Source organism: Leptinotarsa decemlineata, unplaced genomic scaffold, assembly GCF_025532065.1.
Source record: "Leptinotarsa decemlineata unplaced genomic scaffold, Ldec_3_MD MMD2_tig00026307_RagTag_RagTag, whole genome shotgun sequence".
NCBI lineage: Eukaryota > Metazoa > Arthropoda > Insecta > Coleoptera > Chrysomelidae > Leptinotarsa > Leptinotarsa decemlineata.
In genome coordinates this window covers 8,219,391-8,460,055 of record NW_027412681.1, presented here as the reverse complement: position 1 = coordinate 8,460,055, position 240,665 = coordinate 8,219,391, and the positions used below count along the sequence as shown (strand labels likewise).

The window sequence follows — 240,665 nt, the reverse complement described above, 5'->3', positions numbered from 1 at the left end:
GATAGGATGGTGTGGCTATTTTGTAAATATGTTTAATCTGTTATTTATTATTTTTTTTTAAAGGAACACTGGTTTTCTTTAGGAATCCTGCATATAAGGTGTGTTTTAACGCATTCAAAAACACTTCAATGTGAGATTTCCACTTGACATGAACAATTTGTGCTTCGTATAATAATATTTTGAATCATATGACCTTCAACCTACTCAATAACTAATAATTTTACGTATGTTCAGGTATAAGCTAATCAAAAACTTGAACATCATGAAAAAATGTCACCATCTCATTAAATGAACATGTAATAAACTAATTACCAATTTACACGTTGGAAAACAGATTTGGAAGAGGAGAAGAATTTAATTCTATCTAGTCATTCAGTAAAATTTCCGAATTCTTGAATATATTGATTTCTAAGTATTCCGTGAAATTGAGCTTCACACCTTACTCTTCCAAATGTAGATAATATTTCACAGTCGTGGTCTAACTCATGCCCGTCTGCTAAAATAAGGATTGCATATGTGGAATTGGTCTTCACATTCAAGAAACTACTTCTATGTTCTTTTGTTCTTCGAGAGAAGGTTTTCCCAGTTTGGCCAATACAAAATGTTGGGAAAGAACTACAAGTCAACTCATAAACTGCTGATTCAATCGACACTGTAGCCAGCCATGTCAATGTGTCCTATGTCGCTAGACCTGGTAAATGACTTGTTTTCGCAGTTTCCAACTTGGTAGAAGGTCACATATGATACAGTTTGTCATTATATAAAGCACAAATCAAGTAGAATTCAGTCAGTATGGAAAATCGAGGAAGCGTATTGTGTTTTTGTGAGCCGTTGGATGATGTAAACTGTTGGATGAAAATCTTTAAATATAGTTTTACTTTAATAAGTTGTAGATTTTCAACAAGTATTGGCCAATTCAATTCCATCACACTTGTTTATCATAACACCGGATATTATAAATCATTTTTGAAAACTTTAATTCATGTCTTATTCCTCGTTGTTAAAACATCGTAAACCGATGTTCTTTTATTGAACAATTTACATATATAAATTCACTTTTAAATCACCAAACACACCTACTTTGTACTACAGCTACATATGTAGGTTCAGAAAAGAACTGAAACTATTTTTGAAAATCAAATGTTTTCTTAATGAAACATTTTTGAACATATGGAAACAAGTATGAAAACTGAATTTAGATGTAATATGAGTCTTCGATATGGGCTATATCCTGAAAGATATTAATTCCAAGGCCAGTAATGACTATTCATTTTCCATAGGCTCTTCGTAAGGTATTTTTTCCAAAGTTATTGCAATCCTCAATATGTAGCTAATCAATAGTTAGGTTTTTTATAAACTTCATGACTTCAACTTTCTACTTACTCACGTTTTTAGTTTACTATGTGTTTATATGTCTGTTTTTATTTACTCAACAAAAAATTAGTTTTGTAAAAATTGTTTTGAATACTATGAAGAAAAAAGTAATACAAATCATGAAATTATGAAACAACAAAAATTAATTTGCGCTCCGGGGCGACTTCATTGATTCCAGTGGCGCATTTGCTTTTTCAGCTTCAGGAAAACCCGGAAGATAGGTTTATCTTCCAATCAATCTTATTGTCAAGACATGACACGAAATATTCTATTGTTAGCTCCATATGTTGTTTGAATAACACTTATTACTTAAGACCGTTATTCAGTACTCATAAAAATTCAATTTTTAACACATGTGATTATACTTTAATGATGCATGACACTTTTAGACCTAGCTAACAATCCTTTCAACGTCTATTAAAATCAGTGTGGAATTTGGCGAAGGTGCCCGTATAAATCCAGTTTTCCGCTTTCACAATAGGAATATATAATGGTCGTGTCGTAAGTGGACAGGGGCGTACTTACAACAATGACTTCATTATCATTAATTTCCTATTTGATTTTATCTATTAAGATCGAGTTATATATTTTTTCAATACACACGTCATGCCTTCTCATCCATCAGAAAGCACAAACATTTTCACTAATACAATAAAATTTCAGTGTTTTTTTATTAGTTTGAATGCGCCAATCTCTGGAACTACCAGCCATATTTGGTAATCATTTCGTGAGAAAGACTATAAGCTGTTTAGCATAATGCTACTTTTATTAATTATTCCTAAATAATGATATTTGTGAAGTAAAGTCGGAAGAAAAAAATACCGAAATGCTTCATTCGCGTGCGCTGGTAGGATGGTTAATTAATTACACGTACAATGTACTACAAAAATATTGGTAGATCCAAGAAAAACTCCGCAATTTTTTACACAAAAAGGTATTTTGTGTAAAAAATTATTGAAAAATTATTTATACCATTTGTATTTGTGAATAACGTTACTGCAGTTTCGGTCCTTGAAGAATTTATTACCTGTATTTTATTTATCTGTGACAATATGGGTACACAATTTGATCATTTAGTAGGTTACATCCGTAATATTTATATTTATGAATTTTCAAGGATTTCAAATAATTGAGTTTCCATTCCTCACCTGCATAATGCAAAATGTGGTTGCATTCCTAGGAATGGTTTGAAAACGCCTAATCATCTTCATCTAGTCTGAAGGACCGAAGGACCTTTCATGTTCAGCATACCGTTTTGAGAAATTTCGGAACATTGTCCCACATGAAACTATTTATAATAGTGTTTATGTGGGTTTATTTACGTTACTGAAATTATGAAGGCAGAAACATGAAATACGATTTTTAATTAAAAATTTGTACACACCTCAGTTACTTTCAATGCTTCACAAAGGTAAAATCAGACCTTGTTCATATGCTCACTTTCTAGGAAAGTGTCCAACTGATTTAGGTTCGATTTCATCGGGAGCAGTACCAATCAGATGTACGAGTATGCGATATAACTGCCCATCGTTGTAAAGTGTTTGTGAATACACACGTCGGTGTGTTTGTGAATAAACTACTTCAGACCGCTCTCATTGATATTTTATTTTTTTGCTACAAGCTTGCATTCATTTTCACCTGTCATGGTGCCTGTAATCAAATTTTTCATCTAGTGTGTCTATAATTTTTTTATCATGAGGGTTCACCAGATATGTTTTTTCCTTTTGCTCCGTTACTGATTCTTCTGTAAAGACCACTTACTCGCTACCTGTGGAGCAATTTATCATAAATATTAAATTATCGATATAACAGCGCTCGTGAACGAAATTAAAGTAACACTTGTACTAAGTAGCATACATCTAGAATGCTCAAATTTGGTTAACAGAGTCATTAAAGGGTTGGTATGAACATCTCTAAAGCGCATGACATGTCATATTGGCAGTGAAGTTGGGCCTTGTTGGTCGGTGGCTACTCCCTCACGCCCCAGAAAACCATCCTTAGCCACTTCATTCCCTAAAATCGTACACCTTACTTACCGTTCACATTAGATCCTGATCTCCTTTGCAGTGAAATGGTTAATTTTTGTAATTGAGGTACTTTTTTTTGAAATCCCTCATGTTGTCACAAAAATTCTCATCCTCGGCATCCACTTCCAACCCATGAAAGCCTTCAATTCCTAAATTTCGACTTCTCGAAAAGTTCTTGGAACCATTTTACAGATTTCGGTCTTCAATTTTCACGAGGGGTTGCTGAAGGAGCAAACTCCGAAAAAATTGTAACGGTAACAATTTGTCATCCTCCTCTGCCCCCAGATCCAGTTACGCCCCTTCGTGCGCTTCCAGATGATTGGTGGTTGACAAGAGGATCAGGAGAGTCTCGAAGTGGTCTTGCTTATAGACCTTGATATCGCTGCAGTCCTCATGTTTTGCTCTTAGTTTCTTAGAAATAGGCAAAATCCACCGTCTGTTCGAGGGGTGGCGCGACGTGAACGCGGTTTGGATCAGTACCGCGGACAATGCACAAGATTTTTAAATCAAAACTCGCTTAGGTTCGAAGTTTCACATTTTCGTCCATCTCCAGCTAGCAAATCAGCGTATTTTGAAGGTACGTAACACTTGACAAACCCTAGAAAGTAATAAGTGTTCATCAGTGAATATTGATTATATTTTGCAAGTTTTCGCACAGCATTATTAAAACATCGGCACCAGAGTTTGATCAACTTGACTTTCAAAACAAAATGACTGTGGTTTGATTTTCTTGCCTCTTGACCTGACCGAATCAGGTTTTCAGTATCTGGCAGAGTTTCACTCAGGTCAGTCGACCTGTAATACCATTTCACGATATACAGAAACGTATGAATATGAATAAAAAAATTCATCAGCTCATTAATAAAAATAAGGTTAATCAAATAGTGGCACTGTCTTAATCACCGGCACAGTTCTTATATTAGTTGATGTGATAAGAGTTGAGACTGAGATATGCAACCTAGTATTAACCATTTATTTTGAAATTGTTCACTGCTTGACAGTTGTAAAAAAGTGGTGCGTCAACCTAAGTTTACGTAGTAGATGAGTGGTAAAAATCTCCTAGTTTGCATGATAATCAAGTTAGAAGAAATATTTAATGGTTTGGAACTATTTATTTATTATTTGAGTGGATATTTTGAGAGTAAATTCATGCATATTATTGGATAGTCTCACTGTTTAATAATCAAATATAAAAAAAACCTCTCCATCTCATGATTTTCCATTTCGAATGTGCTGATGATATTTACTTCATGTATATTTTTATGGAACTAATGCGTAATACATTTCTTCATTGAATAGAATAATTCCTGAATCTAAAATCTGCAAAATACCTCTTAAGGGTCAAAATGATAGGTTCCTTTAACTTACGTATGTTAAAAGTTTCAGATCCCCACATCAGGACACAGTATGCCGTCGAATTGTTTTATCAAAATCTCATGCAACCAAAATTACACATAGGCTCGAGTATTCAATGTTTATTGTTTTTCTCGCCTCCCCACCGTGCGACGCCTCTGTCCATGCGTGGTGTAGGAGTGAAACGACAGCCGCGACAGGAATGCGCGTGCGCATACCGCGTCGTCAGCATCGAGCGAATGTGCGTTTGTGTTTGTGGTGGACTCGCTCGTAGGAAGATCACGGCCGGTCTGTCAAATTTCCTAAAAGGCAAAACATCACAATCAAGTAGTCCTAAAGTGGAGAACGATCGTGTGCCGCCATGTGTGAAATCCGGTGCTAGTTTCAGTCAGTGAGAGGGTGTTAGTGACAGGGTGTGCGGTGGATTCTGTGTAGAGGGTGGAACAACTGCCGGCGCGACGTTTTGTAAGGAGGGAACCTGCAGGATGGGGTGCACTTCTTCGGCCGAAGAGCGGGCAGCCCTGGCGCGGAGCAAGCAGATCGAGAAAAACCTCAAAGAGGATGGAATTCAGGCCGCCAAGGACATCAAGCTGCTCCTCTTGGGTGAGTAGGGCGGGGGTTCGATAAGTCGTCTGGGTGCGGACGCTACGCTCATGCGCAAGTCCAGACGTCCTGGCAACCCTTATATTACACCCCTGTGAAATTCGCGATTTGCAAACAAATTCGCCGATAAAAGTATAGACCAGTGCAGTGGTGAAAAGGCAAACAACTATAAACAATTATTATCAGTATTAAAATTATTGGTGAAGGGAAAAATTTTCTACTTATAACAGAAAACATAAAATGTACAGGGGACAAAATGGGGTGAATTTCAGGGGTGAAAGATGGTTTTTCACGATTTCTACAGAAACTACACTATTGAAAAAAGTTAAATGTGAAAGATTTAGATGGTTTAAAGATCTACAAATTTTGTATGAACTATTTTTCCACATAACCTCAAATTTTTCGAGAAACATATTCTGTTTTTCACGTTGTCTCACTAACTTTTATGTGAAATGACTATGCTGTTAATTTTTTGAGTCAAAGTATTGAGTTCCGTTTTACCTAAAAAATAGTTCCTTCATTTTCAATCTAAACTACACATGTGCAGAAAATTTGCCAGTAAATGGGAATCTCTGTAAAAAATAGAAAATATATTTTTTTTATATATTCTAGTAGATACATTTTCTCTGGTTAGTTACTTCCTTTACAATATCTGATAGATATTTCAGTAAAAAAGACCACTACTTACTTACTGATTTTGAAAAAGGTGTTTCTTTCATCAATGATACTTTTTTAATATTTGATATAACCAATAATTGAATTGAAATGCATTTTTTAGGAATGCATCAATTTTGTGTGAAATAAATAATTTTCCAGGTAAAAAATTGAAAACAAAATAAAATTGTTCAAAAATTTTAGAATGAATATTTAAAAAATTATTGTCATTAAAGTTTTGGATTCATTTATTGTCTACCTGCCATTATTAAATTTGAGTTTTTTTGATAAAATGTCTACTTTCAGTGGAAAATCACCCAGTTTCATCCCAGGTACTTTGGATCCACTTAATTTTTTCTGTAATCGCACACTACTTTCCTTGCTTTATCACTATTTTCATGCTGTTATTGATTTGTTTCTTTCAACCATCATTTGCATTGGTCTAGTAGGTTAGCGTTTATAGGAGTGATGATTTAAAAAAAATGTATGAGAATAAAGAATAAACAATTGCATGATTTACATTCACCTGATCTGTTTTTACGAATTAATTAGGTACGTTAACTAGAAAAACTCGATGTTTCTGAAATTTGACATTTGATGCATTTTTTTCAGTTGGGAATTTTAATATTTTATTTATAACAGTGTATTTAAGACATGTTTTTGAACTTTAGCTAATTTATTGTTGACACAAAAAACATAAAACATATTGCCGAACATAGGTAACTCAATCGAACAAAATTATAGTCTTTTTCTCAGGTCTTTTTCCAATGTTTATTACTTATTTGTTAAAACTCGCTAAGGGTAAGGTTATAATTCATTCATGTGGCAATTAGGTGGAATTTTTCATTAAATATCTTATTTGTTTCAAATAACTATACATGCTTGAATGCAATCAATCTGGAATCAGTAATATATGAATTATATGAATCACATTGTCATACAATAGGAAATTGTAAGTTATCTCAAAATGTGTCATCAAATATCAAGGTTTAATTTACTAATTATTATTATAGCTATGCGGTTAATGACTTGGCGGTATTTGTAAGACCGAGTGACTCAAAAACTATCCTCGGTTTTTATCCAGTATTCTAAAGATATTCACAGTTTTTTGGGCCAGAGGCGTATCAACATTTTTTTACATAAAGGAAATTTTACCATATCAAAAGTAGTTCTTTCGAGGGGGCTTTTTCTTTCAGTTTACGTGGAGATGGAGACGCAGAGAGCCAAAAACCTTTCTTTGCCAAAAACTGATCTGTCCTAAAATTATACATACCCATTTCAATGAAAAATGTAATCAATACTTATTTGTCGCATAAATGTCGTAACTCACTCGATAACAAAAAAAACTAGTCTGACAGTAATCAGAAAACAACTACTTTCCTGGTTAATACCACGAAGGGCGTTCACAGGGCGATGACAAACATGTTGTCTGTCGTTCGCTTCAGCCTAGTTCGAGGAATGATACAATGAAGGAATTTGATGTTCAGTTATCGGAAATCATTACTTTATGTTGATAATAGACACTACCTTGCACTGACGAGTGGCCAAACAGTTTGTGTGACCAATAGTATGTCGTAGGGCGGGTACAATTTGCTTTTAAATGCGCATCAGAATCTCATCTTAGTTGGCGCGAACCTACATATAAAAAAGCTTCGACGATAATGCTTTAATCGATCCTGATATAGTGAGCTATTCATTTAATAATTAATACAGTTTTCATCTCGGAGAATGAAACCTTGAATATAATTTGTTTTGTTTCATTAATTGTATTTTCCTGTGTATTTATTTTCATTAGGTTCGTTGGATTTTAATCAATTCTAATACAGTGAAAAGACAGATAGGATAATTAAAGGTGAATTGAATAGAAATATTTGAATAGTTTGAAGAAATTGACTATCAACTTTTGAGATGACCACTATAGTATAAGAGAATAAACCTTCACATTTCTGAAAAAAAAAAGATAAAATCAGTAATATTCGTTAGTTCTATAAGAAAATTGTTCATTCATCAGGAAGTAAGACCCAAATTCCTCCATTTCGAAGGAAACTGGGAGTTTCAAAGATGACAGTGACGTCACTACCATTGAGACTTACCCCCCTCTTTCAAATCATGTTCCAAAATGTATACGATTTTTGTAAAGCACGAAAAAGTACACACAATAATCAATTCATGACCTAGCTATTAAATTAGTATTACTTAATCAAATATCTAAGACAATTCCAAATATAAAACCTTTGTTTTCGCGTCTCCAATCAGGCGAATGGCTCTTTTTTGGATGGAATCCAGCAGCTTCAGGGTATGCTTAAGGGCGGAGCTTCATACATGAGAACAATACTCCTAAGAAGGTCTGATCTGAGGTGTGTACAGTTTTCTGGTTCGGAACAGTGTTCCAAGCTTTTGAGAAGCAGCTTTTGCATTTTCAGTGACATAATTGTGTCAAGACATGTTGGTGTCCATTTTAACCCCCAACAAACTTATCGAAGCAGAGAGCGGAATTGTCTGTCCTGACATTAAAATATCCGGTTTGGAGACATTTATCTTTTCGGAGAAAACCGAAGTCTGGGTTTTTGTTGCATTGAATTGAATCTGGTTACTTTCACCCCAATTCGAAATCACCTCTAGATCCTCATCAGGATATGCAACATCCTTCTGCCGGTTAAGATGTGCAATCGCAGCCGATGTCCTGGAATCCAAATGACGAGACAAGTGTACTGTCGTCAGCAAAGCGATATATTGGATTCTTGTTTTTTTTTCCAAAAAGTAGTTGATATACAGGGCTATTCAAATTCGTTTCTGTACATGGGGATCTCGTAAACGATGAGAGATAGAGTGTCGGTTGAAATATGGCAAAGTTGCGTATTTTAAAGACCTATTCAATGATGTAAAGAAATCGAATATAGCTCTTTTGGTTCTGGAAATATATAGGAAAAACCAAAAAGAAATCAAATTAATTTTTTGCCTATATCTTCTTTATCGCAGACATATTGAAAATCTGTCCATATTTTTCTATTGGCACTTGATGTGGGCTCTCAGAATATATCCATGAATCTTTTTTACAGGGTGTCATCTGACTTGGGCCACCCCCATCTTTGAATTTTTAAATACGGACCTGTATTTGTTGTTGTAGTTTTTTGATCATAGACGTTTACTTCATACTGGGAAATTAAATTAAATTTTATATTTCGGGGTGTTTCGGTAATATTCGATTATAATTGTGTGAATTATTCCCTTTCAATTTACGGCTCTGAAAATTGGTTGACTGAGTTGAATAAAAACACATTAGCAACTTTCACGTCTCCCTATGTACCGTAGAGTTTCTCGAGAGTTTTTTTTCATTTTTAGGTACCTATTCATATTTTTTCCATTGCTCTGAGCGTTTTCTACAATGAACTTCGAATAAGAACCTTTTATGATTATCTGAAATATATCTACAACAAAAATATATTATATGTGTTTTGATGAGCAGAAAAAAAAATGATAGCAATAATAACATCCGAAACGAACACTATAATTATAATGAAAATTGAAATGAAGTAAGTAATTTATATACACAAAAAAATTAATTGTGCAATAAATGTTCGAATTGGAGTCTTTCCATTTCGAGACAAATAATGGGACAATAGGATGGTTTGCAAGATCACCAGATCTTACTATTTTGGAATATTTTCTATGGGGGACATTGAGAAATATGATTTACGATGGTAGAGAGATAGAAAATGTGGAAGACTCGAGATTGAGGATTTTGAATGATTTCGCAACAATGCAGCAAATAAGTGTATTACGGGCAATAAATAATATGAAAAACCGAGTTTAAAAATGTCTCGAAATGGAAGGACTCCAATTCGAACATTTATTGCGCCAATAATTTTTTTGGGTACCTTTATAAATTACTTCATTTCAATTTTTATTACAATTATAGCGTTCGTTTTGGATGTTATTATTGCTGTCATTTCTTTTTCTGCTTATTAAAACACATATAATATATTTTTGATGTAGATATGTTTCAAATAATCATAAAAGGTTTTCTTATTCGAAGTTCATTGTAGAAAACGCTCAGAGCAATGGAAAAAATATGAATAGGTACCTAAAAATGAAAAAAAAACTCTCGAAAAACTCTATGGTACATAGGGAGACCAATTCCAGGGCCGTAATTTAAAAGGGAATAATTCACACAATTATAATCGAATATTATCGAAAAATCCCGAAATATAAAATTGAATTTGAGTTCTCAGTATGAAGTGAACGTCTATGATCCAAAAACTACAACAAAAATACAGGTCTGCATTTAAAAATTCAAAGATGGGGTTGGCCCAAGTCAGATGACACCCTGTATAAAAGATTCATGGCTATATTCTGAGAGCCCACATCAAGTGCCAATAGCAAAATGTGGACAGATCAATATGTCTGCGAATAAAGAAGATATAGGCAAAAAAATAATTGGGGACTTTTTGGTTTTTCCTGTATATCTCCAGATCCAAAAGAGCTATATTCGATTTCTTAACATCATTGAATATGTTTCTGAAATACAAAACTTTGCCACGATTTAACCCACACTCTATCTCTTATCGTTTACGATACCCCCATGTACAGAAACGAATTTGAATAGCCCTGTATGATAAAAAGAGTGTTGAAGACAATTTAGATCCGTAGATTGCTCCATAACTTCTATATCGCTATTAATGAAATCATTCCAACAAATTAATGACTCAAAGTTCTACACATTACTCAGTTAAAACTATTCAAAATGAGATGTCTACTCACAACCAGTTGGATTAGTGAGAGAAATGAATTCTCTCCGTTTGTGATATAAATCGTTCAAGAATACGGTATTTCTCCCTGAAATTCAAGAATAGCAAGTTTGAATATTTTATTAGATTTTTTGTCATAAATGTTTGTCGAAAAAGATAAATTGGTCAATATGTTGTTTATTGAAAAAAAACACCGATTTTGTAGTAGAGTTACACACGACATTTTAGATTATGGTGTTGCTACCTAGAGCATACCTACTATCCTTAGAAGACAAGGTAGATATAACACTATGAATACGTTGTTTTATTTTTTTTGCTAGTTACTCAATAAATATTGATAATGACAATTTTCACATTTGAGCTTTATTAAAATTTATACTATGGTGATTGAAGTTACTTTATATTAATTAAGCAGAACCACCAATTCAAAAGAAAATGACGGGAGATTAAAAAAAAAAAAAAATAAAGGATTTATCAAAAGGGCCAATACATTGCTTATTAAAAAATCTTCACAGGAGTATAGAATTAGTTACATCGTTAACTGGGAGTAATTGATAACTTTTATTTTCTGAAAAAATAATGAAGAAATTAAATATACTGATTGCGGTGTTGCCACATGGTGTCTTACAACACAAGATATTAGGTAATACGCGAAAAATGCAATAATTTCTAGAGAAATGCGTTTTAGAGATTTTTTTGCTATAAGGTAATGTGATTTGCGATAATCATTTGAATATTTGAATGCTGTGCTGTGCAAGTTTGTGCTAACTTGATATCAAGTTAGCAGAGCTTCTATCCACTATAAAACAATTCGGGGGGGGGGGAGCATTAATACCATTTAAAAAATTATGTTTATTTAATCAGTAGGTTGAGATTAAAATGCCTCTAATTATTTTTCCAAACAATTTCAGTATATCTCGGAATGATTTACCTATGAGTCTTAATGGATTCACAAAAATCAGCCTTCATCTACTAAAGCACGAAAAATGGTTACTTTTCTAGTATCCGAATGTTCAACTTCAGCTTCGAGCGTCTCTTAATATCTTTTTTGTTGTCGGACCATGTTCTTTCGAGAGATGTAAATGGAAATAACTATTAGTGAGCAGCCAACTATGAAGTACGTACTTTATAATTGTTGTAATTCTACTCCTACATTGAATGTTGAATTACTAGCTTTTATTTACAAGTGAATTGTTACATCTGACGTAGTGAATGTGATAAGTTTCCATACGAAGTGTTCATTGTGAAAACTATTTTACTGCAAAGATGATTGAAACCCCCACAAAATTTCCGTCACGGTCATAGTTTTTGAGCCTCCAAATACAAACAAAACTGAAAATTATAATTCCTATTTGAAACATCGGACATCGAGACAAACTATTTCGTTCGATTGTTTTTTGATCCAACAAAATATTTAACAGTAGTTTTTCTTTGAATTCTCGAGATATATCTATATCTATATCTATCCAACAAAAAAAGTAACCCAAGCAAAGGTATATGCATGATCAAAGCATGATCACCACGCACATTTGCATCTATTGGGTAAAATAAACAAGCCTCCTTACGCTGGCCAATCAGATTTAACTGCAATCGGCTGGCGGAATTCATTGTTACTGTCGGAGTGATCTGTTACGTTTCAACGCCTGTGATGTGTACATGTAGAGTATTTTAAAGTACGAAATTTTCAAAATGTTAAGTACTGACGGCTGAAGAAACTGTCAATTTGTTTCCCTATACGTGCCACCTAAAACAATTCCTATACCCAGTCGCATATTATTAAAAAAATAAAATAAAATGTCTGTCGTTCCTTAGTGCGACTATGTACAAGCAGCCTTGTCTGGGAGATCACGTGCACTATGCATGATAAATGTTTTGGAGCACTCTGTTGCTTGGTTGGACAGTCTATAGATCCAGAAGTGTCGTGAAATTTGCAAGGAAAAAGCCGGTTTCAGGCTTATTTCGTTTTTTTTCCTCTATTTCCCAAATACATTTGTTGCTATTTATCACCATTATTGGCTCATGAAAATTCATTGCCAGAGAGAAACATCATTCAGGAAAAACATTTAACTGATGGAACTGGATGGATTACCACTTGTGAAATAGATGTTGTCAACATTACTCGGTAGTGAAAAACAGCTCGTTAGGAAAATTATATTTCATGGAATCTGAGAAATACGTACAATAATTTTTTTTTCATTGGCATTCTTTTAGTACACTTCACAACTTTTCGAGGACCTGAAAGAAAAATTCTGGATTAATTGGAGTTCATCATTGTTTGTAGGTTATTTATATTTATTGCGATTTATATGCTTTGATCTGCAATAAAAACAAAAAAATATACATTTTTCAAATTCTATGTAAGTTGATTGTAATTCGAAAGCGGCCAGTTTCTCAAATAGTTTTTTGGTATTCATTATTGTGTTAAATTCAATTTACGGTATTTTTATTACACCGTGATCCAAGGTGGTAGCCTTTCATTGTTATAGCAACTCATTTGTTCCACTATATTTTTTATTAATACTCTTTTGACATACTTGAAGACTGACTATTATAAATCACATCATCTAAAGTAACAATTCGTTCAGGCCAGTCTCAACTCCCTACAATTTAGGTTAATGGACTGACACCTATCAGAAAACAACTACTCCCAAGGGTAATACCACGAAGGGCGTTGGATGATATCCGACAGGTGTCAGTGCAGGATTCTTCACTGAAGTTATTCCTGCATATACGAGGAATTCGGCAAACTTCGGATATGCGGTTGGTTATCTCGTTCACAGGCAGATGGGGCGATGACAAACCTGTTGTTTGTTGTCCGCTTCAGCCTAGTTCGAGGAATGATACTCTGAAGGAATTCGATTTTCATTTATCGGAAATCATCGACTTTATGTTGATGATAGAGACACTACCTTGCACTGATGAGTGGCTAAACAGCCCGAAACCGGTCTGCAATCGTGTTCCAATAATTGAAAAACTATTGCGGCAGTTGTGTCACCAACAGCATATGCAGGAATAACTCCAGTGAAGAATCCTGCACTGACACACCTGTCAGATATAATCCTACGCCCTTCGTGGTATCAGCCAGGGAAGTAGTTATTTTCTGATAGGTGTCAATCCATTAACCTACAGTGTAGGGAGTTGACACTTGCCTGAACGAATTGTTCCTTAAGATGATTTTATTTACTATTCGTAAATATGTAACTGACTTTACTAATGAGTACTTTTTATGTTTAAGAATAGTCCCCTCCATGTCTTTTTTATAGACTGGCGACTTCGTTTACAAATAAGAAAATTATCAAAATAGTGTCACTATTATTTAGAAACCCATAACCCTCTTTCCACTTTTAAAGTAGTTTGGCTGTAACAAAAAAAAATCTCACAAAACGCAAATGCTTTGTACACGATTTTATTAATCAAAAGAGAGAACCAACGAGAAAAGATACATACGAATAAGGAATTAAATATTTCGAAATAAATGTCTGTACTGTACTGAACTGACGAGAGGTAATACCTCGAAAACGCGGTCTGCAGGTGATCTACTCGAATAATTTCAGAATGGTCCAGCTGCTGGATGAACGAGAAACATCTGTGGGACTAGATTTGTGAGGAATCTTGCATGAATGTCTGTCGGATATCATTCAATATCCAGCGTGGTATTAGTCGGGGAAGTAGTTGTTTTTCGACAGACATTCATACCCTACCTGTGTATATAGTTGGGAGAGATTAAGATTTCGAAATTTATTTCAAAATATTCATTTCCTGATTTATTGATGGTGTAATTTTGTTACACTGTTAGGTAGGGCTCCGAAACGGCTTAACCGATCTTTATGACTTTTTTGCGTATATTTGGTAGGTATGAGAATAGGTTCTAAAGTATTTTTTACACCACTAGGTGATTAGGGGTTTCTTATTCAGAACTTTTTTTAGTTTTTTTTTTGATTTGGCATAAAATTTGTTTCTATTTTTGTTTTCATTTATTATGTAGGAAGTGAGACGGTTCCAAAAATTGAAATTGCACATAAGTTTCTTTTAGATACGAACTGGAAGAAAAAACTTCAACATTAAATTATAGGGAAATCACGTTTGCTCATTCAGCTCAAAATGGGATTGAAACAAAAACGCTACACAGCTTAACTCGCAACGTAATTTCACTTACAAGGGAAACTTCTACTCTTGTATTTTAGAGTCGCAACTTATCATTAGCACCTTTTGGGTAAACATCCAAAGTCGCTCAATCCCTTTAGAATTTTCACGACTTATTGTTATTGGAAGAGAAACATCTGCACTGATAACAAGAGAACTGTTTTAGTCATCTACTGATGTTGCTAATTTGGTTAGCGAAACGCCAACTGTTTATGAAAACGAAATTTCGCGGTATTTTTCACTATATCCAAGTTAGACAGAAATTGAAGAAATTAATGAACAATATAATGCATCGAGAAAGGAAAATGTTTACACAACAAGAACATAACTTACTAAAGAAACATCTGTTGGAGAAACAGTGCTGCTTCATATTTCAGAACTACACATAATTGTTCGATTAATTGGTTTAAAAAAAAAACTATCATACTGAATGATTCTCAAGTTATTTGGAAATTAAAATCGATATTATGTTTGTTAGAAAAATATATCTATATACCACAGGTCCGTACTGGCCGACCTGGCCAGTACGGGCCTGTGGATTAGTCTGAAAATGTTTGTTAACATTTAGTGTAGATGGTTGTGGTAATTGGAAGTGACAGAATTGAAGAAATATGCCCAGAAAATAATTATCATACTTATCATAATCATACCTGTTTAAACGAAATGTTAAACAATACCGTCACAAAAAGAGACACACCCCGTGCGTTCGGCAACCCCGAATGCAATTATTCCACTGTTTGACTTTGTCAATTTATGGGCGAGTTTGTTTCGAGCTTATCTAATATCGATCGAAGAGATAATATTCATTTATAGCCTCTATCAATGCCGGAGTGGTGAAAATTGCCACTAAAATGCAAAATGGTATTATTTTAATCGCTATGGTTATTGTTACGTCATTGACATACGTACATAGTAGGCAGGGGGGGTTATATTGTTTCTCGAACAGTGTTGCCAAGTGTATTTTTGGTCAAGCCATTTTTGACATTAACTTTAAGAGTTATGTTGAATTTCAAATTCGTATTCGTATTGATACCGTTAGATATTTACGTCTGTAGAACTTAGTCTAAAGTTTTGAGTGATATGAGTGGAAAAATAAGCCAAAAAGAACATGTAAACGAAGGTTATGCCCAGAGAATCACTTGATGATTGCATTTTGGAATGATTAGATGAAAGAAAGAATAAGAATTAGCAATATATATACAGTTAAGAATGAACACAATAATTAGTAGTAAGAAACGAATTACATTTCGTGAAGCTTTCACTGCAAGCAAACAAGTTGAAAAGAAGAACCCAAACACTATGCATTCATGATTCAACACCAGATAGCGTTGTTTCTACCCGCCATACGTTCCATCAGTGGTCTTAGGCTGAATCACAAATTCGGTGCTGGATGTATTAGTTTTAAGGATTTTATAAAAAACAACGTGAATGTAGTTAACGACGATCAGGCATACTTCCTATATGCTTCTATGAAATCTTATCTCTTCTTCTGAGACATAATTAGACGTAGACATGAATTTTGTATCTTTTGGATACGAAAGGCATCAGATTTCCGAAGAAGAGGATCATAGATTATGCCACAATTGTTGAAATGTGATAGAACCATGGATAAGGTTTTTGATTCCTTTATATTGTCCGGCAGACAATTGTATGAACGACATCCCGCATTCATAGGAGACTTCTTATGATAACAATGTTCATATTTGATTGTTTGAATATTGTCCTTATTCCTAGTATTGTAAGAGTGAATGTCACTACTCAGAAATGTATTGTTTATCCTTTCCCCCATGGGTTGATCAATAATTGATTACATGAATAATCAAACTTAACTTTATTTCACTTTAAATACAACAACAAACATTTCAACTAAAACTTCAACTATTATTTGAATGTTTATCGCCTTACTAGATCACTTCGCGTACCGCACTGTAACGTCCACTTGACTGTCGATATGCTCACAGCTAGCGTTTAAAATTCGTAATCAAATGTTGTCGAAATTCCTCCGAAGTTCTGTCGAAGTCGGTAACATTACTCTCGCTGTTTCTCGATTGGTGGGAAATCATCGTGCACTCGCGCGCACATCACGCACATCACGGTTTATGGCTACCAGCGGCTGCCGGCCTTATTTTTTTTCGGGCATGATTTACAACAGTATGTTCATTGAGGACTGCTATGGTTTGTGGCTTATTCGCATACACCTGCGACTTGAGAAAACCCCACAAAAAATGTCTAACGGGGTCAAATTCCACGATCTCGCACATCACCTCCACGTGAGATGACCATGACCTCAAATCGCTCGTGCAGAATATCCAATGTGACATAAGCTGTGTGGCACGTAGCGCTATCCTGTTGTCATTAGTCATTTTGACTAATGGGCCCAAAACCGGTCTGCAAGTGTGCCCGTTCCAAAATTGAAAGTCGACTCTTTAAGTTGTATTGCCAATTGCATATGCAGGAAATTTTCTGTGAAGATTACTGCACTGACGCCTGTCGGATATAATCCAACGCTTTTCGTGGTATTAGCCAGGGAAGTGGTTGTTTTCTGATAGGCGTCAGTCCATTCAACCTACCGTGTAGGTAGGTAGACTGGCTTGAACGTTTAAAGTTTATTTCTTTAAATTCTGATTCAAAAAGGATTATTATTATTATTATTCTTAATCATTGGTTTTTGAGACTCATGAATCGAAAATAAAAATCGCTCGCTTGTTAACAAAAATCATCAAATGATTTTTTTCAAATTCCACTTATGTGGTTCTCATTCAATTATATCTTATACTCTGGTATTCACCAAGCATACCGCTTCAACTCCCGAGTAGACTTGGCAACAGCGCTCTGTCAGTCGCCGACCCCACCACAAAGCGCTCCATTCTAAACACATGTGGATCGAGTCATCGTGACGAAAAACAATTATCAACTATTCATTATCCGTGGAAACGTTTTGAATAAATTCGCAACGGACTCATCTCGGCTTCACCGCAGTTTCCTGAAAATTCTGACGGCGGTCAGTCGTTTTCCCTTCAAACCGGATCCCGTGATAAATTTGTCGCGGTGCTAGTGCCTATTTATTTTTCGAAAACGGTGGCCGGTTTTCGAGTGCCGAGTGAACCGTATTATCGATTTCTCGAGTGATTGATAAGTGATTGTATCAACTATGGGTTTATAGTTATCGCGACTTTTTAGGTATTTGTTTTTCAATTCGTTGTGTTCAACAGCGGACAATCTGTACCCGATTGGGCGTGCCTGTTTCCATGTTTTTCATGGGCAGGAAAATAGTTGATGATTATGTGGAACTTGGATGGGTGCAACAATTTTGGATATTCATGTTTTTGGCGGTTTCCTAAACCTTGGCAAACATTAGGATTGATCTCCGACAAGAAATGGCATATATGCTGCAGAGCACTTTCTGCTATCTTGCAATCTAATATACAGAATGACCCATCTGAAATATGCCACACCCATTATGGTTATCCGTTGGTTATTGATTTCAGTGTAAACACTTGAGTTTGTTGACAAATGGTTTTATTAAGTTTACAAGCAATGACATTGCCTTTAAAGGCCAGACATCACAGTGGAATTTTGCTTGGACATTTGTAGTTATCGGCTGACAGATTTGTCATCTGATCAGATCTGAAGCAACATTTCGGTGAAAGTAGGTTAGAAATTGGTTTCACACAAAACTATACAGTTTCTCACGTGAACAAAATTCAGTATTCATTTTCATCCGAAATACAGTATTTATTGAACTGTCGGTCTGCCTCTAGGCAACTAGGTTAACATCTACTGCCACTTTTCTGTGGTAACTTTCTAAGTTTTTCAAAATATGTACGAGTACCATTTCGAGTGTGGCATTTTCTCGTACCACAGAAGCTTCCACTTCAACTTGTCTTGTTCTATATGGTTCAGTTCCTGAAGGAGATGAGCTATAATATTCCTTTTTTGCATTCGATCATTAACATGTTTCAGAAATTGATGTACCTATGTGGATATGCTCCACAATTAGCTCCTCCATTTGCTCAAAGAATTCCTCAAAGCATCAGCATTCATATCTTTGTGGCAGTCACCATTTGCTCAAATAGTTCCTCAAAAATATCACCATTCGTATCTTCCTGGCAGTCATAATCATCACCAGAACACCCTTCATGACACTCCAACATTCTTGTTATCTGCACTAGTTTATGTGGGATTTTCATTGGATGATTTTTAAGATCTGGATTTAGTTTTGGTTGTTCATAAATGTTTTGCCTCCTGTTTTCAAATGTCTCATATTCGCATGAAACATTACTAGCTGTCTTTGTTCTTCCATTGCATGTTTGCACCTGAAATCTCCATTGTACACCTACATCTTAGTTCAGTGTGACCTCCGAGTGGATGATGATTGTAAAGAAAGTACTCGTATAATCATTCTGAACAGATTTCTTTCTATTCAAGCAATTCTTCAGAGTTCTACGGTTATTCTGTTGAACGGTTCATTTAAAGATTTTCCCTTATATAAATCTAAATATATTTTTCCAGCATCAATTATGTTTCCTACTACCTATTTTCTGATTTGGTACCTCCACAGCTAATTCATAATGTTGTCTGGCACAGTCATCAGCTCTTTCTTTTTCTGTGATTCCTGCGTTTTCCGGCACCCAATCTTGTCCTTTTTCATAGGATTTTTCAGTCATTTTCCGACCAGTCTTAATGTAACTCTTAGATTCATTGGCTCACTCCAAGGCTCGATACTAAACATTTGCTGGACTACAGTAGGGATGAACTACGATGTCTAACAGGCCTTCTTACAGGTCACTGTCATTTGAATCATCATATGCAGAGACTCGGACTGTCGGAAGACAGAAAAATGAAACAGCAGAGCACATACTTTGTGCCTGCCCCGCTGGGGACCGAATCAGGTTTTTAGAGTTCGACAGAGCCGTTCTCTTACTATTTGACCTGAAAGACCACTCACCATATAAACTAATCGGCTCCGTTAAGAAGCTAGGTTTATTTGGTCGAGTGTGAATAGGTGTGAGCCACAATAAACCCTTGTGGGTTGCGGTGGAGGGTCGAAATGACCCACTCACTTTTGACATAACCTAGATTCATCGATGTTTTAAAGGGATCAAGGGCTGAAAAATGAATGTAGAATGGAAATGTCTACTCGCAAAGAATCGTATTTTTAATTAAACTACTGATTTTTAGTTAATTGCAAAATTTGGATGTGGGGAACGCCCATGAAATGATTACGACAATAATGTAATCACTCCTACAATAGGAAATATGCTATTCTCTTACAAAGAGTATGTTGATGAAATCTCAGCTCCTAAAAAAATTATTTTATATAGAGCAAGAGTCATTTCATCGAGTATTTTAAAATTAAATAGCACGAGAGTGCTATTTAAAGTTAAAATGTCCGCCTAAACATTATGTGAGATTTCTAGAAAATCTAAACTAAGCTGCTTCTTTAGAAAAAAAACGAGACTTCTCGCGTTATAAAAGGGAAACACAGAAAAACGAACAACTTCTTCTTTTCTTGATATTTTCACACCAAATTTTGATCGCGTTCAAAGTATTCTCCATTGATGACAACGCATCCTTTCAAAAGCTTCTTCCATTGTTCAAAACTGTTTTTAAATTCACGTATCTAGATGTCCTCTAGGCCTTCCAGAGATTTCATGTCCCTCTTGTTCTTGTTGTTAGCGGAGAAGGCGGTGTGGGCCGGCGCCCATGATGAATGAACCAATCGCATGTTCACCAAAGATTTGCTCTTTTCTTCCAGACACTCTCCCTCAATATTTTCAAAACATTGTTTGCAATTCCAGCGACATGATTGTGCCGAGACATATTGGTGTCCATTTTAACCCCCAACAAACTTATCGAAGCAGAAAGCGGAATTGTCTGACCTGAGATTATTATATCCGGTTTGGAGACATTTATCTTCTTGGAGAGAACCGATGTCTGGGTTTTTGTGGCATTGAATTGAACTTGGTTACTTTCACCCCAATTAGAAATCACTTCTAGATCATCATTAAGATATGCAACCTCCCGCTGCCGGTGAAGATGTGCCTCCGCAGCCTGTCCTGGTATCCAAATGGAATGACGAGACAAGTGTGCTGTCGTCAGCAAACCAATATATTGGATTCTTGGTTTCTTCCAATAAGTTGTGGATATACACTAAAAAGAGGGTTGGAGAGAATATAGATCCCTGGGGAATACCAGCGTTGATGGTGAAAGAAGTATTCAAGAGATATCCATCGACGACCACTTGCAGGGAACGTTCTCTCAGGAAGCTGAAGAGCCATACACAAAAATGATCAAGACAAGCCATAGCATCGAAGTTTGGCTAGCAAACCCTCATGCCACACACGGTCAAAGGCCTTAGAAATATCAAGCGCAACAGCTCTTGATTCTCCATGTTTTTCGATTGCGTTATTCCAAATATGGGTGACATTCGATAGAAGGTCGCCTCTTGATCTTTGTTTCCGAAATATTTGTGGATATGGTGGTTTACGACTTTCTCTCAATGATTTATGATATCGCTGATAGCAAAGCTATAGAGAATAGGCTGAATGTGAGCAATCTTTCAACAAGAAGGAAAAACACTTTCTTGTAAGACAGGTTGAAAAGTCTGCAAAATACTGGTGCGCCTGACATTCCGGCATTGTGGATTCTAGTGTGGAAACAGTGGGTGGTGCTTTTCCCAGAAAATCGACTGTGGAGTGGGACGCAAATTGTTCAGCTAGTAGATTTGCTTTTTCTATGGCTGTTGTTGCAATTGAACCATCCTCTTGTGTTAGTGGTGGAATTGTGGATTTTGTAAAGTTTGGATTAACAGCTTTAGCTACCGACCAGAAGGATCTAGACTCGTTGGGATTGGCAAGCGGTTTATCCCGAAATCTCTGATTGTGGAGTGCTTTGCTTTCATTCATCCTAAGTTTGTAGTTGTTGCGAGAATCTTCGAATCATATATGATGGAATTGGCCGATACTTGTGAAAATCCATAACGTATTAAAAAACACTTTATTGTGAGATTTTCACTAAACAGTTTTACAAAAACGCAACACGTGTTTCGTCATACAATGGCTTCTTCGGGCGTGTAAGGAGTAAAGACACGGCCGAAGAAGCTATTTATCGCGAAACACGTGTTGCGTTTTTGTAAAACTGATTAGTGAAAATCTTCGAATCAAATTAAATGTTCGAATTGATATCCAACCATGACAAGACTATGCCATAAACTTTGAACGTTATCTAACATTTTGGGTGTCATTGAGATTACTTCAAGATGAATCCTCTCCTTTGAAATCCCAATATTCATGTGGGTTCAGGATTGTTGCACCTCCACCTTCTCAATTTTTTATGTCGGTTCACGAAGTTTTACATAATCGAAATATCTATTTCACCTCCATTAATTTTTTAAAATCATGACATGCCATTATAATTTAAATATCGATAAAGTGCCATTGTAATTAATAAAATACTTGGAACTTTTTGAAGTTAAGAAAACATTAGTGGTAGTAAATTCAATCAGTGATAATAGCCCAGTTAAGAATTTGCATAGGGCGACGCTGCTATAAAATGGAACTTGATTTAAAAGCTGCTAAATAGATTTTTCAAGCTTCTGATGTCCGTTAAATGCACATTTCAAAGGAAAAAAATTAACGCTATTGTAAAGTTCATTGTAAATTCGATATGTAACTCATATGAAACTATGCCACAACTACAGGATTACTCAATAATGAAATGCCAAAAAATTATCATTTCGGAGGCCGAATCAAGGTGTGGTTTATACGTGCCCAAATTATGAAACATTTCCCAATCTCCTTGAAAATATAGTTAGCTAATTTAATTTTCGGTACAGGCTAATGGATTTAGTTGCATTTTTTTTTATTAAACATTTTCTAACTGCATCGGACTTTTTACGGATTTTTCATTTAAAATTATAGGTGTAAACTACCCCTTAGACGGCTCTCATGGTAATAGCGTGAAAATAATCCATTGACATTGTTTTTGGTTTAATGACATTCTAATTGATTTTGTTCTACCAGAAGACCGGCAATCAACTGATTTTAATTTGAAAATAACAGAAAAATCAATATTTTCACGACACTCCTTTTAAAACCCTTCAAAAAGGCTTTATGTGTACGCATTCTTGAATGTTTGTAGAAAGTAGTAGAATTTTTGAAATAGATTCGTTCCGGGTGTAAGTGAATAACAGTTTCCTGTGAAAAGTTTATAAAAAGGCCTCAAAACGTCGTGCATCGAGGATTGTGTCATGGGCTGCACGATTTCGGCAGAAGAGAAGGCTGCCAATGCCAGAACGAAGAAGATCGACGAAAAACTGAAGGAGGAGAGACAAAGGGCGAGACGGGATGTCAAGTTGCTGTTGTTAGGTATGTTTGGTATATGAGTCGTTAACTGTAGCTATTAACTTTCATTCTCTGACTATGATGTTTTTCATTTGCATTTGCTTTTGAGACAAACAGAATCCAAACATTTTATTTTAACCTTGGTTGTTTGTTCGCTTCATTTGGAATCTAGTTTGATTCTATATTTCACGGTGACTTATTACAGTATGAGTTGGATGGAAGAAGAATATCTGCATTGATTAATTATGGGCAGATGTTGAATTCTGCTATTTGTTAGGTCAGGTTAGTATCTCTTGTACTGAGTAACCTTTCAATAAAATCATTCATTATTATTATTTTTTTTACCGAAGTATGCACCCGAAGCCCCGATACATTCGGGAGGACGCGCCAGCATTATCAACCAAGGGCCACTCCACACACCGTGGGGTAAGTAATCATTGGGTCCAAGAATCATGTGCCCTGAGCAAGCTCTGTGAGCAAAGAATGACAATTGCCGTTCTTGGAGTGACACCAACCCTCACGTTTTCCGGGAAACACATACCCCATATCCAGAAAAAATTAACGTTTGGGCAGGAATATTGAGAAACCATATTGTAGGACCTCTATTTATTGATCAAAATTCAACAGGGGAGCTGTATTTGAATATGCTGGAAAATACTGTTGACCCTCTCATCGCTGAAATCGTCGAAGCGAATCCTAATGAATTCGATATGGATATTGTATTCCAACAAGAAGGAGCACCATCACATTACTCCAGGCAAGTAAGATACTGTTTGGATACTACTTTTCCCGGTCGTTGGATTGGCCGTCGAGGTCCAACAGAATGGCCAGCCTGCTTACCAGACTTGACACCTTTGGACTTTTTTTTATGGGGCTGTTTGAAGCAAAAGGTGTACAAAACTGAACCTGCTTCAATATTGGATATACGGCAGAGAAAAATAAATATGTTTAGAGATATTGGTCGGTCGGTAGCCAAGCGGTTCGATGTGGGTGCTTTGTTCACTCATTCGAATTGACTGCCGTGTTGGTCGGTGGTTCAAGCCCTAGTCTGAACGATTGATTTTCACTTGCTATCGTCCAACCCGTGTTAGGAAGCACACGTTAAAAGGTAAGACCTCGTTGATCCTTAGGTCGATCAAGTCTCGACTTCTGAGGGTTGTCGTTCGTAGGGGTGCGACAGATGGTTAATGGAAAAACATATTTTAAACATATTTTTCAAAACAGATTGACGTTACTGTGTTCGAAAATGTTCGGCGTGAAATATCGGATAGGCTGTTCATATGTCAAGAAGTTCAAGGCAACCATTTCGAGCATCTTCTGAACTGATCTCAAGCTTATTATTTCATATTATGTAGTTAAATGTCAATCTACTCAGGCAAGTATTAAAAGTTCCGCCATTTTGTAGTAGTTATAGATATTGACAATTATATTCTAGGGTTGTGAAGCATTTGTCAGGAGCTTCAAAAAGAAGTGTCCCGCCATCTTGGAAGTTTCATCTGTCAATTTCACTTCAAAATAAAATATTCATGCTTCAAAAAGAAGTGTCCCGCCATCTTGGAAGTTTCATCTGTCAATTTCACTTCAAAATAAAATATTCATGCTTCAAAAAGAAGTGTCCCGCCATCTTGGAAATTTCATCTGTCAATTTCACTTCAAAATAAAGTATTCATGCATTAATTTCATTAACCCAAATTTCAATTTTTTGAGTTGATCCGTTCAAAAAATAAAAGGGAGGGGGACATTAAAGAAAAACACTGTTTGGTATTCCACAGAAAACTCTTCTGTTTTTCTACAATATTTAAATCAATACTAGTCAACAGGACATACTCAGAAAAATAATAAGTCTCGCCAGAGGTATAGAAAAATTATAAAACATTAGTTTTCGAAAACATACTTTCTTCCGATCGAATCCCATTCAGAGTTCACGTCTTTCTACTTTCTGAATGTTTTGAAAGGATGAATACCATTTCGCTATTACTGTTGATGTTTTTGATATTCCGTTTCACGATTTTATTCATAGCTGTTAATTTTTTTGTATTTTTGATTGAAAGTTATTCAAACAAGAGTTTGAACATATGAAACTGGTTTTAACACTAATCCACACTTTTCTTCGACATTTGATAGGAAAAAGCTAGTTAGAAAAAATAATAATTGTTTTATTTAAAACAATTCATTTTAATCCTTTGTGTTTTATCAGAGTTGATGAATTTTAATAATATCGATATTTTTTGTAATACTAATTCATTGATGGCCCTTTTAGATCATCTTTTTTGGCACTCTTCATAAGGTCGACATAATTTTCCTAGAACATGGCACCGACATCTCTGGTGTATTATTGCACCCCAATGCCGTATAAACTATAAAACGGAAACCAGAAACGCCCGACACCATAATATATCACTATGCTTTATTTCAATCACATCATCCAGAAGAACTGGGAAAAATTCAATCTGCGCTACTATCGTTTGTCATCTTGTTTTGTTGTATTTCACAATCGATTTGGGGTGGTTGTTTTTGCCGAAAGGGCAATTTCATTCAATATTTAGGACCCGATGCGTCGCATCCAGAATAGAAAGCGAACAAAGAGATCGATAGCAATGTGAGAATTCTCTGGGAATTATAAGAGATGCCAACAGCATCATAGCCTGGGGATATTTTATGCATTTCAGTAGGAACATTTCGAGAAGTTTCAATGTATCTCGAAAGTAATCAAATGTTCGTCGTAAAATTAGTCTGGAAGGGGATATTTCCGTGCAGCCATTCGTTAAATCCCACTGTGTAGGAAAACTTGGATTTTTCAATCGACTCTCATTTCGAGGCTGTTTTGATTTTTATCAGAATATTCATATTAAGTACGACCTATCACCGTTGCCATTGTTACTTTGTGCGCGCTTCTTCAATTTCTCCCATAACCAGCTGTCGCCCCTCTACGAAAAATAACCCTCATAATTAGACACTTGTGCGAGCCAAGAATTAACGTGGTCTTACCTTTCAAAGTGCGATCCTAGCACGTGTTGGGCTATAGACAGTGAAAATTGATCGTCTGGCCTTGGGTCGAACCACCGGCTCCCACAGTGGTCAATTTTTATTTAGCGTATGGCATCACAAAAGTTAACACAACAAACATACTTGTATACAGTGTCACACATAAAGTCCGCATCAAATGGGATTTTTTTTTGTTCATCTCTTCAAGCAACTTTTGATATCTCCATTAGGTTGTGCTTTAAAAATGATGCCAAATGACATGCATATGACCGATCAAGTGATTTTTCTTCCCTGTCAAATTTGACACTTTTTCCAAAAAAATGTTCAGAAAAGCAGTTATTGCTCGAAATTTCAAAAACCGTTAAAGAGAAAAGATGATTGTTTTTTCATTTTTTACCCATATACCAATTTTTAGCTCTCTAGTACAAATTTAGTTTTTTTACAGTTTTTCGAAAATTTGACATTTTCCGATTTCTCAAATTTAGCCAAACCTCAACAAAGTTAGTGCTTTATGCCTAACTTATCTTTCCAACGCATTTTTGTTACCAATTGCAATTCTAAATACAACTTATTTCGCAAAAATTTAAAACACCAGAAAAAATTATGCCAAAAATGATGCAAAGTTGATACAGTTTTTAAAAACAGATAAATATTTCATTTTATTTCTACTTTTTGCGAAATAGCTTGATACATAAGCATAATTAAAAAACAATATCAATGAAAAGTCAATAATTTATTCTTTACTGCACTTTTCAAACAGTTAAACTTTGATTTACTAATTACGAAAAATTACAACGCAATTAAACTAAGGGAAGGAATTATACGAAAGTAATTTCACAATTACTAAATGAGGTATGAATGAACAAAATTACTTCAGAAATCAATTTAGATTTTGTTGCCTAGATAACTAAACTGTAAAAAATTCTAACAAACATCTGTTAAAATAAAGTTATAATTTAAATTAAGAACACTAAATCAAATCGAAACATATGCCTAAACCATGTAAATACCAATATAAATACAAAATAAAAAGTCACATTTCGGTGTGCCTTCCACCACGTTCAATGCAATCAATTGTCCTTTTTAAAACATATTTAACTGCATTCTTAATACTACGGGGTTTCGTGCTTACAACACATTCTCGAATAACTGCCTCTAAATGGTTTATATCTCGAAAAGGTCTTTGCTTATACACCTTTTGTTTTAAGTAACCGCACAAGAAGAAATCTAGTAGGGTTATATCAGGAGGTCTAGGCGGCCAAAAGTGTTCCATATTGCGACTGATTACTTTGCCCCTAAATATTTCCAAAAGACTCTCTTTAACCACCCTTGTAGTATGAATAGGTGCACCATCACACTGATACCACACATTTCTTACTTGAAGGGGCATATTATCCAAAACTTCAGACAGTTTGGTATTCACAAAGTGTAGGTAGTCCGCAGAATTTAAATTATGTCTAAAAAAGTATGGTCCTATAATTTGATCGTTTAATATGCCACACTATACATTCGTCTTAAACGAATATTGATCTCGACATTCGATTACGAAATGTGAGTTTTCTTTTGCCCACCACCTGCAGTTTTGTGAGCTCTCAACGCCATTTGAAGAGAAGGTCGCTTCATCTGTCCATAAAATTAGATAAGGAAAATGATAATTTTCTTCTTTTTCCCCTTGAAACCAAAAAGAAAAATACAAGCGCATATCGAAGTCCCTTTCTTTTAATGTATTGATAAATTTCGGTTTATAAGGCGTAAATTTATTTTTGTGTAACATCTGTTCTATCTGCAGTATCTTGAATACTTGTTTTTTTATGTTCTACGACATCCAAACATATTTCAAATTCCACTTCTTCAGTATGTAGAACGCTGATGTGCTTTTCTAAAATTACTCTCAACCGAGCCAGTGGTTTTAAACTTAGCTATTATCCTACTAACTGTTGACTGATGAATATTTCTTGCAGGATGTCTGGCATTGAAAATATCAGCTACTTGTCGGTGACCGGTATTCTCGCCGCATATTAAACCGATTTCAATTTCCTCTTGAAGATTCAGCATTTTTAACAACACACTAGACAACGAATAAACTATTTTAAATCTAAAACTGATTTTCTAAAACTATTTTGAGTTATTCAACAAATGTCATATGACAATAAAATATTTTGCTTATTCAGTTCAGTTCAATTGTTTCCACAGTACCCTTAGTTTAATTTCGTTGGAATTTTTGTAATTAGTAAATCAAAGTTTAACTGTTTTATAAGTGCAGTAAAGAATAAATTATTGACTTTTCATCGATATTGTTTTTTAATTATGCTTATGTATCAAGCTATTTCGCAAAAAGTAGAAATAAAGTGAAATATTTATCTGTTTTAAAAAACTGTATCAACTTTGCATCATTTTTGGCATAATTTTTTCTGGTGTTTTAAATTTTTGCGAAATAAGTTGTATTTAGAATGGCAATTGGTAATAAAAATGCGTTGGAAAGATAAGTTAGGCATAAAGCACTAACTTTGTTGAGGTTTGGCTAAATTTGAGAAATCGGCAAATGTCAAATTTTCGAAAAACTGTAAAAAAACTAAATTTGTACTAGAGAGCTAAAAATTGGTATATGTGTAAAAAATGAAAAAACAATCATCTTTTCTCGTTACCGATTTTCGAAATTTCGAGCAATAACTGCTTTTCTGAACATTTTTTGGAAAAAATGTCAAATTGGACAGGGAAGGAAAATCACTTGATCGGTCATATGCATGTCATTTGGCATAATTTTTAAAGCACAACCTAATGCAGATATCAAAAGTTGCTTGAAGAGATGAACAAAAAAAATCCCATTTGATGCGGACTTTATGTGTGACACTGTATAAGCATAAAAAGACACAGAAAATTAAGTTTACAAACAAACTTCTAAGTCACGTATATATTCAATTGCATCCATAGTCGCTGTCCAGAAGTCAGAGGGGGTGTCACTGGTGTAGGCCATTAGTGGGCAGTCATCTCCACAGTCGCACCTGAGGGAAAGGTGTTTACCCCATTTAAAAAGTGAGTCAGCGCATCTCCCGCATTTGGTTCTAATTCTATTTAGGGTTGACTATGTTTTGCGGGGTAGGTCGATTCCATGTGGTTTGTTGGATATGCAAGGCATGTTTTGGTAGGCTAGTGAACCCTTGACCTCCCATTCTTCTCGCCAGCGGGCAGTTATGTCAAAACCGGCATCATGCAGAGATTTTTCAGTTCTGAGACCGGGATGCCTGGAGCGGAGTCGGTTTCTTTCGAAGGCGAGGGTATCGGAGTGGATCGGTAGTTAAGGATTATTAATGATCTTCTTGAACTCCCTGACAAGAGCGTGCCCTTTACGGAGATGGGGAGGGGCTATGTGGCTAAGCGTGGGGAACCAGAAATTAGGTGTCGATTTGATCATACCTGTAATAAGCTGAATATTCCAAGCCCAAGGCTGAAGATCTCAGTGTGGAAGGCTGGTGCTCCCCAAGTGGTGCCGCATAATTTCTAAAGGATGTTATTACGCGTTTTGATTTTAGCTGCTGTTTTCGACAAATGTTCTTTGCAACTCAACGTTCTATCTAGTGTAACCCCTAGATATTTAGATTGTTTATTGTGTTCAAGTAGCATGCCTTCAAAGTAGATTTGCGGTTCTCTATTCGCTAATTTGTTGTTCAGGTGGAGACTAGAGACGTCTGTCTTAGCAGCACTTGCTTTTAGTCTCCACTTGCGAAAGTATTGCCCAATAGCCAGCAGGTCGTTTGTTAGGATGTCCTCGGTGACTTCAATACCTTTGCGTCTAGAGGCTAGTTTCTAGTCGTCAGCGTATCCGAACTTTCTCGAACTTGTTTCAAGTGTGTCAGCAATATATAATCTGAGCAGTAGGGGGGCACGTACTGATCCCTGTGGTAAGCCGTTGTTAAGCTTCTTCTGAGCACTCATGTTATTAACCAGGAGTGCTTGGAAGATTTTATTGGAGAGCATAGCATCTATGAGGTCTACTGTCTTTTTACACGCATGAGCTTGAAAATGATGCCTGATCTCCAAACAGTATCGTACGCAGCCGTCAGATCTATAAAGACGACTGCTGTCTTTAGCTGATTCTGGAAGCCTGCTTCTATGAATGAGGTTAGTGGCAGGACTTGATCCGAGCAGTTTCTGTTAGATCGGAAACCTGCCTGCTCAACAGGAATTTTATCCAATATCTTCTGACTAATTCTGTTGTACAAAAGCCTTTCTAGAAGTTTGGCTGGCCTGGTTTCAGTATGGCTATACTTTTTCATCGTTTGAGGAGATGAGGGATTCTGCCTGCTGGGAGGATGTCGGTGAAGAAACGGAACAACCATTGTTTTGTGTATTGACCACAGTGCAAAAGAAACTCCGGGTGGATGCCGTCAAAACCGGGGGCTTTACTTGCTGCTGTGATCTCTTCGATAGTGAACGGAATGGAATACTATGATTCTCTTGTACATGTAGTGGTCAATTGACTGAGAGGAACCAACTACTCGCGCCAACCCAACCGGCTATTGTCCCCGCTTGATTCCATAACTTTAGTAATAATTCACAATTACAACTGAACTCTAAACTTCATTACACTTTGAATTATCGCACTTATTTCATTCGTTCACTGTCACTCGACGCTCTCGAATACTCGTATGTCGATATTCATTAACGATATAACGTTTCAATTATAGGATTATTAGTTTCGTGGATAGAGCACTCAAAAATGTAGGCTGTCAACTAGACTTGAAGCGAAGTTTGTGAAAATTGACAACTGACGAGAGGCACGCTTCCTTTTTCGTAACAACTGATGAGCCAGTAATTACAAAAATCAACTCAGTTTTTTCTTAGTCGAAAATCCTCCGTATCATAATTTGTATCCAAAAAACTTTTGCTAATGTTTATATGGGTTATTCATTTGTTGAATACTTAATAATTATGTAAAACCTGTACTAGAATACGAGTAGATATCTACTACAGTATAAAAGGATAAGAGCAATATTGTGACCCATCAAAAGTTTTCTGTTAACAGAAAAGAAAAATACTGTTTCAGATTAATCAGTTTCCGATGATATAGTTTCTATGACATATTTGGAATATACTACCCTTTGCGGTGTACCTTAGGGTTCGGTTTTGGGAACTATTCATTATTTATTTTATATTAATGATATTTGACAGGTTATGGTAGGATAAAACCACTTCCAGCTCCCTTTCTTGCAAGGGAGTCAGCCCTTAAGAACAGAGACAAATTGTTGAATATTTCCATCGAGGAGTCTTTTTTGACAGTTGACTACTAACTTGGACGTTGCTCGGTGGAAGCCAAGTAATTCCACAGATGCTTGGCTATCGATAGTTTTGTGTGTGAGGTGGGTTTCTGCCAATATCTCGCACTGTTTTGTGCAATTGATAAAATGCGAAATTCTATATGCTAGCTATCTGGCTTCCCACATCTCCTCTTTTCAGAAAGATGTGGAGATGGTTTCAATGGTCTCTAACGGTGTATGCTTATGGCAGCAGAGATAACCTGACAAGCCTGTCTTTGAACACCAGATAAATTCAGCTGAGTCGTTTGCTATAAACCGTTGGTGTTTCGACATGTATATAGCGACATATTTTTTTTTCGAGTGAGCTTAATACTTTTTGGTTTTCTATTACGACTTTCTATGGATGGCGACATGGGAAAGGTATAAAATTAATTTGATCTTATCTAGATAGGTGGATATTTTTCTCAACTTGTTTTTTTGTTCTTTGAATATAAATGAATCTAGTTGAAAGAAGTCTAGTCTATGTTATACTTCTTTCTTTTCGATATTTCTGAAAAAAACGAAGTAACGTTGACTAAAACTTTTTCATTCAAAAAATACTTATTGCCCTTGAAAACCACTCACTATCCTCAAAACGCCATATGCAAAATCCAGCTCTAAATCGAACAATCTGACAAACATTGTAATAGCTATATCAACACCGATAGCGACACTAAAACAAGTGCCAATCGATGAAAAACATTGCTGATAAAACGCATGAATGCAGATATTAATAAATCGTTGATAGCGACAACTGTATGGCGTTGTTAAGAAGATGCATGGCAACAGCGCGTCCAACTGTACTTTGTTTATTTTTCTGGCACAGAATTGCCAAGTTCACGTGGTGATCTGATCTGAATCACGTCGTACATTAGCCCATAGAATCAACAATATCGATATCCGGTTGCTGCATGACAACGTTTGTGTTTCCATGAATCAAATCGATGGAGGACTTCCGATGAGGTTTCAAGGTTGCCAAATTTCTGACTTTTGACAGTGTTTCAACGCTGCAGTCTGCTCCATATTAGGTGATAAATTCATTATCATTGGAATATGATTTTTATAATTTTCCAATTTTAAATGTATTTGACATTGTTTATAAATTGGAAAAATGAGGGAGTTTGAATTAATTGGTTTCTTCTCAGTATGTTTTTGGACCCGTTTCTGAACTGCTCGAATACTTTTCAATACGGTTCTGACATCGATAGTGTTTTGTCCTCTTCAACAATTCACAGGGACAGATGGCTGTCGTTTGTGGCCTCCTAGATCTCCCCACATTACCCCTCTCGACTTATTTGCGGGACTGTTTGCAGTTTATAATCAAAGCTATGCTGATTTGAACACCTCACAATAGCAGGTGAAAAAGATACAGCCATAGAGAGATTACGAGTTTTTCGTTTTTTTTTTCGTATCTCTGGAATCAAAAGAGCTAGACACGATTTTTTGTATCAATTAGTAGTATTCTAAAAAAGGAAACTTGACCGCAATTTATCCTATTTTTTATGTTTCATCGATTCATTACTAACGAAAACACGACTACGGAGAAATTCTGCACACCCGCATTAGTTTCAGAAACTACACCTCATAATTTGATCTCGACAAACTTTATTTGAAAAAATATAATCACATGTTTCGCTAGCACAGTAGCTTTCTCAAGTATATGAGAAAGCTTGAGTGTTTGAGAAAGCTACTGTGCTAGCGAAACATGTTGTGATTATATTTTTTCAAATAAAGTTTGTGGAGATCAAATCGTGAGGTGCAGTTTGTGAAATTACTATGGATCTTCATCAAGTAGCGGCCGAATCAATCAGAAAAAAAAACCGCATTAGTATTTTGTTAAGTTTATTATCAAAAGTTGAACAAATCGATTCCATACATTTCTGTCGAGTTAAGGCTTTCTTCAAATCATTAATATCATCCAATGAAAAAATTGGGCGATTGTAGAGTGATAGAAGGCGAGTTTTACAAATATCATGATGCTAGATTTCTATAGCAATGGTCGATGTATATTTCATGAATGGAATATTTCTGACCAAAAGTGAAGATAATTTTTAGTCAGCACTCTATATAACCAGTGGAATTTTGCTAAAAAATTGTGAATTTTCTGTCGCATTTGAAAACACTCTGAACATTAAAGTTTCAATGTTTTCTATACTAATCTCAGGTAGTGGGAAAGCAATACAAGAATACGGTTCTCGGTTCTACGATATGCCACCGGCTGCAGCATTCGTGGAATAAACAAAACCACACGCCTCGAGCAAGATAAGATAAACAAATGCCTTTGAAATAACTCATGAACTTAGATTGTGACGTTGTTGCCAAGACTGTATATTTCCCAGAGAGGTCGAACTCAGAGCTAGGCAATTTTGAGAATTTCCAGTTCTTCAATTATTTCTGCATTGTTCGCTTTCTGAGGGTTGTCGTTCATAAGGGGTAAGTATGGTATGGCGAAGACAATTTCAGTGATAAACAAGGATTCCAAAACCAAGATGTCCATATCCAGGCTTGTCTTTCAAGGACGGTTTAGTCTAATGATGCATCCATGGTTCAGCAAAGTACGACTGATGATATCTATGGCAGGTCGAAACGGCGCTGTCTGATGTTGGATTATGAATGCTTTGTTTTTAGGCTCTGATTTCAAATGATGTATAGATATTCAACACAAGTTAGATGGATAGATAGATTTTATTTAAACTGCATTCCAAACAGGTTCATACCCGATTACATGTATACAGTCAATGTCATGGTACATAAAGTATATGGTTTTTAAGATAAACAGAGTAAATAATCACCTAAAATTACGTACAAGGAAAACATTAATATAAACAGGTATATATGGCACATTTTTTTTTAAAGGACTGTCTTATTTCTAATTCATCACAGCAAAAAAATCCAGACTTTGATGACTTACGACTAGATCATTCACTTGCCTAAGGCAGCGATTGAGTGGAGACTCTGATCAGGTGTCTACATAGACAACCCTATTGCGATTTCTTAGACTAGCACTAGGAACATGAAGATTGATCACACTGAGGAGTTCAGGTACATTTATTATCTGATTAAATATGTTGAATATAAATAGTACATCATTCAAGCCTCGACGATCCGACAGGGTTGGCATGTCAAAATGTTCTAGTTGAGTCCTATAGGAGATCATAGAGGGAGACTCTTAATTTTTTTTGAAGTAAGTGTACCTAAGAAATTTCTTCTGTATTTTTCTATCATCTCTGAATGACAAAGGCATTGAATAGAAGAATTCCTAGTTCCCATTTGAAATCCCTGGCGTTTCTTAACACAAAACCAAGCTTTCTGTTTGCATCACGTACAATATATTCTATGTGATTTCTGAAATTGAAGTTACTATTAAATATGACTCCTAGATCTTTGATTTGAGCAAGTTTTTCCAGTTTGGTGCCATTTACTAAATATTCCGTTGGAGCAATAACATTTTTCCGTGAAAAAGACATAACTTTGCATTTACCCTCATTCAGCATCAAGTTGTTCGTCTCACAAAAGATAGTGATAGAATCTAAGTCTTTCTGAAGGTTTTCACTGTCTTTTTCATCGTTGATGGTTTGGTATAGTTAGAGCAGGAATTTGGAATGTCTTATATAATCACCTATATTGTTAATGAACTTTATAAATAAAAGTGGGCCTAGAATTGATCCCTGAGGAACGCCAGAGGTTGGTCTGAATAGTGTCGACCTTTTTTTTATTGAAAGCAACAAATTGATCTTTATCTGATAGATATGACTTCACTAATGTTATCATTGATTGATTCATTGAAAATTTCGATGAGAACTCTATGGTTCACTTTGTCGAATGCTTTCGCTAGGTCTGTGTAGATTACATCAACTTGTTTTCCAGTATTTATCGAGAGTGCTAATTTATTGCTGAACACCATGAGATTTGTAACAGTCGATTTTTTATTAACAAAACCGTGCTGTTCTCTGCAGATAGTCTCTTCAACATGGGCATATAGTCTGTTATATAAGACTCTCTTTAATATTTTTGATAATGAGGGGAGTATTGTTATCGGCCTATAGTTTGTTATGAGATTTTGATTGCCAGATTTATGGATAGGAATTATACGTCCCATTTTGAGTTGTTTTGGAAACACACTACTTTCAACAACGCTATTGAAGATAGCCTTTGTAAAAGTAAGATGGAATACCGTCAACTCCAGTTGATGTTTTGGGTTTCAGGGATCTAACTGCTTTACAGATATCTTGTTCGGAAATTGATGATATACATAATTCTCGCAGGTTGACCTCTAGAGATAGATCGGTACCACCTGGAGAATCATTACTATAAACTGATTGAAAATATTCAGCTAAAGCTTTAGCAATATCTTGGTCATCAGAAATGACTTCATCTTTATATCTGAAATTATTAGATATTTTGTAATCATTTTTTTTATTGTTTATGTAATTCCAAAATTCTTTAGAGTTTTTACTGATTTTGTTTTCAATAGTTTGTATATGAGAGAGCTTACATTGTTCCATTAATTTTTTCACTTTTACTCTAAGTTAACAAAATTTATTTCTGTATTCATCATGTTTTGGAGTTGCACGTTTGGATTTTTTAAAGAATTTTTCTTTTTCCTTTATTGTCTGCCTGAGTTCAGCGCTATACCAGTGGGGGAATTTATTATTGTATTTTATTCGTCAAAGATACCATAGAGTCTTTTGTAAAAAGCATCAACCAACTCATCAGGATCTTTCGATACTAACCCATTTTCCCATTGAGTTTGGCTTACAAGGTGCTAGAGTTTGACGTAATCACCGCTCCGGAAATCATAAATATATTCTGGGATATCAAAGTAATATCAATTTCTAGGGGGGGGGTGATACTCGTCTATGCCATCATATAGGCTTGAGGTTGCCTTTGTAACACTTGTGCTGGCTAAATTTGTTAGGACGAGGTCAAGAGTGACGTGGTTGAATTTGTTATATCATTTACAGAAAAGAGATCATAGTTGCTCATTAGGTAATCAATATATTTACCTTTACCTGTGCAGGTATCGAAACCGAACGATGCACCATTTATTTCCGGAATATTAGGAATTGCGAATAGACTGGATTTTTCTCGACAGGTTTTCCTCCCTTCGTTATTGAATTATGTTTAAAAGCTTGTAGATCTTGTTGACTTCTGTGTAATCAAATGTGCAAACTTACAACACTTCCTGTGGAAGTATCTAAAGAAAAGAGACAAATCTCCAACTTCTCTTCGATGTTCCAGGCGCCCCTAAGCATAGACTGAATATGCTGCTGTCATCAGCAGAGCAATATATTGGATTCTTGGTTTTTTCCAAGTCGTTGATATACAATAGAACGAGGATTGGAGACAATATAGATCCCTGGGGAACACCAGCGTTGATAGTAAAAGTATTCTGCATATGAGGACTATTTGTTTGCAGATATTGGTGCACCGAGTTCATATTTGAGTCGAATCCTCTGATGTTGCAGAAATCGATTTTGAAGTTGCTAGTGGGCCTCTTAGCAATTGCAGTTACCATGCTGATTCCCTGTGAACCGTTGTTAGAAGGACCCTGCTGACTGTCAGAAATAGTGGTTTTCGAATAACTTCTGCAGGATTATGCCCTCGAGCCAGCCCCCACCCGGAGATCTGATTGCGGAGTTATTTTACCTCCGGAGTATTTTGATCCTAGGAGCGCCATCTTGCAATTTTTCCTTATATTCTCACCCATGAAACCAGAAACAATGGCACAACAAACTCACACACGAATACTGTCTGGACAAAATGAACCAACTTGTGATATTTGTGAAGTTCAACTAACTGTGAAACATATTATAGTGCAATGCCCTCTATTCCAAATTGAGAGAGACACATTTAAGATATCCCCTAACTTGAAAGAAATGTTAGACTATAGTAATAGTAACAAAATCATTCCATTTTTACACACTTTAGATTTAATTAGGAAGATATGTTATTTATTAACTCCACCGCTAATGACCCAAAGGGTTGATGCGGTTTATTGAAATAAAAAAAAAAGAAACGTTAGCCCGAAAGCAAATTCACGTTGATGCTGACTAAGCCGTTGCGATAGTATCTCACCGGGCGATGTCGGGTGGGACCAACATCTACCATCTTTATCCAGCTTATCTATGAAAAACATTCGTATATCTCACTGATTACTTTTAACTTATGTACAACATGATTCATTCGCAGTCGGCTGGTTTGTTTAACTATTATTCTTGTTTATTCTCAATTAACGTACCAGCTGTTCGGGCGATCACGCGAAATAATGAAAAACTGAAGGATGAAACGAAAAAATACATCGCTCTGTTGCTAGACAATTTATGAAAAACAAATTTTGATACTATTTTCATTTCTGACAGAAATCAAAATCTTTCCAAGCTCTTCTTCGACCATTAATGATACTACTACTACAGTGTGACAAACTTGATTTCAAGAATAGTTTATTGAGTCACAAGCCCTCTGCTGTGTTGATTGATTTTCTTTCTCCATGCTTCACTAGAAATAATAATAGGAATCATATTTCATCAGTTGGACTTCCATTGTCTAATATAATATAAATTGATTTGAAATTCCTGAAAAAATATTGAAAAGATTAACCGAAAGCGGTTATCTCCCGCTAAAACCAATGAAGCGGAGAGAGAGAGAGAGAGAAGAGGGGATAGGTGAAAGCACTCGAATGGCCTATAAATAGTCGGATCTCGGAGGAATAAGTCCAGTTATCATCCGAAGACGATTGTGGATACTAACAATCGAAACGTCGTTACATAACTTGGTTTGGAATCTTTCAATTTTTATTTTTAATTTTTTGGTGAATAATAATTTTTAATTTTCAGCTTTTATTAATATTTCAGTATTTCAATATTAATTTTTTTCGTTTTTGTTTTAATAAAATTGTTATTTTCCGTTAATCTTTTTAATATTTTTTCAGGAATTTCAAATATATATTATATTAGACAATGGAAGTCCGAACTGAAGAAATACACCACCTTCAAAAAATAGGAATCATATTTCTCACTTTCAAAATATTTTGATTTCAACAAGTAAGGTACGTTACCACCAATGAAGCTTTTTTTTTACAAATATTTTACTTGTTGAAAGGTACAATGGAAAAAAGATGAAAAAACATATCTTCCAATATACAATAACAAGGAAAACGACAGCTTAAAAAAAGAAAAAACTATTTACATTTACAAAAGATTTGCCAAATGAAACAGAAACACAAAATAACATGGAGAGGAATAAAATCATTGATAAAATTCATCCAAGGAGTAGCAATTATTTTCAATCAAAAAAGTTTTCAATCTAGATTTAAAAATATTTATATTAGGGGCTGCCTTTATATTTACGTCTAATTTGTTGAAAATTTTCGGTCCGAGATAAAGATGGCTTTTCTGGTAGAGGGCTGTGCGATGTTCGGCTGTACTAGCAAATTTCCAGAGCGAGTTGGATAATCATGAGTTTGCTTGTTCGATAAAAAACTTAATTTCTTATTATGAACAAAAATACATAATTCATAAATATATATCCCAACAACCGTAAGAAGTTTCAGGTTTTTGAAAGAGCTCCTGCATGACTCTCTCCATCCCAGTTTACCAATTATTCGGACTGCCGACTTTTGTAATATAAAAATCCTTTCCACGGACGATCCCTTACCCCAATTCAAAATCCCGTATCGCAAATGACAATGAATAGTGGCATAGTACAGACTCAGCAAGATTTCAGCATTACAGTAGTTAGACAAGAATCTTAACGCATAACAATTTTTACGTAGTTTTTCACAAAGTGAGTCGATATGTGGTGGGTGTCCAGGTGAATCTGTAATCAACTGTGATGCCTAATAATTTAGTTTCTTTTGAAGAAAAATGAGAATACCGTATCACGTAGCAATTCACAGAAACATGCATTCTTCTCGTCGAATTTCTTTTTATTTCAGTGCACATTGGATATTTTTTAAAGCAACGTACACAACAGAACTGTGCGAATGAGTTATTTGAACCAGACTTATTCATCAGCGCTGTCTAAATTTAGACACAAACGATAGGAATAATGAGCTTATTAAAAGTTTTGATGCGTCGAAGTTGGAGAGAAGAATTTGAAGAGTGGTTGAGATTGGTGAGGGTGTTCTGAAATGAAAATGACTACGTTATGAAGTAATCCTGATGTAATTAGGGACTAAAATCATTCGTTCGGATTTTACGAAATCTACACTAATCCATGGTGATAGCAGCAACGAAAGAAATAGCAAGTTTACTTACCGAACAATTTGTATTTCACTCCACTAATTACTTATTGGAAAAAAAAACTTTCACCAAAAGCCAAAAGGGCAAGGGAGCTGGGCTCTAACCTGAATGACATCAAGACGACGTGCAGTATCACTAGTGAGTCCTCTATAAAACTTTGAGAAATAATTTCGTCTTCGCAATCAACGCACATTCAACTGATGTCTGCCGTAGTAGCAGACGTAACGTTTGGTACTTGAATTTATATAAAATTCCCCAGAGTTGAGTTGTGTATTTCGTTACTATAAAGTCATACCTAATGTCCAAAAAAAAATTGGTGATTCGTCTTGTAATATCTGATACTGCGTTGATAGGTTAATAAGGCAAGTGTCTTATCCCGAAACTTTAAAGTACATCACTAAGGATGATAGTGTTCTATGCAAGTGAAATTTTATATCAATGTTCCTTCATATATTACGTTGTGTAGCGTTCTTATGAATTATTTTTGTTTAATTTCCAAGAATAATGGGAAAAAAGTGATTTTCGTGTAATTTCGTGTTCATAGGAAAGTAGTTGTTTAAAGAGGACTTTTTCCTTCTCGAAAAAGATCTTTCTTCCAATTCGAATGTACTGAAATATCTTTATGGTTTTCATTAGTAAAATACAGATACTTTCATTCTTTATTTTTTTCACACTTGCCTTGTCTGCTTGAAGCAGTCTGAATCATATGGGTATCGATTATCCACAACTTATGGCCGTATTGTAATTATGTTTATGCAATGAATAAAACAGTTGATTCGTTGCACATGTAATGGTCACATTGTATGATAGATTTTTAGTTTGGTGGCATTTCAATTGCATTTTTTGTCAACTAGATTCGACATTTGGTCATCAAGCTATTACATTCCTGGTAAATTCAAAATAAATTATATGTTTCTTCCGAAGTCCCATCTTTATGACGAATTTGGAAAAAGTATTTTGGAATCTTACTAATGAAACCCTTCGAAGAACCTTTCGAAGGTTAAGTCTGATTATAAAATCTGTATTGAAATAGAATTGAATTACTCGAGAGTAATTACTGAGTAGGTCGTTTTTCAAAGATTCTTCACATCAATATCATTACGATTTAAAAGATTTTAGAGTACTAAGTTTATTCGTTTCACATAATATCTGCAGTTTACAAATTGTTATTTATATCATTTCCTAAGCGAATCGAATTTAATTTCCATTTATTGAAAATCTTTTATATGAAAAATCTGGAAGAGGATGCGATTGGATCCTGGAATTGACAATTTCCGTTTTCAAGCCGAAGTCATCTTGGCGACGCAATTGAGAATTACTGAAATTGGAAATAAACTGAAGATGGATGTAAGTAGGCCGCCAGAAGATATAATTAAGTGGTTCTTTTGTCGTTTTCCTCATATCGGCTAGGAAATTACGAAGGAAACCTCGAGCAGTCAAGATACTGAACTTTTTCTTGTAACTATGTTGGAGCATTTCGATGCTGGGAAATGATGATAAACTTTGTAGACGAGACTGGCGAAATTATAAGCTCACCCAAGGATTTGATAGTTCAGAAAATTAAGTAATGATGACCCTTTCATCACGTTCTCAAAATCACAATCCGAATTTCAGTAGCACTTGGGTGGTTTATTTTTGTGTATTTATTCAAGGTGTATCTTAAATGATGTCATTAATTTCTGGTGGTGATTACTTGTTATATTTTACGAAAAAAGTCGATTTTAGTGAAACTAGGTGTGTTTGTTAGCAGTTAGCTTCTTTTCATGGAATTAGATTACTGATAATGATTACAGTGGCGTCACAGCGGGTTATCTGATTGATATTTATAGTAAAAATCATCATATGCTAGTTTTTCTCCAAGTTTGATATTTTTATCAGATTGAACAATTGATTTGAAAAAAAGCGTGTTTGAAGATTAGCTTTCATACAAATGCACTAATTGAAAAAAACATTTTTTCAATTGTTCGACCTAGGTTATTCTTTAACATATTGAAATTCTTCCTGCGAAAGATCAACTATTTTCATTAGTTCGGATTTCCATTGTCTAATATGATATAAATTGATTTGAAATCCCTGAAAGAATCTATGAAGATGAAAAAGATTAGCTGGAAAATAACAATTAGGTTAAGCAAAAAAAAAACTGAAATTACAATGAAATAAATTCCAAGCAACAATAAAAAATTGAACATGAGATGGAAATTAAAAATTATTGACAAGAAATGAAAATAAAAAATTAAAAAATATCCAGCCACGTTACTTCACGACGTTTCGATTGTTAGTATCCACAATCTTCTTCGGGTGATAACTGGACTTTTTGGCGAAAATTGATCGTTTGGCGGGAATTGGTCGAGTTCCGCTTGATTGAAGGTTTCCATATGTTGCGTATCTCTACGCTAGCTTGGCTAAATGCGATGTTGGACAACATATATGCAGCTTCTTTGAATTTTCTTCTTAACCAGTGTTCCTCCTTGTGGATATTCTCAACTTGAGACCACTTGATGTTATGTTAATGAGACCAAACATGCTCCACTATTCCTGATTTGCTGGTTTCTCCTCGCTGTATGTTTCTTGTGCTCGACAATGCGAACTTTCAATGACCTCTTAGTTTCACCGATGGAATTGCAGTGCGCGTTTCGTGGCCTGGTTTTCATGAGGCTGCTACGGATAGTGTTCCCAGTCTGAAGGAGGTTCTGATATTGTACTTGGACCCAATTCTTCTTATCCTTTCCGACAATCCTCTGATGTAGGGAAGTACAAGTACTAGTTGTGGTGGCTTCTCTTTCTTGTGAGGCTCTTGCTGTCTTCTAGCCAAAGTATGTTCCACTATAACTTCGGAGTAACCCGAATCCCGAATGCTTCGGGCTTCGGGTTTCGGGCCCGGGCCCGTCTACTAGAGTCTTGATGATTCCTCTCTTAGTCAATTGTTGGTGGTTGGATTCGTGGTTCAGATACTGTCCCGTGTGAGTAGGTTTTCGGTAAAGAAATGTTTTCCATTTAGTGTTGGCCTCCTTCACCAATACGTCTAAGAATGGCAATTCGTTGTGGACTTCCTTCTTCATTGTGAAAGTGATGGAAGGACTTAGTTGTTGATGTGCCTTGAAAAGGTGTCCAGTTCTGCATTCCCATGGTTCCATATTATGAAGGTGGCGTCTGCGTATCTCAACCAGACTCGGGGCTTCTTGTGGGCTTCTTCAATGGCCAGAGCCTCAAATCACTCTATACTAACAATCGAAACGTCGTGAAGTAACGTGCCTTGGAATCTTTCAATTTCCATTTCTTGTTAATAATTTTTAATATGTTAATAGTTCAATTTTTTTATTAATTTATTGTTGCTTGTATTTCATTTCATTGTAATTTCAGTTTTTTTGCTTATTATAATTATAATTTTCTAGCTAATCTGTTCAATTCTTCATAGATACTTTCAGAGATTACAAATAAATTTATATGATACGGAATGGAAGTCCGAACTTATGAAATGCAACCAGGGTTGCTCCTGGCTATACATTTGTACGAATTGCTATACAATTCAAATTTCTTTCGTACATGCATACCACGAAAAGTATACATTGTGACTTTATTTTGTTTTGCATTGATTCGAACGAGGCCACGGTTATATATTTACAAATTTCAATCCAATTGTCCTTCGATAGTCGAGTAATCTGTCTATCTCTGTCTTCCTTCTCATTATGTTAGGCGTGTCCGTCTGTCATAGAAGTCATAGATCACGATCACAGAGCAGAAAGCACTTAATTTTCAGATCAGTCAAATCTGTCGAAAACCGCTGACCTTAAAAGAAAAATAAATCCACAGTGAGAAAAGACGAATATTCATTTAAAATTCGTCTTTTGGTAGTTCGTAGTTGGTAGTTCACCTCACCCCTCTTGATTTTTGTTTTAGGAGACTTTGTGTTGTCATTCGATTTGATACATAATATAAGCTGAAGCTAGATTACTGAATGCAGAATTTCCAATTAATAATAATGCAAATAGTAATCAAATCAATATATTTGCAATAACCACTTCAAAATTTTAACATTTCACATACGAAGGAATGTCTGCGCATGCGCCAATCGCTTTATTTCATCTTTGCATCATGCGGGAAGCTGTCACTTGTCAATTATTCTGATGACACTGTTGGCGACCATTGATGCTATACAATTATAGCAAAACATACATTTGCATCTGTCATTTTCGTACAATTTTTTTTGTCTTGGAGCAGCGCTGAATGCAACACGAAACATACCTTCAAACAATCAGCTATGGTGTATCCGCGGCAAGCCTTATACTCACAGAATAACCTAGATCAAAAAATGAAAGAAATTAGTTTTTCATTTTCAGTCCATTTCTATAAAAGCTTCTCTTTAAAAATGTGCTCCAAATTACGTTATGTTATACTATTTAGCTCAATTAAAATTATTAATTTTTGTTAAGCTATGGGAAACATCCTTCTTTTCGACATTATTAAAAAAATCATTTAGAAAAGTTGTTAAAATTTGAAAACAGGATTCAGATTCAAAATCACAGCCACCTACGTAACAAACAAAAAAAAAACATTTTTTTTATGGTTCTAGCCTTATAAAGAGTACTAGCCTCTCATTATCACCTCAGGCGCCTTCCTCATATTACTACTATAATAATATTTCGATGCGAAATTTAGTCAAATTTATTATTCGAACTAGTATACCGATGTTTGTTGAAAATGGTATAAATTTTTGCCAGTTTTTTGTACAAAATAGATATTTCACTGTATGCATGGATGTTAGTATGTCCATAATAACTATTAGTTTGGTTGAATGACAAGAAATAATTGACTAAATTAATTAATGCTAAACAATTAGGGTCGATCGGGGCTAATATGATACAAAAATATACACTTTTCACTATAATACCTAACCATATACACCAAGCCATTTTGAAAAAATACTGGAATATATAATTCGTATTGGTTAGTTTTTTTAAGGGTGCACAAAAAATGTAGTTGCAGTACAAATGCTGAAAAAAAAATTGAAACTGTGTAAAATAATATGTATATAATATATGTATAATATGTATATTCGTAGATTTGAAAAAAGCTTTTGACACTGTCAGTCACAATCAACTGCTAGAAGTACTGGACAGCATCGGATTTAGAGGTCTACCGTACTCACTATTGTGCAGTTATCTGAATCAAAGAAAACAATGTGTAAAAATTAAAGACGTCAAGAGTGACCTACACACTGTTGAGTACGGCGTACCTCAGGGAACCGTTTTGGGTCCGCTACTTTTTAACATCTACCTGAACGATATGTTCTCACTGAATGTGGAAGGTGATATAATCAGCTTTGCTGACGACACTGCAATCATTTTTCAATCGGAATCCTGGAATTCTCTGAAACAAAAAGCAGAAAAAATTTTCAAAATAATAATTAAATGGTTCGAAAGTAAATTATTGAGTATAAATATATCCAAAACATTTTACATTACCTTCACTTCGTATGCCAAGAATCTACCAGATTTCAAATCACTTTCAATAAAATACGATGACGTAGAACTTTCCGTTTCATCAGTGGATAAATTGAAATACCTTGGTATATATATTGACGCACATCTAAAATGGGATGCACATATTGATTACTTAGTCAAAAAACTACGATTTGTTGCATATAGATTAAAATACGTGAGACCATACCTACAAACAGCCCAGATGCGAATGCTATACTATGCATTGTTCGAAACCCACCTTACATACGGAATAATTGCTTGGGGAGCAGCAAACACAACTTTTCTGAAACACCTAGAACAAACACAAAAATCAGTATTGAAAATTATCCACCTCAAAAAAAGAACTTACCCGACCGACTCATTATATAAAGAAACATCAATTCTAGACATAAGACAACTCTACTTTCTCAAAACTATAATAAGACAACATAATAATAGACATGAATTAAGGATAATAGAACACCAATATGAAACTCGACAAAAAAATAATTCATATGTCCCGAATTCAAGGAAAAACATCCTTCAAAGGTCTTACTCATACCTAGCTCCTCGGTTATTTAATCTCGTCCCACATCATATAAAAAATATCAGGAGTGATAATTCATTTAAGAACAAACTCAAAACCTGGGTCTTAGGCTTGCCAAGGCTTCAGATACACCAACACGTTGATATGAAAAATGTTTACTATCATAGTGACATGCATAGAAACTGATTCACATATTCATACAAGAAGATTGATGATATAATTAAAATAATATGTCTGATATAATTTTAAAACGTCTTACCTTTTATTTATTTACTCATACCACTTTATATTTCAAATTTTAAATTGTATTCATTAGTATTCAAATTTTAAATTGTATTCATTAGTATTCAAATTTCTGCAGACCCCACGCACAGGTATATCCTTCTGTGGGAATTCTATATTTATTTGGAAATTGACTCGTACAATTTGTATCATTGAACAATGTATTTTTGCCAATAAATATATTATAACCCCACCTGGTGGGGCTAATTTGATACGAAGATGGGGCTTAAGTGATACAGCATTGTATTTCATTCAATATCGTCAATGAACGTAAGACGAGACTGAAATGATACAGCTCTGGGGCTAATGTGATACCAGTAATTTTTTCAAATTTTTGTCTTCAGCCTTATAAAAGATACAACCGTGTCTTGTTCATGTTTTTTCCGCTAAAAAAACTCCTTTGGAAAAATAACTGAAGCACCGTTTATTGAAAATACTTAACATTTTTAACATTCCATAATTTTTTTCTGTTTCTTGTATACAATTATTGAATATTATAATATTCAAAAGTCGAGTTGAAAATCAGTTCTCCTCTCCTTCCCAAAGCAGGTTCAGCAGGTTTTTCTACCACATTTTCATTTTCAATCAATGACACATCGTCCGGCTCTTTCCAGAAAAAACTGTGGTATCTTCATGTGTCTCTTTTATTCGTGGGAATTTTACTCTTGGTTCACCAGCTTCAATATCCATAACTTGACCTACGTAATGCAACACTTTCTTCTTGGTTGCAAATTTAACTACAACCCAGTCATTGATTCTAGGTGTAGTATGTTGGTCATGCATGTCATTACCATTGCAGTTTCCTAAAGTCTTCTCAAATTCCAAGTCTGACTCTTCTTCTTCTCTTTGCATGGCTTGTATAATGGTGGAATCACTACTATCCTCATCTGCAAAATCAATTTCACTCGCTGTCTGACGAAACCGTTATTTTCTTTCGCTTCTTTTGTTTTTTTTTGTTTTTCCTGAATTATCTGACTCTCTTCCTTTCTTGTTATTTCCTTTTGGGTAGCATTTTCCGCTGGTTGGGTTTCATGGGTGCCTGATGTGGTTGTTTTCTTATGTTTCTTATTCATTCCTCCCCCACTTCTCATAAAACAAAACAAGTTGAAATCCAAGAAAGTTACAAAAACTAATAAAATGTACAATTTTCAAGGTTTTGCAATATCAAGAAAACCCCTTCAGCTGTATCACAATAGCCTCAATGTTTGTATCAAATTAACCCCCTTATTTGTATCAAATTAACCCCGTATATGTTACGTCATATATCTCGTGATAAGATTACCTATTTTGAAGTTTTCAAATGTAGAAACATAAAGCTATTTTCCCCCAATACGGGTGGCGCATAAAAACATTTCTACCTCAATAAAAAACGGAGTTCGAATAAAAGTTTACAGTCAGTCACTGAAATTTTTTTTGCTTATTGTCCACTTACCATTCAATGATGAGAAATTCCGTTATGCCCAACAATAATAGAATGTATTACATAATCAGTATTTTTTTTGGCACAAAGCACGTAAATAATCTCCTGGTGTATTATATTATCCCCATTTTTCATGGTGTATCACATTAGTCCCGATTGACCTATGTAATACAAAACTGTAAGTAGTACCAGTACTCTTTATGGGGCTAGAACCATATAAAATTCATTTTTTTTCTTTGGTTTGTTACGTAGGTGGCTGTGATTTCAAATCTGAATATTGTTTTCAAATTCAAATAACTTTTTTTAAATAAACTTTTTCAATAATGTCGAGAACAAAGGTGGTTTACCCTTTATCGAAATTTCTATTTTTTGTTCTCCAAATTGTTCTGACAAGTGGATAATAAAAAAAAATCCCATATAGTGCAAACTTTTTGAAAGTCACTGTATTTGCCTTACTAAAATTGACATTTGAAACTACCAAATAGAGTTTGTAATTCAAATAATTCATAAATTATTATAAAGATAATGAAATGAAATATCATACGATATATGTCCGTTAGGTGTCAGTACTCGTTTACTCTAAAACATCATATACCTACTATCATATTTATAATTTTTAAAATGTTTCGTTACCTTTAAAATAGATTCTTTCCTCAGAAAATTTAGTTAATTGAAGATACTCCAGAGTGAAAATAATTGAGTACATTTTTGACGAAAGCTTTAAAAAAAACCTTTTATTCAATGCAGTTTCGTATAACAAAAATTTACCCAATAAAGTTGGGTAAGTATATTCGTTACATTCGCTTATTATTCTCAGCGAATTAAAGTTGAACGATCACGAAAGCTTCTGTTCACTTGATCGATAAAAATGTCATTAGCAGCAACGCATTAACTTCCAGACGTCTGTCGTTACTTTCCGACAGATTTTCCTGTGCATACAGATTTCATTTAGCGATGCGAGATTTTTCGACGAACTAATTACGCTCTTGTTGATGAACGTCTAAATAACGGTGAAAAGTTTAGGTAATTTCGCGACCGCAAGGTCGCAGTTGTTTGTATTAATTTTTAATTTTTCTTTGGCTTCGGTAATGTATACATTTGAGTGTGCAAAACACAAAGCATCCGAGTAGAGATAATTCTAAGAAAATGAAAAATGAGGAAATAGACAGCATTGCTGTTTTATTCTTTGAAGTAATTTATATGGGTCTCAGAAATCTCATTCAGTAAATATCTTCATTGGAAAACATTTATTTTTGAAATTTAAAATTTGAAAATAGACTAAATCAAAACTCAATTTGACCTTGCATTTGAAATATTTTTTCCGAAACATCAGCATGATTCTTGTCGAATGGACTTTCAAGTAAATCCGACATCAATTATAACGAATTAATATTAAAAAGAAAGAGAGGACATTCGCAGATCAAGATCTTCATATGATGTAAAGCTGCAGGTTTTTCCGGGTTTTCCTGCAGCTGAAAAAGCAAATGGGCCACTGAAATCAATCAAGTCGCCAAATAATTTTGGTTGTTTCATGATTTCATAATTTGTATTACTTTCTACAAAATAAATAGACCAAAAGAAAAAAAAATAATACAACTTAGTTCAGTCATAATGAATTATCAATATCGAACGAGTCATTTTTTTGGAGGAAATCAAAGTTTTTTCCGACCTTCTGGGGTATTTCAACCATCCACAATTTGAAAAAAATTATAGTTATTTTTTTCAGATTTTGGAAGGTGAAGATACCCAAAAAGGTCTCTAGAGCAGCGTTTCCCAAACTTTTTTGCCTGGGGAGCCACCTTCATTGTGGAATTTTTTTCGCGCCCCACTAATTAAATAGTATCAAGTATAATTATTACTAATCATATTTCTATTTTTAATGTCATGAAAATTCACTATTGAGGAATACACCTCTAAAAGAAAATGGTAAAGATGATATAATTGAAGATAAAATACAGTACGAAAAAGACTTTTAATTCAGAATTTTTAAACTAAATAAATACAAAAAATGAAAAAAATGAGACATGTGGAGCTGTTGCTTACGATTTACAAGAGTTTCATAATCTGGGTTGAAAGTTGAAAGCTTTAAACGCAGGTGACTTTCCACACGAAGCCTATTTCTACATTTATTTTTTGAATATACCAAAGTGGAAAATGCCCTCTCACACAAATATGTGGTTGAAAACTTCATCAGCTCTTTCAAGGCTATGTTCGAAAGAACTGGATACTCTCCCATAGCCTCAATCCAAATTGAAAAAACAATTATTAAGTGTTTTTAATCTGTTTCCGCGACCCACCCAAATTGCTCCCGCAACCCAGCAGTGGGTCGCAACCCATAGTTTGGGAACCACTGCTCTAGAGAATTATCATTCATATTACACAAATCATCGAAACTTTTGTCTCGCGATGCACAATGACAATAGAAATAGTACCTGGAAAGCATCGGTTAATTTTGGCAATGGGGAATGCTCCTCCTGACGAAAATAAAAGAGCTCAATAACAACGCATTTTAAACTTATCATTTCAACCTTTTTCTTTAAAAAATCATTTAAATACTTAAAAAAGAGGAATGAAATAATGCATTCAACATTTGAAGGGATTCGTTTCTATTTCACCATTTGGCAACATCGGTTATAGCTAATAAAGGACAATGAATCTGTTACCTGTATGAGACAAACAAAGATGACATATTTCAGAGGCGTCCTGTTCTGTTTACTTATGTTCCGAGTTCCGAGACATTCTGTGCCATACGACATTTTGTGCACCTAACCTATCTTCCTCTATATAAATAAATAACAAAACAACTGTTGTTAATGTGGCTTGTGGAGGTGGTATTGAACTATAATTGAACCTTAATTGTTGATTTATAAAAATAATTTTCCTTTTCTCCAAATCCCTTTAAAAATTAAAACCCAACATTTGAAACATCAATTTGAATACTTTTCGAAGTGAATTTGAAAAACTCATGAATTAAACTCAACTTCATTTTGTTCAAACTTGCATTTGCCGTAATAACCCAAAGTGAGGAACATTCCCCATTGTCATGCCGAGGTTGAAAATTTTGAATTCGTATGGCAAGCAGATGCGGTAGAATCAACACCAAACTGGAAAAAACAAATAAATAGGTTATATATTTTCTAATACTCAAATTGAACGGGGTATATTTTTAGGAGAGATAGATTTTTGAGAAAGAAAGTTATTGGTGTTCTACTTCTCAATCTTCATACAAAAAATGTGGGAATTTTTCAAAGTAAGGATGGAAGCAACAGTTCCAAAATAAACTCCTTACAAAAAGTGTTTAGATCGTGCAAAAAGTAACTTTCAGACAAAAATTGGAAGAAAAAGCATTCTCGCAAAAATTACTATCATATAAACACTAAATTACTCCAAAGAAAGAATACTTTCGAAACAACTACTTGTATATGAACATTGAATTATACAAAGTACACTTTTTTCTATTCAGTTTGTACTCTAAACTTCAGTTATGGAATTGAATCATATATCATTCACAAGATTACTCCACAATATGGTGTATGAAAGATGTAACACTCATCCCCAATGGCGGACATCCGATGTTTCGGAATAAGACACTTGCCTTTTTGCATCTTCAGTACCAATCTATATAACATTACAAGATGAAACATTTAACTCATTCGAGACTTTATGTCACGAATAAGACGTCAATGACAGTACGTAACTGTCATTGACGTCATATTCGTGACTTTATGTCACGAATGAGTTAAATCTATTCATGACGTCAATGACAGTACGTAGACATTCATTCACTCATTTGATTCAGTCCCAGCCATAGGAGTATTGTTTGAATTGAAAGAGGTGTATTTTTAAGATATATCAATTTTTCAAATTGAAAAGCTATATTTTTAGAAGAGATTAATTTATATTTTCACCCAAAACATTTTCGAAGTGGATATATTTTCGTTGAACAGCTCAGACTCCATTTTACCGTGTAGTTCCAGGAATATCAGCAAATTACGTTTTTACAAAACTACTCAATACGGAACCACTTTGATATTTTTGACAATGACTTTTTTGTGGAGATGAAATATAGGTCAAACTTCAAGAACCTTAGATGTAAGAAAAAATGAACATCATGAATATAGGACTCTGAAAAAATAAGGTGAATGTTGAAATTTTACTGGCTACGTACATTTGATTGGCGAAATTTTATTTTCTTTATGTTGGTACACTCATCTCGAATATATGTTAACAGTTTCAGCATTTTAACATGTTTAGTTTGTTTGTGAGAGGTGAATGAAAGAGTTTGTATCAAACTTTGTGTAAAAAATATAATCAACTGCTCAAAGACACTTGAGATGTTCACAGTGGCATACGGTGATTGTACTCTGCGTCAGAAAAATGTTCACAAGTGGTACAAGCTTTTCACAGAAGGTCATGAAGATCGAAACCAGCCACAAGTTATGCGCCGCTTACGAGGAGCAATACGAAGAGAACGTGTGGTATTGTGGAAAAACAATTCATGACTTTTGCATCATAATAATGCATCTGCTCACTCTTCATTGCTTGTTCGTAATTTTTTAGCCAAGAATAACACCGTAATCATGCCTCAGCCACCGCATTCACCAGATTTGGTCCCCTGTGAGGACGGTGTTTTGTGACGATGAAGGAGATAAAAACCGAACCGAGAGAGAGCTCAAGGACATACCAGAAAGTGCATATCAGAAATGGTTCGAGGATTGGAAAAACGTTGACACAAGTGTATTATATCTGAGGGAGCCTACTTTGAAGGGGACACGAAGGGGACATGAATAAATTAATATTTTTTGAGAAAAATGTGAATTCACCCAATTTTTTGATCAGAATAGTATAAAGAGAAGACAGGTAACGGGTTGGGAGATAGCAGAGCATTTTCTAAAATTAACTGGTTATCATGTAATGATAGAGTAAAATAAAAAGTGATCTTCTACCACTTTTATTAATTTTCTACATATAAAATAAACCATACTCCCTACCTTTCATTTGTTGAAATGAAAAAATATATAAGATTTCTTAAGAAAAATCTAAAGTTTTTACAAGTCTTGCCTTCGAAGAATAGTTGGTGACTATTCTTCATATTTTCATTCAGTTACTTGGACGAATAAAATAAATCTACTTTCATTAGACCAGATGTTAACTGATAGGTCAAAGAATCATAAGTTCAATTGTAATTATCTTGAATTGAATGAGTTCCATTCATTTGACCCAATTGGGCGCTTCATGGAATACCAAGAGCTCTTTTTACTTTCTTTCGTCAGACAAGAAATTCAATATACAATACCTGAGAAACATTGGTTTTTCTTGCAATGGACATGGAAACTGGTTGCTCATTAGCGTAGTGATAGGCGATACAATCTATTTTGTGAATAATTTTGCTCCTAAATAATTGCTTTCATTTTTTGTTATAAAATAATTATTTTGTTTTCGTGTATTGACATACCAGTTAATTAATCGACAATTTTTTGTTTATGTTAGTCAGAAAGTGGATTATTTTCTTATTTTTCTGATGCATAGACCCTGCAGTGACATGTTTGAGAAAAGTCTCTGTTAATCACAACCTTCTTTTCTAAGGACAAAACACAAGCACATCTTGAAAGCGCTCTAAGAGCGGTGCCTGTGCGAAAGTAGCGATTCACAATGGATTTGATTCGCTGGAGATTAAATCCATTTGGAAAAACGTTCTTAGAAAGAAGAGAGACAAATCCCCAACCTTTCTTCGATGTTCTAGACCATCAAGGTTGCAAGTGATGTTCACGTCTCCAATCAGGCGGATAACTTTTTTTTGGATGGAATCTAGCAGCTTGCATGAGAACAATACTCCAAAGAAAATCTGGCCTGAGCTTTATAAAGCATCAAAAGTTGCTGAGGTGTGTATAATTTTCTGGTTCGGAACAGTGTTTCAAGCTTTTGAGAAGCAGCCTTTGAAGTTCCAGCGACATGATTCTGCCAAGACATACTGGTGTCCATTTTAACCCGCAACAAACTTATCGAAACAGAAAGCAGAATTGTCTGTCCTGGCATAATTTCATGTGGTTCGGAGACATTTATCTTTTTGGAGAATACCGATGCCTAGGTTTTTGTGGTATTGAATTGAACCTGGTTACTTTAATCTTAATTCGAAATCACTTCTAGATCCTCATTAAGATGTACAACCTCCTGCTGCTGGTAAAGATGTGCATCCGCAGCCGATGTCCTGGAATGCAAATGATTTAACGAGACAAGTGTGATGTCGTCAGCAAAGCAATATATTGGTTTCTTCTTCTCTTCCAATAAGTCGTTGATGTACAATAAAAAGAGGGATGGAGACAGTTTGAATCCCTGGGGCACACCAGTGTTGATGGTAAAAGTAATCGAGAGATATCCTTCGAAAACGATGTTTTCGTTTTAACGCAATAATGTTTCTGACAAGTTAGACAAATTATATAATTCTACTATAGTAATTTGTCTCCACACAGTCCCGTTAATCCCGAGTAAATCATGAGTAATCAAAAGATTAACTATTGTGAATCATCCTTTATTGAATAAAACTCCTATTAATTAAATAGAACTGATGAAAATCCATATTAGAACTAATTAATATAGTATATTGTATGATTTTCACTATAAAGAGTTTAACAAAAAACGCGACACGTGTTTCGCTATACAATGGCATAAACTAAAAGTTATTAATGAAATTGTATATTATAAAAAAAACTGAATTACAAACATTTTATACTCTAACATATTACATACTCGTATGCCTACTTTCTAATGAATGAATCTACCTGAAAAGGTCTGGTATGAATTCATTTACTATATGAATAATGTTCCTAAGAGCATCCCTGTTTAACATTATGTTTTTTAAAGATAATACCCTCGGTATATAACAGATAATAACGACTCTCCATATTTATTTATTTATTATTATTATTCAAGGGGACCGATGTAAAGAAAATAAGAGATCGGTATACATAAAGTATAACATCAACTCGTTTTTTCAGTTGAGAGGGGCAATCGTGTTTGTTGAACGTACCTGAAAATTTCGATGCCAGATCAGCCATATTTTCACCGAATTTGGATTATAAATGATGATAAAACACTAGTGTCCGACAGAAACTGGTTTTCACGACCGAAACCGAATTTCGGCAACGGTCTCAGTTTCGGCCGAAACTGAAACCGAAACTTTCTTACAAGGATTATGTTTTGAGGGGTAAATAAAGAAAACGTTATTATAATCAGTCAGTCTCTATTTTTTTTATCAACGTTATGAAGTCTTCGACATTTTTACTTGTTGATAATCAACATAACAAACCCTTGTTTAAGAAAAAATATCAATTGCACCTTAAAAATACTTGAAATAGGTGAGGTGTTTATTTGAGTAGGTGTAGATCCTTCTTTTGAATATTATTGATGGGTTTTCAAAAATATTAAACATAAAGTTACTTATTTAAGCTGTTGCCTAATATCACAATAGGTACTTAATATTTATGTAATAAACAAAGTAAATCACAAAATAAGTCTCGAGTCACGACATGATTAGGCACGTGGAAGGGGCAAAATGTCTTCGTCGCTTGTATGAAATTCAACGCGCCGAACATGACCGATCACAGTGCGGGAACTCCCGAATTTAGTTTAGGTTTCGGTAGTAGTTTCGGCAGGTTTGCCGCCGAAACCGAAACTGAAACGAAACCCGTTTTTTTGCTGAAAATCCGCCGAAACCGAAACCAAACTTTCGGTCGGACACTATAAAACGCACACCCTTTACTAGAGTTGCGTTTCGCCACTGTGTGGCTACTGTGTAGCTTCAGTTCCCCCTTTATCATAGATCAAGTAACGAGTCAGTGTAATAACCAAATTTAGAGCTTATTTTAAAAAATTAGCAATCGGAAAAATAAAAAAAAATCCTACACGGTTTCAACTATAAAATTAATTTTTTTTGTTAATGTTAGTTGATGTGGTATTCCATGAAAAGTTTCATTTTTGAAAGTTATTTTTTTGTTTCTCTTGTTAATGTTCGTGCAAAAGCATTGGTGTAACCACCTTTTCAAAGATTTGTATCCGTATATCTTTAGGTATCTTTCCTAGAAATAAACCTTTGGTGTTGTCATGTAATTTGCTTCATGTTGTTTTTCTCTCCTTTATCACTTTTTCATCTCCCGTTTTTGTTTTAATCATTCATTGGTCACTTTCATATTGTGCTATTATGTATCTCTTCATAGTATAAGGTTGTTTAAAAGTTTTGTCCGTTTTCATGTCATGTGCCTTTGAAGCTTCATATGTTAGTAAATATTCATTCTACTGTGTCATAGTATTAACTAATGAATTTTTTACCCTATACATTGATGTTCAGTTTTTCCCAATTTCAATTTGTTGTACCTTTTCAGCGTATATGGCAGTGATAGTGTTGATTGGTTAGGTTATGTTAGGTTGAGGTTAGGTTAACAAAAAAATGTTTCTATTGGAAAAAATGTGGGTTAGTCTTCAAAAATGCGATTATTTAGGATTTCGAAGAGAAATTAATAAAAACACAACAGAAAGTGTATTTCGTTTTTCGAAAGCAAAAACATATTGGGAGGGACAGAAAGCTTGAAAAGTAGGTGCCTCACGTTTTGAACGATCGACAAAAGTTGTCTCGTTTCGAGGTGTGTTTTTCTTTGTCTGGTCAACAGAATAGGTCCGATCCTGCTCCACGACAACGCCCGTCTGCACTTTCCACAAATCACCCTGTACAAATTAAACGAATTGAGCGTCGAAGTTCTATCTGTCAAACACACTCCTCAGATCTCTCACCAACCGACTGCCATATTTTCAATCAGGACCAGGCAAGAACTGTCTTCAACGACTTCATCGAATCCCGAGTACTTCATTTTCATGCTGACGTAAATAATCGACTTGTGTTTCATTGACAAAAGGGCATTTATTCAAATGGTGCCTATTTGAATTGATTTTTTTTATTTATTTATTTACAGCATTGGCAACTCAACAGAATAAAAGTTCCAATTATAAAGTCGCAAAGAAATTACAAGATTCACCATTACATTCAAAGAGTTGATCTAGATCAAACTAAAGATACAAATATAAATAAAATTGCAGTTACCCTACCTAGTGCATAGTATGCTTCTATAAGAAAATCTTACTTTTGGAAGGGGTAAGTGAAATAGGGCAATAGAGGAAAAAGTGGAATTGTATTTTTGTTGCATATGTGATATTGGAGCGTTTAAGAAATAATTACTATTTGCTGGAGACAACTTGAATAAATCACCACTGCGCATGGAATAAACATTTGCCTTGAACGATATCTTTTCCAAACAATATTCTGAATCGATTTTATTGTTCAACAATTTATTAAGAAAAATGACGAAGACAATTTTCCGTCTGGTTTCCAGTTCGTCAATTTTATATATTTTTAGGCTAGAAGTATATGGAGGAAAACTTTGATTTAATCTGAATTTGAAGTTTAGGAAGCGTATGAACCTCTTTTGAACCTGTTCTATTCTATTTATATATTTTTGATAAAAAGGATTCCACACTATTGTTGTATACTCAAGGTGGCTTCGAACAATGGAATTATATAAGGTTTTTTTTAAATCTTTACAGTTTCTGACAAGAAGCCAAGATTTCTCATTGCTTTTTTAACTACATAGTCAATATAGTTTTCAAAAGACAATTTTCAATCAAAAGTAATGCCTAGATCCCTTATTTGTTGAACTTTTTTCAGAGGTGAACCGTCTATCTCTACTTTTTTCGAGAAAATGTTGTAGAAGAGCATTTATTAGGATTGAGATGTAACTTATTGGAATGACAATAATCAGATAAACGATCGATGTCTCGTTGGAGAAGTACTTGTTGTAATTTCTGCTCTATCGGAGAGTACAATTTCAAATCATCGGCGTATAATAGATAATGACTATATTGAAAGCACGAGCCAATGTCATGAATGAAAATTGAGAACATCAGTGATCCCAGGTGTAATCCCTGTGGGATACCGGAAGCTACTCGAGAAATTTCAGATATATTATCATAAAATTTCACAATCTGACACCTCTTACATAGGTAGGAATGAGTATTCACTAAGATATGACTAAGTAGACTCATGAAAATGGATAAACCTTTGGAAACAACTTAATACTTTTTTTTTAATATTACAAAACAATTTTTTTATGACCTCGACACGTGTTTCAATCACCAAGTGATCATTTTCAAGATGAAGATGATTACTTGGTAATCAAAGCACGTGTCGAGGTGTTAAAATAACGGTTGTGTTGGGAAAAAACTCCAGTAATATTCATTACTACATACACCAAAGGTTCCAAACAGTGCATCATCATCAGTGCATTATTCTTGTTGACTACTGATCCTACTGATCTTCTCGTTTATTTCTTTTTATACTCTGCTATATTTCTCCATATTTCTATTTAAGGCTGTCTCATCCTAATCTTTACAGTTTTTTTTTATAAACAAGTCCAGGACTTTCCTAATGTTCTGTTAACTTCAAACTCCTGATCTCAGAAGTATGTTATTCACATCAAAACCTCACCACTCACGATTTGTGGTTTGTATTTTCGCAGCAAATATTCGAATTGTAATTATTATTTTCACGCACAGGCGAGACTAGATTAAAAGTTTGTATATTTATGTTATTTCAGTTTTGCGTCACTCTGTGAATATATACTGTGCCGGTTGTAAAATAGCAAATCAGTTCATAACGAAATTAATGTACAAATTTAATGGTGGGTGTACTCAGGAACGCATCGAATCGGCAATTAATCGTAACATCAATTCATATACTTCTGATAAAAGTATTTTATTATGGTAGAGATCGAAAGCGTTCTTAGTTGGCAGGACTTTCCTTTGTGTCATTCGATTCACCTAATAACTATTAAATACCGAAGGATAATTATAGATACAAGTGTCGGTTCGCTAGTTTTTTCTTTTTTCGGGCATGCAGTGATTGACATTTAATAGAACGTCATTTTTTAGTCCCAATATTGAACCGTATTTTCTTAATTGAAAACGACTCACGTTGTTAAATTCTTACGAACGCAATCACATTGGTTGTTGGAACTTGCAGCGAAATGATGTTTTACACAAGAAACCGAATAAGGCATTATTCACACAACTAAAAGACTAAATTCATTAGAACAGTATAATGAGCCACTACTTCACAAATGTTCCTTTATTTGTTATTCAGCGCTATATGTTATATGTGAGATATCATCGAAATTTTTTATTTATTTAATTATTCTCATTTATTCAACGGCAAACCCAATTTAGAAAAACATATTTAACAAAGTGTGAGAAACTACAAAGTATTTTTGAAGGCTCATTACAATTTTACAAAAACATTTAGCGAAGTGTGAAATACAAAATATTACTAAATCTTCTGATTGATTCGGCCGTTACTTGATGAAGATCCATAGTAATTTCACAAACTACACCTAAACGATTTGATCTCCACAAACTTTATTGAAAAAATATATCACAACATGTTTCGCTAAACATTAGCTTTTTCAAGTGATTACTAATCCTTATATCTAGTGACTACAATACTGAAAGATGACACAAATCTGACACTTCCAAAGTAAAAGATGTAACAAATCTGGTACTTTAAAAAAAATGGTAAGGTAAAGAGAAGCTTCGAAAGCGTTTTCAATTGATTTTTAGAGACCTGAAGTGATATATTAAACAGATCTAAGTTTTTATTGATATCCCTTCAGAATACGAGGAATAGGAATGTTCAAAGCATAATTGGTATGGAAACTATTTATATGAGAAATGTCAGGATTTCTATAATCTTTTTGTTTGTTATGAAAAGTTATTAGTTAAATTAGTTCTGGGTAGTTTATCTCACTATTAATTTGAAGAGGAAACTCATAGAAATTCTCCTATTTTCCAATGATTTTATATTTAACTTGGTTAGGTTAACTTAAGAGTGAAAAGCACAACCTTTTTCTTCAAAAAATTATTTAAATACTTAAAAAAGAGGAATGAAATAATGCATTCAACATTTAAAGGGATTCGTCTCTATTTCACCATTTGGCAACATCGGTTATAGCTAATAAAGGACAATGAATCTGTTACCTGTATGAGACAAACAAAGATGGCATATTTCAGAGGCGTGATGTTTATATGGGTCTCAGAAATCTCATTCAGTGAATATCTTCATTGGAAAACATTTATTTTTGAAATTTTAAATTTGAAAATAGACTAAATCAAAACTCAATTTGACCTTGCATTTGAAATATTTTTTCCCAAACATCAGCATGATTCTTGTCAAATGGACTTTCAGGTAAATCCGACGTCAATTATAACGAATTAATAATAATAAGAAAGAGAGATCAAGATCTTCATATGATGTAAAGCTGCAGGTTTTTCCGGATTTTCCTGCAGCCGAAAAAGCAAATGGGCCACTGAAATCAATCAAGTCGCCCCGGAGCGCCAAATAATTTTGGTTGTTTCATGATTTCATAATTTGTATTACTTTCTACAAAATAAATAGACCAAAAGAAAAAAAATACAACTGAGTTCAGTCATAATGAATTATCAATATCGAACGAGTCATTTTTTTGGAGGAAATCAAAGTTTTTTCCGACCTTCTTGGGTATTTCAACCATCCACAATTTGAAAAAAATTATAGTTATTTTTTTCACATTTTGGAAGGTGAAGATACCCAAAAAGGTCTCTAGAGCAGCGTTTCCCAAACTTTTTTGCCTGGGGACCCACCTTTTAGAGGAATACAACTCTAAAAGAAAATGGTAAAGATGATATAATTGAAGATAAAATACACTACGAAAAAGACTTTTAATTCAGAATTTTTAAACTAAATAAATACAAAAAATGTAGGTAGAATTATCATTAATATTACACAAATCATCGAAACTTTTGTCTCGCGATGCACAATGATAGAAATAGTACCTGGAAAGCATCGGTTAATTTTGACAATGGGAAATGCTCCTCCTGACGAAAATCAAGTAGTTTTCATAAAAGAGCTCTAAAACGACGCATTTCAAAATTATTATTTCAACCTTTTTCTTTAAAAAATTATTTAAATACTTAAAAAAGAGGAATGAAATTATGCATTCAACATTTAAAGGGATTCGTTTCTATTTCACCATTTGGCAACATCGGTTATAGATAATAAAGGACAATGAATCTGTTACCTGTATGAGACAAACAAAGATGAAAAATATTTCAGAGGCGTGCTGTTCTGTTTACTTATGTTCCGAATTCCGAGACATTCTATGATATATGACATTTTGTGCACCTAATCTATCTTCCTCTATACAAATAAATAACAAAACAACTGTTGTTTATGTGGCTTGTGGAGGTGGTATTGAACTATAATTTATATTTTGCTTTAATTGTTGATTTATAAAGAAACTTTTCCTTTTTTAAAGTAAAGTATCTATTATTTCAACTTGATATAGGCGATGTTGCCAATATGTGAATTAGAAACAAATCCCTTCAAAAGTTAAAACCCAACATTTGAAACATCAATTTGAATACTTTTCGAAGTGAATTTGAAAAATTCATGAATTAAACTCAACTTTATTTTGTTCAAACTTGCATTTACTGTAATAACCCAAATTGAGGAACATTCCCCATTACTGTTTGTACGCCGTTTGAAAAACTTATTGATGCCGTTATGTTAGGAATATAACATCGATAAAATGTCCGCCACGGCTTCTTTGAGTGAAGCGCACCAGAAACGTTCAATTTTTCATGACTCTGGTGCATAAATTAGGGTAAACTTGACCAGTGGCATGAGATATGTTGGTTTTGAATACCGCTGTAGTTTGTGGCTCATTTGCATACACCTCCGACTCAAGAATATTCCCACAATAGAAAGTCTAGAGGGGTCAAATCGCACGATCTTGGTGGCCAGTTCACATCACCTCTACGTGAGGTGATCATGCCCTCAAATCGCTCGCGCAGAATATCCAATGTGGCAATGTTAAGTGAAATCGAGCGCGTCAGATTTTCTAAGGGGGTGTTAAGTACAACAAAAAAAGCTCTCATTCAATAATCTGACGATTTCGATCTGACGCAAACTCGCGGTCACTATTATAATGTGCAAAAAAAATTCGTCATTTTGAAATTCTCAAGCCCGTCAGATTAAGATATATATGGTTCATCTTCATGTTTTAGACGTGCTGTCTCATAATCTGACGATTATCTAGAGGGATTCGCTTAATCTGACAAAAACAATATTTTTTATTTTTTTTTAAATTCATTAGACATAATTAATTGAAAAGCTCAGGAAATAGTATGCAAATAAATAAGTGTATGTTTTTTAAGTAGAATACTTTATTTATAAAAAATAATTTTAAAAAAATGCTCAAAAAAATTAATTTTTTATAATCAATTGATTAATTAATGAAGAAAAGAGAAATGAAACTTTGTTTTTTACCACTTCTATTTGTAACTAACGTTACTGCAGTTTCGTGGTATAAGGACATTTTCAAACTTATATGTTTGAAAATGTTCTTATATATTGTATAAGTTTGACAATGTCCTTATAGGACGAAACTGCAGTAACGTTAGTTACAAATAGAAGTGGTAAAAAACATAGAAAGTTTCATTTCTCTTTTCTTTATTATGATTTCCTACCACGTAGTAACGGCTACATCCATCAATTAATTGATTAATTAATCATCATCTTCATCACGAACGAGTCTCTGTGATCAGCTGTGATGGCGTCATGGCAACAGAATTCAGAGTGGGGACGGAGTGAGAGAGTAATATATAGAGAAAAAGTGAATAGAGAATAGAGGAATAGAAACTCTGAGAGGGAAATATAGGTATCACACAGCTGCACGCATTAAACTTTATCGGCGAATTTTTGTTATTTCGGCTTGCCGAAATCGTCAGATTCTATATTTTTCGTTATTGTTGAATCATTTCCTTCAAAATAAAAAAACATTAGCTTCGCTCGAGAATGTCGAAATGACGTTATTTTTTACAACTTTGCTGTCCTCCCATTTCTTTACGTCACACTCAAATTGTCAGATTACTGGAATATACACTTTTTAGCAGGTAATTAACTCACCCTACCTTAATCAGACGCGCTCGAGAATTTCTTATGATCATTTTTTTACTAATCTGATCCTTTATCCCTCACAGGCGGCTTTATATATGGGGCTGATATGTGGTGGAGGTACTTAACCGGGTGCAAGGTATCCCCCTGTATATTAATCTGCCGCGCTTCAGTAAATCCCGAAATCCCCGCTTGTGCTCCCATATTATAACTGTACTTTTTGAGTTATTTTCCCAACGCTGATAATTTTTCCCTCATTGTACTTTTAGATCAATCTTATTTTTTCCTCCAGCTTTTCGTGTTTCCCTTGTACGATTCATACCTTTTTTGGTACTATTTATTTTTTATTTTCCATCTCCACCAAATTTTTTTCAGCTTCTCTCTTTCGTTTATTTTGTTTCATCTCATTTCTTATTGTATACGTTATTTTCGATCTTGTTTTATTTTTGTGTTTTCGTTAGTATTTATCAGATATATACATTTTCGAATAAGATTTTTTTCATGATTTCAATATAATTTCTGGGACAACCTCGGTCATTATACAGGACCGGTGAATTTCAGTAGTTCCGTTTGAAGATATCGGCCGATAGTGTTAAAACTTGTTTACTGAAACTTTTCACTGAACATTTTCATCTGTTCAATGTTCAAACGTGAGCCATTTATCCTTGTCATGTTTGGAACTGGCTCATTGAATTCGGCCTTTCAATTGAATAGTAACATATACGTCCCCTCTTTATGGCGATCATTAACTCGCATTACTAATTAGCCTAAATTGTTCCGCCCTGCACGCTGCAGTGGAAATATTCGACAGGGGGGAAACGAAAAGAGATTCTTGTTATAGCGATATATGCAGCAAACTTGCTCATGGAGCTGAATAGTAGAAATTATTTCACTCGCAAAATAGAATAGTGATTGTATTGGCATAATTACAAAATATATTATAATTAAACATCAGCATTCAGGACATCAAATGCTAATTAATGTAAAATGTTTTATCTTAGGAACAAAAAAGTACAGTAAAATGTTATACCGTGTGACTCTATAACTTTGAATAAATTCAATAAATGAAAGATGAGTTATTTTATGGAAAAAAGCTCGAACATCATGATTAGTATTTTGAGTGGCGCTCTTTTCTATGAAAAAAATATTTATATAATCACAGTGGGTGATATACATAAAAAAATTAATTCTTGGAAATGGCACATGTAAGTTATTTCGCTATCTTGTAGTATCGAAAGAGTTTAAATTACAAACTACAAAAACACATACCCCAAATGTGTAAAAAACACGGCAAGATTAAAATTTGATGAGTTCAAAAAAATTATCTACTAGAATTTTTTTTGCGATATGAACACATCATTAAAACAAGTGGATGACCCCCAAAAACATAGTCCGTATCTCAGTTGGGATTTGACCTGTGTATAATAACATTATCAGTTGTTTCTCCGTCATAACTGATCTCATGTTTCTGAATAGATAGCTGACAGATTTAAGTTTCTAAATTACTGACTCACAGTGTCTCCTTCAGGTCCAGACATTCATCTATGTAAGGATCCCCACAAACCTTACACATGATACATTTTCCAAAAAACTTTATTATGAATATTTACATGAATGATAGGCACTTGTTTTTGTCTTTCATGAAAATGTATTGATTGCGTTTTTTCTGCATTTAGATGCAATGAACTCATGCGGAACCAGTCATACAGATTAGGAAGAATTTCATAACATTTTTTTTCTCTAGAGAATAATTAGATTGTTCGGAGATAAGTATGAACGTACGCATACAATGTGAAATGTATAGATAGGCTCGCTCTAATGATGTCGTTAACATATATTAGGAATAATATTGGGCCCACTACTGATCCTTGAGGAATACCTACACTGATGTCAAGATAATACGAAGTACAGGTGGTCACTGTTTTCTCAGTTAGCCCTGAAAAATGTACTGGCGACGTTCGTGTATATTAGATTTCATCCATTCCATTCATTAAGTTGGTATAGTTGATGCACTCGAAAGCTCTGCTGAGATCACAGAAGATCCCAGAGGAGTGGCAGTACTTCTTGTAGATTTGTTTGCTTGTAATCCATGCTGCTTCAAGTAAGAATTCAGCCTATTTAGGCATATTCAAATAATTTTGAAAATATGGAAGAAATAGTTATGGGACGATGATCACTAACCTGTTGTGGATCACCCTTTTTCAGAATTGGAACGACCCTGTCAGTCTTTAGACAATCGGGAAAATTGCCATCTGAAAATGAGAGGTTGACAAGATAGGTCAGGATATACCTATTATAAAAGAGACGACATGTCATCAAACAGAGCTCTTATTTTTTAACTTATTTTGTAGTTGTTTGCGGAGAATTTTTGGGATTATTAACAGAATCCGTAGCAAAACGCTGTATATTCTTAATTATATCAAGTGGGGCTTTTAAAAGAAATAATTGAAAAAATTTGCATCTACGGGACTCTCTAGTAGGTTATTTTCATTTGACACCAGTGATATATTTTGGGTTTTAATACTTTTTTTTTTGGATGAAGTGTTCATGAATTTTGTTCATAAGTGTTTCACTTACTTGACAGAGCACACATTAGGAACAGTATAGAAATCTTATTGAATTTGAATTTGTAGCTTTTCCTTCTTTCCGCACCTGTATACAATGGACGATGAAAAATACTCCAAACAAGGTCATAAAACCTTCAATTCTTTCACAAAAATTGACTAATTTGTTTTTGTAGCATAATGGAATACATGGATAGTAGGTATATATTTTTTTTATATGAAGAGCGACTTTTAGAAGATTGAGGGTTGGAAGTCCTAGAAGAGTCAAGAACATTCGAGAGTATTCTATGCTTAGAAATTTCCAGAACATTCGAGAGTATCATTCCAGAATATACCGGAATATTTTGGAAAGTTGTGAATGTTCTGGAATAATTTGGAACATTCCAGTTCATTGTGAAACATTTCAGAACAGTGTCCAGTCCTGTGGTATGTTCTGGAACATTGTGAACCATTCGAATCATTCTATGTATGGGTGGGTTTAACCATTAAGTAGGGGTATATAAAGCAAGATCCTTCGACCTCTTATGATTCAAAGTTCATTTTTTATGTCAATTAGTAGTTTATAGTAGAAAAATTTGCAGTGAATTGTTTTGTTATATTTCAACCAATTCACACCCAAAACATTAATAAGTTATACACATAAACGTTCCTCTCAAATCACTTCGTCATTGGTGAAAACCGAATCAAAATCCCTTCGGTAGTTTTCGAGTTCTTCGCGTTTGGATAGACAGACAGGCAGACGAGGCAGAGGGACCTTGTTTCATAATATTTATAGGTATACTGAATACCTACTTGCGCCATTATTTGTAAATGGTCTAGCAATAATTCACTTTAATCGCTCTCGAGTGCTTTCCTACCGGTTTTATCATTCAGGTTCAAATTGTCAATCCGGTATATCTGAAACTAAACTAACTAAAAACTTCTGAAAAATCATCGGGACCACATATCAAATAAGTCTCCTATGACCTCTTCCCGTGCTCTCCATCAGAGAAATAAAATTAGCGATCTATTTCGGAAACCGTCCTCGAAAGATATTCTTTTCCGGGTGCTCCTGCGGAAGGAGCTTTCAGGATGTGTATTGATCGTCAACCGTCGAGGGGGAGTATCAGGTGTGACCCGTGACCTCTGTCCTTGCAGCAGTTTGCCGGTTGATACAGGACTCGCAATTAAATGGCTGACTGTCTTCTGTTTTATGTACCACGACGCGAAGAACGAAGCAAAAGGAGACATCGCTCCCTTTTTCTTTTATTCTGTATCAGGGGCGTTGGCTACGGGGGTGTAAAACGTAAAAGGAATCCGACAGATGTGCAACAGTTAGGAGTTCGTATGGGTTGTAACATGGTTGTACAGTTTCATTTGTCGTTTTATGTTCGAGAGGAGTGTTGGCGCAAGGTGGCGCTAGTAACGACGCAAAACTACGGGAAAATAAAGATATAGGTTTGGTCGTAGAAGGTATAGAGTATATTTGATACTTGAATCAGACTGGCTTAATTTGGAGATGAAAAGAATTGTTCACACTCCTCATGTTTGTATAAGATAATATTAGCAAAAACTACCACTGGTTTTCGTACAGAAACACATAGTATGAATTTATGTTTTCAAAATCTACTTACTCTTCTTGCACATCATCGTGAATCATGAATATATCGAACGCTCTGGCTACCAAACCTAACCGGCTACTAATTTTTTTTGAAATCACTGAATTGTAAAGTCTTTAAAATTAGATTGAAAAAGAAGTTACATACCGAATGATCTGTCTTATTCTGACTGGATTTAAGGTAATGATAATAATAATTATTATAAACGACTTTATTGCTTCCATATATAGAATGAAAAGAATACATATATAATATGAATTGGGCCCAAAGCAAAAGGCGGAGTTCAGTTTATAAGACGATATAAATTTAGCTCATAAACTGTTCTTCCACTTAAACTTAAGTATATCGCTAGGTGTGGTGAACTTAACAATATAAAAGAATGAAAGAATGAATGGTAAACAATGTTCCTTCTGACGAAAATCAAGTAGTTTTCATAAAAGAGCTCTAAAACAACGCATTTTAAACTTATCATTTCAACCTTTTTCATTAAAAAAATATTTGAACGTTTAAAAAAGAGGAATGAAATAATGCATTCAACATTTAAAGGGATTCGTTTCTATTTCACCATTTGGCAACATCGGTTATAGCTAATAAAGGACAATGAATCTGTTACCTGTATGAGACAAACAAAGATGACATATTTCAGAGGCGTGCTATTCTGTTTACTTATGTTCCGAGACATTCTGTGACATATGACATTTTATGCACCTAACCTATCTTCCTCTATATAAATAAATAACAAAACAACTGTTGTTTATGTGGCTTGTGGAGGTGGTATTGAACTATAGTTCAATACCATATATAAATTATAATTTATTTTTTGGCTTAATTGTTGATTTATGAAGATACTTTTCCTTTTTTAAAGTAGAATATCTAGGTACGCATAAATTATTTCAACTTGATATAGGCGCTGTTGCCAATATGTGAATTAGAAACAAATCCCTTTAAAAATTTAAACCCAAAATTTGAAACATCAATTTGAATACTTTTCGAAGTGAATTTGAAAAACTCATCAATTAAACTCAACTTTATTTTGTTCAAACTTGCATTTACTGTAATAACCCGCTTTTGGCTCTATTTTCAGGGCTCTGTAAAAATTATAAATAATCGAGATACAGTTTCGGGAGTCGGGACTTTTTTTACGCAAATTCATTGATCTTTTCAAATCTTTTTTCAATTTTCCAAAATTTTGAAAATTTTCCGAGATATTAAGAAAAAAATAAAGCCCCTTTTTTATGACACTTGATTGTTTATAACTTTTGTAATTTTTATCGGCGCGTTTTCGGACCCTTCCTTAAACTTTCTAGGCAAAAATACGAATCGAATGACACCTTGGTCGTAATTTTTGGACAGGGCTGAAAAATGTTACAAAAAAAAGTACATGTGAAATATACTATATTGGCGGTTCGGCCTTCCACTCTTTAAAAAACGCATTTAAATATTCGAGATTTAGGAGAAGAAAAAAATATGTGATGTACTCAATTGTACTCGAAATATCGATACTAGTCATAATATCGTGATATTATATTTCTGAATGAAGTAACACAACATGAAAAAATAATTTATAATTCATTCGAGCTGAAAGAGATATGGAGTAATCTTTTATGCATGTAGGATTGGAAGAGGCATCAGAATTTGCTATAGAAAATACAGGTCTGTATTTGAAAAATGATAATGGAGGCCTAAGTAAATGAAACGTCGTATGAAGAACAAAAGGTCTGCATGTTAATTGTCATTATTTCACATATTTTCTTTATGTAAATGGAAACCGTTCCCATAGAACATAGAACAGGAGTGCTAATAGAAAAAACTCGGAAGAAAATGATTCGGTTTCATGATCAGTTTTATTTAGTTGAATTTTCTTGATGGTGATATGTTTTCTGTCGTGATTCAGACAAACCAAAATTAATGTTTTCTCTTATCGTGAAGATCACCGCCTGGCCTACAAGCAGCATCCTCTAGTTAATGAAACCATTATCAACATTGTCCGGAATTATATTACAGCCTTATGTTTACCAACGTAATGGCGTGTTAAGTAGTTGGCTTGCAACAAAACACTAACCTAATAATGAGAACCTTTATATGGTGCTCCGTCTTTCAACATAATAATTACGAATTGGAATGCCGTACACATGCCAGCCGACTTTTTATGTTTGTATGCAGAGACTTCCTTCTAAACTATTCTCCGAGATAAAGATCAGACCATTAGAATGAACTCGGTGCGTGGTTTTGTGACTTTTTCCCGGATGTGTTCACTTTTGTAACTCGTGACTTTATTTATTCAGGGGTATTTTGTCAATCCGGAATTTTTATGGAGATGGATAGAACTGCAGGAATATCTTCAAGAGCGGTGTAGTCGAAGTAAATGATATTGTGAATTCTTAAAGTTGCGGCACTCTCAAAGACCAAAAAAACTAATACATAAAAATTAACCGGTTGCCAACTAGTCCACGTGGACTGAAAAATTGGCGGTTCGTATTTGATAATTTTTACTAACCGAGTTTTATGATTGGCTGAAGAGTCATAAAATTTAATTTGAAGTCATGTTACGGTGACGAACAGAATGCGGGTATGGTTACCGCCGTCGGCGTCGTGTCGTCAATGTTCAGTTCAGGAACTGATCGCGATTTGAGTGTTAAAATTCGTGCAGTTATAATTACATAAAATTATTGTTATCTGTTTAAAATGTGGCGTCATTGGACCAGTACTGATAGTAATAACGAGAGTGATAACAATCGGACTTTTTCCAGTGTAGTGATTCCAATAGCGAAGGTGAACAATGCGAAAAAGAGATACCAGTGAAAAAGATTCGGATGCATTTGAATATTGAAACACAGAGAGAATGTTTCAATGTATATAAGAATCTACATCTCAAGTTTGGTTTCGAAAGAAACAAACTATTACAAGCAACATAAGATTTGACTGAAATAGTCAAAAACAAACCTTATGAACGCAAGACGCGATTTGATGCGGGATTACCAAAACCTTTAGATGTTCATCTGATAAAATCATTAAAAAAACAATATACGACTGTTACAAAAGCAATAAGATTCCTACAATTGAAATCGTAAGGAAGAAATTGAATACTTCCGGCCATAACGTGAGCTGCTGTGACAAAACTCTTCAGAATTGGATAAAGAAACTAGGATTTAGGTTTAAAATAATAAACAAACGTCAAGCAGTTATGAAAAGCAGAAGAATAGTGGAATTGCGTAACAAATACTTAGAAATAAAAACTAAATATAGACAAGAACAACGGCAAATTTTCTATTTGGACGAGACTTGGTATGACACTCACGACACAGTTACGAAAGTGTGGACTGATGGTTCGAGAATGTGTACGTGTAACATGCCTGCAAACAATGGATCGCGACTAATCAATTGTGCATTGCACAGGAAGTAAAGGGTGGGTTCCGAATTCTTTGGAATTATGTGGAAAAAACTTGAGAACTGCAATGTTGACTATCATAAGAACATGCAATCTAACATTTTTTAGGAATGGTTTAGAAAAACACATTGATCCCAAATTTGGACACGAATAGTGTAATAGTTCTTGACAACGCTTTCTATCATTCGCGACAGCTCATCAAAGTACCGAATAATGATTGGAGAAAATATGAAATACAAAGTTTTTTAATGGATAATAATTTGTATTTTTAAGATTACTATACCAAAAAGCAACTACTTGAGGTTATACAGACAAAAACATTCGAAAAAGTGTATGCCCTTGAGAGTATTGCTGAAAAGTGTGGACACACCATATTGAGACTTCCCCCCTATCGAGTTGATTTGGGGAAAATTGAAACAAAGCATCAGGCGTAAAAATAATTTTCCTTTATTTGATAAGAAGGTGATAGAGCTAATTAAGGAAGAATTATCTGATATTACCGAAAACCACTGTCAGAAAAGGATTAAAAAACTAATTTTAGTTGAAAAAGACTATATGGAGATTGGACACTTCCATATTAATGGTGGAAATATATTCATTATTGATTTTAATGACGACAGTGATAGTGAAACAGAGAATATGGAAGAGGATTCCCTGTTCATAAGGCTCATTCACATCGGAAATACCAAACACACCATACAAGAACACAAGCATAGCTTCTACCATTTTGTCTTCGTGCAGTTGATATCTAGTATCATTCATTATTAATATGAAAACAAAGCTGCTCCCTCTTTTATACTGTTGTTCTTATCAGCTACTAGGGAGACCTTTTATTCAAAGAACCTCGTCACCTATAACCACAAAACTCTGGAACTCATATTCTAAGCACCGTAGTCGACAGGATTCATTATTTTCTTCATTATTATCTTTTACTGCGGTAATGAATGTCAGTGAGCTCACTCATTTCCTGCTGGCATTCTTGTGTAACTGACCATAAACGGGTAAACAAATTAAATTACAATGGAGCAATTAAAATCTCTCGATCTAAACTATTAACCTGTGATTCACGATCCGAACAAATACTGCACTCAGTGATATACTCGCCACACTGCACCATAGGCGTCGAATCGGATTTTCGTTAGTTGTTGGATTCTGAAAAAAAACCTTTACATTGTATTTCCCCCCAAAAAAACGGATAAATTCTATGGAAAATTCGGACAGCTTGATTTTTATTATTAAATTGCCACTTGGACATGTAATTTCAACTCCTCACCCCTTTACTCTCAAGGGTTGCAACAACTTCAACTTGGAAAATTTCAACACTAGACTTTTCGTACTGAAAGTGCCAATAATCGGAGAAATCAGCAATTGCAGAGTATCCCCTTGTAGAAACAGACCTTGTAATAAAATACGAAGAAACTGCTGCCCTGTCTGATTCAACACATTACCACGTACGACATCATAGAAACGCCATTGAGATCTATAAGTTTCCCAATAATTTTATCAGAAAAGAAGGTATACGGGTCAACAAAACATGATATCCAGTATTGGAAAAGGCCAGAAATGTACTAGAATACAATTCCAATCAACATCCCACCAGCAGCATACCTGTCAACAACATGGCCCAATCAGAACCACCGAGTAGAAGTGCAAACCAATCAGAACGACCCAGCGAAAGTGCGGCCCAATCAGGAGTAAGCATTGGCATGGACGCCGCAACACCGCCCCACCATCGCCCCACTAACATCACTTTTCCCACTCTCTAAAATCATAAATACGAGTGACAACGGAGCTTACCAGTCAGTTGTTGAGACTCTGATATTTAAACTTCTACTTCGCAGTAAACGCACATACTACTGACGATTTCTTCCGCAGTATCAGACGACACGTTTGGTTCTCTTTGGCAACAGCCTACCAGTACATATTTTGTTTTTATTTTGTATCAGTATTGGTTGTCCATAAAGAGCTAACTGAATTTATCAAAATTAATTCAAATAAGAGTGCCAACATTCAAGCAGGTTTAGTCGCAATTGCCGTGGAAATAATTGTAAATATCAAATATCATTTTGTGGATTTAGTGAGTGGAAGAATCAATTTTACTGATTTTTATTTTTTGTCTGAATTCGGATCAAAAACGGCATTTGATGATATTATTTGGATAACTAAAATTCAAAGTTTTAAAGATGATTGAATTTGCAAAAAAGTCGGACATGTTCGAGATAAGCCTATGGGTTCTATGTTCACCTGCCTTGAATGAACACAAATAGGTATTCATACTCAATCCACCTGAAGGTCTCCATTGTAAAGCCTTGTTTAATTAGAAATGACGTCTTTCCTGATGATGAGTGGAAACGCCAATGTCTGGTGTTGAATCATAAATTCGTTGTGCTTATGTCGTAGCTTGGTTTTGTAACTGACCTTCATCTTTGATATTCAAGGATTGAGTTATCTGTTGATTCCGTAGATGGCGTCTTCGTAAATATTGTCATGTAATTCAAGTCCCATTATGAGTTTTTATTCAGTTTTTCTTTGGAGTTCCCCCTCTGTAATAAGACAAGTAATCACTTCCTGAATTAAATAACTTATGGGACGTCTAGTATCATAACAAATGACATAAAAAATGAGAACCATTACGAAATTTACTTTTTGCATGCGCTTCAGTTTTTCTCTTCAAATCTTGAAAAGAATAAGACAGTTTTAGGATAATCTACAAGGAAAGTTCAGAAAATAACGAGAATTTTTAGATTTCACGGGTTTGGCCCCGAAGAATTTTTAGATTTCACGGGTTTGGCCCCGAAGCTTGATAACATTTTCAGCTATATACATTTTACCTTGTCTATGGCAACCGCTGAGGTTAAATGTGTTTTCAAGAGCTCGGCGATTTTCGTTTGTTAAAACAAATGGATTGAAAAATTTGTATCAAATTTTGCATAAAAAATTAAATAACACGTAACAGAGTGTGTGAAATGTTAACTACTGCCTATGGTGAGTTATGAGTGGTATAAGCTTTCCCAAGAAAGTCGTTAGGACGTTTAAGATGACGAACGTCCAGGACGACCCAGCAACCGATGAAAACTTAGAAAAAGTGAAAGACATGATTATGAACAATCGCCGAATAACAATAAAAAAAGTCGCTGATGATGTTGGCATATCGATTGGCTCATGTCATGGAATTTTTACGAATGTATACCCAAAACTTTCGTAATGCGTGGCAGCAACATTTGTTGCCACGCTGAATGGTACCAGTGGAGGCATTCTGATTTGCCGAGATCGAGAAGTGTGGCCAAAAGTGAAGGTTACGCTCATTGTGTGAAGTGTTTTTAGGATTGGAAGTGGATAAGGCGATAACATTAATGTAGCCAGCCAAATGAATATTTTCTTCAAAAAAAAAGAAAACTGCCACCATACATTCCTTCATTTCAGCAACCAATGTTCAAAAAAATGTTTTTTTAAAATATTCTGTTTCTCGGGGTAGTTGAACTATCAGTTGATCTAATTTTAGGTATGAACAAAGTTATTTGATTGCTAACCTCGATTTGTTCAACACCCCCAAGAATTATATCGATCGAGAAATTATCTTGATTGTTTTGCCACACCTACGCATTTTTCATTGATTCGACTCACTGAAAATATAAAGACAAAATGTCATGACTATGTGAGGTTTCCGATCGGAAATTGTTTGTTGTTTCATTGATTGAAAGCTCAAAATAGAACTGTCAATCTACTTGTTTTTTGTATTATGATTGAAAAGGGGTTCAAAAAAACTCAACAACCTGTTGATTGACACTGGAAAATGCAGATTACGGTTTCTGGGTTGTACAGGGTGTCCCATAGATATTAGATAACTTTGTAACTACAGCTATATTCTACCCTTGCCCTATTCATGACGCGACTTATGTAATAGTAAACTTACTAACAGTAAAAGTAATAGTTCTCGAATTATCGTTAAAACAAAATAAATATTAAATATTGAAACATTTTACGGTTTTTTCTATACTATTTTCACAATATTACTTGAGTTTACTTGAGTTTATTACTCGACACGTGTTTCGATCACCAAGTGATCATCTTCAAAGAGGAAGATGATCACTTGGTGATCGAGGTGACGAGGTGTTAAAAATAACGATTTGGTGTTGGGAAAAAACTCCAGCAATATTCATTACTACACCAAAGGTTCCAAACAGTGCATCATAACTATTTTCACAAATTCCAACATTTTGAGTATCTATATCTTCTTTCAATCATCTTCAGTTATTTGTTCATCAAATATAAGTGTTACTTAGAAGAATGGAATGACACGTCAAACGGTAAGTCCTCGTTACTCCTCAGCTCGCACAAGTTTCGACTTTTGAGAGTTGTCGTTCGTAGAGGGGCGACGGCTGGCTAACGGAAAAACATATTTTAACAGACAGATCAAACAGAATTAGTTGCCAAGAAATATTAATTAAAATAAAAAAAGATAATTTTTTGAGACAACTTCCAGTGTTTCGTTGTGTTCCAGTTGTGTTTTTTGACAGAATGCCTGTTATGTCATAACAGAATCAGAGTATTCAACGAGTCATTTTTTGTGGAGGAAAAAAAATCAGTTTTTTATCGACCTTTTTTTGGGTAATTGTTACCTTCCACAATCTGAAAAAATATAAAAATTATAATTCAGATTGTGGAAGGTAACAATTACCCAAAAAAAGGTCGATAAAAAACAGAATCAGACTCTACAAACAATTTTGGTTCATAGCATTGATCTCTCAAAAGTATCTGAAGAGCAAACCTACTTACATCAAACTTCTTCTGCAAGATTTACAAGTAAAAAATTTGGGTGGATACTAATAAAAACTGATACTTCATACCCTAGACGGACGGACTGTGGCTGCTTGTCGTTTTGAGATTCAACTCAGTACACCTCAAACTTCAGTGTTCAAAAAATATTTCTTTTTGAGAACTGCGTTTGTGTGTCATAAACTTCCTGAGAACTTTTTCCAAATGGATTTAATCTCCAGCGATTCAAATCCAATGTAAATCGCTAAATTCGCACAGGCACTACTCTGAGAGCGCCCTAAGGATTTTCTTGTAGTGCTTGTGTTTTGTCTTTAAAAAAATCAATTTAAAAGTAGGTACGCTGATATTTACTCTATCGGGCACTTTGAAAAATATGGACACAGTCCACCTGGTGTTTTGTTGGACTCAATAGTGATAATAGAATTTTGTAGAATATTTAGGAACGTAAAAATAGATTTTACATAACGAAACCATCAGTCAGTTATGAATATAACGGGTGATTTTTCAAGAGGTATAGGATTTGATTTTCAAAACAACACAAAAAACTTGATGAAATCTTTATTGGAATCAATAGAACGATCAATATAATTTTATGTTTGAAGATGATTTCGTGCAAATGTTGTCCGCGGCTCCGCTTTAGATGGCCCAAGGTCCAATTTTGGCAAACTCTCTCTAACATATCGACCGGTATTTCACGTATAAATGCTTCAATATTGACTTCCAGAGCGTTAGTCGTTGCTGGTACATCCCTGTAGACATGAGCCTAAACATGATTCCACAAAAAATAATCCAAAGGCGTTAAATCACACGATCTAGGCGGCCAATTGACGGGACCCAAACGTGAGATAAGCTGTTCACCGAAGGCGGCTCTTAATTGGGCCATTGTTTCGCGTGCCGTGTGGCATGTGGCACCGTTTTGTTGAAACCACATGTTATGCATGTCCCATTCTTCCATTTTGGCCAAGTCGTCATTTATCACACGGTTGCGCTCGCCATTCACAGTAACGTTCCGGCCATTGTCGTCTTTGAAGAAGTACGGCCCGATGATGCCACCGACACATAATCCACAAAAAATTTTTTACGTAGTGGAGTAACAGAGGCCCAATTTCTGCGAACGGCGGCGAATCGACATTTCACGGTCATCACGAACACTGGCGGATACAGCCGCAATATTTTCTTCGGTCCTCACTCTGCGTATGTGCGTATGTGTTGGTGGTTTAATGCCCAATAATGTAAACTGGGTTCGAAATTTAGTCACAAGCTTCCGAATAGCTCCCTCAGTAGGCCGACGAAACTGCCCATAAATTGGAAGAAGTGTACGATGCACTTTCTTTCCCGAGCATGAATTTTGATAATGAAATTCAATAATTTTCAAGTGTTGTTCATTCGTAAGTCGATGGTTAAATTATAGACCAAATTGAACAAGTTTGACAATGACACAAGACACGATTCGCAATTGATCTGTCAAAAACAGTGTTGTCAAAAAATTACCAGCAAAAAAATCACTCATTATGTGATGAAATCGGTCAATACTGGATGAAAATCCATGTATATGCTCTGTTAATTGTCATATTTTAAATAGACCAACGGATCTTCTAACATTCTAAGTCCATCCGTATGATGATTCTAGATGACGTAGGTCATCCCTGATGTGCTCTAACAATTATTTAGTGAAATTCCTTGAAGGATGTATAAATGCCTTAGAATTCACAAATTTAGTGGAATTTTCCAAGAATCTGAAACACTTTTTGCAGTTCAGGTTTTCAGTGTATGTTTGGCAAAACCTAAAGCGATGACAGGTGTCAATGGAACCGCTCCTGGCAGTTTCACTACCTTTCAGGCCGGTCTAGCCGATAATTCAGACCAAAAACAATTCTTTTCAGGGCGTACTAACGAGTTTTTGCCAGTTCAGTACCAACATGGACGTTTATCGATGAGCCAAGTGCTTTCAGAATCGCTTGGCTATCGAAGACAATGACGTTGGCAGGTTATTTCTTTTCTGCATCTGCGACTGTATACATCTTCATCAGAACCTCGAAGTGTTCGATTCATCTGTGTAGCAACAACTATCTGCCTTTAATATTCCCAAATTGCTGCGTATGAGCCTGTTTTGTACAATCGAGAATATGCAGAATTCATAATATTTTATATCTAATCTTCGAGCCTTTCTCTGTGGAGAGGTGGTAGGACCAGGAGAATTTCCTTGGCCGCTGATGGCATCGAAGATATTTAAACAAGCCCGTTTTGTGCTATTTTGGAAATATACACAATTTAGTATATTGGGCTTCTAGCCTTTCTCTGTGGAAAGGCGGTAGGTCTAGCAGGATATCCGTGGCCGCTTATATCACCGGAAACATCAAAGTAAGACTGTTTTGTGCAATTGGAAATATGTACACTTTGGTATATTGTCCATCTATCCTTTCTCTTTGGAGAGGCGGTAGGTCAAGAAGGGTTTCCGTGACCGCTAATGGTTCCAGAGATATTAGAGCAAGCCGGTTTTGTGTAATTGAGAATACGCATAATTTCCAGTATATTGATCATCTAGCATTTCTCCAGTCTGTGTGTCGTCCATCCAGCCTCTCTTTCCAGAAAGATGTGGAAGATGCTTTCGTCTAGAAGGGTTTACATGGCCGATGATGGTACCGGAGATATTCGGACAAGCCGATTTTGTGCAATTGAGAATACGCAAAATTCCCAGTATATTGACCATCTAGCCTTTCTCCAGTCTGTGTGTTGTCCATCCAGCCTCTCTTTCCAGAAAGATGATGAGATGCTTTTGTCTAGAAGGGTTTCCGTGGCCACTGATGGTACCGGAGTAATCCGGGGGCAAGTCGATTTCGTGCAATTGAGAACACGCATAATTCCCAGTGTATTGACCATCTAGCCTTTCTCCAGTCTGTGGGGAGGTTTATATGTGTTGTCCATCCGGCCTCTCTTTCCAGGAAGATGTGGAGATGCTTTGGTCCAGAAGGGTTTCAGATATCTAGACAAGTCTGTGTCTGTAGACTAGAGGCATTCATCATATCCAAAGAACTAGTTTGGGCTCTAAGCCCTAGGAATTTTCACATTTGATAGCTACCTAAATATTGTAACAAGATATATCTTCCCAGCTATTTAATACTGCACTAGAAATGAAATGAAAGTAAGAAGCCATTTGTTCATTTCGCAGTTACTCGGTGTGAATAATATTGAATACATCACCCGGTATGAGGTTTGCAAATTAGATCTCCCATTTGAAACAACGACATGCTTTTACGACAACAAAACCCATTCACTCCACAACGGATCAATACATCCGTCCGGCTTTTATTACTGATCATCTGTTGTTCGAGTGGAAGTCTATCTATCTCTTCCTATCGACACTCAAAATAAGTGAATGGCGCTTTATATTTAGAACGGCTCGAACAGAGGAACTATCCACTTAAATGACGAACCATGTACACTTCTATAGGGAGATTGAGGTAAAATTATTGGTCGCAACATAGACTTCTCTTACATTTGTGTTTTTTCGATTTTTTTTCATTAGAGTGATAAAGAGATAATTGTAATAAATCAGTATGGTAGTGATTTTCTCCTTAAATTTATTAACGGGAATAGAAACAGACTATTTTCAGAAAAAAATAAATACAAAAATCATTCACCCGTGCAAATAGGCTCCAAGGGCCCAAGAGTTAGTAGTATAAGTCTATTTTTCCTCTCTCATTTATTCGTGCAACAGGATTCAAGGGCCTACAGGCATTCATCGTGTCTCGCTATTTCCAATTTTCCTTCACTCATTTAACCGTGCAAACAGTCTTCAGGGACCTAACGCTTAGTATGAGTCCCACTATTCCCAATTTTTTTCCACTGGTTCCTATGTTTTGCTTTTATTCTCCAGCACTCCAGCAAATCTCTTTTCAGTCTTCCTCTATTTTCCGTGGTCTTCATCTTCATCTAACCTCCTGTTAGTTCTGGTTTCTTTATTCTATAATAATTTGGTTCCTTCAATCTGTATTATTTTGAGTAAGTTTTAGGCTACATCTATTTTTATAAGTGTCTATTAATAGGCTATGGAAAAGTAGCTTCTGATCATGAATGTTTTCTGTTATTAGTTTCAGAGTGAATAGTCAAAAAACGGTTACATCAGAATCGATATTGGTATTCTTGTAGGGTTGGTTCCACGTATTCATTCAGTTCTGTCCGTATACAGAGGTCTAATAGTTTCTGCACCACTACAGTTATGCAATACGTCTATAGTGTGAGTCCAATAATTCATTGGATTTTCATCCCCCACTTTTTTACATTTTCCTGTTTTCCATAGTGTAACTATTCGTGTATTTTTTGTAGAGCGATGTCACCATTTTTGAAGTGATAACTTCTTATGGGCGGGTAAACCGCTTGGTAACGTAACGCATAACGGCGCCAGTATGTCTGGCTTCCCTTTCTCCTCACACCAACACAGCGCTAGCCGTATCTCGGACGAACGATTATCTCGCCTCTCTTCGCCTGACTGAGTGTTCAGTGTGCGGTCGACATACTGTTGATAGTGAGCATATAACGTAAAACTATCACCGCTCTTGAAAGTGATTATAAAAAAATATTCTTTATCGATACTTAGATTCCTACTTTCGGAATTCAGTACCATTGCAGAAGATCTCTTTCAGGCTTTTAGGTTTTCTTAGATACCGTTTTTTATATTATTATTTCATTTATTAAGTGATCTACAGAACAAGCAGTTCCAATAATCGATTGCAATATCAAAAAATGATTAAATAACCATTCTCAATATAATACATCCAAATCATCTGAATCAAAATCAAATTCAAAGACACATTCAGTTGAAAATGACAAATGGACCTTTTTCATTTGAATTGGTTCTCAGTTACAATTAGTGATAATTTCTAAGGATGACATCTCAATTTCAATATTTTTTAAAAATGTTTTTACATTACCTTCGACAAAGAAATCTATATTCCTCAAACAATTTTCAAGAGAACACATATTGTATAGTGGGGAGTTTTTGCTGTACCTTTTCAATTTCATTTTTATGAACTGAATAATAAGAAGACCATATTATTGCACCATATTCCAGTATACTACGGACAAATGCATTATAAAGTGTAAGTTATGTGGATATTTTTGTGAATTTGAATGTCAACATTAAATTTGAGGCGATTTGACAGGGACCACTCGTAAACTCTATCTACGTCATTTTGTAGCAAAATCGCATCTTCTTGAATAATTTAACATCATCTTCGAATAGTGCACATTGCGATTCCTGAACTATCTCTGGCAGATCATTTATTAGTAATAAAAAACAGGGGTCTTAGATGGGACCCTTGGGGTACACCAGATCTTGTGAAGAAATCCTCTGATTCCCATCCCTTATAAACTACATACTGTTTCCTGTCTATAAGATACGAATCTGGCAGCTTCATAAGTCGATCTGAAAGCTTAAAAGTTTTTTCAACATAACCTCATGATCAACCGTGTCGAAGGCTTTACTAAAATCTGTGAAAATAATATCTAGTTGACTATTATTCTCGACAACTTAATTTGCCTCTTGTATAAAACATGTTAGGTTAGTTATCGTGGACCTTTTAGGTAAGAACCCAGCATGTTGTTTTTCACTTAGACACATGCAAGAAAATAATAATTGATGACATTCATAATCTTTCCTAACAGCTATTAGTGTTTCTTCTCCTTTCTTCTTTCCCGTATCACAAAAATTTCTGTCTCTCCTAACCAACATGTAATTATTATAAATAAAGAGTTCCCCATCAAAACCACTGAGGGACAGCCACGTCTCAGTTAATATTATGACAAAATAATTTGCAGCACTCAAACTCAAAATGAACTCCTTGATTTTCGAATTTAATCCTTACACGTTTTGATAATAAACATTCCATTTTTTGTAATTATGTTCAATGCACATTGTTTAAATTTGATTAAAAATATACGGGAGTTTTCGGACTGCCTCATTTCTCACCCATAAAAAATCTTACCTCGTTCTTCTTTTTATACATTTGCCAAACAAAGTCTTGTTTTGCTCGGAAAGCGCTTCATTAACATAAATTGGGAGTTTGGCGTCAACGCCTTTGATATTCGGATAGACGTCTCCAATGTTCAGGGATTGTTTTACTCTTCTTGCTCTCATAAACTCTTCTTTTTTCAGCCTAGACACAAATCTCAAGACAATTGTGTGGGGTTCATCTTTATTATTTTTCCTTCTAGAGCGATAACAGAAGTCAATTTCGTTCGTTTCGACTTTCATATTTAGTGCCTTGCAAATACTCATTACAGTGATCTGTACATTTTCTTCCTTAAGGCGTTCATTTTGGAAGATATTCACTCCTTGAATGTAGTTTTCTGACCTCTCTCATTTTGAAATTGTTCTGTATTTCCTCCTGCTCATTCATAAAACAATTTTTTCACTGTTCAACAGGTATTTTTGAATTCCCCTCTTATTTCGTGGTAATGAAATTTCATTGCCCACGTTTCGGCGACGTTTGTCGCCATCTTCAGGATCAAACTGTATAAATGAGTATGTTATTCAAGTAAAATGAGAGATTTTTTTGGAAAATTAAAAATTTTTAGTTGAATAGAAGTGAGGGCCATGTACAATCAAAAACATTGAAATATGTGATAACTACGGGATTTTAACAATTAAAATTGCACATAAAAAAATACCTGTTAAAATATCGAACATCAGCTATAGTTTTCATGGCAATGTGAAAAACATCGAGATAACTGTGTCAACAGTATATTCCGGGTTTGTTGGCCGTGATCTGCAGGGTTTTATTATGACTGATGTTTCATGTACGATTGCGGTATATATTATCAAAGGTGATCAGGCAACGGAAAATAACTTTTGACGCAATGTCAAGAAGAGCAAAAATTATTCAATGTTTCAAAACCAAAATTCTAGTGCCGCTCCCTTCTTCGAGAACTGTGAATATTGTGTATTCAGTTATGCATCGAAAGTTATTTTTATCTTTCAGAAGGGAATTCGAAATTTTTCCATCATTTAAATTTTCTGTAAACTAGCGTAAGCGACGTTATCCTAGCAATAACAAATTCAAAAATAACCTTTGTTCAATGTATCCACATTGTTTGTATACACTGTCTCTTGTCATTTAATAACGTCATGCGGAACCTTCGGATTCTAGTTCATTTTCCCGAAAGGAATTTAGGTTATTTGTAATAATATGTGACGTTGCAAGATATTATTGATTTCACCAATTTCGAGTATTTATTGTCTTGCAAATGCACATTGGGCCGTCAGAGTGGCCTTATATTAAGAAATGACACGCATTTTGACTGTGGGTGTTGGCAAAAAATGTACGACTCTCCATTTTACTGAAGATTTACTTTTAAAATGAAAACCGTTTCTCGTTTCTGCCACATCAAATATTGTATTCAAATAATAAATATAATATACAAGGTGTTCCTTAAACACATGCTAATATGTAAGGAGGTAATTCTTAGACCCATTTTAAGGAAAAAACGTCCTATGGACGTATGTCCTAAACGCCTTAACTTTTGAGATACAGGGTGGCAAAGTTTTCAAAAATAATCAGTTTTTTAATAATAACTGAGATAATTTTGTAGACATCTTTGGTATATTTGGTACATATGTTCCATGCCTCAAGGCGCATTTTCTGATGTACAATTTTCTTAATTTTCTCTGCCAGTGGTGTACGTACGAGTTTTGAAATGTATATTTTTGGCGAAAAAAATACTACGCCACTGCTTTATCTTGAATTAAAAATTATTTTTAAAATCTCCATACATTTTTTAGCACATTTGATTTGCTGGGTTTTCTTTGTCCGACGCATGGTTTTCGCTTAAAAAATTAAAAATCGCTTTACTTAAGGATAAATTCCTTAAAAATCTTATGCGATATCGTGCATCGACTGAAAGCAAACTAAGAGATCAGATTTGTTGCAAAATAATTGAGGATCTAAAAGGTATTTGTTTGTTGTCGTATGCACTGTTCTCAATTAAAATTACGTCATAACGCAGCACCACTTAATAATTTTTGAAAACATAAATTTAGTTATCCTGGAATAAATGACGTGTAGCAGAATTTATTTACTGCACCTCTTGGAAATATGGAGTTTGTCGATATGTGATTTCTTTTAAAGATTAAAAGCAGAAAAAACAGCGTACCCACCATAGCAATAAAAAACGAATTCTCTGTATGTACAAACGTCAGTAGCTAACATTGATGTTGGTTTAAAGTAAGGTGTTGGTGTTAGAAACCGTCACAGCGCGTTTTGATTGATTTTGAAGTGTTATTGAAGTTATTTTGGTAGTCCGCTGTTTTTCTGAATATCAGTAAATGGCGCAAATGCATTACGTATATGGCCTTGCCGATGGTAATGCAACAGAAGCCAGGCGCACTTATCAGGAAAGATATCCTAATCGTGCCTTACCAGATAGCCGAACCTTTTCAAATATTCATCGTCGACTTGGGGAAACTGGTATTTTCAAGAAAGGGACTCCGGAAGGTAGACCTCGTGTAGTAACAACTCCTGAAATTGAGGAAGCGGTGCTGCAAGAAATTGAGGAACATCCTGAGACGAGTACGAGGAAGATCGCTAGAACTCTGGATATTTGTCATCAAATTGTTTGGCGTATTTTGGTTGATTTTTTTGTTATACCCATACCATATTTCAAGAGTGCAGGCATTACTCCCCAGAGATTTTCCACAGCGTGTGAACTTCAGTCAGTGGTATCTACAGAGTATTGCACTAAATCCGCAGTTTGAGACACAAATTTTGTTCACAGACGAAGCAAATTTTTCTCGGAATGCCATTCAAAATTTCCATAACAATCATGTGTGGGCTGAAGAAAATCCCCATGCAATAACCGAAACCCATTTCCAACACCAACTTTCGGTTAATGTATGGGCAGGAATTATAGGTGATCATCTAATAGGCCCATTTTTTGTACCAGGACGCCTTGATGGTCGTTCTTATTTACACTTTCTCGAAGAAGACTTATCTGGGTTATTGGAAGATGTGCCACTTGCGTTAAGGAATCGAATATGGTACATGCACGATGGCGCCCCTGCTCATTTCAGTGTAATTGTCCGAAACCATTTAAATACAGTTTATCCTAATCGTTGGATAGTTCGCGGAGGACCTCAGCAATGGCCAGCAAGATCCCCCGATCTCAACAGTTTAGATTTTTTTTATGGGGTCACCTTAAAACTCTTGTGTATAAAACTCCTGTTGATACTTTAGAAGATTTAAGAGAGCGAATAGTTGCCTCGTGTGAAACTATACGTAATACGCCGGGAATATTTGAACGGGTGCGTAATTCCATGCGTAGAAGGGCGGAAGCATGCATACTAAGTGCAGGTGGCCACTTCCAACAATTTTTATAATCAGTTTTGGTATTATTACTAATTAACAAATTTGTGCTATTCGTTTAGACTTACTGTCACAAAATAAAATAAAACTCGTTTTTGTGAAAAATTTATTTTTTTGCAGATTATGTTTTCAAATATTATTAGGGAATTGGTAATGCGTTATGAAGCAATTTTCAGATTCTCATTCATTTTAGAATTGATCTAATTTCTTAATTTGCTTTCTGTCGATTTTTATTTTTTTGAGTGAAAATCATGCGTCGGACAAAGAAATACCAGGAGATCAAATTTTCTCAAAAATAAATGAGGATTTTAAAAATGATTTTATTTTCAAAAGAAAGCATTGGCGTAGTACTTTTTCCCCAAAAATATTCAATGCGAAACCCGTAGGGATGCCACTGTTTGAAAAAATACAAATTTGTGTACATCAGAAAATGCGCCTTAAGGCATGGAACATATGTACCAAATATGCCAAAGATGTCTACAAAATTATTTCAGTAATTATTAAAAAACTGATTATTTTTGAAAATTTTGCCACCCTGTATCTCAAAAGTTAAGGCGTTTAGGACATACGTCCATAAGAAGTTTTTTTCTTAAAATGGGTCTAAGAGTTACCTCCTTAAATATTAGCATGTGTTTAAGGAACACCCTGTATACTTGGGAAGAAAGTTTACTAGTTTTCTACTTCTTCGTCTGTATACAAAAAAGTTTGGCAGTTTCCGAAGGAAGGAACAAAACAATTAATTTCAATATAAAGATATGTATTATTTATTAAACTTATAATCTGGAAGAAAGAGCCAACTTCTAGACGATTTCTATTCAGATATCCGGCATGCTCCGTTCCCTTCGATTTGCGATCTGAATGGAATAATGAACTAGAAACTGCAACTTCTAAACGACTCAATTCTTTCGTTCTTCAACCATCATGCCCCACTGAGAACTATCAGAATAACAAAACCTTATTTCCCTTGGATTACTGATAATATACGACTATCAATGAAATTAAGAGATAAGCCTCGCGCTAGGTGGAAACGATCGGAAAATGTAGGTCATTATGAGTATTACAAATCTTTGAGAAATTATACCACTTTATCGTGTAAAAATTAAAAAAGAGCTTACTTTTAACATACGATGCGAACAAATGGTGTGAACAAAGTCTGGAAAGAACTAGGTTTACTTAACATATAAAAAAACTACTGATATTCCGAGGAACTTAGAAGCCTGATGAACTTAATAACTTTTACGTGAATTCAAATCCCAACGTGGTAATGAATCCTGAAATTCTGGAATTTTACAAAAATAATAAAAGGCAGAATTGTCTTGGGTTTTACTTCCAACAAATAAGTGAAAATGGTATACAAAAAATCATATACACTATAAAAAGCAATGCTCAAAGCTCCGATGGCATAAATATCAGATTATTGTTATGTGTTGTCCTTTCATAGTAGGTACCTTATTACATAACGCACATAATAAATTTCTGCATTTAAACGGATGACTATCCAAATTGTTGGAAGGAAGCCCTGGTCATACCTGACGGTTTCGTGTCCTCGAATTATTCTGAGATTTTAAAGTTTTATATCTTTCATGAATATAATTTGGCTTTTTGTAAAAACAAAAAGATTTTTTATGACAATTTCAATCAGTAATGCTTCCAATAGTAGGCATATATACTAAAGCAATTATGGCCCTCATTCACGTATTTCATGGTGAAAAACATCATGTTTGGTGTTGAACATAAATATTTCACTATTTTTGGTGATATGAATAATTTTGATTATAATTATTTCATTTTCTATATTTTTTAAACAACCATTGAATTCGAGGACAAATAATCTTGATGTACTATTTTTTTCTACTCTTGCATTTTCTTAGGTAGATTGGTCGTAACTAAAAATCCTAATAGTGCTAATTGGAATTCAAAGAATGTAACGGAGTGATCAGATTTGTTATATATTGCAAGCCATTTCAGATATTGTGTAGATTAGTTCAGATTGCGGATTACATCTTAGTTCGGACAAGCGACGAAATAACAAGCGATACTAAAAAATTGCCATAGTTAAAATGTGTTATTGAAGTAAGAATTATAAATTGAATCTTTCACTGAAGTTGTTGAATTTAGATGAACATACCACTTATTATCTTATCGGCTGTTACACTAGTGCAGTGTTTCTCAAACTTTTCGAATTCACGGCTCCACCAGCTATATATTTAATCAATAAAAGTAGGTAGGTGGCTGTCTGAACGGATTGCATTTTGCAATTACCGATATTATCATATTATATATCAGAGGATTTTTATTAATAGGTACCGACGTATTACCTTTACTCTCAGTTATCTATATTGTAAAACTTTGTACCTTGGGGCTCACCCATGGCCCACGGCCCTCCCATACCGTAATTGTTTCTTTTTTTGGGTAAAACCAAACTTTTTAACTTAGCCTGACACATGAATGATCTGTGAAATATTGTCAGATAGATAAAAGCAAGTTGCAGTATTTAGCCCAAAAACAATGAACTCTTGATGTTACTAATATACTTTTGTTCGAATTGATTTGATCAACGCAATTATTAACAACTTGTGAGTGATGCTTAATGATTTGTTTTTGTTTCAGGTGCGGGGGAGTCTGGAAAAAGTACTATAGTAAAACAAATGAAGTAAGTAAACTTTACGTCATGCATGAATATAAATAATAATTGTATAAGTATTGTAAGTGATTGTCGATACTTACCGTGTTTGAGTGAACTATACAGGAGTATTGATAATTATACAGGGTGTAACTAAATAAGTGTAAAACATGCAAGAAGGTGATTCCTCATCGAAAAAAAGATAGGATCTTTCATATAAAGAAATTTCATTGGAGCATCCCTTGTTAAGATACAGCCCCTTAAAGGGGGTAGATAAAATTTGTATAACAATTTTTTTCAAGCACTAAAAAATTCACAATATTGAAATTAACCTGACGTTTTGTACTATCAAAAAGACACTTAGCCAGAAATTTATTTGGTTTACCCCATGGTTGTAAGGGGTGGAAATACCCCTAAAATTTATTTCCAATGTAACTTTTTGTCTTATATTTGTTTACGATTTGAAAATTTATTTCCGATAGCCTGTTTCATTCTAAACAAAAAATTCTCTTGGTTTTTTTTTTTTGCCCAAAATAAATCAGTTCGCAGCAAAAAATTATTTTAGGAACAACTACAGAGAAGCATCGTCATAAATGCAAAAATACGAAACTAATCTATCTAGTAGGTCGCTGTTAGCGATAGTGACAATTAAATTGGTATGACGCTGTCAGTTTGTGAATTTTCGAAATTGAATTAATACTAATTGTGTGTTGTTGTTCTGTTCTTAATGTGTTACTTAAATAATTTACTTGTTATTAAAATGGCACACACAAATGAGGAAATGGCTGATATGCATTACGTTTACGGTCTGTCGCAGGGGAATGGGTTAGAAGCTTCTAGAACATATGCTGAAATGTATCCTCAACGGCAGCATCCTTCACATAGAATATTTGCTCGACTTCATCAACGATAACGAGAATATGGTTCATTCGACAAAAGAACGCAGGATTGTGGTCGCCATCGAGAAGTACGAACACCACAGCTTGAGGAAGCAGTACTTAATTTGATTGAAGAACAACTTACTACCAGTACTAGAAAGATAGCTTTCCAGCTAAATGTTGATCATATGACGGTATTTCGAATTTTAAAGGAACAACTCTTATACCCTTACCATCTGCAACGAGTACAGGCACTGTTACCGCGAGACTTTCCGAACCGTCTTGAATTTTGCAATTGAATGCTGGAAAAGATTAGAAGAAATTGTGACTTTCTGAAGACGATACAATTCATAGACGGATGTAGTTTTTCTCGGGACAAGATTATTAATTTTCATAATTCCCACATGTGGGCTGATGAAAATCCTCACGCTATTATCGAAACTAACCATCAAGAACAGTTTTCTCTTAACGTGTGGCTCGGAGTTATTGGGGGTGATTTAATTGGGCCTCATTTTCCACCTCGATTTAATGGTGCGGCATACGTTGAATTTTTAAGAGAAGTGCATCCAGTACTGCTGGAGGAAGTTCCTTTGGGCGTCAGAAGGAATATGTTTGTTATGCATGATGGGGCTCCCGCCCATTTTAGTCAAGTAGCACGTCAGCATTTAACTGAAAAATATGCAAATCAGTGGATAGGTTGAGGAGGACCACAGAACTGGCCCGCTCGATCCTCGGATCTCAATCCTCTCGATTTCTCTATTTGGGGCCATTTACAGCATTTGGTTTATCGTACTCCTGTTCGCGATGTAGAGGACTTAAGAAACCGCATCATCGATGCGTGCAGGGTAATCAGAGAGACTCCAGGAATATTTGAGCGAATACGTGGCTCAATGCGCCGACGTCTAGACGCATGCTTAATGTCTGAAGGTAGACATATTGAACATTTAATATGATTTCTACATGTTGTGTGTTTTGTTATTAATAAATTAGTTTTGTTTATTACCCTTTAATCGTTTAATGCAGGTACTAACTACAAAATAACAATAACCTGTAGTTGTTCGTAAAATAATTTTTTGCTGCGAACTGGTTGATTTTGGACAAAAAACCCAAAAGACATTTTTTGTTTAGAATGAAACAGGCTATCCGAAATAAATTTTCAAACGGTAAACAAATAATAAGACAGAAAGTTACATTGGAAATACATTTTAGGGGTTGCGTTTTCCACCCCTTACTACCATGGGGTAAACCAAATAAATTTCTGGCTAAGTGTCTTTTTGGTAGTACAAAACGTCAGGTTAATTTCAATATTGTAACTTTTTCAGTGCTTTTATGTACCCCCTTTAAGGGGCTGTATCTCAACAAGGGATGCTCCAATGAAGTTTCTTTATATGAAAGATCCTATCTTTTTTCGATGAGGAATCACCTCCTTAAATGTTATACACTTATTCAGTTACACCCTGTATAAAAATTAGTGTTGGATAGATCGAGAGTATATAAGCTCTTACCCGAAACTTTATATTGGTCAAACGAGTAAAACCTTTTCCCGAAGAATGAAAGAACATAGGTTTGAAACTCTATCACTTAGAATGCTTGGAGATCAGTAGACTTGAGAATTCGGAAAAATTACTGAATGACCAAACGAAAGTGAATTTTTGTCCCATATTAAATCTGTTTTCTAATCTGGAAATTGGTAATTAGTTTATTACATTACCATTAAACGAATTGGTGAAAATTTTTTTGTACTATTTGAATTTTCAATTAGTTGATTTTGAAACCGTAGTTCAGAGTTTTAAAAACAGTCTATTTGTTCTTGAAAGTACCTGTCTACCTAATTCAATTTTTTATACAAAAGTTGATGCAAATTCTTTGATCCACTTCTATCGATAGGAGATAATCGCCGAACACGCTTAACACTCCTAACGTGTATGTCTCTCATCAACAAACTAAACAGCTGGTGGTGGTGTGGTAATGCTGGCACGGGAGATGCCAGGCGAGCATATATCTGCACGGTAGAGCCATAGTAAAAATCAACCAGTAAGTCCACTCCCACTACTTTCATTCATAAATTCAAAAAGTGCTCGGTGACCTCGAAACGAAGTGCGGAGGCAATTTCGTTCTTTTACCATAGACCTGCGCCCATGTAAAAATGTAAAAACGAAATTTAAGGATATTATGGAAGATTTTGTGGTAAGTTCAGCTACAAAAACTAAAAACAATAATAACAACAGTGAATAAACTAAACACAATCAATTTCCGACCGTTTATTATAACTAATACGATGCCCGTGGTACGTCGAATCCTTCGATACTACAGCACTGAACGCGTTGGATGAGAATCTCATCCTAGGAGCGGTTGAAGGTCCCCGGCAACTCGGGCGGATCACGTGGTGAGAGAGCCTACTTGTTGTATTATTCTACTGTGGCAGAGCCGTAAAGCTGTGAAGAAGAGATGATATATTAATTTAATAGCGTCTTTTATATATCTCACTATCCGATAGCCCATTAATAATGAACAGTCACTGTTCATTTTGTCTTTCAATGCATGTCCCAAGAAAAAATATTCATATCAGACTGTCACGATTATCAACCAGGTACTTGGGTAAGTAGTGGTCGGAAAATAATCTGTGGGTATAATCGGATAAATATTTGTACTAGATAATGCCGAACTAAAACCGTTGTAGATGTGTCACCGATAGGAAATATGACGGGAATACCATATTTTAATGTTTTATTTATCAACAAACACATGGTCTTAGATATACATTTTTATGTCACTGCTAAATTCAGAATAAACCTAATGATTTGCAGTAATTTGTATGATCAGGGATTATCTCTCAAAATAATATATACGGGGTAGTTTTCGGCCCACGATGGAGAGTGGGTGAAAAAGAAACTTCATTTTTCCATACATTCCATATATTCTTATGTACCAGTTTGAATTTCTTCTTGAAGATGATCACTTGGTGATCGAAACACGTGTTGCATATGTGCAGCATATGTGGTAAAAGCCTATATTCATTGATACACCGCGGCATTAAAAGTGCACTGATGTCCTTTCACGGTACTGAATAGACACAGGGAACATTAAAACCGTTGTGTGAAATGAAAAGTGCCGAATTTATTAGATCTATCGATTCCTCACACTCAGGCTCATACAAACGTATAAGCCGGATGTCGTTTTTCTCGACTATCAGAGCAAGACCATATTTGTCGTGAAGTTTTTAGTTCCGGGTGAGACAAATATCTTCCGAAATAAGGAAAGAAAACTATTGAAATATTGAGATTTTCTCAGTGGAGGACTCCGTAGACTCTATACAGGCCTCTTTATTAATTTTATTGTCCTCTCTCCAATCTCAAAAGCATGCCGGTTTCTGTGAACTACAGTATTCGTGAATCCCCACAAAAATCTGCAAGTCATATCAGGTGATCTAGGAGTTCATTTTGAGGTACTACGTGTTTGGATAATTGTCACCTAACCTCTTTCCAGAGAGTCTGTCGTAATGGTTAAACTTATCAGTTGAAATCTCATTTTGGTTTGTCAATTATCCCAACTGGTAAATATGCAGAAGTGGTAACTTAGAATGGTCTGCTGAATCATCTGATATGACGCCTCTAGATGTTTTTGATGTTGATACGTGATATATGAAGTGTACGATACACTGTCGCAATTCATATCAACTCGTGGATATTATTGCAACGATATTAACCCAGGAACATTTCATAATATAACAAATAAATTTGTTGTAGGATTTTGTTTTAGTTATCTTCTGATGAGGCTTTCTCGGTAAGTGAAACGCTCGTTTCGAAATAGTTTTTTTTTCAATTTATCAAAAGTCGGTCTTTGAGAAATAATTATGTTATAAAATATTTAATAGTTCAAGGATTATGAAAAAAAAACGTTTATTGAATTGTTTTCAAACGTTTCTTACCTTCGAAAAGGCGGCTTTCTATAATTGATGGATTTCTGTGAAAAGTCTATTGTGTCAGCTTAATAGTCTAATTAAAAACACCTTGTACTCGAACAAGTCTGAGTTGATTCTCCACCTAAACAATCGGTGCCTAGCGCCTCAAGGACGAACTCATCAACACTTCACCAACAATTAGTTGATCGTGAACGTCGCAAATCTAGCTTGATCATCTTTACTCGGTTATTCGAGTATCACACGACTGACCTGCTTTATTTATGATATTTCAGATTTCAGTTATCTCCTACGCATTCACTGAACTCGGAGATGGAAGATTGGAGACCATTTGTTTTTATTCATAATGAATCAAACCTGAATATTGATTCAGTTATCGTTATGAGGGGTATTTCATTAAGCGTTTCCTATCTTTAAATTTAAATAAAGCAAAGTGAGAGAGATATCGAATTTTTTTATTCGGTTGAGAGACCTATTGATGCAATAATGTGTGGAATATAATATCGTTCAAATGTCCGCCACGGCTTCTCTGCGCGTCCGAAACGTTCAATTTTCCATGAGTCTGGCGCATAAATCAGGCTGAATTTGACCGATGGCATGGGCACCGTATATAAGTAAACACAAGTAAATTCACTCTCGGTCGGCGTCTTTGATGTATCGGGTCGAGATTTTATTTTTTGTTCGCGTTTGGAGGGGCAGGAGGGTGTCGGCTAAGAGCTATTGTGCACCTTAACACAAGGTTCGATCAAAAAATATGTGATCATGATCTGACTTCATCATTGCTACGAGGAGCTCACAATAAATATCTCATATGATTGTGAACTGTTTCGGAATTGATAAAAAATAAGACAAGGTGGTGAAATAAACGTATATTTTGTAAAGTTAGAAAGTAAGATTATACGATTTAGGTCAAAAACTTATGCTAATCTATTCTAAAGGTTTTTCAGAATGATGAGTTTTTTATTTGTTTTCAGATTTCTATTGGCAAATTTCAAAGTATAATGAATTCTTACCCCTGTGAAAAGAGAAAATAAATAATCCAAAGAAAAATTATCACAAGAGAGATAAATGTTGATTTTTGAAAACATTGTTTTGAGCTGGTTGCCTATGCAATTCTGTCTCTAGATGAATAATACTTTGTAAAAATGAATCTGGAGGCATATATAAACTTCCAAATCGTTTGGCTTCTGTATTACTGTATGCATTGAAATAACTATATACATTTGTTTCATTCAGTGTGGTACTAGCCGCCGTGGCAAAATTTGTACATTTTCTCAAAAGATATCCACAAACATAGCCCAAGCTGTTGCTTTTAGGAGTGGCTAGAGTTCTATAATCGTTTGTCTCTCCTCTCAAAGGTTTACAGAGATTTTTTGAAACTTCCACAATAATCTTCATTCTGTTTATGTCAGCATCTGTTATATTAGATAGAATCTCACTAGTATCTTCTAGACAGTTAGTTTCTTCTGCCTGTGTGAAATACTGAAGAGTAAATGTGTTTTTGAAAGCTCTGGTAATTTGAACAGGTTTCTGGCATTTCCACGAGTATTTATTTCTCTGTTGACCAAAATAATGTTCCACACAGTCCTGATTCATATTCCTCGTCAATATTTAGGAGTGTCCTTCACTATGTAGGTTTTCCCAAAGTTGCAGAAATGCCGACATTGTTATCTGCCACCCCTCAATGAATCTCATTTGTCCAGTCGTGTTTTTTCCTTTTTTTGATATTACAGTTAATTTGCTGAAAAATATATTCATTTATTTCAGGAAATCAATTCGTTTTGATGTTCTGAAAAAAGGTTTATTGAAATGTTTGACATCGTCAAATCGATTTGAATTTAAAATATTAAATACTTTATACATTTTTTCAATGAATGTAGCCGTCTCTATTACTGCTGATTGTATCTGATTGAAACTGGCATAAGTATTCATCGCTGTAGCTACCGAATGACTGGGCTAATTTAACCTTCATCCTTTGAAAGTTAGTTGGAAATAAATGAGAATCAGTAAGTTTGGGTGCTCGTCTATATTGCTAGTCTTTATCCAAGTTGTAAAGTTGTTCAAGATGACTTTTGTTCGTTGAATAATCATCAAATTTCAAAAAGTCATCGAAAAAATGATTTCTGTCACATGTAAAATATTTTTCTCATCAACAAAGAAATATGGCTGCTCTACAGTCACTTTGAGATCTTTTCTGGCAAGTTTATAACAATTAGAACCTAAATATGAAATGATCCCCTACCTCTTTATCCAGCTTCAGTCACAATACTTTTTATATCCAGTATTTATGTGGATGAATTGGTAAAAAAGTATGCAACAGGCTGATTCCAGTTCGAATGTATGCCATGACACTTGTTCATTTCGAAAATTTCACAAATACAAAACCACCACTCACAACGACTCACTCTGTAATAATATTCCATGCCTCAACTTGGCTCTCTTGGTAAACGCATCAGATTCGGTCGGTTGCGCTGTAGGTCGGCCGAGCATAATATTCAAGGTGGGGAATTTTGACCCAAATATGGCGGAGAGTGAATTTACTTGTGTTTACTTATATACGGTGGCATGTGTTATGTTGGCTTTGAGGACCACTGTGGTTTGTGACTTATTCGCCGACGCCTGCGATTTAAGAAAACCCCACAAGAAAAAGTCTAATGGGATCAAATCGCACAATCTCAGTGGCCGGTTCACATCACCTCCACGTGAGATAACCATGCCCTCAAATCGCTCGTGCAGAATATCCAATGTGGCATGAGCTGTGTGACATGTAGCGTCGTCCTGTTGAAACCACATATCGTTGGTGTCTAGATCAACCAATTCAGGCCAAAAGAAGTTCGTAATCAACACCCATTTTGAAAAAAAAAAATTTATTATTTGCACCTGTTGTTGAATGCTATACCCGTTCATAGTGATTTGACAAAACAGACTGAATAAGATGACCGTTATCATTTGTCAGAAAGTTTGGACGTCCCTGTTGGAGGACCCTACAGAATATGTCTCCGTTAAGAGTGACTCTGACAAATGGCTTCTATAACTTCTATATTTGTAACAGCAAATTGTTCAATTGAGACGTTCTAATGGAATTAATAAACTGGAACACTGATAGTAAAAAAATTCGATGTATTCATGAAAATGACTAGTAAAATGGTATTCAAAATAAACGTTAAAATATTTATAAGTTGATCGCTTCAAAACGTATTTCATTAAGAACAAACTGATATAACAATAAAAGAAAGGTCTAATTGCTATAATTCCAAGAGACGAGAAGAAAATGAAATCAAAACAGTGAACGTTTGCGTTCTAATCAACAAGAGCTCTTATTTGATTGGTGGCTATACTTGGTACGTCGAAATGAGTAGATAGTTCGATGTTCATTGTAAAATTTCTACGATTTGAATTCTATATTACATAAATGATTGTTTTCACAATTAACAGTGCATAGTGAGTAAATTTTACTAATTTATTATGAATTTCAACCTCAATTTGGGAATTGTTCTGTCTAATATTTTTATAGTAGAATATTTGTATTGCCAGATATTGAATATTAAATGTAATTCAGTACAGTGCTGACAAATTTTATGAAATAGACCCAAAATCATAACACGAGACTACTTTTTGGTAAATTTCAAAAATAAATGCAATTCTTCATTAAAAGATTACTTTTTTCGGAGTAATAGCCACGTCGTTTCATTTTCATAACTTTGTTAACTCATTTCGGACGTACAAATTGATGTCGCCTGGTAAAAATCTATGAAACTTTGATTTTATGTAGGTTAGGTTAGGTTCAAAGTGAGTGGGTCTATTCGACCCTCAACTGCAACCCGCAATGGTTTATTGTGGCTTACACCTATTCAAACTCGACCAAATAAACCCAGCTTCTTAAAGAAGTTTAGTTTGTATGGTGAGTGGTCTTTTAGGTCGGATGGTAAGAGTACGGCTCTGCCGAACTCTAAAAACCTGATTCGGTCCCCAACGGGGCAGGCACAAAGTATGTGCCTGCTCCGCTGCAGGAGCAGCCTCTGTTTTCCAAACAGAGGCGATACACACTGTCTTCCGACAGTCCGAGTCTGTGCATACGATGATTCAAATGACAGTGACCTGTAAGAAGGCCTGTTGTACATCGTAGTTCATCCCTAGTGTAGTCCAACAACTACAGCAGGGTGAAGGGTGAATAAACGCCTTGGAGTGAGCCAATCCTGGAAGATTCTGCCAGAAGTCCATAAATCTTCTTGCTTCTTGCAGATGTTCAATCTTTGTTTGGCAAAGCCTAAAGCGATGCCAATGACAGGATCTGGTTCGATGAAGCTGCTTGCAGCACTCTTCTTGCAAGGTAGTCGGTAGCCTCATTGCCTTACAGGTCAGTATGGTCAGGAATCCAGACCAAAGATCATCTGTTAAGTATTCCTATGGAGAAGAGTCGTTTTTGGCAATTTGCTACCAATTTAGACGTTGCTCGGTAGGAGCCAAGAGCTTCCAACGCCGCTTGACTGTCCGAGAATATTTTTATTGATTTGTATGAGGTTGGATTCTTCCAGTCTCTCCGCACACAATTCAATACCTTAAGTTTCCGCTTGAAATACAGTCGCATAGATTCCTAGGCAGGTTGTCCTGGGTCTGCGACTGAAAACACCTGATCCAGAACCGGAAGGTGTTTTTGATCCATCTGTGAACCAACATGATTTTATGTAACTGAGTAAATCGAATCGCGTATTCATTACTCGAACCATTGCAATCACACACATTTCACAATGGAAAAACAACCATTGAAAGGCTTATCCATTAAAAAGCATAATATCCGCGGTGGTTCATTCATCGTGAACGAGAACACATGTAACGTTGAAATCAATCGGGTGTCTGCGAATTTAATTAATGCCGAATCCATCGAGACACGAATTGATTTTGATCACACAGTCATGTGCGCTGAATTATATTTCCGCACAGGAAATTGAATGCACCTTAATCGAAAACTGTGGTCTTTCGGGGATTATAGATATTCTATTTCGTTGCCGTTCCTTATGAAGCACCGGAAAGGTCTCTATACAAATTTATCGAAACCGGTATCTCGTATCAGTCGTCTCTATATTTCGTTTATTGTTATTGATGAATGTTATTCTATCTCTAATGAATGCCACTCTTAACATTTACAAGAAAAGATGTTACGAAGGTACTGATCAGAAAAATTATCAAATACGGTAGTTACTGATGAATAGAACATTTTCTTTTATAAAATACGCACATCGCCAAAATTCTTGGACCCCCTTATGTTTATCTGGATGAGACACTATTATCATAAGTCAAGAAGTGTATTACAAAGTACATTTAATTTGGTTATGTAACCAACGAAAATTTACTGAATTTAATTTTAACTGAAAAAGAATAAAATAGAAACGAAAAATTGGGCATAATAAAATGATTACCAGAATCTGAAATGTAGAAGAAAACCATTTCAAAAATGCATTAATATTCGGTGGCCTCCCCTGTTCTGTAGTAAGGTGTGAACTCGCCTGTGCTTGGAAACAATAAGGGCGTTAATGGTATCCATTGGGATGTTGTTTCGTTCTTCTTGGGCCGCGAGTGTGAGATCCGGGAGGGTGCTAGGAGGATCAATTCTGTTTAAGATTGCTCGTTTAACGAATTTCCACACGTGCTCAATGGGATTCATGTCCGATGAATTTGCTGGCCACAGTAATCTTTGAATATTCTCAATCTCTAGTGCATTTTGTACTCTTCTCGTGGGACGAGGTCTAGAATTGTCATCCATGAAAATGAAATTGACTCCAATTTCATTTCGGAGAGGATAAATAATGGGTTCAATAGTGTTTCGAATATATCTATCCCCTGTCATAGTATCTGGAATGGGAATAAGTGTGCGTACGATGACCATGCCTCCACAAAACATTACTGATTCTCCATGGTATGGAACGACTTCTCTAGCAAAAAATAGTCTTTTTTGTCGCCGTGGCCCTGTCCAAACTATGTGTCAGACTATCACTAACTAAACCAAATCTGGTTTCGTCCGAAAGAAAAAAAGACATTTTGCACCTGAGCTAAAAGCCAGTCTCTGTGTTCCTGTGCCCAATGCAGGCGAGCGGCTATGTGTCTGGAAAGTAGCCTGGGCACTCTTAATGACCTCATGGATTGCTAATTGGCTCTAGTTAGTCTCCACCGTATTGTGGTACTGGAAATAACTCGAACAAAGTTCTTCATAAATGAGTTCTGACTGCTGAGACTGTTATGGTTCGATTCCGACGTACATATCTTGCTAGTAATAGGGGAGCCCACGATGCAAAATGGAGATTTAATCGAGCGTCATAGAGACATAGTAGGTTGCAAAGCTTAGATGATAAGAAGAAAAAAATATTATATAATATATACCTTTTCATCGGTGGGGAAAGCGGCTATAGATTTTCAAATATGTAAAAAAAATACTGTTGCATGGACATACTCGAGCGCGTCAGATATTGATAGCATCAATGTCCTACGTATTTTTGATAATGTTCGTATGTTAATCTGATCGCTTGCATGATGCGGGTGGTTGTACGTAAGGGTTAAAAGTGAAAAGAAAACAAATTTAATCGAGCGCGTCAGATTTTCTACATGGGTGTTGAGTGCAACTCTGACGATTTCGATCTGACGCAAACTCGCTGCAATAATGTGCAAAAAAAATCGCCATTTTGAAATACTCAAGCGCATCAGATTAAGATATATATCGTTCATCTTTATGTTCTAGATGTGCTGTCTCATAATCTGACGATTGTCTAGAGGAAATCGCCTAATCTGACAAAAAAAATATATTTTTTTATTTTTTTCAAATCATTGAACTCAATTGATTGAAAAGCTCAGGAAATAGCATGCAAATAAATAAGTGTATGTTTTTTAAGCAGAATACTTGTATTTATAAGAAAATAATTTTTGAAAAATGCTCAAAAAAATTAGTTTTTTATAATCAATTGATTAATTAATCATCATCTTCATCACGAACGAGTCTGTGATCAGCTGTGAGGCGTCATGGCAACAGAATTTAGAATGGGGACGGAGTGAGAGAGTAATAGATAGAGAGAAAGTAAAAGAGGAATAGAAACTCGGAGAGGGAAATATAGGTATCACATAGCTGCACGCATTAAACTTTATCGACGAATTTTTGTTATTTCGGCTTTTGGAAATTGTCACGTTATATATTTTTCGTTATCCATGAATTAATTCTTTCAAAATAAAAACATTAGCTACTCTCGAGAATGTCGAAATGACGTTATTTTTTTACAACTTTGCTGCCCACCCCTTTCTTTACGTCACTATCAAATTGTCAGATTACTGGAATATACGCTTTTTAGCATGTAATTAACTCACCCTACCTTAATCTGACGCGCTCGAGAATTTCTGATGATCAATTTTTTTTACTAATCTGATCCTTCATCCTTCACGGGCGGCCTTATATATGGGGCTCATATTTGGTGGAGGTACTTAACCGGGTACAAGATATCCCCCTGTATAATAATCTGCCGCGCTTTAGTAAATCCTGAAATCCCCGCTTGGGGCCCCCTATTATAGATACCGATCTTCTCTTGCATTAGTTATCCTAGGACGCCCAGTTCCACGTCTCCAGTCAACGCTGTTAGTTTCCTGGTACGAATGCACTATTCGGATAACTGAAGCGCGGGGAATCCTTAGTATATCCGCGATTTGATGATTCGGCAGACCCTGTTTTAAAAAAATCCGTTTTTTCGTTAACCTGCTGCAAAACCACTATTCTTGCTCAATGGAACACTGAAATTCTATTTTTTTTTAAATCTGTTTTAAAATCTGTTTTTCCGTTAACCAGCTGTCGCACCCCTACGAACGACAACCCTCAGAAGTCGAAACTTCTGCGAGCTAAGGATTGACGAGGTCTTACCTTTTAACGTGTAATTCCTAACACGGGTTGGATGATAGCAAGTGAAGATCGATCGTTCAGACTAGGGCTTGAACCACCGACCAACACGGCAGTCAATTCGAGTGAGTGAACAAAGCACCCACGCCGAACCGCTTGGCTACCGACCGTGCCAGGCACAACCACTTTTTAAACATTGGTATTAGAGGAAATTGTTTTTCTAAATATTTTTGCATTCCTAGCACAGGTCAAAGAAATATAGATGGAAAGTACATGATAAATATTTTGTTTTACAATGTTACAATGATGTTGGTAGATGTGGTTCTAGCCCCAATGAATCAAACCACTTTCAAGGAAAAGAAGGTACGAAGGTACTGAACAACCAAATTTTATAATCGGGAAAATTATTAAATACGACAAGTTACTTCCTATGTTTAAATTTAAATAAAACAATGTGTGTAAGAGATATCATCGAAATTTTTCATTCGTTTGAAAGACTATTGATGACAGTAGAATATAACACTGTTCAAAAATGTCGGCCACGGCTTCTCTGGGTGGGGCACATCCGAAGCGTAAAATTGTCCATGACTCTAGCGCATAAATCAAGCTGAATTTAACCGATGCCATGGTTTATGCTGACTTTGAGGACCGCTGTGGTTTGTGGCTCATTCGCATACATCTACCACTTAAGAAAACCCCACAAGAAAAAGTCCAACGGGGTCGAATCGCACGATCTCGGTGGCCAGTTCACATCACCTCCACGTGAGATGACACCATCTCTTCGAATCGCTCGTGCAGAATATTGAATGTGGCATGAGCTGTGTGGCTCATCTGACATGTGCTCTTGTTGAATTACATGTAGTTGGTGTCCAAATCATCCAGTTCAGACCGAAAGAAGTTTGTAATCATCGAACTATAGTTCCCGGTTCAGTTGAATTTTGCACGGGTGCAAGTTGGGGTCTGCGAAAGGCCTGTGAGCGATGCGATCTTGCTTTTCATCGACGTACGTATCCAACAGCTTCAGGGTATGCTTAGGAGCGGAGCTGCATACGTGTGAAAAATACTTCCAAAGAAGGTTTGAACTGAGTTTCTGAGGTAGTACAGTTTTTTGTTTCGTAACAGTATTTAAAGCTTTTAAAAAGCGGCATTTACAATTTCCTGCATGATAATGTTTTGGAGCACTCTTTTGCTTAGATGGACAGAGTATAAATGTGAATTTTTGTGCGAATAGTGCAAATAATAGTGGAAATTGTTTTTTCTATACAGCCTATACTCACCAGCGATATACAAATGGGGCGTAACTATTCCCTCAACGTAAGTCGTAGCTTGAACGGCAACAACATGCGCGCTCACTTGTTCGATCAATACACCGAAAAGCTTGCTAAAAAGTTTCGCTATTAGTACGGTCAGATTAGGTTTTTTATTGCCGCGAAAAGTTGTGGAGAAACCGTAGTAATTTGAGCATGAAATGAATATTTTATCAGACATACTTCCCCGAGCGGGATCTTCAATTCTGCGAATGTTTTGTGTTCTCGAGTTGATTACTATTATAGACCAGTGAGTGAGGTATGATGTTCGTTTTGCATACGATTTTTGGATAGGTCTAGCATCTTTGGTTGATTTTTTGCGAAAGTTACTGCTTCTTATGGACTGATTTAACTGATCTATTTTCTGTTGTGTTCAAATTTTGAAATCACAGGTAACTCCAGTAGCAAATCCAGATGGACTGTCTTGTATATTTTAGGTTCTGTACAATCTGAAATGTACAATCTACAATGAGGTAGGTACGAGTATGATGTTTACAAAATATTTTCTGGATAATCATATCTTGACAAAAAGGATATTACTAATAATGCCTTACTTACCATTGAGTCATTAGAGATCATTAGTCAGTGTCAGAGCTATGAGTGAGAACCAGATAAAGAGGTGGCGATGACCTGGTCGAGGAACAGTTCTAAGGAATCAATTTCAGCGAACATGTTTCAGAACTTGTATACGGAAAAATTCAACATGTCAAGGGGCAGATTCAAAATGTCAGGTGGCAAAAAATTCAGCAAGCTGAATTTAATGCACAGAGAAAGACGGTGTGACACTTAAAGAGAGTAATATTTTGTTTGTAATGTATTTATTTGTCTTTGATTGAAAAAATATAGAATATTAACAAATTTATTTCAAACACAAAACGTCAATTACTAATTCCAGTATATTCACACATTTTTGTGCTACATATAACTATCATCATCTAAAGCGAGGAGTTTAACATTGATACCATTTTTTGAACATGTGGTGCTCTCTGTTAGGCAATAAATTACTATGGGACTGTTTTAGTTACGGCAATAAAAATGAAAAAATAAATTGTGAAATGTGGCATATGCGTGTGTGTAACATTGTCTAGTTCCAACAAGACGAATATGTATCACAGTTTATATAGAAAAACAATATTTTGGATATTTCATGGAATTCCTTTTATTGTTTTTGGCTAATTTGGGATTGCTGATTGAAAGGTATTGATATGTTAGAGCGGCGCTGAAATGATTGTGTGGCTCTTGATGGAAATTACGTTGATGAATAAAGCCAATTTTGAACAAAATGAACGCATTTTCTGTCATAAGCCAGGTGAAAGAATTTCTGTTGACTGTATCGAACTTCGTAAAACAATCATGCAGTGGAATTATGCCGTATCATGGAGGCCTAGTATCACTAATGAGATAATAGATCAGAGCAGCGCTGTCTGCGTCGTGTATGCAAAGTTTTTGTGTTTTAGTATCATTTTGTTGCTCACTTTCCGTTAGGAAAATACCTTTCAGTAAGAAAGAGACAGGAAACGATTTTTCACTCGGTTGTCTAGATTAGAAGACTAGTTGAGGAAGATATTCAGATTGCTCACAAAAAATTCCACTAAAGATAAACAATCCTTCAGGATTTTGTGAATATGTAGCTTAACCGACCAACTGCGAATATTGGAATAGAATATATACGAAAAACCGAGGACAAAAATGTCAAAAATGAGGATAGTAACCATCGTGATTGACAGCAAGATAGAAGGTTTCGTTGAAAAATTGGTAAATCCTTGGTTATGTTCAGTTCTGCTAGCGAGAAAAAAATATTGATCAATCCGTTTCATAGTAGTCCATATGGTTGAATGTGTGGAAGATAATTCTGCCCAAATTTTCTGACACTCTCACACTCTGGCGAAGTTGTATACGTTCAACGTAAAGACCACGTGTGCAGCTAGGACAAAAAGATTGCAGAAACTATTCCATATAATTGAAAAAATCATGTTATTGCTTTTTTCCTCTATAGTATGATCCTAGACAGTAATTGGTACGTAAATAAAACACGTAGGTATAATTTAATAAACACTTTTTCAGACGTCAAATAAGTCTGATTACTTTGTTGAAGAAAAATTCGAAACATTCGTCTCCACCAACTTTTTTTCACGAAATGATTTGGCCACAACTTTCCTGGCCACGAAGGCAGTTTCCCCACATGGACCATTCTTGCAGATGAATTTGTCCAGCAGCAGAACATTGCTGAAGTCAATCAGATGAGCAGCATATACAGAATATTCGTCTGAGGCAGTATCTATTAATTCTTCCAACCTTCCTTTACAGAAAAAACTGGCAAAATACAAATACTTTTCTGTCCAATACCTTGGCGGACATTGGTTTATATCTGACAGAAAGTTTTCTGAGATGAGAAATTCTTGCAAATGCAATAGGGTGAGAAAGAAACAATGAATGAAGATTTCTGAACTCAACTATATTTCAGTGAAAATCTCGATGTGTGATACAATTAAGATACCTACACACTGTTGTAATGAGACGTATATGTAATTTTCGTTAAAATCAGAAGACTTCAACTATTTCCAGAATAACACAAAAAAAGTTCCCAGTATTGCAATTTCTTTGCTGGAGGACCTGCATCATTATCCGGCCTGCAGGACTGCATATGATGACGCATGTTATCTTTAAATCTGAAACTTTTGCTGCACTCATCACAGTGAAACATATTTGTAGAAATATTCAGTTCACACGATATCAAACTGACTCCTATGAGTGAGTGGCCCCTCTTTTATAAGTGTTTTCAAAGGGTGGGGAGGGAAAGATATTGCATCTACGCTCTCAAACTCACTTCAGCAAAGGCATGTGATATTTCAAAAGGTCACTCATAGTCAAATAAAAAATGCACTCCAAAAGCCTCTTCGTTCAGGCAGTTGAAGGTCGTTCAAGGTCGAATCTTTAAATCTTCTAAATAGCTGCGTGACATGGTTCAAGTTCATTCGAGTCAAAAGTCAAAAATATCGAGTCAAAAGTCAAAAATATTGAGTCAAAAATATGACTCTGCAAGCCGCCTAGTTCACGCATTTGAATATTGTTCTGACTCGGGGTCATTAGAGATCAAATTCACCCTGTCGAAAATATGAGGTATGAATTAAGGCAGTTCAAGGTCAGATCCACTACCTCATGTTACCTTGGCTTCGTCGTGCGACATAGGTGAAGGTCGTTGTAAGGTTGGAAATAGTGTGGGGAGGTTCCGAAAGCGGCTTAATTCAACTACAGTTCAAAATTCAATCTAGTGATTTAGGTATTTCAAAGTCAAATCCAAAACACTACTTCCAAGTCACCTTGGTTACCTCGTGCGATATAGGTGAAAGTCGTTTAATGGTTGAAATTAGTGTGGGGAGGTTTCGAAAGCGGCTTAATTCAACTACAGTTTAAAATTCAACAAAGTCAAATCCAAATCACCTCAGCTAGGTCGTGCGACATAGGTGAAGGTCGTTTTAAGGTTGAAAGTAGTGTGTGGAGGTTCCGAAAGGGGCTTAATTCAATTACAGTTCAAAATTCAATTCAGTGATTGTGATTGGGAATAAACTAATCTTTTCTCTGGAGTTGAGTATTGAGTGATATTGAGATCATCATTTTTGGAACACCACACAGAATACAATGTTGTCACACATCAGAAAATAATAATCAATAAACTTTCAACTGTTCAAATTGTGACAATATCTAATAGAAATCTAGAAACCAAGTATCAGAGGTCGGTAGCAAGGCGGTTCGACGTGGGTGCTTTTTTCACTCACTCGAATTGACTGCCGTGTTAGTCGGTGGTTCAAGTCCTAGTCTGAACGATCAATTTTCACTTGCTATCGTCCAACTCGTGTTAGGAATCACATGTTAAAAGGCAAGACCTTGTTAATTCTTAGCTCGCACAAGTTTCCACTTCTGAGGGTTGTCGTTCTTACGGGTGCGACAGCTGGTTAACGGAAAAACAGATTTCTTTTTAAAGAGTTTTCAAATTCGAAACAAGGTCTTAACTTTAAATGTCATCTCGAAACACAAATTTCGCGGTATTTTTCAATAACACCACTCATTCAGTTCAAAGAAAAACTGACAGTATACATAAAGTTGGAGCAACGATAAATAACAAATATTTGGTAGACGCACCAGGCTTGTTTTCCCGATTTTATTGGAATTGAAGGAATATACTATTGGTAATATTTCACATGATTTCGGCGACTCCTAGTATAATATTTCCATAGATCTTGCCGAGGAATATTTCTTCTCATGTTGCGCCCTACACCCTTCGTCCGGAATTTTCCTACAAATACCGACCGGCAATAATGCTGACCAAAATGTTTGTCCGGAACGGCTCCCAAAGGCATGGAAAACTCGAGAATAGCCAGGGTCGTAATGGGCCGCGAGGGTCAGATTGGCTGGAGGCTTTCCACAAGCCTAGGTTGTAGAGATATTGATACTACCGATCAGTAATGAAATACAAGTATGTTTATTGATTGTCAATGATATATATCAATAGAAAAATACAGTTTCAATATCTCATAATGTAACATATCTGAAGCTAACCAATCAATTTTTTCAATAACGATGTTAACTCGAAATAGACATCATAACTTCGAATAACATCAATAAATCACAAAAAGTATAGTTCAAGTAAACGATATAGTGCAACGTACCTTTCAACTGCTCTCCTTTAATAATATAGTTAGGGAGATAACTAATTTCGTTATTCAATAATCATTTCTGATTATATAAGAATCACAATAACTATTATATATATATATATATATATATATACAGGGCTTTTCATGATGAGCGTTAATTAGCCGTTTCTGGCAAACTATTCAACGGATCAACCTGAAAATTCCACAGTATGCATAAGTCAATATGACCTACACGCCTAAAATATTTTAGACGAAGCGGCGTTGTCGCTTCTACTATAAAGTAGCGGCTTCTTTGATTTTTCAAATGGAACACCCCGTATATAATATCATATTATGATTCATTATCACTTTGTCAACAAATTCATATACTATTTCCCTATACCTATCTATTACCGTTCAGAAGATATAAATTAATTTCGATATTTTTTTACCGAACATGAACTTTTATAAATGCTGATAATCTTGAACTCTCTTGCACTAAAACGATCAAATTTGAAATGGAGTGGAGTGATACTATGAGGATCTTCACTCCGAGTCATATTTTCATTTGCCTCATACAGGGTCTTCAAAAAATGCAGATACTTTGATCTCATGAAAAAATTAGTGGAACTCAATTTTTTCAAATGAAACACCCTGTATATTTCAACATTTTTGAGCTCTACATCCAATTTTAGATTAACTTTGTTCAGATAATACTATTTCTATTTTGATCCGTTTTTGAGATAAACTGTTTCAAACGGAAATTGACATGGTTTCCTTGTTCATCACTCTTTTTTGTAAAACAGATTTCGTTTGATGTTTCTCAATTAGTCACAGATAATACAAAGGAAAGATAATTATTAAAATACTCCTCAACCATCGAATGAAACTTCTCTTCAAACAATAGTTTTATTAACCCTGAAACACGAACTTTAATCGTCAGTGTATTTCAGAATATGTTCAAACACATCTCCACCTCTACTTAAACAAACATGTAATCTCTTCAAAAGATTGTCATGTGTAGCGCTTCTGATCAAGTCTGGAGTAAAACTATTGAAAGCAGTTGTAACTCCCGATTTTATATCTTCCATTGTTGTTATTGGAGTAGAGTAAACCTTATTTTTAATGAAACCCCACACGAAATAATCTAATGGATTGCCATCTGGTGTTCTAGGAGGCCAACGAAAAGGTCCATTATTACCAATCTATCTGTCTTCGAAGATTTCGGTTAAAGCTTCGCTGACTGAATGAGAATTATGGGGTGGAGCACCATCCATTTGGTACCATACACGTTCTCTTCCTAGTCTATTATTCAAAATCATTTGAATTCCATTCCTCAGTAAATCTTCAAATTATCATCATAAAACTCGATATAAAAAATTGACTCATTCTTTATGGCACAAAATACATTGAATTGCCATCTTTCTTGAAAACCTCTTTGGCGGACAACATGGGGATTTTCTGGCGCCCAATAATGACTGTTGTGTCTATTGAAAACTCCATTTTTTGTGAACTTGGCCTCATCTATCCATATGATATTGTCAAGGAAATGTTCAGCCTCTTGAGTCTTGACAAGTAACCATTCAAAGAATTGCACTCTACGAGGTAAATCAGTCTCTTTCAAATGTTGGACACAGTAGAACTTATAGGGATGTCATTTATGCTTATTAAGAATTCAACAAATTGTCACGTAGGGTATACCTATCTCCCTTTCAGCCTCGTGCAGAGAAGCATTTGGAAATGCATGAAAGTATCCCAAAACTGTTATACCATTGTCATCATCATCCACTTTAGTCTTCTTACGAATGATTTTTGGACGGAAGGTTCCATTCAACCTACAGTTTTTTAGTAGTCCATTTATCACATTATTATTCGGCTTCGGAAGTTGTGGATATCTTTCATGAAATACTCGGCATGTTCTTTTGGAATTCTATTGCACTCACCATAAATTATTAATAAATTCAAGAAATCTTCATTACTGTTAGGATACAGTAATGAAGATCTTGACATTATTCTATTATAATTGGTAGCTATCACAATCAGTCAAAACCACCAACGAAAGTCTGACGTTAAATAATTGGTTTATTTATTTTTCCATAGCCAAGATCCTCATAGTATCACTCCACTCCATTTCAAATTTGGTCGTTTTAGTGCAAGAGAGTTCAAGATTATCAGCATTTATAAAACTTCATATTTGGTTAAAAAAAATATCAAAATAAATTTATATCTTCTAAACGGTAATAGATAGGTATAAGGAAATAGTATATGAATTTGTTGACAAAGTTTTGCCCCCAAAAAAGGGGGGCAAACCGCGGACACGTGTTTCTGGCTATTGGCCTCATCAGCGCGGTGCAGCCAAGTGTAAAGATGGGCAACACTTGTTTGCCGAAAGCAGGAAACAACACATACGCACGGAGTCAACAACAGAAGCCAACCGCACATTTGTGGTTCCAGTTAGAAGATCTAGAATTCCCAGGCTACATCTAACATAACCACGTAGGCAGCTATAGCTACCTGCATGACATCCGGGTCTAGAATATAAATACAAATAGAGATTTTATCGAGTGTACATGATACGAATCAAAAATGAAACAATTCGTGGATACAACACTCCAAAAAAGGGGAACAAACCGCGGACACGTGTTTCTGGCTATTGGCCTCATCAGCGCGGTGCAGCCAAGTGTAAAGATGGGCAACACTTGTTTGCCGAAAGCAGAAAACAACACATTTGCCGAAAGCAGGAAACAACACAAACAAGTGTTGCCCATCTTTACACTTGGCTGCACCGCGCTGATGAGGCCAAGAGCCAGAAACATGTGTCCGCGGTTTGCCTCCCCTTTTTGGAGTTTGTTTTTATGACTCTTCAACCAATCATGAAACTCTGTTAGTAAAAATTATCCAATACGAACCGCCAATTCTTCAGTCCATGTGGACTAGTTGGCAGCGGCTTCATTTCTCTGTATTGGTTCTTTTGGCCTTTGAGAGCGCCGACACTTTAAGTATGCACAATACCGGTTACTTTGAATATAAAAGTCTTCAATCTGGAAGTACTCAGGGTCGGGGCCCACGCGAGTTAGAGCCCCGCTGGCAAACGTCACCTCGACCATATGGCCAGTTCGACTCTGATATCTGACGTTCCAGGCAACCTGATCATGGAATCCATAAACCATGTTTTTCTAGAATGATGTCACTTCCGTAGTGCTGGGCAAACGATCGTCTTGAACCGACCATAAATATAGATAATCTGATGAATGTTTGCGTTCGACGAGCATGTCGTTTATACAGGGTTATATTTTATGGGAAACGTGTAAGATACCGGGTTTCTTCCGGCCTCGAGCAACGTTAATTCAAGATTGCTGATTGATATCGGATTTTACACAGGGGTGGGTGACAGGGGATATGCTTGGATTGGGGTTGTGTGATGTGGAATTATTTCCACGATAGACGGGGTCTGTTATAAAAATAAGGCGAATTTTCATTTTTCATTTTTTCTGTCAAAATTCAGCAATTTTGGAACGAACTTCGCTGTCATACGCTTCATGCCCAAAATTTCCGAAAAAATTGCATGACATGAGCCAAACGATATGCCGACATCTGCAGCAACTTCTCTAATAATGATTCGGCGATTCTCCATAACAATTTTTGAACATTTAATTTCATTTGATGCAAATTTTTAGATCCATTTTTGTCGATAGCATAAAATCGTTGAACACTGTTTCTCTCTTTCTATCTTCACTAACTTATACCTTCATCTCAACTTCCGTTCGCCTCGCCCGATCACACTTTTCGTAACGCTCTCGTCACGCATTCACCAGTTCACTCCCCAAGTCAAGCGCTCGTGAATAAATTGAGCTTCAAAAATAAAAAAGTCGCTAATCGAATGTTAGGTTAGGTTTAAAGTGAGTGGGTCTATTCGACCCTCCACCGCAACCCAAAGGGTTGTACGTACGTAGCCCGCAAAATTTGAACATATACCTTATAATTTGAACGATTCCAAGCGGTTGAGATTCATAGATGTGAAATTTGGTGTACCTCAGGGCTATGTTTCAGTCGTAATCTATATTAATGACTTGAGCCAACGTCTCTCCATATGAGGATGCTCTTTGCTGATGTCACCATCGATATCTATTCAAAATAGTCATTGAATGACCTTTCTGCAGAAGCGGAGGATAAAGCTGAAAAGTAGTTCATTACAAACATACTCAGGTTGAAGAATCACCACCAATATATCACTACAGAAAAAAATAATAATGTGAAATTAATAGGGTCGAGGTGTCGGCTCTCAAAACATTGGAATACTGTCTAAAAAACCGATGTAGTGATCTTATTCAGTACATTCGCGAGAAGCAAATTATATTGTGCTAGCCTTTTTTTAGGACAAAACACAAGCGCTACAGGAACATCTTTAAGGCGCTCTCAGAGCGGTGTCTGTGCGAAAGTAGCGATTCACATTGGATTCGACTCGCTGAAGATAAAATCATTTGGAAAAACGTTCTCAGGAAGTTTCTTCCACACAAACGCATTTCTCCAGATGAAAGAGTTCTTAAACAGTGAAGTTCAAGGTGTACTGAGATGAACCTCAAAACGATGGGCAGCCACAGTCCGTCGCGTATTTCTGATATGTATCGCTCTTGGTGGAATCAAATGTGCCAAGTCACTTGAACACTTCCCGTGAAAATATCTATAGAAGAGAGACAAATCTCCAACATTTCTCCGATGTCCCAGGTTATCAAGGTTGCACGTGATTTTAACGTCTCCAATCAGGCGGGTGCGTCTTTTCTGGATAGAATCCAGCAACTTCAGGGAACGTTTGGGGGCAGAGCTCCACACATGAGAATACCCCAAAGAAGGTCTGATCTGAGCTTTATAAATCATCAAAAGTTGCTGAGGTGTGTATAGTTTTTTGGTTCGGAACAGTGTTGCATGCTTTTGAGAAGCAGCCTTAGCAATTCCAGCGACATGATTGTGCCAGGACATATTGGTGTCCATTTTAACTTCCAACAAAGTCATCGAAGCAGAAAGCGCAATAGTCTCACCTGGCATTATGATATCCGGTTTGAAGACATTTATCTTCTTAGAGAAAACCGATGCCTGGGTTTTTGTGGCATTGAATTGAACCTGGTTACTTTCACCCCAATTCGAAATCACTTCTAGATCCTTATTAAAATATGCAACCTCCTGCTGCCGGTGAATATGTGCCTCCGTAGCCGATGTCCTGGAATCCAAATGGAATGGCGAGACAAGTGTGCTGTCGTCAGCAAAACAATATATTGGGTTCTTGGTTTTTTCCAATAAGTCGTTGAGATACAATAAAAAAGAGGGTTGGAGAAAATATGAACACCAGCGTTGATGGTCAGAGTATTCGAAAGATATCCATCGACGGCCACTTGCAGAGAACGTTCTTTCAGGAAGCTGGAAAGCCATACACAGAAATGATCCGAGAAGCCATAGTTTGGCCGAGGTTTGGCCAGCAAATCCTCATGCCACACACGGTCAAAGGCCTTAGAAATATCAAGCGGATCAGCTCTTGATTCTCCATGTTTCTCGATTGCGTTATTCCAAATATGGGTGACATACGACAGAAGGTCGCCTATTGATCTTGATTTCCGAAAGCCATATTGATGATCACTCAAGATGTTGAAGCCTTCCAAATATTGAGGGGATGGTGGTTCACGACTTTCTCCATGATTTTTGATATCAATGATAGCAAAGCGACTGGTCTATGGTTATTTGGAAGATTTTCTTTGCACTTTTAGGGAATAGGTTCAACGCGAGCAACCTTCCAACATTAAGGAAAAACCCCTTTCTTACAGGTTGAAAAGTCTGCAAAATACTGGTGCAAGTTCATTTGCGCACTTTTTGCGATGACGGGCACTTCTTCAGGGCCAGACACCTTGTTGATATTGAGCTGTTTCAAAATTCGCCTAACTAGACGCTGGCGCTGTCAAGAAGTAATTTCCGACATTGTGGATTCTAGGTTGGGAATAGTGGGTGGTGCCTTTCCCAGTAAGTCGACTGTGGAGTGGGATGCAAATTGTTCAGCTAGTAGATTTGCTTTTTCTATGGCTGTTGTTGCAATTGAACCATCCGCTTGTGATAGTGGTGGAATTGTGGATTTTGTAAAGTTTTGATTAACAGCTTAAGCTACCGACCTGAAGGATCTAGACCCGTTGGGATTGGCAAGCAGTTCATCCCTAATTCTCCGATTGTGAAGTTTTTTGCTTTCATTTATCGTCAGTTTGCAGCTGTTGCGAGCTTTAACAAACCTAGTTCGGTTTTCGGCACCGAACTAGGTTTGTTAATGCTCGCAACAGCTACAAACTTGCAAGCTTGGTTTGATCGCCGTTTTACCGGATTACATTAAAAATTGTTGAATATATCCAGCATAGATTTCTGAAATATTTGCTTTTCAAGTACAATGGAACATTTCCTGAACTAAGATTTGAGTGAATAGCACAACTTTGATCTATGTGATTCATTGGAATAACATTGAAATAGGTCAGCTGTAACATTTCTATATGAAGGCATGATATTTCGTATCAGATTATTTTAATGAGCGGCCAGCGAGCAAAACTTGTCAGGAAATAATATAATCAGTATCCCTTATCATATGTGTAGAATAGAACTCATATAAATTAAGTTAAAAGAAGTTTATTCAACTAGCGTGTTAAGAATCAAACGTTAAATAGTAAGACCTCGTTAGCCCTTAGCTTGCGATAGCTGTTAACAGAAAAAACATATTTTAAACATATTTTTTTAAACCTCATAACAGAAATCTGTGTCGATGTGTTGGAGACCGCGATTGATCTTTTATTTGTGATTCAGCTAAAACAAATCGCAGCACTTTCACAGACACGACAACCATTTAATTGAAGTGGCCTTAGACCTCTAGGTTTGACCCATCAAGATTGTTTCCTGTAGAGTCAGTCTCATTGAGGAAACTGAATTTTCATATCAAGTACTCTATTGCTGAGATATTTCTGTCCATTAGTCATTGGACCCCACTGGATGTATATCCTTCAATGGTTATTGGGTTAGCCAGTTCAAATATCATTCCTCTCAGTTCTTTGGGGTTTGAGGCTAAAATACACAAAATGGAGAAGGTCCATTTACCGCAACTGAGGGCAAGGTTCCTCGATCCGATAGCAAATGCTAAAGCTTTTGTGAACTGGGGTGACATGTGCGTCTCAGGCGTGTCATTCCTGAACTGCTGCTGAACCAAACCTTAGAAGGAGATTGGGTGTATACATCCAGTGGTATAGGTCCATTAGTCATTGGTCCCCACTGGATGTATATCCGGATAACCTTCAATGGTTATTGGGTTAGCCAGTTCAAATATCATTCCTCTCAGTCGTATGGGGGTGTGAGTGAACTGCTGGTCATATATTGAGATGATTAAGAACGGAAGTTCTAAAATACACATATTTCTGTTAGTTTTCCACTTGGCACACGTTATATTACTGGATCGATTATTAAGAAAAATATATTCAAGCAGACGATCTGGAGAATCTTGTTAACTATATTGAATGAGCACGGAAGTCAAGAGAGGAAGACTTGCGAAGTTAATTACGATTTTATTTTTTTGTTTTTCCGCTACATTTCCATCTCCTCCGCCTTCCTGAAAAACTTACTTAATCTCACTAAATCGACCAGGGAAATAACATACAAAAAATGTCTAAAAGTCAATTTAAAGTTTTTCTATTCCACTACTTCTGACGGCCTGAATTATTCAGTAGTGCTATTCGTCTTACTGATAGACAACAGGGGACAATATCAGCAAACAAAAGTTATCTTAGGAAAATTAATAATACGATACTTTTTCCTATCCTTTACATATTATGCTCCACTTTATTCACAGTATAACGCTGAAAATATTTTGTTTTTGAGTTGGTTTTCATATTTTCTTTGAATTCTCAGTTAACAATGAAAAGGTTATAGAAATTGATACTATTTAAAAGTTGTATCCTACAATATTAGAAGTGCACAATGACATTGAATCTCCCTGTTATTCAGATGATAACCAACTCGACCAACAATTTTTTTTCAACATAAGATTGTGGAACGTGACATGTTGGAAAAAGCGTATGACTCAGCACATTTGTGGTGATTCATACATATATATTAAGGGGTTCAACAGCTGAATTTTTGGAAAATATTGACATCGACAGTTTCAGACATATTTGGAATACTATATGGTAAATTAAATGTCAATTTTTTAAAAACGATGATTTTCAGGAAAAAAGTTTCGAATTTTTTTATAGAGAGGGTCATAATGAACGGTAGAGCTGTTAGCTCGTTTTATGGTTCTATTGCCGGTTATAGAAATATTTCAGTTTGTATATAATCATGTGAATTCTATAAAGAAGTATAAAATATTCTTTGAAAAAGAGAGAATTTAAACTTTCTATGTTTTTTACCACTTTTATTTGTAACTAACGTTACTACAGTTTCGTCCTATTTTGTTGTACAAAATATTTTTTGTACAACAATTTGTAATGAACAAAAAAATGTAATAACTATTCTATCATATTGTACGAAAGTGGAAAAAAAAGAGCTAAGAAATTATACAGATACTTATTTTAACGTTTTGAAGGCTAAACTCTGCCCTCATCCTCAGAATTGGAAAGGAATCTAACAAAATTTGATTTTTTTTCCATTCATTGTATTTTCGAAAAGTCCCTACTTCTGACATCAAGGTGTTGGTAAGATCGATGACATCTCCTTTCACGAAGATGTCATCTATGGGATCAACAGCCTCGGACACAGAGTTGGGTCGGATACAGGAAAAAAGGATCCGAATACCGAATACGGATACTTTCAATGTATCCGGATACTTTTTAAAAAATTACGGATACTTTCACCTGAAAATGTACTCGGATACAAGTATTGGGATACTTTTTTCGGATACTTTTACGGATACTTTTAGAGTTAGTTAAAATAGTGTTTTAATGTATCGATAGATTGGTAGAATAAGCTCCCAGGAATGGTGCAGGCAAAAGAGTTCATAAAAAACCATCGCGCAGATTCATGGAAGACCTACTAAACCGCAACCGTAAGGTTATAAGGGTAGGGTGGGTCTACTAACGGGGCATAGCCGACTCAAGAAATCATATGAGCAGCATGGGTCTGGCAGAAGAAACCCAATGCAGGTTCTGTCAAGACGAGGAAGAAACTGCACTGCATGTGCTCTGTGAATGCGAAGCGATAGCAAGGCTGAGACACGCAGGATGCGGGGAAGAGAAACCGGAAGCTGCCAGCTATATGAAAGGGTCAGTGTCAAGGCTATGGAATCTCATCAAAGACATCAAGCTAGACAATGAGCTCTAACATTCAAGGAGCATCACAATAGATCTGAAAAGGTCGCAGTGAATCAGGTCATGGGCTAGCTCCCCGACAATCTAATCTAATGGGATCAACAGAGAACTCACTCCTTAAATATCAAAGATGAACGACGCCCCCCAAGGCCGTCAGTTGTAGAGCCTAGTCTTGTTTTCAAAAAACACCTCAGTGTAACATTTCCATTTAAAAGATTACAAAACCGCGACGCGTGTTTCGCTATATCCTAACATCTTCGGGAGTCATAATATTGTTTAAACAAATTCTGTGTCATGCTTTCATATTGATTTGAATCATGACAAATTTGTACATGATAAATTCATAACCTAAACTATTCATCTTTCTAGAAACAACTCATAAAATTGGAGAATGTTAAATATAATTTTCTATCTTAGATGTGTTATTTGAGAATGTCATATTGGCTCCCTAGTAAACTAATGAAGTGTTTTAATGAAAGAGAATTTATCATTCTCTTGAGGATGGCAGCATTGCTTCGAGTAAGACAGCTACGCCCCCGGACGACGCTTCTATTCACTATGAACAAGAGGAGTCTGGCCAAATGCACTCGACTGAAAATCAACGGCCATATTAATTATAGAAGAATAAGCTTCAGGGTGTCAGTTTTTCGTGACGGTGTGCGCACATATCTTAAAAATTTACTCTCATCATTTTTCTCTCATGTACCAAAAAAAGTATGACTTCCAAAATTGTTGGCAGAAAACAAGTTGTAGGTGCCTTACTAGAGAAAGTGGAGAAATATTTTTTAAAGAATGCACAAACCTGGTCTATGCAATTGAACCCAGGTTTGTGTTTAATAAACCCTACAAAATACAAATAAAACAGAACACAGAGTCAGACGCTACAAATACAATACGCATATATACAGACGGCTCGAAAACCAAAGAAGGCTCAGGATATGGAGTGTACTCCAAATCACTAAAAGGATTAAGTGGGGAATGGAAAAAATACCAGCGTGGTTCAAACAGAATTGGCTAGTATCTCAATCGCTACAAAAGAAATAACCAGGAAAGGAATTTCCGGCAAAAACAACAATCTGCACTGATAGCAGACAAGCCCTATTAGCCTTGGGCAGACGTGCTACCTCAGGGCTAGTACAACAGTGCCACCAAGATTTAGCCAAAGCTCCGGTAGATAATGACATTCTCCTGAGGTGGATTAAAGGCCACGACAGGAGTCGTGAATCTTTAGACAAGGAAGCGGCTGGACTAACAACTTTAGGACCCAGTGACACCTTCGGTATGATGACTTCGACAATTGCGGAACTAGCCAAATGTCACACCCATGCTCAATCCCTAGAGATATGGGTTGCAATCTTTCCAGGATCACCCGTGGCGACCCTGGGAAGCTGGCGCCGAAGAAATATCTGGCGATGACCTGTCAACTAAGAAAACACCTCCACAATATGGGGCTAGTGGACACCTCTATGCAGGATGTGTGAACAGGAAGATGAAACTGTTAGACATGTCCTGTGCGAATGTCCGGAGTTATCATCAATAAGAGAGTGTGTGTTCGGCGAGTCTTGGCCTACACTTGCCGATATAAAGGGGATATCTCCGAGAGACCTGTCCACCTTCTTGGAAAGGACAAGATGGACGATGACCTAGGAGGACAACTCCTTGGGAGGATGTACAATGGGTCATATGTGTCCTAAGTGCTGCTGGTCCATAATAAAGACTTCTGCCAGTTAGGAGATTCAATACATACGAGTATATAGGATTCATTTCCTATGTAATTTCATTTTTAGATATTTTCCTTTGTGATACGTTGGCGATTACCGAACATCTTGTGTGAATACCCTTTATGTTCAGTTATTGTATATTGTATATTAATTTATTTATCTTTTAGGTGTACAATTAACTCATACAGACACATTGTATAAATAAGACAAGTCACGGCTATGCAAAGCGAACAGTATAAAATTCATCATAAAATGTCTATATAAATATAGACATACATCAAAGTTAATATCGTTAGAAAAGCTAATACAAGAACTAGATCATTGGCATTATATCTAGAGTTGGGCAGCCATATATTCATCCATAGAATAGAATGTGTTTTAGATAAGACGATTCTTTAGATACTTTTTGAAAGTATTATAATCGAAAGCTTTAACTTGAGGAGGCAAGATATTATAACAGTCAACGTTTATAGAATTTTTTCCTAATTTATCCAACCTGAATCTGTTCGGTCTAATGAGTAGGCGGCTCCTAGTATTATGATCATGGACATCAGCATTAATTTCGAGAGTGCTTTTATTTTTATGTATTTCTAAGAGTGTATGATATATAAATATAGATGGCAAAGTCATAATTTTCAATGTCGCGAAAAGGGGTCTGCAGGAATCACTCTGCTTGGCCTGTGAGATTATTCTTACCACCTTTTTCTGAAGAACAAAAAATTTATTTGCTTCAGTACTATCACCTCATAGAATTGTTCCATATGATATGTGAGAGTGAAAGAACGCATGATAGGCAGATAATAATGCATGATCAGAAAGTTGTGTCGTCAGCAAAAGCTATGCATTCACTTGGTAACATATAGAAAAAGAGGTCATTGATATATATTATGAATGAGAGGGGCCCCAGAACTGAACCCTGGAGAACTCCATATTTGCCAATTTCGAGATTGGACTCATTTTCTGCATCCAGTTCTACGTACTGTTTTCGGTTATTGTGTGTTGTTATTTTCGAATACCCGATTATTTTGTGAAATAAATATATTTTATTCTCAGAGTACTAATTTTACTAGGAGTTTCCGTGTTGACTCTTTGAAGAGGAATCATTTCATGAATTTTCTTTCAAGAATTGATGCTTTTTCGTGGAGTTTTGCTTTGATGTTGTTTGTGTTTCATTGTTTACTTTTCATGTTTCCTAGTATTTATATATGCAATAACGTTTTCAATTGCAGAAATACATTGATATTCTTTTAATTCTCCTACCTTCTTCTCTATTACAAATACTTTAACACAAATAATAATCAAAGTTTCCTAATGGTTGTAACTAATCAACCTCAATATGCGAATTTGTGATTCAGTTATTTTCCTCTTATTGCTCACCAGTTTCTATCAAGCCATTTTGGAACTTATGCCGAATTCTAGGAAATAGGAAATTTAATTTCGAAAAAGTACATCATGACGACTTTAACGTCATCCATAATGATTTGGTGATGAAAAAGGGTTATCCGTACTCCTGGTCCTTCCAATAAACATGTTAGTCCAGTCATTATAGTAAGTTCACCTCGGAATTCGAGATACCCAGCTGTAAGTCTGTAAATACTTGTATATTGACACCCTAAAAGTTGTCTCAAAACCTACATATGGTAGGGTGTAAGCAACTATTAAATTTCAAGGTCAAAGGTCACAAAAATCGGTTTTTTGCGCTTTTTTTGGAAATATCTCATTTCCTATGGGTTTTTTGCTATTTGTATTTATTATCAATATTGTAGAATACAAAATTCTCTACAAATTTTGTTTAAAAAAAATTTTTATGCGGTGAACCGTTTTCGAGATGGAGGGTCACAGCATCACTTCAGGTCAACCGGTGCCTCCAGTCGAAAACGCGCCATATATAGTTGATGAACTATCGATAAATCAATGATTATAAATATTTGTCAATTTTTATTAACTATTATATTATATTTTATCATTTTTTTCCTAACTTATCCAGTTTTTATTCAGTATTAATTTATTTAACAACACTTACCTGCCCATGTAATTGCAGAATTGTTAATGAAAATATAGGAATTATATTTGAATTTCAACCTAATTAATATTTATAACTTCTTACATGATGAAAAAAAAACAAATAAATTATGAATTAATTTTTTTATTAAAAAATATTATTGAATACATTTATTTTTATTGAAAGTAAAGAAATGGAATAAAGGGTACAAAAACTACAATTTATAATTTTAATCATATTCTTCCTCTTCATCGTCGTCTTCTGGCTGCTGGTAAATTTCAAACTGGTCTTCATTATCGTCTTCAACGACATTTGTCTCAAGTTCTTCCATGATTTCGGGGTCAAAGGTTCCATCTTCGTTAATGTCGCTCTAATATGGTAGAGCATTGAGACAAGCTTGCCCATTACATTGGCCACAAGCTAAAGAGCATTGCAAGCCCGCTTTTCTGCATCCGTATCGCGAACCACAACCACTCTTGCAGTTGCAGAAAATTGTATTTAGCAAATCTTCTGGAGCAGGTGGTAAAATTGTCATGATAGGCTCCAGAAAATCGTTTCGCATTGCCCAACCCCATACCTGGGGTTCCAAATCATGTCCTAACCAAGTTTGAACTTGATAATATACACGGTTGAAATGTTGATGAGCAGCTGCACTTGTTGGTGGAATATTTGAAAGCTGCACAGGTTTATTAAGTTTTGTAGACTTGACGTAATGCATATAACGAAGATGATCGAGACTTTTCACAGATTTCGGAGCATTATAGACTGCCAATAAGGTTTGAGTTCCACTCTCTAATAATCTCTGGGCCGAACAATTTTCTTCCTCAAATGCTGCAGCTAGTTCATCCAAATTTGTCAGTTTCTCAAAAACTTTTAAAAATGATTTTTTTACCTTTTTAAAAAGCGCAGAAGTTGTGTCACAGCCACTTAATGCGTGCAGAAATAAAATATGTTTCTTAGAATGAGGATAATTATCAAAACTTTTAGTCTAGTATATCTCCCAACTTTTTTAAAGAAAATTTCTTGTTCGTAAGACAGTGTACGCCCAATTAAAATGACAAGTAAATCAATATCTTGTCCTATTATAACTGCAGTTTTTTTAGACTTTGATTCTTCAATTGCAGTTTCAACAATAAGAACATCCGCATCATACAGTTATCAGTATTATTGAATAGATATAGATTTAATGCATGAAGAAAATGATATAATATAATAGTTAATAAAAATTGACAAATATTTATAATCATTGATTTATCGATAGTTCATCAACTATATATGGCGCGTTTTCGACCGGAGGCACCGGTTGACCTGAAGTGATGCTGTGACCGCGCGCTCTCCGCCCTCTATCTCGAAAACGGTTCACCGTATAAAAAATTTTTTTGAACAAAATTTGTAGAGAATTTTGTATTCTACAATATTGATAATAAATACAAATAGCAAAAAACCCATAGGAAATGAGATATTTTCCAAAAAAGCGCAAAAAACCGATTTTTGTGACCTTTGACCTTGAAATTTAATAGTTGCTTACACCATACCATATGTAGGTTTTGAGACAACTTTTAGGGTGTCAATATACAAGTATTTACAGACTTACAGCTGGGTATCTCTAATTCCGAGATTCTTACCTAATTCAAGCTTAAATGACTGGATTATGTATACACTTTTATAAGCCACCAGAAAACCTTGGTAGTTCACTGTAATCAGCAAATATTTCTTTCTATATTGTTCAGTGTTAACATATTCTACCTGTTGCATTTTCGCTGACCCAGAACTGACCTTTGAAACCTCTTTCTTTTCCGCACACCATACATAGATACTATTATCTAGGACCCAAGGGAAGTGCATTTTTTCTGCTCCCTTGTCGACTTCTCACTAATGCATTTTTGCAATTATTTGAATAAATTAAATATTCCGTCACTTATCATGATATATTCTTTCATGTTTGTTTTCTTTTGCAGAATTATCCACGAAAGTGGATTTACGCCCGAAGACCACAAGCAGTATCGACCGGTGGTCTACAGCAATACAATACAGTCCTTGGTGGCCATCCTTCGGTCCATGCCAAATCTCGGAATCAGTTATGGAAACAACGAGAGGGAGGTTAGTATTCATTTGTGATTGAATTGTTAATGCTTTACTGTCACCTACGGTTAGGTAAGGTACAAATCACTCGATTTTTAAAACTAAATGTTGGTCAAACATGTAGAACGTTCTCCAAAAGAATGAAAGAACAGTGAAAGTAGTTTTTTTAATGAGAATACCATTTCAACAATTACAAATCCTCAGAAGAACAAGAATTGGCAGATGAGCGTGACACAATAATAAGTGTCATTTAAAAATAATGTATTTTCACTTGCTTTGGTTTGTTGATTGTGCTTGTAGTTCATTGTAGTTCAGGCATATTTAAAGATAAACTGTAAAATTCTATCATCATTTTCTGTGTCTTGAAATATCCAAGTTTAAAGATTACAAAAATTAGTTTATCACAAATGTTTTATAAACATTAATTTTGTTTTCTAGATAAGACGCGCAGCGCTTAGATAAACATAGCATAATTGAAAGTTATCCAAGAGTCTCAGTAAATATAATACGTCGAATAAAGTTAGTTAACCACTAAAAAGTCAATGGTGATGAATAATTTCCATTTTTACTGGATGTAAAATATTTCAGGAAATCTATTGAAAATCTTCTGAAATGTTTCACCAAAGAGGAAAACTTAAATCATTCAAATATTTATTATGACTGTGAATGTAATAAAAATTACAAGAACTACAACTTATAATTTCAGTCATCTTCTTCTTCATCGTCGCCTTCCGACCGCTGTAGTATTTCAAAGTCCTCTTCTTTATCGTCTTCAACGACATTTGTCTCCCATAATTTCGAGGTCAAAGGCTCAGTCTTCATTGATATCGCTCTGGTGAAGCATTGAGACAAGCTTGTCCATTACACTGGCCACAAGCTAACGAGCAGTGCGACCCCGATTTCCTGCATCCACATCGCAAACCACAACTACTGTTGCAGTTGCAGAATATTGTGTTGAGCAATTCCTCTGGAGCAGATGCTAAAATTGTGGTGGTAGGTTCTAGGAATTCATTACGCATTGTCCAACCCCATTCCTGGCGTTCCGAATCATGCCCTAAGTTTGAACTTGATAATAAATACGATTGAAATGTTGGTGAGGTGCTGCACTTGTTTGTGGAATTTTAGATAACTGCACAGGTTTATCAGTTTTGTAGACTTGACGTATTGTGTACAACGAAGATGATCGATAGTGTCCACAGATTTTGGATCATTATAGACTTTCAACAAGATTTGAATTCTTTTCTCAAATAATCTTCGAACCGGAACTTCTTCAGATGATGAAATTGAAAGGGTATATTTTTAGGAGAGATTAATTTTTGGATGACAGTGTTCCATGTGAAATTTTATTTCTTTCATCAATTAAATTATGTAGGAATACTGTGAATGCAAATTCACAGAATAGTAAAGATTGGTATATAGCATATAATTCTGGTCATTGAGTGCATCAACCAGCGATGAAGGTGTCCATTTACCAGGAATGCACAGCCCACCCCATACTCGGTCTTTGATCCATCAGTATATATTTTGCAGTAGTTAAGGAAATTTCACTTCCCGAAACATTGCAATGTATATCAGCTAGTTTCCATGGAGGAACTCCGGAAAGCGAGTGTGAAAACTTTCAAATCTGGGATAATACGTGGCTCTCTTATGCGTGTACCTGTTGGTCTGGTTGCCGTTGGGTTTTGTAGGAATAAATCGTGGATTTTGTCATTGAAAAAGATATCATAATTCGGGTGGTTAGGTTGACAGTATATCACAGCATAGTTGTTGTTGTTTGCTTGTAATTCAAAAATGTCTCATGCAATATACTTCTTTATGTAAAGTTCTGTGCTCAATAACTTATTGTATTATTATTTTTCTGTAGAATTGTGGTGTATTGTGATATCGTCATATTGCTCTTAATGAACAGTGCAATCTAACTAATCACTTTTACGACAAGACAAACCAGAAGGATTGATGGGTTGAAAATGGGGGACACGGTAAAATAATGATACTTGCGGAATTATGAGATGAATCCTAAGAATAGCCCTGTCGAAAGAAATGATTTTCTCGATCAATTTGTTTTCGTGATCTCCTCTAAGTTAACCTAATGGTGTATCGATTACTACTAGTTACTATTCGGGTCAGAAGATGCATGATTGACAGATAACAAATGTTCGACACCACAAAAGACAGGGGGTAATATTTCAACTAGGCCGAGTCCGACGTAATGATTGAAAGAGGATCGCCCGTCGGGATTTCATCATTGGAAATCTCCACTCAATTTCTCGAAACACGTGAAGTTATAACGGAGTTCGAAGAAAATTAATTGTTTTCCGGAACTCCCGGTGGAGGCATCGCCAATGTCCCCCCCTGCCACTACAATTAATTAACGTCAAGTTGGCTTTCAAACAATCCTGAAACGACTCAAAGGCACACCAGGCCCAAAACTACGCTTTCAGCGTCGAAACCTCTTGATGAATCTATAAATAACGCCTTTTGAAAATTAAATCTTAGACGGTATCATCGCAGACTCGAGGACGTAATGAGGTCCTTGTTGTTGGCTCGAGTTCTTCGACAAAAGACTTTCGGGTGGTTTTTATCTCGTCAAGACGTCGGGAGTGTACGTTGTGAAAAACGTATACTTGATTGAACTACCAGAAGATATTGTTACGGTTCGGCTTTTAGGAAATTGCAGAGAGGAGCTCATTGGGTCGTTTGCAACTCGATCACAAAGGAGGAGGAAATATGGATGGTTCAAAATTTTGTCAACGGCAAGTTTATAGGAAGAATGTAAACAAAGCGTTCATGGTGAAACATTTTCCCGAGATAATTTAATCAAACTCATCAGAGCTCTTTCTATGATAAAGAAATAAGGCCTAAATAATGCAGATAGGTAGGAAGGTTCAAAGTGAGTGGGAATACCCGACCCTCATCTACAACTCGCGAAGTTTCACAACTATTAAAACTTATCTTTTTAAAAAGCGTCAGCTACTAATCTTGAGTAGCGAATTGAAAAGCCAATGAAGAATAGCTAGTATACTCCTAATATATGTTCATCTTAGATGACTATTTTCCCCTTCAAATTGTGGATGTTTAGAAATATTGGTTAGGTAATCAATAGGGCCACCCACGATCAACAGTAAGGCCTTTTCCTACCCGAAAAATAATATGTTATCCAACATGTCCATCATTTGCTCACAAAAATAAGTTCTTCTATCAAAATCGTCTTTTATGGGTTTCTGATAGGTATCATTTTATAGGGATGCATTTTATTTTTTTTAATATGTTTACTATCGATGTATGGCTAACATTGAATGTAGTAGATGCCTGTCTACTCGATGTATGTGGGTTTTCCTCAAACTCGAGCATCACATCTAATTTGAGTTCACCACTCATTGCATTGGCAGCTGCTTTTTTATCTGCCCCACATGACCAAGCTAACTAAACTGATTCTCTATTTTGCTTATTGTTCCTTGAGACATGGTTGGTTAATTAAGAAATTTTTCATGAAATAGGCGAGCTACTTCCTGTTGTGTTCAGATTTTATTTCTGAAACCAATCATTTGTAAAACTGTTATTTTCCCCATTTCCGTTAATCTAACCATTTGTCAGACTTGAAATTAACGAACTTCAAACTTGAATCAAAATACTGACAACTAATGTTGTAACCTACAAAACAAGTTTACAAGGCGTTTTGAACTAACGTTGCCACAGAAATTATTTAAGTTTTTTTTGAAAGATGTCATATAAAAAGAACATTGCTAAGGTGTTTGCTTACTTTCTTATTATCAATACATCTAATTGAAATGAGTTTTGAGTATATTGCAATAAGTTTTGAGTGTATTTTATCGAATTTCGGTAACCACATGATTTTAATTTATTTCATCTTGATTGTTGTAATAAATTTGAAAGCGATAACATTTTTGAATAGAGAATGAAGAGACATTTCGAACGATATATAACAAGCCTATACTTCTCATTTAAAAATTTGGAGGTTGTACCTGTCAATCGACAGGGGTTGAAGGTAGGGGTATCATTTTTCTCTTTAAGTATTTCAAATTATAATTTAAATATGATGTGTCTCGGGATTTTAAAAAAATATGTACTGTAACCGAAATAATGAATTCATTCCCTTTGACTTTTACACACTGTATATTATAGTATTATACGCAGTTAATTCGAATGACATAAAAACTAAATAGTTACCGAACATCGGCAGTTTCTTTGCAAGGCATGGGTGGCGTGGTAAGTATAATTTTGTTATCTTATCATTATTTTTGTGTGGGAGGTTTTATATGGTATTAACTAGTAAATTTTTCAGACCCGTATAATAGTCCTTTATTTGGCTGTTCGGATTGACTTCGTTTAGGCTATACAACAGGAAACCTCCAGAGAAGAGAAGGAGAAAGTTAATGAATTATTATTATTATTGTTTTTTCACAGGGAGTTGTCCTCACTGGTATTTGCTTCCTGCAAGGGCAAAATCTGAGTGGAGGAAAGGTTTATTGTTTTCTAATTCTAATAATTCACGGATCATGTTACAGGTTTTGATTATTACTCCTTTTTGTATGTGTGTACTCGTATTTATAGATGGATGGATGTTTATTTTTGTAGGTTGATAGTAAACGATTGCGGTGTAATTTCTGTGGGTGGCAAGATGATTTCTATTATTGCTACTCGTTCCTATCTCCATATATCTTTCGTCTCTATGGCTAGGTGTGTGTATTTTTCCACTTTTTTCTGTTATTTTTATTTTACGTTTGCGTCTGCTGGAATAGCTATGTCTATGAGGTAGGTGGTTTTCTGTTGTTTGAGTATTTATGTAATATCGGTCGTAATGTAATATGGTCGGTCGGTAGCCAAGCGGTTCGGCGTGTGTGCTTTGTTCACTCACTCGAATTGACGGCCGTGTTGGTCGATGGTTCAAGCCCTAGTCTGAACGATCGATATTCACTTGCTATCGTCCAGCCCGTGTAAGGTAAGACCTCGTTAATCCTTAGCTCGCACAAGTTTCAACTTCTGAGGGTTGTCGTTCGTAGGGGTGCGACAGCTGGTTAACGGAAAAACAGATTTTAAACAGATATTCGGTTTGTTTCGGTCTGTCACACTACAGTTTTATTTCTTCTATTTATGAAAGTTACTGTGGGTGATATTTGTATTATTACTATTATTAAAGAAACTTAAAGGCTGAGGACAGGGTCCTATGAAATCCTAATCGACTACAAATAAATTGGTATGAAAACTGGTGAATCGATGAAGAAAATACAAGCAAGTCTGAAGAAACGTTTCAAAACAAGATATCACCAATTTTTTTTTCTAAAGCATTGCTAGATGTAGCACTGACGACTTCGTGGTTGAAGCCATTCCATGTATCACAAACCGGGCTGCATGAAAAGTGCTCTCGTTTGGTCTTGAAATTTTCTTTTTTCAGTTTCAACCCATAACCGCTTTATCTATCTTCAAAGTTTCAAATGAACATTTGACCTGAGCCAGCATAGTTGTGGAAGCAGTGGAAGACATCACTTGTTGAATCCATACTTAAGATGCCCTCTACAAAAGTAAATAGGCTCAGAATCTTCGCCCTAATATTCTAACATCCGTACCCCTCAAAGACTTTGTTGAAGAACAACACATTCTACCTTCGAACCAGTCAGGCTTTCCTAAAGGTCACAGTACATGAAAGACGATTTCCTCAAGGTCCTAAACAACCAAGAAGTGGCATTTCTTAACCTATTGGATATGTCGAAGGCTTTGGTACTGTCAAACCTGACCGCCTAATCGCCAAACTCCATTACTATGGGTTTAATGGTCGAATTTCAGGCCGGCTCAAAGCCTATCTCTTCAACTGATAACAATTTGTCAAAGTAAATGACCGCATGACAATACTCACTTCGGACACCCGAATTGTCAATAATGGCGTACCTCAGGGTTCGGTACTCGTTCCCACTCTTTCTGCTATTTTTACGTATGACTTGCGTATGCTTGCCGACGACTACTCCCTCTTCTCAAACGTTCAGCCTTGTCAGAAATGTGATACGCTGACAAAAAAACTACTGCTGTACAATCATGAAAAGGTGGACCAAGAAAAACTCTCTACCCTCAAACTCCGCAAAGAGCCAAAATATCCTTTCAATAAATTGATGGATGTAGCCGTTACTACGTAGTAGGAAATCATAATGAAGAAAAGAGAAATGAAACTTTCTATGTTTTTTATCACTTTTATTTGTAACTAACGTTATTACAGTTTCATTCCATACGGATATTTTCAAACTTATAAACAAAACATAGAAAGTTTCATTTCTCTTTTCTTCAAAATATTCTTGTTGGGTCATCCTTCAACTTAAGCCGCCTTGATGAGTTCCCTCTATGTATTGACAACGAATTCATCCCTTCTGTCTCTGAAGCTAAATATCTTGGTATATTTGATCAGCAGCTCAAATTCCACAAGCAATTAGGTGTCGTCGCAAAGAGAACCTACCTGAGCCTAAAAAAGATTCCTTTTTAAATGGGATCTGCACAGTACCACTGAAAAAATTCCCTGCAACTATATTTTCCTCTCGCATACTAACTATGCTGATATAGTTTATAAACCATGTTTAGGACATGCGGAATTGCAAAAAATGCAAAATCAATGAATTCGTTTTATCAAAGATGTTCCCCCTCAAGCACATATCACTTCTAATATTAGGGAACAGCAGCTTTTGAATGAGACGCGTGTTTCTATACCTTTGTCTTATCAACAGGATCTTTCTTGGCTACTGAACTACCGAAGTACCTTGCCTCAAAAATAGTTCGAAGAGAGGATATTCACAACATATACTGAGGAACATAAATGATACATTTTCCTTTCCAACGTTCTTCAATTTTAGAGGTACCCTTTTCTCACTTAGTACCTTATCTGCTGAATAATATGCCCTCATAGAATCGTAAACTATCAGCACCTACTCTGAAGAAAAATCGAAAAAAGGCTATCCGTATGGGCGGCTGAATTCAATGAATGTTAGCAAATTTTAATCCTGTCAGTTTTTATAATAAGTTTTCAACCTGCTTTATGGCTTGGTTGATATTGTTACGTTTTTACCCGTGGGTTTACCACTAATTGACTACACACTTTATTACTTTATTTCACTTTAAATACAACAAACACTTTAACTGAAGCTTCAAGTATTATTCGAATGTCTAGACCGCTCCGCGTACCGCACTGTCACTTCCACTTGAGTGTCTCGATAGACAAGTGTATCGTGTTTATTCGGCAATAGAAGGCCGTAGAAAATTCCTCAGTATTCTATCGAAGCCGGTACGAAAACTAGAATAATAGAGGCTGCGCGCGGACAAGGATTGTTTTTCTTGATGTGCAAGACGACGCATTCACCAATATTTAAGAGGAGGAGCAACTCGCTTCAACATTCGAAAATTGAATCAATTAATCCTCAATGAAAAAATTGTGCAGTTCATCAAATTCACAGATACAGACTCTCAAAGTCTGTATCTGTGAATTTGTTCAAAATATTTTTAAATGATATTTGTTCCAAATTCCCGTTTTTATTGCAAATTATAAAACAAGCTGTGAATATTCAAAGTGAATCGATCAATAGGGAAAATAGTTTGAAAAACAGTAAAACCATTTTCGAAGTTGAATATTGGTTCATTCGGTAACGTATTGATGTAACACTCAAAAATTCGTTATTGAAGGAGACAACAATTTTCAAAAGCATTTAATTTGGTCGATATATCAAACATTCATTCGAATGGTTTTCATTTTTAATGCCAATATTGGATTTTACCTATTGAAGTTTTCGCCTGAATGAAATTCAATTACTTATTAACAATTGACAATTTTACTGAACAAAAACAATATTCGAACACGAATGCAAACGTTTGCAATATCATTTCATCAAAAAAATTTGGCATAACTGTTCACAAACAATAAATTTTTAATACACTTACATTGAATATGCATGAAGATGTTGCTGAGTAGTGAAACACGCATTGGGGTTTTTGAAGCTGCTTTGTGAATATTTCACTATAAAGTCTTATTGAGGATTTTCGTGGAATATGAAACGGTATTATTTCTGTCCCGCATCATTGTATCAATGTGACTTCCCTTGATAACTCAAAAAAAATCATTATGAGGAAGTTTGAACTAATGTGAGTCGAAGAAGGGTGATTTCTTTCATGAATGCTATAATCTCGTATCATAAACGAATTTCAAATTATTTTGGAATTCACTTATGGAATATCGAATGTGATTTCTGTGTCGAATAAACAACGGCAAATACATTTCTAGGTGCATTGTAAAGATGTGATTTAGTGCGACAAAGTTCTCAAAGAAGCTAAACAAACTTTATACAAAGTTCAAAGGATTCATTTAAGATACGAACAGGATACGAGACAAAAACGCGGAAATAGAGCTCATTTCATAACACGGATTATTGATTCATAATCATAGCATTGTCATAATAGTTGGCAATATAACGGGTGATTTTTCAAGAGGTATAGGATTTGATTTTCAAAACAACACAAAAAATTTGAAAAAATTGATGAAATCTTCATTGGTATCGATAGAACGATCAACATAATTTAATGCTTCAATATTGGCTTCCAGAGCGTCCGTCGTTGCTAGTTTATTCCTGTAGCCTTCACATGAGCCTTAACGTGACCCCACAAGAAATAATCCAAAGGCGTTAAATCACACGATCTAGGCGGCCAATTGACGGCCTCAAACTATTCACCGTTGAAAACACATGTCAGGCATGTCCACTTCTTTCATTTTGGGCAACAAAAAGTCGTCAATAATCACATGGTAGCGCTCGCCATTCACAGTGACGTTCCGGCCATTGTCGTCTTTGAAGAAGTACGACCCGATGATGCCACCGACCCATAATTCACACCAAACAATGACTTTTTCGGGATGCATCGGTAGCTTTTGCAGTGCTTGTGGCTGGTCTTCACTCCAGATGCGGCAATTTTGCTTGTTAACGTATCCATTCAACCAGAAATGAGCCTCGTCGCTGAACACAATTTTTTGTTAAAAATGTGGATCTTCCTCCAACTTTGCCAGAGCCCATTCATCAAATGTTAGACGTTGTGGGAGGTGGTGTGGCTTCAATTCTTGCACCAGCTGTATCTTATAAGGTTTTACACCCAAATCCTTTCGCAAAATTTTCCACGTAGTGGAGTAACAGAGGCCCAATTGCTGCGAACGGCGGCGAATCGACATTTCACAGTCATCACGAATACTGGCGGATACAGCCGCAATATTTTCTTCGGTCCTCACTCTGCTTATGCGTGTTGGTGGTTTAATGTCCAATAATGTAAACTCAGTAGGCCGACGAAACTGCCCATAAATTGGAGGAAGTGCACGATGTACTTTCTTCACCGAGTATGAATTTTGATAATAAAATTCAAGCGTTGTTCATTTGTAAGTCGATTCATGGTTAAATTATAGACCAAACTGAACAAGTTTGACAATGACCCAAGACACGATTTACGCGTGATCTGGTCAAAAACAGTGTTGCTAAAAAGATACCAGCAAAAAATCACATATTACAATGTTATCATAGTGGTGATCCTGTTCTTTTGTTTCAAGTAATCAAAGTACCTGATTACAATGCCACCGTTGTGTATAGGTTCATTTTAACATTTTTATATTCCAATTAATCAAGTTTGCATCTTCAAAAAAAGTCTACTTTATCTTCCGAAGATGGCAACTTCGTTGAAGAAACGCGCGTTGAGAAGAGTGGTGCAGTTCTGGTGTTCCTACCCTTTCGTAGAGCTGATCAGTAATAATGATAAAAATCTGCCAGAAATTTTGAAACGGCAGATTTTTGATTTCTAAAAATATTCTGCAATTTATGCCGTACAAGTATAAATTACCTCAAACCCTAACGCTAGGGATCTTACGTTAATTACCCCCATGCCCCAATTCATACCGCATGATAAAGTAAATGATCCTACCGAAATTTATGATTTTTGCATATAGACATCACTTGTCCGATTTTTTCCTTACCCACTTTTTTTTACAAGGTTTGGTTAAGAAATATTCTAGTCGTAATTAGTATCTAAATTTATAAACGATTTTTTGTCAAATATGTGATAAAAGTGGCCGATACTTAATGAAAATCCATAACATATTCAAGTAACATTTTTTGACAAATGTACCCCCTCCTGAGTTGTGTTTTCACTTGCACAACATTGTCAAGATGGCTCTTCTCTGGATGGAATCTAGCAGGTATAGGACGGTAGCTTGGTGGCTTGACATGTGTGGTCAGTTTCACTCAGCCAATTGACCGCTGTGCTAACCGTGGTTCAAACCGCAAGGTTGGACGATCGATTTTCAATTGTAATGCTAGGGGTGGAGCTCCATACATGAGAAAATACTCCAAAGAAGGTCTGATCTCCGCTTTCTTGAGCATCAAAAGTTGCTAAGGTGTGTACAGTTTTCTGGTTCGGAACAGTTTTCCAAGCTTTTGAGAAGCAGCCTTTGCAATTCTAGCGACATGATTGCGCCCAGACATATTGACGTCCATTTCAACCCCCTACAAACTTATCGTAGCATGTCTGCAAAATACTGGTGCGAGTTCAGTGGGGCTCTTTTCAAGTACAATGACGGACACTTTCATCAGGACCAGACGCCTTGTTGATATTAAGCTGTTTCAAAATTCGCCAGCATTGTGGATTATATTATGGGAATAGTGGGTGGTGCCTTTAATTGGTCAGGCAGTAGATTTGCTTTTTATAATGCTGTTGTTGCAATTGCACCATCCGCTTGTGTTAGTGATGGAATTGTGGGTTTTGTAAAGTTTTGATTAACAGCTTCAGCTACCGACCACGGAGTCTAGACCCAAATCGGTACGACCAATCAGCCTTACATATAAGGAGGGTAGCATTATATGCATCCCCCCTGAATAACCATCAGTATGCTTATCAAACCGGCAAATCGACAGATTCAGATTCTCGTTGAGAAAATCTCCCAATCCCTTGACAACAAGGAGATTGCGGTTATTGTATTTCTTGATATTGAAAGAGCATTTGACAATGCACTACCTAAATCTATAGGATTGTCTCTGGCTAGAAAGCCATGCTAATAAACAGAACTGCAACTACGACTCTTCAAGGAGAGGCTATCAGGTTCAGGGTCACCAGGGCCTGCCCTCAAGGTGGGGTACTCCCCCCTTCTGTGGTCGCTCCTGATGGATAGTCTGCTTGATGCCCTCGACAGAAGAAAAGTTGATCTGCAAGCTTATACAGATAACCTTGTCATCCTGGCAAGGTCCACGTGGGAAGGGTAGCTTGTAATATCCTCCAAAGCGCGTTGGACGTTGTTCACAGTTAGTGCCTGAGGGAGCAGATGTCTGTCAACCCCAGCAAATCTGTGTCAATTCCCTTCACCAAGAGAAGAACATTGGACGATCTAATGCCACTTTTCCTCAATGGTATGGTCATTCCATTCAGAACGGAGGTGAAATATCTTGGCATTGTCCTTGATAAAAAACTCACCTGGAACGCTCACTTGGAAAAAGTTTTACACAAAGCCAGACTGTCTATATGGACATGTCGAAGGATTTGTGGTAAATCTTGGGGTTTAGGTCCCAAACAAATCCATTGGATTCATGTGATAATTGTCAGACCAATGATCACTTATGGTGCAATTGCTTGGTGGCCGAAGGCTTTACAGAAAACGGCCCAAGCGAATATTTCTGGCTTACAGAGACAGGCTTGTCTGGCTATTAGTGGTGCCATCAGTACCACACCGTCAGCGGCCATGGAGATCCTTCTAGACCTACCTCCTCTCCACATTTTTCTGGAAAGAGAGGCTAGATAGACTGCATACAGACTTGTGCTCATTGCTAATTGCACAAATCAATTCAATGCAGAGTGCAACAGACTGTCTGGATCCTCTGGGAGAAGAAAATATTAACAACAGATAATTGTTAGTTAATAGATGGATCAAAAATACCTTCCGGTTCTGGTGCAGGTGTTTTCAGTCGCAGACCCACGACAGAGTTATCTACCTGCCTAGGAACTTATGCGACTGTATTTCAAGCGGAAATGTATGCTATTGATTTGTGTGTGGAGAGATTGGATAAATCCAACCTCACTCACAAGTCAATAGAAATATTCTCGGACAGTCAAGCGGCGTTGGAAGCTCTTGGCTCCTACCGAGCAACGTCTAAATTGGTAGCAAACTGCCAAAAAGACTCTCCTCGATAGGAAGACTTAACATATTGTCTCTGGTATCGATTCCTGGCCATACTGGCCTGGAAGGCAATGCAGCTGCTGACTCTTTTGCAAAGGAGGGTGCTGCAAGCGGCTTTATTGGAACATAACCTGCCATTGGCATCACTTTGGGCTTTGCCAAACAAACACTGAACACCTGGATGGCAAGAAGATTTATGGACTTCTGGCAGAATCTTCCAGGATTGGCTCTCTCCAAGGCTTTTATTCACCCTTCGAAGCTTGATACCAAACAGTTGTTGGACTACAGTAGGGATGAACTATGATGTCTTCTTATAGGACACAGTCATTTGAATCATCATATGCAGAGACTTGGACTCTCGGAAGACAGTGTGTGTCGCCTCTGTCTGGAAAATGATGAAACAGCAGAGCATATACTTTTGTGCCTGCCCCGCTGGGGACCGAATTAGATTCATTGAGTTCGGCAGATCCGTACTCTCACCATTTGACCTGAAAGACCACTCATCATACAAACTAATCGGCTTCGTTAAGAAGCTGGGTTTATTTGGCTGAGTGTGAATAGGTGTGAGTCACAATAAACCCTTGTGGGTTGCGGTGAAGGGTCGAATAGACCCACTTTCTTTAGACCTACCTACCTACCTAGACCCGTTGGGATTGGCTAACAGTTTAATCCCAATTATCTGATTGTGAAGTTCTTTGCTTTCATTTATTCTAAGTTTGCAACTGTTGCGATCATTAATAAACCTAGTTCGGTTTTCGGCACCAGGGTTTTTGCGCCACTGTTGTCAGACGATATTTTTGGAGGCGGCAGCCTCCAAACCAAGGTTTTCCGTTGAAAAAGGAATAAGAATCTGTTTTTTCGTTAATTATGCATCCATGGATGATAGAAAGGCACAAAAAGGCACAAGTTGATGGATAATTAGAGCTCAAACAAACATCTAGCCAGGGGAAATTTCGGAAATGGTCTTGAAGATCCTCCCACTCAGCTGTAATGCCAAACTTTGTGTGGCTTAGATTGTTCCTCAATATGTATCAGTAAATTACTCAACAGTGAAATGAGTTTGTGGTCAGAAGATCCCAATGGAGTCCTTACGGTGACTGTATAAATTTCTGGATTGGTTGTTAGGTATAACATCATAACCTCCATCACGATCAGGAATCTTGGTTGGCACATTTAAAATCTGAGTAAGTCCGCTGCTTATTGCAAAAGAAGACCTCTGGGTGTTTGAAGAACTCATTTTTTGTTCCTAACGTTCTCGTCCTCTAAAATGACTTATTGAATTTAATCGGAGAACGAGAAAGACACTATTTCGTTACAAAACATTGTCATTGTAACTCATACATATATCAGGTAATTATTTTGTTTTCAAACTAACGTGAACTTGTTCAACACGTACACTGAATAAAACAACCACTATTTGCCGTCCGACTTTCGTGACTGTTAGAGGTAAAATATATAATATTTATACATAATTTCGTCCCCGGTGTTATCAGAAACGGATAAAATCAGCAAACCAATCCCCATTTAGTCTTGTTTGACTGTAGCATGTCGCTTTGTTGCAAAAATGAGTCACGCAAGTGAAATAATTTATTAGGAATTTCATTTTTCACTTTCCGATTATAGCATTGAACATTTGAGCTTCCAGAACGACAGGAAATTGCAGAAATATACATGAGCTGTTCAAAAAATAAGATGAATTTTCAAATTTTGTGGGTTACGTACATTTGGTTAGCGATTTTTCAAAATGTTGTATGTTGGTACGCTTATCTCGAACATATGTTCACAGTTACAGCTGTATAGCTTATTTAGTTTGTTGGTGAGATATATGAAAGTTGAAAGTGTTTTGCGGGTTCGGCAATTTTCTGCTATCGAAAAAAATGGATCAAAGAATCTGTATCAAATTTTGTATGGAAAATTGAATTAAGTGCCCGAAAATATTTGAAATGTTGACAATGGCACACTTTTCACAGAAGGTTGAGAAGATGTTAATGGCGACGCTAGTCCTGGATGCCCAAGCTCATCACCAATCGATGGAAATTTTAAGAAAGTGAAAAAAATTGTTATGAAGAATAGTCGAATCACTATTAGAGTTGATGCCATACAATTTGGTCAGAAATTTTGGGTATGAAGCGTGTGGCAGCTAGGTTTGTTTGTTTCTTCGAATATTTTTCACCATCATATCGAGTGACCGCATAAACGAACAAATTTCGAACTTTGAGCCAACTTGTATCCGCTAGTAAACGGAAAAACAGATGTATCGTTGATTTATCTTAATCTGAAAGGCAGTACTAATACCAATTTTTGAACACTGATCCTGAAATAGACAGTTCTGGAATTCTTTTGCACTATTAGCCTTGAACAGACAGCATTTCACCTCAGGGCTAGTACTAGAGTGCCACCAAGATTTAGTCAAAACCTCGGTAGATAATAACATTATCCTGAGGGGGGTTAAAGGGCACGACAGGAGTAAAGGTAATCGCATTGCCGACTCTTTAGCCAAGGAAGCGGCTGGACTAAGAATTTTAGGACCCAGAGGCACCCACGGCCTGATGACTTCGACAATTGCGGAACTAGTCAAATGTTACACCCATGCTCAATCCTTAAAGAGATGGGATGGAATCAAAGGATGTAATCTTGCCAGGATCACCTTGGGCGACCCTGGGAAGCTGGCGCCGAAGAAATATCCGACAATGACCAGGATAAATCTACGCCTTACAGTAGTATTTCTGACTGGCCACTGTCAACTGAGGAAACACCTCCATAATATGGGGCTAGTGGACACACCTCTATGCAGGATTTGTGAACAGGAAGATGATACTGTCAGGCACGTCCGAGCGAGTGCTCGGTTCGTTAATAAGAGAGTGTGTGTTCGGCGAGTCTTGGCCTACACCTGCCGATATAAAGGAGATGTTTCCCAGCCACCTGTCCACCTTCCTGGAAAGGACAGGATAGACGATGTCCTAGGAGGAAAACTCCTCGGGAGGATGTACAATGGGTCACATGTGGCCTAAGTGCGTGGGCTTACACTCACCCTCCCTACTCTACAGATACAGAATGGACACATCTGTCTTTTAAAAGTATAAGGCACAGTAACAAAAAACACCAAATATCATTACTACAGCTAACATCAACTTAACCTAACATGACCTAATCTAATCTAACCTGACCTTACCTAACCTAACCTAACCTCTGGTCCTTGTTAGACGCTTCTCCATAAACTTTGAATGGGAAGTTTCATAACTTTTTTGTTCTGCGCATGCCCCTCACGGGAGGGGGTGTCATAGTGTTCAGCTGTCCTTCTTTCGAATACAAAGTATATTCTTATGATTATCAAAACAACTATCCCTCCCAGTAAGCGCCTCATATTTCAAATCCGTGGAAAGGAAAATCTGGAGTCGTACCCCATCGGGCATGACGTGAAACTCATTTGTCATCGAACTCATTTCCCGGTCTATAAAATTCCGTCTCTGTAGCTTCTATAAGTCGTTCCGTCAGCGACTCTCTTATATTCGAAGTTATTCGTTTTTTATCCTTCTTATCTTTTAATGCAAACTTATGGATGAAAAAACACCGTATTTCTTTCATCGCCGCGTAGACTATTCTCCCCTAGGTGAAATATTCAATCTGAAGCTCTGTAACGAACATCTTTCGGCGGTGATGCCGTGTTTGAAAGTTATTGCGTTTTTTTCTTTCATTTTGAGATCTAGATTGTGTGGAAAAAATCTACACTTCAGTCAACTTGGATATGCCGAGGACAATATAGGGTCTCATCAAGCGCTTCCTATTTTTGAAAATGTGTCTGAGATATCATCGAAATTTCCATTCGTTTGAAAGACCTATTGATGCCATTATGTTTTGAATTAAAATCGTTCAAATGACCGCCACGACTTCTCTGGGTGGAGCGCATCCGAAACGTCCAATTTTTCATGGCTCTGACGCATAAATCAGGCTGAATTTGACCGATGGTATGAGATATGTTGGCTTTTGAGGACCGTTGTGGTTTGTGGCCTATTGTCATACACCTGATACTTAAGAAAACACCGCAAGAAAAAGTTCAATAGGGTCACATCATACGATCTCATTGGACAGTTCACATCACCTCCACGTGATGACGATGCCCTCAAATCGCTCGTGCAGAATATTCAATGTGGCTTGAACTATATGGCAAGTAGTGCCGTCCTATTGAAACCAAATGTCGTTGGTATCCAGATCATCCAATTTCGGCCAAAAGAAGTTGGTAATCATTGACCTATAGTGCTCGCCGTTAACAGTGTGGACCAGTGTGAACTATTCTAAGCCTTTTTTGTGTCGGTGAAAGTACCCATTGGTAGAGGTATATAAAGCAGGATCCGTCGACCACCATTGGCTAGTTTTGCTCAATTTATGGGATATTCGTTTATATGTTATCATTCCATAGAATAACCGTAGGCATGCCTTTTGGACTTTTTTCGTTTTTGAAATATACATGGTCCATACGATGTATCTGAGTAATCAAAACGTGTCAGTATTAGGTTTTTACATAAATTTGTTTTGAACTGTGTTTACCAGAATATACCATAAATGAGTTTTTTTGAAGAATACGTAAGTTTTATTTGTTTATCAATGTATTTTCAACTCGGGTCAGAGTCGACACTTACACCAAGAGTTTTGGATCCATTAGTGACTCATTATCGACGGTAATTACTAACAAATCAGATATTTTCTGATGTTTTTCAGATCTAAATAAAATGGTGTTTGATTTATCAGAATTGACTAATAAGCAATGATCTTTGGCTAAGTTAACAAAAGACTACCTTCATTATTGAGGGTAAAAGCTGAGGAGTGAAAATGTATTAGAGCCGAGTGTCATCGACATAGAAATGACACTTTCAAATAACGTGAGATCTTCCAAAAATGGACAGTGGAGAGCAAAAGTCCAAAAACTGAGCCCTGAGGTCCTCCTGACTGAAGAATCAAAGCAATTTTCGTTGGTACAGACTTTCTGTTTCTAGTTCTCCAGATAGTTTTAGGTTAGGTTAGGAATCACACGTTGAAAGGTAAGATCTTGTTAGTTGTTAGCTCGCACTAGTTCCTCAACTTCTGAGAGTTATCGTTCATATGGGGGCGACAGCTGATTAACGAAAAAACAGATTTCAAACAGATTTAAACAGTTTTCTAGTAACTTCATTGTATTATCTGACAAACCGATATAATTTAAAATTACGAGTAGTAAATCGTGATTTAAAGTGTCAAAAGCATGACTGAAATACAATGAAACAAAAACTGAACAGATACTCTGATCTGTAGCTGTGAAAATACCATCTACCTACATCATCTGATTATTAATTCAAACAATGAAATGGGTATAGTAAACTATACTTGAAAGATAGACTACATCTTTCTAGTGTACCTAAGAAAAATAAATAATTTGTAGTTAATTGGTTTTTTTGGAGTTTCAAAGAGATTATGAAGCATTTTCGATGGATGCTTGCACGGGCAGCACCACCGCCCCGCCTTTTCACGAGAATCATCGTCATGTTTCAACCAATTCACAGAAAACATACTGCACATCGTTCCAGAGAAACAGTAAACTCTCAGAATCTCTGTTATATACTTTCTAGGAGGCAAGTTTATTACAAGGGGGATATGTTATGACATACAGTGCGTCTCCCTCACTTTATCTTCCTATCCTCCAGATCCACCCTAAAATTGGAGGGGTCGAGTGGCTCTTGCGGGAAAGGAGATGAAGTAACAGACGCACGTACTTATAATCGCGCTGATAAGATGTGAGGGAGTGTTCAGGAGCTTATTTCATACAGGGTGTTGAACTTTTCTAAAAATATACTTTTTGTATTAATATTGTGAATATCCATTGTGACAACAATAAATGTGACTTGACAAGGGCAAACATAGCAAACAATTAGTTGCTGCTTTTATAATGCATAGCACACTTGTTTTTATCCGCTTTACGCTTTTGATTATTTTTTCTGAAAAACAAAGCGAGCTACGGAAAGTGATTAAGGAATGAAAAAGTTTAATGTTTAGTTGTTTTGCCCAACACAAAATTGAGTGTTACGACTACTGTTCTCCACTTTTAAAAACCTGTAGACCGCAGCCAACAAAACCAGAAAATAACTGTGACACAGTTACATCCAGTGAATTACACTCTAATATTCAATTATTTTATAAAATTTCGACGTTCCTCAGGTTCATTGTGAAATATTTCTTCAAAGTGGGTGGAGGTGGGTTTGTGAAAGTATCACTAAGGATTGTTCTGATAAAGGGCACTGATACTGACTTGGATGTTAACATTTTCTTTGAAGTTAATATCTACTCTGACATTTTTATAAAAAAAAATTGTTTTTGAATTTCCTTGCATTATTAAAATTGGACTGCTGACAATTCCACGAATATGCCACTGATTTGGTTTATTGAAAATTATTTTCCGGTTTGCAATTTGAAATGCATACTTTTCATTAAAGAGGAACATTCCAAGTGGATTTATAATAGCAATAATGAGTTTATTCTGCTTCAAAATTACTATATGTATAAATACCGAATATAACCAGATCATTATAATCGATTAACAATATGAAATATAGAATTTTAATATTTTCAAGTAAACTCGTCATAATGTTATTATGATAAAGAAACTGTATTTTAAATATTTTGAAAAAGATATAAAGATGATAGAATAGTAAAGTTGAAGGAAGTTTTCTGAACTTTACGAAATTTTCACATTTTTCAATCCTAATGATAACTTATTATAATTTTTCAAACCTTTATAGAATAATTGATTTTCTCCAAAACTGGTGTGTTATATCTTTTTAATTGGATATAATAAGAATTTCTAGAATAATAAGAATGGTTGTTACTTGAGAATTGTGTTTTATCTTTGACACTCATATTCCCAATTAAAATAACTTGCTGGGTCTTTTTCTGTAATCTCTGTAAAATTTCTGTCTGATTCTTTATTCCGAGAGAAAAAGAATTGTTCAACAGTATTGAAAATCAGGCTTTATGATCTATTCATTTTGAATTTTGTCCCATTTGTCAAATCTTCTATTTTTTTAAATTCCATTTTGTCTAGGAATTTTTCCCAAAATATAAGTTATGTATTCATTGAAATTTGCTTTAACTGTAAATTTTTGAAGAATTTCACTTAATTCTGGTGGCAAAGTGACATACACTTTGATTTACTTGGGTTCAGTTTCAGCTTATTGAAATTTAACCGGTTTTCAATAAATTTGATATACCTTTGTAAAGAATCGATATTTTTTTCCACCGAAATTCCTGTAACATAAAACACAGTGTCATCTGCCAAACACTTGTGTTTCAATTTTACAAATATCATTTATGTGATGAATGATATTTGTAAAATCCCGGCCCTAAAACAGACTCTTGTGGAACACCATGTTTCTTTAGAATGTCACTTGAGCTTTTTGTCATTTAATTTTGACTTGTGAATCCGTTTCTATGGCATTTTTTTAAAAGAATTCCTCTGTTAACAGTTTGTAAAGTTCTTTTCAGATTTGAAAATAAAATACCAACAGGTTTGCCTTCATCATTCGATGACTTCCAATCATTGAGTAAAGTTTATAATGCAATTTCATGCGCAGTTTGAAAATAAATTATTGTGGTCATCAATTGGATCCAAAGTTTGTTTTCCATCTAAATTTTCATAACTTTTTCATACGGAAGTAACAATTTATCCGAATCAAAATAGTATAATGTAACACCTGTGCTGAAAAATCCCGGACCTAAGAAAGAAAACGCGTTTTTTTTTGTTCAAAATTGACTTTATTTATTAACGTAATCTCTATTAAGAACCACATTCATTCTAGCGCCGCTCGAACATTTCAATGCCATTCTTGTAAAACGATTTATCTTTTGCCTCAAAATAGAGACCTCAGTTTCAGCAATAACCCCTTAATTCGAGCGAAATTTCTCACCGGTGAGCATTTTTTTGAGGCCTGCAAACAGCCAGTAGTCGCTGGGAGCCAAATCTGGCGAACACAGTGGATGTGGGAGCAATTCGAAGCCCTTTTCATGCCATCGTTTTCGTTAATTTGTGACACTGTGCACTGTCTTGATGAAACAGCCACTTTCATTTTCTTCAAATGGGGTCGTTTTTCCGCCATTTCAACCTTCAAACACTCCAATAACGCTAAACAGTGTGTCCGCAAAGTATGGAATAAATTCGATATTTCCAAAACCAAATGTCGTTTTACAAAAACCTGAAACACGTCGATTTTTACTTTCAATATTCTACAAAAGAATTCCATTATACAGGGTGATCCATATTAATGTGATGACGTCACCGGTAATGTTTTTAAATGCAACCTGTATTTTGTGTTAGTTTTAGATAATCCGTAACGAGCTGATTCCGAAAAGGTATGATACTTGGGGTCTAACGTACAGAATTCGAAAGATGTGCGCTTAAAAAATAAATTTTATTGATATCTAATAAAAGTAGAAATTAATTAATTATTTTATATTTTTTCTAATGATTAATTTAACAATGGGAAAGTAATCCAGTAATAAATACATTATTTTAAATGTTCGAACTGCAGTCCTTGCTGTAGTTGACAGTAGCCGTGCTAACAAGTATTTCTTATTAATTTCAAAAGACTAGGCGGTTAGTTTTTTTTGTTGCTGTGAAATGTCATTATTTCGATTGACGTTCAGTAACTGTTAAGTAGGACAGTAGTTGTTGTATTAATTCGTGAATTTTCTGTAGAATTGCTTCGAGTTAATTTGAAGTAGTAATGAATTTAAGTCTAAAGCAAATACTTGAAATACTTATAATGATTGGCTATGGAGACAGATCGCGAACTCAGATGGAAGTGTGTAACTTATTTAATGAAAAATATCCAAAAAGACGCATAACGCAGTCAGCAGTAAGTAAGATTGAAAAGAAATTTCGAGAAACTGGTACACGCAAATTAGGTCGTCCTTCTGTAAATGATGATACAAAACTAGATGTTCTACTTGCTTTTGAAGAAGACGTACACACTTCTGTTCGTAAGGTTAGTCGTGATTTCGACGTCAGTAAAACAACTGTACACAAAGTATTAAAATTGGAAAAATGGCATCCCTTTAAAATAGAACTTCAACTTCTACAGGAATTAAACGAGGATTATTCAGATAGAAGAATATAATTTTGTGAAGCCATGATGGATAACTGTCACCGAGACCATCACCTTGTAAAAAATAGAATTTTTTCTGATAAAGCCACTTTTACATTGAATGGTGTACAAGTACAAGTACAATAAAGAAAGTGCCAGAAATAATTAAAGATTATTACAAATTTAGAAACGAAATTGTTGAAAGTAATGGTATTTTATTTAAAGGATCTAAAATTATTGTACCAAAAAAGCTGAGGAAAGAAATTATTCAAAAAATTCATTTAGGGCATTTTGGAGTTACAAAATGTAAAAATCGTGCGAAACAATCTTTTTTTTGGCCTAGTATGTGTAGGGAAATAGAAGATACTGTCCTGAATTGTAAAGTATGTCTCAAACACAGAGTGTCAAATCCAAAAGAAGAATTAGTGATGCATGACATTAAAACAATTCCATGGTATAAAATTGGGTGTGACATTTTGTATTTGGGAAGTGAAATGTATTTACTTGTAGTAGATTATTATACCAAATGGGTTGAGGTTATACCATTAGATGAAAACGCTCACTCTCTTACCATTGTTAAAAATCTGAAAAGTTTATTCGCAAGACTAGGTATTCCTGTTATATTAATTTCTGATGGTGGCCCTCAATTCAATTCAAGTCACTTTCGAGAATTTGCTGAAAAGTGGGATTTCAATCACATTATGTCCAGCCCTCGATATCCTCAGTCAAATGGGATGGTGGAAAGAGCAAAACAAACTTTGAAAAAAATGTTGGTAAAAGCTATTGAAGATAGGAGGGAGATAGAGTTGGTTTTGTTAATGTATCGAAACACTCCCATGGAAAATGGCTTTACACCATCTCAACTGATGATGTCTCGTAATTTAAGGGATACATTACCAAGCACTGAACATAATTTGAAACCACAAAAGATCAATTTTGAAAATTACAATAAGTCATTAGAACAGCAAAGACAAAAGCAAAAACAATACTATGATCGTTCTTGTAAAAATTTAAGACCTTTGAATATAAATAGTAAAGTTAGATATCAAACTCATTTAGGATCAAAATGGTCGTTTGGTAAAATAACAAACAAACCTAGAGAACGCTCATACGGTATAGAAAAAAATGATGGAACAAGTATCGTTAGAAATAGAAGATTCATTGAAATTTTGCCAAGTCAAAATGATCCACCACCTGACAATAATGATATCGATATAACTGATCAAGATGAGTTTGAATCTTCATCTTTGTCTAATAATAGTAGTTACTGCTACTCTAATCCAGAAGCAACATCATCTGGTAGACCAGTTAAAAAGCCAGACAGGCTAATGTATTATTGAAAATGTTAATTTCGTTATTTTTATAAAATTTTAATTTCATTGTTTTATAAAAAAAAAGGGGGAGATGTCACGTATTGTATTTCTTGGTCAAAATATTATACCACCATGTAAACAAAGTAAATCATAGCAGCCTTGGCGAAAGCAAAAACTAATAGTTTTTTTTATGGAATTGACTTGAGAACTGAAATAAAGACAGTCTATGAGAAATCGTCGTTTCATTCAGATATATGACAATGCTGCTGATGTTCGAAGGTATCCCGACCAAATGTTTACGAACCGATGGATTGGTAGACGTGGACATATTTAATGGCCAGCGAGGTCGCCAGACTTAAATCCGTTGGATTACTTTATGTGGAGCCATCTGAAGAATGTTGTTTATAAAACGAAAATAGCAAATATTCAAGAATTAAAAGAGAGAATTCGAACAGAAATGAACAATATTTCTCAAGAAACCATAAACAAAGTTCAACAAGAATTCATTCAACGTTTAGGTTACTGTCAAATACAGCAAGGACTACAGTTATTTCTGGATTACTTTCCCATTGTTAAATTAATCATTAGAAAAAAATATAAAATAATTACTTTCCCATTGTTAAATTAATCATTAGAAAAAAAATATAAAATAATTAATTAATTTCTACTTTTATTAGATAGAATCAATAAAATTAATTTTTTAAGCGCACAACTTTCAAATTCTGTCCGTTAGACCCCAAACATCATACCTTTTCGGAATCAGCTCGTTACGGATTATCTAAAACTGACACCAAATACAGGGTGTTGCATTTTAAAAAATTACCGATGACGTCATCATATTAATAAAGATCACCCTGTATAATGAAATTTTGTTGTGAAATGTGGAATATTAAAATTAAAATTGGCGTGTTTCAAGTTTTTGTAAAAGCCTTTGGTTTTGGAAATATCGAATTTACTCCATACTTTGCGGACACACTGTATAATATCCACTATTGATGGTATTTCCCTTCTCAAGATAGTCGATGAATGTTACACCACGCACATCCCAAAATACCGGGGCCATAACCTTTCCAACCGATTGTTGTGCTTTCGGGCTTGGAAGAGGTTCATCAGTTGCTCTCCACTTAGATGACAATCGTTTTGATTCCACAGTGAAGTGATGGATCTATGTTTCATTCATTGTCACATATCGACGCAAAAATTCCGGTTTGTTATGTTTGAACATGGCCAAACACTGCTCAGAATCATCAAGACGTTCTTGTTTTTGGTCAACAGTGAGCTCGCGCGGCACCCATTTTGAACAGAGCTTTCTCATAGTCAAATGCTCATGCAATATAAATCCAACTCGTTCTTTTGATATCTTTACAATGTCAGATAACTCACGCAACTTCACTTTTCAATCATTCAAAACGATGTTGTGGATTTTTTTTATGTTTTCTGATGTTACTGCCTCATTTGGACGTCCACTGCGTTCTACATCATCGGTGTCTCTACGACCACGTTTGAAGTCTGCATGCATATCAACGTTTAATTATTGTTTCTGATGTAGCGGAGTCCTTATGACACTTTTCTAGCCATTGCTTCGCTTGAACGGTATTTTTTCCCATCAATGCGATAAAACTGGCGCCATATATATGTTAGACCCGAGACTTTTCAGCCCAAGTAGTGAATCGAATTAATACCATTCTTATCTTTTTCTTTCAGATCGACGGCAAAATGGTATTCGATGTGATTCAGAGGATGGAAGACACAGAACCGTTCTCAGAGGAATTATTAGCGGCGATGAAGAGGTTATGGGTCGATTCCGGGGTTCAAGAATGTTTCGGTCGTTCCAACGAGTACCAGCTCAACGATTCCGCCAAATAGTAAGTAGTTTCTGACGAAGTAATTTTGTTAAAAATACCCTGTTGCGGTTGAATGACTTCATTGGAAAATTCTCAAATCCAAACAGTCATATGGATATCCTGGAAGTTCAAAAAGGTAAAAATTTTTGCCAAACAAAGGTTTTTGGTTTTCTGATTCTCGATCTTTCTACAAGGTTTTCTCTCTCTCTCTAATTTTGTTGGACGTGGCTCCCCACTCGGGCGCATTTGTCCAGGCTCCTCCTATCAAAGATAGCAGGAGCTTCGCCGGGGGGAGGGGACCGGTCTTGCTTGAAGCAATGTTGCCACCCCTTTTTGTCTAACTTTTTTACGATGAAAACAATTCAACTTTTTTATTGTCGCCTTCTGCTCGGAAGACGTTTTGATTTTTTCTCATATATTTTTTGAGTCGCCTCCTCTTCGGGAGACCTTCGGGTTTTCAAATTCACATACATGGCCCCCTTTACGTATTTATCTGAACCACCCGGCCTGGATGCCGGCGTGAATAAAGGGGGCCTTCACTTCACATTGTTGTCTAAACTTCCACATAAACTTTAACATCTTTGCACAATAGACAATCACAACATAAATAGAAATCCCGCGATAGCACGTGGCATCCGCATACCTTCTTTGTGGACAGATGTTATCGGCACGTCCGTCCACTACCACGGCCACTACCAAACTCCTTTATACAAAATTGTGGGAACTTTCAAGGAAAAATGTAGTTACGATCATAGTTAACTCAATTGCTCTCTTCTTTCCTTTGGAATTTGTTCTCTTCCTTTGGAAGGAAGAGAGTACTTTGAGAAGTTTCCCACAATTTTTGAATACGAGGTCCAGCTGGTAAATCTGTTTCAACTCCGGAAACAGTGACCAAAATCAACCAAACTGTTCGTGCAGATCGAATGAGCATCCGGATGATTGCCGAGACTGTAAACGCCGATAAAGAAACGGTTAGAAAAATTACACGAGGAATTACACATGACAAAAGTATGTGCAAAGATGGCGCCAAAAAACCTGACTCCTGACCAAAAGCTCTCGCATCAACAGATCTGCTCAGATTTCCTTGAAAGGTTAGAAGAAGATCCCGGACTAATGAAAAACATTATTACTTGCGACGAAACATGGATTTTTCAAAATGTTGTTAAACAAAGCGGCAATTGATGCATTGGAAGACGCCTGAATCGCCGGGAATCAAAAAAGCAAGGATGTCCAAATCTAATGAAAATACAGAACAAAAAGTATCTTTTCTAAAAGACAGTAACAAAAAATACAGAACAAAAATTATGCCTCTCGAGAGACAGTATTTTTGTTGTGGTGTGTGGTCTGTAGAAATAAATACATGCGAAAAAAGGTTGGTAGCGCCCTCTTGGCGAGTAAGACAACAGTATTGTCTTTCTTATCAAAAAGATTTAAAAATTATGCCCTTTTTCCTGAATTTCGTAAGACCTTGATTTTTGTCCCGTTCAGAAGTCAAAAGGTGGGGGGACTTTTGGCGTTCGCACTGTATAGGTTTGTTATCTGAATAGAATTTTTCTCTCGAAGCATAGGGTTTGTATTAGGTTGTTTCAAAAGTCTGTCCGTTTTTATGAGTCTACTCATATCTCTGTAATATCTCTGTGAATATTTATTCAATTTATTCGAAATAGGCGCCATTTGAATCAGGCGCCAAATTGAGGAACATTCCCCATTCCGTCAGCATAAAAAATGAGTGCTCGCCTTTGGGAAGTGTCTGGGTGGCTCATCGGTTTCCAACCACGGTCCTGAGTCTCCTGTTGTAGAGGATCCACTTTCCATCACACGTGACGATCCGATCCAAAAAAGAATCGTTTTGGTTGCGCAAAAGCAAAGAAGAACAGACCTCTAAACGTGACAATTTCTGTCGATCATTCATATCGTGTGGCTTCTACTTTCCGAGCTTTTTGACCTTTCCAATAAGTTTTAATTAAAAATCACATGGGAGCTAACGCCCAGTTCTTCCTCCATCCCACGCATCGTTTGTGAAGGGTCATTCTCCACCTGGATCCTCAAATCCTCGTCCTGGATTACTGTGGATCGACCACTTCGGGGCTCATCTCCGTTCTTCTGGAACGAAATTTCGCAAATCAACGTCAAACGATGGGTTCATTCACACTATCATTATTTTTTCGGGCTGTTTCGGCAGCGCTTTGTTCAATTTGAATTCGTAGAGAAAAATTGACCGAATATCGTTAACGACATCATTTAGTAATAAGCTGAAAAGAGGCAGAAAATTAAAATTTGGAAAAAATGAACAGCATCGATGTATAGAGTACAAAATTATCTATCGATCAGTATATACCACGACATAGAATATATATCGATCTATCGATCAGTATACAAGCCGTTTTTTTTTATCATAGGGTAACATTGCTATATTCTAAACCGTACCAGATACGAATACGATTGAATGGGAAAAACGGTATCTGTCATCGGGAACAATACAATGGTCGAAAAAAATTTACGGGGACTCTCGTCCTTCTCGAGTTATACGAGGAAAACCAAAAATACTGTTTTTCGTTTTTTTCGAATGAAATTGTTATTTCGGAGAATATCAAACAATGGAAAAGGAAAATTTTATATTTTTCAGATTGTGGAAGGTAACAAATACCCAAAAAAAGTCGATAAAAAAAAGAAAATGTTATTGTATTCGAAGTGTACTATGGCGATGTAATAATAAATATTTGATAAAACGTTTCGTGTCAACATGACCACCATCAACATATTTTATTTAAATAAGGACCTGTCTTTTTTATTACAGGTATTGATAAAGCGATAAATTTACAATCCAAGGGTATATCACATTTGATAATTTTATAGCGTTTTATTTGAAATAACCATCATCAGTGACAACAATAAAACAGAAAAACAATTTATTTTATTATGAACTTTTGGGGAAAATGAAACCAATACGGAAAATCAAAGCTACATGGCAATCTACATTTAATGTGAATGCACATAAGTTGTCGGTCCAAACAATTTCTGTGGCAATTTTCTAGCATAATAGGTGTAATACTAAGAAATGCATCTTTTTTTGTTTGAGATGGTCAATATCTGTACTTAGTGTTTAAAAATTTTATTCTTCATATATTCCCAGACAAAAAAATCTACAGGAGTAAGATCTGGGGATCGAGTTGGCCAGTTAATTGGTCCCTTGTTTCCAATCCATTTTTTTGAGAATATTGCATCTAAATGTTCCTTTATAATTGTTGCATTATGGGGAGGAGCGCCGTCCTATTGAAAATATTGTATTTCATGGTGGATATTCAGTGGCAATTCATCTAAGTAGTCATCGATTTCATTGAATAGAAAATGAAGATACATTTCACTATTCAATTGATCATAGTGAAAGAAAGGGCCATGGAAGTTTGTTCCCACAATTCCCAACCAAACATTCATTCCGAAACTTTCTTGGAAACTGGTTTCTCTATGCAAAGGTTCATTTGTATTATTCCACCTATAATGGATATTTCTGTTAAAACAACCATTGTTGGTGAATTTTGATTCGTCCGTCCATATTATTTTTTTACAAATATTTTCAGCTTCCCTTTCATTGAGATGATGAACTTCCTGTAGCATTTATATTTATATTCAAAATAGTTCTGGTGGATTTTACAGAAATCTCGTAAAGAACAATCTTGATTGGCATAGTTTTTGTAAATCGCCAATCCTAAATAAAAAAAAAGATGTTTTCACTGTGTAAATTTCTATGTGGTAATATTTGCTCACCCATAACATTTATTTGATTCCTCACACTTCCAGTAACCACACATTTTCTTGGTTTCTTTCTTTCAAATGCACCATATTCCCTCATCTAATCGGGTAAACAATTAGATGTTCGGAATGCGACGATTCGGATATAGCTCAACATACATATTTCTTACCAAAGAAGGATTTCTATTTGGTTTTGCGTAACTAAATAGCATATCAGTCTTTTCATCATTTGAAAACATCTTGAATATGTTCATAAACGTCTGACTGTTCTCAACAGATATCAACAACGCATTCATTTTTCCTGCCATAGAAACCAAGCAAAGCCTACGCGTTTAAGACGGTAAATGAATTGAGATGCTATTTGATCATACCAAATTATGCAACAAACGAATTTTGACCAAAAACTGATATTTTTGTTAGTTCCAGGATTGAGAATTTTAAAAATATTACAAATTATAATTAATTTAGGAGAAATAAACATTTAAAGAAGGATTATGGCAATACAAAAATTTACAAAACGAAAAAGTACCTACCTGTCTAATTTATTGGGTTGTCTGAATTATATTTTGAAGAAATCGAAACAATTTACAAAATAAGTAACGACAGGACCGTAATTTAAAATTGTTGTCACTGATGATGGTTGTTATTTCAAATGAAACGCTGTAAAAATATCAAATGTGATATACCCTTGAATCGGAATTTATTGCTTCATCAATATCTGTGATAAAAAAGACAGATCCGTATTTTAAAAAAAAGATGATGGTGGTCATGTTGACACGAAACGTTTTATCAAATATTTATTATTAAATCGTATTAGCACACTTCGAATACAATAACATTTTCCTTTTCCATTTTTCGATATTCTCCGAAATAACAATTCTATTCGAAAAAAACGAAAAACAGCATTTTTTTCCCCGTATAACTCGAGAAGAGCGAGGGTCCCCGTACATTTTCTTCGACCATTGTATTGTTGCCGATGACAGTTGCCTTTTTTCCCATTCAATCGTCTTGGTATCTGTTACGGTTTAGAATATAGCAATACCTCGACATAGTAGAATAAATATTTATTGAGATGTGAAGCTACAAAAACACATGACATTAAAACAGACAACTTTTGAAACAACCTATAGTAAAACCAATAATGATTGAGAATAAAGCGCGTTGTCATATCTAAATTTTACGTTACCAGTTTATACCAGAATCAAAATATAGTAAGCAGTAGAGTTGTAGGTTGTGGCAAATTATAGATAATACACAATACTAGTACGATTAAAAGGTATTAATTATGATAAAAATCAGTAATGAGCTTGTAATGAGTAATACTTATACATTTCTTGATTACTGATCAGTTAAAATTCATTATTTTCTGTATAGTGTTAGATATTTATTACAACTAGTGGCAACGCTGTACGCAACGATATTTCTGTCTTTGTCACTTTACCGTAACTTCCATCTCATCGTTGCAGTCCTCACTAATGTACTTGCAGCCATGAGCGTATCATTGGTTTGTGAATTATACAGCGTGAATTGTACGTTTTACAGTTAAGTTAGTCAGCAATCGACGTGTTGTGATAACAATTGGTGAAAATGATAGTGCTAATAAGTGTTTAAGCGTTACATAATTATATTTCTACACCGTTCTCAAACTACTCAAGAAATGGGAGACATGGGCGGGCCTTCCACGTCGAAAAAGGTAAAACGGTCGGAGTCTCGGTCAGTAAGAGAAAAACAAATTGTACTGCGAGTATTTCACTGTCTTGAAAGAGATCATCAGCCACCAAAAGATGACTTTGTGCATATGTGCTGTAATTCTACGTGTGTAACTCCGAATAACCAACCGGGCATTTCTACATCATTAAGTTCCACAATTACAAAAGATAAATTAGTTGATATGTGCTCTGATTATACCGGTGTACCAAAATCATCGATTTACAAAATACTAAGAGAAGCAGAAATTCATGGGGACGTACAAACGCCAAAAACTAGTATACGCAGAACTATTCACAGTTTCTTTTTCAGAAATGAGCTGCCCACACTACAAACAGTTCTGGAGGTATTTAGCGATCATGAACTGGTCCTAAAAATGGCTAAAGAAACTTTTAGGGAACTTGTACACGAAATGAAATTTACCTAGGGAAAAGTTGACAGGAAAAGCATTCTCATTGAACGTCAAGAAATAATAGCATGGAGAAGAAACTATCTAAGAAAAATTGACGAATTTCGGAAGCTCAAAAAAAAATTGTACTTCATGGACGAGACATGGGTTAACCAAGGACATACGGTCAAAAAAGTATGGCAGGATGGTAATATAACAAGTGCACGACAAGCCTTTAATAAAGGTTTGTCAGTTGGGTTAAAACAGCCATCTGGAAAAGGTAGTCGTCTGATAGTTACGCATATAGGAAGTGACAGTGGATTTTTACCAAAGGGTGAATTAATATTTAAATCTAAGAAAACAGGCGACTATCATGAAGAGATGAATGCGGAGGTGTTTGAAAAATGGTTTGAAGGCATCATTCAACTTGTGGAACCTGGGTCTGTCATCGTCATGGACAATGCCCCATACCATAGTCGACATTTAGAACCATTACCGAAACAATCATGGAAAAAAGCAGCAATTCAAGAATGGTTAATTAATAAGAACATCCAATATAACAAAAAGGTAGTTTAAAGGCAGAACTACTTCAGCTAACAAAATTACACACAGACAAATATAAAAAATTCGCAGTGGATGAAATGGCGTTAAGTCGTGGAATTACAGTTTTAAGGTTACCACCAAACCACTGCGAATTAAACCCAATAGAATTAATCTGGGCGCAAGTAAAAGGATATGTGGCACGAGAAAACAGAACATTTAAATTAGTGGACGTGCAACATCACCTACAAGAAGCTATTCGAACTGTTTCTGCAGAAGACTGGAAGAAATGCATGCAGCATGTTTTAAAAGAAGAGCAAAAAATGTGGGACGTAGACAACCGTATTGAACCAAATATTGAACCAATCATAATTCACTTTGATGATAGCGGTAGCAACAGTGACGAATCTGAGGTTGAAGATTAGACGAAAATTTGTACATTTAGATTTATATTACCTATATTCTATTATTAAAAATTTGTAATTTGTATTTTCTAGTACCCCTGACGATGAGTTTAAGTTACTCGAAAGCTCGAGAATAGTTATAAAGAGTTCACTTATCAATTGCTGCAACCCAATAGTGAGAAAAGTTATATATATATATATATATATATATATATATATATATATATATATATATATATATATATATATATATATATAGGCCCACCTAATGACTACAACGATTAGGTAAATTACGATATTGCAAAGTTTTAATGAAATAAATAAAAAATGTGTATGAATATTTTAACTAACTGTACTAAGAATTTTTCTTTCATTCTTAACCCTCTCAAAAATTAATAAGCACGTCCCCGATTTGCTGTCAACTGGGCTTACTTCTACTCTCAATCATTATTGGTTTTAGTATAATAATCAAGTTTTCACCTGGTGGTTGGTCAACCGACGAAAATAACCCGAAACGTCCATTCATTTCGGAATTATTCATTGTAGACATTTCCGATCTCGCAGCTCTGTTTACTCACAACCGGATAAATTTGAGATGTGTAAACTTTGATGGTAGATATACAAGTGTATATAAATCATCAAACCCTCTCGCAGCAAGCGAACAGGCGAGGGCTTTCTGATGATGAAATCGAGTTTAATATTTACATTTCTAATGCGGATGAAAAATATCGGCTTCCTATGTTTATTTGGTTAGGCCTTCCCAAATGTGGCAGCAGGGATAAAATCCGTCTGTAGGCAGTTTTGAGTGGGTTACAAAAACGAGAGTTTTGCCACCGACATTATTTTGAACGGTCTCGGTGGATATCGTCCTAATTGATATGCGAGGCGATATTCAAATTTCAGTCTCTGTATGGTGTATCGTGAACGATAAAAGTTGGAGAATACTTTGGAGGATATACGTAATGAAAAGCATTATTCTATATCCGATGTTCATCAAATTGCCGAAAGTTTCAGGAATGTGGGAGACAATTAAATGTCTCTATTTTGAACTAACAATGTCGAAAAAAAATTCTCAGCGAATATAGGTCCTTATTCACAATGTCAGAACTGAGGGTGTTCCAAGTATGAAAGTTCTATGTCCATAGTCTAATAGCTAATTGAAAGTTACTCTAGCAAAGTACTACTCTGTTAAAAAAATTAGATGAATTTTCATTTTTCTCAAAAAATATCAATTTCTATCATGTCTCCTTCAAAGTAATCCTCCTCAGATATAATACTCTTGTGCCAGCGGTTTTTCCAATCTTTGAAGTAGTTCTGATATGCACTTTTTGGTATGTCCTTGAGCTCTCTAAGGCCAAAACGCCCTCCTTTCATGGATCTCTTCGATTTTGGGAACATAAAAATCACATGGGGGCAAATTTGGTGAATACGGTGGTTGAGGCATAATTACGCTTTTCATTTTGGCCAATAAATTATAAACAAGAAATGAAGAGTGAGGAGGGGCATTATTGTGATGCGAATAGTTTTTCCACAATAATGGACATTTTCTTCGTATTGCTTCTCGCAAGCGGCGCATAACTTCAAAATAATACTCCAAATGGACCGTACGACCATGTGGCAAGAAGTCTTAATGCACTACGCCACGGTAATTGAAAAAAACAGTGAGCAAAACGTCGCCATTTGATCGACTTTGGCGTGCTTTTTTGGTCATGGCTCTCCTAGTCTCTTCCATTGGGACAATTGGACTTTGGTTTTGATGTCACAAAAATATACCCATGATCCTGTTGTAAATCATGCCCGAAAGAAAATAACGCCGGCCGCCACTGGTAACCATAAACCAAACGTGACGTAGCTAAGAGAGCGCGAATGCACAATGTTCCCTGCCGCTCTAGAAGCAGCGAGAATAATGCTATCGATTTCGACAGAATCTCGGTGAAATTTTCTAGCGCATTCGATTAAGATATATAAAAGCTACTGGCGCCTGCGAAACGTCCAAAAATCCACGGCCTTCAAACCCGGAAAATAGTGGCACTGAAAACGTCGGCCGCGAATGCCAGAACCATTGTGTCACATGTGCGTAGACCTCGAAATTGGAACATTCACCTTATTTTTTGAACAGCCCACGTATAAGTAGATTTCTAATATATCTGCGAACAAAGAAGTTACAGACAAAGATACGTTCTGTGCCTTTCACTGCCTACTGAATCAACAGGTACTATGGAATGCCGTTTTACTTTTCGTGGTTTCAAATAATCATTGCTCAATTTATTCACATAACATTTAAATTGATTCATGCATTTGTTGGACACTTCAAAAGCGATTGTTCGTACAATTTGTTCTATTTTAGATGAAAGTTGATTTGCAATGTTACATGAATTAAGTTGTAATTTGAACAAAAGACTGCAAACATTGTCATTCAACAGTCAATGAAATATATTTTACAAGTAAATTGAACAAACATATCAATTCCTCATGTAATTTTTACCTTTGAATAAAATGTTACTTGTTTATGCAACTATTGTATTATAATAAAACTGTAAATTCACTTTCCGAAAGTAATTTTGGGAATATAATTTCAATAAAAAATATTCAAATTACTGTCAAAGTTTTCTCAGGAAACATTCTTGATAATAAATACAGATTATCGTCTGTCTTACTTGTACTTCAAAAGCTGAATGTTTTCCTCTAAATTCTTGAAATTGTTATATTTATATAACATATAATAGTTCTACGTTTTTAATATTTCCAACATACACCTTTATGTACTGAATCTAATATTTGGTTACATCTTTTGTGCAAAACATACTCATAGAACTATAATTTTATTCCAGCTCAAGATAAATTCTGAGAAAGTTCAGAATTCTTTGATATCCTGTGAAGTGTATTTTAAAAATACATTATATTTTGAATGGTCGTTGCTTTCTATCTTCAGGCGCATTTGACCAATTCTCCTCCTGTTACGTAACTGGCTGTTACATAACAAAAGCTTCGTCGGGGGACAGAGACTGTCTTGCTGTTTTGCAAGTCTGTGTCCGAAATGAGGTCTGCTGTGCTAGGAAATAAAAACTATCCTTTTCTTCATAAAATATTATTGTTGCGATCCTACTCCCACGTGGACATTCGGTCTACCCCGGCTTTCAACCAGCGTGAATGGGAGCAGGTATTATATATTTATTACACTTTAGTACTTCCACGTGGACATCCGGTCCACCCCGGCCTCCAACCGGCGTGAATGGGAGCACTATTTATTTTAAAACACACACAATTTTTATAAACACTATTATTAATTTACGATTGCTGGCTCGTTATATAACGGCGGACATTCACAACACAAAATGAATTCCCTTTCTAACAATGGCGTCCGCGTACCTTCTTTGTGGACGATTGTTATCGGCACGTCCGTCCACCATCATATCGGAAACGGAACTCTTTGAAAAATACATTTAAAACGGTTGTTGATAATTGTATTTCGGCGATAGCGTCAAGCGGATTTATCACGAACTTAACGTGTTAAGGTACGTATTCACCAAAAAAGCGAGCATGAGCGACCATTCGTGTATGTTTGGTCGTGTATGTTCGTGTTTGCTCGACATATTGACGTCTCGTCCACACCAGAGCGAATATCTTCAAGTTTGTAGTCGTAGTTGATCCATCTACTTTGTGCGAACACGTTCGATCTTTTCCGAACGTGAACAAGCATACGTTCGCTCGCTCGCTAGCCCGTACTCACCAGACGATTATTGATGCAGAATGCTCGTTCACTCTTGTTTGCTCGTGCTCGCTTTTTTGGTGAATACGCACCTTTACATATGGCAACATTGTTGATTATTAATAGTACAACAAAACTCCGATCAACCGCAGCACCGAATTAAAATTAGCAATTACCAAATTCATGTTTCACTCAAATTCAACAATCAAAACAGTTCAGCTCATTATAAAAAATGATGAAAAGTAAAGCGCTGTGCCACACCGTTCTACTGTTTATTAAATGGTACATGAATCAAATTGATTGTTGATAATTTTAATTCAGCGCTGCTGTCGAACGGATTATTATCCTACTAACACCAACAGTGTGCGTTTAGGCGATGATATAGTTCCATAAAAATCCGCCTGACGTCAGCGCCGAATTAAAATTATCAATAAACAATTTAATTCATAAATTTAATTTATTTTATAGGAATATTATTGAAAAGTGAAACGGTGTGCTATGTTCAATTTATTAATATTCTGTAATAGTGAATTATTTTGACTGGGGTTTTGTTGTCATATAAATAATCAAGCATGTTGCCAAATGTCATTAGACAGGTATGTTGCCAGATCTAAACATTTAGCTTTTGCAAGAATCGGTTCGATTCTGCCGCAGAACTGACAATATCAACAATTACTTTAATTCATGTAACTATGACTACCAACAAACAATAATTTTATTTATGTTTCACACAGATTATAGTAAATATTTTGATAGCTGACCTGTCAAAGGTTGCTTTGCCTCATAATATATTTCTATCAGATAAATAACACTCGCAAATAATATTAATCCCTTGTTCAGCTAACACAAACAAACTGGATGGTTTGCCTAATCGAGAACATGCCACGTATAATTGTCCGTGTGAAAAACATGGTGTGTTCAAATCCAAGCCACAAACGGACATTGTTTGGCCTTGGGACTCATTAATAGTCATTGCAAATGCCAATCTAATTGTTAACTGCACACGTTTAAAATCAATTGGCACATCTGTAGGTATAATAGCGATTCGTGGTATTGATATATTTTCACCTCGGAACTTGACATTTAAAATGCTGGCTTCGACTTTTTTCATTGATTTTTACAGAATAATCGCTAGCTGTTGCACAGCCGTGGTGTATTCAAATTACGGAGCGATCCAACCTTCACAGCTTCGGTGTCATCGGAAATTGTATCTACACTCGATGAATAAATAATGATAGTGGCCGAAAACTGTGATGGAAGTGAAAGAAGGCTCATTGTGTGAGAGAGACAGGAGACCAGCTTCTTTCCCATCCCTACTCCGTGCTGTTTACTGAGTGAGAAGTGACACCGGTAGACGCTTGATGGGAATAGCAATGATTAAATTAGTAAAATGGATTTTAAAAAATAGGAGTTGGTGATAGAAGGGTGAAAATTGAGGGTTATATGTATTTTTCAATGCCACATCATAAAAAAATAAAAACAAAAAAATGTGTCCAAAAAATTTCAAAAAATGTTTAGGGTGGTGCACGAGAATTTTATATATTAGATTATCACTTAAATTCACTAAAAAATTTCAAACAATGTATCAATATTATAACTGTTAACAACTTTTCTTTAAACAAATTGATAAATATAACATTGGAAGACATCTGTCGTTTAAAATAGAACACATTTTGTGAACATTAATCCTTAATGTGTCCAGCAAATGCATGAATCAATTATATTGAAACAATTGAAATATTATGTCAATAAATTAAGGAATAAGTATTTGAAACAATGAAAAGAAAAACGACATTCCATAAGGTACTGATTATTTGTCGAAATTCTTTTCTAATCTATTTGCGGAATGTAAATATTAGTTTTCTACCGATAACTTCGGATTCTTTGAACCCCATCCATCAATGTAAATACGCATTTGGATGTGTTACGAAATAAGCACATCAATGGCACCAGTGGCTGAAATCCTAAACTTTCAAAGATCTAATGGAAGGTAGAAGTGGAATATTTTTCCTGGAATAAACCCAAAACAAGTACATGAGGACAATAACTCTGTCGGTTCCCAATATTTTCTTCATCGCCTTCACTAGAAAGCGAAACCCTTTCCTTCAAATTTAAAAGTTTTGAGCTAAAGTAACCCTTCGAAGCCTTTTTCATTGGTATGTTTTCTTTTTGGAAAACTATTTTCAAAAAGAAGTTGATTAATTCCATAAAAGTATAAAAGAACTTTATCTGAAGATTGGGGACTATAGATACTGTAAAGGAAACTGTTTGACAGACCTAGTCCGCTTGATTCTACCTAAGGCGGTATATGAGTGAAGAACGCGTTGATATAATGCTAACCATCGCTTTAAAATTCAACTGAACTCATTACGAACTACACTTTTTGATAGCATTTTCAGTCTGAGAACGGCATCCTTGTGGAATAATAAAATTTCCGATGGAGTTTTCCCAAATGAATATTCTACAACGATTCTATTACAACAATCAGGAGTTGAAATCTGTTTTTCCTTTGCCCAGCTGTCGCCCATACGAACTACAAACCTCAGAAGTCTAAACTTATGCGAGTTAAGGATTAACGAGGTCTTTATTTTTGAACGTGCGATTCCTATACGGGCTTGGACGATACGCAATGAAAATCGATCGTCAGGTCATAGGGCTCGAACGACCGTTCCACATATCGGTCATATTGAATGAGTAGAATTAACCACTCATGCCAATACAACCGGTTACCGTCCCACCAAAAGTATTTCTTGTCCTCGATGGAAAAGTCGGAACCAGGATTGAGGTATACATACGACCAGTAACAAAACTCCGTCATTGGGAGAGTAATGTAACTGTTTTTCGTACAGTACGTTGGAACCATATATGAAACTTTTTTTATAATGGTTTAATGAAAAAAGTTATTCCTCATGAAAGGTTCATGCGGAATAAAATGCAAGCATAGTTTATCGAACTGTTTCAGTCATGTACGAGGTTTGTCAAAAAAAATCTACTCAATAATTTTTCCATATGTTTATTTCTTTTTTGTTGTTATTCGAATGCTGATCGATATCGGGTTTATAATGTATTTCATTAGCTATTTTTGTTTTTTTTTTGGTATTAGTTATATTTTTGTTGTCAGTTCTCGTAGCTGGCTGTGGGCAGTGGGAGTGGCAGAACAAAAACACCTGTAGTGTTCTACACTGCAGTTTTGAACTTCGCCTTTTGGTTATTAAATCCTACTTCATCCAATAAATACCATTATTATGTTTGTTTGAAGGTGGTTGACAATGTTTCGTGCTGCATTTTATTAGTTCGGACTTACATTGTCTAATATGATACAAATTTATTTGAAATCCCTGAAAGAATCTATAAAAAATTAAAAAGATTGACTGAAAAATAACAATTATATTATGCAAATTACAATGAAATAAAATACAAGCAACAATGAAAAAATTGAACTATTAAAACGAGATGAAAATTTAAAATCAAACAAGAAATTGAAATTAAAAGATTCCATGCCAAGTTACTTCACGAAGTTTCAATTGTTAGGATCCAGAATCTCCGAGATCTGACCATTTATAGGTCATTCGAGTGCTTCCCCTATCCCCTCTTCACTTTCTCCGCTTATCGGTTTTAGCGGGAGCTAAATGCAATTCGATAAATGCAATTCTTGAAATCGCAGTCCGCGTTTGGTGGCCTGGTTTTCGTGAGGTTGCTACGGATAGTGTTCCCAGATCTGAAGCAGGTCCTGATGTTATACTTGGACCCTTCTTCTTATCCTTTCCGACAATCATCTGATGTAGGAAAGTACAAGTACTGGTTGTGGCGGCTTATCTGCCTTGTGAGGCTCTTGATGTCTTTTAGCCAAAGTCTGTTCCACCATCACTTTGGAGTAACCATTACGTTGAAGGTCATTCTTGATGATGCCCAGTTCCTTTTCGAGACCTTGCTTTATATTACAAAGCCCGATAGCACGGTCTACTAGAGTCTTGATAATTCCCCTCTTAGTCGATTGATGGTGGTTGGATTCCTGGTTCAGATACTGTCCCGTTTGAGTGGGTTTTCGGTATACAGATGTTTCCCATTTAGTGTCGGTCCTCTTCACCAATACGTCTAAGAATGGCAATTCGTTGTGGACTTCCTTCTCTTTTGTGAAAGTGATGGAAGGACTTACGTTGTTGATGTGCTTCAGGAAGGTGTCTAGTTCTGCATTCCCATGGTTTCATATTCATCAACATATTCTTCAACGGCCAGAGTTTAAAACCACATTATTATTATTAATTGAGTAGTACCCTTATTTTTGACAATATCAAAAATTATCAACGAAAAAATAGATCAGTATCAAAAATCACTTTCAAATATGCATCAGCATTATTTTACAATTTTTTCCAATTTCTGGAAACTTATCTTTTCAATAAAACAGAAAATTTACCTGTAATTATTGTACATATTAAATAGAAGACAATAGGAAACATAAAAGTTATTATATCAACAGTTGAATGTTCATTATTGAAATTAACAAAATTATGACTGATTTATCGAGTAGAAATATTGGTATAAATAACAAAACCTCATTTTTATTGTAAATTATTGCAATTGCATATTTCAATATGGTTTTTATTTCAGATAAACTTTATTATTGCCACAAATAAAGTTATTTCGCTACTGACCAAAATTGATTCTTATTTATTCTTTTTTCATAAATCTCGTATATAATATAAACAATTTGGTAACCGATGGTTACATTTTGGGTTTCAGTCTTTACAAATTTTGTTCTAACACGAATGATAAAAATGTTTTCCATTTGGTTCCAACTTATTGAGGTTTTTGCTTTGTAAAAGGTTTTTGAAAGTCACGTTGTTTTCATAGGATTGGGGGACGTAACACGTGAAATCGCAGAAAAATTAATACTTTTTCATAAATAAAACATAAAAAAATTTAAATAGCTTGATAAGAAGTTTTAGTAGAGTCACCGTACCAAAAGGTAGAAACAAATCTAGTAACCACAGAGATAAATTACCAATCAGAGTAGCAATGAAAATATTTGAACAGATTATCGATTGAGATAACAATATAGGTTATACAGCTTTGTATGTATGTGTTATAGAAAATATGAATCTGGAAAAAATGCTTTTTTGAAGGATTTGAGACTTGTTAAAATATCACTTTATTAATTTCACTTCAACGAAATGATTAAAAATATTTTATCAATAACTACTCCAGATGTCTATTAATGAAGATTTTTTCCAACACCAAATCGCTATTTTCAACACCTCGACACGTGTTTCGATCACCAAGTGATCATCTTCAAGGGGAAGATTAAACTAGAAACTATCGCGAAGCTTACGCTATTTATGCTATATAGATATAACCTACAGGTAAACCCTATAGGTGTACCACCCATACAGGTACACTACCCTAAATTAATTTTACAATTTTGCATCATCTGTTATTTTACAATATATGTTTGAATGTTATAGCTGTATATATACAGCTGTATATAATCGCTTTCTTAAAAAAAAGTTTTATTGCATTAAAACGCATTTGTTGATAACGTTTTTGCTACTAAATATGAATATTAAGGAAAGATTTTTTTTTCATCATAATTTCTATGTCTCTTTGATATTCTAAAATTATTTTTTTTATTTAATAAAAAATTTGCTTTAAACAAATTAATTTTATTAAATATATATAAATATATTTTTTTAAATACTACCAAAAAACAAAAACAACCATGTGTTACTTTTTGTGTAAATAAAGAAAAATATTAAAAAATTTGTAAAAAAAATAGAGAAAAATTTCTTGTATTGGGAAAGTAATTTCAGTAGCTTCGTTTTACGTCAGATGTTTCAGTAAGAACTAACAAGTCATGATTCACTGTTCAAAACGTACGTGTTGCATCATATCTAACATTCATTTGACAAAGCATAAATGAAGACATTCGAACATATTATTCGAGCAATTATGATTTTCATGTGAATCTATTCAAAAAATTTTCGAATAGAGAGTAAAGTTGCTGAAAATCCATTATTCTTGACTGGAATAACGATTTATCTATTTGCCACTGAATTCAAGAAAATTGTATCAACGATTCAATGATAGAAAGGGAACGGATTTGAATTTAACACTTAGAAAAATGAAATACCGCACAATAAAAACAGTGCAATTACAGGTGATACACGTTCTGTGTTTAATACTACTAAATATAGTAACGTTTTTCGTAGGTCCCTAGCTAAATAGAACTCAGTTCTATTCTATTTTTTTGAATAAACGAATATACTACAAAACATTAATATTTCAATTATTGAACACGTCATTTTTGTGAAGAAGATCAAAGATCGTTGTGGGAACTTTCACCTTCCTGAAAAAAAAATTGCAATGGAAAATTATTTATAGTTATAGAAATGACAAACCTCTATATTTCGCTCTATTTTGCTAACGAAATATCATGTGAATTTGTTGAAAGAGGCTTCATTTCTTGAGGAATGAACCATTTTCCCATAGCACTGACAAATAATGTTAATTTTTATCGAAACATTGTTTCAAGTTCCACTTTGTTGAAAAAAGTTTCATGTTGCTCGATCTAGTATTGTTCCCCTAAAACAAGATATTATATTTTTTTATGTATAATTTGAAGTGGCTTTGTAATAACGCTGAATATAATCATATTTTGAAATCGTATGGGTTGTTATTCTTCATGATGTGTTTGTTTACAAACAACCACGATGTTTTTGTCAAGAGACGTGCTTGATGATGTTTACAACTAGGTACAGAATATGATTAGGATTTGCATTGCATTCTGAATTTTGCATAAATTCAACAACAAAAGATCCAGATAGATATAGATGCAATATTTCCAAAGAAAAACCGATTTGATATTTTGACCTGACATTTTAAACACAGTGGGGTCCAAAGCTTTTGGTAAAGTTTTTTGGAGTGTTTTTTGAGTTTCAATAATTCTGAAAGTTAGTAGCAACTTACAGAATTTTATGTCGTGAAATGAATCTCTTGTAATCACATGTCCCATGCCTGAACAAAAATACTATCTCTCGACGAGCGTTTTGATAACCAAGTTAGCATGATCAGGCAACCATCTTTGTGGAATATAAAACATATAGGTCTAATTAACCCATACTTTCACTGAAATCGACAGGCTTCCAGAAGAAGTTGAACAACTGGAAACAACTTTTTTGCATTGCTGGTGAAGATTTCGTTAAAATATTAGTTTTTCTAACAAACAGTGAGTATTTAGCTGAATCGACTTATTATTCAACTAAAACTCTGTTCAACGAAGCAAAAGTTTTTGATATTCGCCAGCTCATTTATTATAATACTGTCATCCATTACCATAAGAACAGAAAAATCGCTCTACCGATTCACTTACAGAACACCCGCAGAAAAAATTACCATGTAATTCCCCAGACACAAAAATCAATTTTTCAACACTCTTATAGTTACCTATCTCCAAAACTGTAAAATACTATTCCTGAGGAGATTGGTAATTTCCGAATGATTCACTTATTTAAAAAAAAATAGGACTATTCATTTTTTCTCAACCTAGGATAGTAGTTTCCGATTTTGTTGACAAAAAATACTTGAATTCAATGTAAATGTTTTCATTTCAATTTGGAGACCACACTCTACATCTTTCATTTATATTATATATTTTATTGTGTTTCAATTATTGTGCCATTTTCTTTTACTAGTATATAGGTATGTATTATTCTTTCCATTTATTTAAAAGTTTTACTTTTATTCACATTGTATTTTACGTTGTGTAACTGAAATTGCCACTAACGATAGTTGATATCTTAAACTGTTATAAATCCTTTTTACTGTTATAGGTTTAACTTTATATTTTTATATTATATCTGTGTTTTAATAAATTCTTGAAATTGTATCGTCATTTTTCTTCATTCAACTATTATTATCATTGTGTTGTGTGAAACCTTTCAAATGAATGAATAAAGTTATTATTATTATTACTTATAGGTCATTATTACTTATAGGCCACTTGTAAAGTACGCGCGGTTTAAAAAAACGTGTATGTTGCTTCTAAAATTTGCATGTTGAATAATTGTATTATTCCCACGAAAAGATGACAGATTTTTTTGTATTTTAGTGAAAAAAATATTCTTTCTCAAAACTATAATTTCATTAGTTTTAGTGGAGCAGCAGTCCGTAAATCAGAACCGTTATTATTATTGAAAAAATGAATATTGGTGGGATGAAAAAACATAGTTTCTGCTACTAAAGAAATATTTTGTCTTTTTGAAAATGTTCGTTCACTCGTTTTCTTTTGATTATCTTATTTTTTCATTGAATTTCATATTGGTATATTACAGATGAGAACATTTTTGTCGGCGGTAATGTATTACTGATGTTAATTTTACATTTCAAACACAATATATCAAAACTGCGACAGCCTACATAAACCATTCGCCACACATATTCGATTTTCAGTTGTTTACATCATCCAAACGATTTATTTTAGTTATATCATGTTCATAACATGCGTTCGGAATTGAAAAGTGCATCTGATGGTGTAAAAACATACAGTGTGTTAAAATGTCGGAAGTTGATATCATTTCTTGTGTTTCAGTTTCTTAGACGACTTAGACCGACTAGGAGCTAAAGACTATCAACCCACGGAACAAGACATACTGCGAACAAGAGTGAAAACTACGGGTATAGTTGAAGTACATTTCTCCTTCAAAAACCTCAATTTCAAGTGAGTAATAATTATCATTCATTATCGATGGAGACGTTGGTCATTCTCATACGAGTGTATATTGAAAAATACTTAGGCAACTCTATAGTGGCGTCAACAAACATCAGGTTGTTTTGTTTTCTCCGTTTTTATGAGTATACTTTAAACTGTAATATCTCAGTGAATACTCATTAAATTTAATCGAAACAAGCGCACTTTGAATCAGTGCACTTTGCCAACGTAACACAAGTCGATCAATTCTGTCAACATAAAAATTGAGTGCCCGGGATTGGATACCCTAATTAATTACCTCAACAATAATGGATTCTACGCAATTGCATATGCAGATGACATAGTTATCATGCAGACAGGCAAATTTGTGAACACACTGTGCGATAAAGCGCAGGATGGGTTCAAATTGATAGACACATGGTGTAAGGAACACTTACTCTTGATCAATCCCAAGAAGACTGAGATGGTCCTTTTCACCAGGAAAAGAAGTTTATCGGGCTTAAAACCTCCCGAAATCTTCAAAAGTAAACTGAACTTCTCTGAAGAGGTGAAATATCTTGGTACTATTCTCGACAGGAAGCTAACATGGAACTCTCACCTACAGAGTAGAGCAAAAAAAAGCATATGTAGCTTATGAGCAATGTCGGAGGACAGTGGGACGCGCATGGGGTCTTTCACCCCGTGAACCCGTGTGGTCACCTGGATCTATACTGCAATAATAAGAACTATGTTAACGAACAGAGCCATTGCATGGGGATCGAAAGTTCTACAACCAACGGCTATGCAAAAATTATATAAAATTCAGCGATTGGCTTGTTTAAACATCACAGGAGCCATGAGAACTACACCAACCGCGGCAGTGGAATTAATTACTGGTGTGACCCTTCTGGACGTTAAGGTTGCGTTAATGGTCATGTTGCGCTTACTGCGCAACCTCTGCTGCAGGCAACCTAGGATGCAATTGAACCAAGGTTTGTGTTCAATAAATCCTACAAAATACAAATGAAACAGAACACAGAGTCAGATGCTACAAATGCAATACGCATATATACAGACTGCTTAAAAACCAAAGAAGGCTCAGAATATAGGGTGTACTCCAGATCAATAAGCCTAAGGATTAAGTGGAGAATGAGAAAAATACCAGTGTGTTTCAAAGAGAACTGTCTGGTATCTCAGTCGCCACAAAAGAAATAACCAGGAAAGGAATTTCTGGCAAAGACATAACAATATGCACTGATAGCAGACAAGCCCTATTAGCCTTGAACAGACAACGTGTTACCTCAGGGTCTAGAGTGCCACCAAAATTTAGCCAAAGCCTCGGTAGATAAAAACATTATCCTGAGGTGGATTAAAGAGCACGACAGGAGTAAAGGTAATCGAATTGCTGACTCTTTAGCCAAGGAAGCGGCTGGACTAAAAATTTTGGGACCCAGTGGCACCTACGGCCTGATGACTTCGACAATTGGGGAACTAGCCAAACGTCACACCCATGCTCAATCCCTAAAGAGATGGGATGAAATCAAAGGATGCAATCTTGCCAGGATCACCCTTGGCGACCCTGGGAAGCTGGCATGTCATATGCGAATGTCCGGAGTTATCGTTCGGCGAGTCTTGGCCTACACCTGCCGATATAAAGGAGATATCTCCCAGCACAGAGGCATGTTCTGGGAAAGGACAGGATAGACGATGACCTAGGAGGACAACTCCTTGGGAGGATGTACAATGGGTCACATGTGTCCTAAGTGCTGTGGGTCTACACTAACCCTCCCTACCCTACAGATATAGATGAGTACCCGGGATTCGATAGAGTCGACGAAGGCAGTTTTTGAAATTTGCCAAAGCAATCATTATTTTTTCTTAATTAAATTATTCTTCGTTCAGTAAACCGAAATTTGAATTACCCTCTTCTCTTGGGCATCATTCGAAGAATTTTTTTATATATTCTACTTTCAGAGCTTCATAATTATTAGAGTTTTCTTATATGTAGTCTGCATTTGCCAGAAACTGATATCGATTGGTATTCTGATATCGATCAATTTCTTCTCGTTATGTTTATTTTTATTATTACCATTTTGTTAAATTTCTCAATCGAAATCATCGTTTTATTTTTTGGCTCATTTCAATAGATCTCCAAAAATAACTTTTATTTGCAGTATAAAACCCCGTTTTAATAAAAGATTATTTCACATACGAGTACATTAACATTGAATATTATCATTCATTGATGGATTCGATTATTAATTACTTTTCTATTCCATGAAGTACGTTTTTCATTTCCTCTACTACTTCTTCTCAAGATTATCTTCACTACAGTTATTGAAAATCGTATATTCATTCCATTTGAACAATATTAAAATAAAAGCTAGTAAAGTGACTTGGAGAATGAATTTTGAAAAAACTCAACACTAATTGTATTTAACTAGTTTAGTGTGGAAACCAAAAAAGTAAGCTAAGGTATGTGGATGATATTTTCGCGATATTCGAAAACAAAAATCAAATATTGAGAACTTTGTTTCCTTTTTAAATGATAGATTTCCATCAATAAAGTTCACGTATGAGTTAGAAAATAAAGGACAACTTCCATTTCTTGACGTTTTGGTAATGAGGAGTCAATATGGAGAGGGTTAGAATACGATGTATTTAAAAAGGAAACAAGCACGTACAGGTATATTCCTGACAGTTCACGTCACTGTGGATAGCACAAACGTGCTGGGTTGAATTTTCTGGTGCTTCGTCTTTTGACGTTTCCTCTGATACATGAGAGGTTCACAAAAGAAAAACGTACAATACAGGAATAGCAGCCACTAACGGTTTCTCGAGGGGTATTGTAGGTGACATAATAAAAAAAAAGTTTAGGTTAAGAATGAATGAAATCTCGACTTTCAGAAAGAACAAAAACCAAGATAAATAATGTCAGTTCCATACCACCAATACACGAAGAACTTTTTACTGTACACAACACTACAGAGCCTTTTAGGAAGTCCAAAATACAAAGTCGAGAATTCGGAAAAGTCTGGAATTTACGAAATTAAATGTAAGGACTGCGATACAAAATATTATGAACAGAAAAAAAGAACTATCAAAATAAGATATAAGGAACACTTAGGACACTTAAAATATGAAAGACCTAAAAAATCAGCAGTCGCCCATCATATTTTGCAACAAAATCATTCCATAAACTTCAGTTCATTAAGATTAGTCAGACAAGTTAACAACAACAGGTATATAGATGCCTATGAGAGTGTAGAAATTAGTAAACAGTAATATTATGTATAACGATGGTGGAACAATACCTAATAGTATACTATATAGCTTGTTAAAATAATATTTTATTTATTAGATTCTTTAAAGAATTTAATTAAATTCGAAACGTTGGCAAGAAAATATTTTTTTTTAAGAAAAAATTGATCCTGTTACCCAACCAACCTCTTTTCAAAATAATTGTTGTCCTCTCTTTAATTTTCAAACTCAATGCTGTCACTGGTTGGTTCCCTGTAGTAGTACTCTGTTACTGTAGTTAATTTATGATCACCTATTTGTATTTCTTGTTAAAAGTCATAAATTTTACACATAATTATAAATTACATTATTATAACCTCTTAGCTTTTTCTTTACCGTGCCAGTAGGGGTAGGCATTTGAAATTCATATTTGATGTTATAAAAAACTCACATATATTTTATATTTCAGGTTATTTGATGTTGGTGGCCAGAGGTCGGAAAGGAAAAAATGGATTCATTGTTTCGAAGATGTGACTGCGATTATTTTCTGTGTAGCTATGAGTGAATACGATCAAGTCCTACATGAGGACGAAACGACGGTAAGCATGTTTTATCGAGTGAGCGTTTTATTTCATTCTTTGATGGCACACAAAAGTTGAAATATTGGTCCCTATCCTGTTCTTTTATTTATAATCAAAGCTTACACAGACTGATTAGTGACTAATCATTTTCAAAGGTATCTTTGTGGAATTGAAAATTGAAATATATCAAGTGTTATTGGGATACTGAATACATAGTAAAAATCAACCAGTAAGTCCACTCCCACTACTTTCATTCATAAATTCACAAAGTTCTCGGTGACCTCGAAACGAAGTGCGGAGCCAATTTCGTTCTTATACCATAGGCGTGCGCTTATATAAAAAAGAAATTTAAGGATATTATACAAAATTTTGTGGTAGGTTACTTATAACCAACTACAAAAACTAAAAACAATAATAACAACAGCGAATAAACTAAAAACAATATCAATTTCCGACCGTTTATTATTACTAATCCGACGCCCTTGGTACCGTCGAATCCATCGATACTACAGCACTGATCGCGTTGGATGAGAATCTCATCCTAAGAGCGGTTGAAGGTCCCCAGTAATACGGGTGGATCACGTGATAAGAGAGCCTACTGGTTGTATTATTCTACTGTGCTGAATACGGGTTTCTATGCCTGAAAGATACTGCGCATACGAGGGTGGTCTTAGAAGTACCCGACATGACCTAGAGATGGTGGTAGTTGTTTGAAAGATGTCACTGTATCAGAAGGTACACAATCTATAAACCAAGTTTGCAGACGCTGCGTTGTTTAGTATTTTTTGGCAGCCATCAATAACGAACGTTTTCGGTGAATTTGTGGAAATGGAGAGAATTGATTATCGTTATGTGGTACAATATTTTCATTTGAAAGGCCTCAGCCCAACCAATATGAAGGCTGAACTGGATTCAACTCTGCGCGATCCTCTCCTTCGTTTACAACAGTAAAATATTGGGTAACAGAGTTTAAATGAGGCCGAACGAGCTACCAAGACGAGCATCATAGTGGTCGACCAAATTAGGTGACCACTCCAGAAAATTCATAAAGCGGTGCTGAATGATCCGTCGATTGAAAGTGCGCGAGCTAGCAGACTTTGTAAGAATTTCAAAAAGTGTGGTACATCCTATATTATCTGAAAATTTGAACATGAGAAAGCTGTGTGCAAGATGGGTGCTGCGTTTGCTCACACTCGAAAAATTCGTTGAAGATGTTTCAATTGATGCAAAGTTTCACATCTACAAAACAGAATTCTTGCGTCGTTTCATAACCATGGATGAAACATGGGTCCATCACTTTACATCCGAGACAAAAGAACAATCAAAACAGTGGACTCAAAAGATAGAACCGGCTTCAAAGAAGGCGAAGACCGTTTCATCTGCAGGCACGGTCATGGTATTGGTTTTTTGGGATAATTTTCATTGACTATCTTGAAAAAGTTGAAACTATCAACGGCGAGTATTATGCGAACTTATTGCAACGTTTGAGTGAAGAAATCAATCGAAAATGGTCGCATTTAGCTAAGAAAAAAGCGTTGTTTCATCAATACAACGCACCAGCTCACAAATCCATTATCACAATGACCAAATTTAACGAATTAAAATTTGAATTGCTACCTTGAAGAAATGACTCAGTGCCCAAATATTTTCTAACTTTGAAGACGTGATGTCGGCAGTTGATGGTTATTTTGAGGAGCAAGACAGTTCTTATTATACTAATTGAACTCGCTGGGAAAAGTGTATAGAGCCGCACGGAGATTATATTGAAATTAAATAATTTTTTTTCAAAAAAAGTTTGTGTTTTTTTTTATTGGCCAGGTACTTCTGGAACCACCCTCGTAAAGCAGAACTCAGCTATACTAAAACCAATAATGAGTGAGAGTAGAAGTAAGCCCAGTTGACAGCAAATCGAGGGCGTGCTTATTAGTTTTTGAGAGGGTTAGGAATGAAAGAAAAATTCTTAGTACAATTAGTTAAAATATTCATACACATTTTTTATTTATTTCATTAAAACTTTGCAGTATCGTAATTTACCTAATCGTTGTAGTCATTAGGTGGGCCTTATGAAAACGGAGTAATAATCGTGGTAATTATAGTAGGTACCAAATAAATTAACAATATTAATAAAAAACACAATATATATATATATATATATATATATATATATATATATATATATAAAATTTTTTCACAATTGGGTTGCAGCAATTGATAAGTGAACTCTTTATAACTATTCTCAAGCTTTCGAGTAACTTAAACTCATCGTCAGGGGTACTAGAAAATACAAATTACAAATTTTTGATAAAATAGAATATAATATAAATGTAAATGTACAAATTTTCGTCTAATCTTCAACCTCAGATTCGTCACTGCTGCTACCGCTATCATCAAAGTGAATTATGATTGGTTCAATATTGTGTTCAATACGGTTGTCTACGTCCCACATGTTTTGCTCCTCTTTTAAAACATGCTGCATGCATTTTTTCCAGTCTTCTGCAGAAACAGTTCGAATAGCTTCTTGTAGATGATGTTGCACGTCCACTAATTTAAATGTTCCGTTTTCTCGTGCCACATATCCTTTTACTTGCGCCCAGATTAATTCTATTGGGTTTAATTCGCAGTGGTATGGTGGTAACCTTAAAACTGTAATTCCACGACTTAACGCAATTTCATCCACTGCGAATTTTTTATATTTGTCTGTGTGTAATTTTGCTAGCTGAAGTACTTCTGCCTTTAAACTATCTTTGTTATATTGGATGTTCTTATTAATTAACCATTCTTGAATTGCTGCTTTTTTCCATGATTGTTTCGGTAATGGTTCTAAATTTCGACTATGGTATGGGGCATTGTAAATCGATGATTTTGGTACACCGGTATAATCAGAGCACATATCAACTAATTTATCTTTTGTAATTGTGGAACTTAATGTTGTAGAAATGCCCGGTTGGTTATTCGGAGGTACACACGTAGAATTACAGCACATATGCACAAAGTCATCTTTTGGTGGCTGATGATCTCTTTCAAGACAGTGAAATACTCGCAGTACAATTTGTTTTTCTCTTACTGACCGAGACTCCGACCGTTTTACCTTTTTCGACGTGGAAGGCCCGCCCATGTCTCCCATTTTTTGAGTAGTTTGAGAACGGTGTAGAAATATAATTATGTAACGCTTAAACACTTATTAGCACTATTATTTTCACCAATTGTTATCACAACACGTCGATTGCTGACTAACTTAAAAACGTACAATTCACGCTGTATAATTCACAAACCAATGATACGCTCATGACTGCAAGTACATTAGTGAGGACTGCAACGATGAGATGGAAGTTACGGTAAAGTGACAAAGACAGAAATATCGTTGCGTACAGCGTTGCCACTAGTTGTAATAAATATCTAACACTATACAGAAAATAATGAATTTTAACTGATAGTAATCAAGAAATGTATAAGTATTACTCATTACAAGCTCATTACTGATATTTGTCATAATTAATACCTTTTAATCGTACTAGTATTCTGTATTATCTATAATTTGCCACAACCTACAACTCTACTGCTTACTATATTTTGATTCTGGTATAAACTGGTAACGTAAAATTTAGATATGACAACGCGCTTTACTCTCAATCATTATTGGTTTTACTATAGTCTGAACTAAAGGTAACAAGTTCAAACAAGATCGCATCTGTCCTTTCTGAAAAAATGAAGAAGATGGTGAAGAGTGAAGATAAATTGTCAAAATATGAGACTGAATGAAGTTTGTATACTGAATATTTTCTAACACCATTTTTTGTTTGTTTCACTGATTCACAGAAATCAGAATATTTAATTTGATTAGGTACCCATAGAATTGAGACTAGATCACTCTATGAAAATGGGTCAACTATGTTTCGTCTGTGATTTACAGTTTATTGGTTTTACGCTACTAATTCTTAATTAAAATGATTGAGAATGCATCTAACCTAACATTTGCAAGATGTTTATCTAAACAGCCAACAATAAGCACGTCAAAGTGAACAGTCAAAAATATCTCGTTTACTGAACTCTTTCCCCACACCAGAAGAAAAAACTGTCTCTTGATGAAAATTTCACTTAGCATGTTAGCATCGTCAGAAAATGTGTTAGCAAGAAAAGTATTTTCAATAGATCAATTTTACATCAGAAGTTCCAATTATACCTATCATTATATCTGTAGTGTTTGTCCACTACAGATTTATCTAGTGAATCAAGTATAAAGATGGCGTAAAATTATCTGAATGTAAATTCGAAACCTCTGGCATAAAGTGCACCTGGACGCCAGTTAAGCTAACTGAGTTAGCATCAAATGATAATTTTGAGGGTCAAAGTCATCAGAAAAAATTATAATGTTGAAACGTCTGAACACTTTGTTTTTTAAAAGACATTTTTGAGATAAGTTGGGATTTCATTCGAGTGTCAGTATTAATTCATTTAAAATATCTTTTGTATATATCAATGTTATTTATTCACCATAATAGAAAAGAGATAAGTTCTTACAATTGATATTGCATCGGTTGACCAATACATATGCTTCATTTTTTTTTTGTATAAAAATCTAACTTCTCCGTTTGAGAACATTTCAAATTTCATTCATCTCGTTTTCAGAATCGAATGCAAGAGAGCTTGAAGCTATTCGACTCAATCTGTAACAATAAGTGGTTTACAGATACCTCCATCATCCTCTTCCTTAACAAGAAAGATCTGTTTGAAGAAAAAATTAGGAAGTCTCCATTAACGATATGTTTCCCGGAATATGCAGGTAAGATGACATTTCACATTCATTTGTGATATTTTTTACTCAATTCGTACTTATTTACTTTGAATAAGGTAAACTTACTGACATTTTTTTCAACAACATTTGAATAGATGTCGATAAAAATGAAACACATGTTTTAAAAATGGAATCGCTACTTTTTTGTGAAATTGAACAACTGAAAGTATTAACAATTCAACACGAATCACCGTGCCGGGTGAGGAGTTTTGTCGTAAAGTCTTGTCACGGTAATGGGGGCTCTGCTGTGTTGGATCTTTTTTCTCTAGTTACACGCTGAACCATGAAGTAACAAAAAAAATTCGAACCTGATTCTATAGAGGAGATGAAAGTTTTTTAAACGATCCCATTTGTCCTCACTGCTAACTCTTGAACAAATCTAAGAGACTAGTGGTACAGCCAGAAAGCAACTTTTTGTCTCCTCGACAGCAGGATATCTCATGAACCTGCCTTGCACCAAGTTCTTGACCAGAAAGAGAAGAATTTGCATCAGGAGAGGAAACTATATTCTCCTAAGCAAATGAGCAAGTGCTCATACTCAAACTATGATTCATTCAAACCAGAGATGAAAAAGTCCTTCATTGCTGAATATAAAGTATGGTCAGGTATATCTGTGTTACAGATGCCCTCATATGTAAAGGTTGCTGTAGACATTAGAGTGGAATTCTTGCACCCATAATATCGAACAATCTCTTCAGATTGCCATCATGGCCATAGTCCCCATATACGATTTCGGAGCTATACATTCTAGTCTGAATGAATACAGGTTACTTAGGAGGATCAGGAAAGCACTTCCTGCCTTTTTTGTGCAGCAATGGGAAAGTTTCTGCCTGCAAAGCATCAAAGGGGACCAACTTCCCAAACAACACATTCATGTTGCTTACCTACCTGATGAAGCTAGTCGCAGACTCACTGCCGATCAGGTCCTAAATAGATTGAAGACCTGAAAAATCTACTCAAATCTGCCCCACCACAGCAGGCACAGTGATGAGCAACACCAAATAGTTTTCGGCTTCATTAAGAAACTAGATTTATTTGATCGAATTTGGGTAGATGAGTTTCAATAATCTCTCGCAGATTGCAATGGAGGATCCAATAGACCCCGTCATTTAGGACCTACTTACCTACCTTCTCATTCCAAACGTCAAAAATTTTTGAACTTTATCTGTTTGTCGGGTGCTGCATAATTGAAATTCAATAATACTTGACGTCTTTCAGAGTGTGAATTCCAGTTAGGTAGATAAACAATGCCATCCCAATGTAGCACTTGTGGGGATAAATAATATCTTTGCAAGAATTTATTAATGCAATTTTTGAATCTCCAATAATACACCAAGAATCTTGGCTTCAACTATACTAATAAGACTAGATCTATAATCTTCGATTTATGACTGGCTCGCCTCACAGAGGTGACCCAAATTTTAGAAAAGGCTTTTGAAAAGATCAGCAGAGTGAAGAACAAAACATACTTCAGAACTTGATGGTCTTATGAGCAGTCATCCAATCATTCAGCGCCACTTCCTGAAAACGATTTTCTGTGTTAGAGTACATAGTGTACATAGTCGTAGTGTACATAGTCATCTAAGAGATTAGTGGTACAGCCAGGAAGCAAATTTTTGTCTCCTCGACAGCAGGATATATCATGAACCTGCCTTGCATCAAGTTCTTGAGCAGAAAGAGAAGAATCTGCATCAGGAGAGAAAACTATATTCTTCTAAGCAAATGAGCAAGTGCTCATACTCAAACTATGATTCACCCAAACCAGAGATGAAAAAGTCCTTCATTGCTGAATATAAACTATGGTCAGGTATATCTGTGTTACAGATGCCCTCATATGTAAAGGTTGCTGTAGACATTAGAGTGGAATTCTTGCACCCATAATATCGAACAATCTCTTCAGATTGCCATCATGGCCATAGTCCCCATATCCGATTTCGGAGCTAGACATTCTGGTCTGAATGGCTACAGGTTACTTAGGAGGATCAGGAAAGCACTTCCTGGCTTTTTTGTGCAGTTAGTACCATTCAGCAATGGGAAAGTTTTTCTCTGCAAAGCATCAAAGGGGACCTACTTCCCAAACAACACATTCATGTTGCTTACCTACCTGATGAAGCTAGTCGCAGACTCACTGCCGATCAGGTCCTCAATAGATTGAGGACCTGAACCTACCTACTCATTCCAAACGTCAAAAAATTTTGAACTTAATCTGTTTATCGGGTACTGCATAATTGAAATTCAATAATATTTAATAATATCTTCCAGAGTGTGAATTCCAGTTAGGTAGATGAACAATGCCATCCCAATGTAGTACTTGTGGGGATGAATAATATCTTTGGAATAATTCATTAATGTAATTTTTGAATCTCCAATAATACACCAAGAATTTTGGCTTCAACTATACTAATAAGACTAGATTTATAATCTTCGATTTATGACTGGCTCGCCTCACAGAGGTGACCCAAATTTTCGAAAAGACTTTTGAAAAGATCAGCAGAGTGAAGAACAAAACATAATTCAGAACTTGATGGCCTTATGAGCAGTCATCCAATCATTCAACGCCACTTCCTGAAAACGATTTTCTGTGTTAGAGCTAGGGTACATAGTCGTATGTGTTTATGATCTTATTGTCATATTTCAAGATAGAAACAGGTTAAATCTCAATTTAATTATGATTGATAAAGTTCAGTCAAAACTATCATTGTTAATCCATATGTCTATGTAGTAATGGCGGTTGTCTAGCTACTTTATTTGATCGATTCCCAAATTTCACATGTCTATCATTGGATGATTCGTTGAAAGTTTTAAATTTAATGATATTTGTGATTTTTACTGACTCCTCAAAACAGTCTAAACTGTTTGAAAAAGACATTTAATGCTACTTCAAAGATGCGAAAAATGCAACTCTGAATGAGAAATATTAAGGTTTGGTGATTGATACCAAAAAGTTTCAATATTGTTGCTTATTCTCTCGAAACGTATCATACTCAGAATCTTATTTCAATAGGAGAAAGAATAATTTCAACTTTGAGATATTTACAATTTATCGTAAAGGAACAAAGGAATATGAAGTTTCAAATGTTTTCACTAACATATTGACAAATGATAAAATTAATATTTCGAAATGAAATCTCGGAATATTCATCTCTTCCAACTACCTACACAGTAGGTTCCAGTAAATTCCTGCTGAAAAACAACTACTTCCTCGGCTAATACCACGATAGATATTGAAATATATCCGGCAGAATTTATGCAAGATACCTCACAGACCTTAGTCTCCCAAATGTTTCTCGTTCATCCGTCAGCAGGACCATGCGTTTTTAATGTTCCCCCTTTTCATTTTTTAAACGGGTCAACTCAAAAAAGTCAATATCTTCACCTACTACAAAATGGTTTTCGGTTTTACTAGTAGAATGGTACCACGTCAACAATCTCTTAAATTCTCGTCCATTGGAAGAAAAAATTGAAGCGATTTTTATTTACGGTGCGACGCGTAACTTTCACGAGACCGAAAGGATTTTCAATGAAGTTTTCCGAATCATCCTATCTGTAGAAAATATTTGAGGGAACTTGTATCCAAATTCACAACTACCGGTAGTGTACATAACAAACAGCCCCCAGGTCATCCATTCCAGAAGAACAGCAAGTGCAAATAATTGGTGAGATGGTAGTAAATCCTTGAACATTCTACTTATTCCGTCGCGAATGTTTGTGAGGTGTATCCTACTGTGTGGAGACTTTTGAAGAGGAATAGGTATCATCCATCAATAACTGAAGATGACCCTGATCGAAGAACAGAATTTTGCGAAATCATGACGGAAACCATTGCAAGGTACCCTACATATCTTCACAATATTTGTTTCAGTGACGAACGTACATTTTTTTTAAACGGCAATGTTCACAGACAAAATTGCCGTTATTGTAGTGACACCAACCCTCACATTTTCCTGAAAACACATACCCAATACCAAGAAAAAATTAACGTTTGGGCAGGAATATTGAGAAACTATATTGTAAGACCTCTATTTACTGATCAAAATTCAACAGGGGAACTGTATTTGAATATGCTGTAAACTACTGTTGATCCTCTCATTACCGAAATCGTCGAAGCGAATCCTAATGAATTCGATATGGATATTGTATTCCAACAAGATGGAGCACCACCCCATTACTCCAAACAAGTAAGAAACTATTTGGATACTACTTTTCCTGGTCGTTGGATTGGCCGTCGAGGTCCTACAGAATAGCCAGCCCGCTTGTCAGATTTGACACCTTTGGACTTTTTATGTGGCTATTCGAAGCGAAAGGTGTACGAAACTAAACTTTCTTCAATATTGGATATTCGGCAGAGAATAATAAATATTTGTAGAGATATTGACGTAACTGTGTTCGAAAATGTTCGGCGTGAAATATGGGATATGCTGTTCATATGTCAAGAAGTTCAAGGCAACCATTTCGAGCATCTTCTGAACTGACCTCAAGCTTATTACCTCATTTTATGTAGTTAAATGTCAATGTATTCAGGCAATCATTAAAAGTTCCGCCATTTTGTAGTAGTTGAAGCGTTTTCATGAAAACACTTAAGGAAGCCAATAAATTCATCAGCAATTTATCGTATTCTAAATTTGCTTTTGAGAAAAATGGCATTTTTAATATAAAAGTTGTCATATAAATTCGAAACCTGCATGTTTCATTGAAAAATTATCAGTAGCCTCTAGAATTCCATTGACCAGACCAGACATATTATTAAATTGATACCGATTGTATTATGTCTAGGTGCACAAGAATATGGGGAGGCAGCATCCTACATACAGGCGCAATTCGAAGCCAAAAACAAGTCGACAACCAAAGAAATATACTGCCACATGACCTGCGCCACGGACACACACAACATTCAATTCGTTTTCGACGCTGTCACTGACGTCATCATAGCCAATAATCTTCGCAACTGCGGTCTTTACTGAAAAACCCGCACACTTGATTTCTTTCCTCACTCAAACGACTCTAGCACACAGTCGAAAAACGATACGATAATGACGTATTTTTTAAAACGTGTCATAGTTTTCAACATTAACATTCAGTAAGTTTTTTCTCACCAACTATATTTCAGGTGTTTTGTAACTGGGGTGTAGGATGGAAATTGGAGATTCCCATTGAGAAATAACTAAGTATAACTTTTTCAATGGAATGTTAATAATTGTTATTTTGATCAATTTGCAACAAGAAAACTAAGTCAGTAGTTTTCTTGGCTGAAAAAAATTAAGCTATGTTTTTCTATCGGAATCTCGAAATAAAAACAGTTTCCTCATTTGCAAATACATAATTTGGAGTAACACAGTGTTATGGAAGTGTCAAGATTTTTCAGGTATTTTTATGCCATTTGAAGTATACAATTTTTTTTTAATATCCATGAAAAAGGAGATTAAAAAAAAACATTAAAAATTCACTTGATATAAATACAGAATATAATTTTTCTTAAACTCGTTGAAAGGTCAAAAAACGGAAATTTAAGGAAATACAATGATACATAGATTTTTTTTGTGTTTTTTTTATCTCATCTCATTTATCTAGAAGTTACTTTTCAGAAAGATACAGATTCTAACATTCATGATGATATTCAAATTAACTTTACCAGCTTCCACTTCATTAAACTCTATTTCGTTATCCTTCAAAAATATGTCTGAAAACAAGGTACTAGGTTTTAACTCGGATTAGGTGCCCTTCGAAATAGTAGAATCTTCGAGAAGAAAAAAATTTGAGAATATGGTGTCCGGTTTCAGTGAAATATTCAGGAAATCTTTCAACAAAATGTAGTAGGGACATTAGAAATCAATCATTGAATAATAAAACAAATTCAGATTATTTTTGGGATGTTATTCGCTATCTGTGCTCATAGTATTATGATTTAGCAGAGAGAGCGGATAACTTTTGGCGGAAATGACATATCTGAAATAAGCTTAGTGCAAACAAAACCCGACCATTGTTAGATGATATAAATATAGGACTCTGAGGACTTTGATTTTTCTCCTAAGAAAAAATGTAAGACTGTTGCCAATTTATGACCAAATTAATAGTTTGCTGTACATCAGAGTTTGTGAGCATTACAAAAAACATTAATCATGCAATATATTTGCTTCAAAGCATTTTTTTCTGGAATACTGTGGCTCTCATCTAACATCAAGATTACATTTATATTACTCAATGAATAATTATTTCTTACATTGAAATATGAGTACTAAGATTCTTCTACCCAGTAGAAACCAGTTGTCTTGTTTATGTCTTTTTCGAATGACCATTTGTTAACCAGGGCAGTGCCTTTGAATGTCATATTAGAGTGAAAAATATATGAATCGACTTAAATCAATTTGGATTAACTTCAATTTAATTTGAGACGTCTTAGGAAGGATACAATTATTGAAAAACTATGATGCAAATAGATAGAAGCAGTAAATTTTATAACTCTTTCATTTCATTACTAAAATCGCATTAATTTTTCAAGGAAATCTCCAATTTATTCTCGGCACTCTAGTTTACAAAACACCTTGTACTTGTGGTATCTTTGGATAACTGTTGAGTGAGAAGTTGAAAATGTGTTTTTCTTTCGTTATGAGATGAGTTGAATAATTATTAAACATGTAAAAAATATCAATAAGTAGCTTGTGCTTGATAATACCAAACGTCTTACTTTTTTTGAATTACCAAAGTTCAACAATATTCATGTTTATTATCGAATGACAGCACAATTCTTGGTAATCGCACAACTTTCTGCCCAAAATGTATCAGCATTGTACAAATACATCGGAGGAGCAACAACAGTTCTGTTTTCGTTTCATTTGTCTAACCAAAATTCACTGGAAAACGTTATTTAGTGTTATTTTTCGTATATATGAATTGTGCCATTAGTGAAAGAGATTGCATTTATTGACGTTTATTAGCTTTTTTGTAAGTTATTTGTTTTCTTCAGAGTATTTTTGTAAGTCTAAGTAATGTTATTTATGTTTATATAATTTTATCGAAATGAAACTAACTTTATACTTGTGTTAGACTTGAGTTTAATTAGGTATCATATCTCTACGTTCAGTACATGTGTGTTTGTATACTAGTACCAAGTTGCGATTCGTGGCTAAATAGCTTTCAACAAAGTTCTTCGGTTTGATTTGTATATTTCCTAAAGATTGGGTCGAATAATCACAGAAAAGTTCATCTCATCCTCGATTATATGAATAATTATATCAAATATTAATAACGAATTGATGTTTGACCTATGAGGTGGCACAAATGTTTTTGCACAACGGTGGACGGTCGTTGAAATTTTTCGGTAATTATTCGATTTGCCAGTAACAGGACTAAAGTTTTCGTCTCTCATTATTCTAACCATAATTATAACGCCTACTTGTGTATGGTTTTTTGCGGTTCTGTATAACGACAGTATAGCGTTTTTGTCGTTGTGCACTGCCCAAAAATGTGTTCACAAATCAGGAAAACTAAGGACCTTTGTAATAGATAAAAATATAATTAAACTTAACATTTAATGTGTACATAAAAATATATGGCGCTTTACAGTTAAAAAAAGTAGCTTCAGTACCATTTCGTAGGATAGTTTTATGGATTTTTCATTTCTGTCATTGTAATCTAAACATGCATTTTAAGTGATACATTCCTATGAATATTTTGTATCTCTCATCACTTCCTTTTTTCTCACGAGAAAAACTGATAAGATTTTTTGAAATGAAATCATTGGAATACAATCATCCATTCTAGCAGAAACTGAGTACTTGACGTATGCCTTGAGGGGCAATTAACATAAAATACATTCCACAAAAGTGAGTTTTGTGGTATTGAAAAAAATGCCTTCAATTTAAAATTGTACCACCTGCACAAGTAAGAGGAATCATTAGTGAAAATATGTTTATGCCTGTTTATTCTATTAATTTTACAGGTATGAATTATATTTAATTCATCATGATAAAATCTTGATCTTTCAGAAATCAATTTAACTTCAAGAAGTTTTATGTGCAGGGATACATTCTGTATCCCTAAGAGAAAACACGTTCAGACAAAATAGTTTTTTTTTTCTTGAAAAATTCATGAGTCGAATATGATGGTCGAAATTAATGTGTACGAAAGATACAATATGTATGCCATATAAAAATCTTAAGATATGTATGCTCTCGAATTTGAATGGGCCTCGGCAGATGGATTTTCACAGAAAGGCGATTTTGTGGTGTAATTTATGTGAATTTGATGTTCATCAATACGATCAAGTCTGTTGTGTATAAAAATAGATTTATAAGTATTTAATGTTTGGTAGATCAAGTCTATTGATTTTCTAGTCAAGATTATTTTCTAATCGTAACTTTGGCATTATAACGTTTTGTAATTTATTTCAAAAAAAATGAATAAAATAAAAGTGTAAACTGATACGTATCTCATCATTTTAATGCCAGGTTTTCCAGTATGTTTCGAAATACACAGATTCACATAGACCAATGTGTATTTCACATCTACGCAGATATTGAAGAGTAGTCCAAAGTGGACAAAGTATATTGGTATGTTTTTATAGTCGACATGATTTAGGAAGTGAGCCAAAAAAACACTATGGCTGTTAGTGAGCTGAAATGGATCAGTAGAGTAGTGATTGTTGTTGATGAAAATTTGAAATGGATTCTTGCTCATGATTAGTCACAAATGTATTTTATTTTTAAGGTTGAGTATAATGAATTACTTCGGATCAATTATTGGCCTATTGTTGATGCCGGAGGTTGTTTTTTTGGCTGACTCTAGTGAACATTCTACCTAGATGCAACACGAGACATTATTTGATCTGGTTCCAAGTTACCTTTGTAATCTTAATTTCTTTTATCTTCACAATTTAATAACCAAAATGGATAGTTGAATAGAATGACAGCTCCGGACAGTTATATAAGCATTATGATATCGAACCTCAGACTTTGGGTGAGGCGTGCTAAGAACGGTTAAGAACAAAGAAACTTTGAGTTTAAACTATTGAAAAGTTGAATTTTGGACTTCCATAGGCTAAAAAATGTACGTATTTGAAACATAAGTGAAATAGAATATAGGACCAAAATATTTCCTTAAGTTAAACAATAATTCAATTTCAAAATAGCTTTACAGGTTCATTTTTGTTCATTTCAATTTATAAAAGGTGTGATCGAACAACAAATATGTATAAACTTGAGTGACATAGCGAGCAATAAATTAATTTTCAAAAAAATATATCAATTATCATGTACTTTGTTGGTACCCACAGTATATGGGGAATAACAACAAAATCTGGAATATTTTATTTTTCCAACACATTTCTAATTCTTATTTATTTTTCCTAGTTATTTTGAACAGGTTTTCACTTACACCCTATACATCTGTTATGGATATAGTGATCTACACTCTCTTTTGAACTTGGATATTAGAGTTGGGTGAAATTTTCAAAAATGATACTAGTACTACTTTTGAAGTAACATCAATGAAGTTTTAGTAGGTGATGGACTAGGAAACTGAAAATAAATTTCAGTAGATAGTACTTGTAAAATCATTTGTGATTTTCATTATTGAAGTGGTCAAAAAATAGTAAAAATGGTACCATTTTACCTAAATTTTATCCACGTATATAATTTAGCTCCTTCAAAAATTGGCGGGAGATGAACTCATAATATATAACTGATTTTTCTGGGTTTTTCTACAACTATCCATAACTGGTAGATCAGCAAAGCTTTCGATCACTAATAATTTTACAGGTTTAATTATTGTTTATTTTAATTTCAAATAGTTTTCCACTTGCAAGACATTGACTAATTGTCCAAAGACATGATTCTGGATGAATTTTAAGGAAGTCTACATTATCAGGTATAATATGAAATTGCCGTGATATATTTTGAAATAATAGTGACAGATATTTCATGTGTTTTGGCATTTTTGGTTGGACATATCATTAATCAATATCATCGATATTTCCAATTGATTCGTTGCAAGTGCTGTTACAACATTTGAGATACCACTAATGATCTTCAATTTTCTACTGGTTTGTAGAGCTTTCCTACTGTAGAAGTGAATGAACACTGGTGTTGAATATATTTCCCAAATAGTTACACACGTTTCATCTAGCTGTTTCGTTCAATGTTACGAGTTGAATAAACGTTCAAAAAGTAATCTTGATTTGAATATTTGTGAATTTCATCTGAATGTGCCTGGTTCTGAAAAAAGTTTTAATGGGTGTCAGCTCATCTCAACGTTCAATAGTGAATACAAAAGATGGTTTGTGCACGAAATGTTTCTTTCGAAAGTAAATATGATACGCACTAGCTTGAAAATTTAATGGAGCCAAGTACTTTCTTGAAAAGTTTAACATGTATTTTCCAACAAGAAATTGGCGCCAAGCTAAAATCTCAAAATATGTTGACTTTTTGTCTGTAGATTTCATCTAAGAAATTGTTTTTAATACTTGCTAGATATTTCAGTAGGTACAATATAATCTTTTGGATTCCATCAGTCTTCTTATCCACCCATATCCGGATTCAGTGAAATTTAATTGATAGGAGAAAATGTGTTTCAAGTTTAATGGTCAAATCGTTCGACAATGGAATGATGTCACTGCAAAATAATGATCATTTTCAAAACTGTCAATTGAAAATCAAAATCTGAAATTTTGGCTCAAATGTCATTTTCTATAAATTGTTGATTGAAAAATTTTCATTTTTTTTTTCGTATTGTCACTATTAAGGGGTCTTAAAATCGGTGTAAATATTTTGTATAACTTTGTCATCTTTCAGCCATATTACAGTTATTTTGTCATGTTTATGATGATATATTGTGGGGTTGAGATGCTGACAATTCCATCTAAATTTCTTTTTTCAACTGACTAAGACAGATGCAACTACTAATAAAGCTCATCGTTATTTAAAGTTAATGGAAAAATTGTACACTTTCTTACAATTCATCCTAACTATATATATATATATATATATGCACAAACAAATATTGATTGATTTGTTATAAGTATAAGATGATATAAGAAATACCGAACTAGATACACTGAATGGTGTACATGTTTTCCAAATATCAGTAAATGTAACAATTCAAAGCAGAGTTTATTGTTACTCTCATTGTATGTTTGTTTCTCTGTGATGTGAATACGATAAATAAATTTTACCCATTTCGAAAAAAAAGTGTTTTTTATAAAATGTCTGATATCAAATTCCTATACTTTTGGTTATTGTTATCCATTTGTTCTTGAATCACATTTTCTCAAATAAGAAAAGTTGTTGGTTTTTCAGATATGGGTCTATAAAGAGAAATATTGAAATTTATTGAAAATTAAGTTTTTTCAATACAAATCTTATTTGATTTTTTCATTGTGATATAAGTTTTAATCCACAAGAACGAGTTGGACTATATCAATTTTCAACAATGGATTGTACTTCCTATCTGAAATACGCAGAACTAAGTTCTGAATTGTGGTACCTTTTCCATAACCTCGTAGAGTCATTGTTCATCAACAATTATGATTGACGATATTTTTGTCAAATCGTATTTTCTAATGTACTGTTGAATTACATTAAGGCAAGTAGGCACAACTCATTTTGTGAATGTTTGTTGTTTCAAATTTGAAATAAGTACAGTACACAGAACGAAACATGGCGAAATATGACGCCGTAATTTTGCATAAAATTGCTGTTTTTTTGACATGTATTAATCAAAATAATGAGAGATTGAATAGCTCTGGTGTACTTCAAAAATTCACAAGTCTATAGAAAAAGGTAAGTAGTTAAATTTTTGAGTTATCGTTATATCTTATATATCCTCGATATCATATATCGGAGAAAACTTTGTTTTTGTCATGAAATATCAATTTTTTATGTAGATATAATTATACAGGTCTATTCAAATTCGAGTCTATGCTTGGAGATATCTTATGACAGTAAGAGATAAGAGTAGGTTAAATTGTGGCAAAGTTGCCTATTTTTTAATCCTATTGGATGATACCAAAAAATCAACTCTGGTTATTTTGGTTATGGAAATTTCTACTTTTATTGCATCTTCTTTATTTGCGAATATATTGAAACTCTATTTGCCATTCGCTATTGGAACTTTCTTTATCATATCAGAATATTAATATATAATTATAAAGAGTGTCACCTGACTTGGGACACCTTCAACTTTGAAATTTTAAATGCCGACTTGTATTTTTTGTTCGAATTTTTTGAGCGGAAATGTTCATATAATATCGTGAAATTGAAGTTTTTCTACATTTCTCATAAAATAAGTTACTAATTTTTTATTATGGTCCTGATATTCTGTGGAATTAAAGCAATTGTTTTATTTAGATCTTCACAAAGTACTTACCTACATGATAAGAGTTGAAATATCCACAGTGTCCACAACTTCTAGGAATTGAAAAAAAAACTTCTCTCAGGGGTTAATCAGTAATAAAAAAATTGTTTAGATGTTCTTCATAAACATGTGCGGATATATATACCAAAAAAACTATTACGAAGTTCTTAAAAGAAGTGACATTCCAGAAACTAATAATAAAAGTAACAACATGTTTCTAGTTATGAAGACACTGAATGAATAAAGTTAAAAATCCAATTTGGGCGGCATTTTTTATTTTGGTGAATTTTCTGAATAACTTTCATAATTTCTCAGGAATTTTTTGTACTTATATTCATTTACAGGACCCAATAAATACCAACTCATTTTATTAATACACTGAATCATATTTTTTTCTGTTTTTCAATAATTGAAACCACAGCCCAAAAACAAAACAATTGTGATCCAACACCAACCACACAGCGACCATTTCAACCATAGGTCTCATTGCTGACGACAGCACACTTGTCTCATCATTCCATTTCGATTCCAGGACATCAGATACGGAGGCACATCTTCACCCGTAGCAGGAGGTTGCACATCTTGATGAGAATCTAGAAGTGATTTTGAATTAGGGTGAAAGTAACTAGGTTTAATTCAATGCCACAAAAACCCAGGCATCGATAAATGTCGCTGAACCGGATATAATTATGTCAGGTCAGACAATTCCGCTTTCTGCTTCGATGAGTTGGTTTGGGGTTAAAATGGACACCAATTTGTCTGCCCACAATCGTGTCGCTGGAATTGCAAAGGCTGCTTCTCAAAAGCTTGAAACACTGTTCCGAACCAGAAAACTCGGCAACTTTTGATACTTTATAAAGCTCAGATCAGACCTTCTTTGGAGTATTATTCTCATGTATGGAGCTCTGCCTCCAAACATACCCTGAAGTTGCTGGATTCCATCCAGAAAAGAGCCATCCGCCTGATTGGAGACGCAAACATCACGTGCAACCTTGATAGCCCTGAAAATTGAAGAAAGGTTGGAGATTTGTCTCTCTTCTATAGATACTTTCACGAGAACTGTTCAAGTGACATGGCACATTTGATTCCACCAAGAGCGGTACATATCAGAAATACGCGACGGACTGTGGCTGTTCATCGTTTTGAAGTTCAACTCAGTACACCTCGAAATTCATTGTTTAAGAATTCTTTCATCTGGAGAACTTCGTTTAGGTGGAATAAACTTCCTGGAAGGTTTTCTACATGGATTTGATCTCCAGCGATTCAATGTGAATCGCTACTTTCGCACAGGCACCACTCTGAGAGCGCCTTAAGGATTTTTCTGTAGTGCTTGTGTTTTGTCCTTGAAAAAAGATCAAGTGGTGCTATGGTGCTAGGCTAAATCTCCAATGCATTGTTAGACTTTAAAGACATGCCAGATTGTAAAAAAGCACGGCATCTTTGCCGTGATTTGCCATTACTGATTTGATTCACGAATAGGGAGTTGGATATGAAAGTTCAAATATTTTTTTTATTGAACTCCTGGACGTTGTATGACGTAAAAAAACTTTATTAGCAATATTGGAGGTTTGTGATATCAACTCATTTCAGATATTTTCAAGTGAAGTTTTTGGGAATCAGCTATGGTAAGTGAAGCGAGTGATTATCAGGGCCATAATGAAAAACAAATAATTTATTTGATAATCATCAAATTACAAGTAACTTCCACGATATCATATGAACATATTCAATCAAAAATTGCTACAAAAATGCAGATTCGTATTTAAAATTTCAAAGTTGAGAATGCTCCAAGTCAGATGACAAATTGAAATAATAAGTTTATATTCTTATAGAACAGAGAAAGTTCTGATAGCAAAGTATAAACAAATTTTCAATAAATCTAAAGAAATGAACTTTAAACATTCAAGCCAGTCTCGAATATACCTACATAGTAGGTTAAATGGACTGACGCCTATCAGAAAACAACTACTCCCCTTGCTAATACCACGAAGGGCGTTGGATTATATCCGACAGGCGTCAGTCAGTGCAGGATTCTTCACAGAAAATTTCCTGCATATGCAATTAGCAATACAACTGAAAGAGTCGACCTTCAATTTTGGAACGGGCACATTTGCAGACCAGTATCGGGCTTTTTAGCCACTCATCAGTGCAAGATAGTGACCATCATCGACCTAAAGTCAATGATATTCCATAATTGAAAATTGGAATTCTTTCAGAGTATTTCATTCCTCTTCCTAAATTGGAGCGAAACAACAAAATGTCACTCATCTAGTGGACGAGGTACTGCATATCCGTAAGTTGCCCAATTCCTCTGAATAATTTGTTTACTGTCAGTCTTCAAGAATAGCTCACTGCCTAATAAGAAATATTTTCAATATCTGAAAATGAAAAAAGAACAGCATAAAATTGAATTTCTAAATTTTCGATTTTCCTTGAAAATTTCCGGAACCGAAAAAGATATTGTCGATTTTTCAACATCATTCAATGGTACCTGAAAATTGTCAACTTTGCTGAAATGTAACCTAATCCCAATTATCTCTTACCGTTTACGAGATCCCCATACATAGACTCGCATATGACAAGCCCTGTGTAATAAAGAACCTCATCAAGAAAGTGTATGGGCCCTGGAATGGTTTTCTACCGAAATATGTAAAATAACACACTGCAGATCACGTTGTATATAGGAAAGATCCCGAGACGATATCTAACGGAAATATCAGAAATGTGTCGAACGGTAAAAAAGAAAGTTCAGTCATCTATCTTTAACGATCGTTACAAATGAAAAAGATTAATAATACAATAATCAATACGTATTTATTATATCTATAGTTGCATTTGAAAACAAATTCACAATCAAACCACTCAAACTTCGGTTAATTGACGCTGAGATGTGTGCCCGACTCATGATCTGAAGACCATGTGATCGAATCCCACTCCGGCCAGATATTTTCTTCGGAAGAACTTATGTTGTTTGAGACAAATTGATTTTGACATGTCACATGTCTGACGAAAATACGAATAGCAATGATGCTCTTTAGGTGACTCAGAGATTCAAAATAACTCAAACGTACTATGACCATAGTAGTTGATGCCGAAAAAAAACAACGCAAAATCAATGAACATTTTTTACACATGTTTACCGATTGATGTCAACATTCGTTGAATACATTAGCGCCCTCATCGATATACATTTTTTCCCTATTGAAAACAAATCAAAATGATTAGACACTGACTGTTTAGCAGTAGTAACAGAGGCTAAAAATTGAAAAAAGAAGCAGATAGATAACCTATTTCTTAACCACACCGTTTTGACATCTTTTCAACATTCAGAGATGCTCACCAGTAATAAATAACAGCATTTGTCTGTTATTTTTATTTTAGATAAAGTTTTTGAAATACTATTCTGTGCAGTGCAAAATGGGAAAAGTAAAACTTCCCAGACGACCACCACTCGAAGAGGATATTCAACCACCTTTGCCTAAAACTAAAGAGAAATCAAAGCTCAAGTTTGCTATGAAACAGGAGGAAGATGAGAAGTTCGTCAATTCTAATTTGTCGCGTAAAATTCTATCTGAAGCTCGCAAACAACGAAGAGAACTTGAAGGAAATGATGATGGCAATAAAGAAATACAGATACAATTCGAGGAAGATTCGGACTCTGATACGGAGACAGTTGATCAAAATGAATCTAGCACTTACTATGATAATATAGAAATCAATGAGGAAGACGAAAAGGTAATGGTAATTTTTGTGGCAAAGTACCTTTCTATTTCTCCATCGTTTTATAGAAAGTGGGAAGCTTCTAAATATTCTTTACAAGATGTGTAGATCATGCACAGAAGTTTATTTGTGATACAAAAAAAAGACTATCCGAACAACTACTTTCATTTTTATTGACATTTTTACCTACCATCTGAAAAACATGAAAATTATAATGGATATTCTTATACTAATGTAGATAGGACAAACTTTTTAGTCATTAAACCACATTTTGCAGCTCATTATTACACTTACAATTTGAATGAAAAATCTCAATTATAAAAAAGTGCAAAATAGAGGGATGAGGGTAATTTTGGGATGTATTAAATTAACACCTATAGTTTTAATGCTGGTTGCACTGAAATGGTTACCAGTTGCAAGCAGATTGTTTCATATGGCTATGACATTAATATTCAAGATAACATAAGGAGGTCAACCTGAGTATTTTAATGAATTTGTTATTTTGAATCATAACATACACACTTATTTCAATAGAAATAGAATAGATGTCCATATAAATAGACCAAACCTGAAAATGGACATGAATTCCTTGTTCTTCAAATATTTAGATTCCTATAATAGACTTCCACAAATGATAAAGATGCAAGGACAGTAACAATGTCTAAACACAAACAATTGATAACATCAGAAATCAACCCAATGTTATTTACTAGGCATACAATATTAGTGATTAGTTTTATATTCATGTGAACTCTTTCTCTTTTGACTTTAAATATTTTACTGATCTATATATCTATATATATATATATATATATATATATATATATATATATATATATATATATATATATATATATATATATATATATATATATATATATATATCCAACTATCAATAGAGCTTCCGTACATTTACAATTTTCTATCAATCGGGCGTCCGGTTTCAATGAGGCGTCCATATATGGACGCCGAATTGTTTCACCATGCCAGGCAGTTCAGAGGTTCCCTATCTTCCATCTGACAAAATTTCAGATGGGCGCCTATTTATCAATTTCATTGTCAAAATTATATGTATTGGCGTATATTCTAGTTGAGTCTTTTTTATTTTGGTGGCGCTCGGGAGGTACGCGTATACTTGTGCCGTATATTTTTCATACATGTGAGCGATTATGAGGCGTCCATATAACTGACAACAATGCAATAGTTTTTGCGAGAGGGAAGTCTCAATGATTTGTTAGAAATATCGTTGATTTGGTATGTTTGTAGGTCGGCGCCGGTTTCATACACAGGGTGACAATTTGAAAACTTACAAGGTCTATCTCTGAGCAACCAAATAAAATATAAGAAATCGCTGAAAACAACTTTCATAATACAAAGGGAGAAACAAATGATGTGATGACTAACTTGTTTTTTCTCTCACACCCTTGCCCCCAGCCACCACAACTTCATATTTTTGAAAGGCAACCACCTACTTGTGATACATTATCTGAAAGCTCTTAAGATATGCTCTTCAATGGTACTCTTCAAAGCTACATTCGATGCAGTAAGTTTTGGTTCATCAAATAAAAGAATTCATTCAGAATAAATTTTATTTTCTATTATTAATTTAGTAAATTTTCAAAAACATGATTTTTACCATCGTAGCATTAATATTAAGACTTGAATATTTTACGCCTCTTCTATTTTTTTTTATTCGTCTCGATAATAGATAGGGATAGATAGGGAAGGAGAGTGGCACCTTGTTTTAGAGGTCTTTCGAATACCTTTACTACTCTGTCAACAGAAAATTTTTGTGACGATTAGTTTTCGAGATAATTTGAAGTTTTAAAGGTATTTGCATTGAGTTCAACTCTTTTTAAAATAAATCAAATTGTTTTTAAGGTGCAAGTTACGTTCAGAACTCTCATAAAAAAAAAATTTTTGCTTTTTATGACAACCTGCTAATACGTGTCCATTTGATGTCGAATTATTTGTTTATTACGAGGAGATTTCTCCGGGGGATGGGGTTGGTTACCACCATTACATTTTAGGTAAATTGAGTGGCACCTACTTATGAAGGTTGAATTGCCTCTTCAAGAAGTTGTTAATAAGAATCACCGGTTGAATTTCCATCAATGAAAAATGAACCTATAATATGATTGCCTAATATTCCGGCCCAGATATTCAACTTTTGTGGATGTTGGGTATGTATTTCTGCGTATTGTCTTGGGTTTTCATCCGACCAATAACGGCAATTGTAACGGTTCACGCAACCATTTGAATAAAATGAGCTTTCGTCCGAATAACAGATGTTATAAAGCAGTTCGGGATTTTGCATTAATATTTCACTCATGCCCTCACAAAACTCCTGTCTTCGGTCAAAATCATCCTCATTGAGTTCACGAACAAGTTTAATTTTGTAAGGATGGTATTTGTGGTTTTTAAGGATTCTCCATGCGATCATATGGCTTATTCCTGCCATTGCGGATAAACCTCTGGTACTTAACCTGGGATTGGCGATGACTTGACCAAACACTACAATCGCATTATCGTCATTCACTACCCTTCTCTGAACATCACTTTTTTCATTTAAAACCGAACCTGTCTCCCTGAATTTTGTGACCAAATCCAGAACGTGATTTCTGCTTAGGTGTTTACCAGGTTTTTGCTCGTTAAATAAAATTGATGTTTTATTAGCATTTTGGTCGTTGCCAAAAAATGAAGCAATAACTGAAACCCTTTCGGCAGTAGTGAAAGAAATGTTTAAACAAATAACAATACACGACCCGTTTCAACAAAACAATCGAACGTTGTTATTTAACAAAAAATTGATAAGAAGAACTGCTTAAAATTTTTTTTATTTAGGCATACAAGTTACCGAGTGGTCTGTCTAATGTATTATCAACATGGCAATTTTAACTTCAAATTATCTCGAAAACTAATCGTTACAAAAATTTTCTTTTAACAGAGTTGTGAAGGTATTCGAAAGACCTTTAAAACAAGGTGCCACTCGACCTACTTTCCCATCTAAATAAAGGTCGTCGGACGCACCTCTCTGAGGGGGTGCGTACTACAAAAAATCTGATTAGTCTGAAAGGTGTCCCCTTCAATTAGAAATCGACGTGTCCGAGCTTTTTTGAAAATCCTACTTTTTATATTCAAAAACGGCTCTGTTAGGTTTTCGTTGTTACACTGTATATAGAAGAAAATGTAAATGGCGAAATGTATGATCACATGCTAGAAAGATCTATCGAACCTCGGATAGTTCATGAATTAGAGAATCACAGAGACATACACGGCAATTTATCTTTGAAAGAAAATGTATTACATTTTCAACAGAATGGGGAACCTTATTATTTTGTAGTTCCAGTTATTCAATGGTTAGATAATAATTATGCTGATCAATGTATTGGAAGAAGAGATTCTACTGAATGGCCTCTCACATCCCTGGACCTATCTCCTCTAGATCTTTTCCTCTGGGCCACTTACTTAAAATAGGTTGTTTTAAAGACGACGCAATCTGATTCAATAAAGCCACTGAAGGAAAGAATAATCCAAGAATGCTGAGCTATTTTCAGAGAAACATTTGCCAATGTTTCGGAATGACTTTCGGAAATGAAAATTGCGAAAGTTATAAACAATTTAGTGAAAAATAAAAAATGGGTCCAGTTTTTTGGAAATATCTCAAAAACTAATTGGAATTTTCAAAATCGAAAAAAAAAAATTCGAAAAGAGGAAGAAATTTCCTATCGAAAAGTCCTGACTACCGGAACTGTAGGACCAATATTTATAATTTTCCCGGAGCTCTGAAATAGAGCTCTAAATCGGGTGTTTAGCCGCGTGTAGGCCGTGCGTGTTTAGGTTAATTTTACAAAAAAAAATTTATAGCATATAAAATATATAAATTGAGGAATGAAAAAATTCAGTCATATACTCAAAAGATAAATTAACAGTAATCTGTCGGTAAAAAATTTTTAATGCAATTATTAGATTTATTATGCTATTGTTAATTAACAATTTTTTATCACTCGATTATCATTATTGCAAGTGTGATATTTTTCAAACTAAAAGTGTGGAATTTTTTTCCTTCCATAGAGTTATGATTATAACGGTTAGGAATTGATTTACTTCCAAAATATTGAAAAATTATTATTTTTCAGTTATTTATTAACCATTTACTGCATTTTTGAATTAAAAAGTTTATTAAATAATCGAAGAACAATTTTTTTTTGATTATTATTATTAGTATATTTTTTTTTCAAATCAGAAGCTACATAAAAATATTTTTTTCATCACCTATTGTTTAAAAATTTGTTATAAACAAATGCGTTTATAACATATTTGAATTTATTTTGGATCCTAATCTTTAATAAAAATTATGATTAAAAAAAATAGCGTTTCTTGAAAAATTGTGTGCAATGCAAAAAACCGCATTTGTTAATTTACAATTTTTTTACCACTAATTGTCAATATTTCAAAAAAAAAAATTTGTAAAAAATTAGAATAATTCGAATGAATAATTTTATAAAAAAAATCAAACTTCAGCTGAATATATTTATTTATTAATGGAGAAAAAATGAGTCTAGCGATTTTTCATTGTATCTCCATTAGTTTAATGAATATAATAATTTAAATGATGAAAAAATAGATTGATTATAGAGCGCCAAAATTTATAAAATTCGATAAAAAATTAAAAAAATTAAAAAAAAATACAGGGTTGTTTTTCATTCATTAATTGCAACAAGAACAAAAATGAAATGAAAAAATTCATTTGTTTATTACAAATTGTTTATTTATAAAACAATGAAAAATTTTAAAAATTTTAATTTTTTTTTGTTCCAAATAATTGAAAACATTTAAAAACATTAAAAAAAAATTGTCAACTAGTGGTGAAAATAAAAATATTAACAATAGCGTAATAAATCGAATAATTGCAATAAACATTTTCACCGACAGATTATTGTTAATTTAGCATTTGAGTATCTGCCTGAATTCTTTCATTCCTTGATTTATAAATTTTATATGCCAAATTTTTTTTTTGTAAAAACGGCCCAAACAGGCACGGTTCACGGCGGCCAAACATCCGATTACGATCTCATTTTCAGGGCTTCGGGAAAATTATAAATATTGGTCATACAGTTCCGGGAGTTAAGACTTTATTATAGAAAATTTCTTCCTATTTTCGAATTTGAAAATCTCAATTAGTTTTGAAATAACTAAACCCGTTTTTTATTTTTCACTAAATTGTTTATAACTTTTGCTATTTTCATTTCCGAAAGTTGTCCGTTCCCAAAAACTTTCTAGACGCTATTCCGAATCGAATGACACCTCAACCATAATTTTCGGAGACTGCTGAAGAAGAAAAAAGCACTTCTTGATCAGACTAGTCAAGTTCGAACATAGCTGAACAATCTTACAACAGCTACAGATTGGGGATGAGAAAAAATTGAGACTCTCTTGTAACGTGTTTTAATGAATTATAAAAGGTTTTAAAATACTAGGGTACCGCCGCGAAACAACACTCGGTATGTATAGTGAATTTCCTCACACATGCGAATTCATTTATTTCGTTCGCCGGTCAAAATGAGCGATTTCAATTGGGAATGCGAATTTTATGGGAAAAAAAAGTAGGTACGGAAAAAAAAAACCGTATCGGATGTTTCGGTCGACCGAACAGTGACTGTGTGTATTTTGGATAGATTGGATGAATAGTGCATATTATGTATCGTTATTAACGGATTTTTCACTATTGCATTCCAAATTGGCGAAGTTCGTTTTGGATTATAGTATTTTCTGGATATCGCCGAATTTTCTTTAGTAATAGAGGATAAGTCTATAGAATATTAATATTCAACGTCTCAGGGTTGCGTCGGGTTTTTGCACATGAGGCGTTTTATGATACTGTTTCAACTTGTATTTCCAATTCTCCCGAGGAATAGGATTTTGTGGTAGTCTTCGAGGTGATAAAAGGATTGGATAATTTTTCCTTTGTGTGGGATCAAACATAAGACAGCTGATACGGGAACGGAGGAAGTCTCACCCTATCTCGTGGAACGTCCCGATAGAATTCGCTTAAGGATCCATTGATAAGTACCACCCAGTGGATGTTTCTTTATTTTTTGTCTATTCGCGCACATAAGGAAAACACTTGCTGTGTGGGAACAAGCCGAGTATTTTTTTCTTAAAGCCTCCTAGAATTTATATATATATGTATATATACCTATATTTGGTTACCTTGATTTAGTTTTACGAATAAGTAGTTGCGTTCTGAAATAAAGGTTGATTTTTATCGACTTTATTCTGGAACCTTTCTCTCGAGAGTTTTTTTTTTGGCCTTTAACCTCTAAATTTTGTATAATTTGTGTTACAAAATATTTACTGTGCTATTATAGAGACATATTTATACCATTCACATATTTTTATTTCAACTAACATATAGGTTGGCAAGTAAGCCAATTGGATTTAGTGATTTCAACTCTAAGAGAGGTGTATGTTATATTTTTTCAAATCACTTGGCGCCCTCTCATACCATTTTTTGTGTCTAATACTAATAATAAGACCCACACCCGACTCCACTGAGATATTAGTCGGTGCATACACCTAAACTGTTTTATCGCTTACTAAGAAAAGCCAAAAATCACGTAACAGTTTTATTGGCGCTCAACTTTGGGGGCCCGATTTTTGAGTTCTGTATTGAATTAATTTCTAGTGAATTTTATGTTAGTTGAATTTTTGGAATATTTCATGAATTGTATTTGAAATCATTTTTTATTTTTTTCGAAACTGTATATGATATATCGACTGTATTTTGTAGGTTGGGAAAAAAAAAAACTTGGCACATTTTCAATTTTTTTCCGAGTTTCTATCAGCCTTCAGCTTGTTTTTGTCCACAAAGCATTTTTATTTATCGAGAATCGGGATAATAGTAATAATATTTAGTAAAATTTAAGGACACTCACATTTTATATTGTTTTACGGTTATAGTTATAGTCATTTTGTTCAATATTTAGTTCACATAATGGATCCTTATCGTTTGGCTAGGGATGAGTTGATTTACGAACTCAAGGTTAGGGGTTTGGTGAATACTCAGGCTCTCACGGTTGAGGTTATGAGGAAAAAACTAAAAGAGAACCTGAACAATGAAACTTGGGGAGACTTGGTCACTGATGAGAATTTGACTTTAGATCCTGTTTCTGAAGTAGATTGTTGTAATAGAAAGGTTGTCAATTTATTGGAATATTTTGAGGAAAAAAATATTTCAGTTGGGAGCACAGAACAGAAATATGTCAATACTAAGTTACTTCACTTGTACGGCAGGTTAACGAGATTAACTAATGTAGGAGGAACCAATGATACAATTAGAAGTTCTATTACTAATTTGTTCGAACAATTAAATGAGTTGGAAACAAAATTAGATGATAAAATTTTTATTAGCAAACCTCAGGGTGATAGTACTAGTAGACAGAATAATGATAATAACTTAGTGATTACGCCATCTTCATCCACTAGTTTAAGTAATAATCAAACTACTCACAGAGCATATGTTCCGGTACACAAATGGGGGATTCAGTTTAGTGGAAATTCAAAAGATAAATTAGGTTTGGGAGTGAATGCTTTTCTTGAGAGGGTGGAAGAATACAAGATATCACGAGGAGTGTCGGAGGAGGAACTGAAATACTCTATTACAGATTTACTCTTTGGGGATGCATTAATTTGGTATCGTTTAGTGAAAGATAATGTTAATTCTTGGTCTGATTTTGTTAAACTTTTGAAAGAAGAATTTTTGCCATTTTCATTCGAAAGAGATCTCAAAGAGATCTCAAAGAGGAGATTCGTACTAGTGTACAGGGAGCTATCGAAGGGGTTGGTACTTATTTTGCTCGAATGATGAATTTATTCAAGAGACTGCCACATTCTCCAACTGAATCGGAAAAATTGGAAATTTTGCGTCAAAATATAGATTTTTATTATATTCACGGTTTAGGTTCACGTCTACACGATATCAATTCGGTTGATTCTTTATTACAAGAATGTAAAAAATTAGAGAAAACTAAACACTTAGCCGAAAGTCGTCCTGTACCCAATCGAAGGTTATGTGTCCTTGAAACCGATTTGGCCGGTCCTAGTTCAAGACCATTGCTTTCAATAAATAATATTTCCAGTACTAATGTTGCCAACTTGACGTGTTGGAATTGCAAAGAGGTAGGACATAGTTTTTCTAAATGTTCAAAATCTCGTTCGCGAAAATTTTGCTTTCGCTGCGGAAAACCGAATGTAACTAAGTTTCAATGTACTTGTAATCCTCGGGGAAACGGCTCAGGAGGTCATTAAGTATCCGGTCTTCTAGGACCTCCTCATTGAATAAACCGGAAAACGATTCTTGGGGGGCATGGTTAAATTTTATAAGTGTTCAATATCGGAAAAGTAAAATAGATGCAATATTTTGTACATCTAAAGATGATCCCCGTCCATATATTAATGTGAAGATCCATGGAATCAATTTTTATGGACTTTTAGATACAGGGGCAGCGCAAACGATTATAGGTAATAAAGGCTGGCCTAAATTATTGAAGTTAGGCAATCTTGTTAGGTTAGAAAAAAATAATTTTAAAGTCAGGGTTGCGAATGGAGACGAATGTAAAGTTTTGGGGTCTATCCTACTTCCAATAGACTTAGAAGGTAAAGTAAGAATTATTAGAGCTTTAGTCGTAGAAGATATTGAGGTTGATATCATTTTAGGAATAGATTTTTGTAAACAGATGGACATTGTCGGTTCTTTTTCAAATAATTCGTGGGAATTTGGGGATAATGGAAATCTGTTAGGTTTATGTCTGGTTGGAGTGGAGGACAGGTCTAAGTTAAATGAGCTAGTTACCGATTTTTTCAGTAAAATGAAAAGCGATTTAGGTTGTGCCAAGGGAGTTTGTCATGTGATCGATACAGGGGATGCTCTACCTATAAAGCAGCGATATTATCCAGTTTCTCCGTATATTCAGGAATTGATAAATAAGGAGGTTGATAAATTGTTACAGCTTGGGGTTATTGAGCCTTCAAAGTCTGCTTGGTCCAGTCCAGTGGTGATGGTGAAAAAACCGAACAATGAATATCGTTTTTGTATAGATTTCAGGAAGGTCAATCAGGTATCAAAAAAAGATGCTTATCCACTTCCGTACATCAATAGTATACTCGATAAATTACGAGATGCTAGGGTTTTGAGTTCAATTGATCTGAACAGTGAATATCATCAAATTTTGTTGGATCCTTCCAGTAAAGAAAAAACCGCGTTCACAGTTCCAGGAAAGGGTTTATTTCATTTCAATAGAATGCCTTTCGGGCTTCATAATGCTCCTGCAACTATGCAACGTTTTGTAGATACTATTTTTGGGGCCGAATTGGAAAACTCAGTTTTTGTTTATATGGATGATATCATTGTAGCTACCAAGGATTTCTCTTCACATCTTGAAGTTTTACGAAAAGTTTTTGATAAACTTTTACAAGCGGGGTTGACAGTTAACAGAAACAAATGTGAGTTTGTGAAGAGTCAGTTGAGATTTTTGGGATATCTTGTCGACGAACATGGTCTCCGAACAGATCCGCAGAAAGTTGAGTCGATGCTGAACTATCCAACTCCGAAGACAGTCAAAGAGGTTCGTCGTTTTATTGGAATGGTCAGTTGGTACAGGCGGTTTATTCCAAATTTCGCTTCTCTAGTTTCGCCCATCAGTCAACTAACTCGCAAACACCAAAAATTTGTCTGGTCTGAGGAAGCCGATTCTGCTTTCTTGAGAATTAAGGAGTTGCTGATTTCTACGCCCATACTCAGTTGTCCGGATTTTTCGAAGGAATTCATTTTGCAGTGTGACGCTTCACAGGTGGGAATAGGTTGCGTGTTGACACAGAATTTGGAGGACGGTGAACACGTGATTGCTTATGCCAGCAGAGCCTTGACTTCTCAGGAATCCAAATTTTCAACCACGGAACTGGAATGTTTAGCAGTCTTATGGGGAATTCAGAAGCACCGTTGTTACGTTGAAGGAGTTAAATTCAAGGTCATTACGGATCACTTTTCACTTCTATGGCTTCATAAACTTCAAAATCCCTCAGGTCGCTTAGCTAGGTGGTCTCTCCAATTACAGAATTTTGATTTTGAAATAATTCATCGTAAGGGTAAATTGAACGTGGTACCCGATGCCTTATCAAGAGCGGTAGCGTATATTGACGTTACTCAAGATGATTATGATCCATGGTATGAAAAACTTCTATACAAAATCCGTTCCGTGCCAGAAAAATATGTTAAGTGGTGTGAACGGGAGGGAAAACTTTACAAGCTGGTGAAGTCGACTTCATCTTCTGATCCTGACCATGATTGGAAATTACTGGTACCCAAATCTCTTCGGAAGAAAGTTTTCATGGAATGTCATGATGCTCCAACTTCAGGACACCTAGGGTATTTCAAAACAAAAAATCGAGTTGCATCATTATATTACTGGCCTAAACTGAACGTTGATATAGCAAAATATATAAAGAATTGTCAAGTCTGCAAGTCTCAGAAGCCTGAGCAAAAACTACCATTTGGTCAAATGAGTGCCCGAGTAGTATCTCGTCCATGGGAAGTAATCTGCTCTGATCTTATAGGTCCACTTCCACTCAGTAAGAAGAAAAATCGTTTCATTTTTGTTGTGGCAGATTTATTTACCAAATATGTTTTACTTTTTCCTATCAAGTCCGCTACTAGTCAAGCCATAGTAAATCATATGGAAAAAGATATTTTCATGATATATGGTGTACCTGAGCGAATAATTTGCGATAACGGTCGCCAATACGTAAGTAATCATTTTAAAAAGCTAGTTTCCTCTTACGACTCTCACATACAGTTCAATGCTCATTACCATCCGCAAGCAAATCCAACTGAAAGAGTTAACCGTGTTGTGAAAACCATGATCAGGTCATTTATAAAGGATAATCATCGCACTTGGGATGAAGATCTTCACAAATTCGGATTTGCTTTACGAACCGCAGTGCACGAAGTCACGAAATATAGTCCTGCTTACTTAAATTTTGGACGTGAGTTATATCTTTCGGGAAAAGTTCATAATAAATTGGGTCCAAATATCGAAAATACCGAATTTGAATTTGCAGATAGGCAATGTTTAGCTGACCATGTCAAAGGTTTAAGGGAAATTAATGATTTAGTCAAGTCCCGGTTAACTAGTGCCTACGAAAAGAGTGCGAATCGTTATAATTTCAGGAGACGACCACTCAATTTGGAAATTGGTCAAATAGTTTGGAAGAAAAACTATCAATTGTCCGATAAGGCGGCTTATTTTGCGTCAAAATTAGCGCCTAAGTTTATAAAGTGCAAGGTAGCCCGGAAAGTTTCTCCTAATGTATATTCACTGACTGATTTTGTATCGGGTGCTTTTTTAGGTAATTGGCATATTAAAGATATCAAGTTAGATTAAAAAAAAAAAAAAAAAAAAAAAAAAAAAGAGTATATATGTAAATATATTTTTTTTTTTTTTTGGGGAAGTAAAAGGGGAGTTTGTAACGTGTTTTAATGAATTATAAAAGGTTTTAAAATACTAGGGTACCGCCGCGAAACAACACTCGGTATGTATAGTGAATTTCCTCACACATGCGAATTCATTTATTTCGTTCGCCGGTCAAAATGAGCGATTTCAATTGGGAATGCGAATTTTATGGGAAAAAAAAGTAGGTACGGAAAAAAAAAACCGTATCGGATGTTTCGGTCGACCGAACAGTGACTGTGTGTATTTTGGATAGATTGGATGAATAGTGCATATTATGTATCGTTATTAACGGATTTTTCACTATTGCATTCCAAATTGGCGAAGTTCGTTTTGGATTATAGTATTTTCTGGATATCGCCGAATTTTCTTTAGTAATAGAGGATAAGTCTATAGAATATTAATATTCAACGTCTCAGGGTTGCGTCGGGTTTTTGCACATGAGGCGTTTTATGATACTGTTTCAACTTGTATTTCCAATTCTCCCGAGGAATAGGATTTTGTGGTAGTCTTCGAGGTGATAAAAGGATTGGATAATTTTTCCTTTGTCTGGGATCAAACATAAGACAGCTGATACGGGAACGGAGGAAGTCTCACCCTATCTCGTGGAACGTCCCGATAGAATTCGCTTAAGGATCCATTGATAAGTACCACCCAGTGGATGTTTCTTTATTTTTTGTCTATTCGCGCACATAAGGAAAACACTTGCTGTGTGGGAACAAGCCGAGTATTTTTTTCTTAAAGCCTCCTAGAATTTATATATATATGTATATATACCTATATTTGGTTACCTTGATTTAGTTTTACGAATAAGTAGTTGCGTTCTGAAATAAAGGTTGATTTTTATCGACTTTATTCTGGAACCTTTCTCTCGAGAGTTTTTTTTTTGGCCTTTAACCTCTAAATTTTGTATAATTTGTGTTACAAAATATTTACTGTGCTATTATAGAGACATATTTATACCATTCACATATTTTTATTTCAACTAACATATAGGTTGGCAAGTAAGCCAATTGGATTTAGTGATTTCAACTCTAAGAGAGGTGTATGTTATATTTTTTCAAATCACTTGGCGCCCTCTCATACCATTTTTTGTGTCTAATACTAATAATAAGACCCACACCCGACTCCACTGAGATATTAGTCGGTGCATACACCTAAACTGTTTTATCGCTTACTAAGAAAAGCCAAAAATCACGTAACACTCTTTTTGTCCATGAAAACACCAGAATCATTGGCAGCTTTAGAATTACTGAAACTAGTTCATTGTAGTTACATAGTATCTAACTGCAGTGAAACTTAAAGCAGTAGAAAAGCAGTGATGAAGTGCATCTGTTGACAACTGTTGGGATGATGACAATTTCAACTTCGAGTACGGCATGATTGTTGATCAACAAAATAATAACCATCCAGTATATCGAAAACTGATTCAGGCATTCTACGTATCAAACTCAGATACTAACTCTGACGGTTAAGAATGCGTTAATAATAAATTGTTTTGGTAATAAATGATAAAATTAATTATGAAAAATGTTTCTGTCAATTTGTAGAGAAATGTCAATTATGATTTTCAAAATAGAAAACATTCTCCGAATAATCATTTGAACATTCGAGATATATAAAAAAACGTTCATAAACAATTAAAAATCGTATTTTTTTCTGAATATCATATTATGAAGATAAAAATTTTTTGAATTCCCATACGGTCATACACAATTTATAAACAAATTGCGCTAAAACAGTTTGTTCAACTTACCGAATGTCTTTATTTGATACAGAAACAGGATATAATGATAAATATATAGAAAAATTAAAACAATATGTTATGTTACTAAAAAAAATCATAATGAACAAAATATAATGTTTTTGAACTTTTATAATGTGATCTTGTGGAGCACATTGATAAAAAGAGATTCACGTTCATTACAAGACCAAACACGACTATGATACGATATTTCATCATGGAATCCTAGTGCCTATCTTCCGGCTCCATCATCAGATCAGCTCCAGAGTACCTACCATATTGTCATCAAAATCACATAAAACTGCCAATTTTCATAACGCTACGATCTTTAAAAGATGGTTAAATTAGTTTTCTTAGATTTGACTACATAGTTACATACATACATACAGGTCGACCTAATAAAAGCGTATTAAAAACGAAAAACTCTAGAAAAAATTAAAAAATATTTAGGTCAGTCCTTAAAGAAATATTGAAAAATGCATGACTCGAAAAATCGTATACCATACACGGAAATGAATCTTGACAGGTCTTGATGCCTTCTAGATGGCTATCCTGTGTAGTGTGTATCAGCCAAATGGAATAAATATGACACTGAGTAAATATGACTGTGCTCAACAAAACACTCAGGCACGTCCAATTTTCAACAACCAAATTTTTCAATGCTCAATAACTCAGTTAACGGGAACAACAACTCGACCACAAACTCGGGCTTTGCAACCGTTACCACATCGCCTCTGATAATGTATACCGCAGTAGTAGACGAAACGTCAGGCATAAAAACCTGCAAACCACGCAAACGCTGAAAACAGATTTTACACTGTCATCTACGGCCGTGAATATTTACATTCTTTGGTAATTCATATTATTTATCCTATCGTCTGTCATTTTGGCGTCTTCAACTAGTTTGAATACTTTGAATTCTTGCTGTTTTCTAATGGAAATATACAATGAACTTTTTGTAATTAAAGTTGAACTTTCAATAATCACACCATGCATGTGTCGGTTTCACTTCTCCTATCATTATATTCGGCTCGCTTAAATATCATACAGTGTTAAAATGGAAATATGCCAACCAAGACAAAAATTATCGAATGATATTGAAAATTTCGTTATGGAATAAACTTTTCATGATCAGTCAATATCACTTGGTACCTATGTAAAAATGAAATACATACCGGCTACCTGAAATCCATACGCAATTTGTCGTTGGCACAACGCTTGTTGAAAAACAGATGTGAAGAAATTAAAACCCACTTGCTGCCTACATTTAATGCGGTAAATATTGGCAACGTTGTAAGGATTCCCAATAATCTATTTCATGTATGAAAATATACTTATTGGACTCCCTATTATCAATCAGATGTCTGATGATGGTGTATACTGAGGAGTTCTTATGAATGTTTGACGGACGGACGCTCTACTATCGAATCAATAGTGAACCCAATTTTTTTTTGGTGGTAAAAATGTCATGCCAGCCTACAGAAATCAGTTTTCTAGTACTTACCATGAAATATATTCGGTAAATTCTTCAAATTATGATGGACGCCCTATCAGCGCATTCAATGTATGGATGCCATATTGATATCGGGATGTATATATATATATATATATATATATATATATATATATATATATATATATATATATATATATATATATATTCCTACATACTAATATGAGTGTTAATTTCATAGTTATAAAGGTATTTTAAATCTCAAGCGAATGTACTTTGAATGAGTTAAATGTTTTTTTTATTAGTGCATATTAGGGATTCTTATTTAAAATGAACTACTACTACGTTTTTATGCTTACAGAATTCAACAAAACTGGATATTTTGTCATGATCAAAATTATTTGTTTATTATAAACAATGTTTCATGTCATATATGTTTTTAAATTTTGTAACAGTGCCAATTTGCAATGTATTTAAAATGGTTGATGAATTATTTTACTCTACATGTGAAAGTAGCTGTTTCGGATAGGTTTTTTTACAGTTTGTATCTGAAAGAAACTTCTGTGCATGATTCAGAAATGTTTGTAAATAGTTTTTACTGATGTATTGTTAGTGTCTTTCCTAGGACGTTCTATATAACAATGAAGACACAAGCCAAACGGTTTTTTTCAAAAAAGTAATCTCTTCTAAAATAAATATTATTTTTTGAAGGTAATGGAAATGTTCATGAAAGAGAACCCACAACGTTGCAGAACTTTGGGCGATATAATTATGGAAAAATTTACAGAAAAAGCCACCGAAGTGAACTGTAGTGAATCTGGGTTAGTACAGATGCAAGACCTTGACCCTAGAGTTAGGGAACTTTATGAGGGTGTTCGAGATGTTCTTAAAAACTATAGGAGCGGAAAGTTGCCAAAGGCCTTCAAAATCGTACCTAACCTCCTAAACTGGGAACAGATTTTGTATATTACTGATCCACCGAGTTGGTCAGCTGCAGCAATGTACCAAGCAACACGTATTTTCACTTCGAATCTGAAGGAGAAAATGGCCCAGAGGTTTTTCAATTTGGTGTTGCTTCCAAGAATAAGAGATGACTTGGCAGAATATAAGAGACTCAACTGTCACTTGTACATGGCTTTGAGGAAAGCTTTATTCAAACCAGGAGGATTCATGAAAGGCATTATCCTTCCACTACTGGAGAGTGGAAATTGTTCCTTGAGGGAGGCCATCATCATTGGGTCCGTTGTTGCCAAGAACTCTATTCCTATATTACATTCGTCTGCGGCTATGCTGAGAATCGCCGAAATGGATTACACTGGGGCAAACTCAATATTCCTGAGAATATTCTTTGAGAAAAAATATGCCCTTCCTTACAGAGTTGTAGACGCATGTGTGTTTCACTTCCTAAGATTCGAACGTGATCCTCGTGAGCTTCCAGTGCTGTGGCATCAAGCTCTCTTAATGTTCGTTCAAAGATACAAGGCGGACATTTCTAGCGAACAGAGGGATAGCTTATTGAATCTTCTTAAACACAAGAGTCATCATTCAATAACGCCGGAAGTGAGGAGAGAACTGCAGAATGCTAAGTGTAGGGATATGGAAGATTCTTCATTTGCCATGGATTCAACTGAATGAACCCTAGTGCAGCAATATTTGATTGTTGATGTTTAATAATAAATATAAAAATCTGAATATAAAGTAACATCCTGTCACTTTCTTATGTGTTCATTTCAATTTGCATAGGATTGGTAAAAAAACAAGAATTTAATTATATGGTGGGACGGTAGCCTGGTGGGTTGAAGGGGTGGTCACTCAATCAACCGCTGTGTGAACTGGTAGTTCGAACCGCAAGGCCGGGCAATCAATTTTTACTTCCTATCGTCAAACCCGTGTTAAGAATCACACGTTAAAAGGTTAGATCTCGTTAGTCCTTAGCTCGCACAAGTTTTGACTTTTGAGAGTTGTTCGTATGGGGGCAACAGCTGGTTAACGGAAAAACAGCTTTTAACAGAGATTTTATTTAATAGATTTATTTCTCTCAAAATATAAAAATCTTATACAAGGGTTGCTTTTATGTTTCGGGATTTGGCAACCCTACTGTTGCAATCTGGCAACTGACAGCTCTATCGTAAAGTTGGACATTTTTGAGCTTATATGTACTCAGAACGTTTTGACATACGCGCGCTATTTGTGTTGTTTACAGTAATTCAAAAGATTAATCTCGGCCTAAAGATGGAATTAAATCGTGAACATTTTCGTGCGATTATTTTTTACAACTTTTGACGTGGATTAACTTAGCAACAGTGCATAGATGAACTTAATTCAATTTTTGGCGATGAAGCTCCATCAAGGACCTGTGTTTATCGATGGTATGGTAAATTCAATCGTGGTCGTAGTTCACTCCAAGATGAATTTCGTGAAGGTCGTCCAAAATCAGTTGTTGTTCCGAAAACCATGGATGATACGCGCGAACTGATATTGCAAGATCGTCATGTGACCTATAGTGAGATTGAGACAACCTTAGGCATTAGTGGGACCAGTATACATTCAATATTGCATACACATTTGACTGTCAAAAAAAAATTTGTTCGCGTTGGATCCCACACAATTTGTCAATCGCTCAAAAAAAGGCTCGTGTCGATTGGTCGAGGGAAATTCTCAAAAAATGCGATCGCGGTGCTTTGAAACACATCTATGACATCGTGACAGGTGATGAATCGTGGATTTACGCGTATGAGCTCGAAAGTAAACAACAGTCGACTGTATAGGTGCTTTAAGATGAGCCAAATCCAAAAAAAGTTATTCACGCACGAAGTACTTCCAAGCAAATGGTCGCCTGCTTTTTCGGAAAAACTGGACATGTCGCAACCGTGCCACTAGAACAATGCAGAACAGTCAATTCTGAGTGGTACACAACCATTTGTTTGCCAGTTGTCTTTCAAGAAATCAGGAAAACCAACCGCCGAAGACGGATCACTCTTCACCACGACAATGCGAACTCTCACGCATCGGCTCAAACAACTGCACTTTTGAGCACCCAAAACACCGATTTGATGAGTCATCCGCCGTATAGTCCTGACTTGGCACCGAATGACATCTTTTTATTCCCGAACGTAAAAAAAACTGAGAGGTCAACGTTTTTTGACACCTGAAGAAGCGGTTGCTGCATTCAGAATGCATGTTTTGGAGATACCTCAATCAGAGTGGCAAAAGTGCTTCGACAATTGGTTCAAAAGCATGCAAAAGTGTATAGATCTTCATGGGAAATATTTTAAAAAACAAAGTGATTTTCGATGATTAATATTTGTTTTTGTTCTCTGATCCCAAAATATTAAAGGCAACCCTCCTACAATAGTATAAGAATAAAGGACCAGGTAGTTAGATACAATGAAAATGTATCACAAAACTCACACAACGAATGTTTGGAATACAAACTGAGTAGAGAAAAGAATCTTCTGTATAATTCAGTGTTCATATAAAAGTATTTGTTTCGAAAGATTTTTTTTCTTTCATGTAATTCAATGTTTATATGAAAGTAACTGTTTCAGGAGGGCTTTCTTCCAGTTTGTGCCTGAAAGTTACTCCTTTGCATGATCTATACATCCATGTATACAGTTACTTATTTTCAAATTGATTACTTCTTTCCTTCCTTTGGAAGATTCCAGATTTTTTTGTATCAAGATTGTAGAAAGCCAAACTCTTTCCCAAAAATTATTCACTTCTAAAATTATAACCCCTTCAATTCAAATAAGTTTTTCTTTTCCCATATGTACAAGAACCGCTTTTTCTGAAATATAAGGCATAATAAATTCTCACACATGTATAAAAAAATCTATCTTTGACTGTTAGATGTGGGTGAAGTAGACTCTCTTGAAGAAATAGTTAAATTTTCAAACCTTGAGTGGAAGGTAAGTTGATATCTGATTTTTTCATTTCAATTTTTGCTGGTAGGGACAGAACTGATTCTTATACTACTAGTTCAATGGAATTTCCTGAGGTCATGCCTTCAATCGTATTATAAAATTCAATGAAATGAAAAGGAAAGCAATCAAAAACGAAATGTTTTCAGAAAGAAGTATCATTTCATCTTGTTAGAAACTTATAGATACCTTTAGCAACATCACTATCTTCAGATATGTTTTGTGAAGAATATTTGTGTTGAAAATCATTTCATTCAAGTAATAGTCATTTTCTTTGAAGTGATTGCTACAAAGTCTGGTAAATCTAAACGGATTATAGTTTTTTCTTCTCAAAACTTTCAACCGCTTTTTTCTCATCACTTAATCCTTTGGGAACCTGAAGAAACAATATGGAATTTTAAAATATAAATCAACACAAAGCTGTACCAATCCTTACTCACCTATGAAACTTCAATGTGACATCTGTTTTTGTGTATCTGGCTGTACAATTAAGAGCTGCACATGAATGCACCATATAAAAAAATATTTTGCATGCAAAATATTATGGACAGACAAAAAGATCTATTAAAGTGAGATATAAGGAACACATAGCACACTTAAAATATGGAAGACCTGAAAAATCAGCAGTCGCCTATCATATTTTGCAACAAAACCATTCCATAGACTTCAGTTCTTTAAGATTAGTTAGACAAGTTAATAACAACAGGCAACTAGATGCCTATGAGAGTGTGGAAATAAGTAAACATAATAATATTATGAATAACGATAACGGACCAATACCAAATAGCATACTATATAGCTTGTTGAAATAATGTTGGGTTTACTGATTACTACAAAAAGACACATTGTAAATATATTTAGATATGCAATATTGTGAAACTAATTTTATATAGCTGAAAATTGTTCTATATATAGCTGTAACATTTAAACATACATAAGGACATATTGTCCAATTGCCAATTGCAAAATTAATTTAGGGTGGTACACTTGTATGGGTGGTATTACTGATTACCTACCTGTATGATGTACCTGATTAGTATAAGTAGCTTTAGTTTTGAGTAGTTATTAGTTTTATCTTCCTCTTGAAGATGATCACTTGGTGATCGAAACACGTGTCGAGGTGTAAAAATAAAAATAACGATTTGGTGTTGGGGAAAAAACTCCGGTAATATTCATTACTACACCAAAGGTTCCAAACAGTATATCACAAGTACTTGGGTTTTATTTTTTTTTTTTGAAAAATCCACTTCGAGAGGAATTTGTAGATTAAAAGTATGCTTGGATTGCAAGATTTTCACTTGATAATGAAACATATTTTATCAGTAAATCATAACCACATACATGCTGACAACATTTATTACGAATAATAAGGATCTATCGTATCCAGATTTACAAAGTATGCAGTGACTTAAAAAAACAATAAAACGATTTGATATAGGTAAATTCTCTCAATTTGTTTCTCAGTAATCTTTAATATGATTACCCAAAACAATCCCTTTTCGAATGATAAAACGCCAAGAGTGTATGATTCTGACTCACATACGAACTCTTCTTAAAAACAAATCAGAGCGATGTATACAGGGTGATTCAAAAGTACTTTGACAAAGTTCAGGAGGTGATTCCTCACAATATTCTAATATGAATTGTCCAAATAAATAAATGTCCGAACACGCTTCGTTTCCAAGATACAGGATGTTGAAGTTTTATTTTTATTTTCGTTTTTTTCAAATAACTTTTGAAAAACTGAACTTAATTAAAGGAAACTTGGTAATAGGAGGTTTTTGAGGTGTCGAATTCGAACCTGATGTTCTTATTGCTCTTACTCGTAGGGGGCGCCACCTACACGTCTTTTTCTTTTTCAAAGATTCATAACTTTTTTGGGCGTACTTCTAGCACATTTTTCATTAAAAAAATCGATTCCTCTATCATATCTTCGTAAGTAAGCTACCCCTGTTACTAGTCGCTGTAAGCAACCGTTTTCTAAATATTTGGACTTGAAAACTTCAAGTCGATTATTTGATAATCGATGCATGTTGAAGTTATTACGAATATTTTGCTTTTTTCACAAGAATGCTTTAGAAATGAATTTGACGTTTTACTCGTTTGAAGAGGTCATTACTATTGGGTACGTTCCTTTATGACATCCTTAAGCGAAATAGTTATTTTTGTATCAAGGGTGCATAATCAGTATTTGTTTTAATAAAATTTGCAAGAAATGTCAACATTTTATTTCAGGAAATTTTGAATATGTAGAATAAACTAAAATGAACGAAACTAAATTGTATTCAAATAAATTGTTGGAAGTGTCCACCTTCAGCGAAGATACAGGCAGTCAGTCGTCTAGTCATTGAATCTCGTACCCGCTCAAAAATTATTGGTGTGTTTCTTATTATTTCACAGGCGTCTACTATTCGGTTTCTAAGATCTTCCTCGTTCACTACAGGAGTCTTATAAACTAGTGACTTCAAATGTCCCCAAAAATAAAAATCTATCGGGTTTAGATCTGGGGTCCTTGGTGCCCACGCCTGGTTAGGTTCTTCTACACCCCTACCGACCCATCGATTTGGATAGACTGTGTTAAGGAATTCCCTGGCTACAACGCTAAAATGGGCCGGAGCCCCATCATGCATAAACCACATGCGGATACGAATTTCTAATGGTACATTCTGAAGTAGTCCCGGCAATTCATTTTCTAAAAAGTGTCTGTAAGTTGCGCCATTCAGTCGGAGCGGAAGAAAGAAAGGACCTATCAAGTAATTATCAATTATTGCCTCCGATACATTTACAGAAAATTGATACTGATAATGCCTTTCACTAACTGCGTGCGGATTTTCGAGAGCCCAAACATGGTTGTTATGAAAGTTTGTGATAGCATTTCGGGAGAAGTTTGCCTCGTCCGTGAAGAGGACATATCTTAAATATTGATGATTTCCAGTCAATTTTCTCAAAAACCATTGACACATAGTAATGCGTTGAGGAAAGTCTCGTGGCAAAAGAGCTTGTACCCTTTGAATATGGTATGGATAAAACTGTTGATCGTGGACAATTCTTCAAACTGTGGACTGAGTAGAATTGACAGCTTCAGCAATTACTCTTGTGTTTGTTTCTGGATTCTCCTCGAGAGCGTTCAAAACAGCTTCTTCCAATTCTGGGGTTCGGACTGCTCGTGGTCTTCCAGTAATATCAGCTGCCCTCTTAAAGCTACCTGTTTCTGCCAAACGACGGTGGAGACTAGCAAATGTTGGAGCTGAAGGCAGTACTCGATAAGGAAATCGCTCCTGGTAAATACGTCTTGCTTCGCGCACATTGCCATCCGCAAGGCCATAAACGAAATGCATATCGGCTAAATGAGCATTATTGATTAAATAATCCATTTTTTCAAAAGTGTTTTCTACTTCTACTTACGGAAACTTCAAGAAAACGTCTAACTGTCACAAAATATGTAATTACCAAAACTACTCACAAATGTCAAATTTATTTCCAAAGCATTCTTGTGAAAAATGCAAAATATTCGTAATAACTTGAACATGCATCGATTATCAAATAATCGACTTCAAGTTTTCAAGTCCAAATATTTAGAAAACGGTTGCTTACAGCGACTAGTAACAAGGGTAGCTTATTTACGTAGATATGATAGAGGAATCGATTTTTTTACTGAAAAATGTGCTAGAAGTACGCCCAAAAAAGTTATGAATCTTCAAAAAAGAAAAAGACGTGTAGGTGGCGCCCCCTACGAGTAAGAGCAATAAGAACATCAGGTTCGAATTCGACACCTCAAAAACCTCCTATTACCAAGTTTCGTTTAATTAAGTTCAGTATTTCAAAAGTTATTTGAAAAAAACCAAAATAAAAATAAAACTTCAACATCCTGTATCTTGAAAACGAAGCGTTTCCGGACATTTATTTATTTGGACAATTCATATTAGAATATTGTTAGGAATCACCTCCTGAAGTTTGTCAAAGTACTTTTGAATCACCCTGTACAGTAACCTAGAGTATAGATATCAAATTGTCAATACGTTCAACGTACTACTAATCATACTGTATTTGTTGTTGGAGATTTTCATACATTGCAAAAAACGTTTTATAGTAGAGTTATAATGGAGGTTCTTACTCTTTTTCGAAGATGCTATTACCAAATATCATCAAACTTGGGCGGTGGAACATTGTTATACATCGTAAAAAAACTAAATGGCATGAATGAAAAATTAGATCAAATATTTATTTATAAGAAGAGTAACAAGCCACAAAGGATCTCAAGATTGCCAATAATGAAGCGCAAATGTTCCGTTCAATAATTTCTTTGAAATTAACCCTCTTTCCGTATGTTATAGAAGTGACAGCAGACAATCAACTATTCTGAAGAACATGTGTTGTAATGATGACTCACAGATGAGTTTTTTTCTCTGTGTAAGAGTGAAAGAAACTTTGTCAATGCATCAGAGGGGAGCAAGAGGAACTTGTTCCACGTGAACCTAGGCCAAACGAAAGGAGAGAAGAAGATTTGTAGGTAGGTATTCTTTTTATTGCAAATTTGAAATGATCGTTTTATCATGTCCAGTTTTTAATTTTTGTATTACATTTTCGATTTGAAATTTTTTAATTCAAGTTTTGGGAAATGTAGTAACGAATTCGGTTTTAAGATGCCCCTGCAGACCGGTTATTATCCAAATTATTATTCCATTGACGATATCTTGGCAACGCAAGAACGAACTCCTTGCAAATTTCTCTTGAATGTTCCAAAGATGGGTAAGTTTTCTTCCATTTTCTCTGATGTGCCTGTTGTAATTAATATGTTTTAAGACCTCAAATCCTCAATGCCCTCTGTAAAAAGTTATTCACAACACTAGGTGCACTATGCTAAACTCCTTAAATTTTTTTGTAAAAAGTAAGTAAGCAAGAAGAAATATTGAATAAATAAGTAATGGGCATAATGGGAATATTCAAATAATTGATTAAGTGATTTTTCCAATAATCGGATGGTAATTCAAATAGATGTTTCTTCGAATCGATATTTCTTCAAATATATATACATGTATATATATATATATATATATATATATATATATATATATATATATATATATATATATATATATATATACATATATAGATAATTCGAATGACACAGATAGTTCGACACGATAGTCCTTGTAGTTTTGATTGCCTTATGGTTCTTATGGAGATTCTGTGAAACGTGTTCTTCCTTACGAATCAGTAGAGATTTGTCCTGAAAATCTAGAGAAGAAAATTGGATTGAATAATTTAGGAAACACTTTCTACATGAATAGCATTTTACAAGTGTTGTTCATGACGAAGAATTTCAAGAACGAGATTTTAATGATGAACGCGAACGGGAATGTATCCTACTTATTCATCAAACTCAAACACCTGTTCATCTAGCTGCAGTTTCGTAAGAATGTATCATCTTTCCCTCCAACCGATTTCCTGGAGTCTTCGAAGTCCACTAGATACTTGTTAGGACAACAAGAGGATTGTTCCGAATTCTTGGGGTTCTTGTTGGATACTCTTCGTGAGCAAAACAATAGCAAAATCAATACTCCTGACAGCTCTGGATTGAATGATTCCTTACAGTCCATCTCGTCTTGTGTTTGTAAATCTTTTGCTGGAAATATCCTCACTTGTTTACTTTGTAGTAAATGTTCAAGAGGTAGCGAAAACTTATGTGAATTTCTGGAACTTCATCTAGCTTTTCTTAATATGACTAATAACCAGTCCGTGCAAAGCTTATTGTTAAATCATCTGAAAATGGAATTTTTAACAGGTGATGATCGACTGTATTGCCAAACATGCGCCAAACTAACTGACTGTTATGAGGAAACAAGTATATCTGAGGCACCAGTCAATCTAATAATAACACTGATGATTTTCAAACAAGACTCAACCTCTGACAGAAGCAAGAAACTCTTTGGAAGGTTCAAAATAGATGAACATTTCAATTTAGCAGACCACTATTATAATATTCATGCAGTCATTGTTCACTGTGGTTCTGGCGTTGAATTTGGTCATTATTACACCTTGGTCAAAGACGAAACGGATTGGTTTAAGTTTGACGATAATCGTGTCACGAAGTGTTCTGGCGATGCATTAAATCTATTGGAGCTTCTGGAGACACCCTACATTTTGTTTTATAAGAGAGGGGACATTGGTAGGTCAAGATTTTCAGATGATGTGCTGCTGCAGATTTTTCCGGGTTCTCCTGCAGCTGAAAAAAACAAATGCGCCACTGGAATCAATGAGTTGTCCCGGAGCGCCAATTAATTTTTATTGTTGTTTTCATTTTTATCGTTGTTTTAATAAAAAATTTCGACATTCAAAAAAAAAAGTTCGACAGGTTGTGGTAGTTTTTTAGCAAAAACTACCTGAGTGTTCAAAAGATATGCATTTATTAGGTATTATATATTTGCCAGCATTACCAAAGAATTTCTATTATTTCTATATTATATAGTAGTTCAGGAATATTCAGTTTTTCAAATTGACATTTGGTTTTGTTGGTTGATGGTGAATATGTCATAATTACATGGTCAGGTATAGGCCGCTGTACATAGAAGGACAATGTGTGTACCCCATTCAAGTTTAAGTCTTGTACATATTCAAAGTGGCATACTCTGCGCTATTTTCGTAGTATTCAACATACTGTAGAGTGTACTGTCTCATTAGAACTCGAACTGTTCCTCTGTATTAATTTCAAAAAATATCAATTAAAATTACATTTAAAAGATAAGGTGATGTGTTCTGTGAGCACTACAATTGATGGTGAGCATATTAACAATATGCGACACCGAATATCCGAATAATAAATTAATCACTTGAAACCTAGAACACTGGTAGTAAACAAGCAGTTCAATTATCTGTATCCACAACACCAAATATGAATATTGAATACCTGGTTACCGATTAATTACAACTTACAGGTCAGGATACAGGTACCAAGTTTGATTGATGTCAACTAAGGCTGCCTATCAGATTATGTTTCATTCATTCATTCTTCTTTATTAGCAGAATAGAGCGAAGGATTTAAATTGGAATTATATAACCACTTAAATGAATTAAAAAAAACAATGCCTCCTCAAATACTCTTTACATTTCTTTGAAGAATTTGAGTAACGTATGTACTGGATGCTCAGTATATTACTCACTCAATTTCACATATTTGTACTGTTATTAGTTATATCTTTTTATTTGAAGCAGACATCCTTTCGACCTAGAGCAAAAGTAACTTGATGTAGTGAAATAAAGTATAGAATTGTAGGGCACCTGAATCCATCAGTTCTGGAAAAAGACTTATCAGCTGGAACGTCGCTGGAGTTACCGATATGGTTGGTTCGGGAAATGTCTTCAGGTCGTCAGCCAATCGTGTCACCAGATTTACCCAAGATATTCAAGGAGTCTTACAGGGAAATCCTCAAAGCTGATGCAGCTGCAGTTGATCTGCATAAGTTCAGCTTATTTTTTTATGAGATGGGAGCTCATGTAAAACATTTTGACCGCAAAGGCGATGTACATGAAATTTTGTTACACGTAAGTTTCATATATGAAAAATGTTATTGAACGAATGTAATTTTTTGTGAAGGAAACTCAGTTTTTGATGGTCCTTCTTTGGATATTTTCACCTTCTATAATTTGAAAAATATGAAAATTGTAATGGAGAACTCTATATACATGTAGAGAGGGGAAACTTTTTAGCTTACCCTGATAACTTACTACGTAGATTGAAAGTATTTTTCACAAAGAAATATGTTCTATTTATCAGTAATTTCCCGTATTCAATAATATTGCGTATCAAAAAAAGAACTAAGAAATTTCACAATATACTTCTGAGGCCAAAATATGCTTCTGTCTTCAGAAATGGACAAAATTTAAGTCTATATGCAGCTCTTCCTTTGCTGATTATTTTCATTCCTCAACTTCTTCAACAGATGATAAATAGAACATTTTTTTTGTGAAGAATACTTTGAATTCAAGCAGTAATTTATCGGGGTAAACTAAAAAGATTGGAAGAATCCAACCTCATACACAAGTTAATAAAAATATTCTCGGACAGTCAAGCGGCTTTGGAAGCTCTTGGTTCCTACTGAGCAACGTCTAAATTGATAGCAAATTGCCAAAAACGACTCTCCTCAATAGAAACAGATTATCTCTGGTCTGGATTCCCGGCCATACTGGCCTGGAAGGCAATAAGACTGCTGATTCCTTTGCAAAGGAGGGTGCTACAAGCTGCTTCTTCGGACCAGAACCTGTCATTGGCATCGCTTTAGGCTTTGAACTCTTGGGGGTTGCGGTGGAGGGTCGAATAGATTTAGCAAAAACTTTGAAACCATCGTCATTATGGGCAATTTACCCCATACTGAGAAGTACCCTGAAATATCAAGAAAAATGTGGATATCAGCAAATATTCCAAAATTTTCATTCTTGTGAAGTACAAATTTACTGAACGCAATGTCTAACAGGCCTTCTTACAGGTCACTGTCATTAGAATCATCATATGCAGAGACTCGGACTGTCGGAAGACAAGTGTGTGTCGCCTCTGTTTGGAAAATGATGAAACAGCAGGGCACATACTTTGTGCCTGCCCCGCTGGGGTCCGAATCAGGTTTTTAGAGTTCGGCAGAGCCGTCCTCTCACCATCTGACCTGAAAGACCACTCACCATACAAATTAATCGGCTTCATTAAGGAGCTCGGTTTATTTGGTCTTGTGTGAATAGGTGTGAGCCACAATAAGCCCTTGCGGGTTGCGGTGGAGGGTCGAATAGATCCACTCACTTGGAGGGTAAAAATATCCGACAAAGGTCAATGAAAAAATTAAAGATGTTATTTTCATGTGTGATTGTAAGAACAACATATAGTTTTGTAACTTTATAGATGTTTTGATCAAATATCACAAAAATTTTCATGACTTTTATGTTAGACAAAAAAATTGTATCATGTATGTGAGAGTTACTGCTCAAGCACTATTGTGTCAGAAAAATGTGCAAGTAATGGAGTCTTAAAATTCCTTTAAACAGATTAATATCTCCTTTCACATTATGAACATAATTTATATTTCATCAGATGAATACATTTGAGTTGAAGAGACTTATGTCAGGGTCATTACTTACAAATACTTTTTTTTTCAGACATTCAAAACACGTTTCAGGCAGCTGATGGACCTTGCTGATAATTCAATATCGGATCCTTCCGTCCAGGAACGTTTAGATTCTTTGGAGCGAAGAGTTTTCCAAGACGCCTCTAAAGCAAGGACGAAGCTGAACACTTGGTTGGTGGATTCAGGTGCATTATTAGAAGCAGCAAATATGGTTGTAAATCACAAGAAACGGAAAAGGATAAATATGGAGGAATTGTTGTGAATAGTTTTGAAATATATAATTAACATTCAATAATTTTATGTATAAGTGGGGTTATGCAAAGAAAGGTGTAGACATTTCAGAGTTTGGCAAATATGTCAAGATTCTTTCGAATGATCTCATTGATACAGTTCAGCCAAAAGTTCCTCCAAGATAAGCAATGAAAAAAATGTTGGTACTGCTATTTTCTGTGAATCATATTGATACATTTTTTTTATTAAATATGATGAAAACTCTGTTCGTCTGAACAACAGGAACAAGTTTTTCATGTTCTCTTTTATTTCTCCCTTCGTTCTTGCTTAATAAGCTAGAAAAATAACAACCAAAAATAACCAATTTTTACTATGTGTCGAATGAAAGTATTTGAATATTTGTAATAAATTGATGCATGTAGGCGTTACTATGTCATCATGAAAAATGGGAAATAAAGTCTTCTTTGTTTTTTTAACACTTTTACTTCTAACTAATGTTACTGCAGTTTAGTCCTATAAACAAGTTTATTGCAATTACAATAAACAAATTGTATAAAAGATTGTTAAACTAATGTTACTGCAGTTTAGTCCTATAAACAAGTTTATTGCAATTACAATAAACAAATTGTATAAAAGATTGTTAAACGATTACAATAAGCAAGTTAATTGTAATTTTTTTAAAATGTCCTTATAGGATGAAACTGCAGTAACATTAGTTACAAATAAAAGTATGTTTTTTACCACTTTTATTTGTAACTAATGTTTCTGCAGTTTCGTCTTATAAGTACATTTTCAAACAATTATTTATTGTAATTGTTGGAAAATGTTCTTATAGAACAAAACTGCAGTAACATTAGTTACAAATAATAACATAGTTACAAGTAAGAAATAATAACATGAAATAATCAATCCAATAATAATACGAATAAAGCAAAAAAAATCATTTAGAAGTATAATACTCCTAGTAAGGCAAATGGTGACATTACCATTTTCAACTAAGAAAGTAAACGTGAGAGATTTTTTGTTTCTATATATTCAACACTTATCTGTATATATCCAAAACACACACTCTTCTGTAACAAAAAATATATCGGTCAGACTAAGCAAGCCATCAAAACTCGTTCCAAAGAACACGCAGCACATTGTTAGGGTTTCATTTTTTCAATCCTTTAAAAATATTTGTTTTTATATTTTTGATATACAATTAGATCAATCAATACATTTTTAAAACTCTGTGACCATTTTCATATAACTTTTCTGCAGATTGGTGATCCTTTATTCATTTCTACCCGCCTATGATTATTTTGATATACAAACAATGAAGCGATTTTGTGATGTTTTCTTCAAAAAGGAAAGTTTTGACGGAAACCAATTCAGTAGTAGTTGATTCCTAACTGAAGTTTTGCCTAGTCGAATTATTTCGTTGGTCAATTACCTAAAAGGTATTTTGAAATTTTCTGCTGAGTGTGGTTTCTTTTTGATATTGTGTGCTTTAGAGCATCTTGTCTTTGCCATAGCTGCAAACGCAGGATTTATATCGGGCAGATAATCACTATCTACATCTCCTATCAACTTTCCAAGGAAAATCACCGTGAAAACACTCTCCATTGTCAAGAGGCTAGTAGAATATTTTTGTGCAACTCGACTCGTAATAAATCTTAACTTCTGATTATTTTTTCACACTATTCATATAACTATTGTCGTGACGAAGAATATTTTCTTCAGGGTGTTAAGCTATCCTCATAGAAAAACGCATCTGCAAGCTGGATTCAAATAAATTGAAAAAATCGCTTGTTTTAACGATTTCTTTTTGTGGATATATCATAGCAGTGGACTGGGAGCACCGTCGAATTTCCGAAGCGTCAGTATCAACAGAATATTGTTAGAGCAGTCTGCACCCCCTTACAACGTTTTAAGGATCAACAGAAAAGCAGCTAAGTTTAGGCTAAGTTCATTGAAAAATAAAAACGAATGAAGAAACTTGAGCTTTTACGTGAAGTTACATATTAGCGTTTGTTATTATTTCTTTTGTTGTCTTTCTAGGTGAATTCATTGCTTAACTCAACTCCGAATATCAGACAGTTCAATGTTATTTGCTTGAAATCCGAATAAATTGCCTTTACTAGTAATATACTTGAGGTTCAGATATTTTTTTTTGACGATAGTGTATTCCCGCAACAGGGCAGTTTTCCGGTTTTTATCTGGCCAAGAAAAATTGGTGGCGCTCCACTTTTTTGAATTATTGCACCTACGATTTGGTGCACACCGCTGACCTAGTCGGGTTTGTTAATGTCGTTTCTATTTGGCAACCCTATTGTAAATTTTCTATATCTTGATCTTACACTATACATTGGCTTGTCAGATGATTCAGTTCTTTTTTTTTCAAAACTAAGTATCTACACAACAGACGCCAGGAAGTTGTTCTTGATGGAGTACATTCCAAGCCTTTGAGTTTAAAAACAGGCGTTCCACAGGGATCAATTCTTGGCCCTCTCCTATTTACGATATACACCAGTCAATTAGTGAAATGCCTTCAGTGTTGCAGTGTACATTTTTATGCCGATGACACCCAAATCTATTATTCTTTTGAACCACACAGAGTAAATGACGCTAATAGACGGATCAGTCATGATCTTGACACATTTTCATCCCTTGCTGAAAATATGTGCCTAATGAATAGTACATCTAAGTCGAAATTACTAATATTTGTTCCAAAAATCACAGAGATATTGTAAAACAACAACTCAATATTAGTATATGTTCTAATGTATTGGAAATTATGAAGGAAGCAAAAAATATTGGGGTGACTATAGACAGTGATCTCCGATTTGATTCCCATGTGAATAAACTAATCCAGAAAGCTTACTTCTCACTCAAGCTGATTTACGGAAATCGAAAATTCCTCCCTAAAAACACAAAAATTATTCTATGTGACAGTCTCGTTCTTTCATCTTTGAAATATGCAGATGTACTCTATGGACCAAGCCTCACAATTAGGAACAAGAAAAGACTCCAAGAGATTAAAAACTCTTGCCTTTGCCTTATTCATGGGGTACGAAGAAGGAACAAAATCTCATCAAAGCTGTCAGCTGTCAAAGCTCAATATGGAAATCCGAAGGTCGTTACACTCAGCGTGTTTCTATCATAAGTTCATCTGTAATAAAATTCCGACTTATCTATTTAATAAAATTACTTTTCGGACTGACGTACACAACTTGAATGTACGGCATAAAGGGTTATCAACTCCTCCGATACACACTCATGAATTTTTCAAATGATCATTTACATATCAGATATGCAACATTTACAAAAAACTTCCTCCTCATTTAAAACATTTCAAAATAGGTATTTTTAGACAAAAATTGAACTCCTAGGTAAACAAACTTAAATACTCAATAGTTTATCCATATGTATTTTTGTTGTTGTTATTGTAATGCTGATTGATATCAGGTGTATAATGTATTACTTTTTCAATTTTTTTTTTGTTTGTATTTGTTTTATTTTTTTTGTTGCCAGTTCTCTTAGCTGACTGTGGACGTTAAGTGGTAGAACAAACCTGTAGTGTTCTACACTGTAGTTTTGGACTTCGCCTTTTGAATGTTATACAGGGTGATTCAAAAGTACTTTGACAAACTTCAGGAGGTGATTCCTCACAATATTCTAATATGAATTGTCCAAATAAATGAATGTCCGGAAACGCTTCGTTTCCAAGATACAGGATGTTGAAGTTTTATTTTCATTTTCGTTTTTTTCAAATAACTTTTGAAATACTGAACTTAATTAAACGAAACTTGGTAAAAAACTTCAGTAAAAAAATCGATTCCTCTATCATATCTACGTAAATAAGCTACCCTTGTTACTAGTCGCTGTAAGCAACCGTTTTCTAAATATTTGGACTTGAAAACTTCAAGTCGATTATTTGATAATCGATGCATGTTGAAGTTATTACGAATATTTTGCTTTTTTCACAAGAATTAAGTTCAGTATTTCAAAAGTTATTTGAAAAAAACGAAAATAAAAATAAAACTTCAACATCCTGTATCTTGGAAACGAAGCGTTTCCGGACATTTATTTATTTAGACAATTAATATTAGAATATTGTGAGGAATCACCTCCTGAAGTTTGTCAAAGTACTTTTGAATCACCCTGTATTGTATTCCCCCAAATTCGAAGACCAGAAAAATCTAGTGTGTCTCAACGTGACTTGGAGAACGGTCATAGATGAATGAAAACTGACTATAATTGTTGAGATCAGTACATGATACTAGATTTTTCGATGCTTGAACAGTGACAGAAGTCCCATTCCAAACAACCCTTTGAATTCCTTTTCATGAATTACTCTTTCACGAGAAGATTTCCCGCAAATTTCTACCCGAAATAATTAATGTGTATCGCACTCTGTTGAAATTTAAGGGAACTTCCATGAGATAGCCTGGAAAGAAAGGTTGGAGATTTGTCGCTCTTCTACCGATAACTTTTACGGGAGGTGTTCAAGTGACTTGGCACATTTGATTCCACCAAGAGTGGTACATATCAGTATATAATACGCGACGGACTGTGGCTGTTCATCGTTTTGAGGCTCAACTCAGTACACCTCGAACTTCACTGTTTGAGAACTCTTTCATTTGGAGAACTGCGTTTATGTGGAATAAACTTCTTGAGAACGTTTTTCCAAATGGATTTAATCTCCAGTCATTCAAATCCAATGTGAATCGCTACTTTCGCACAGGCATCGCTCTGAGAGCGCCTTGAGGATTTTTCTGTAATGCTTGTGTTTTGCCCTTGAAAAAAATCTCGCAAATTTGAACTCAAATTCATCGTCCAACTTGGTTGGCGAAACGCGCGTCGAGAAGAGTTATGCAGTTCTGGGGTTTGTGAAGTGCTTGTTTTTACTTTTGCTACGTCAGAGGTCCCAGTGATACCTTTCATTACTTTTCTGTATAGCTTGAAATCGGTCCAAAAAGAATTTCTGTTTTCATTGAAAACTGTCGCTTTGATGAAACTGTTGGCAGCCCTGAAAACTAACGAGTTGTTTTCCTTTGTTTCGTTCATCAGAGGAGACTGAATATGACATATTTTCTTGTTAGTTACAAAGAGTCAGTTGTTTTTATGGAAATTTAATAAATTTGTCAAAGGTATTGAGCTCCCAGAGTTTCACTAAATTTTCACGAATATAAAAGTGGCGACGAGGATTTTTGATAAAAACCAATTAAAGTAAAAACCATCATGACTGATCAGTTCCAGAAAACCATTCTTGAATTTATAAAAACTCAACAAACCCAGGCTCAACTTCAGCAGCAGCAGCTAATCAAGCAGCAAGAATTCCTTTTACGAATGTCTTAGAACTTCCCATCAGCAAATGTTCCAGCCAGAGACGTAGGTGAAGAATTCCGCATGGAAACTTTAGGCAACAGCATAACTGAATTCCACTACGATCCAGAGAGCAATTCCACATTTGAAGCATGGTACAAGCGATATGAAAGTTTATTTACTGAAGATGCTCAGAATCTCTCAGGCTCAGCCAAAGTCAGATTACTGCTAAGAAAGTTAGACACACATGTTCATCAGCAGTATGCCAATCTCATTCTGCCGAAAGAACCGAAATCAATCAATTTCACTAAAACCCTGAAAACTAACGAGTTGTTTTCCTTTGTTTCGTACATCAGAGGATACTGAATATGACATATTTTGTTGTTAGTTACAAAGAGTCAGTTGTTTTTATGGGAATTCAATAAAGTTGTCAAAGTTATTGAGCTCCCAGAGTTTCACTATATTTTCACAAATATAAAAAAACTAACAATCATAAATGGGTAAAATGGGCTTTTCTGCTAATCTGCTGTTGTCCTCTTATTAAAGCCAACCGTTTGAAGTTAAACTGGTGCAAGCAAGGATCAAGAAGCTCTCAACTTTTAACGTGCGATATTTTTCTTGAGATAATTCATCTGGTTGAGGCTGGAATGATTCTGCAACTGTGTTAGGAATCACACGTTAAAAGGTAAGACCTCGTTAGTCCTTAGCTCGCACAAGTTTCTCAATTTCTGAGAGTTGTCGTTCGTATGGGGGCGACAGCTGATTAACGAAAAAACAGATTTTTTTTTAAACAGATTCCTTGCTTGTGTCAAATGAGCCATGGCGGAAACCAATCTTCCTAGAGTTGGGATTGACCAAACCTACCAATGTGTTGAACATGTTCTCTTTAACCATCACAAATAAGGAGTGATACACATTGACAACAATTTATCTCGAGTACAAACCATCTTTTATTATTATTTTTCTATTCATTGGATTTTTGTTAAGTTTAGTTAGGATAGGTAGATATCTGTAGCATATATCTATTTCCTTTTTATTTCTTTTGACTATTGTCTATTTATCTATTCATTCATCTATTTATTTTTTCATCTCCATATGCAAACCACAGACATGTGCCGACACGTTAGCTGTCATCAGTATGGTACAGCCAAGTGCAAGGTTGGGCAACATTTGGTTGCAGAAACAACACAAATGCACGGAGTCATCAAAAGAAACTAGCCGTACTTGGTGGTTCAGTCAGGTTACCTCGGGAGGTTATCAAATAAGAGTGTCATTAATGAATTCTTAGAACGTTGTTATTCTATTCTATCCTTTCCTATTTATACCTATATTGGTGACTAACCGTTATGATACCTAATATTTTCCAGGTTTCTACTTGTAATTTTTACGTAACAGAGGCTGTTTGTAATGGGACCTTTTGTCACTGTTCATAGATCACATTTTTCCGTTTCTAAACTTTCGAAGACATGCACTGGCATCAACAATTTCAAATATTTCTCACTTTTTCTAAGGCCATGCTCTATGGCATGTTGAACGACTTCTCTAGTCTATAGAACCAGAGAAGTCCAATCCAAAGAGATAAGTGGGGAAAGCGGTACATAATAACAGGTTTTTAGATGCCTTCGAAAGTTTAGAAATCGAAAAATGTGGAAGACGAAAATCTCATTCTCTTCACTTAATAATCACTGACCTATATTCAGGTGAATATAGGTGTCATAACACAGTGCCATTATTGTATAAGTAGAAATAACAGTATACTAAGAATTCATCGACTCTGATCTGATTACCTTCATTTGATGTCCCTGATTATTGTAGGTGATAGTTTGCCTTGATGTATATAACTGCTGAAGAGAGAGGAAAGTAAAAAGGACCTTTTGTCAATGTCATCTTTGTGGATCTATTGGAGAATCATTTAGAAAATTTTGGTGTTTCAAATCTATGATAGAAAACAAAACTGCTTGAGGGAAGTAGAGACAGTTTTGAGGGATGGAGCAAGAGGTGGGGTAAAATAGAGAAGAGAAAGGAGTAGAGGAAGAGACTGAACTATGGTGAGAGATAGTCTGTTCTTTCCTTGTGATTTTTCAAAACACGGAAAATAAAACTTTCAATTTATTTATAGAAGAAATAAAAATTTATTGCCACCTCCAGCCTTTTGTTTAGCATATTTCACCAATGTTATAAAATACAACAATATAATTAAAAATAACAAAAACCATAAATTTCTCGCTTCAAACATATCTACTATATACAAACAACTGATAAACCCTATCCGATACGAAAGAAACTTTGAAAGAATATATATAAATCCAACTCATTAACAAATAATATTTATAATAAAAAGTGGGTTATCTTTCATATAAGTTGAATAATTTGAACCGGCACACCCAGAAATCAAGGGTGTTGGTTTTCGCAAGTAACTTGTATGATTGAAATACAGTAACTTGTTACTTGATGAAAATCAACACTATCGATGATACTCATAAGATTTCCACAATACAAATTTCATTCAAAACACGTTTCACTATAAGGTACATTAAATTATATTCTATAATGTCTTTTATATAAGTAATACAAAACTTGATTAGATAAATGATAAATTTTGGTAAAACAGATTTTGAAAACCAATCACAATACAATAATACTTATAGGTAAATGGGTAATTTATAACTATGCTAATTACCAGCATTTTATGCCAGAATGTAATTAGTCAGAAAAATCATTAATTCTGATGAAACAGGTAACCATTTTTCCAAAAACTACCTGTTTTTTCAGAATCAATCATTTGTGTTTCGTCTTAACCTCTATTTTTGAATTCCATTTTTCAATTTATTATTTTTATTTTTCTCAGCCTAGCGGCTTCTGAAACCATTTTTTTTGTATTCGATTGAATATTCAGACCATAATATTACTGTACTATGTGACTATGTCGCGCACCCCTCATATGCGATATTTCGTCAAAAACGGTAGGGAGTGAGGAGAAAGAAACGAGTCGCACGAATACGGCTCAAGTAATGCGTGAGATTGGTGTTGCTGTAAAATGTCTTCAGAGTAATATTGCCCACCAGGATGTGAAATTGGAAAACCTACATTATTCGAAAAAATTCACCCAAATTCTCAAAGCAAGCACAGTTCAGTTCAATTTAAAATGTTTGCTCTCTTCAGTAACCAAAATCACGCAAAAGGACAACATTAAAATTCATACATGGAAATACAGTCCATGTACACTGATATTCAACAATTTATATAATTGAGTTTTGGCATAAAATGCCAAAACATATTAATGAATTACCTATTTTCCTAGAAGTAATATTGTATTGTGATTATCAGAATTAATCATTACTCTTAAGTTTTGTACGTACCTACTGTTATATAAAAGACATAGAATAGTTTGATGTGAAAGTCCAACTGATGAAGTTACCGTGTAGTGAAACGCGTCTTGAATAAAATTCACATTGTGCAAACTGTAAAATTATCATCATGGATAGCAACTCGTGTGTAATAACCCTAAAAATTTTCTCCAACACTTCCGTCTAACAAATCAAAATATTAAAAAAATCAAATAAGATTTTAATGTCAAAATGAATCACTGAACACTTTGTACTGTCTTTGAGCCATTGGAATCAGTTATATATGAAAGTATTGGACGACAGTAATGAAAAATCAAAAGATATAATACAGATAACAATTGAACTATTTGAATAGTACAAGACTTTCAACAAATCAACACAGATAATGGTAACTTCCTGCTTGTCCTATTTTTTTAGAAATATTTAGTTCTTTTTTCAATTTAGCAAGAGCAGAGTTTAAACAACTGAGTTCAATATATCTTCAATTTGAAAAAATAACCACAGATAGAGAGTACACAAATAATGCAAATCTCTTGAGAAATTGGAAAAAGAACTAAATTTATAGATAATTTTTTTGAATTCCTATAAAATATATAGATATCCAACAATAAAATATCAGGCTAAATACCTTACACTTATTTCATTGAGCAAATGTCAATAACCACAAAAAATATAAAATTCATCAAATAAACAACGATGAACTGAAAACAACTATGCATGCAATATCTTACAAATATTCAACAAAATATTTTGTTACTAAATTAGCGCTACATATAGATTTGAAGTACCAACTCCATATTCCAGGCGAAATTCTCGGACGATAATAAAATGCAAATCAGTTCATTTGAAATAATCAAAACAATTTGGCAAACACCCTGTAATCATCACATGTTATAAAAAAATTCTAACCTCAAGTATTATTTTACCGCTTTGTGTTGCAAGGCAAGATTATCAACAGACATTTTTACAACTTTTTAGTCCAACTTATCAGTCTTATCGATATTTCACAACAAACATCAAGTGCATGAATCGTTCGTTGCTCTGGAGAATATGAAAGTCAGATTATTGCTTATTGCAATCATTTCATTTTTAGAACTTCCTAATATTATCTACAAGTAACTGAATATACAGATTTGCTTCAACCAATATGATTGGCACTCATATATTTTTTGTATTGAACAATAAAATAAGTATTGTTCAGGTTCTTTACTTTATTTATATTACATGCTTTTTGAATGATGGAATTCTTATTCGAATTGGCGAAAATATATATATATATATATATATATATATATATATATATATATATATATATATATATATACACTACTCAGCGTTGATGATGTCAGCACGACCAGTTGTCGAAAGTGCTCGCATATAATTAAATAGGAGTTATAAAGCTTCAAATCCTTTTGTAACTTATATTAATAATAAAATACTGACAATATTCGGAAAATGATTTGCATCACTCTCTCTCTCTCTCTCTCTCTCTATATATATATATATATATATATATATATATATATATATATATATATAAAATCTAGAAAGGTTAATGCAGTCAAGCTGCTGGAAAATAATTCCATGAAAATCAAAAAATAAATAGATAAGTACTCTTTGATCATTCCCATATTGATTTCAATGACGATGCCCAATAGGCTGAAACAGCTGTATACCGGTGGCTCTTAAATTGAAATCAATATGGGAATGATCAAAGAGTACTTATCTATTTATTTTTTTTTATATATATATATATATATTTTTTTTTTGATTGATGTAACTAATTTTCCTTTATTTTGAGTATTTCAATATTAAATTCTACAAAAAAGATTTGAAGCAGCTTTATATCTTCTGCGCTCGCAGATAATTAATAGAAGATATAAAGCTTCAAATCCTTTTTGTAGAATTTAATATTGAAATATATATATATATATATATATATATATATATATATATATATATATATATATATATATATATATGTTTATATATATATGTGGTCAGTTATATATTAGCGAGACAAAGATCTTTCAGAAAAATATAAAAAACCGAGATATAACAAAATAGTATAGCCAAACGCGTATTGCGTTTTTGTAAAACTGTGTAGTGAACATATCACAGAGTGTTCCTTGAATAACAAAATCTGAATTAGAAGAGTATATTTTGACAAGAGATGAAGAAGGCACATATGAAATTTGATCACAGAACCTAATGCAAGAAAAACACGTATAAAAATCAGAATCGGTCACATTTTGTACCAAATAAAATTCTCCACATCCTATTAACTGTGTATGCAAAAACTGTCATTTGATTTCGAAAGTGGTTCTCAAAATAACATTGGAAGGAAGTATGTTTTCTTTCAAAATTCACATTTTTTTTTGAGAATAAAGCAAAATTTATAATAGGAACTGTTACAGGCAAGTTGAATAAATTTTATTCAAACTAACTAACATTTAAGGGGAAATTTAATAACTCTCCTGTCATATATTTATATATCAATGGATTATACTTATAATATTGTTCAGTTTTTTACTGTGGTATTGTTTATGAAAGCTGAGTAGCATTATTATTCCGTTGTTTCAGTTTGGCATTAACCAATTCAGTTTTTCAATGCTGTTGTCAATTATTATCAATTTTTCTGGAAAAATCCATTCATGCGAATTGTGATAACATCTATGGAAGATGAAAACTAAATATTTATCTCAGTTTTCCTAAGCCTGAAGAAGCTCCAGTCTTCACATTCAAGCCCAGTATGGAGTTAAAATAGGTCCATATCTTGTATAGCCCTACAGAATTTATTTGTTTCAACTTCAAAGTTAGTGAAAGTCCGGAATTATGTTTATTATTATCAGTAGAAAAAATCATTACAATTCAATTTATTTAAGAGTTCCATCACTCAGTAACACCTACTTACACTACTTACATCTACTATTTAAAAACTGTGCTGTTCCTCCTTGAGAGGCTCTTGTTTGAAAGACATCGAATAAGACACAGGTTCATCCAGAGAAGTCATGTTTCTCATAATCAAAACGTTAGAGGTCGCTGCTGTCTGCTGCGGACTGGTTACATTTCCGTTGATTAGATGGTCTTGTGGACTGCTTGGAGTCGTGTTGGGCGACGTGATAGGGCTGTCAGCCGAGTCGCTGGTGCTTTGGTAGCTGTTGTTGGCCGTCGTAGTGGAGTTTGGCACGACGATGGTGGTTGGGGATGTTTCAATGCTGGTTCCTGGAAAGGCATCTATTCTTTAATTAGTTGACGAGCGAGGGAGAACAAAAAGAGGGATGCTGGTCGTCATAAATACATAATGTTTGATCCAGATGGTTTCTGCACAGTTGTGAAACGTGCAGATGTATTATGCAAGACTTATGGCACGTTTGTCATTTTTAACGTTAAACACATAGAACTTGGTACTGAGCCTCTTTGCTAGATATAAAGCGATACTTTTATCGGGGGTTTCTACTTTTAAGAAGAGGAGAAGTGGGCTAGACTTTCTCATGGTAGGCTACTTCGGCCATTTCCAATATTAGAAACACGAAACTCGTTATAAAATTTCTTAGTCAGATATGAAATTAAATATATTGATACTGAAGGTTGTAATCTGTGTAGGTCCAAAATGTACGATTTTTTGGATGAGGCAAAAAACGTTTTGAAAAATTAAGTTGTCGTGGAATAGTTTAGTGTTGATTGTTATTTCATAGGTGATGTGGATCTAACTTAACTTTGGTTGATCCTATTTTTAGATAGGTACTGATTTGACCTACTTGTTGATCATTTTTCTCCACTAGATGCACAACTAATTTACAACCTTCGAAATCGATATGTAATGCCAGGTTATGAGAAAAATCAACCTTTAACTGGTAGAAAATTGAATTCAATTGAATACTTGAGGACACTAGTTACCAGTGTAACTATTTACCACGAGAAGCGGTCACTGCGCAACCTCTGCTGCAGACAACCAGTGATGCAATTGAACCCAGGTTTGTGTTTAATAAACCCTACAAAAACAGAACACAGATTCATATGCTACAAATGCAATACGCATATATACAGACGGCTCAAAAACCAAAGAAATCTCCGTATGTGGAATGTACTCCAGATCACCAAGCCTAAGGATTCATTGGGGAATGGGAAAAATATCAGGGTGGTTCAAACTGAACTGGCTGGTATCTCAATCGCCACAAAAGAAATAACCAGGAAATGAATTTCTGGCAAAAAAATAACAATCTGCACTGATGGCAGACAAGCACTATTAGCCTTGAACAGACAACGTGGTACCTCAGGGCTAGTACTAGAGTGCCACCAAGATTTAGCCAAAGCCTCGGTAGATAATAACATTATCCTTAGGCAGGTTGAAGGGCACGACATGAGTAAAGGTAATCGCATTGCTGACTCTTTAGCCAAGGAAGCGACTGGACTAAGAATTTTAGGACCCAGTGGCACCTACGGCTTGATGACTTCGACAATTGCGGAACTAGTCAAACATTACACCCATGCTCCATCCCTAAAGATATGGGAAGAAATCAAAGGATGCAATCTTGCCAAAATCATCCTGGGAAGCTGGCGCCGAAGAAATATCTGGCGATGACCAGGAAAAATCTACGCTAGGATTTCTGACTGGCCACTGTCAACTAAGGAAACACCTCCATAATATGGGGCAAGTGGACACACCTCTATGCAGGATGTGTGAACAGGAAGATGAAACTGTCAGGCATGTGCTATGCGAGTGTCCGGAGTTACCGTCAATAAAAGAGTGTGTGTTCGGCGAGTCTTCGCCTACACCTGCCCATATAAGTGAGTGTAAAGAACATTGACCTGTCCACCTTCCTGAAAAGGACAGGATGAACGATGACCTAGGAGGACAACTCCTCGGGGTCACATGTGGCCTAAGTGCTGTGGGCCTACACTCACCCTCCCTACTCTACAGATACTGATACAGAACTAGTTACCACAGTCATACTGACTTCTAAACAAAAATCGAGGTGTATGTAGATATTAGGACAGGTAAAACCAAAATAGAAAAACCTTTTGTGAACTCACCTCCCAGCAGCATTTCTTGAAGCAAGCTGTCGATGTGGGCAACACCGAAAAGTTTGGCGAACTGGATCTGTTCTATCATCTGCCATGTGATTGACTGAAGGGGAGGAAGCGTCAACAGGAGCTCTCCAAATCTTCCCCTGCTATCATACTGACGATCGCTGATGTAATCCTCTAGATTGATTTGGATTTGGTAGCGGAGGTTTTTGATTCGCGCTGACTCGCTGAGGCCTTTGGCATCTGGAAAAATCACATGAGGATTATCTGGAGTAAATGATGGCGATGAAAAGTTTTCTGTTGATAAGTTGTAATTTTTTAAGGACGAGTTATGGCTTGAGAAGAGTTATCGTTCATATGGGGCAACAGCTAGATAACGGAATGAGAGATTTTAACAGATTTTTTAACAGTGGCATTATCTGACAAATTTATGAATACGTGAAACATATATTCTTCGGAAGTCCTTACAAACACTTCCGATTTAAATGAGTTTTTTTGAATACTTTTTATATTGCTCAAACGATAGGTATTAGGTATACTCAATAGATTGATGGTCATGATCATGTCACTAGTTTCACTTAGTTTTTTGTAAAAGTTTCATGTCAAAATTACGTCGAAATGCCATTAAATTATGCCATCAATTTTAGAACTTTCATCAAAATTCTGACCCCTTGAATGGATTTAGTAGGTTTTGATTAATTACTATTCAGAATTCATCGAAATCTATTCATCATTAACAAAGTGATTGAACGCATTGAACGCCGTATTTTTTGAACTTTGTTTACTCTCTCAATTCCTTCTATCGTTCGGTAGAAACTATTTTTGTGTTTCTGAATTTCTATCGCCTCCCTGTGGAGTATTGATTAGTAGTTCTTAGTTCCATCGATCAAACGGGTCTCTTCCCACACTGGTGCTTTTTAAAGTGCATGTTCCTGTCCGCTACTGCCGACTATTGTCGGTATGTCTCAGATTACAAATTTTCTTGTGTTCAGAGAGCCGGATACTTATAATTCTTTTCGTGGTGCCAATGTAGACCGATCCACAACAAGATATCCGTTAAAGCCCCGGTGTTGCTGAAATACTCATAGGATCTTGGCTGTCTGATGATTTTCGTTGACTTGAATATCGATTTCATTTTGTTTTCCTCCAGACTTCTTCCAATACCGTCGAAAAATTTCCGATTTGTTTATTTAAAGTACTTTATTTTGCCATCAATGTTCAAACAAATGTTTTTGCAAGATCCGCAACAGTTGTGATATATTTTTGATTTGTTGTCGGCTATGCTATAAATATCTATTTTGAAATTTTCATGTTATCATATTTTTTGTTGTTTGGAAAAACTGGGTTGAGTTATATTTTTCGGAGTTATATGAAAAACTATGTTTTTTATCAGAACAGATGATTTAAGTCGAAAAATAGTATTTCATTTCATATTTCATGGGTTATGACTGAATAATTCCATCTCTTCATATCATATACTGTAAGATAACGATCAAAAAGGTCTCTGTTCAATGCTTATGCGAGAAATGCAATTTTATCTACAATTGTCTACATGTCATTAAAACTTCCATATGCCTCATTTATTTTTTTTATCTATTATTTACTTTTATTTTCATGAACTATACCTTTAAAATTTGATCTCCACAAACTTTATTTCTGAATAATATCAATTCGCTAAGACAGTAGCTTTTTCATAATTTCATAAACTACACCTTACGATTTGATCTCCACGAATCGGTCGAATCAATCTGAAAATTATTTACTTTTACTTTGTTTATGATTAGCGTAGTAATCCGATTGCTACAGTTTTTATAATTTAATAGAAATATTCAAGACTTTTGTTATTCACTGCTTCAATACTTTGAACTTTTGAAATTCTGAATTTTATTATTCAGATTTGAATTTAAATCAAACATTTGAAAAAAATTCACAAACGCTTTCCAAAGGTTTTTCGTATAGTTGAAATATACTGACATGTAACATTGCGAATACAAATTTGTATATCTAAAATTGAACTGCCGCCCGAGCGGCTGATGAATTTGGTTTAGATTTTGACAATAAACGAGGTGATCACAACTTCCCACCGAGTTGGAACCCGTTCCTGAAAAGAGCCACATAAAAATCGCAGAGATCAACTCACTCCTGCGGCAGCTATAGGATAACCTGATGCATTGGTCTTCTTCAACAACATTGGAGAGCTGGGCAGCTAGGCCAATCAAAGCACCTGACGTTTGTTTCCTCAGGTCGAGTGGGCTGGAGCGTAAATCCATCGACCTAACGCGTTCCTAGGAGTGCTTTACTGCCACCTAAGATATTTCTACAGTATTGCTTAGACACCGATGTTGCTTTACGCTCCGGGGAACATATTGAACCCGTAGTGGGGAATGAGAAGTACCGCATTCACTGGAACTAATCATTCCCCACCCTCAGGGCGATTCAAGCGAATACGCCTGATGTGGTCATTCTCAACCATTAAAATAACCACGATATTCACCGTGGAGTTTTCAGCTCCGAATGAGACGAATGCAGTCTGAGAAGAAGATGAAAAACAATCGATATCGATGTTTTTCTCTTTGAACTCCATAGACCCTATCAAGATGACCACCAGGCGGGTTGGCTGTCCTCATTCATCTTTCACTGCCTGAACAACTGTGCATGCTATTTTTGGCGAATGCATTGGCTTGGGATGTGGGGGTTGAGCAAAACGGCCATTGGATGCCTGCTTCCACGTAGCTCCGCTGGATAGTGAATGACAGAATCACTTGTGGTTCTGTTATTCCCTAACTGAATGGCATGCCAATGATGGCTTAATCCTAAGGTGTGTATCCGTGCCGAGAGTATGAATGACACTGAGCCTATCAGCTGTCTCTAGGGAACCTTCGAGATACAGGGCGCCTCTCGTCGTAGCATCCTCTTGTCACGGTAATGCGGGGCTCTGCCATGATTGACCTTCTTTCCCTAGCTGCTCGTGGGACAGAGTAAACTAAAAAATTCTTTCTGACGCTGAGTCTACAGAGGAGATGGTTGTCGATCTTACGACTCCAACTGACCTCCCTGTGAATTTAGATCAGGAGTGATTCTACAGAGGAGATGGATGTCGAGCTTACAACTCCAACTGAGACCTTCCTGTATATTTAGATCAGGAGCGAGAGCTTCTCAACTCTCCAACTCCTGATCCAATAACTGAACCTAAAAAAAGATTTGGTAGTGCAACCAGGAAAAAACTGAGTTGTCTCCTTAAGAGCGGGGTACCTTATAAAACTGCCTTGCACCAAATTCTTGAGTGGCGTACGCAGAATCTGTCTCAGGTGGAGGAACAAACCCCCATGAGCAGGCTAGCAAACGCTTGCGCTCAAGTGATGTATCACCAAAACCAGAGGCGAAAAAGCCCTGCACGGTTGAATCTAAGGCATCGTCAGGTGTAGCTGACGTGCAAAAACCCTCATATGAGGAAGTTGTCGCGGGTATCAAGGTGGGAATCTTGCACCTTGACTATCCGACTATCTCATTAACGATGAAACAGCAGAGCATATACTTTGTGCCCGCCCCGCTGTGGACCGAATCAGGTCTTTAGAGTTCGGCAGAGCCGTACTCTTACCATCTGACCTGAAAGACCACTCACCATACAAACTAATCGGCTTCGTTAAGAAGCTGGGTTTATTTGGTCGAGTGTGAATAGGTGTGAGCCACAACAAACCGTTGAGGGTTGCGGTGGAGGGTCGAATAGACCCACTCACTTTGGACCTAACCTAACCTAATGATCACCCACTTCACGGTGTGGAGAGTGTTCACCGGTTGATAATAGTGGCGCCCCCCCCGAATGAGTCACGGGGTCACGGCCCGACCAGCTTACCCTTCGGTTAAAAAAATAACAATAAAAAATAATGATAATAATAATAACTTACTTGGATCGAAGAAGACGATGGCTTTGAGGCAGGCGAACTCCGTGTCGTCAATCTGGACGTCATTCATCGGCTTCACCAGTTCGTCGATGATGCGGGTGCCCACCCTGGAGATGCTTAAATCTGGGGATAGGTTACGATGATCTGGTAACATCACTGCTATATTGGACACGAGTCCGTACATAAGTAATATCGCTTTTCATGTTCGTACATTTTCCCAAATATTTCATCAACCACCCAGCGGCGAAGAAACACAAACACAATGGTTTCGCATGCAAATGCGTGTCGTGGTTAATATGGTAGTTAGGGTGACCATTAGCTATAGGGAATTTTCCGAAAGTTTTCTTATTCTGTCCCAATGAACAATAATAACGTAGTGTGCAAAATTTCAGCTGAATACTTTGAACAATGAAATATTATATAATCTACAAATTGGTTTCAGAATGATAGATTGTCTGGTGTTTGATTACGACTGCTTTGTCTTTGGTCTCCGTTGAAAATGTTTTGAAATTCCTAACGTAATTGCAAACAAAGCGGAAAACGCAACACAAAACATGCTAAGAAAGGAATTGAAACATGTCCAGTGCAGAGAATGCGAGAAATTATCAAACAGGAAGTCAGATAACTATAGAACGTACTAATACTGACATCTATACTGCTTGGATGCTCTGGTGATCTCGAGTTCCTCATAGCCCAGATATTTAATAGTATAGAAAATTTTAATGGCGAATAACGATATTAACATCGCTAATTACCATACATCAAGCAAATATTTGGAGCAAAGGTCGACAAAAACTGGACAAAAATTTGATGATTTGGCAGATCTCGATGACAAGAACTTGAATTTGCTAGTCACCCCGGAGAGCATAATATTTTTTTGATTTAAATGTACTACAGAAATGTAGGAACCTATGCAACTGTATTCCAAGCGGAAATTTACGCTACTGAACTGTGTGCGGAGAGATTAGAAGAATCCAACCTCATACAAAAGTCAATAAAAATATTCTCGGACAGTCAAGCGGCGTTGGAAGCTCTTGGCTCCTACCGAGCAACGTCTAAATTGGTAGCAAATTGCCAATAACGACTCTCCTCGATAGGAAGACTTAACATATTGTCTCTGGTCTGCTGACTCTGCAATAAGGCTGCTGACTCCGTTTCTGGATTTCTGGCCATACTGGCCTGGAAGGCAATGAGACTGCTGACTCCCTTGCAAAGGAGGGTGCTGCAAGCAGCTTCATCGGACCAGAACCTGTCATTGCCATTGCTTTGGGATTTGCCAAACAAAGATTGAACACCTGGATGGCAAGAAGATGTATGGACTTCTGGCAGAATCTTCCAGGATTGACTCACTCCAAGGCGTTTATTCACCCTTCGAAGCTTGATACCAAACAGTTGTTGGACTACAGTAGGTATGAACTACGATGTCTAACAGGCCTTCCTACAGGTCACTGTCATTTGAATCATCACATGCAGAGACTCGGACTGTCGGAAGACAGTGTGTGTCGTGCCTGTTTGGAAAATGATGAAACAGCAGAGCACATACTTTGTGCCTGCCTCACTGGGGACCAAATCAGGTTTTTAGAGTTCGACAGAGCCGTAATCTTACCATCTGACTTTAAAGACCACAAACCATACAAACTAATCGGCTTCGTTGAGAAGCTGGGTTTTTATTTGGTCGAGTGTGAATAGGAGCGAGCCACAATAAACCCTTGCGCGAATAGACCCACTCACTTTGGACCTAACCTAACCTAACTACAGAAATGAAAGGGCATTTTTCGCGACGAGAAAGATGAAATGAATATTCTGAAGTTGATAAGTTGACAAAAAAACTGTTTTTTCCTCATAAACAAAGTCGCTATACTTTTCATGGATGATGGCAGACATTTCTTGTTGATATGGCATCACAGAAACCTGATAGCCAAACAATGGAACAACGTAGACTGCTTGCAATCTATCACCCCCAGATATTCTCCCAGAATTTGTATGTGAAGTCTATTAAATAAGTTGATAGTTAAATGATGTATATTTTGATTTCATATTTTGTGATGCTGGTAATGCTGATAACGGTTATAAATAAATTAATCAAAAACTACTTTTTCAAGGCTCCCACGAGCTCAAAGTATATTAGTTGGTAATTGAACAAAACAAGTGCAAGATTGAAAAATTCCAACTCTTGTCACTAACTCCAAACGAGTGATGCTAGGTATAAGCACAGGTTTACGAGAAAGAAATAGGACGTAATTTACATGAAAATGGATACAGATAATTTCAAATTCAAATGATTTTCTCAATCCTCAACTCCAGGTGGAGTTGAGACTCCATTAAGATTTTTCACATGCATTGAAACAATATTGTAATGTAAGAACTAAACTTCCGAAAAGTTCAAAAATAAGGGCCACCCTGATGATAAATTGGCATGATAAAATTCAAGAAACACATTTTTTTCATTTTGATTCATCCGAGTTGAATAAGAAAAAATAAAAATAAATACACTATTAGTGAATTGCCAGGTTAAATGTAATATGACATTATGATTACCATAAAATATGATATATATAGTGGACTGTATAAACAAAAAATCCGTAGGCGGAAAATATGTTCAATTCCAATTCATAAATTGTAGGTACATTTTTCATGAAATAAAAATCAACAAAATCCTTTCCTAACTAATGTAAAATACTAATAATAATGACAACAACTGATAACTACATGAAAAATACTGGTTTTTCAAAAATATTTATCATTATTTGATAACCCACTAGGTAATAGCGGTAAAGTACTTAAACAAATTAGTTTGTTTCGTATTGAGTTCAAATAACAATTTATCTCTTCGTTATCTACAAGCGACTTCATCTGTTTTCTGCGATGAATATTTTTGTTTGCAATTTCATTAATGTCTATTTCATTGCTGAGAGGCAAACAAATTTATTTTCTACTTTTTCAAAATTGCACGATAACTCCCAATGAAGAATAGATTGCTTCGAAGCAACGGACATTGATTCAATGTTTTTGTGCTTTTAAATTTTGAACCCTATAACTGAAACTCAAGACTGAGAGGAAAACGAAAACGGTGGACCCATTGAGGTGTTTTGGGTAAGCTCGTGGGTAACGATTACCCAATAGGGAGTTACTAAAGCACTATGATTTTGTACGTCAAGGTCTGAAACAATCTTTATTATTAGTCAGTGAGCTATGCTTGAAACAGGCAGTAAACAAACCTAAAAAAATGAACTTTAAATGTTCCAGCCAGTCTCGAATATACCTACACAGTAGGTTGAATGGACTGACGCCTATCAGAAAACAACTACTCCTCTGGCTAATACCACGAACGGCGTTGGATTATATCCGACAAGCGTCAGTGCAAGAATCTTCACAGAAAATTTCATGCATGTGCAATCGGCAATACAACTGAAAGAGTCGAGCTTCAATTTTGGAACGGGCATATTTGCAGACCGGTTTCGGGCTTCATAGCCACTCGTCAGTGCAATATAGTGGACATCATCGACCTAAAGTCAATGATATTCCATAATAAAAATCGAAATTCCTTCAGAGTATTTCATTCCTCGTCCTAAGTTGGAGCGAACAATAAAAATGTCACTCCATCTAGTGGACGAGGTACTAACTAACTGTATATCCGAAATTTGCCCGATTCCTCTGAATAAGGAAGAAAAACTTTTTTATTAGTCAGTGGGCTATGCTTGAAGACAGGCAGTGAACAAATCCAAAGAAATGAGCTTTAAATGTTCAAGCTAGTCTCGGATATACCTACGCAGTATGTTGTCGGAAATAATCCAACGCCGTTCGTGGCATTAGCCAGGGGAGTAGTTGTTTTCTGATAGGCGTCAGTCTTGAACATTTAAAGTTCATTTCTTCAGATCCGAAACAATCTGTATATATTGTAATTTACCGAAGATTATCAATCGATTGGCAACCTTGTTACTGTGATTGTCATGAAGTAAAAAAATAAAACCATTTCGCAGTAACCAATCTGTGATATCCAATAAAAAAACGTAATATTATCATCTAATTGGCTAGCGTACTTGAATTTTCAAGGAAAAATATAATTTAATGTCGTATTTAGATTTAATTGGGTCAACACACGTATCACATACACTGCAATTAAACCCCCGTAATTAGTTTAGAATCATATAAATCACTCATCGTACACCCTGCCACGATGTTTTTGCGGACATGATGAAATGTACGAACATGCTAAACCAAATCAACAACTGAAAACGTACTATCTTGCTGATATTTACTAGTACTGTGTCTCACTGAAAATTTCAGCTTTGAATAATGATTTAAATTCTTAAAAGTATTTGTCGAGAGACCAGTAACCAGTGTCCCCTATTTTTTACCGATATAAAACAGTACTTGCATCAACATTTTTCAATGAGGCACAGACTAAGAACGAGAAGACAACAAACTGAAAGACGCACAGAGGCCAAATCATTGTTATACACTCAATATTGAAAAATCGAGGCATCCAAACTATTGTTAAATCTTAAAAAAATCTCACTTTCAATGTAGTGGAACAATTGCAATGGGTTTTTTGTTTTGAGGAATAAAATAAGAAAACTGACTTCATCAACCATTTGTAAGAGTCATTATTTTTCGGGTTTAATGGCCGTCGGTTTTTGGACATTTTTCCTGACGTTTGCTAGCGCGAGAGGCTAGCTTCTTCAGAGGTTAATACATCCTGACTTTATCTCCGATGACTGGGTAATGACGCTGCGTAAAGCGTATTTATGTTGATTCAGATAGTCTGATGTGCTAATAACTGTACCTGGATCAAGTAAATTGTGTAAAGCGTGTTTATTTTGAGTCAGGTAGTTTGGTGTGCTAATACCTGTACCTAGATCAAGTAAATTGCGTAAAACGTGTTTATGCTCACAGGTAGTCTGAGGTGATAATACTTGTACCTGGATAAAGTAAATTGCGTAAAGCATATTTATGTTGACACAGGTAGTTTGGTGTGCTAATACCTGTACTTGAATCAGGTAAATTGCGTAAAACGTGTTTATGCTCTCAGGTAGTCTGGTGTGATAATACTTGTAACTGGATAAATCTAATTGCGTAAAACGTGTTTATGTTGACTCAGGTGAGCTAATATCTGTACCTAGATCAAGTAAATTGCGTAAAACGTGTTTATGCTCACAGGTAGTCTGAGGTGATAATACTTGTACCTGGATAAAGTAAATTGCGTAAAGCATATTTATGTTGACACAGGTAGTTTGGTGTGCTAATACCTGTACTTGAATCAGGTAAATTGCGTAAAACGTGTTTATGCTCTCAGGTAGTCTGGTGTGATAATACTTGTAACTGGATAAATCTAATTGCGTAAAACGTGTTTATGTTGACTCAGGTGAGCTAATATCTTTACCTAGATCAAGTAAATTGCGTAAAACGTGTTTATGCTCACAGATAGTCTGAGGTGATAATACTTGTACCTGGATAAAGTAAATTGCGTAAAGCATATTTATGTTGACACAGGTAGTTTGGTGTGCTAATACCTGTACTTGAATCAGGTAAATTGCGTAAAACGTGTTTATGCTCTCAGGTAGTCTGGTGTGATAATACTTGTAACTGGATAAATCTAATTGCGTAAAACGTGTTTATGTTGACTCAGGTGTGCTAATACCTGTACCTAGATTAAGTAAATTGCGTAAAGCAATTTACTTGATCTATTCACACCCGGCCAAACAAACACAGTTTCTTAACGAAGCCGATTAGTTTGTATGGTGAGTGGTCTTTCAGGTCATATGGTAAGAGCACGGATCTGCCGAACTCTAAGAACCTGATTCGGTCCCCAGCGGGACAGGCACAAAGTATATGCTTTGTTGTTTCATCATTTTCTAAACAGAGGCGACACACACTGTCTTCCGACAGTCCAAGTCTCTGCATATGATAGTTCAAATGACAGTGACCAGTAAGAAGGCCTGTTAGACATCGTAGTTCATCCCTACTGTATTCCAATAACTGTTTGGTATCAAGCTTCGAAGGGTGGGTAAACACCTTGGAGTGAGCCAATCCTGGAGGATTCTGCCAGAAGTCCATAAATCTTCTTGCCATCTTGGTGTTCAATGTTTGTTTGGCAAAGCCCAAAGCGATGCCAATGACAGGTTCTGGCCCGATGAAGCCGCTTGCAGCATCCTCCTTTACAGGAGAGTCAGTAGCTTCATTAGGTTCCAGGACAGTGTGGCCAGGAATCCAAACCAGAGACAATCTGTTAAGTCTTTCTATCGATGAGAGTCGTTTTTGGCAATTTG

The 240,665-nt window shown here is 35.2% G+C and overlaps 4 protein-coding genes and 1 long non-coding RNA gene across 22 annotated transcripts in view; 3 read left to right on the top strand and 2 right to left on the bottom strand.

Moving 5' to 3' along the window:
* The first annotated feature begins 4,992 nt into the window (after positions 1-4,992).
* Positions 4,993-181,197, top strand: Galphao (G protein alpha o subunit). Of its 7 annotated transcripts, none has more exons than XM_074181376.1 (9): positions 17,809-18,082; positions 23,069-23,271; positions 86,804-86,846; positions 120,417-120,558; positions 144,846-145,006; positions 164,068-164,196; positions 167,876-168,005; positions 172,614-172,767; positions 177,553-181,197. In XM_074181376.1, exons 2-9 carry the CDS (start codon positions 23,154-23,156, stop codon positions 177,738-177,740), a joined length of 1,065 nt encoding a protein of 354 aa, XP_074037477.1. In that variant the 5' UTR covers positions 17,809-18,082; positions 23,069-23,153; the 3' UTR covers positions 177,741-181,197. The 7 variants fall into 7 exon arrangements, with proteins under 7 accessions (XP_074037474.1, XP_074037477.1, XP_074037476.1 ...); XM_074181375.1 differs by having other exon boundaries at positions 23,045-23,271; XM_074181374.1 differs by having other exon boundaries at positions 23,012-23,271.
* LOC111508330 (uncharacterized) lies at positions 161,125-208,368 on the bottom strand. Its single transcript, XR_002722513.2, has 4 exons — positions 207,909-208,368; positions 207,658-207,844; positions 161,879-162,062; positions 161,125-161,826 (listed from the first exon to the last, which is right to left on the bottom strand). It is a non-coding gene; the product is annotated as an uncharacterized lncRNA (long non-coding RNA).
* On the top strand, positions 188,409-205,260 carry bys (Bystin). Its single transcript, XM_023163786.2, has 2 exons — positions 188,409-188,859; positions 204,260-205,260. The coding sequence occupies exons 1-2, from the start codon at positions 188,542-188,544 to the stop codon at positions 205,181-205,183; spliced, it is 1,242 nt and encodes a 413-aa protein (XP_023019554.2). The 5' UTR covers positions 188,409-188,541; the 3' UTR covers positions 205,184-205,260.
* A 3,613-nt stretch (positions 208,369-211,981) lies between the features above and the next one.
* Psf3 (DNA replication complex GINS protein Psf3) lies at positions 211,982-217,102 on the top strand. Its single transcript, XM_023163784.2, has 3 exons — positions 211,982-212,217; positions 214,742-215,010; positions 216,607-217,102. Exons 1-3 carry the CDS (start codon positions 212,112-212,114, stop codon positions 216,835-216,837), a joined length of 606 nt encoding a protein of 201 aa, XP_023019552.2. The 5' UTR covers positions 211,982-212,111; the 3' UTR covers positions 216,838-217,102.
* An 11,183-nt stretch (positions 217,103-228,285) lies between these two features.
* The window catches only part of Hnf4 (Hepatocyte nuclear factor 4), a 199,007-nt gene continuing 186,627 nt past the window's right edge, over positions 228,286-240,665 (bottom strand). For 7 of the 12 annotated variants that reach the window (XM_074181362.1, XM_074181357.1, XM_074181364.1 and 4 more), the window contains exons 7-9: positions 234,400-234,555; positions 230,501-230,737; positions 228,286-228,700 (exon numbers count right to left, since the gene is read on the bottom strand). In XM_074181362.1, coding sequence (XP_074037463.1) covers positions 228,396-228,700; positions 230,501-230,737; positions 234,400-234,555 — 698 coding nt within the window. In that variant the 3' untranslated portion in view covers positions 228,286-228,395. The remainder of the gene's footprint in view (positions 228,701-230,500; positions 230,738-234,399; positions 234,556-240,665) is intronic. The other 5 variants (XM_074181358.1, XM_074181360.1, XM_074181361.1 and 2 more) reach the window with 5 other exon arrangements.

Coding starts and splice junctions, on each gene's coding strand:
- Galphao (XM_074181373.1), top strand. CDS start 5,240: ATGGGGTGCACTTCTTCGGCCGAAGAGCGGGCAGCCCTGGCGCGGAGC. Junction 120,559..144,845: donor ATGGAAACAACGAGAGGGAG/GTTAGTATTCAT, acceptor TTTTTCTTTCAG/ATCGACGGCAAAATGGTATT. Junction 168,006..172,613: donor TACATGAGGACGAAACGACG/GTAAGCATGTTT, acceptor TCTCGTTTTCAG/AATCGAATGCAAGAGAGCTT.
- bys (XM_023163786.2), top strand. CDS start 188,542: ATGGGAAAAGTAAAACTTCCCAGACGACCACCACTCGAAGAGGATATT. Junction 188,860..204,259: donor TCAATGAGGAAGACGAAAAG/GTAATGGTAATT, acceptor TATTTTTTGAAG/GTAATGGAAATGTTCATGAA.
- Psf3 (XM_023163784.2), top strand. CDS start 212,112: ATGCCCCTGCAGACCGGTTATTATCCAAATTATTATTCCATTGACGAT. Junction 212,218..214,741: donor CTTGAATGTTCCAAAGATGG/GTAAGTTTTCTT, acceptor ATAGAATTGTAG/GGCACCTGAATCCATCAGTT. Junction 215,011..216,606: donor TACATGAAATTTTGTTACAC/GTAAGTTTCATA, acceptor TTTTTTTTTCAG/ACATTCAAAACACGTTTCAG.